At 42.7% G+C, this 288358-nt stretch overlaps 3 protein-coding genes and 1 pseudogene across 6 annotated transcripts in view; 1 reads left to right on the top strand and 3 right to left on the bottom strand.

Moving 5' to 3' along the window:
• The first annotated feature begins 45940 nt into the window (after window positions 1–45940).
• Window positions 45941–269302, top strand: myofl (myoferlin like). The gene is made up of 56 exons (XM_078564961.1): window positions 45941–46365; window positions 50229–50284; window positions 50755–50846; window positions 83852–83957; window positions 86563–86662; window positions 92605–92762; window positions 93144–93272; window positions 95675–95737; window positions 95823–95873; window positions 96914–96944; window positions 100782–100897; window positions 103557–103683; window positions 104888–104991; window positions 105092–105160; window positions 109303–109346; window positions 111187–111269; window positions 113423–113458; window positions 119247–119371; window positions 120016–120129; window positions 120788–120965; window positions 124317–124441; window positions 125866–125972; window positions 127931–128123; window positions 129601–129756; window positions 131079–131210; window positions 135485–135648; window positions 137647–137761; window positions 139060–139162; window positions 142312–142448; window positions 143196–143366; window positions 143632–143719; window positions 144476–144553; window positions 147737–147918; window positions 148014–148172; window positions 148606–148707; window positions 150773–150934; window positions 152026–152191; window positions 153006–153079; window positions 153651–153707; window positions 157722–157769; window positions 158530–158538; window positions 158832–158930; window positions 164792–164917; window positions 167257–167412; window positions 171344–171435; window positions 177865–178035; window positions 178491–178633; window positions 202080–202219; window positions 208184–208272; window positions 212179–212274; window positions 240116–240257; window positions 241240–241339; window positions 248598–248782; window positions 251432–251541; window positions 254269–254416; window positions 268553–269302. The coding sequence occupies exons 1-56, from the start codon at window positions 46278–46280 to the stop codon at window positions 268586–268588; spliced, it is 6231 nt and encodes a 2076-aa protein (XP_078421087.1). The 5' UTR covers window positions 45941–46277; the 3' UTR covers window positions 268589–269302.
• On the bottom strand, window positions 220764–222247 carry LOC144694729 (large ribosomal subunit protein uL23 pseudogene; annotated as a pseudogene).
• An 8-nt stretch (window positions 269303–269310) lies between the features above and the next one.
• cyp26a1 (cytochrome P450, family 26, subfamily A, polypeptide 1) lies at window positions 269311–274827 on the bottom strand. Its single transcript, XM_078564960.1, has 7 exons — window positions 274511–274827; window positions 273752–273976; window positions 272738–273022; window positions 272439–272588; window positions 271402–271536; window positions 271071–271226; window positions 269311–270271 (listed from the first exon to the last, which is right to left on the bottom strand). Exons 1-7 carry the CDS (start codon window positions 274697–274699, stop codon window positions 269927–269929), a joined length of 1485 nt encoding a protein of 494 aa, XP_078421086.1. The 5' UTR covers window positions 274700–274827; the 3' UTR covers window positions 269311–269926.
• A 13062-nt stretch (window positions 274828–287889) lies between these two features.
• Window positions 287890–288358, bottom strand: part of LOC144694693 (cytochrome P450 26C1-like) — a 17974-nt gene continuing 17505 nt past the window's right edge. For all 4 annotated transcript variants that reach the window (XM_078565276.1, XM_078565279.1, XM_078565278.1 and 1 more), the window contains one exon: window positions 287890–288358. This exon is cut by the window's right edge and continues 180 nt beyond it. In XM_078565276.1, the coding sequence (XP_078421402.1) occupies window positions 288170–288358 (189 nt within the window). In that variant the 3' untranslated portion in view covers window positions 287890–288169.

The raw sequence follows: 288358 nt of genomic DNA, 5'->3' as shown, positions 1-288358 counted from the left end.
CAGAGCCATACAGAGCCTGGCAGAGACAAACAGAGGCAAACAGGGCCTGGTAGAGACAAACAGAGCCACACAAAGACTGGCAGTGCCAAACAGAGCCAAACAGCGCCAAACAGAGCATGGCAGAAACAAACAGAGCCAAACATAGCCTGGCAGATCCAAACAGAGCAAAATAGTTCCAAAGAGAGCCAAACAGATCCAAACCGAGGCTGGCAGAACCAAACAGAAACTGGCAAATCCAAGCAGAGCCAGAAAGAGCCTGGCAGTACCAAACAGATCCTGGCAGAGCCAGAATTAACCAAACAGAGCCACGAAGAGCCTGAAAGAGCCAGACAGAGCCATACAGAGCCTGGCAGAGACATAGAGTGCCCGGCAGAGACATTCAGAGCCTAAAAGAACCAAATATAGCCTGGAAGAGCCAAGCACAGCCAAACAGAGCCTGGCAGAGCCAAGCACAGCCAAACAGAGCATGTCAGAGCCAGACAGAGCATTACAGAGCCTAGCAGAGACAAACAGAGGGAAACAGAGACTGGCAGTGCCAAACAGAGCCAAGCAGTGTTTGGCAGAGCTAAATAGAGCCAAACAGATCCAAACAGGGCCACACAGAGCATGGCAGATACAATCAGAACCAAACACAGTCTGGCAGAGCCAAACGGAGCCAAATAGTTCCAAAGGGAGCCAAACGGAGCCAAACAGAGTCTGGCAGAGCCAAACATAGCCTGGCAAAGCCAAACAGTACCAAGAAGTGCCTGGCAGAACCACACAGAGCCAAAGAGAGCCAGACAGAGACTGGCAGAGCAATAGAGTGCCTGACAGAGACATTCAGAGCTAAACAGAAGCAAATAGAGCCTGGAAGAGCCAAACAGATCCTGGCAGAGCCAAGCACAGCCAAACAGAGCATGTCAGAGACAAACAGAGCCAAAGAGAGCCTAGCAGAGACAAACAGAGCCTAACAAAGACTGGCAGGGCCAAACAGAGCCAAACAGACCCAAACAGTGCCGAACAGAGCATGGCAGAAACAAACAGAGCCAAACCTAGCCTGGCAGATCCAAACAGAGCAAAATAATGCCAAAGAGAGCCAAACAGATCCAAACCGAGGCTGGCAGAGCTAAACCAAGCCGGGCAAATCCAGGCAGAGCCAAAAAGAGCCTGGCAGTACCAAACAGATCCTGGCAGAGCCAGAATTAGCCAAACAGAGCCAGGAAGAGCCTGTCAGAGACAGACAGAGCCATACAGAGCCTGGCAGAGACATACAGAGGCAAACAGGGCCTGGCAGAGACAAACAGAGCCAGACAAAGACTGGCAGTGCCAAACGGAGCCAAGCAGTGCTTGGCAGAGCTAAATAGAGCCAAACAGATCCAAACAGCGCCAAACATAGCATGGCAGAGACAAACAGAACCAAACACAGTCTGGCAGAGCCAAACAGAGCCAGGCCGAGCCAATCAGTGCATGGTAGATCCAAACTGAATCTGGCAGAGACAAACAAAGCCAAGCAGAGCTTTGCAGAGCCACACCGATCCTGGCAGAGCCATACAGAACCTCGCAGTACCAAATAGAACCCAACAGAGCATGGCAGAGTCAAGCAGAGCCGAACAGAACCAAACAGATGCTGGCAGAAACAAACAGAGCCTGGTAGAGCCAAGGAGAGCCAAATGAGCCTGGCAGAGCCAAACAGTGCCAAACAGAGACTGACCGAGCCAAACAGTGCCAGGCAGAAACAAACAGAGCCAAACAAAGCCTGGCAGATTCAAGCAGAGCCAGACAGAGCCAAGCTGATCCAAACAGTGCCTGGTAGATCCAAACAGAGTCTGGCAGAGGCAGACAGAGTCAAGCAGAGCCTGGCAGAGCCAAACAGATCCTGTCAGAGCCGTACAGAGCCAAGGAGACCCAAACAGAGCCGGGAAAATCCAAACAGAGCCTGGCGGTGCCAAAAAGAACCTCCCAGTACCAAACAGAGCCAAACAGAGCCTGGCAGAGACAAGCAGAGACAAGCCGAGCCTGGCAGTCAAACAGAGCCAGGAAGAGGCATACAGAGCCTGGCAGAGCCAATCGGAGACTGGCACAGCTGAATGGAGACAAATAGAGCCATGCAGAGCCAAACAGGGACTAGTAGACCCAAACAGAGCTGAACAGAGCCTGTCAGAGCCAATCAGAGCTAAACAAATACTGATAGTGCCATACGGAGCGAAAACACAGCCAAATAAAACCAAAGTGAGCCAATCAATGCCAAACAGGTCCTGGCAGTTCGAAGCAGAGTAAAACAGAGTTTGGAAGAGCCAAAGAGAGCCTGGCAGAGCCATACAGAGCCAAACATAGCCTGGCAGAGCCAATCGGTTCCTGGCAGTGCCAGACAGAGCTAAAGGGAGCATGGCACAGCCAAACAGACCCAGACAGAGCCTGGCAGAGGCAAACAAAGCCAAACAGAGCTTAGCAGAGCCAGGTCGAGCCTGGCAGAGCCAAACAGAGCCAAACAGAGCTAAATAGAGCCTGGCAGAGGCACACAGACCAAAACAGAGACTGAAGGAGCCAAACAGAGCCTAACGGAGTCTGGCAGAAACAAGCAGAGCCACGCAGAGTCCGGCAGAGTCACACAGAGCCAATCAGAGCCAAAATGAGACAAACAGAGCCTAACAGAGCCTGTCAGAACCAGACACTGCCATACAGAGCCTGGCAGAGACAAACAGAGGCAAACAGAGACTGGCTGTGTCAAACAGAGCCCAACAGAGACTGGCAGTGCCAAACAGAGACAAGCAGTGCTTGGCAGAGCTAAATAGAGCCAAACAGATCCAAACAGCGCCACCCAGAGTATGGCAGAGACAAACATAACCAAACACAGTCTGGCAGAGCCAAACGGAGCCAAACAGAGGCTGGCAGAGCCAAACAGAGCCTGGCAAACCCAAACAGTGCCAAAAAGAGCCTGGCAGAACCACACAGAGCCAAATAGAGCCACACAGAGCCTGGCAGAGCCATAGAGTGCCTGGCAGAGACATTCAGAGCCAAACAGAACCAAATAGAGCCTGGAAGAGCGAAAGAGAGCCTGGCAGAGACAAACAGAGCCAAAGAGAGCCTGGCAGAGACAAACAGAGCCTAACAGAGACTGGCAGGGCCAAACATAGCCAAGCAGTGCCTGGCAGATCCAAATAGAGCCAGACAGACCCAAACAGTGCCGCACAGAGCATGGCAGAAACATACAGAGCCAAACATAGCCTGGCAGATCCAAACAGAGCAAAATAGCTCCAAACAGAGCCAAACAGATCCAAACCGAGGCTAGCAGAGCCAAACAGAGACTGGCAAATCCAAGCAGAGCCAGAAAGAGCATGGCAGTACCAAACAGATCCTGGCAGAGCCAGAATTAGCCAAACAGAGCCACTAAGAGCCTGAAAGAGCCAGACAGAGCCATACAGAGCCTGGCAGAGACATAGAGTGCCCGACAGAGACATTCAGAGCCTAAAAGAACCAAATATAGCCTGGAAGAGCCAAGGACAGCCAAACAGAGCCTGGCAGAGCCAAACACAGCCAAACAGAGCATGTCAGAGACAAACAGCGCCAAGGAGAGCCTGGCAGAGACAAACAGAGCCTAACAGAGCCTGTCAGAGCCAGACAGAGCATTACAGAGCCTGGCAGAGACAATCAGAGGGAAACAGAGACTGGCAGTGTCAAACAGAATCAAACAGAGACTGGCAGTGCCAAACAGAGCCAAGCAGTGCTTGGCAGAGCTAAATAGAGCCAAACAGGTCCAAACAGTTCCAAACAGAGCATGGCGGAGATAAACAGAACCAAACACAGTCTGGCAGAGCCAAACGGAGCCAAATAGTTCCAAAGAGAGCCAAACGGAGCCAAACATTGGCTGGCAGAGCCAAACAGAGCCTGGAAAAGCCAAACAGTGCCATGAAGAGCCTGGCAGGACCACACAGAGCCAAAGAGAGCCACACAGAGCCTGGCAGAGCCATAGAGTGCCTGACAGAGACATTCAGAGCCAAACAGAACCAAATAGAGCCTGGAAGAGCCAAACAGAGCCTGGCAGAGCCAAGCACAGCCAAACAGAGCATGTCAGAGACAGACAGAGCCATACAGAGCCTGGCAGAGACAAACAGAGCCAAAGAGAGCCTAGCAGAGACAAACAGAGCCTAACAGAGACTGACAGGGCTAAACAGAGCCAAGCTGTGCCTGGCAGATCCAAATAGAGCCAAACAGACCCAAACAGTGCCGCACAGAGCATTGCAGAAACAAAGAGAGCCAAACATAGTCTGGCAGATCCAAACAGAGCAAAATAGTTCCAAAGAGAGCCAAACAGATCCAAACCGAGGCTGGCAGAGCCAAACAGAGCCTGACAAATCCAGGCAGAGCCAAAAGGAGCCTGGCAGTACCAAACAGATCCTGGCAGAGCCAGAATTAGCCAAACAGAGCCAGGAAGAGCCTGAAAGAGCCAGACAGAGGCATACAGAGCCTGGAAGAGCCAAACAGAGCCTGGCAGAGACAAACAGAGCCAAAGAGACGCTGGCAGAGACAAACAGTGCCAAACAGAGCCTGGCAGAGCCAAACAGAGCCAAACAAAGCCTGGCAGATTCAAGCAGAGCCAAACAGAGCCAAGCTGATCCAAACAGTGCCTGGTAGATCTAAACAGAGTCTGGCAGAGGCAAACAGAGTCAAGCAGAGCCTGCCAGAGCCAAACAGATCCTGTCAGAGCCGTACAGAGCCAAGGAGACCCAAACAGAGCCGGGAAAATCGAAACAGAGCCTGGCGGTGCCAAAAGGAACCTCCCAATCCCAAACAGAGCCAAACAGAGCCTGACAGAGACAAGCAGAGCTTGGCAGAGTCAAACAGAGCCAAAAAGAGGCATACAGAGCCTGGCAGAGCCAGTCGGAGACTGGCACAGCCGAATGGAGTCAAATAGAGCCATACAGAGCCAAACAGGGACTAGTAGACACAAACAGAGCCGAACAGAGCCTGTCAGAGCCAATCAGAGCTAAACAAATACTAGTAGTGCCATACGGAGCCAAACACAGCCAAATAAAACCAATCAGAGCCAATCAATGCCAAACAAGTCCTGGCAGTTCGAAGCAGAGTAAAACAGAGTTTGGAAGAGCCAAAGAGAGCCTGGCAGAGCCATACAGAGCCAAACATAGCCTGGCAGAGCCAATCGGTTCCTGGCAGTGCCAGACAGAGCTAAACAGAGCATGGCACAGCCAAACAGACCCAGACAGAGCCTGGCAGAGCCATACAGAGCCAAACATAGCCTGGCAGAGCCAATCGGTTCCTGGCAGAGCAGAACAGAGCCACATAGAGCCATAGAGAGCCAAACAGAGACTGGCAGAGCCTGCCAGATCCAAACAGAACCAAAAAAGAGCTAAATAGATCCTGGCAGAGCCAGACAGAGCTAAACAAAGCATGGCACAGCCAAACAGAGCCAAACAGAGCCTGGCAGAGCCAGGCCGAGCCTAGCAGAGCCAAACAGAGCTAAATAGAGCCGGCGAGAGGCACACAGACCAAAACAGAGCCTGACAGAGCCAAACAGAGCCAAAGAGAGCCTGGCAGAAACAAGCAGAGCCATGCAGAGTCCGGCAGAGTCACACAGAGCCAATCAGAGCCAAAATGAGACAAACAGAGCCTAACAGAGCCTGTCAGAACCAGACACTGCCATACAGAGCCTGGCAGAGACAAACAGAGGCAAACAGAGACTGGCTGTGTCAAACAGAGCCCAACAGAGACTGGCAGTGCCAAACAGAGACAAGCAGTGCTTGGCAGAGCTAAATAGAGCCAAACAGATCCAAACAGCGCCACCCAGAGTATGGCAGAGACAAACATAACCAAACACAGTCTGGAAGAGCCAAACGGAGCCAAACAGAGGCTGGCAGAGCCAAACAGAGCCTGGCAAACCCAAACAGTGCCAAGCAGAGCCTGGCAGAGCCACACAGAGCCAAATAGAGCCACACAGAGCCTGGCAGAGCCGTAGAGTGCCTGGCAGAGACATTCAGAACCAAACAGAACCAAATAGAGCCTGGAAGAGCAAAAGAGAGCCTGGCAGAGACAAACAGAGCCAAAGAGAGCCTGGCAGAGACAAACAGAGCCTAACAGAGACTGACAGGGCCAAACAGAGCCAAGCAGTGCCTGGCAGATCCAAATAGAGCCAAACAGACCCACACAGTTCCACACAGAGCATTGCAGAAACAAAGAGAGCCAAACTTAGTCTGGCAGATCCAAACAGAGCAAAATAGTTCCAAAGAGAGCCAAACAGATCCAAACCGAGGCTGTCAGAGCCAAACAGAGCCTGACAAATCCAGGCAGAGCCAAAAGGAGCCTGGCAGTACCAAACAGATCCTGGCAAAGCCAGAATTAGCTAAACAGAGCCAGGAAGAGCCTGAAAGAGCCAGACAGAGGCATACAGAGCCTGGAAGAGCCAAACAGAGCCTGGCAGAGACAAACAGAGCCAAAGAGACGCTGGCAGAGACAAACAGAGCCAAACAGAGACTGGCAAAGCCAAACAGGGCCTGGCAGAATCAAATAGAGCCTGGCAGAGGCAAACAGACCAAAACAGAGCATGACAGAGCCTGACAGAGCCAAACAGAGACAAACAGAGCCTGGCAGAGACAAGCAGAGCCAACAGAGCCTGGCAGAGTCAAACATAGCCAATCAGAACCAAGAAGAGGCAAACAGAGCCTGGCTGATCTAAGCGGAGCCTGGCACAGCTGAACGGTGTCAAATAGGGGCCATACAGAGCCAGACTGAGACTGGTATAGCCAAACAGAGCCGAACAGAGCTAAAAAAATACTGGTAGTGCCATACAGAGCCAAACACAGCCAAACAAAACCAAACAGAGCCAATCAATGCCAAACACGTGCTGGCAGTTCGAAGCGGAGTCAAACAGAGTTTGGAAGAGCCAAACAGAGCCTGGCAGAGGAAAACCGAGCCTGGCTGTGCCAAACAGAGCCAAATAGAGCCTGGTAGGGACAAACAGAGCCAAACAGGGCCCGGCAGAGCCAAAGAGAGTCAAACAGAGCCTAGCAGAGCCAAATAGTGCCAAACAGAGCCTGGCGGAGCCAAACAGAGCCTGTCAGAGCCAAACAGAGCCAAACAGAGCTTGACAGAATCAGACAGAGCCAAACAGCCTGGCAGAGCCAAATACAGCCAAACAGAGTCTGGCAAAGCCTAACAGGCCTGGCAGAGTCAAATAGAGCCTGGCAGAGCCAAACAGACCAAAACAGAGCCTGACAGAGCCTGGCAGAGAAAGCAGAGCCAAGCAGAGCCTGGCAGAGTCAAACAGAGCCAATCAGACCTAAAAAGAGGAAAACAGAGCTTGGCAGAGCCGAATGGGGCCAAATAGCGCCATACAGAGCCAAACGGAGACTGACAGATCCTGGCAGATCCAAACATAGAAAAAAAAGTGCTAAGCAGAGCCTGGCAGAGCCAAACAGAGATAGACAGATACTGGCAGAGACAAAGAGACTCAAACAGAACCTGGCAGATCCTGACGGAGCCAAACAGAGCCAGATATTGACTGGTAGAGCCAAAGAGAGCCTGTCAGAGCCACTCAGAGCTAAGCAAAGACTGGTAGCACCATACAGAGCCCAATACAGCCAAACAAAACCAAACAGAGCCAATCTATGCCAAACAGATCCTGGCATTTCGAATCTGAGTCAAACGGAGCTTGGAATAATCAAACAGAGCCTGGCAGAGCCAAACAGAGCCAAACATAGCCTGGCACAGCCAAACAGAGCCAAACAGAGCTTGGAGGAACCTGACAGAGCCAAACAGAGCCAGGCAGAGCCAATCAGATCCAAGGAAAGTCTGGCAGCGCTATATAGAGCCAAACAGAACCAAACAAATCCAAACAGTGCCAATCAGTGCCAAACAGGACCTGGCCGTTCAAAGTAGAGCCAAACAGAGCCTGGAAGAACCAAACAGAGCCTGGCAGAGCCAGACAGAGCCTTTCAGAGCCATTCAGAGCCAAACAGGGCTTACAGAATGAGACAGAGCCAAACAGAGCCCAACAGCTTGGCAGAGCCAAATACAGCCAAACAGAGAATGGCAAAGCCAAACAGGGCCTGGTAGAATCAAATAGAGCCTGGCAGAGGCAAACAGACCAAAACAGAGCATGACAGAGCCTGACAGAGCCAAACAGAGACAAACAGAGCCTGGCAGAGACAAGCAGAGCCAAGCAGAGCCTGGCAGAGTCAAACAGAGCCCATCAGAACCAAGAAGAGGCAAACAGAGCCTGGCTGATCTAAGCGGAGCCTGGCATAGCTGAACGGTGTCACATAGAGCCATACAGAGCCAGACTGACACTGGTATAGCCAAACAGAGCTGAACTGAGCTAAACAAATACTGGTAGTGCCATACAGAGCCAAACACAGCCAAACAAAATCAAACAGAGCCAATCAGTGCCAAACAGACCCTAGCAGTTCGAAGCAGAGTCAAACAGAGTTAGGAAGAGCCAAACAGAGCCTGACAGAGGAAAACCGAGCCTGGCTGAGCCAAACAGAGCCAAATAGAGCCTGGTAGGGACAAACAGAGCCAAACAGGGCCTGGCAGAGCCAAAGAGAGTCAAACAGAGCCTAGCAGAGCCAAACAGTGCCAAACAGAGCCTGGCGGAGCCAAACAGAGCCTGTCAGAGCCAAACAGAGCCAAACAGAGCTTGACAGAATCAGACAGAGCCAAACAGCCTGGCAGAGCCAAATACAGCCAAACAGAGTCTGGCAAAGCCAAACAGGCCTGGCAGAGTCAAATAGAGCCTGGCAGAGCCAAACAGACCAAAATAGAGCCTGACAGAGCCTGGCAGAGACAAGCAGAGCCTGGCAGAGTCAAGCAGAGCCAATCAGACCTAAAAAGATGAAAACAGAGCTTGGCAGAGCTGAACGGAGCCAAATAGCGCCATACAGAGCCAAACGGAGACTGGCAGATCCTGACAGATCCAAACATAGTCAAAAAAGTGCTAAGCAGAGCCTGGCAGAGCCAAACAGAGATAGACAGATCCTGGCAGAGCCAAAGAGACTCAAACAGAACCTGGCAGATCCTGACGGAGACAAACAGAGCCAGACATTGACTGGTAGAGCCAAACAGAGCCTGTCAGAGCCAATCAGAGCTAAACAAAGACTGGTAGCACCATACAGAGCCAAACAAAACCAAACACAGCCAATCAGTGCCAAGAAAATCCTGGCAGTTCGAAGCAGCGTCAAACGGAGCTTGGAAGAACCAAACAGAGCCAAACAGTGCAAAACAGAACAAAACATAGCCTGGCAGAGCCAAATAGAGCCAAACAGAGCTTGGCAAAACCTGACAGAGCCAGGCAGAGCCAATCAGATCTAAGAAATGACTGGCAGTGCCATACAGAGCCAAACACAGCCACATAAAACCAAACAGAGCCAATCAGTGCCAAACAGGACCTGGAAGTTCAAGGTAGAGCCAAACCGAGCCTGGAACAGCCATGCAGAGCCTGGCAGAGCCACACAGAGCCAGACAGGGCTTGACAGAGCCAAATACAGACAAACAGAGACTGGCAGAGCCTGGCAGATCCAAACAGAGCCATAAAAGAGCTAAACAGAGCCTGGCAGCGCCAGACAGAGCTACACAGATCATGGCAGGGCCAACCAGACCCTGGCAGGGCCAACCAGACCCTGGCAGAGCCAAACAGAGCCAGACAGAGCCTGGCAGAGCCAAATCGAGCCTGGCAGAGCCAAACAGAGCCAAATAGAGCCCAGCAGGGACAGACAGAGCCAAACAGGGCCTGGTAGACCCAAACAGAGTTGAACAGATCCTAGCAGAGCCACAGAGAGCCAAGCATAGCCTGGCAGAGCTAGACCGAGTCAGACAGAGCCAGGCAGAGCCAATCACAGCTAAAGAAAGACTGGCAGCGCCATACACAGCCAGACACAGCCAAACAAAAGCGAACAGAGCCAATCAGTGCCAAACAGGACCTGTCAGTTCAAAGTAGAGCCAAGCCGAGCCTGGAAGAGCCAAACAGAGCCTGGCAGAGCCAAACAGAGCCAAATAGAGCCTGGTAGGGGCAAACAGAGCCAAACAGGGCCTGGCAGAGCCAAACAGAGTCAAACAGAGCCAAACAGTGCCAAACAGAGCTTGGTGGAGCCAAACAGAGCCTGTCAGAGCCAAACAGAGCTTGACAGAATCAGACAGAGCCAAACAGCCTGGCAGAGCCAAATACAGCCAAACAGAGTCTGGCAAAGCCAAACAGGCCTGGCAGAGTCAAATGGAGCCTGGCAGAGCCAAACAGACCAAAACAGAGCCTGACAGAGCCTGGCAGAGACAAGCAGAGCCAAACAGAGCCTGGCAGAGGCAAACCGAGCCTGGCTGAGCTACACAGAGCCAAAGAGAGCCTGGTATGGACAAACAGAGTCAAACAGAGCCTAGCAGAGCCACACAGAGCTAAACATAGCCTGGCAGAGCCAAACAGAGCCAGACAGAGCTTGGCAGAGCCAAACAGTGCCAAACAGAGCCTGGCGGAGCCAAACAGAGCCTGTCAGAGCCAAACAGAGCCAAACAGAGCTTGACAGAATCAGACAGAGCCAAACAGCCTGGCAGAGCCAAATACAGCCAAACAAAGTCTGGCAAAGCCAAACAGGCCTGACAGAGTCAAATAGAGCCTGGCAGAGCCACACAGACCAAAACAGAGCCTGACAGAGCCTGGCAGAGACAGGTAGAGTCAAGCAGAGTCTGGCAGAGTCAAACAGAGCCAATCAGAGCTACAAAAAGGCAAACAGAGCTTGGCAGAGCCGAACGGCGCCAAATAGTGCCATTCAGAGCCAAACGGAGACTGGCAGATCGTGGCAGATCCAAACAGAGTCAAAAAAGTGCTAAGCAGAGCTTGGCATAGCCAAACAGAGATAGGCAGATCCTGGCAGAGCCAAACAGACCTAAACAGAACCTGGCAGAATCTGACGGAGCCAAACAGAGCCAAACAGAGACTTGTAGAGCCAAACAGAGCCTGTCAGAGCCAATCAGAGCTAAACAAAGACTGGTAGCACCATACAGAGCCAAACACAGCCAAACAAAACCAAACACAGCCAATCAATGCCAAGAAAATCCTGGCAGTTCGAAGCAGAGTCAAATGGAGCTTGGAAGAACCAAACAGTGCCAAACAGAACAAAACAGAACAAAACATAGCCTGGCAGAGCCAAATAGAGCCAAACAGAGCTTGGCAGAACCTGACAGAGCCAGGCAGAGCCAATCAGATCTAACGAATGACTGGCAGTGCCATACAGAGCCAAACACAGCCACATAAAACCAAACAGAGCCAATCAGTGCCAAACAGGACCTGGAAGTTCAAGGTAGAGCCAAACCGAGCCTGGAAGAGCCAAGCAGAGCCCGGCTGAGCCAAACAGAGCCGGACAGGGCTTGACAGAGCCAAATACAGACAAACAGAGACTGGCAGAGCCTGACAGATCCAAACAGAGCCATAAAAGAGCTAAACAGAGCTTGACAGCACCAGACAGAGCTACACAGATCATGGCAGGGCCAACCAGACCCTGGCAGAGCCTGGCAGAGCCAAACAGAGCCAGACAGAGCCTGGCAGAGCCAAACCGAGCCTGGCAGAGCCAAACAGAGCCAAATAGAGCCCAGCAGGGACAGACAGAGCCAAACAGGGCCTGGTAGACCCAAACAGAGTTGAACAGATCCTAGCACAGCCACAGAGAGCCAAGCATAGCCAGGCAGAGCTAGACAGAGCCAGACAGAGCCAATCACAGCTAAATAAAGACTGGCAGCGCCATACACAGCCAGACACAACCAAACAAAAGCGAACAGAGCCAATCAGTGCCAAACAGGACCTGTCAGTTCAATGTAGAGCCAAGCCGAGCCTGGAAGAGCCAAACAGAGCCTGGCAGAGCCAAACAGAGCCGAACAGAGCCTGTCAGAGCCAAACAGAGCCAAATAGAGCTTGCCAGAATCAGACAGAGCCAAACAGCCTGGCAGAGCCAAATACAGCCAAAGAGAGACTGGCAGAGACGAGCAGAGCCACGCAGAGCCTGGTAGAGTCAAACAGTGCCAATCAGAGCAAAAAATAGGCAAACAGAGCTTGGAAGAGCCGAACGGAGCCAAATAGCGCCATACAGAGCCAAACGGAGACTGGAAGATCCTGGCAGATCCAAACAGAGTCAGAAAACTGCTAAGCATAGCCGAACAGAGCTAGACAGATCCTGGCGGAGCCAAACGGACCCAAAAAAAACCTGGCAGAACCTGATGGAGCCAAACAGAGACTTGCAGAGCCAAACAGTGCCAAACAGAGCCTGGCTGAGCCATACAGAGCCAAACAGAGACTGGTAGACCCAAACAGAGCCTGTCAGAGCCAATCAGAGCTAAACAAAGACTGGCAGCGCCATACAGAGCCAAACACAGCCAAACAAAACCAAACAGAGCCAAACAGTGCCAAACAGATCCTGGCAGTTCGAAGCTGAGTCAAACGGAGATTGGAAGAACCAAACAGAGCAAAACATAGCCTGGCAGAGCCACATAGAGCCAAACAGAGCTTGGCAGAACCTGACAGAGCCAGGCAGAGCCAATCAGATCTAATGAATGACTGGCAGTGCCATACAGAGCCAAACACAGCCAAATAAAACCAAACAGAGCCAATCAGTGCCAAACAGGACCTGGCAGTTCAAAGTAGAGCCAAACCGAGCCTGGAAGAGCCAATCAGAGCCTGGCAGAGCCAAACCGAGCCAAACAGAGCATTTCAGAGCCAAACAGAGCCAAACAGGGCTTGACAGAATGAGACAGAGCCAAACAAAGGCAAACACCTCAGCAGAACCAAATACAGCCAAACAGAGACTGGCAAAGCCAAAAAGGCCTGGCAGAGTCAAATAGAGCCTGGCAGAGGCAAACAGGTCAAAACAGAGATTGACAGAGCCATACATAGCCAAACATTGCCTGCAAGAGCCGAACAGATCCTGTCAGAGACATACAGAGCCAAGGAGACCCAAACAGAGCTGGGAAAAGCCAAACAAAGCCTGGCGGTGCCAAACAGAACCTCTGAGTACCAAACAGAGCAAAACAAAAGCCTGGCAAAGACAAGTAGAGCTTGGCAGAGCCAAAGTGCCAAACAGAGCCTGACTGAGCCAAGCAGAGCCAAACAGAACCAGGCAGAGCCAAACAGAGCCAAACAGAGCTTGACAGATTCAGACAGAGCCAAACAGCCTGGCAGAGCCAAATACAGCCAAACAGAGACTGGCAAAGCCAAACAGGCCTCGCAGAGTCAAATAGAGCCTGGCAGAGGCAAACAGACCAAAACAGAGCCTGACAGAGCCAAACAGAGCCAAACAGAGCCTGGCAGAGACAAGCAGAGCCAAGCAGAGCCTGGCAGAGTCAAACTGTAGCTTGGCAGAGCCGAACGCTGCCAAATAGTGCCATTCAGAGCCAAACGGAGACTGGCAGATCCTGGAAGATCCAAACAGAGTCAAAAAATTGCTAAGCAGAGCTTGGCATAGCCAAACAGAGATAGACAGATCCTGGCAGAGCCAAACAGACCTAGTCAGAACCTGGCAGAATCTGACGGAGCCAAACAGAGCCAAACAGAGCAAAACAGAGCGAAACATAGCCTGGCAGAGCCACATAGAGCCAAAAAGAGCTTGGCAGAACCTGACAGAGCCAGGCAGAGCCAATCAGATCTAACGAATGACTGACAGTGCCATACAGAGCCAAACACAGCCAAATAAAACCAAACAGAGCCAATCAATGCCAAACAGGACCTGGAAGTTCAAAGTAGAGTCAAGCCGAGCCTGGAAGAGCCAAGCAGAGCCTGGCAGAGCTAAACAGAGCCAAAGAGAGCCAAACAGGGCTTGACAGAGACAAATACAGACAATCAGAGACTCGCAAAGCCAAACAGGGCCTGGCAGAATCAAATAGAGCCTGGCAGAGGCAAACAGACCAAAACAGAGCCTGTCAGAGCCTGACAGAGCCAAACAGAGACAAACAGAGCCTGGCAGAGACAAGCAGAGCCAAGCAGAGCCTGGCAGAGTCAAACAGAGCCAATCAGAACCGAAAAGAGGCAAACAGAGCCTGGCTGATCCAAGCGGAGCCTGGCACAGCTGAACGGTGTCAAATAGAGCCATACAGAGACAGGCTGAGACTGGCAGAGCCGAACAGAGCCGAACAGAGCCTGTCAGAGCCAATCAGAGCTAAACAAATACTGGTAGTGCCATACAGAGCCAAACACAGTCAAACAAAACTAAACAGAGCCAATCAGTGCCAAACAGAACCTGGCAGTTCGAAGCTGAGTCAAACAGAGTTAGGAAGAGCCAAATAGAGCCTGGCAGAGCCGACCGAGCCTGGCTGAGCAAAACAGAGCCAAATATAGCCTGGTAGGGACAAACAGAGCCAAACAGGGCCTGGCAGAGCCACACAGTGCCAGACAGAGCCTGACTGAGCCAAACAGAGCCGTACAGAGCCAGGCAATGCCAACCAGAGCTAAAGAAAGACTGGCAGTGCCATACAGAGCCAAACACAGCCAAACAAAACCAAACAAAGCCAATCAGTGCCAAACTGATCCTGGCAGTTCGAAGCAGAGTCAGAGGTTGGAAGAGCCAAACAGAGCTTGGCAGAGCCATACAGAGCCAAACATAGCCTGGCAGAGCCAAGCGGATCCTGGTAGAGCCGAACGGAGCCACATAGAGCCATACAGAGCCAAACAGAGACTGGCAGAGCCTGGAAGATCCAAACAGAGCCAAAAAAGAGCTTAACAGAGCCTGGCAGCGCCAGACAGAGCTAAACAGATCATGGCAGAGCCAAACAGACCCAGACAGAGCCTAGCAGAGCCAAACAGATCCTGACAGAGCCATACAGAACCTCGCAGTACCAGACAGAGCCCAACAGAGCATGGCAGAGTCGAGCAGAGCAGAACAGATCCGAACAGACGCTGGCAGAAACAAACAGAGCCTGGTAGAGCCAAGGAGAGCCAAAACAACCCTGGCAGAGCCAAACAGTGCCAAACAGAGACTGGCAGAGCCAACCAGTGCCAGGCAGAAACAAACAGAGCCAAAGAGAGCCTGGCAGAGCCAAACAGAGCCAAACAGAGCCTGGCAGATTCAAGCAGTGCCAAACAGAGCCAAGCTGATCGAAACAGTGCCTGGTAGATCCAAACAGAGTCGGGTAGAGACAGGCAGAGTCAAGCAGAGCCTGGCAAGGCAGAACAGATCCTGTCAGAACCATACACAGCCAAACAGACTCAAACAGAGCTGGGAAAAGCCAAACAGAGGCTGGCATTGCCAAACATAACCTTCGAGTACCAAACATAGCCAAACAAAAGCATGGCAGAAACAAGCAGAGCCAAGCAGAGCCTGGCAGAGCCATGTGGATCCTGGCAAAGCAGAACGGAGCCACATAGAGCCATACATAGCCTAACAGATCCTGTCAGAGCCTGGCAGAGTCAAACAGAGACTGGCTGTGTGAAACAGATCCAAACAGACTAGCAGTGCCAAACAGAGCCAAGCAGTGCTTGGCAGAGCCAAATAGTTCCAAAGAGAGCCAAACAAAGCCAAATAGAGCCTGGCAGAACCAAACAGAGCCAAACAGAGTCTGGCAGAGCCATAGAGTGCCTGGCAGAGACATTCAGAGCCAAACATAACCAAATAGAGCCAGGAATAGCCGAACAGAGCCTGGCAGAGGCAAGCACAGCCAAACAGAGCATGTCAGAGACAAATAGAGCCAAAGAGAGCCTGGATGAGACAAACAGAGCTGAACAGAGACTGGCAGATCCAAACAGAGCAAAATAGTTCCAAAGAAAGCCAAACAGATCCAAACCGAGGCTGGCAGGGCCAAACAGAGCCTGGCAAATCCAAGCAGAGCCAATAATAGAGTGGCAGTACCAAACAGATCCTGGCAGAGCTAGAATTAGCCAAGCAGAGCCGGGAAGAGCCTGTCAGAGCCAGACAGAGCTTACAGAGCCTGGCAGAGACAAACAGAGACAAGCAGAACCTGGCAGACACAAACAGAGCCAGACAGAGACTGGCAGAGCCAAACAGAGCCAATCAGTGCTTGGCAGAGCTACATAGAGCCAAACAGATCCAAGTAGTGCCAAACAGAGCCTGGCAGAGCCAAGCACAGCGAAACAGAGCATGTCAGAGACAAACAGAGACAAAGAGAGGCTGGCAGTGGCAAACAGAGCCAAGCAGTGCTTGGCAGAGCTAAATAGAGCCAAACAGGACCAAACAGCGCCAAACAGAGCATTGCAGAGACAAACAGAACCAAACACAATCTGGCAGAGCCAAACGGAGCCAAATAGTTCCAAAGAGAGCCAAACCGAGCCAAACAGAGGCTGGCAGAGCCAAACAGAGCCTGGTAAACCCAAACAGTGCCACAAAGAGCCTGGCAGAACCAAACAGAGCCAAAGATAGCCAAACAGAGCCTGGTAGAGCCAAACAGAGCCGACCAGAGCCTGTCAGAGACAATCAGAGCTAAACAAATACTGGTAGTGCCATACAGAGCCAAACACAGCCAAATAAAATCAAACACAGCCAATCAGTGCCAAACAGACCCTGGCAGTTCGAAGAAGAGTCAAACAGTGTTTGGAAGAGCCAAACAGAGCCTGGCAGAGCCAAACCGAGCCTGGCTGAGCCAAACAGAGCCAAACAGAGCGTGGCAGAAACAAACAGAGCCAAACATAGCCTGGCAGATCCAAACAGAGCAAAGTAGCTCCAAAGAGAGCTAAACAGATCCAAACCGAGGCTGGCAGAGACAAACAGAGCCTAGTAAATCCAAGCAGAGCCAGAATGAGCCTGGGATTACCAAACAGATCCTGGCAGAGCCAGAATTAGCCAAACAGAGCCAGGAAGAGCCTGAAAGAGCCAGACAGAGCCATACGGAGCCTGGCAGAGACATAGCGTGCCTGGCAGAGACATTCAGAGCCTAACAGAACTAAATAGAGCCTGGAAGAGCCAAACAGAGCCTGGTAGAGACAAACAGAGCCTAACAGATCCTGTCAGAGCCTGACAGAGTCATACAGAGCCTGGCAGAGTCAAACAGAGACTGGCTGTGTGAAACAGATCCAAACAGAGACTGGCAGTGCCAAACGGAGCCAGATAGTTCCAAAGAGAGCCCAACGGAGCCAAACAGAGGCTGGCAGAGCCAAACAGAGCCTGGCAAACCCAAACAGTGCCACAAAGAGCCTGGCAGAACCAAACAAGCCAAAGAGAGCCAAACAGAGCCTGGCAGAGCCATAGAGTGCCTAGCAGAGACATTCAGAGCCAAACAGAACGAAATAGAGCCAGGAAGAGACAAACAGAGCCTGGCAGAGCCAAGCACAGCCAAACAGAACATGTCAGATCAAACAGAGCCAAAGAGAGCCTGGCAGAGATAAACAGAGCCTGGCAGATTCAAGCAGAGCCAAACAGAGCCAAGCAGTGCCTGGCAGAAACAAACAGAGCCAAACATAGCCTGGCAGATCCAAACAGAGCAAACTGGTTCCAAAGAGAGCCAAACAGATCCAAACCGAGGCTGGCAGGGCCAAACAGAGCCTGGCAAACCCAAGCAGAGCCAATAAGAGGCTGGCAGTACCATACAGATCCTGGCAGAGCCAGAATTATCCAAACAGAGCCAGGAAGAGCCTGACAGAGCTATGAAGTGCCTGGCAGAGCCAAGCACAGCCAAACAGAGCACGTCAGAGACAAACAGAGCCAAAGAGAGGCTGGCAGCGCCAAACAGAGCCAAGCAGTGCTTGGCAGAGCTAAATAGAGCCAAACAGGTCCAAATAGCGGCGAACAGAGCATGGCAGAGATAAACAGAACCAAACACAGACAGAGCCAAGCGGAGCCTAGCAGAGCCGAACAGAGCCAAATAGAGCCATACAGAGCCAAACATAGACTGGTAGACCCAGACAGAGCCTGTCGGAGCCAATCAAAGCTAAACAAAGACTGGTAGCACCATACAGAGCCAAAAACAGCCAAACAAAACCAAACAGAGCCAAACAGAGCTAAACAGAGCTTGGCAGAAACTGACAGAGCCAGGCAGAGCCAATCAGATCCAGGAAAGACTGGCAGCGCCATATAGAACCGAGCAGAGCCATAATGAGCTAAACATAGCCTGGCAGAGCCACACAGAGCCAAGCAGAGCTTGGCAGAGCAAAGCAGCGCCAAACAGAGCCTGGCTGAGCCAAATAGAGTCAAACAGAGCCAAGTAGAATTTGGAAGAGCCAATAGAGCTTGGCAGAGCCAAACAGTGCCAAACAGAGCCTGGCTGAGCCAGACAGAGGCAAACAGAGCCAGGCAGGGCCAATCAGAGCTAATGAAATACTGGAAACGCCATACTGAGCCAAACACAGCCAAACAAAACCAAACAGAGCCAATCAGTGCCAAATTGATCCTGGCGGTTCGAAGAAGAGTGAAACAGAGTTTAGAAGAGCCAAACAGAGCCTGGCAGAGCCATACAGAGCCAAACATAGCCTGGAAGAGCCAAGCGGATCCTGGTAGAGCCGAACGGATGCAGATGGAGCCATACAGAGCCAAACAGAGACTGGCAGGGCCTGGCAGATCCAAACAGAGCCAAAAAAGAGCTAAGCAGAGCCTGGCAGCGCCAGACAGATCTACACAGATCATGGCAGAGCCAAACAGACCCAGACAGAGCCTGGCAGAGCCAAACAGAGCCAAACAAAGTCTGGCAGAGCCAAACCGAGCCTGGCAGAGCCAAACAGAGCCAAATAGAACCCAGCAGGGACAGGAAGAGCCAAACAGGGCCTGGTAGAACCAAACAGAGTTGAGCAGATCCTAGCAGAGCCACAGAGAGCCATACATAGCCTGGAAAAGCTAGACAGTGCCACACAGAGGCAGCAGAGTCAATCACAGCTAAAGAAAGACTGGCAGCGCCATACAGAGCCAAACACAGCCAAACAAAACCAAACAGAGTCAATCAGTGCCAAAACAGGACCTGGCAGTTCAAAGTAGAGCCAAACCGAGCATGAAAAATACAAACACAGCCTGGCAGAGTCAGGCAGAGACTGACTGTGTGAAACAGATCCAAACAGAGACTGGCAGTGCCAAACAGACCCAAGCAGTGCTTGGCAGGGCCAAACAGTGCCACAAAGAGCCTGGCAGAACCAAACAGAGGCAAAGAGAGCCAAACAAAGCCTGGCAGAGTCATAGAGTGCCTGGCAGAGACATTCAGAGCCAAACTGAACCAGATAGAGCAAGGCAGAGCCATAATGAGCCTGGCAGAGCCAAGTACAGCCAAACAGAGCATGTCAGAGACAAACAGAGCCAAAGAGAGCCTGGCAGAGACAAACAGAGCCTAACAGAGATTGGCAGATCCAAACAGAGCAAAATAGCTCCAAAGAGAGACAAACAGATCGAAACCGAGGCTGGCAGAGCCAAACGGAGCCTGGTAAATCCAAGCAGAGCCAAAAAGAGCCTGGCAGTACCAAACAGATCCTGGCACAGCCAGAATTAGCCAAACAGAGCCAGGAAGAGCCTGACAGAGCTATGAAGTGCCTGGCAGAGCCAAGCACAGCCAAACAGAGCACGTCAGAGACAAACAGAGCCAAAGAGAGGCTGGCAGCGCCAAACAGAGCCAAGCAGTGCTTGGCAGAGCTAAATAGAGCCAAACAGGTCCAAATAGCGGCGAACAGAGCATGGCAGAGATAAACAGAACCAAACACAGTCTGGCAGAGCCAAACGGAGCCAAATAGTTCCAAAGAGAGCCAAAAGTAGCCAAACAGAGGCTGGCAGAGTCAAACAGAGCCTGGCAAACCCAAACAGTGCCACAAAGAGCCTGGCAGAACCAAAGAGAGCCAATCAGGGCCTGGTAGAGCCAAACAGAGCCGAACAGAGCCTGTCAGAGACAATCAGAGCTAAACAAATACTGGTAGTGCCAAACAGAGCCAAACACAGCCTAACAAAATCAAACAGTGCCAATCAGTGTCAAACAGACCCTGGCAGTTCGAAGCAGAGTCAAACAGAGTTTGGAAGAGCCAAACAGAGCCAAACATAGCCTGGCAGATCCAAACAAAGCTAAATAGCTCCAAAGAGAGCCAAACAGTTCCAAACCGAGGCTGGCAGAGCCAAACAGAGCCAAACAGAGCCTTTCGGAGCCAACCAGAGCCAAACAGGGCTTGACAGAATGAGACAGAGCCAAACAGAGCCAAGCAGCTTGGCAGAGGCAAATACAGCCAAACAGAGACTGGTAAAGCCAAACAGGGCCTGGCAGAATCAAATAGAGCCTGGCAGAGGCAAACAAACCGAAACAGAGCCTGACAGAGCCAAGTGGAGCCTAGCAGAGCCGAACAGAGCCAAACATTGACTGGTAGACCCAGACAGAGCCTGTCAGAGCCAAACAAAGCTAAGCAAAGACTGGTAGCATCATACAGAGCCAAGAACAGCCAAACAAAACCAAACAGAGCCAAACAGTGCCAAACAGATCTTGGCAGTTCGAAGCAGAGTCAAACGGAGCTTGGAAGAACCAAACAGAGCCTGACAGAACCAAACAAAGCCAAACATAGCCTGGCACAGCCAAACAGATCCAAACAGAGATTGGCAGAACCTGACAGAGCCAGGCAAAGCCAATCAGATCCAAGGAAAGACTGGCAGCACCATATAGAACCTAGCAGAGCCACACAGAGCTAAACATAGCCTGGCAGAGCCACACAGAGCCAAGCAGAGCTTGGCAGAGCAAAGCAGCGCCAAACAGAGCCTGGCTGAGCCAAATAGAGCCAAACAGAGGCAAATAGAGCTTGGCAGAGCCAAACAGTGCCAAACAGAGCTTGGCTGAGACAAACAGAGCCAGGCAGGGCCAATCAGAGCTAAAGAAATACTGGCAACGCCATACAGAGCCAAACACAGCCAAACAAAACCAAACAGAGCCAATCAGTGCCAAACGGATCCTGGCAGTTCGAAGAAGAGTGAAACAGAGTTTAGAAGAGCCAAACATAGCCTGGAAGAGCCAAGCGGATCCTGGTGGAGCCGAACGGATGCAGATAGAGCCATACAGAACCAAAGAAAGACTGGCAGATCCAAACAGAGCCAAAAAAAGAGCTGAATAGAGTCCGCCAGAGCCAGGCAGAGCTATACAGAGCATGGCACAGCCAAGCAGTCCCAAACAGAGCCCAGCAGAGCCAGATCAAGCCTGGCAGAGCATAACAGAGAAAAATAGAGCCTGGCAGAGGCAAACAGAGCCTGGCAGAGACAGGCAGAGCCAAGCAGAGCGTGGCAGAGTCAAGCAGAGCCAATCAGAGCCAAAAAGAGGCACACTGAGCCTGACAGAGCCAAGCGGAGCCTAGCAGAGCCGAACAGAGCCAAATAGAGCCATACAGAGCCAAACATAGACTGGTAGACCCAGACAGAGCCTGTCGGAGCCAATCAAAGCTAAACAAAGACTGGTAGCACCATACAGAGCCAAAAACAGCCAAACAAAACCAAACAGAGCCAAACAGAGCTAAACAGAGCTTGGCAGAAACTGACAGAGCCAGGCAGAGCCAATCAGATCCAGGAAAGACTGGCAGCGCCATATAGAACCGAGCAGAGCCATAATGAGCTAAACATAGCCTGGCAGAGCCACACAGAGCCAAGCAGAGCTTGGCAGAGCAAAGCAGCGCCAAACAGAGCCTGGCTGAGCCAAATAGAGTCAAACAGAGCCAAGTAGAATTTGGAAGAGCCAATAGAGCTTGGCAGAGCCAAACAGTGCCAAACAGAGCCTGGCTGAGCCAGACAGAGGCAAACAGAGCCAGGCAGGGCCAATCAGAGCTAATGAAATACTGGAAACGCCATACTGAGCCAAACACAGCCAAACAAAACCAAACAGAGCCAATCAGTGCCAAATTGATCCTGGCGGTTCGAAGAAGAGTGAAACAGAGTTTAGAAGAGCCAAACAGAGCCTGGCAGAGCCATACAGAGCCAAACATAGCCTGGAAGAGCCAAGCGGATCCTGGTAGAGCCGAACGGATGCAGATGGAGCCATACAGAGCCAAACAGAGACTGGCAGGGCCTGGCAGATCCAAACAGAGCCAAAAAAGAGCTAAGCAGAGCCTGGCAGCGCCAGACAGATCTACACAGATCATGGCAGAGCCAAACAGACCCAGACAGAGCCTGGCAGAGCCAAACAGAGCCAAACAAAGTCTGGCAGAGCCAAACCGAGCCTGGCAGAGCCAAACAGAGCCAAATAGAACCCAGCAGGGACAGGAAGAGCCAAACAGGGCCTGGTAGAACCAAACAGAGTTGAGCAGATCCTAGCAAAGCCACAGAGAGCCATACATAGCCTGGAAAAGCTAGACAGTGCCACACAGAGGCAGCAGAGTCAATCACAGCTAAAGAAAGACTGGCAGCGCCATACAGAGCCAAACACAGCCAAACAAAACCAAACAGAGTCAATCAGTGCCAAAACAGGACCTGGCAGTTCAAAGTAGAGCCAAACCGAGCATGAAAAATACAAACACAGCCTGGCAGAGTCAGGCAGAGACTGACTGTGTGAAACAGATCCAAACAGAGACTGGCAGTGCCAAACAGACCCAAGCAGTGCTTGGCAGGGCCAAACAGTGCCACAAAGAGCCTGGCAGAACCAAACAGAGGCAAAGAGAGCCAAACAAAGCCTGGCAGAGTCATAGAGTGCCTGGCAGAGACATTCAGAGCCAAACTGAACCAGATAGAGCAAGGCAGAGCCATAATGAGCCTGGCAGAGCCAAGTACAGCCAAACAGAGCATGTCAGAGACAAACAGAGCCAAAGAGAGCCTGGCAGAGACAAACAGAGCCTAACAGAGATTGGCAGATCCAAACAGAGCAAAATAGCTCCAAAGAGAGACAAACAGATCGAAACCGAGGCTGGCAGAGCCAAACGGAGCCTGGTAAATCCAAGCAGAGCCAAAAAGAGCCTGGCAGTACCAAACAGATCCTGGCAAAGCCAGAATTAGCCAAACAGAGCCAGGAAGAGCCTGAAAGAGCCAGACAGAGCCATACGGAGCCTGGCAGAGACATAGCGTGCCTGGCAGAGACATTCAGAGCTTAAAAGAACTAAATAGAGCCTGGAAGAGCCAAACCGAGCCTGGCAGAGACAATCAGAGCCTAACAGATCCTGTCAGAGCCTGACAGAGCCATACAGAACCTGGCAGAGTCAAACAGAGACTGGCAGTGTGAAACAGATCCAAACAGAGACTGGCAGTGCCAAGCAGAGCCAAGCAGTGCTTGGCAGAGCCAAATAGTTCCAAAGAGAGCCAAACGGATCCAAACAGAAGCTGGCAGAGCCAAACAGAGCCTGGCAAACCCAAACAATGCCACAAAGAGCCTGGCAGAGCCAAACAGAGCCAAACAGAGCCTGGCAGAGCCATAGAGTGCCTGGCAGAGACATTCAGAGCCAAACCGAACCAAATAGAGCCAGGAAGAGCCAAACAGGGATTGGCAGAGCCAAACACAGCCAAACAGAGCATGTCAGAGACAAACAGAGCCAAAGAGAGCCTGGCAGATCCAAACAGAGCAAAATAGTTCCAAAGAGAGCCAAACAGATCCAAACCGAGGCTGGCAGGGCCAAACAGAGCCTGGCAAATTCAAGCAGAGCCAATAAGAGACTGGGAGTAGCAAACAGATCCTGGCAGAGCCAGAATTAGCCAAATAGAGCCAGGAAGAGCCTGGCAGAGCTGGACAGAGCTATACAGAGCCTGGCAGAGACCAACAGAGGCAAGCAGAGCCTGGCAGAGACAGACAGAGCCAGACAGAGACTGGCAGATCCAAACAGAGCCAAAAAGGAGCTAAACAGAGCCTGGCAGCGCCAGACAGATCTACACAGATCATGGCAGAGCCAAACAGACCCAGACAGAGCCTGGCAGAGCCAAACAGAGCCAAACAGAGTCTGGCAGAGCCAAACTGAGCCTGGCAGAGCCAAACAGAGCCAAATAGAACCCAGCAGGGACAGGCAGAGCCAAACAGGGCCTGGTAGAACCAAACAGAGTTGAGCAGATCCTAGCAGAGCCACAGAGAGCCAAACATAGCCTGGAAAAGCTAGACAGTGCCACACAGAGGCAGCAGAGTCAATCACAGCTAAAGAAAGTCTGGCAGCGCCATACAGAGCCAAACACAGCCAAACAAAACCAAACAGAGTCAATCAGTGCCAAAACAGGACCTGGCAGTTCAAAGTAGAGCCAAACCGAGCATGAAAAATACAAACACAGCCTGGCAGAGTCAGGCAGAGACTGACTGTGTGAAACAGATCCAAACAGAGACTGGCAGTGCCAAACAGACCCAAGCAGTGCCTGGCAGGGCCAAACAGTGCCACAACGAGCCTGGCAGAACCAAACAGAGCCAAAGAGAGCCAAACAGAGCCTGGCAGAGACATAGAGTGCCTGGCAGAGACATTCAGAGCCAAACCGAACCAGATAGAGCAAGGCAGAGCCATAATGAGCCTGGCAGAGCCAAGTACAGCCAAACAGAGCATGTCAGAGACAAACAGAGCCAAAGAGAGCCTGGCAGAGACAAACAGAGCCTAACAGAGATTGGCAGATCCAAACAGAGCAAAAAAGCTCCAAAGAGAGCCAAACCGATCCAAACCGAGGCTGGCAGGTCCAAACAGAGCCTGGCAAATCCAAGCAGAGCCAATAAGAGACTGGCAGTACCAAACAGATCCTGCCAGAGCCAGAATTAGCCAGACAGAGCCAGGAAGAGCCTGAAAGAGCCAGACAGAGCCATACGGAGCCTGGGAGAGACATAGCGTGCCTGGCAGAGACATTCAGAGCCTAACAGAACTAAATAGAGCCTGGAAGAGCCAAAAAGAGCCTGGCAGAGACAAACAGAGCCTAACAGATCCTGTCAGAGCATGACAGAGCCATACAGAGCCTGGCAGAGTCAAACAGAGACTGGCTGTGTGAAACAGATCCAAACAGAGACTGGCAGTGCCAAACAGAGCCAAGCAGTGCTTGGCAGAGCCAAATAGATCCAAAGAGAGCCAAACGGATCCAAACAGAGGCTGGCAGAGCCAAACAGAGCCTGGCAAACCAAAACAGTGCTACAAAGAGCCTGGCAGAACCAAACAGAGGCAAAGAGAGCCAAACAAAGCCTGGCAGAGTCATAGAGTGCCTGGCAGAGACATTCAGAGCCAAACAGAACCAGATAGAGCCAGGAAGAGCCAAACAGAGCTTGGCAGAGCCAAGCACAGCCAAACAGAGCATGTCAGAGACAAACAGAGCCAAAGAGAGCCTGGCAGAGACAAACAGAGCCTAACAGAGATTGGCAGATCCACTCAGAGCAAAATAGCTCCAAAGATAGCCAAACAGATCCAAACCGAGGCTGGCAGAGACAAACAGAGCCTGGTAAATCCAAACAGAGCCAAAAAGAGCCTGGAAGTACCAAACAGATCCTGGCACAGCCAGAATTAGCTAAACAGATCCAGGAAGAGCCTGAAAGAGCCAGACAGAGCCATACGGAGCCTTGCAGAGACATAGCGTGCCTGGCAGAGACATTCAGAGCCGAACAGAATTAAATAGAGCCTGGAAGAGCCAAACAGAGCCTGGCAGAGACAAACAGAGCCTAACAGATCCTGTCAGAGCCTGACAGAGCCATTCAGAGTCTGGCAGAGTCAAACAGAGACTGGCTGTGTGAAACAGATCCAAACAGAGACTGGCAGTGCCAAACAGAGCCAAGCAGTGCTTGGCAGAGCCAAATAGTTCCAAAGAGAGCCAAACGGATCCAAACAGAGGCTGGCAGAGCCAAACAGAGCCAAAGAGAGCCAAACAGAGCCTGGCAGAGCAATAGAGTGCCTGGCAGAGTCATTCAGAGCCAAACAGAACCAATTAGAGCCAGGAAGAGCCAAACAGAGCCTGGCAGAGCCAAGCACAGCCAAACAGAGCATGTCAGAGACAAAGAGAGCCTGGCAGATCCAAACAGAGCAAAATAGTTCCAAAGAGAGCCAAACAGATCCAAACCGAGAATGGCAGGGCCAAACAGAGCCTGGCAGAGTCAGAATTAGCTAAACAGAGCCAGGAAGAGCCTGTCAGAGCCAGACAGAGCTATAGAGAGCCTGGCAGAGACCAACAGAGGCAAGCAGAGCCTGGCAGAGACAAACAGAGCCAGACAGAGACTGGCAGTGCCATACAGAGCCAATCAGTGCTTGGCAGAGCTAAATAGAACCAATCAGATCCAAGTAGCGCCAAACAGAGCATGTCAGAGACAAACAGAGCCAAAGAGAGGTTGGCAGTGCCAAACAGAGCCAAGCACTGCTTGGCAGAGCTAAATAGACCCAAACAGGTCCAAACAGCGCCTAACAGAGCATGGCAGAGACAAACAGAACCAAACACAGTCTGGCAGAGCCAAACGTAGCCAAATAGTTCCAAAGAGAGCCAAACGGAGCCAAACAGAGGCTGGCAGAGCCAAACAGAGCCTGGCAAATCCAAACAATGCCACAAAGAGCCTGGCAGAACCAAACAGAGCCAAAGATAGCCGAACAGAGCCTGGCAGAGCCAGACATAGCCAAACAGAGCCAGGCAGAGCCAAACCGAGCCTGGCAGAGCCAAACAGAGCCAAATAGAACCCGGCAGGGACAGACAGAGCCAAACAGGGCCTGTTAGAACCAAACAGAGTTGAGCAGATCCTAGCAGAGCCACAGAGAGCCATACATAGCCTGGCAGAGCTAGACAGAGCCACACAGAGTCAGGCAGAGCTAGGCAGAGCCAATCACAGCTAAAGAAAGACTGGCAGCGCCATACAGAGCCGAACACAGCCAAACAAAAGCAAATAGAGCCAAGCAGGGCCAAAACAGGACCTGGTAATTCAAAGTAGAGCCAAACCGAGCCTGGAAGAGACAAACACAGCCTGGCAGAGACAAACAGAGCCAAACAGAGCCTGGCAGATCCAAACAGAGCAAAATAGCTCCAAAGAGAGACAAACAGATCCAAACCGAGGCAGGCAGAGCCAAACAGAGCCTGCTAAATCCAAGCAGAGCCAAAATGAGCCTGGCAGTACCAAACATATCCTGGCAGAGCCAGAATTAGCCAAACAGAGCCAGGAAGAGCCTGAAAGAGCCAGACAGAGCCATACGGAGCCTGGCAGAGACATAGCGTGCCTGGCAAAGACATTCAGAGCCTAACAGAATTAAATAGAGCCTGGAAGAGCCAAACAGAGCCTGGTAGAGACAAACAGAGCCTAACAGATCCTGTCAGAGCCTGACAGAGCCATACAGAGCCTGGCAGAGTCAAACAGAGACTGGCAGTGTGAAACAGATCCAAACAGAGACTGGCAGTGCCAAACAGAGCCAAGCAGTGCTTGGCAGAGCCAAATAGTTCCAAAGAGAGCCAAACGGAGCCAAACAGAGGCTGGCAGAGCCAAACAGAGCCTGGCAAAACCAAACAGTGCCACAAAGAGCCTGGCAGAACCAAACAGAGCCAAAGAGAGCCAAACAGAGCCTGGCAGAGCCATAGAGTGCCTGGCAGAGTCATTCAGAGCCAAACAGAACCAAATAGAGCCAGGAAGAGCCAAACAGAGCCTGGCAGAGCCAAGCACAGCCAAACAGAGCATGTCAGAGACAAACAGAGCCAAAGAGAGCCTGGCAGATCCAAACAGAGCAAATTAGTACCAAAGAGAGCCAAACAGATCCAAACCGAGGCTGGCAGGGCCAAACAGAGCCTGGCAAATCGAAGCAGAGCCAATAAGAGACTGGCAGTAGCAAACAGATCCTGGCAGAGCCAGATTTAGCCAAATAGAGCCAGGAAGAGCCTGTCAGAGCCGGACAGAGCTCTGCAGAGCCTGGCAGAGACCAACAGAAGTAAGCAGAGCCTGGCAGAGACAAACAGAGCCAGACAGAGACTGGCAGTGCCAAACAGAGCCAATCAGTGCTTGGCAGAGCTAAATAGAGCCAATCAGATCCAAGTAGCGCCAAACAGAGCATGTCAGAGACAAACAGAGCCAAAGAGAGGCTGGCAGTGCCAAACAGAGCCAAGCAGTGCTTGGCAGAGCTAAATAGACCCAAACAGGTCCAAACAGCGCCAAACAAAGCATGGCAGAGACAAACAGAACCAAACACAGTCTGGCAGAGCCAAACGGAGCCAAACAGTTCCAAAGAGAGCCAAACGGAGCCAAACAGAGGCTGGCAGAGCCAAACAGAGCCTGGCAAACACAAACAGTGCCACAAAGAGCCTGGCAGAACCAAACAGAGCCAAAGAGAGCCAAACAGAGCCTGGCAGAGCCAGACATAGCCAAACAGAGCCAGGCAGAGCAAAACCAAGCCTGGCAGAGCCAAACAGAGCCAAATAGAACCCAGCAGGGACAGACAGAGCCAAACAGGGCCTGTTAGAACCAAACAGAGTTGAGCAGATCCTAGCAGAGCCACAGAGAGCCATACATAGCCTGGCAGAGCTAGACAGAGCCACACAGAGCCAGGCAGAGCCAGGCAGAGCCAATCACAGCTAAAGAAAGACTGGCAGCGCCATACAGAGCCAAACAAAAGCAAACAGAGCCAAGCAGGGCCAAAGCAGGACCTGGCAGTTCAAAGTAGAGCCAGACCGAGCCTGGAAGAGACAAACACAGCCTGGCAGAGACAAACAGAGACAAACAGAGCCTTTCGGAGCCAACCAGAGCCAAACAGGGCTTGACAGAATGAGACAGAGCCAAACAGAGCCAAGCAGCTTGGCAGAGGCAAATACAGCCAAACAGAGACTGGCAAAGCCAAACAGGGCCTGGCAGAATCAAATAGAGCCTGGCAGAGGCAAACAGACCAAAACAGAGCCTGACAGAGCCAAGTGGATTCTGGCAGAGCAGAACGGAGCCACATAGAGCCATACAGAGCCAAACAGAGACTGGCAGAGCCTGGCAGATCCAAACAGAGCCAAAGAAGAGCTGAATAGAGCCTGACAGAGCCAGACAGAGCTATACAGAGCATGGCACAGCCAAGCAGTCCCAAACAGAGCCTTCCAGAGCCAGATCAAGCCTGGCAGAGCAAAACAGAGAAAAATAGAGCCTGGCAGAGGCAAACAGAGCCTGGCAGAGACAGGCAGAGCCAAGCAGAGCGTGGCAGAGTCAAGCAGAGCCAATCAGAGCCAAAAAGAGGCACACTGAGCCTGACAGAGCCAAGCGGAGCCTAGCAGAGCCGAACAGAGCCAAATAGAGCCATACAGAGCCAAACATAGACTGGTAGACCCAGACAGAGCCTGTCGGAGCCAATCAAAGCTAAACAAAGACCGGTAGCACCATACAGAGCCAAAAACAGCCAAACAAAACCAAACAGAGCCAAACAGTGCCAAACAGATCTTGGCAGTTCGAAGCAGAGTCAAACAGAGCTTGGAAGAACCAAACAGAGCCTGACAGAGCCAAACAGAGCCAAACATAGCCTGGCACAGCCAAACAGAGCCAAACAGAGCTTTGCAGAAACTGACAGAGCCAGACAGAGCCAGGCAGAGCTAATCAGATCCAAGGAAAGACTGGCAGCGCCATATAGAACCTAACAGAGCCATACAGAGCTAAACATAGCCTGGAAGAGCCACAAAGAGCCAAGCAGAGCTTGGCAGAGCAAAGCAGCACCTAACAGAGCCTGGCTGAGCCAAATAGAGCTAAACAGAGCCAAATAGAGCTTGGCAGAGCCAAATAGAGCTTGGCAGAGCCAAGCAGTGCCAAACAGAGCCTGGCTGAGACAAACATAGGAAAACAGAGCCAGGCAGGGCCAATCAGAGCTAAAGAAATACTGGCAACGCCATACAGAGCCAAACACAGCCAAACAAAACCAAACAGAGCCAATCAGTGCCAAACCGATTCTGGCAGTTCGAAGAAGAATCAAACAGAGTTTAGAAGAGCCAAACAGAGCCTGGCAGTGCCATACAGAGCCAAACATAGCCTGGAATAGCCAAGCGGATCCTGGTAGAGCCGAACGGATGCAGATATAGCCATACAGAGCCAAACAGAGCCTGGCAGATCCAAACAGAGCCAAAAAAGAGCTAAACAGAGCCTGGCAGCGCCAGGCAGAGCTACACAGATCATGGCAGAGACAAACAGACCCAGACAGAGCCTGGCAGAGCCAAACAGAGCCAAATAGAGCCTGGCAGAGCCAAACAGAGCCTGGCAGAGCCAAACAGAGCCGAATAGACCTCAGCAGGGACAGGCAGAGCCAAACAGGGCCTGGTAGAACCAAACAGAGTTGAGCAGATCCTAGCAGAGCCACATATAGAGAGCCAAACATAGACTGGCAGAGCTAGACAGCGCCACAAAGAGCCAGCAGAGCCAATCACAGCTAAAGAAAGACTGGCAGCGCCATACAGAGCCAAACACAGCCAAACAAAACCAAACAGAGCCAATCAGTGCCAAAACAGGACCTGGCGGTTCAAAGTAGAGCCAAACCGAGCCTGAAAGAGACAAACACAGCCTGGCAGAGACAAACAGAGCCAAACAGAGCCTTTCGGAGCCAACCAGAGCCAACCAGAGCTTGACAGTATGAGACAGGGCCAAACAGAGCCAAGCAGCTTGGCAGAGCCAAATACAGCCAAACAGGGACTGGCAAAGCCAAACAGGGCCTGGCAGAAACAAATAGAGCTTGGCAGAGGCAAACAGACCAAAACAGAGCATGACAGAGCCTTACAGAGCCAAATAGAGCCAAACAGAGCCTGGCAGAAACAAGCAGAGCCAAACAGAGCCAGGTAGAGCCAAACAGAGCCGAACAGAGCCTTTCAGAGACAATCAGAGCTAAACAAATACTGCTAGTGCCATACAGAGCCAAACACAGCCAAACAAAATCAAACAGAGCCAATCAGAGCCAAACAGTCCCTGGCAGTTCAAAGTAGAGCCAAACCGAGCATGAAAGAACAAACACAGCCTGGCAGAGACAAACAGAGCCTGGCTGAGCCAAACAGAGCCAAACAGAGCAAAATAGCTCCAAAGAGAGCCAAACAGATCCAAACCGAGGCAGGCAGAGCCAAACAGAGCCTGCTAAATCCAAGCAGAGCCAAAATGAGCCTGGCAGTACCAAACAGATCCTGGCAAAGCCAGAATTAGCCAAACAGAGCCAGGAAGAACCTGAAAGAGCCAGACAGAGCCATACGGAGCCTGGCAGAGACATAGCGTGCCTGGCAGAGACATTCAGAGCTTAACAGAACTAAATAGAGCCTGGAAGAGCCAAACAGAGCCTGGCAGAGACAAACAGAGCCTGACAGATCCTGTCAGAGCCTGACAGAGCCATACAGAGCCTGGCAGAGTCAAACAGAGACTGGCTGTGTGAAACAGATCCAAACAGAGACTGGCAGTGCCAAACAGAGCCACGCAGTGCTTGGCAGAGCCAAATAGTTCCAAAGAGAGCCAAATGGAGCCAAACAGAGGCTGGCAGAGCCAAACAGAGCCTGGCAAACCCAAACAGTGCCACAAAGAGCCTGGCAGAACCAAACAGAGCCAAAGAGAGCCAAACAGAGCCTGGCAGAGACATAGAGTGCCTGGCAGAGACATTCAGAGCCAAACCGAACCAAATAGAGCCAGGAAGAGACAAACAGAGCCTGGCAGAGCCAAGCACAGCCAAACAGAGCATGTCAGAGACAAACAGAGCCAAAGAGAGCCTGGCAGAGACAAGCACAGCCTAACAGAGATTGGCAGAGCCAAACAGAGCCAAGCAGTGCCTGGCAGAAACAAACAGAGCCAAACATAGCCTGGCAGATCCAAACAGAGCAAAATAGTTCCAAAGAGAGCCAAACACATCCAAACCGAGGCTGGCAGGGCCAAACAAAGCCTGGCAAATCCAAGCAGAGCCAATAAGAGACTGGCAGTACCAAACAGATCCTGGTAGAGCCAGAATTAGCCAAATAGAGCCAGGAAGAGCCTGTCAGAGTTAGACAGAGCTATACAGAGCCTGGCAGAGACCAACAGAGGCAAGCAGAGCCTGGCAGAGACAAACAGAGCCAGACAGAGACTGGCAGTGCCAAACAGAGCCAAGCAGTGCTTGGCAGAGCTAAATAGAGCCAAACAGGTCCAAACAGCACCAAATAGAGCATGTCAGAGACAAACAGAACCAAATACAATCTGGCAGAGCCAAACGGAGCCAAATAGTTCCAAAGAGAGCCAAAGAGAGCCAAACAGAACCTGGTAGAGCCAAATAGAGCCGAACAGAGCCTGTCAGAGACAATCAGAGCTAAGGAAATACTGGTAGTGCCATACAGAGCCAAACACAGCCAAACAAAATCAAACAGAGCCAATCAGTGCCAAACAGACCCTGGCAGTTCGAAGCAGAGTCAAACACAGTTTGGAAGAGCCAAACAGAGCCTGGCAGAGCCAAACCGAGCCTGGCTGAGCCAAACAGAGCAAGGCAGAATCAAACAGAGCCAAACATAGCCTGGCAGATCCAAACAGAGCAAAAGTGCTCCAAAGAGAGCCAAACAGATCCAGACCGAGGCTGGCAGAGCCAAACAGAGCCTGGTAAATGCAGGCAGAGCCAAAAAGAGCCTGGCAGTACCAAACAGATCCTGGCAGAGCCGGAATTAGCCAAACAGAGCCAGGAAGAGCCGGAAAGAGCCAGACAGAGCCATACGGAGCCTGGCAGAACCAAGCACAGCAAAACAGAGCATGTCAGAGACAAACAGAGCCAAAGAGAGGCTGGCAGTACCAAACAGAGCCAAGCAGTGCTTGGCAGAGCTAAATAGAGCCAAACAGGTCCAAACAGTTCCAAACAGAGCATGGCGGAGATAAACAGAACCAAACACAGTCTGGCAGAGCCAAACGGAGCCAAATAGTTCCAAAGAGAGCCAAACGGAGCCAAACAGAGGCTGGCAGAGCCAAACAGAGCCTGGCAAATCCAAGCAGAGCCAATGAGAGACTGGCAGTACCAAACAGATCCTGGCAGAGCCAGAATTAGCCAAACAGAGCCAGGAAGAGCCTGTCAGAGCCAGACAGAACTATACAGAGCCTGGCAGAGACCAACAGAGCAAAAGAGAGCCAAACAGAGCCAAACCGAGCCTGGCAGAGCCAAACAGAGCCAAATAGAAGCCAGCAGGGACAGACAGAGCCAAACAGGGCCTGGTAGAACCAAACAGAGTTGAGCAGATCCTGGCAGAGCCACAGAGAGCCATACATAGCCTGGCAGAGCTAGACAGAGCCACACAAAGCCAGGCAGAGCCAATCACAGCTAACGAAAACAAAACAGAATTACCTGGAAAAACTCAGCAGGTCTGGCAGCATCGGTGGAGAAGAAATCAGTTAACGTTTTGAGTCTTCATGACCCTTCAGCAGAACTGAGTATAGTTAGGAGAAAGGTGAAATATAAGCTGGTCTAAGGTGGGGGGCGCGGAGGGAGAGAGAAGTTGAGGGTGTGGTGATTGTGGAGATAAGCAAGCAGTGATAGGAGCAGATAATCAAAAGATGTCACAGACAAAAGGATCAAAGAGGTGTTGAAGGTGGTGATATTGTCTAAGAAAAGTGCTAATTAAGAATGGATGGCAGGATACTCAAGGTACAGCTCTAGTGGGGGTGGGGTGGAAAGACTAACAAAGTTTTAGTTTAAGATTTAAAAATAATGGAAATAGGTGGGAAAAGAAGAACCTATATAAATTATTGAAAAAAAAGGGAGGGGGAGAAACGGGGTGGGGATGGGGGGAGGGGGAGTTTAAGATCTAAAGTTGTTGAATTCAATATTCAGCCCGGAAGGCTGTAAAGTGCCTAGTCGGAAGATGAGGTGCTGTTCCTCCAGTTTGCGTTGGGCTTCACTGGAACAATGCAGCAAGCCAAGGACAGAAATGTGGGCAAGAGAACAGGGTGGAGTGTTAAAATGGCAAGTGAAGGGAGGTTTGGGTCTTTCTTGCGGACAGACCGCAGGTGTTCTGCAAAGCGGTCGCCAAGTTTGCGTTTGGTCTCTCCAATGTAGAGGAGACCGCATTGGGAGCAACGAATGCAGTAGACTAAGTTAGGGGAAATGCAAGTGAAATGCTGCTTCACTTGAAAGGAGTGTTTGGGCCCTTGGACGGTGAGGAGAGAGGAAGTGAAGGGGCAGGTGTTGCATCTTCTGCGTGGGCATGGGGAGGTGCCATAGGTGGGGGTTGAGGAGTAGGGGGTGATGGAGGAGTGGACCAGGGTGTCCCGGAGGGAACGATCCCTAAGGAATGCCGCCCGGGGGGGTAAAGGGAAGATGTGTTTGGTGGTGGCATCATGCTGGAGTTGGCGGAAATGGCGGAGGATGCTCCTTTGAATGCGGAGGCTGGTGGGGTGATAAGTGAGGACAAGGGGGACCCTATCATGTTTCTGGGAAGGAGGAGAAGGTGTGAGGGCGGATGCGCGGGATATGGGCCGGACACGGTTGAGGGCCCTGTCAACGACCGTGGGTGGAAAACCTCGGTTAAGGAAGAAGCAGGACATGTCAGAGGAGCTGTTTTTGAAGGTAGCGTCATCAGAACAGATGCGACGGAGGCGAAGGAACTGAGAGAATGGGATGGAGTCCTTACAGGAAGCGGGGTGTGAGGAGCTGTAGTCGAGGTAGCTGTGGGAGTCGGTAGGCTTGTAGTGGATATTGGTGGACAGTCTATCATCAGAAATTGAGACAGAGAGGTCAAGGAAGGGAAGAGAAGTGTCAGAGATGGACCATGTGAAAATGATGGAGGGGTGGAGATTGGAAGCAAAATTAATAAATTTTTCCAGGTCCCGACGAGAGCATGAAGCAGCACCGAAGTAATCATCGATGTACCGGAGAAAGAGTTGTGGGAGGGGGCCGGAGTAGGACTGGAACAAGGAATGTTCCACATACCCCATAAAGAGACAGGCATAGCTGGGGCCCATGCAGGTACCCATAGCCACACCTTTTATTTGGAGGAAGTGAGAGGAGTTAAAGGAGAAATTGTTCAGTGTGAGAACAAGTTCAGCCAGACAGAGGAGAGTAGTGGTGGATGGGGATTGTTCGGGCCTCTGTTCAAGGAAGAAGCTAAGGGCCCTCAGACCATCCTGGTGGGGGATGGAGGTGTAGAGGGATTGGACATCCATGGTGAAGAGGAAGCGGTTGGGGCCAGGGAACTGGAAATTGTTGATGTGACGTAAGGTGTCAGAGGAATCACGGATGTAGGTGGGAAGGGACTGGACAAGGGGAGAGAGAAGGGAGTCAAGATAACGAGAAATGAGTTCCGTGGGGCAGGAACAGGCTGACACGATCGGTCTGCCAGGACAGTTCTGTTTGTGGATTTTGGGTAGGAGGTAGAAGCGGGCCGTCCGAGGTTGGGCGACTATCAAGTTGGAAGCTGTGGGAGGAAGATCTCCGGAGGAGATGAGGTCAGTGACAGTCCTGGAAACAATGACTTGATGTTCTGTGGTGGGGTCATGGTCCAGGGAGAGGTAGGAGGAAGTGTCTGCGAGTTGACGCTCAGCCTCCGCGAGGTAGAGGTCAATGCGCCAGACTACAACAGTACCACCCTTGTCAGCGGGTTTGATGACAATGTTGGGGTTGGACCTGAGAGAACGGAGTGCAGTGAGTTCAGAGAGAGACAGATTAGAATGGGTGAGAGGAGCAGAGAAATTGAGACGGCTAACGTCACGCCGACAGTTCTCAATGAAAAGATCAAGAGAAGGTAAGAATCCAGAGGGAGGGGTCCAGGTGGAGGGAGAATATTGGAGGTGGGTAAAAGGATCCGTTGAACGGGGAGAGGACTCCTGCCCAAAGAAGTGAGCACGGAGACGAAGACGGCGGAAGAAGAGTTCAGCATCATGCCGAGCCCGAAATTCATGGAGATGAGGGCGTAAGGGTATGAAACTAAGTCCTTTGCTGAGCACTGAACGTTCAGCATCGGAGAGGGGAATGTCAGGGGGTATAGTGAATACGCGGCTGGGCTGGGATTGGAAGGTGGGGTGGGGACGGAGGGACAAGCAGGGGTGGAGGGTCCCAGATGGGTGTTGGTGTCGATGAGTTGTTGGAGCGTGCGTTCCTTAGCACTTGAGAGAAAGACAAAAAGTTTCTTGTTGAGCTAACGAAAGCCTGGCAGCGCCATACAGAGCCAAACACAGCCAAACAAAACCAAACAGAGCCAATCAGTGCCAAAACAGGACCTGGCAGTTCAATGTAGAGCCAAACCGAGCCTGAAAGAGACAAACACCGCCTGGCAGAGACAAACAGAGCCAAACAGTGCCTTTCGGAGCCAACCAGAGCCAAACAGGGCTTGACAGAATGAGACAGGGCCAAACAGAGCCAAGCAGCTTGGCAGAGCCAAATACAGCCAAACAGGGACTGGCAAAGCCAAACAGGGCCTGGCAGAAACAAATAGAGCTTGGCAGAGGCAAACAGACCAAAACAGAGCCTGACAGAGCCTTACAGAGCCAAATAGAGCCAAACAGAGCCTGGCAGAAACAAGCAGAGCCAAGCAGAGCCAAGCAGAGCCAGGTAGAGCCAAACAGAGCCAAACAGAGACAGTCAGAGACAATCAGAGCTAAACAAATACTGGTAGTGCCATACAGAGCCAAACACAGCCAAACAAAATCAAACAGAGTCAATAAGTGCCAAACAGAACCTGGCAGTTCGAAGCAGAGTCAAACACAGTTTGGAAGAGCCAAACAGAGCCTGGCAAAGCCAAACAGAGCCTGGCTGAGCCACACGGAGCCGAACAGAGCATGGCAGAAACAAACAGAGCCAAACATATCCTGGCAGATCTAAACAGAGCAAAATAGCTCCAAAGAGAGCCAAACAGATCCAAACCGAGGCTGGCAGAGCCAAACAGAGCCTGGTAAATCCAAGCAGAGCCAAAAAGAGCCTGGCAGTACCAAACAGATCCTGGCAAAGCCAGAATTAGCCAAACAGAGCCAGGATGAGCCTGAAAGAGCCAGACAGAACCATACGGAGCCTGGCAGAGACATAGCGTGCCTGGCGGAGACATTCAGAACCTAACAGAACTAAATAGAGCCTGGAAGAGCCAAACAGAGCCTGGCAGAGACAAACAAAGCCTAACAGATCCTGTCAGAGCCTGACAGAGACATACAGAGCATGGCAGAGTCAAACAGAGACTGGCAGTGCGAAACGGAGCCAAGCAGTGTTTGTCAGAGCCAAGTAGTTCCAAAGAGAGCCAAACGGAGCCACACAGAGGGTGGTAGAGCTAAACAGAGCCTGGCAGAACCAAACAGAGCCAAATAGAGCCAAACAGAGCCTGGTAGAGCCAAGCACAGCCAAACCGAGCATGTCAGAGACAAACAGAGCCAAAGAGAGCCTGACAGAGATTGGCAGAGCCAAACAGAGCCAAGCAGTGCCTGGCAGAAACAAACAGAGCCAAACATAGCCTGGCAGATCCAAACAGAGCAAAATAGTTCCAAAGAGAGCCAAACACAGCCTGGCAGAGCCAAACAGAGCTAAACGGAGCCTTTTGGAGCCAACCAGAGCCAAACAGGGCTTGACAGAATGAGACAGAGCCAAACAGAGCCAAGCAGCTTGGCAGAGCCAAATACAGCCAAACAGAGACTGGTAAAGCCAAACAGGGCCTGGCAGAATCAAATAGAGCCTGGCAGAGGCAAACAGACCAAAACAGAGCCTGACAGAGCCAAACAGAGCCAAATAGAGCCAAACAGAGCCTGGCAGAAACAAGCAGAGCCAAGCAGAGCCAGGTAGAGCCAAACAGAGCTTTTCAGAGACAATCAGAGCTAAACAAATACTGCTAGTGCCATACAGAGCCAAACACAGCCAAACAAAATCAAACAGAGCCAATCAGTGCCAAACAGACCCTGGCAGTTCGAAGCAGAGTCAAACACAGTTTGGAAGAGCCAAACAGAGCCTGGCAAAGCCAAACCGAGCCTGGCTGAGCCACACAGAGCCAAACAGAGCATGGCAGAAACAAACAGAGCCAAACAGAGCCTGGCAGATCCAAACAGAGCAAAATAGCTCCAAAGAGAGCCAAACAGATCCAAACCGAGGCTGGCAGAGCTAAACAGATCCTGGTAAATCCAAGCAGAGCCAAAAAGAGCCTGGCAGTACCAAATAGATCCTGGCAGAGCCAGAATTAGCCAAACAGAGCCAGGAAGAGCATGAAAGAGCCAGACAGAGCCATACGGAGCCTGGCAGAGACATTCAGAACTTAACAGAACTAAATAGAGCCTGGAAGAGCCAAAGAGAGCCTGGCAGAGACAAACTGAGCCGAACAGAGCCTGTCAGAGATAATCAGAGCTAAACAAATACTGCTAGTGCCAGGGGGTATAGTGAATACACGACCGGGGCTGGGATTGGAAGATGGGGTGGGGACGGAGGGACAAGCAGGGGTGGAGGGTCCCAGATGGGTGTTGGTGTCGATGAGTTGTTGGAGCTTGCGTTCCTTAGCACTTGAGAGAAAGAGAAAAAGTTTCTTGTTGAGGCGACGAATGAGGCGAAGAATAAAATGAAACTGGGGGCACGCGCAGCTTTGAAAAAGGGTGTGGCAGTGCTGCTGGAGGGAGAGGTCAAGTGTGTTCATATGGCGGCGCATGGCACTGAGTGTGGATCTCAGAATACGACGGGAACAGCAGTCCGAGAAACGTTTTATGTCCTGGAGATACCTGTAATCCTGGGTGGGTTCGAAACAAGAGGGATGGAATTTCAGTTGAAATCCACATCGGGTGAGTCGGAGACGGAGACAGTCACTGAGAAAGCCTGTAGACTGGCTGGCTTTAACCCAATTAAGACACTCACACATACACATGCACCACTAAACTATTTAAAGGAAAAATTTCCAATAACATCATAGACATTAATCTCTTCATGACATACTCATGTGTATTTGACAAGGTCCCAAATGGGAGACTTATAAAGAAGGCAAATGCGCATGGGATATAGGGTAATTTGATGAGCCGGATTCAAAATTGGCTTGGTTGTAGTAGACAGAGGGTGATGACAGAAGGCTGCTTTAGTGACTGGAATCCAGTGTCCTGTGGCGTACCACAGGGATCTGTGCTGTATCCCCTATTATTCGTCATTTATGTAAACGACATAGATGATTATGTGGGGGGGTAAGATTAGTAAGTTTGTGGATGACACAAGTATTGGCCGGATGGTTAACAGTGAGGTTGAGTGTCTTGGGCTACAGGAAGAGATAGACAGGATGGTCAAATGGGCAGATAAGTGGCAGGTGGAATTTAACCCTGAAAAGTATGAAGTGATACACTTTGGAAGGAGTACTTTGACAAGGAAGTATTCGATAAATGGCATGACACTAGGAAGTTCTGAGGAACAAAGGGACCTTGGCGTTTGTGTCCATAGATCTCTGAAGGTGGAGGGGCATGTTAGTGGGGTGGTGAAAAAGGCATACGGGACACTTGCCTTTATCAATCGAGGCATAGATTACAAAAGTAGGGAGATCATGTTGGAGTTGTATAGAACCTTGGTGAGGCCACAGCTGGAGTTCTGTGTGCAGTTCTGGTCGCCACATTATAGGAAAGATGTGATTGCACTGGAGGGGGTGCAGAGGAGATTCACCAGGATATTGCCTGGGATGGGATGAAACATTTAAGTTATGAAGAGAAGTTGGATAGACTTGGGTTGTTTTCGTTGGAACAGAGAAGACTGAGGGATGACCTGATCGAGGTATATAAGGTTATGAGGGGCATGGACAGGGTGGATAGGGAGCAGCTGTTCCCCTTAGTTGAAGAGTCAGTCACGAGGGGACATAAGTTCAAGGTGAGGGGCAGGGGGTTTAGGGGGGGATGTGAGGAAAACCTTTTCTTATGCAGAGTGTGGTGACGGTCTGGAATCTGCTGCCTGGGAGGGTGGTGGAGGCGGGTTGCCTCACATCCTTTAAAAAGTACCTGGCACGTCATAACATTCGAGGCTATGGGCCAAATGCTGGTAAATGGGATTAGGTAGGTAGGTCAGGTGTTTTTCATGTGTCGGTGCAGACTCAATGGGCCGAAGGGCCTCTTCTGCACTTTGTGATTCTGTGATTCTGTATTATTTGTAAGATACTTGAATTATATTTTTGGTTTTTGTACTTTGGGTTCCTAACCCATTAGAGAGATCCATATGTTTAAGTTTTACGAATGTGTGAATGTAGTGATTAAGTATGCTCATTTCAATTTAGGATTTGTACCCAGGATTGGAAAAGAAAAGCACAGGTAGAGATTCATTTTGACTAAAGCTTATTTGTTTAATGGTGAAAGCGTGTTAGATCACTCTGAACTTTTCAGAACATTAAATTAGAGTACAGCTAAAATTTGTTATTGCCTTATGCAGTTTAAATAACCCCCTGATCCAGTGAAAATGGCAGATTAGTTAGCCAGGATTTGGGATTGCTCCCAAAGAGTAAGAGCCACCATCTTGCAGGGCCAGATGAATAAAGTTCAATATGTGAAACCTCCTTTAGATCTTGCAAGGGTGCATATTGAGAACCCTCGGATTAAATCAGTCCAGGTAGCTCATGGCCCAAAGATGCCTTTAACAGAAAAAACAGTTTTACAGCACAGGATAGCTTGTTATTTTATCAAAGTACATTATGATTTGATGGACTAACCCCTTGGGCTCTTAAACTGAGCTGCAATAGATTCTCAGTTTTTCTTCTAAACATGTTTTCAACTCCACATGAGTACAGATGGCGTAGCAAGAAATCTGGCAGGTTTATGATTTTAAAAATTCACCTGCAGCTTCAACAAACATCAAATATTGCAGAATGGTGAGGATTTGGACTAAAGGATTTGCCTGTCAAAGACTTGGCCTTTTATGATCTTCTAAGACAGTGACCCAGATCTTCCAGTCTCCAGATCGTCAGAGATCGGACATACAATCCAAGGTGCGCGTCAGGACCTCACAGAAACCCCAATGCACTGACCTCCATGGGAATTGCCTGGGAAATTTGAACTTCTGATGGACAATTCCCCTGCTCCCCGGCAATGTCCGCGAAAATCGCTGACTCTGAGTTAGAGGTGAAGACTTCAGACAGTTCCAACATACTTACCTGGATAGTTACCCAGGGAATGTTAGACAGAAAAATCCTAGTCTAACTCCTGGGTACCAACAGAACTGACCCCCAATCACTTGCACTGACCTCCAACTAGCCCCATGACCCAACCCGACACAACGAGCCCCCCTGACTAGACCCTTACACGCCAACCAACTTCCTGACCAGAACCAACTACCCCCCCACCCCCAACCAGACCTAACTAACCCCATTATCTGACTACCTCCCCAGCCTGACCTGACTACCCCAAGATCCACCTACCTACTCACCCATATGCCACATTATTACTCTGCCTACCTGCCACCCTACACACCTACCAGTTCACCCACCTGCCAACCTACCCACTTACCTCACCCACATACCCACCTACCACCCTACCATTCACTAACATTCATACATTCACACTGGACCTTTAAGCTTACCTTACGCCAGCTAGTGCTGTAAAAAGGGAGTGTGTCCACTCTCCCCCACCCCTGACACTACTCCACTGCAATGGAGTTCTTCGATGAACTGTACACTCTGCATTCCTGAGAAGCCAGGCTCAGAAGGCCCGGCCAGAAATGTGGAGCAGCACTGGGGCGCAGAACAGTACAGTGGGTGCGGCAATCCGACGGCGATTGCCACTTCGCAGATGACCAGGGCCAATGTGTGCAAGTATGGAAGATATGGAAATTATCTCTAAACCAATTATAAGCATCTCTGTCCCTAATGTAAAAACCACCATGCCTGGGCATCATTTGTTTCTGAAATTGAAATTGATAAAAAATAAAATTGATATGAATCGCTGTTTCAAGCATTTGAGAGGGGAAAATCCACCTGAAGGTTAAGGGAATAATTAGTTTTTAATTGAAAGAAACTGGTGGAAAGTCCAGGTGGCTCCTGTGTATCAAGGAAGAAAGAAAGTTTTGGGGGAAAATAAAATTAAACACAATTAAACACTGGCAATACTTCTCTCTGGATTTGGGATCATATTGAGCTAATCACATGGGTTCAGGCACAATATTTCAGGCTATTTTTGGAAAAATGAAATGTTGTCTAAAATAATCAACAAACAAAATGTACTAACATCTGGGACCAGGATGGAATATTTAACCTAAGTTTGCTATCTGTAATGTTGTATTGGACAGTAAAATTCCTCCAGAGCTCATGAATGAGATCGAATTATATCAATGTAAAATGGAATGAGAGGACATAATTGAGGATGGATGATAGACAGCAAAATCATACCACCAAATGGAATTTTTTTCAGAATAATTTTTTAGTTGAATTAGAATAAATTACCATTGCACAATCAGCAAGAGGGGGAGATGGTGGCGTAGTTGAGGAGGTTGGGGAATGTGGTAATTTCACGAGACGAGTAACTTAGAGAACCACGTTAGTGCTTTCAGGACATGGCTTCAAATCCCACCGTGGCAGCTGGGGGAAATTCACTGATGAATCTGGAATTGAAAGCTAGTCTCAGTAATAGTGACCATGAAATTGTCATCAATGGCCATTAAAACCCAGCTGATTCAATAATGTCCTCACCTGGTCTGGCCTACATCTGACAATTTCAGTGATGTGGCTGACTCTTAACTGAAATGGCTGAGCAAACCACCCCTTCTTAAGGGCCATTAGGGATGGGCAATAAATGCTTGCCTTGCTAGCGATGCTCACATCCCATGAAAGAATAAAAAATCAATCTGGTATTAATGTACGTTCTAGTGAAAGCCAGGAAAGTGTAGGTGAGGCTAATAAATTTATAGCTTTCTCTTAGAGATGATTGTATCCTTACTTTTTCAGCTACCTTTTATAAGTTTTAGCTTTTAAAGGCTTTATAGCTTTTTAAGAAAGCCGCATTTGTTGGCCTGACCACTACCAAGGCACTATGACCTGCAACAGATAGACAAAGATCTCCAGACACCACCTCCCCGCCCGATCTTTTGATAAGATTGTCTGGAGTCCAAGAATGGCTTTTATTTGATGTCACATATGACATAATATTGGGCTATGGGTGTTCATGTCTTCATATGACTTGTAACGTGTGAAACAACTAGCATGGTCAGTTTACACTGAAGATCAGCACAATAGATCAATGTGAAATGGTTAATGTGATTCAGGAGAGACAAACAACTTTTAAAATTATAAGGCGTTGATATATACTCGATCAAGACACAATCAGAATAAAATGAAGCACAATAGTTCTTGTTGGGGGGACTGAAATTGAAGTTGAATTCAAGAGGGAAATAGAATTTAGACTGGGACAATTGAGTTAGGGAGAAATAATACTTAGTAAGAATTGTGCACAGGTAAAGGGAAAGTCGGACAATCTTTTTAAGTCCGTGATTTATTGATGATGTCGTAATGTCACGTATAATGTATAGTGATTTTCTTTGGCTTTATCATGATATGTTGCTTGAAATGTATGTACTTAGCATGCTAACAACTTAGAATTAGTGGCCCTCCTGTAGATGGATAAGATTGATTGAGAAGTGGGAGATAGCTCCTCCCTCTCAAAGCAGTGTCATTGTAAGGATATAGGATCCGACATTGCATGAGTAAATGACCCCCAAGCTTTTCAGTAGAACAACTATTCTGCAGAATTTGACAGCTTTCAGACTGCAGGTGCTAGGTGCATCACAACTGACCTTTATGAGTATGGCAGAATTGCCTTTGTTTCTGCTTTAGAAGCTAGGAAATCAAGCAGACTATTTAATATAGCTTATAAAGGCAAGGAGAAATACTATATGACAACCACAATTTTCCTTTTGAATTTTGGATTGGCAAGATGTCCAATATTGAAATGACAGTTCTGCATATGCACAACTGGAACAACCTAAGTTGGTGACAAGACACTGGTACCCATGCACCATTGTAATGTAGTTCATATCTAAGTGAAACTTTAGAGGATGAGGCAATCAGAGCAATTCCACATATTGGACATCATATACCCTCTCTAGCCCTCCAGTTGAAGTCCATAATCCACAGAACAAGAACATCATAAAAGTACATGTGCAAATTCAACAAGACAACAAGCAGATAGAGCAAGTGATTAAGCAATTAGAAAATTATGAGACAAGTCATTGCTCAGATTGCAGTGTTGATAATTCTGGTTGTGTTATGTTGTGTCAGGAGGTCAATGAAGCAAATTGAAGCAGTACAACAGCAGAAAGAAATATGGAGAGAATTACTAAAATTGTTTAAAATGGATAATTAAATTTTTTAAAAGGCCATCTTGGAACATGCAAGCTGAATAAACCCAGCTATTTTTGATGATTCTTTAGTAATAAACAGATGGGTCAATAGAATCATGGAACTAAAGTTTCACAAAAGATGGTTGCTAGCTGCAGGCAAGAACATGGAATAGAACAGAGCTCATTGTGTACAGAATGGGAACCACAAGGTCAGTAATAACTTTGTTGGAATGTTGTAAGCAGGAAAAGGAGAACTAGTATCTCTGCTAAAGTCTAGGTTAATGGGTGCTTCACAGGGGCCATTAACCATCAAGGGCTCCATATGTAAAAACATATCCCTTTGTGTTGCAAAAGCTGCACCTGATAATGGTCCCAATAGTTAAAATAATGAAATAATGGGTCAGAAGATAGAAACTTGCACAAGCAGGACAGTTGTATACATGGCATCACTGTGCTTGCATTTGGGTATTAACCAGTGACTGATTTAGTAAGGCTCATTAGTTCTTGAACTGTAGTAAGGATATAAAAAGGGGAAATTTTGTGCGTGTGTACGAAAGAATGATTGACCTACAGTCATTTAGCATTTGTGAATGCCTATGCATGCTATGTAAGACTGTATTCCGATGAACAATAGAGACCATGCTGGAAAATAATGACCATTCAAAGCCTTTTGTAACTGCTTTTTACGCACGGAGAAGTCAGATTAAGAACATGATACCCTGCAGCTTTTCGAAGGTATGAGTAAAGTCCCGTGGAGACAGCACATAGATCCAGTCACCAAAAAAGTATTCAAGTAATATTTTCTGTTTGTCATCCCAGGTATATTATAAAAATGTGCCTGGTTATTTTCCAGGCTAAAATATCACACCTTGGAGAGCAACTTAAAATACAGAATCTGAAGTATTGAGGGCAGAAGGTGCAGAATACACCCAAAAAACTGTAATAGGCAATAGTCACGAGCTAAAGCAAAATTAAACAAAGTTTTCTGTGGAAATTGTCAATCCTATTCATTACAGGTCTACGTAAATGATATTTACTGTAGTAAATGAACGCCTAAAAATTCTCATGCTATATCATTATAAGAATATAAGAAGTAGGAACAGGAGTAGACCACATGGCCCATTGAGCCTGCTCCACCATTCAGCACAATCATGGTTGATCTTGGGTTTCAACTCTATTTTCCCACCGCTCCCCATATCCCTTAATTTCCTTGGAGACTAGAAATCTGTCCATCCCAGCCTTAAATGTATTTAATGATGGAGCATCCACAACCCTCTGGCATAGAGACTTCTGAAGGTTTACAACCCTTTGAGTGAAATAATTTCTCATCTCAGTCTAAATGAGTAGCCCCCTATCCTGAGACTGCGCCCCTGTGTTTTAGATTCCCTGACCAGCGGAAACAATCTTTCAGTTGACTCTTCTTCTGAAGAAGTCATATGGACTCCAAACATTAACTCTGTTTCTCTCTGCACAAATGCTGTCAGACGTGTTGCATTTTTCCAGCATTTTCTGCTTTTATTACCAATTTAGTGAATCTTCACTGTACCAACTCCATTGCAGGTATATGTTTTCTTAAGTGTGGAGACCAATACTCCAGAGGCCATCGCAATTTTTTTCTTGATGTTATTGGCTACAGTCACTGCCATTCATTTAAGTTTCCTCCCTTAGAGATTAAACAGCAAATGAGTGTGATCTCCAGAACTGGAAGTGACAGGGCTCTGCAGGAACCGTGATTTCACTGAATCAGTATTTTACCATTCTGTGATTTTGTGCAGAAATTGGCTGATTTATAATCTGATCAAATTTCGTGACATGGCTGATCATGTTTAACTCTGGAATGCTAAGAGTTTGAATATTTCTCTGCCGTGGGCAAGCACAACCGTGAGGCACAGTCTGAAAAAAATCCTGTTGTAACCTGAACTCTAAACAATCCCCACCGTTTGACAGCAGTAGAATGGGGTTGTTTTAACTGACTGACCTTGTCACTAGTTATTGGACCACGTGATTTGGGTTTACCAAAAACAATCACTCCTCGGCTGTGACGCCTAAGCAAATGAAACAAGGTTTTACTGAGGCGTGTCTATGAATTTTCCACTACTTTTAAGAAGTTTCTTTTCATTTTTGCGCTACGTGGCAATGGTTTTTTCCAGCATAAACTCTCTTGTCTGTTTCTCGGTGCTGGTCTTTGACTAGGTGACGCAGGTATCGGTTTACAGGTGTGGTAACCAATCCGCTTCAACTTCTCCATCTCCTATTAAAGAAGTTGTTAGTAATCATTGAATCATTTCCCCTTTCACTGCTGGAGAGCTGGTAGGTTTGTTGAAGATGTCAGACTAAATACAGTCGCTGTAAACATCTGCCTCTGCTGCTTGGGGATGTCGAGATGCTTCGTTTACTGGTAGAATCAGCCAGTAACCTTCCTTCTCCAAAATTTGGAACACCCGACCCAATAGCGTCGGTCACTTTTAAAGGTGAGTGTGTTAATATATGACCGAACTATGTATGTACCAAGCTTACATTTTTTTTAAAACTGGCTGTATATCACGGAGTATGGTGCAGTGAAACATGCTTATGATTGTATTAATATCCTTGTAGGTTGCTTGGTTTAATAAGAGTATTATAATTGTTAATTAATTGTTAAAGTTGCAGATAGTGAGGTCTCCGCTCCTCCACCCAAAGCTCCTTTACACTTCTGCGGGATCGATTTTTCTGCTTCTAATATACCAGAACAGAATATTTTACTAAATTATCACTGTTCTATTTACATATACCCACCACCCCCGCCACCATATTCAAATTGAGTATCAAGCTTTGTTGCCTGAAGGTGTGGTCGTCTATTTTTTTTTCTTAATCGGAAAGTTAAGCTTGGAAAACAACTGCTGAAGTTCGTTCTTATGGAATGACTCACTCCTCCTTGAGGATTACTGTACTTTGAGATAGCGAAATATTTTCAGTATATAAACTAACTTCTAACCTTTGTATTTTCATGACGTTTTGCAGAAGTTTACAAAGCTTTCCACTCCTCAGTTAATATAATTTCCATTCTTAGATGGCACGAATTCAATGCAGCTTCCTCCAGTTAAATAAATATGGTTAATGTTCTTAAATACCATTGTATGTAGTGCATATAAAACCACAAAGGAAAGCTCCAGTACAGGAACTTCTCTGACCCAGTTGGTGTAAGCCTGACGAATTTGTTGTGGGCTCCACGGCTATCCAACTTATTTTGGCCTCCCCTATTGTGTACACCAGCAGGACTCCACCGGTAGGAACAAGATAAAGGTATATCCCATTGAAGACTAGGATTGTCTTTTTGCTGAGTTTTTTTTTGGTGGAGGGACCAAGCCATTTTTTTTCCTTTTAAAATAAATGACAAAATGGGGTGCCTTTTACTTGTTGCCTTACTGGACCATAGTGATGTGATTCTTGGCTGGTACTGAATGTTTCTCGCTGGGTGCTTCAATTGGGCTCAGTGTCCCAGGTGAAAAAGGTGCAGATCAGCTGGGTTCCTACTCCTTTTACTGCCCAATCCCCTTCTGGAATATGAAATGAAAGCAGGGTTGGATTTGGCTGTGATTACTCCACCTTAATTTGCCACTCACAACTGAATAATTGATTTATTGAGTTATGGGGAGGGGTAGGTGTGAGGGAGGAGAGAAGGTAAGGGGCAGATGTCTAAAATTTCACCAAAGTTTATTCCTTTAAAAGGAAGAGAGAAAATTGGAACAAGAACTTCCTGAGGGTTTTGTTTTTGATCTGATGAAATGTGTCTGTGTTTTCTGATCTCCAATTTTTTTTTTGAAAATTGGTTATCTGTTCCTGCAAAATTATTTGTGGGCAGCTGAGTATGAATCACCCCTGGTTAAATCTTTCAGTATACATGAGGACTTCTGATGTCTTGTAAAATTAAAATTCAACACCTTTTGAATAATAACCATGTCTGTCTTCATTTCTTCACAATATTTTCATCTGTAATCTTGTGCAAGCATACTTAAGTTTGCAGTTGTTAACGCCATTTTCATAAAGCCTGTCCTATAAAGCAAATACTTTTTTGTAGAAACGTTAGCAATTTTTGGAAAACATCCTAGTTATAAGCATAATTGCTGGTGTAAAATTTCCACTGACTTGACCCTTCCCTCCCTGCTCCCCCCTCCCCCCAATCCTCCTCCTCCAATCCTAGATTTGATCCTAATGGTTGAAGCCTCAGTACATATCTATCTTGTTCCTCCATCAGTATGTAGCTGCAACAAAGTTTTCAGTATAATGAGTAACTTGGATTCAGTATGGGGCATATAACTCATGCAATGCTACCCAAGATAAATTTCTACTCTGTTCTGTTCTCAGAAATTTGGAAGTTGAACATATCTTTACAACTAAGCAAGTTTTAAGTCACTTAAAGGGGTTTTTGCTGAAATTATATCTGTATTTTTTAAATGCTGAATTCAATATGTACATGTATTTGTCACAAACACTTTCTTCCTCTTTGCATTAAAGGCTCCCATTTCATTGGACCAGAATGCCATCTTTGCAAGTGCCTGGGAGAGAAATTTTGTCAAATTTAATATTGATTCTGGAAATGAAAATGTATCTTGAAGGGCTATAGGTCTAATCTGTTTAATTGTGCAGTCTGTGTTCAACATGTGAGCAGTATGATATTCATTTTCCAGTTGCTTTTTGTTTTGGGTTGGGTATTGTTAAGCAATATGCTGCTGCTTATGTAGATTTCCCAATCCACCGGTGCTTCAGTATGTCACAATGTTAAATGAGAACAGCTGAGATTAACAATTGAAGTGGTCATTTATGATTAAAATACATCTTTTTTGATTAAACATTTTTAATAGAATAAGCTTGAATAAGATGATTTGAGAAAAAATCTGCTGTAACTTGGATCAGATGGTAGTGTTTTCCATCTTTTCTCCAGAGTCTCAAGGCACATCTTGTGCCAATTTTTATTCTTCAACTGGCCCTCCAGTCATAGTAGATGTGGTAATTCCTTATAGATGACAAGAGCTTGCTTGTGGAGATTTTTTTAAAAACCCATATGTTTAACAATTATCTTTATTATTAAACAAGTCCCCCTTTACTTCCACACCATTGCCTTCTGTGCATATCACAGGGTATGCTCTCCTACAATATACTTACTATTGAAGCTGGTCTGGACTATTTGTCACCCTCTGGTCAACAACTGCAGAACACATCAGGTCTCAGCTTTAGTCTGTTATTAATAATGGTGCATTTGTCTTTCACAGCTGCATCATTATGAATTTTTAAGAAATATAGAATCTGCAGGCAATACTGAACACTTTTTTAAATCTCTGATCTAATACACATAGATTCAGAAATATTTTGTATACAAGTTGCTGAGGACAAGATAGAATATAATTTAAAAATAAAGGAAATGGAGAGAATTAAAATAGGAAATTCATTATTCACTGTATTGTACATAGTGAAATGTAAATTTGTCTGCAAAGAAGCCCTTAGAAGTTTTTGAGTTTGGAGATGTTTGTCTTTCTTGCTCATCAATTGTCATGTGATTTATAGGGCCTTTTTATGTCATCTTTACAATATCTTTCCATTTGTAATTTAATGGGACTACTGAATTATTTCTGTAGTTGTGTAATTGCAATAGACTAATCCACAAACATAAATCCACCCTTGAGTGAGGATCTTAACATATCCTATAAGTCTATCCCCTCACTGGAACAGATGAGATATCAATCTGATTCTTCACAAATTAATAAGCACACTGTACATTACTGCTGAGATGTGTTCATGAATTGTTACAAGAAAATGAACACAATAGCAGGGAAAGCAAATTGTACATCCAAATAAAATCTGTATAAATAAGCTTTAGGTGGCTCTGGTACAGTTCCTGGTCTGGTTATAAAGATTTTTTTCCCTATCCAACCTATTGCCATATGATTTTTAGAGTATTGCGTATCCCAGGAACTCTAACTACTTTTGCCAGGATCCCACTTCACAAACCAGCTAAGAATGAATTACTTATACTTTGGCATATGAACGTGCCAAGTTGTGTTGATGCATGCTTATATATCGGAATGTGAAGTAAATATTGTAATTAGTATGCAATTGGGCTCCCCTTTAGATTGTTACAAAAGTCCAAATGATGCTGCTATATTTCTGGACAGGGTACCAGAATGATATGAGTAAGATTGATATATTGGAACCATGGTCAAATTCATACTATTTAACATTTGTCTTTTAGGTCATTTCTTAAAATATTAATGTCTTGTTTCCTACCTGGAGGCCCTCAACATGGCTTGCTCTGCATTTAAGTAATATACAATTGTGACACATTTTCGACTCTTTCCAGGTGAAAAGAAAAAAACCAAGTCAATTGACAATGAATTGAACCCAGTGTGGAATGAGGTAAGAGCAAATCTAACCCCTTTTTTAATATATTAAAAAAATTCACCTGGTAACAGATATTGCAGAGTGTGAAGGATATAATTTAGTCTTGGAGTCCAATAGAGATTTATATTGCTGCTGTTTTCTAATTGTGTTGTGTCTGGACATCTTGGGTCTCGTGCCTTTTTGTAATAATTCTTCATCATTCTGAATGTGACTAGCAAAACATATATATCCTCCGAAATAAGCTTCACATTTGAGGAAAAACTGAGAATTAATGAATCCATCAGGATTAAGTGCTGATTAGATGTTTCTGCCTATTTTCAGATAACAATAGATAATTAACAACATCATTAAAGTTCACCACTTTCCTTTCAAACATGTCAGTTATTCAACATTTGTTAACATGGAGATTGTCCTAAGTTTCTTCAATAATAGACTATATTAGGGATTAACTTTTGTTGACCATTGCCTTATTTCTCTCTCTACAGAAAATTGAATTTGATTTGAAGGGCGAGTCCCTAAATGCTTCTTCATCGATTCTTGTTGTGGTTAAGGACTATGAGACAATTGGAAAAGACAAGTATGTATTTTCGTAGTTAATTTTGTGTATTCATTGTTAACTTTAATTCTAACATTGGAGTTCTATCCTGAAAGACCTGTATCTCTGTTAATGCAACAATTGGCCAGTGTTACAATGTTGTTTTTGTAGTACAAATGTCTGGCATCACAAGGGTTAACTTGGGACTAGGTACAAAACTGCCCACAGTGTGATTATAAAGCAGCATAGGACCTAAGTCTAGAGGGCAATCTTGCAGTGGACAGATGTGTGTTGAAGCAAGCATAGAGACAGCTCCTAGCTTAGACCTTATAACTATATACACTTATGCAGTGTAAATGGTTAAACACTTACTGTTAAATTATACGGGACTCCGAATCTCACGAGACCTATTGAACTCTACACAACTTCTTACAACAGTTTTCTTGAGGTATTTTATGTGGAGTGGCATTCTTGACATCAAATTCTATATCACATGGGAATGTTACAGTCCTCCCTGTAGAGGCCAATAATTTTTTTTAAAAGATTAATTTCCCATAACTGGAAAAATCTCACCATAAGCTTTCATGTTTTAAGACTTCTACTGTAACTAACAAACTAAAATCAACATGGACTATAAATTTACTTAATAGGCAAATAGTACTCCAGTAAAGGAACTTTGCCATTAACTAATTAACACAACAGAAATACTTTATGCAGTGTCTCCAGTAGATACGTAGCCTTGAAGATTCCATCTTCTTCCAGCTTTTCAGTCAGCCCCTTGCCATGCAAGGGCAAGACTTCTAGTGTCCTCTGAAAGTCACTCCACTCATTCTTCTGAGTAACCTGAAATGACTTCAGCAGCAAGGCCCAATCTAGCAATTCCTTGGTTCTTAAATAAACACGACTTGGGGCAATTTGAACAGAGAATCAGTTCCCACCAACATCCTGCTTGGTGGCTAACACAAAAAACCTACTCTCTTGTAGAAATGCACATTTACTAGTCTTTCATTGCTGTCTATAGAACATTTTTTTGTGCAAAATGGCTGCTGCATTCACCTACACAAATAATTAAATTTCAAAACAACTATTACATGTGCAATTATGTAAAACTGGAAGTTGTCAGTTTTGATATTTAGGGAGATTTTTTTTTTTTCATTCTTGTCCTCTGAATTCCTGACTGGCACGTTGAGATCAGTTTGATGGATTTCAGCAATGTTCAATGCCAATGATGTAAATTTGGGCTTAATCAATGACCTAGATCTTTGTGCTTGTAATGATGGTGCAGACCTGAAGTGGCTAGTTCGATAATTGATGCATTGGTTTTAATTTCCTGAAACTCCCTAGATTCGGGAAAAGTTTCATTAGATTGGAAGATAGCAAATGTAACGCCATTATTCAAAAAGGGAGGAAGACAAAGCGGGAAACTACAAGGCAGTTAGCTTAACATCTGTCATAGGGAAAATGTTAGAAGCTATTATTAAAGAAACTATAGCATGGCACTTGGATAAGTTCAAGGCAATCAGGTGGAGTTGACATGGTTTTGTGAAAGGGAAATCATGTTTAAGCAACTTATTGGAGTTCTTTGCAGAAGTAAAATGTGCTGTGGATAAAAAGGAACCGGTGGATATATTGCACTTGGATTTCCAGAAGACATTTGATAAAGTGCCTCATCAAAGGTTATTACTGAAAATAAAAGCTCAAAGTACAGGAGATAACATATTGGCATGGATAGAAGATTGGCTGGCTAACAGGAAGCATAGTAGGCAAAAATGGGTCTTTTTCAGGTTGGCAAGATACGAGTGATGTGCCACAGGGATCAGTGCTGGAACCTCAACTGTTTACAATTTATATAAATGGCTTGGATGGGATGATTTGCAAATTTGCTGATGACACAAAGATAAGTAGGCGAGTAAGTTGTGAAGAGGATATAAGGAGGCTAGAAAAAGATATAGGTTAAATGAGTGGGCAAAGATCTGGTAAATGGAGTATAATGTGGGAAAATGTGAAATTATCCATTTTGGCAAGAAGAATATAAGAGACATGTTATCTAAATGAGCGATTGCAGAGCTCTGAGATGCAGAGGGATCTGGGTGTCTTAGCGCATGAATTACAAAATCTAGTATGTAGGTACAGCAAGTAATTGGGAACCTAATAGAATAGAATGTTATCATTTATTGCAAGGGGATTTGAATACCAAAGTAGGGAGGTTATGTGTCAGTGTACAGGGCACTAGTGAGACCACATTTGGAATACTGTGTACAGCGTTGGTCACCTTATTTAAGGAAGGATATAAATGCATTGGAAGCAGTTCAGAGAAGCTTTACCAGACTAATGCCTGGAATGGGAAGGTTGTTTTATGAGAAAAGGTTGGACAGAGTAGGCTTGTATCCGCTGGAGTTTAAAGGAGTATGAGGCGAAACATAAGATGCTGAGGAGTCTTGACAGGGTGGATGTGGGGAGGATGTTTCCTCTTGTGGGAGAATCTAGAGGCTGCTTATTTAAAATAGAGATGAGGCAAAGATTTTTTGAGTGTCATGAGTCTTTGCCTCTACCACCTTTTTCAGGAAGAGTTCTAGAGTCTTTGAATATTTTTAAGGCAGAGGTGGATAGATTCTTAGTAATCAGGGGTAGGCAGGATGCAAATCTGAAGTTACTGTCAGATCAGTCATGATCTTATTAAATGGTGGAGCAGATTCAAGGGGCTGAAGGCTTACCCTTGCTCTTTGTTCATATAGACCTCAGAAGTTGCACTTGCACAGTTAAATGTAGGAATCCAGAAGTTTTTATTCATTCATGGGATGTAGATGCCTTTTAGTGAGGCCAGCTTTTATTACCCATCCCTAATTGCTTTTGAGGGAAGTGGTGGTGAGCTGCCTTCTTGAACTGCTGCAGGTATGTGGTGTAGGTATACCCATTGTGCTGTTAGGGAGGGAGTTCCAGGATTTTGACCCAGTGACAGTGAAGGAATGACGATATGTTTCCAAGTCAGGATGGTGAGTGGCTTGGAGGCAAACTTCCAGTTGGTGGTGTTCCCATCCATCTGTTGCCCTTGTCCTTCTAGGTGGTAGTAGTCATGGGTTTGAAAGGCGCTGTCTATGGAGCCTGTCAGTGATTCTGCTCTGCTCCATGGGGTGCACTGTTGAAAATCCCATAGACTGAAATCATGGAATTGATGGAAAATTCCCAGTTTTATTTGTGAAATGTCAAATTTCTCCATGGATAAAGTTCAACACCTTTGGTCTTTAAAGTTTGATATTTGAGCTTCTCCCTTTTTATCCCATGGTGCCAATTTTTCATTTGCTCTGTGCAAAATGATGTTAAAATCTGTAGAACAATTCCTGATTTGCTGTCTGAGAATTCTTACCCTGCTTGCTAACATGGTTGTTGGTCTCCTGGAGGTCCCCCTTGACTTGGTACCAGATTCAAATTGATGTCAGGAAAGGTGAAATCTGTGCCACAGAGATTGCTGGACCTTTGTAGACATCCTTCTTTGAGGTCAACAGCAAGCACAGCTGCTGACTCCAGGCCAAAATGTTTCAGATTTGGAGTCAAGTGCTCCACAGTAACTACTACAGCCATCCTTTTCTGAACTTTTGAAATGGCCCTATCATAGGTGATCTGGGATTGAGGCTGGATTGATGTTGTATCATTTTTAAGTCTTTTTAATTTGCGTTAAAAATTCATGTATTCCAGCTCAGAAGCTAAAAAATGTCTTGAGTTCGTAATGTTTCCTCATCCGTGCCCATGGACACCTTCAAACCCCCATCACTGAGGTTAGCTCAGATCATTTCTCCTTCCTTAGCATCTACATCTGCCAATCCCAGTACATTCTCCTTCCCCTGGTTCCTTCACCAGCTTGGTGCCAAACACCCAATTCTCTAACCTTCTACCTATCATAACAGCAATACTGCTGTCAACTGACTGCACACTCCCTTCTCATCACCACGATCCTAATGTTGGATGTTCACAGACTTGTGCAAACCTGGTACATAACTAATCTTGTAAATCACTTTTTACCTATGTTGAGCATCAAGACACTATCTAGCTATTGAGTTAGTACACAAGGCATTCAGGCATAAACCGGAAAATCAAGATGTTGGAAAATCAAGATGTTGAGCATTACTGTGCCTCCCCTTCTCACTCTAGTATCATCATGGAGGTTTGGGTCAAACCATGCTTCCTTTTCTTCATGACCAAACCCTCTTCAAACTCACATCATCTGTCCCTCTTCACCCTCGCCCATCACTGAATGTAAGGACTTGTATGCATCCCTTCATCTCAAATACTGAGACTGTGTGGCATAGCCACTTTTGTCCCCTTTTTTCACTTATCTACCCTTTCAACTCCTACCAACCCTGCCAAATTTTGCTGGAAAACTAGGAGAACCATCTTGAGGTATCTTGATCCTCACCCTGCACACGGCCTTTTGATCTGTATACTTGCACCATCATAAGCTGCTACTTTACTCAGGCACTTGTTTTCTTCCTTTCAAGATTCCATCAACATCGCTTACTTCATCTGTCCTATCCCTCATAACCATCCAATCTCTAACCTTGCTTGCCTCTTAAATGCAAGCTCTTTCTCTATTATATAATGTCTGATTACATTTCAGCATTAGTGGCTGTGCATAAAAGTAATTAATCTGGACAAATGTTGCAGCTAAATTGGGCACAGAAAGATCTCACAAATAACAAACAAGGTTAATGAGCATTTATTATGTTTTTGATGATAATTGAGGAAAAATGTTAACCAGACATTGAGAATTCCCTGATTATTTTTGTGCTGAGAGGAGAACAGGCGTTTTTACTGAACTAATTAGTGAGGTCTCAGTTTAGCTGCCACCTTGCTCACAAATGGGTTTAAAAAAAAATCAATAGTGGCTGCAAATGCAGCATGTTTTTATTTTAATCCTTTCATTGAATTTTGTGATTGAGAACCAACAGAGGATGGTATGGTCAATGTTATAGGAGTTGTTTGGTTCCACACTTTCACAGCTTATGCAGCCTGAGCATCTCCAGCAATGGTTTCTGCTTCTACATATCTCATGAATACATAGCTCAATGATCCCTCTGTGGCTTTTTCTTAAATCCACTTGTAGCCCTTGCAGTGATTACATCTGCTGACATGGCATAAATGGGAAGCTGAATCTGATGTATTCAACTGTACTTCTTCACTGCTTCCCTTGGCCATCTTAATGCTGTCAAGTGCCTGTTTGACATTTTAAGTTGTGGATTGGCCAGAAAGACCCAAGAGTGTATAGTACCACCTCATGTTCCCCCACCAATCCTACTCTACCTGCCTTATGTGCAATCTGAACATCCTTTTGTACCCAGATTCCCGGCTTCAAGTATATATTCTATCAGTTTCTAAAACTATAATTTTATCTTTACAACAATGACTAACTTGTCCATCCTTTTCTTCATCTCCTGATTGGCTTATTTTTATTTTTAAAATATTTTTCTATTTCTCAAACTGCAATTTATCTAGAGTCTGGCTATCTGCATTCATCACTCCCATCTCTGCTGCTCTATACTGGTCCTCTGCCCCAATGTATTGAGTTAAAATCTTTGTCCCCTGTATCACTCAACAGCTTCACCTTGTAATCCAAGCTTGCTCCCTTCCAATGCCCACTGGTCTGTTAACTCTGGCCTTTTATGCATTGAGGTTGAACTTACAGCTGACTTGAGCGTTCTGACCACCACACACACCCCCCCCCCCCCCACCCACTCCCTTCTGGCTCTACCATAGGTACTGCCTGTGTGGTCATTACACTCTGCCCCTCTAGAATTCTCTACAATGTCTTTTAAAAATTGCCACTTGCACTCTTGCTGCTTCAAAGCCCTTTCCTTCAAATGTATCCTCGGTTTTCCTGCATCCTAGCCCCTCCGTTTCTTCCCCTTTCTCTGATTTTGTTTTTTTGCCTGTTGATTCCTCCTTCCCCCTTGGGAATTTTGAAATGGTTTCCTGTATATGAGTATCACACAAATGCATGTTGCTTAAACTGTTATTAGATGCGGATCTCAAGTCTGTGCAATTTAGCCAATATTTTTGGTAACTATCTCAGCAATGTTTGCCTCTTTAGCTTGACTGTTTTCAGGATAGAATTGAACCATTTCTGCTTACAATACAGTCTTTCCACCTCAGGTGGTAATGGTCAATAAATTTGGCACAGCACCTTTCTTTGAAGATGTAAAGTGAAGTACTAGTGTTTAATTTTCTGTCTGAAATTGGCATTTAAGAGTGGGAGGAAATGTTATAACCTCAGACATTCCTGACTCATTAGTCACTGAGTAACCCATCTAGTGCTTAGAACTTGTGATTTCCTGCCTTAAAATTCATCTTGACTGTTATACAGGAATGAAATTTCCTATGATAGAACCTTTTATGGCCTTGGGGATTTTTATCTTGGGGATTACCTTGAACTTTAACTGTAGTTTGAGCTAGGGGTGAGGAACTGCACTACTTTCTGTGAATAAGAAACTTTTGTGAAATCGTCCTTCATATTTCCATTTTAGTATAATTCACAGTCCCATCAGGTAATTCTTCATTACATTTGTGAAAATAAAGAACACCTCAAAGGAGGGCCTTCCAACTTTTCTGTGTATCTGTTCGGCAAAGTGAAGGATATAACTAGTTGAATGAGCTTTGTATTTACTTCATTAGAAATTGCCATTTTAAAAAGTTTTTCTGAAGAATGAGCAACTATCATCTAATCTGTCTCGTACTTGCTGCAACGTGTTCAAAGGGGTTCTGGACTATGGCTGTGCATTGTTTGCTGTTTTGTAGAGGCATGTTCTGCAATCCAGGAGTGGTTCGCACATTAGTCAGAGATAACAATGGAAATATTGAGTATTTTATGTCTGTGTTAAATGGATCCAATAAGCTTGCATTAAACGTGCTTTTAAAGTTATCCCAAAGTTGTATCCTCAAGTTTTATTTTAAAACAAATGCTGCTTCCATTGTACACAAGGTTTTTTTTTTATGTTCTGTTATATGGCAGCCTTTATTTCTTACCTTTTGCCCCTTCCAATTTGCCTAATTTGTTTGGAATGCTGTACTATACTTGCCCTTTTAAGACAAATGCTCTAATAGTCCCTTTCTCCACCTCCCCCATGTTTCCAAATTTAACTTTTTTATATGCCTAGATAATTTTGAACTCTATGGATAATTATGATGCTAGAGCATCCCTTAGCAACAACAGGCTTATAAACTGCTCGCTTATTAATGTATGTGGTGTAAGCTTAGTCATCTGGCTATTGTAATAGAAGCACTGATCCTGGAGGGTGGGGCATATTGTTCCACAACCCACAATGTGTAATGATGTGCATTACTCATGGATATGGAAATACTGCAGTGCACTTAGCTCCCATTATATAGAAGAACTGAGCCGGTTCTTGTCCCTTCTAAAATGTTACATGAAGTGGGATTTTGCTTTCGTGGACTGGAAATGCTTTTTTTTTTAAACAGACTTGCTCAGTAGTTTCATGTATCTGAAAAGCGTCACTGCTAAGTTTAGCTCAGGAAATGGAGTTGAAATAAGTTTGAAGCTAAATTAAATTAATGATGACAATTAGAATTCCAAGTTGGAAGATAAACTATCTCCATACAACACCTCCAAGAAGCTGAATGGCTGAGCAAGGGCGCTATTATTTTTGCACATGTCTTTGCATTTCCAAAATTGCAAGTTACCTAGCAACAGCATTGAAATGGGCACACCCCTCAATGTTGGGAATGCAGGAAGAAGCAACAGCCTTTTCAGACTTTTTTAAAAACTAGCTCCTACTTGAGTTTGGAACTCTGCCTTCGCCTGACATAGTTGCAATAAATGAGCAATATATCACTTTATTAGCAGAACGTTAACCTGTTCAGAGAACAAATGTAATGCGCCCTCCTGCAATGGTGCTGCATATGTTGATGTATATCAGTTTCTAAACTGTTGGTGAAATGTGCATGAGGAATCTGGCTCTGAGCCAACGGAACTTTCTGCAATGCATGAAGCCAAAAAAAGTCAGTTAAACTTTTAAACAATTCCATATGGGGGAAGGAAAGCTGAATTGTAGCTTTGACATTAGCCCTCGGTTATTATGCTGAATAATTTTGTGCATAGAAGAATCCTTGATTTTTAAGAATGGCCTGAGCACAAAACACCAAAGGGTTTGTTTCTGGAATCTAGTTTATTTCCATGTATGCAAACTTGTGCAAGGGTTACGTTAGCTTCTCTTCAGCAACTGGAGATTAACTTGAACGGGCTTTTTTGGCTTGTCTTGATTGTCAGCCTTGCTTTTTTTTATTGTGATAACCTTTTGAGTTCCTGATAGATTTGTTTTTACTTGGTTAATGAGCTGGTCAAGTTTAGAACAAATTATTTTGAGGATGACAATATTACAACTTGTTATATTTTGGAAGGTGGGGCTGTTAAATGTGCCATCACCGTTCTTGGATTTCCATTTTTTTTTATTGTCTCAACTGATAGGCTGTGGGTAACAAAATGTGATTATTGCTATCAAGTGGTATTAATAGTTGCTAGGCAACACAGAGTTAACATTGATTCAAGAATTCACTTGTTCCACCATTGAACCCCACGTATGGCAGCAAGGGTGGCCTGGTTTCAAAACAGATCAGTTTTTCTGCAATATTATGATTGAGGCTGAGTTAACTATGATTGCATTCCCTTCAAGCAGATAGGATTGTGGTACGGCTGGGACAGTATTTTAATAATAGTCACAGTGACCCCCTCATCTCAGACATTTTTCCTGCATCTGGAGATTCATGATGCAGACCAAGTATGTGCTTGCATCTGTTTCCGTAGCTTGCTTTCCCTGGAACGGGTAGCTAGCTAGAAGCTGGAGCCAAAACTTATGGGGTGCCATTCTGCATCAAGCATGGCTGACAAGGAGACTCTCCTATTGCTGCCTGCCGTAGGTGTATTGGAAGGATTTTCAGGTGGTTGATCATCACATTATGAACACACCTTCTGTGACCATCAAATCCCTGAGTGTCACCTGAACCCAGAGCTTTAGGGTTAGAGGCATGGAAGCTACCCACTGTGCCACAAGATCTCCCCTACATTGACCTGGTGAAAACATTAAACATTCTGGGTATATCTGACAATAGTGTGCTGCATCTTGTGCATAGCATGGTTAGAGCCCTGCTTTCTGGAATGGAAAACTAAGGTCTGCATTTGATAACTTTTTTTTTACTTTTCCAGTTTGGAAAGATGTGCCTTGTATTACTGGGCCAGAATTCAGCCACATTGAGAATTATTCCAGCCTTCAACTAATGTATTATAATGCAGTATAGCTATTAATGGTCTTAAAATTCAGGAAACTCAAGTCCCTTGGGTATGTGATTGGTTGGTAGACTTTAATAAAGGCAAGTGTTGGAATCTGGATATGGCCTCTTTCCCACGATAGTGGGTGAAATATCAGACTGCGTGTAAAAGAATTTTGTTCTTGTATAACATTTTGCCCATTTCCCCCAAGATACTCCCAAATGTTTCATATCAATGAATTATTTTGGAACATGTGGTTGCTGTTATCTAGCATGCTAACTTGTGCATAGTATTACGATAAGGTGAGGAGGGGCCATATGGCGCCCTTCTTTCTCCTCTCATTTGACTGCAACAGTTTTTTTTTAAAAGGATATACGTGCCAATTCGTGAGTATTTAACTGTTAACATGATTGGTTCTTTTATGATCACATAAGACAGGTTTTCTTGAGTTTAAAGAAGAGGTTAGCTTTATTATACTTAAACAATATGCTCCAATTTTTCTCTCTCGCATGCTAAGTTTACCCACACAAATAGATTAGAGTGGAGGGAGGAGGGAGAGTCCAAAGATATAAAAAAGGTATACACTCTGTAGTTTGACTCTGCTGGTTTCAGGCTGAATTTGATGGTCTTGTAACTTGCCTTTGGTGCTTCCAAGGACGTAGGTGGCTGATTTGGCTGTTCTCCTGGAGACAGTATTGTGGGGTTGATTTTCGTTCAAGGATTTTCTGTCTGCAGCAGGAGTGTCCCTGGGTGGTCATGTCCAGCAAACAGGGTTTGAAACTTGCAAGATGGGATGGTGAGAGGCAGTAAGGAGGGACCCCAGTCGGGTCTTTTGTCAGAACCTCGGCTCTTTGCTCTTTTACAGCAGAGAAAGCAGAAGTTTAAACACAAGGTGAGCCTGTCACATATTCAAACATGGTTATGGCTTGTATATTTTCCCTTTTGTAACTTGTTCAATCCATGTCTGAGAATGCTTTTGCTGTCAGTGTCCCACTGTTCAATTGATTGGGTTTGGCATATTCCCACAGCTTGAGTTCATGTCTGGGAGCCTCCTGTTGAATGTCCCAGGTGATTGCCTTGCTAATGGGGACAGATATGTGGCTCATTGATTCTCCTGAGGCCATTGTCCTTGATGGGTCTTTGCAGACGTGTCTCCATCACAAGAGATTGGAAGGTTCAGTGATGCAAATTGGGTAGCCAACGTTGTGCACTCAAAGACATCTTAGACCAGGCTTTTAAAAAGTTCGGTTTTCCAGCTGTGGAATTAAAATCGTTATTTGGCATAAAGCATGTTTTCATGACAATAGTAATTTTCTATGAGATGAATGATCATGATCAGTTAATCTGTTGGCAGTGATGAGAGAGGAAATGTTGGCTTAGGCACTTTAGAAACTCTTGGTGTCTGTTTAGAACTCACATAGACACATAGCTGCAATATGGAAACAGGCCATTTGGCCCAACCAGGTCATGCCAGTTTTGTTTTCCCAATGTAGAGTGTGGTGCTAATCAGACTTGGCAACAATGTTCCCATGTTCCTTTATCTACTTTTCCATCATCCACCTATCCAATCTGTTTTTCAATGTTTGTTAGAATCTGAAGGAGCAGCATCTTGTTTCAAATGAAAAATCATCCCTAGAAATCTGGCCTAAGGTCTTCGCTTTTCATGTTTCTATATAATTGACTTCGGATGCTTTCTTAATGGGTGGGAGTGTGGTTGGTTGCAGGACGAAATGCATAGACCTAGAGCTGTGGAAGAGTAAAGGGATTAATGGATTTGTGTCTGTATGCACAACACTAGTGTACAGATGCAGAAGTTAATCAAAAAGGCTAATGGAATGTTAGCTTTTAGTGCAATTGGGTTTGAAAACAAAAGGGATGAAGTTACCCTTAGTCATACAGACACTTGGTCAGACCACATCTTGGAGCCCTTTTTCAGTTTTGGACACCAAACCTCAGGAAAGATAGGGCCTGGGAGGAGAAGCAATGCAGACTCATTGCAATGATACTGATTTAAGGAGAAGTGTTTTTTTGAAAAGAAAAATACTTTATTCCCTTTTGTAGGTTGAGGGAGTGATCTAATCAGTCTTCAATTGGATAGATACAGAGAAGCTATTGTCTCCACTAGTGAATCCAGAATAAGGGACATGACTTTTAAAATTGGGTGCTAGGCGATTTGAAGTGAAATCAGGAATAGTTTCTTCACAGGACGGTGGCAATCGGGAACACTTTCTTCTCTTTTTCTCCTTCTTCCTTCAACCCAATCCCCACTCCCACCAAAAAGGTCCTGTGGATGCTGGGTAAATTGAAATTTTCAAGCTGGAGAATTTTTTTTCTCTCGAGGTTAAGATTTGAAGGAGTGAAGATACAGACCAGTCTTGATCTAAGCAAACTCCAGGAGTGGGAGGGGGAAACCTAAGTCTATAATCTCCATCCTGGAGTCTCTTCTCGGCTGTGCCACATTCAGCTGCTCTGCGGCAGCAATACGTAATGATGGCCTCTGTGTAATGTTCTTCTGGAAAAAGTAGCAACTCCACCTTCCCAACAATACACACAGATCTTTTTGAAAATTCTCTTTGGGAGGGACTGTTTTGTTACGACACGGAGCTAAATATTTAGATTAGGTCTGACTCACACTGGTGAAAGGAATGGCGTTTAGAACTGAACTGGTCTTGTCTTGTATTTAATTTACTACTTGTTCAGAATACTTTGAAAATTCCAGCCTGTTGAGCAGCACAGAATGGCTCGAGACCAAATATAGAGCCTATTGGTTTTCAGGCATTTGTTTGGGAGCCCCTTCACATGTGAATCTCTGAACTCTTGCCCTAATTTCTGAAATCTAGTGCCAACTATGCAAAAGAAAAGTTTCACACACAAACTACAGTTTTTGTTTAGGACATTTCCTAAAGGCATAGTATAATGTGCAGCAGAGGAGAAACGGAAGGTGAGCTGTAGAGGGGAAAGAGGTTTTGAGGAGCTCCTTTTTAGTAGCAGAGTGAAAGGGTTGGGGAGATTTCCAAACAATAAGAACAACATGACTGGAGTTGAGGCAGTGATATTTATATCAAAAACAAGACAGGAAACAACCAAACTAGTCCATCCAGCCATGTGTGTCACTATATCATCATCAGCCCATCCTTCCAGAAGCAGAAGGAGGGATGGATGGGCATGGGTGGCAGAGCAAGTTAACTAAATGGTTTATATTGGCATTTACAGATGTAGAAGATAAAGCTTTGAATGGCTTTTTAAACAAGACTAATGATTTTTAGAGTGTTAGGAGCTGATGAATGAGAGTGATTGTGAAATGAGACTTGCTGTATGTCTAGATGTAGGTGTTGGCAGCAATAAGTCAAAAATCGCTAAAATTGGATGACTGTGCATGAGGTTATCTGGGATTATTGTGTCCTGGTTGAACAGTAACCCTCTCATTTTTGAAACTCTGAATTTGAGCTGCTTTGCACTCGCCCATTTCTCTTGTCTTTGGCAAACTATTATTTTTTTTTGGAAACTGAATCAGTTGCTGCAAGTCAAGCATTAACATCTGCACAGACAGCATGAAGCCATCTGATTGGACTGATATAGTTCAAAGCTGACACCTACTCAATACCTTAAGTTGCAAATTGTAAATGAGTTTTATCAAGGAATACCATCAGAACAGAAGGAAGGGCAAACAAAGATATTAGATTAGAAAAACTCCAGTTAAATTGATGGAAAGCATTTTCTCTGCACGATAATGCAGTGCTACAATATTGCTCTCTGCTTGAAAGGCAGAAAAATGAGAAATGGGTAACTCTCAGATTGCATAAAGCATGCTATGCTTCTATACAGAAGGGAGCTTCTATCAAAACACAATTGAAGTGTGCAAGTGTCCTTCTCTAACATGCCTTCAGCCTTTTGATTTTCATTTGCAACCAATGGATCGGTTCTAAACTCTCTACAAACAACTGTTCAGACCTAAGCTCTGCAATCCTGCCACATTCAGTCATGAATGGTGGTGGACCTTTTAATCAACTAGGGAGGAGGGGGCTCCACAAATGATGGGGGAGCTGAGCACAGTGCAAAAGACAAGGCATTTGCAACAATCTTCAACCACAAGTGCTAAGTGGATGATCTATCACAGCTTCCCCTGGTGGTGGTCCCCAGCATCCAGATGCCGTCTTCAGCCAATTTGATTCACTCTATGATATAGAGAAACTGCTGAAGGCACTGAATACTGCAAAGGCTCTGGGCCCTGACAATATCCTGGTAATAGTACTGAACACTTGTGCTCCAGAACTTGCCACGTCCCTTGCCAAACTGTTCCACTACAGCTACAACACTGGCATCTACCTGGCAATGTGGAAAATTGCCCAGGTATGTCCTGTACACAAAAAGCAGGACAAATCCAACCCGACCAATTACCGCCCCATCAGTCTACTCTCATCAGCAAAGTGATGGAGGGGGTCGTTGCTATCAACTGGTAATTACTCAGCAATAACATGCTCACTGACCCTTAGTTTGGGTTCTACCAGGACCACTCAGCTTCTGGCTTCATTACAGCCCTTGTCCAAACATGGACAAAAGAACTGAACTCTCAGTGATTTGCCAACCTGTTGGGACCTTTTCAGTCACAACCAATGCACCTGCTACCTCTGCACCCACCTCTTGAAGACCCAAGAATGCAGGCCATCAGGTCTGGGGACTTGTTGGTCTTTAGTTCTAATAGTCTTCCCAATTAGCCCTAGCGATTGTAATTGTTTTTAAGTGCCTCCATCCCACTTGATTTTCAAGTACTCTTGGTATTTTTTTTAATTCCCTGGTCTTGTCCTCTGAGGGACCAATGCTCACTTCACTCTTTCTCTTTTTTAAATACTTATAGAAATTCTTTACTATCTGTTTTTATATTTCTACCTAGCTTTCTCTCAGTCTTTCTCCCAACTTCTTTCTTGTTCTTTTCTGGTTTTCCTCTGACCTACCACTAATTTTTGCAGTATTGTACACTTTTTTTTTCTTTCAGTTTGATACGAGACTTGACTTCCTTAGTTAGCCATGGATTGGGCATCCTTCAATGTTGCAATGATGACTTAACATCATAAATAGACCTTTTGTGCTTCTCTCTCTTCCAGTGGCAAATTTACACACTATTATTTATCTAGTGTATTGTAATGCACTGCAACAACTGTCTCAGGGGATTGGAAGAGATGTGGCCAATGTCTAAATTAAGTACTCGTTGCAATGTAATGCTAGCCGGGGGTCCAAAGCAAATATTTAAGTAGACATTTAAACCATGCACCTTTTGAGCAGAGATGAGTACAATTTCAAATGAGACCAAATTAATCTTGGACTTTTTTTATATTGGACTGTACTTTATATAATTTATCTAGTTAGCTCATCAGATGAAACATTGAAGCTCCTCTTTCTTCCCCACACTATCCCTTTAACAAAGAACAGGGCAGCTATAATCTTTGTCTCCAGTTCATCAGAGCCTGTAGTCCCAGTACTAATTCCAAAAAGCTGAAATTGAGCACATTTGCCTTTTGGCCATATTCACCACATGTGATTTAACAATTCAAATTACACATGGCAGGGGAAGAAAAATCCCATTTGAATTGGCAACCTGCACCTTTTTCTGGTGTATATATTCACAAAAGTAATTTTCACTTTGTATTGGCGACCTAACATACTGTCGGAACTGCTGAACAACTGAATTAAAGAAGAATACAGGACAATGCATTCTTAATTTAAACAGTAGATCATGGCACAAGGCACTAGTTAGACCACACTGAGAATACTGTGAACAGTTTTGGTCCCCCTTACCTAAGGAAAGATACACTGGCATTGGAGGCAGTCCAGAAAAGGTTCACTGGTTGATCCTAGGGATGGAGGGATTTTCTTATGAGGAGAGTGTGAGTTGGTTGGGCCTGTACTCTGGAGTTTAGAAGAATGATTGAAACATATAAGACTCTTAAGGAGCTTGACAGGGTAGACGCTGAGAGGTTGTTTTCCCCTTGTGGGAGAGCCTAGGACCAGATGACATAATCTTGGAGTAAGGGGGCACCCATTTAAAACAGATGAGGAGGAATTTCTACAGAGGGCAGTCGACCTGTGGAATTCCTTACCGCAGAGGGCTGTAGAGGTTGGGTCGTAAAGTGTATGCAAAGTTAGATAGATTTTAATCAGTAAGAGAGTCAAGAGGTATGGGGAAAAAGGCAGGAAATGGAGTTGAGGATTATTAAATCAGCCATGATCTCATTGAATGGTGGAGCGGACTCGATGGGCCGAATGGCCTACTTCTCCTATGTCTTATGGATCCTGTGATTGTGCCAAACAGGGTGGGCCCTCCAGAATCACTCTGTGGTGTGGTGATCACAGTCAATGTCAATTCAGCAAATTTGATCCTGCCATTGCATTGTACCCCAACTAAAGGTAATAATTTGCTGTTCAACCTTTCCTACACGGGTCTCTGGAGCAGCTGATATTTCCCAGGAAATTATGGTGTGGCGTGCATGATGGTAGAAGTCACTCATGTCAACTTGTGCAGACATTCAACAAATGCCAGCCTGTCTTGTCCTATGTAAATAAGATTCTATTAAAGATATTGGGCCATAAATTGCTGTGGTGGGATATCTAACGGTCTTGACTGTTAACTAGACTTGTACCTTGTGTGTTTAGATCTTCACTTTTTTTTCATGCCAAGTAGCTGAAATCTCAAACACACAACCTTGTAGCAAGGAAACCCAGGCAGCTGGAACTGGAGTCAATGAGGCAAGCAACTGTGTACCTCCTTAATCAGATTGAAGGATTTGGAATAACAGTAAAAGGACTGAGAAGGAAGTGTGAAATCAAGTATGGAACGAGAAATGGGGAGCTTGAGGATTGAAGTTGAGAGGAAGGAGGATTAATATTTTTTGGGGGGGAGAAAATGTCTCCAAATAAAACTAATTATTACAAGGGTGGAGTTGCATCCTTTTGAGTTTTATTAGTGTTCAGTGTCAGAGAGGAAGACCCAACAGTAATTTAACACTTTTTCACATCATTAAAATGGTACTTAAATTGGAATGAACAAGACTTTTGAGTTTGTATCTGCCAAGCAAGTACAGCAATTTCCAACATTTCAATGGCTGAGCCAGACTGCAAGATGCTGTATCTGTGAAGCAATGTCCAAAAAAAAGTCCAAAATGACATTAATCACATCCACTGTGAGGGTTACCATAAAGGGCTGAATTATCCAGTCTTTCAACTTGCCATTTTAAGTTACAGATCAAAGCACAGTTTTTCCTTTTTTTTTCCTCTTCTACTCTTTACACCCCCAAACACACTCACTCTCTCTCTCTCTCTCTCTCACTCACACCTGAAAAAGACTGACTTAATGACCCACCCAACTTACAATTTCAAAACTTTTAGACTTGCTTGTATAAGATGCTGAACACTTGGGAGCTTATAATGCTGGAGCAATTAAAACAGAAGTAATGTGTATTTGAAACATGCTGCGATCTTAAACTTTGATTTTCTAACCTACTCCGAATATGGAACAATCCTCTTGTACAATATATGTAATACGTGGAGGAAATTTGTACAATAGAAGTGAACAGAGTAAGAAGGGGCTGAAAGTAGTTTTACATATAAAGATTAAACCCAGCCAGAAGATGATGCATTTGTTCCAAACAGGATAGGTGGAACTTAATGTGGCTGTTGATTGATTCATGAGACCATAGCCTCGGACCAAAAGTACATAACTGGTTTAGCACTGTTGAGGCTTCGCTCTTTTAATTATTCTGCGTTGTGTCCTATATTCTTAATGGAATGGAAGTCGTGCTCTAGTACAGGCAATGACTTTTCATTTTAAATGACTTTTGACAGCATTAGAAACAGTAAATTGTGGGGCTATTAACATTAATTTTTATTTTCATTTTTGCTCCTATTTTGTGATTGTCTTTTTGTTTAGGCTTTTGATTATAAAAAGGCAGGATTGCTTGGATATTGCAACATATATAAAATTGAGGTGCTGATATAACAGGCTGATCAGATGACTCCTGAGTTTCCAGCATTTTGGTTCACTGACTCAGCGGGTGAGGCAGAGAGCTCATGTCTCTGGTCGATGACTTTTTGTCAGAACCCTGAGTTTTGTTTCTTGCCTTTAACCTTGAATGGCTATGATTGCACTACAAAGTAATACGCTTCAATGTAGTTTAAGGGTCTGGCACACAAAGGGTTAACGTGGGGCTGAGTACAGTCTGCCCACAGTAATGTAAAAGAACACCGGGGCCAGTGCAGTTTTGAATGGAGCTGTGTAGAAGCAAGCATGGTGACCACTCCTAGCTTAGACCTTTGCTGTGCTTGTGTATATAGTTTCTAATCGGTAGTTCAACAGCAAGTATTAACTTAAGATTGCAAATACCTTAAGAGCCACTGAACTGCACCCAACACCTTGCAACAAGCAGCAGTGCATTTTTAGATGATCACCAAAAGCTGATAGGGGTGACGTTGATGGGAAAGATTAATCCAGAGCCTATTTTTGGGGTCAAAGCGAGCTTCAGGCTAGAAGCTATCTTTCGGAGTACAACAAGGCTGTGTACTGTTGCCAAAGTTATTTAATCTGTGCACAATAAATATTCCCAATTATGTATTTAAAGGGATATAAATTGTAGGAAGAGCTTAAGCTTGTGCTATGCTGACGACACAGTGCTACTTGCAGAAAAAGAGGCCCTACAAACTATCGTAGATCAAGTAAATTCTAGAAGCTTAGAATATGTAGTGAGTATGAACACAAAACAGGCAGAAATAATGGTAGTTAGAAGGAATACATGAGAAGAAATTAGAGTGAAGATGGAAGTGGATAGTGTCACTTTGGAATAAGTAGATAAGTTTCACTATTTAGGACAAGTGATAAGAGAAATGCCAAAGTCAGAAGGATGATAGAGATAGCCAGAAGGAATTTTGTGAAGATGAGGGACGTGTTGACAATGACAACAACCCGAGCTTGTAACGTAGAATGTAGCATCTTGAGTTTTTTTCCATCTACTCCTGTATGCCTCAAACTTGAACAATAAATAAAGATCTGTGGACAAAAATGGAGGCCTTTGAAACGTGGAGGCTAAGTCACTTAAAATTCCATAAACAGGCCAGAAGACAAAGATGCTTGAAATTGTAAGAGCAAAAAGAACTTTTTTTTTTAAAGTGACATCCGGAAAAGGAACTCTCAGTTTTTGACCATTTCGAGATGAGCTGAAAAGCTACAGAGATTTCTTCTAGAGGGGGAAAGTGGAACTCATCAGAAAGTGGGGTCGACCTAGGCATAGTTGCATGACTGAGCGGTTAAAGATGAACTACAGTGGATGTGAAAGGATGATGCAAGACGGATGAATGTAATACACCATGACAGCAGATTTCCTGTCGGGGACAGTAGTACACACCACATTTTCTTTCCCCTGGCTCCCCCTACCCTTACCACCTACATTCATACCATGTTAAGAGGATTGAGCAAATTGTCTCCCATTTCTACCCACGTTGAAGTTTCACCTGATAAAACTACAGTTACCGATGGAGCAGGGAGTCTAGTCCATCACTGCCAACCCCGAACCTTCTTTAAAATCCAGTTCAGTGTAAATGGGTCTCTGAATATGCAGCAGGATAGTTCTTCCCTGCAATTAAATATTTGGTAAGAAGAATCTTGTGCTTTCCTATTTCCTAGTGGTGCATAGTTGCTTGATGAGGGTTGTTTTTTTTTAATCATGACATTAGGGTGGGTGCAGATGCTGTTTAATAACTATTTCCAACCCTGACGGAAGGCGAATGGTTGCTATGGACTCTACCATTGTAAGTCGAAATCAAGATAAAAGATCCAGTTACAAAATCGAGCTCTGAGCTGAATAAGTACCGATAAGATATCAGACTGCCATTGTTGAAGGCCATTTGGACAAAACCAGTTCATCCCCAAAAGAGGTATTCTCTCTTCCTCTTTCTCCCCTGCCCTACCCGTCCAATTGCTTCTCAAATAATTTGAAGGTTTTTTTCCTAACTGAAGTTTCTGCAGGTTTTTGTGTGAAGAACTTTCCTTAAGTCCTGGCCTTCATGCAAGCCAGCAGTGTGAATGGTTTAAAACAAAAATAAAAATACCTGGAAAAACTCAGCAGGTCTAGCAGCATCTGCGGAGAGGAACACAGTTCATGTTTCGAGTCCATATGACTCTTCGACAGAACTAATAAAAATAGAAGAGAAATGAAGTATGAGCTAGTTTAAGTGGTGGGGGGAGGGTAGAGCTGGATAGAGGGCCAGTGATAGGTAGAGATAACCAAAAGATGTCATAGACAAAAGGACAGAGAGGTGTTGAAGGTGGTGATATCATCTAAGGAATGTGCTAATTAAGGGTAGACAGCAGGACAATCAAGGTACAGATAGCCCTAGTGGGGGTGGGGTGAAGGTATAAAAGGTAGAGATAGCCAAAAGGTGTCATAGACAAAAGGACAGAGGTGTTGAAGATGGTAATATTATCTAAGGAATGTGCTAATTAAGGGTAGAAAGCAGGACAAGCAAGGTACAGATAGCCCTAGTGAGGGTGGGGTGAAGGAATAAAAGGTAGAGATAAAACAATGGATGGAAATACATTTAAAAATAATGGAAATAGGTGAGAAAAGAAAAATCTATATAAATTATTGGAAAAAAAGGGGGGAATCGGAAAGGGGGTGGGGATGGAGGAGAGAGTTCATGATCTAAAATTGTTGAACTCAATATTCAGTCCGGAAGGCTGTAAAGTGCCTAGTCGGAAGATGAGGTGCTGTTCCTCCAGTTTGCGTTGAGCTTCACTGGAACAATGCAGCAGGCCAAGGACAGACATGTGGGCTTGAGAGCAGGGTGGAGTGTTGAAATGGCAAGCGACAGGGAGGTCTGGGTCATGCTTGCGGACAGACCGAAGGTGTTCTGCAAAGCGGTCACCCAGTCTGCGTTTGGTGTCTCCAATGTAGAGGAAACCGCATTGGGAGCAACGAATGCAGTAGGCTAAATTGAGGGAAGTGCAAGTGAAATGCTGCTTCACTTGAAATGCTTCACATTTAAGGCTGTGCATTCCAGATCGTAACCACTCACTGTGTAAGAAGGTTTTTCCTCATGTCACCCTTGATTCTTTTGCTAGTTACTTCAAATCATATCCTTCAGGCTCTTGATCCTTCTGCTAATGAGACCTGTTTCTCCCTATCTACTCTGTCTAGACCCTGTGATTTTGAAGACCTTTATCAAATCTCCTTATACCTCCTCTATCAAAGCTACTCTAAACCTTTCCACCTCAAAGAACAACAACCCCAGCTCCGACAATCTATCCATGTAATTGGATCCAGGGATAAGGAATTTCATTCTTGTAAATCTTTTCTGCATCTTCTCCAGTGCCTTCACACCCTTCCTAAAATGTGGTGTCTGTTTGTTTTTAAAACAATCTGTAGGCATTGACAATCTACACAATTGATGATGAAGTTCAAGGTTGGGAATGTGTAGTATGAAGCACTAATAACTTGAATTGATTTATTTAGCACCTTTTTAACCTAAAAATGTTACAAGGTGCTTAATAGGAGCATTATAAAACAAAATATGACATAGCCACATAGGATATTAGTGCAGATGACCGAAAGCTTGATCAAAGGGTTTTCGGGCGTCTAAATGGAGGGGAGTGAGGGAGAGGTGTAGGAAAAGAATTCCAGACCAACTGCTGTTGTAAGAAAGGAACTTGAGTCACCTGAACTGTATGGGTGATGCTCCTTAATGTGTATGAGCCAGTGAGTATGGTCACTATATTTGAAACATATTGGGAAATAGTTTATAAGTGCCTTTTAAACTAAGGCGGACACTTTAATTTTTCTCAGCACTTAGGAGCCAGATGCACTCTATAGTAGTTAAGTGTTAACCCCTATTGTGATGGATTAGTGCGGCCTGTACCATCTTGATTATGAACCAGAGGAATGGAAACTATATTGGGAGAGTAGAACTGTAGCCCCTGTTGACTATCTTGCTTTGTAAGAAATTGAGACATTTGCTCACGCTTACCGATCGGGATCCTGAAGGACAACTGTGATCAAGTTCGGTGTAAGAGCAAACCTTTTCTGTTCATAGTTGCTGAACTGGCTTTTATGTAAAATAAAAACAGGGAAATGAAGGTCAGGCGGCATTCCTGGAGAAAATGTTACCATTTCGGGTCAGTGACTGTTTTCTTCTTGTTTTATGTTAGTGATCTGATACTATTTGAAACCAAAACCTGATGGAACCTATCTTTCATGAGCTGTGGTTGAATTTAATGCAATTTACTGCACACTCGCTACATAGGATAGCATATGTGATCAAAGATAGCTGAAAGACTGCATGAGCAAATGCTAATCAAGGGAAAGTGTTAGAAAGGCTGACTTTTAACTCCCAGGGCCACACCAAATGCATCTGAGGTGACTGAGAAGAGTAAGGGTGGAAACTGAAGGCACTGACCATAATCTTCCAGTCCTCTTTGGATACAGGAGTGACGTCAAGAATGGAGAATTACAAATGTTACACACTTTCTTGAACAAGAGTCTAAGGATAACTACAGCAACTACAGGCCAGTCAGTTTAAAATTGGTGGTGGGAAAGCTTTTAGGAACAATAATAATTAGGGACCAAATTAGCAGCCACTTCGACAAATGTGAATTAATTAAGAAAAACCAGCATGGTTTTAAGGGCAGTTTTTAACCAGTTTGAGTTTTTTAATGAGGTAAGAGTAATGTGGTTGATGTTGTGTACATGGGCTTCTGAATGGCTCTGAAAATGGCTGAGCGGGAAGCAGAATGTTGATGAACGGCTAAATTTGCTGATCATGAAAAACTTGGACATATTGGAGCTGTGAAGAGGATAGTGAGAATCGAGCGATCACAAATGGGCTAGTGGAATGGTTGGACTGGGGCACATGTGGCAGATGAAATTTAATGCAGTCGCAGAATCTCAATGCAGTAGAGGCCCATCGAGTCTGCACCGACACGTGAGAAGCACCTGACCTACCTACCTAATCCCATTTACCAGCACTTGGCACGTCATAACATTCAAGGCTATGGGCCAAGTGCTCATCCAGGTACCTATTAAAGGATGTGAGGCAACCCACCTCCACCACCCTCCCCAGGCAGTGCATTCCATTCCAGACTGTCACCACCCTCTGCATAAGAAAAGGTTTTCCTCACATTTTCTTCTCTTCTCCCCCCCCCCCCCCAACCCTCCACCCACCCAAACCTCCTGCCCCACTCCTTGAACTTATGTCCTCTCGTGACTGACCCTTCAACTAAGGGGCACAGCTGCTCTCTGTCCATGCCTCATAATCTTTTACCTCGATCAGGTCACCCCTCAGCCTTCTCTGCTCCAACAAAAACAACCCAAGTCTATCCAACTTCATAACTTAAATGTTCCATCCCAGGCAACATCCTTGTGAATCTCCTCTGCACCCCCTCCAGTGCAATCACATCTTTCCTATAATGTGACGACCAGAACTGCACACAGTACTCCAGCTGTGGCCTCACCAAGGTTCTATACAACTCCAACATGATCTCCCTACTTTTGTAATCTATGCCTTGATTGATAAAGGCAAGTGTCCCATATGCCTTTTTCACCACCCCACTAACATGCCCCTCCACCTTCAGAGATCTATGGACACAGACGCCAAGGTCCCTTTGATCCTCCGAACTTCTTAGTGCCATGCCATTCATTGAATACTTTCTTGTCAAAGTACTCCTTCCAAAGTGTATCACCTCACTTTTTTCAGGGTTAAATTCCATCTGCCATTTATAGGCGAGATGGTCAAATGGGCAGATATCTTCCTGTAGCCCAAGACACTCAACCTCACTGTTAACCACCTGGCCAATCTTTGTGTCCTCCACAAAATTACTAATCCTCCCCCCCCACGTAATCATGTCTTTTATATAAATGATGAATAATAGGGGACCGAGCACAGATCCTTGTGGTATGCCACTGGACACTGGCTTCCAGTCACTAAAGCATCCTTGTGTCATCACCCTCTGCCTCCTACAACTAAACCAATTTTGAATCCACCTTACCAAATTACCCTGTATCCCATGTGTATTGGCTTTCTTTATAAGTCTCCGATGTGGGACCTTGTCAAAGGCTTTGCTGAAATCCATATAAACTACATCAACTGCACTACCCTCATCTATATACCTGGTCACCTCCTCAAAAAATTCAAATCAAGTTTGTTAAGTATGACCTCCCTCTGACAAAGCTATGCTAACTATCCCTGATCAAACCTTGCCTCTCCAAGTGGAGATAAATTCTCTCCTTCAGAATTTTCTCCAATAGTTTCCCTACCACTGACGTGAGACTCACGGGCCTGTAGTTCCCTGGCTTATCTCTACAACTCTTCTTAAATAGCGGAACCACATTAGCTGTTCTCCAGTCCTCTGGCACCTCCCCCGTGGCCAGAGAGGAATTTAAAAATTTGGGTCAGAGCCCCTGTGATCTCCTCCCTCAGCAGTCTGGGACACCCTGGAGGTTTGTCCACTTTTAAGCCTGCCAACACCTCCAATAACTTGTCACTCCCTATATCAATTTGCTCAAGAACCTTGCAATCTCTCTCCCCGAGTTCCACACCTTCATCCTCATTCTCTTGGGTGAAGATGGATGTGAAGTATTCATTCAACACTCTACTGATGTCCTCTGGCTCCACCCATAGATTGCCCCCTTGGTCCCAAATAGGCCCTACTCTTTCCCTGGTTATCCTCTTCCCATTGATATACTTATAGAATACCTTGGCATTTTCCCTACTTTTACCAGCCAGAGCTTTCTCATATCCCCTCTTTGGTCTCCTAATTGCTTTCTTAAGCTCCTCCCTGCACTTTCTGTACTTCAATAATGCCTCCGCTGATTTGCTTCCCTTGTACCTGCTAAAAGCCCCTCTTTTCCTTCTCATCGTATCCTGAATATCTCTGGTCATCCATGGTTCTCTGGGCTTGTTACTCCTTCCTTCCTATCACCCTAGAGGGAACATGTTGAGCCTGTACCCTCCTCATTTCCTTTATGAATGCCCCCCCCCTCCACCCATTGCTCCTCTGTAGATTTCCCCACAAGTAGCTGTTCCCAGTCTACCTTGGCCAGATCCTGCCTTATTTTACTAAAACCTGCTCTTCCCCCAATCCAAACTTTTTTTTGCAACTTGTCTATTTCTTTGTCCATCACAAGCTTGAATTGTGCCATGTTGTGGTCGCTATCACTAAAATACTCCCCCATCAGCACCTCAGCCACCTGTCTGGCTTAATTAAGAATTAGATCCAGCACTGCGCCATCCCTTGTTGGACCCTCTACATATTGACCTAAAAAGTTCTCCTGTACACATTTCAAGAAATCCACTCCATCCAAGCCCTTAACACCATATGTCTATCCCAATTAATGTTGGGAAAGTTGAAATCACCTAATATAATTACCTTATTGTTTTTACACAACTCTGCAAATTGTGCACATGTTTGCTCCTCAATTTCCCACTGACTATCTGGGGGTCTATAATAAACACCTAACAATGTGGCTCCCCCTTTTTTTTAATTCTTAAACTCTATCCACAAAGCTTCATTCGATGCCCCCTCCAAGATATCATCTCTTCTTACTGCAGTAACTGACTCCTTAACTAATAATACAACGCCTCCTCTTTTACCCCCTCCCCTGTCTCGCCTGAAGATTCTATATCCCGGAATGTTGAGCTGCCCCTCCCTCAACCACATCTGTGATGGCTACTATATCACAATTCCACGTGTTAATCCTCACCCTTAACTCATCCATTTTACCTGTAATACTCGCATTAAAGTAGAGGCCATTCAGCCTTGCCTTACTCCCTTGAAACTTAATGCAGCTGTACTCCCTCTGACTTGATTGTTTTACTGTGTTATGATGTGCCCCTATTCTGCTAACATTCTGTGTCCCCTCCCCCTGCCGAATTAGTTTAAACTCCTCCCAACAGCACTAGCAAACCTTAGTCCTGCTCTGGTTCAGATGTAGACTGTCCCACCTTCCCCAAATCAAGTGTGAAATATTGAATTTTGATGGAAGATACAGGAAGAGGCAATATTAAAATAAAGGACCCAATCCTAAAGGGGACATGGGAGCTGAGGGACCCAAAGAAGCGCACAAATCGTCGAAGCTGGGAGGGTAGGTTGAGAAACTTGTTAGAGGCATATAGGATCTCCGGGTTTCATAAATAGGGATAAGCGTACAAAAGCAAGGAAGCTACAATGAACTGGTTATCCAATTTTAGGCACCACACTTTTGGAAGGATGTAAAGGCATTAGAGAGGGTGCCGAAAAGATTTATAAGGATACTTCCCTGGAAGAGGGACTTCAGTTCTGTGGGTAGATTGTAGAAGCTGGGGCTGTTCTCCTTTTGAAGAGAAGGTTGAGATGACATTTGGTAGAGGTGTTCAAAATCGAAGAGTAGATACAGAAAAGTTGTTCCCGTTGGAGGAAGGGTTGAGAAGCAGAGAACGTTGATTTAAGCTGAATACGGGGGGAAAAAAAACCAGAAGTGACATGAGGAAAAACTTTTTATGCAGTGAGTGGTGACGATTTGGAATGCACTGACTGAAAATGTGACGGAGGCAGATTCGGTTGTGGCTTTCAAAAGGGAATTGGGATAATTATCTGAAGAGAATTTGCAGGGCTATGGGTGAGTGAGTGGAACGAGCTGGGTTCCTTTTGTGAAGAGCTGGCATGGACACAACAGGTTGAATGTCCTCCTTCAGTTCTGTGACCATCCTGATTCTGTATGAACACTTTTAATGAGCTGGTTCTTTACCTTTTTTTTGCTATTGTTACGTTTGCAAAGTTCAACCAAATTATTTAAGGTTCATTAGCATTTCTGTCCTCGTGTTGCTGCCCTGATTGATCCCATTCAAACAAGGTCAAGCAGTTGTACACTGGGGCTTGCTTATTAAGCAAGAGGGAAATAGCAACCTCTGGAGAAATTGAGAGTACAATGTGTGCAAAGAGCTGACTGTACACCATGGAAACAGTAGTGGTGCTTCTAGGATAATGCACTCTCTCTACAACCATGTCTTATTGTTAGAAAATATAAATGATGCAAAATGAGACTGCTCACTTGCCATTGAGGCTTGAGGGGAGGAAATTTGCAGTGGCACAAACGTATGGAGTTTTGTCTGGTGAGGGGGATGGGGGCACACGCAGAATGCAGATTTGCTGTTTTACGTTTCAAATGCTTTTAATTGCGTGCACACAGCAAACCTCCACTCCTTTCCCCTATTTGATAATCCTTTGAAATTCTAACTGTGAAGAGAATTATGATAACTCTAGACATCACAGCCACATTAGCTGTGATGGTTCTTTGTTCTGCCACTCAGGAAAGCCTAAATTTCAAACTTCCTGAGCTTTCATCATTGCAAGGAAGAACATTGCTATCTCACCATGAAAATTTTCCAACAAAAAACAATAGGACCACAAGAGAACAGGAAAGTGGTTGCATGTGAACATTCATTATTTCCAGTCAATTCATCAAACTATGTTCCTGCCAGTTTTAGAGTTCACATTTCTATTTCTCTCTTTGCTCCTTGATCTTGTTGAAAGTTTCTTGCCTTGTTTTCTGAAGGTAAGCCATCTATATTAAAATTTGAGTTCTGCCTTCGGGCTGTGATAACCTGTTCAACAGGACCTTACTGTAGCTTGCAAGGGGCTAGCCTGTCACTGTGGGACATATGATTTTATTTGCGGTACACAGGTATTTATCCATTGTTGAGGCCCGTCTGAACAAGATACTGATCCATTCAACGGTTAGGAACATGCAGCACTGCTTTACAAAGTAAAAGCGAAGTACTGTGGATGCTGAGTCATATTGGACTTAATGGTATCTCTTTCTCTCTCCACAGCTGCTGCCAGAATTGCTGAGATTTTTTTCAGCACTTTGTTTTTACTCGTTTTATAAAATTGTCTTTTGCACTAACTTTATCTTGGCATCAATAATTTGAACTCGTTTTTTTTTAAAAAAACCTTAAATACACTCAGTAAATTTAAATTGCAGTTTAGGATATCCTAAGAGTCTACTCCTTTTAAATTCCACGTAAAATTAGGGTTGCTTTTGTTTTTGTCAATAGCCTATAGAAGTGACAGTCCCTAGGGATGTAGATTGTAATGACCTGCACAATTGTCTGTCTTCATCGGAGATCTGGTGATATTTGGAGGGGGGGGGAGAGTTGTGCATTTAGGGGTCTCATGGTCTGTTTTAAGATTGATCTTGAAGGGTTTTTTTCCAGTCAGTATTGACCAGGGAATTAGGACATCAGAGTATATCCTCCGATTGGAGAAGAAGCACATGGGGTGGGGGAGGGGGGAATAAAATGATTGTTCACCAGATTTGATCCTGCTTATTTTAGCACAGGAACCTGAAGCTTTCAATGGTATCAGTTCTTTTTTATTTGAATTTCCGGTCCTGACAGAGTCATCAAATGAATTTTAGTCATCGTACACAAGTTGCACAAATATGACATGATAGAACTAGCTTCTGCTCATGTAAAGCTGCAGAGTTTCCAAAAATGTGTTTTTTGATTTGTGCTTGTAACTTGTACGTACAATGCACAAATGTGTGTCTTGTGCAAGTTATTTGCAGCACGTAAGGAAAAGCCTCTAGTGGATGGCATTGTTGTAGTCAATTCTTCCATAAGTGATGTTTGTTTATGGGATAGGTCATTAGTCAGCAATCTGGGTGTGGCTTTAGTGCTGTTGGCAGGGTTACAACAGCTTTAACAGGCTTGAGTCAAGGAATGGGCTATAAAGATGCCCTTGCTTGCTTGTGTCACTCGCATTGCAAGAACATGTCTTTAAATTACCACATGCACTCAACGTGACAGTTTTTGTAGTCCATGTGGGTAAAGTTGCTTCCAATTCCTGATTTGCCTCTTTTTTTTGTTTTGAACCTGTTGTTCCCACATCCCTACCCCCTCCAAACTGAAACTAACTTGCACCTAAATGATGCAAGTGCATTCTGCCTTATTCATTCCAGATTTGAGTTTTAAACCTTGTCCTTGTCATTACCAAGACTGCCTAGCTCTACTTCCATCTGTCTCTAAACTGCATTATTCTTCACCTTTTTGGAAGGTGAAGGGGCTAAGCTTTCACTTGCAGCTGTTCCTGTTTTGTTTAAGATGCTACATAAATATAGGTGGTGGTATTCCTCCCATCTTGCTGTGCTGTTTGATGTTGATATGGCTGAGGGAAGTTATATCCTTTTTGGGCACTCGGGGTGGGAGGTGGGGGGGGGAGGGGGGAGCTTTTTTGTGGTTTTGGGAGGAAGGGCCTTGACTTGCACTCTAAGTTGGGCAATGTGGTGGGGTTCCAAAGATAGTGACTGATTTTAAAGAATTAGAATAGTTTGTTTTGACCTGGGACTGAGGGTGCAAGCTGATTCTTGGGGAGTAAAATGGCTTTTGTTTCTGTCTGAAATGGAAGGTTGATTTTTAACTGGGGGAGGAGAGTGCGAGGGGTTTGGGGTAGTGTGGGAGAAACCACTGGAAGAGTTTTAACTCCTGGGTCTCAAATGAATTAAGCACGACTGTAACCTCCTGGTAGGAGTGACATCAGGGCTAGCTGACAGGAGCTAAATTAGAGCCTAGGACCAGAGGACTTCAGTGACCCAAATAATGGTGAACTCTGAGGCCGTGGAGGCTCGATGACTATGAGTAGAGTTCTGGGTTGCACTCCTGATCCTGGTAACTCAGATTTCAGAGTGAAATATAATCAGAATTACCTTGACTATTGGCCACTCTGACTCCTGCAATGATTCAGCTGTTGATTTGCTGCACAGGATTTTAACTTTTGTTATTGGCCTGATGAAAAGTGGGACTCCCATAGCGGCCTCAATTTGCCTATATTCTCTTAAATTTTTTAAACCCCTCTTTTTTTTTCCCATCCCTTAACAGCTTAATTTCCACCCCCCCCACCCCCCAACATAAAAGATTGCTACCAGGTGGTCAACCCAGAAAGGCAGTCAGATTCATCTTGCTTAAAAGCAAAAAACTGCGGATGGTGGAAATCCAAAATAAAAATACCTGGAAAAACTCAGCAGGTCTAACAGCATCTGCAGAGAGGAACACAGTCAATGTTTCGAGTTCGTATGACTCTTCAACAGAACTAAGGAAAAATAGAAAAGAGGTGAAATGTAAGCCGGTTTAAGGGGGTTGAGACAAGTAAAGCTGGATAGGGGGCCAGTGATAGGTGGAGATAGGCAAAAGGACAAAGAGGTGTTGACGGTGGTGATATTATCTAAGGAATGTGCTAACAGGTGACGTTAAGGGTAGAAAGTAGGACGAGCAAGGTACAGATAGAGGGCTATCTGTACCTTGCTCGTCCTACTTTCTACCCTTAATGTCACCTATTAGCACATTCCTTAGATAATATCACCACCGTCAACACCTCTTTGTCCTTTTATCTATTTTTATTTTAGATTTATCTTGCTACTATTTTCTGGCTTGTTGAACCTGTCTTTTAAGTGGGTTTCAGAGAACATATTGAATCAATGTCACACTTCAAAAATGTGTCTAATTGTATTGTTCCTGTAATAGATCCAATGTACATTTTTCCTCTGCTTCTCCCTTTTTTAATTTCAATGTATAGATAATAGAACTGTAAAGCCAGCTTTTGACAGGACGTGGGAAGTTAACCTTCAAGCAGACCTGAATCTGTCCATGATATGTGAAAACAAGTAGTTACACTTAGTGTGGCATAACTTTAAGCTGTGGGTAACGGTAACATTCTGTCACTTGTATTGCAGAACAATGTTAGTATATAGAAGCAGGGAGCAATCCATTGGCACTCTTTCTTTCTAAAGAACTGGTTTCCTGGTGGCACAGCCAAAGTACAAAGAAAGGAGCACTCATCACCATCTTAATTTGTGAGACCTTGCTATGTGTAAAATAGCTGTCACTACATGAGTTTTCCAACATTCACATCTGCACTTCAGATGTGGTCGACTGTATGTGAAGCACCTTGGAATGTTGTTAGCGAAAGATGATGCAAAATAAATGCACATTTTGTTTATTTTTAACACCTCAGCATTGCTTCAGGATGCTGGTCAATATTTTTGACTTTTTTAAACAAAATTCTTCTGCATGAACTTTTATAGTTCTGAAATGGAGCCAAAGTGCAGAGCTTCAGCTTTTCTAGAATTAAGAGACAATTGTTCAGGTTCTTTGACTGATTGCAATTCCCTTGGCAACTGTGTGTTCAGTATATAAACTATCAGTCACCTTAAGGCAGAAGTGCAAGATTTGATGCAATTAAAACTGCTTAAGAAATAGTGTACTTGTGGTTCCATTTATTCATAATTTGATGTGCTTCTGGTTTATTTTACAAGAATTTATATGCAGATGAACCCAAAGGTTATGCGTTGGGAGAAGTGTATCTCTTCCCCACTCCTCCATCACACTCATGTCTGCAAGGACAGCAGGAGGTTTGACCCTGCAATCCATGACAGCACTGATGAAGCCTTCTTTTCAAATCAATGGCTTTGAGCTGGAGTGTGCCGCAAAGTTTGATTACTGGAATGTGCTGCAGCATTTGAACTGTGGGAGTCTGCACCTACATCAAACAGATTTGCCAAGTTAACTTTGGGCTGGTGCAGTTAGGTCTTGTTTTTTTAATTTGCTGACATCAGCAACACTACCCCAAGTAAAAACAAGTGCAGACATTTGAGATATGTCTAGGGCTAACCTTTGCCATAATGAATCTCATTGAATTGGCAGTTTCCCTCTAATGTTTTATAAATCAAAACTAAAATCGTAGGGTTGGTGATGAAGTCAACGGAACAAAGTTCAGTGTAGTTCATGAGTGTGTTTAAGCTCACTAAATTGTTTGTTCTGAAATCTGAGCTAAATATTGTTGCTTCCATTTGCATTGTGATTCTCTAAACTGTAGAGATCGGTGACCATCAATCTTGGAAATGTACTGAAGTAGCTTAAATATGTAGACTGACAAAGGAGCTTGGTGTACAATATGGAATTAGAAAAAAACTTTCCTAACCGCAATCTATTGTCACTTGACCATTTTAGAACACTGACTGCATCTACAGTAGAACAACATTGCATTTATGTAGCCTCCCAAATATAAGGGAGGGATTTGAAAATGAGAATTCAAAAACTGAGACATTGTTCCCAGTCAAGCAATGTAGTCAGCAAGTACAGATGTGATGGGTGAATGGCATAAGAAGATAAATAGATATAATCCATCTCCCCTTTGTCCTGAGGTCCCCGGCATCACAGATGCCAGTCTTATAGCTAATTTGATTCAGTCCACGTGAGCTGAAGAAATAGCTGAGCATTCTAGACAGCAAGGGCCATGGACTACAACAACATTCCAGCAGTAGTACTGAAGACTTATGCTCCAGAATTAGCAGCACCCTTAGCCAAATCATTTCAGTACAGCCACAACACTGGCATCTACCAGACAAAGTGGAAATTGCCCAGATTTATCCTGTCCACAAAACAGAGGACATTTACCGCCCCATCAATATGCACTCAATCATGAGCAAAGTGATGGAAGGGGTTGTTGACATTGCTATTAAGTATTCACCAATAACCTGTACACTGATCAGTTTGGGTTCTGCCAGATCCACCCTGCTCCAAACCTCATTACAGCCTCGGTCCAAACAAGGACAAAATGCAGAATTAGAGATGAGGTGAGAGTGACTGCCCTTGACATCAAGGCAGCATTTGACCAAGTGTGGCAACAAGGAGCGCTAGCAAAATTGATGTCGATGGGAATTGGGGAGGAAAACTGTAACTGGAGTCAAACCTAGTACAAAGGAAGATGGTCATGATTGTTTGGAGGCCATGAATCTTGAACCTAGGGCACTGCTGCAGGAGTTCTTCAGAGTAGTGTTCTAGGCCCAATGATAAACTGTTTCATCAATGACCATTCCTCCATACTATGGTCAGAAATGGGAATGTCCACTGATGATTGCATTGTTTATCACTGCTCCTCATACTGAAGCAGTCAGTGCCTGCAAGGCCAGGACAACATTCTGGTTTGGACTTATCATGGCACAAATGTTACTTGCCACTTCAGCGCTCTTGCTGTCCTGCATTTAAATGCTGTGGACTAGGAATCCTGCAGCGAGTAACTCACCACCTGACTCCCCAAAGACTGTTCACCATCTACAAGGCACAAGTGAGGAGTGTGATGAAACATACTCCACTTGCCTAGACAAGTGCAACAAGAAGCTGACTCCATCCAGGACCAAGCAGCCTGCTTGATTGGCACCCCATTCACAACCTTAACAATTCACTCCCTCTACCACCAATGCACAATGGCAGCAGTGTGTGCCATCTAGAAGATGCACTGCAGCAACTCGCCAAACCTCCTTTGAAACCAGTGATCACTGCCACCTACAAGGGCAGTAGGCACATGGAACACCACCACTGACACATTCCCTCCAAAACATTCAACATCCTGATTTGGAAATATATTTCAGTTCCTGCACTAGCATTGGGTCAGAATCCTGGAACTCTTGTCTCGAACAGTTGCTGCCCATGTGGTGTAAGTACACCCACAGTGATTTAAAGAAGGAGACTTCCCACCCACACACATCCTGGCAATTAGGGATGTTAGCAATGGGGAATAAATACTGGCCTTACCAGCAATGCCCACACCCCAGAACTCTTTTTTTTAATGCTATTTGAAAGGTGTGATTGGACTATTAAATTCTATAGTCAGTGGCATGTCTTTTAACTAAATGTCAGCTTCTGGAATATGCTGAGGTTTTAACATTGAGTGCCTCAAGTATTGTCTAAATGTTGTCATTTTTTTTAGGTTTATTGGTTCAGCAACAATATCCTTGAGAGACCTTGCAAGTGGCCAAAAGACGTTACCATTCAAAAATATTGCATTGCTCAGTGAAAAGAAACAGTCAACTGGGGTAAGTAAATCTAACCTATGTCAGAATCCAGTGGATGTTCACTTTGGAGCTAGGGTTGGTGAAGGACTAGATTTGGTTTATCTTCAATTCTCTGTTGCATAGTGTAGTTTTCTATCTAACTTTTGAGTGATCTAACTTACACAAGGAAATGGTAAAGACTTGCTACCAAATTGTATTTGTGAGCATGACAATAGCACTTAAATTTAGCAGACCCAAAATTCAATGCTCTTCAGGAAAATGAATGAGATCTAATGCTTTTCAATACTTATTTGCACCTAAAATGTTGATGCTTGATAGTCATAAATGGGAGCATACTACTAAAGTGTAAAATATTGTGCATGCTGATGTCCTAGGTGCCTTACTGCAGCAAATCAACTTGGCTATTGTCAGCCCTCCTGCACCATATAATTCTGCTCTCCCTTTTAATCCAAAGCGTAATTTGGTCTTTTTGAGCTTGGCAAAATTATCATTCAGCTCTGTAGCATGTACGAGGACTCTCGGGTAACATCTCGCTTGTGCGTTTAGTCTGTGCTTCCTATCAACCAACCAGGAATCATTGAGACGAATGAGTAGATTGAAACTCATTTTCAATTATCTTAGACAGAAACTCAAAGATTTGGATGAATAAACATTAATGCAAAGAAACATTCTTGCTAAAGACACCTAAAGATTGTTTTGATTTTGTGTATAAATTCATAAAGTGCCTAGTTTAAAAACTGATTCTGAATTTGCAAAGGGTGGGAATGCTGGGGTTAGTGAAAGCCTTTTTTTTTTTAAAAGTCTCTGGTCAGCAGTTTGTGTAACGACGGTGATTTCATCAGTGCAGCAGGACTGCAATCCTTTGAATCATTTCGCCTGTGGAAATTAATAACAACCCACACATTACTGCAAACATTGTGTAAGCTTGTATTGAACCACCTACTTGGGTACTGTATTGGTGTATGCAGTGTTGTAACATAATCTTTTCAGAGGTGCATTGCTTAAGGATCAAGTATTGCATGTAAAATAATTAAATGTTAATGCACTGTATTAGCTAGTTTAATTGTTTGCCTACTCCTGAACATCAAATGTATGTAATTTTAGTAAATGGGAAACCTTGAGGCAATTTGGAAAGAGAAGTAAAGTTGATTGGAGCAGAGGACTTTAAAGTACAGTAATAAAAACTGGGAGTTACCAAACTGAGCTACTGCAATGCTGCCACTAGTGGGAGTGTGTAATTGTAGCATGACAAGTTAACATTGTGTCAATTGCCAATGTGGCTATAGGAATTTATAATGGTAATGGTTGACACCGAAATAAGGTGTCACAGGCAGTACATCAAAAATGTAACTTTTAAAATATTATATGTGGATACAAAGCAAACTTTTTTTCTAATTCCAGCAAGGAAATACCCAGCATTCATTGGCTACTTGACTTTCACCACTTTTTGCATGTCTTGGCTTGTGTCTCTTTCATCAGAAATGCTACTGTTCTCTCAGGAATTTCTGTGCAGCCCTTAACATGGAGCCTTCATCTTGAATGTGTCTTGTCTTTAAGGTGATTTTGCATTTTCTGGTAAAGGGCACTCTCTTAGTGGTGGCAGGTGGAGTTGAGTATGTGGTAATTATCTGTTTTGGATCATCTATTTTGGGCCAAGGATAGATGAGAATATTTTCTGAATGGTGAATAGCCAGGAACTGTGGAGGGTCAGAAAAAATTAGATGTTCTTGGACATAAATCACTAAATATTTGTGGACTCGTATGAAAAGTCATTTTAAAGGCTAATGGAATGTTGGCCTTTATTTCAAAAGAGCTAGAATTATATTTGAACAAAGCCCTACTTTGTCCATGTCTCCAGTACTGTGTTCAATTGTGGTCGTTGCACCTCAGGAAGGATCTGTTGGCCTTAGAAGGGGTATGTCACAAATAATCGAAACTTAACTTAAATTGAGACGACAGATTGCATGGGTTAGGTTTGTATCCTGTCAAACATAGAAGTTTAATTTGTGATAGAATTGAAGTGCTTAAAATTATTTTAAGGATATGATTAGTATTTATGGACAAGCGATTTCCTCCAGAATAAGGGGACAGAAAATTTATAATAGGAGCCTGGCTTTTCAGGGGTGAAATCAGAAGCACTTCACACAATGGGCAATGGAAATCTGGAACTTCTCCCTCAAAAAGCTGATTGACCTAACCCTATCAAATTTCAAAACTGATTGTTTGTTTGTCCCATATCCTTTTATGTTCTTGCCTAACACCAAAAAAAAACAATTTGGGTAGGTGGAGCTAAGGTACAGATGAGCCATGATCAGATGGAAAGGTGAGAGGGACTAGATGGCCTACTCTTGTCCCTATACTCCGCTTACTTTTGAAGTATTTACAAGAAAGGCCACTGAATATATTTGTTAAGCAGTCATCTTCTGTATAGTTGTATTCAAATGCTAGTGTGCTTCTTGCTTCCTCCCTGGTAGCAATCTTAGTATTGAACACTAGAAATAATTTTAGTAATGCAATGACTGTTGTACTCATTTCTAGCCAAGGAGAATGGGTTTCAGCATCTTTGTGTTTTATGAACTCTTTGCAATAATGTAATTCTCATTTTTGGTGAAAAATATTTTTTTAGGGAAGTATAAATGTAGTGGCTACTTATGAACCACCTGCTGGAGCTGGACCACCTAATCCATCTGATCTTGCAAGCTCCGGTGCACAGGATGCTGGAGGGGGTGAGTCTTCATTGATTATTAACAGTAACCAGTTACTAATTGTGCCAGTTTTGTGATCCATCACTTGAAAGATATGTATCATCTGATATTCTGAGCTTCATAGAAAGTGGGGAAGGTCAGTATATACTAGCGCATCAATACACTTTGCTTGTAATAGCAGTTTGATGTAACAAAGACAGACCATTTGCTTTTAAGATAGAGAACTTAAGATTGTATTAGATAAGATCTATATTTTAGCCATGGGGCTTGTAATTAAGTTCTTCGAAATGTACGTGATAAAGTAACTTTTTTGCTTTTTCGTAAAGTGGCTAGGTTTACCATTCAAGAATAGTTCTAGCTTTGTCTAAATTACCTTAAGATAGATCGGTCGTTCATGGCATTAGAATAATAAATGAGCATTGTGCCAAATTCCAGGGTATTATTGGATGTTGGGTTAAGCACAACTAATTGTGTATAAATCCTGTTGTGTAACTTTTGTGTTGAAAGAAGTTGGGTGGAGATTTGTGAGGTGCTGCCTATTAAGAGCGAGTCACCAGATATTGCAGAGAGCAGAGGACGGGAAGCGAGCCACCGTCGTACCCACATTTAAAAAGGGGGATAAAACTGACCCTGCAATTGCAGACCCACTAGTCCAGCTACCCTTCCGTGCTTTTAAAAGTAATTGATTATCCATAGTAAGCAGTAGCCAAGTTATCTTCAAAAAGAGGGCTCTCGTGCCTGGCCAACCTCCCTTGATTACATGGAAGAAGTAACATCGCACTGTAATGTGTTTTGGAAGTCTAGATCAACTGCCCATGCCTTTAATCCAACTCCAAAGCTCTGATTCAAGATAAATCCTGGGAATACATGCTAAACTAATTGATGAATAGAAAATCACATATATTCATTTCAGGATGGGATTGAAGAAGGGAATAATGAATAGGGTGTCAAGGGCTCAAGTGTTGGACCCACTGCAGTTTCTCATTTATGCGACCTAGATTTAAAATCAATATGTGGTCATGTTTGTTACCATCAGGTTGGGAAGGGCAGTAAATAGGAGTAAACAGCTCATATTGGTGAATTAGACAAAATTTTGGGAGAAGAAATCTAATGCACATTGCGCTAGCTGCTAGTATAACAGGAAGGAAAAAATATGCTAATATGTGTACTCAATAACTGGTATTGAAATAGTGAAAAATGAAGTTGAAAAAGATGCAAGTCTTGGAAGACTTGATAATGAACATGTCCAACAAAAACAGAGCAGCAATCAAAGTCAATTGGATGTTGAACTGTATAGCTAGAATGGAAATCAGAAAATGTTGTTGTGATCAAATTGAACAGTGTTCTGGTCAGCCCACACCTTGAGTACAGGGTTTGATTCTGATCACCTGAGACAGAATAAGGTGGTGCAGACAATAGCCATGAGGCTGATCACTAGTATCAGTGATTTGAGTTATTAAGAAAACAGCAGGAACTTTTGTTTTTGACCCTGGGAAAGGAGGAATCTGCGAGGCAGTCCTGTAGCCATATAAGATGATGGTTAAAGGCATGCTAAGTGTGAATTTAACTTCCATTAAAATAAATTGAGCACAAGGGTGAAGCTGGCAAAAGACACATTTTGGGACTGATCAAATTCTTCATACAAATGAACGCCATGTGGTGTGGAATGATGCTCCAGTGAGAGTAGTGGAGGCAGAAGCCCTGGAATCCTTTTAGAAACAATTGATCCTGCATTGGAGACTTTGGGATGTTTTTGAGTGGATAAATGAAGGTAGACAAAATAGCTTTTTTCATACATGTATATGACCTTGTGAATTTGTGAATGTATACAACTCCGATGGCCATCCAGTTCCAATATGTCTGATTTTCAGAAAGTGGTTTTTGCCTTTATTTTCTATACTGTACTACAGTCATTCTGGAAAGCTTTGTTTGCCTGTGAGAAACACCATCCTATGAATTCTTCAACCTACAAGCAAGGGTGTCAGGAAAGCTATTATGTAATCACACCTGTAACATCAGTATGTATAGTTTTACTTTTGTCTGGACCTTGTGCATTCCAGGTAGTTTAAAGGCTAATGGAACATTAAAATCTCAATGGTATAGTACATACACCCTGTTGACTAACTTTAAAGGATTATTGGTGATAAATATCAATTCCTATCTTAATAAAACTGTTGCAATCGGATCGAATCCAAATCTAGTTTGGATTCGGACTCCAATATTTATATAGTGTGTATAAAAAATGATGCAAATTTGGATCCTGGTCTTCATGGAGCTTTCTATCATGTGGTATCCCTTCTCAAACAAATATGTTAATGCATATGCAAATATATTTTAAGTGACTCTCAAGGTGACATAAGTTTACTGTCTTATTTGCCTGTTCAACAGCTATCAAACTGACAGGGCAAACAGTGGCTTGGACTTCAATGTCAATATTTATACTGTTTTAAGTCAGCTGTTTCTTCCTCACCCCCCAGAGCAGTATTCCAATAGCTTGTGCCATATAATGAAAATCACATTCACACCCAATCTTCCTGTGTAAATTTGTTGACCATTTCAGCCTTGGCACTTGATGGGAAGGCACTCGGCAGAGTCAGTGTTTCACCTTTTTCCTGTCTGCCTTTCCCAGAATAAGTGGAACCCAAAGATGTGTTCCCTGTGCACCTCCTAGTGGCCAAAGTAGAAAAGAGGAATGGGAGAAAAGTGGAGGACAAGTTTATCCTCCTGATGCAAGGAAGTGTGGGGGGGAAAAAAATTAATGTGAAAATCTTTGTCGTTCCTCCCTCATCACAACTCTGCCCACTGTGAACTCCTGATTTCAGTCACGTCACTGTGGGAGCTACAGAGTGGAAGTCATCCATTTCCTCTGTGGAAAAGAGAACCAGCAGGTTTGGTAAACAGTTTGGTAGGGAGAACCTTTTCTTGTTGTTTTTTTCTCTATTCTTGCATGAAAAATAGAAAGCTCATGACTTCCATTGGTACTGATTTGCTGGAGAGGAAAAGTAATGAAAACAACATTGATTCTTAGCTTGGTTAAATACTCAATTAGGTGGAACATGAGCAAATGCTCAAATATACATGGACTAGGATAATGAGGAAGGGCCAGAGATGCAGAGCTGAACAGAACTTGTGACCTCATTAGTGTCCAATGTACTAAATAAACTTGTTGGGATATTTGGAGTTATCTCTGATTTTCATAGTCCCACCCAATAGTGTTGTTTTGTTTGGTTTCTTTGGGTAGGCATCCTCATGTGGTACAATGTTGGCTGAGAAGTACCAGCTGATAAGAAACACATCAATACTTTGTATTGGTAGTTCCAGACACTTGTAGGCTGGGACAAAAAGATGTTGAATCTATTAATCAAATAGGAAACCAAGTTAACTGAATTGACCCATTATTCTCCTATAAGAAGCATTGTTGTTGTGGGCTGAAATAAGCAATTATATGCCTTGCGGAATGGTGCTGCTAATTTGAAAGGTAGAATTGAAAATACTCCTGTAAATTTGTGTTCTGAAAACCCTAAGCTTCCCTGACATGGAAATTTGTGTTTCACTCTGAAATACTGTAACCTTGTTGTTTTTTCCCTCGCTCTTTTAATAGGATCTCGCAAGATGAAAGAATGTTTGGTCATTATATAGATAAAATTATTCCTCAGGAGCAGTATTGGCATTGCTCTACTTATTCAGTTGCTCTTTGCTGGTGTCTAATGAGCAGCCCCATATAGTTCAGGGATGACTTTGCATTTTTTTTGTGTATCAACTGACCTTCACTTTGCATCTCAAACAGTACAGATATAGTGAATTTCAGACATAGGGCATTTCAGTGAATCAGCTACATTTGTTGATCACATGAAATATGGCTGGAAGTTAAAATTGCAGCTGGTAAATTTTATATTTAACTTGAATTTCAGACCTACATCCGAGAAACTAGAAAGTCTGCTTGTGATGCCTAATGCATAATTTGTCCTTGAGATTTCTGACTCGAGACTTTCCAGTGTTGATCTTTTCCCTGTCTCTCAGACCCTAGGAACAATTCTACATAATTAGTTCTACCAGAATGAAGCGATTTTATATTGTATTGAAGCTAAAGCAATAGTTAGTAATGCTAATTAGACAAATAATTACTGTTTGTAAGTTCTAAGCTAGAATCTGCAGAAATAGTTTTGACTGCACTTGGTATCCCTTGCACTAAACTAAAACCATAGTTTTATTAATGCTGTTTAATTTGTTGAAAAGGCTTTTTTGCAGGCTTGCATGTCATAACGGTCATTGTCACACAGCTATGGGGTTTATCACTTCTTTGTTGGAAATGATGCATGGTGTGGAACTGCTCCATCCTGGGAGTGCAGACAGGAAAGAATAGTCAATGAGGTTGGACTGTAGGATAATGTCACAGCACTTGGGGTATTCTGGGGGTGGGTAGGGAGTGATGGAGGTGAGCTTCCTATTTTCTTCAAGTTCCATGAGGTGACCAGCTATAGGGGTTCAACATTGAATAAGGTTTAAAAATATTGATTGTTTCTTTTCCTTGATTGGTCCCAACTGGAATAAATGGGCACTTCAAGTCAATGAAGGAACTGATTGGCTCCAGTAATAAACATTCTTTTGATGTTGTTCATGTCTCTTTTTTTAAAATCTACAACCAGAGGGGCTACAGTGATACATCATACAGGCAAGTCAATTTGGTGTGCCACTTCTTTATAATTTGGCGCTTTATTTTTTACCAACATGTATCTTAGGGTGCACTTGCTCCATACAGAGTCTGTTGTGAATTGAGACCTGGTCTTTATTATATCCTCTGTAATAGATGAGAGTTACCCAGGTCTAATAATTTTATCACAATTGTAATTGACTGGACAAAAAAAATTGATCACCCCACAGACTCCTGTTGGCTCTGACTGTATCATATAAAGGCAAAACACATCCAGCTACTAGACCACTGCCTTCATTGGTTAAATTCAGTGGCAACTTCAGCATGATTTATGTGAAATTATACCTGGGGAAAAGGCATTGGCTTCAGAACAGGAGGACAGAAGAAGAATACAAAAATCAGCATTGCCAAACTTTGATTATTGAAGGTTTTCTAAGTAAATTATTGGTAGAGTTACCAGCTATTGATGCTGAGTCCCCGAATCCCCAAACAGCAGGAACTTCAGAGATCAATTCAACGAGGGCCACACCTTTTGTCTCCAAGCAGATGATTAGAATGCTCATTGATACAAGCTTTGAAGTAAGTAGCCTGCCGGTGTATACCTGTGTGGCCTCAGGAAACCAGAAAGGAGAGCAAGAACTCTTAAGGGTTGGGAAGAATTTGTTTAACCGAGATAAAGGTAGAGTTTCTTTCAAGAAAATGTATCTTCCATCTTCTCAGAAGTATTTGCCGTGTTAAAGAACTATTGTCATCGTTTGAAGAGATGTCATAGTTGTCATGTTTCTTGTGATACTGATCATCATGTTACGTTGTCTTGTGGAAGGCAAGGAAAATGTTTCCATTTTTTTTTAACCAACACTCAGATTCCTTTTTAAAAGATGATAATTTGTGGGTCCCTTTTGGAGGCTGGGTAAAACCTGTACCCAAACCATACAGACTTGTAATGCCCTGGGTTTGACCCCTAGTCTCTGCTGCATTAGCCAGATCAAGAGTTAGAGGCTCGAGTAGCCACTACATCTGTGGCTAGTTCAGATGTGATTCCCAGGTGGTTTGTTAGATGACTAAGCAATGGTAATGACATTGACTATCAGGAAGATGGTTAGGGTGTCATTTTGGAGATGGTCAATCCCTGGCACAAACAATTTATTACTGCTAGCGTGGGCTTAGATTCATGATGTGTGAGCAGTGAATTTAATAGAATACAAGCAGAGAACATTAAGTTTCCGTTCTAGAATGATATTAGGGCAAGTATGTGTCCGTGTGCTTTTATTTATTTAATTTATTTTTTGATTGGATGTCCTGTCATTTACAGATGAAGATGAGGATGCAGAAGATGGAGCAGGCGATGGTGGGGATGCAGGAACTTCTGCCGTTCCCAGTACACCAGGCCAGGCAGCGGCACATGTCAGCAAAAGACTCCGGAAGAAGAAAAGCAAGAGATTACTTTCAAACAAACCTCAGGATTTCCAGGTACATAACATTCTTTCCATAAATTGAGGAGGTCAAAAATTGAGCTTAGTTTATGCCCCTGCAGTTGGAATTTCGGTTTGGTAAGCTTACTGTAAAATTTGTTTTTTGATTTTTGCTTATTTGCAGAAAGTAATTTCTCTGCAATGACTACAGAAAATGTCTTGTGGAAGTAATTCAGATAATCCAATGCCCAAATTGTAGAGGCTGAAAGACTTGCTTTTAAAATGCAACATTTTAATCTTCTCTCCATCAGGACCCCATTTAAAATGGAAATGGCTGAAAAGGGCTATGTTCAATTTTTCACAATTGAGGAATCTTTTGTCATTTTTCTAAAATATTTTTGCAAACTTTTTTTTGCTTCTTATACCATTTGCTTTTCAGATTCGGGTGAGGATAATCTCAGCTCGTCAATTACCTGGTAATAATGTAAAGCCAGTTGTGAAAGTGACAGTCTGCAATCAAACCCATCGAACAAGGATACGAAGAGGAAACAATCCCCACTTTGATGAGGTACAGGGAAATCTTAATCTTTATCAACCAGAACTCACTAACTGTTTTAGTTAGTAACTTAATTTTGCACTGTTTAAATTTTTAATTCTGGAAAACCACTGTCCCTAGCTAGTGAGTCACTAAACAGCTGAACTTTGACAGTAACTGGGAATATTTAAGAGTGTACACAACTGAATTACTGCTTCACTTGCGTATCTTGTTTTTTAAATATCTGGCTCAATGGTGTCCGTCCTTCTGTGCTGAAATGCCCATTATTCTTCAAAGTGCAAGCAAGTACTTGAGCACCTAATCTAGGCTGGCGTTTCTAGGCGTATGCATTGTTGGAAATGCCATCTTTTGGGATCAGTTCTTTGAAACAAGACCCCATTTCCTCCTCCCCCTCCCCCCCCTCCCCCCCCTCCCCCCATCTCATGGCATTTTTCAAAGCAGAGATATTTGCCCAGTGTCTTGAAAACTTTTGTCCCTCAATCATTACCAGTAATTGGGGTTAGTGAGACCTTGGTGTGTGCAAATTAACTACCATCAATTAAATAAGTGACTACAATTCAAAAATTTGTTAGTCATTGATGTACTTTGGGATCCTGAGAACATGAGGTGCTATATAAATACAAGCTTTACTAATTGGGGAACCATGTTTCTGTTATGGGATTGGTTGTTTAGTCTGAGAAACTGACTTCTACTGATTACCATCAATGATATTCATGAACAGAGGCCAGATGGACAGTAAATGGTAGTTTCCTCCCCTCCAAAATAGTAGCATTTCACTCCTGCAAGATATTCTGTGTAGGTGCCATACCAGTACTTTTCCAGCGTAAGTAACAAAATGCACATGTTCGTTAAGGCTGAGTTTCTAATTTTGCTGCTGTTGAGTGATCTGAAACTAATTGGCCACAAATAGTGTGTTTTTTAAATCCAAAATACGGTTTCTTTACTGAGCTGGAATGCACATGAGATTAAATTTCAGTATGTGCTGGAGATTAAACAAAATTGGAAGTTCTCATTGTGGCCACTGTTGTATGAACATTTTCTCCATGAATTTCTTCCTCCTGTAATTTTGCTAACCTAGAGTTTACTATAAATGTGTTCTACTGAAGAACTCACCTTTCCTTTATTCCCACCACACCACTATTCAACATGTAGAGCTAAAGAATTGGCCCTTTTTACAGAACTTCCTGTTTTATATTTAGAAAAAGTACCAGTAAACATTCTGACATGGAAACTTCCTGTATCTGTATATTCATTTTCCTTTTCTTTTTCTGCTATAATAACATGAATTTATGAAGAGACCAAGTCCCATTGAACATTTGTGGCCAAAAAAAGGCTGACATGTCCTTTGATATTTCTACTTGTAGTGTTTGGGGATGGGGGTGGTGGAGAGAGTGAAGTAACATCAGATTTGTCAAGTGGTTTTCTGGTTATGCAAGGGAGGATTTATGCATGGGCCCTGATGATCAAGGGAGGCTTTAAAATCACCAGTCCTCCAGTCTTTGTGAAGGCCATTCAGGCTTTCCAAAATCTACTTTTATCCTTTGACCCCACCCCCCACCTGCCTCCGCTCCTAAATGAATATCCTGATTTACAATGAGTGCCAAATACCTGTTTGCAGCAGGATGATTCTATTTGTGCAATATAAATATTGGGTATTGGGGTGTATGGATGGGTGGCAGATAAGTGTAATCAGCCACCTTAGCCAAAGAGATAGCTAACAGAAATTGACTTGTTGCATTTGAAGTGGGTGTTGAAGCATACACCATCTACACATGTAACCACGATTCTCAGTTCCTACACAAAACATGACCAAAGACGTCACTGGCTATAAAACTATCCTGCCCAAAACTACGTTATCTAAAGGGAGGATTGAAGTCCAGTTAAATATTTGGATTGGAGGGAAAAGAGTTTGTGTGTTTATTTATATTGTGACTGTATGAGGGGTTTCTCAGTAATGGTAGTTCCACAGGAATAGATGTTGAGGGTCTGTTTCCTTTTTTCCCTATATTTATCTTTCTCATACATTCGCCATCCGCTCCTCTATTTTTCTCTTTCCCACCACTGCACCCCATGTAAAATTCCAATGGCAAGTTGGTAAGAAAGAAAGGAACCCGGTATTAACTCCCAGACAGAGCTTTGTTCCAACTCTCAAATCTCCATCCCAGATCACCTGTTTCCCCTTTATATGCACCCAGTGAGCTAACCAAATAACCACTAATTACTAACTTAATCACCTGTTGGACTATTAACTATTTCTTATCCTAACTCTCCATCATAATATCATATCTCCCTATTGACAATGTAGGATTGTGGAATCATCCCTTTCGTCATCGAGCCATACTGCAGCATTCATTCTTGTGTATCTTTGTGGTGCAAGTTCCTTTTATTAACCAATGGTGTTTTTCTGCCATCAGATTTTCTTCTACAATGTAACGCGATCACCAGAAGAACTATTTGATGAACCAATCCAAATTAGGGTAAGTTTCGCTCAGTTACAATAAGTTAGGATTCTGCTGTGTGGGAACATTTTCTGAGTCCTGTATTTTATTGCTTTCTCTCTAGGTATACAATTCATATTCACTGCGATCAGATTCCTTAATGGGAGAATTCAAAGTAAGTTTCTTTTTAAGTTTCCTTATTTGTTTAATTATTAGCTTTACATTGATCTTTTGGTTCCATAACACTGCCAGTGCAGCTATTTTTAAATTTGACCATTCAATAAAATCCTCTGGTTTTCTTAATCTCCTATTCCTGAAATGCTGTCTGTTCCTACAAGCTTTCCTCTTAAAATGGGACAATGGGTGTCTTGAACGTGGCCTCTGCAAGTAGCTTTACAAGGTTATGGGTAGGGCTAAATATAGCTGCTATTGCACCTGATGGATCCCCTCTTGCAGAGTGGTTCCCTACTATACCACTGACTGCCTCCCCTGCCCCTGGTCTGCTTTCACAGCTGCAAGAGAACAGGAAGAGGAAATCTCAGCATTGCTGTAAATGCAAGCATTTCTGTTCTTTCAGCTCCAACTACTAGTTGAGGTAAACAATAGAAAACCTTGATCTGCAGGGCTGTTTTAGGAAAGTGGGGGTTGGATTTATGTCCAGTCCATATACTTTGTTTTCTCCCCTGACTTTGACACCTGTTTAGGAGTTAAATTATAGTTTATGAAATAGTCATCATTTGCTAAACATTTATCAGCCTTTTTCAAAAAAAATTTAATAAATTCGAGTGTAGGGCAGACTGGTGTTCTGATGTCTAGTATAATAGTGAAGGGTTAGTTGCTTATTATCTTAAAATCCCAGATTTCCAAAGTTTCAGACTGTTCTGAGTTATGTCTTCCACAAATTTAATGGATGCTGCTAAAATTTGGGCAGCTTTGTCTTGAAGCCGACACAAACAATGAGCAACTCCTGTCACCGATCCTGCCTTAAGCAGCAACTGTCTTCCCATCATTAAAGGACAGTGTGGTGACCTAATGTACAGTCATTTAATTGTAATTGTTTAATATTTTGTTAGAAATCCCCCTAATCATTTTAGATTGGCAGTTAATGCAGTCTGCAGTGCATAATTCCCTGATAACCCATTACCATTTGTCACATGCTGAACTTTCTGCAAAATAAGTCAGACTTAGAGGTTAACCATTTCATTTGTTTTTCAGCTGGACATTGGCTATGTGTATGATGAACCAGGTGGGTAACATTATTTTTCCTTATTTTGCAAGGAAAATATGCTTTCTTCCCCTTTCCCAAAATTGCTAGACATTTGTAGGGAGAGTTATTCTATTTGTCAGGCCCCTTTCCTGTTGAAGCTCAGTGTGCTGCTACTGTAATTTCTATGCAGTTACATCTTGTTTCCCAATGCTTGTGGGAAATGTCATATCCTCCTCCAGTGATGTCATTCCTGTTTCCTCTTTTTTTTTCTTGAACAGAGAAATATTAACCATCAGCAGCTAAGTGAGTCAATCCAGTCAGTCAATGAACACATTGAACAGAGTGGGAAGAACTGACCCTGGTCTCTGCTGTGTTAATTGATTATAGTTCGGCATCGATAGAGGCTTATTGTTCTTTTGTGTGGAGGGGGCCTCCTGAAATAGGGAAGAGGAAACTGTCTGTTGTTTCAACTTTATTTGCTATCCAGTAATTCATACTAGAAATATGTATACTGGCAGGGCTCCACTGTTGTGCTCCTTTTTTAATTGAATAGTACGCTTGAATCAGTTGAGACCAATGGTCCCTCTAAGCTGCACTGTTGCCAGACCACGAGCAAGCAGTGGTCCCTTTAAGATGTGTATGGCAGCTAATGGGCAGTGCACAGCTGGGAAATTAAAGGCAATTTGGTTAGGACTGTGCTAAAATTTGGCTTCACACATGATTAATGACCAATTAGATAGATACTAGTATACTTTGGTGCCTGAGGGGAAGAAATCATGATTTGGACCAACAAGATGAAAGTTGTTTTTTTTTTTCTTGACTGGCACTTTTGCACTGAATTGAAGGATGCAACATGATGGGTACAGCTTGCTGCATGTCTTTGATACAAGGCTTTCGCTTGGATGCATGGCTGACTTGTAACTGTCCAATGTTCATAGCCATGAGTGACTTTTATAATGGGAGCTGTGTTCATCTCCCATGGGACTGACTGAATTGCCAGTAGTTCAAAAGAGGCTACTTTAACTAGGATTTCCCCCAGCAAAATAAACTGAACCTGCCCCAAGGTTCAATATAGTCCAGTGTTAATGAACAGCATATGCCCCAGTTACCATTCTAGGGAGCTGTTCTTTCCACTGGGGTTGCACACATTCCCCTTCAGAGGAGAGCTAGCATTCAGGTTATCAGTGCCCATAATATACACTGGATGGATGGAGAGATGCATAAATGTATGGCCATTCTAGACAAGTCTGACTGACTGACTATGTCTAGTGGTCAATGGAGGTTCCACTTTACAAGCATGTTGTGAAAAACCAGAAGAAGCATTTCTTAATTCAAAATGTATTCATCTAAACAAGAGCCAGACTGCATGGAGCTCTTGAGCATTCTCAACCAAGTAACAGGTTGCTTTAAATAGTTTTCAATGGAGCCTTTCGCTTTTGGTTAAAACATCAAAATAGAGGGATTAAAGTTTTCCATTACTGTACAACTTCAGGGAAGATGGAGGCATAGTGGTATTGTCACTGGACTAGTATTCCAGAAACTCAGGGTAATGCTCTGGGGGCCTGGGTTCAAATCCCACCACAGAATGGTGAAATTTGAATTCAATAAAAATCTGGAATGTAGTTAAAAACCCATCTGATTCACTGATGTCCTTTCGGGAAGGAAATCTGCTGTCCTTACCTGGTCTGACCTATATGCTAATCCAGACCCACAGCAATGGGTCAATTGAACAAGGGCAATTAGGAATGAGTAATAAATGCTGGCCTAGCCAGTGACACCCACGTCCCATGAATGAATTTTAAAAAAACTTAGAGGCCTTTATTGAGGCAGTGAGGAATTTACCAGCACTTAACAAATATTATACAAAATCTAAATTTCAAGTAATGCCAGTGGATGAAAATTTCTCTTGCTTTTGTAATCTTACAATGATGCAGCACTGAAAGAGGTAATTCAACCCAGCATGCCTATGCCAACTTTGATAGATCTAGCCAAATAGTTCCACTGGCCAACCATTTCCTTATTCTCGTGTTTGTCCAGTCCCTGTTTGAAAGTTGTTGTTGAATCTCCTTCCGTTGCCTTTCAGTCAAGCATTTCAGATCATCACCACTCGCTGTGTTTTTTTAAAACAATTTTTTTTTCCGGTTCTTTTGCTGATCAATGTAAATCTTTTGTCCTTTTTGGTTGTCACTGGAAGTAGTTTCTCGTCATGAGTTTTGATAAGAGTATGTGATTTTGAACGCCTCTCTCAAATCTCCCTTAACTGTCTCTGCTCTAAGAACAGCAACCCCAGTCTCTAATCCCCCTGCATGGCTGAAGTCTTGCATCTTTCATACCATTCCAGTAAATCTCCACAGCACCCTCTCCGAGGTCTTAGCATCATTCCTAAAAGTGTGTAGCTCAGTATTGGCTACAGTATTCAGCTGGGGGTTAACCAGTGATTTATAAATGTTTAGCATAGCTTCCTATTTTTTGTACTCTCTCTCTCTCTCTCTCTCTCTCTCTACCTCAATTTTAAATCCAAGGAATCAGCCATTTTAACTTGTCCTGTGCATGAACACACCCCAGATCTCTCTGTCCATTCTGTTCCCCCTTTAAAATTGTACCACTTAGTTTATAATGCCTCTGCTAATTCTCCTTAGCAACATGAGTCACTTCACACTTCTGCATTAAATTTCATCTTTCTTTCGTTTGGCTGTTTCACCAGTCTGTGTCCATAGGACAGGACAGTTGCTATCCTTCTTACCGTTTCTTTCACATTTGAGTTAATCATCTGCAAACTTTGAATTCTGTATACTCATGTCCAGTTTCTTAATATACATCATAGAGTAATGGTCCAAACACAGCCCTTTGGTACACCACTTCCCTCCAGCCTGAAAAACAGCTGCTCACCAACTTCCTGGCTCTGAGCAAATTTTATATCCATACAGTCACTGCCCTGCTTTAATTTTGCTAACCTTACGTAGTCTTACATGTGCTTTATCAAATGTCTTATAAAAATCCATTACACATGGCCAGGATTTTTCTGGCCCCGTCCGCTGCCAGAATCTTCCGCTCCTGCCAAAAGGCTGCTGCATCCCCTGTGGCAGGTCCCGGCACGGCTGGAAAATCCCAGCCAACATCAATTATATGACTTCAAAGTCCTCAAGTCAGTCAAACACAAATTTGTTTTTAACAAATGAGCAGGCGTGTAACATTTGAAATCCTCAAGTCCCCTGGCACCACTCCTATCTATAAGAAGCATTAGAAGATTGTGGTCAGAGTCTCTGCAAGTTTCATCGTGCTTTCCTCAACACCCTAGTATACATCCCATCATTTTTGCTCTGAGCACTACCAATCTTTTATATACTTCCTCTTTACCTTTTAGCACCTCTGCCATGCCCCCTGCCTCCACTCGAAGGTCTCCTTTTTGGTCTCCAATCTGTCACATCCTTCCTTTGACCGCACTTTTACTAATTTTCAAATTATCTATTAATCTATTCTCATACACGATCTAATTCCCTTGTTCAGTTTTCCTCTGTACTTGGTTGAATTCAGCTTGGTCCTCCACTGAACTATGGACCTAATGTTTATCACAACCACTTTGTTTCATTTTAATTTCTATATCCAGGAAAATCTAGTTTTCCCTTTAATGGAATGTGTTCAGTTTGTTCAAGAACCTTCTCCACAATGAAGGCCTCCCATTGCTCATTTGCAAATCAATTATTGGTCCAATCTACCTGTGATCTGGTTGTGGTGATAGGATGTCTACTCGATTAAAAGATACATAATGGTAAATGGTCCCCACATTACTTCTGCTTTAAGTTCCTATTGCCAGGCAGTTTAGTGTTGCTGGTGTTGGGCAAGTCCATTTAAGCTGAATTTTTCACTGCCCCATAGGACATGCTATTCTAAGGAAATGGCTCCTGCTTCATGATCTTGAAGACACAAGCACAGGGTCCAAGGGATACATGAAAGTCAGCTTATTCGTCTTGGCGACAGGCGATGATCCTCCGGTAATTATTTTTTCTGATGTGTGCATTTGAAGCAAGAATAAGGGTTGCCCCCTCCCCCCCCGAAGTGATGTATCAATTTACCCTTGCTCTTGGAGTGGTTTAACTAAATCCCTTTGCCACTGATGAGATGTCTGCAGTGTTTAGGTCTCCTGCACGTATTTGCATTCATAATGTAACCTGTGATACTTAGGGAATCGCTACTGAAGTGTTTTGCAAGGTGTTTTTGTATTGTTGCAAATGCTAATGAGAATGTGACAGTTTGGCCTCCTCTCTCTTTCCCCCCCCCCCCCCCCAAAAAAAATGCATCAAGGAAAACATCATTGTGACCCCAACAATGAGCATGAGCCTTGATTGAAAATGGATGACAAACAGGCTATTTTGAATTAAGTTGGCCCTGTCATGACTCTGCTTTATGCCAAATAATGATTTTTAATCCACCGGCTGGAAACCTGAACTGAACTTTTAAAACCAGACTTTTTAAAGAGACAGACTAAAGTGAATTGAACTGAGCCCAAGATGGCTAACCCCAAATTTGCATTACTGTACATTCCCCATTGCAACTCATTGGAGTGCAGTCAGTTTGTCTGCCAAACCCGTCAAAGACAATTACTTCAGGGGAGTGTGAAGGAATCGCATCATTCGCAAGATATTCGTAGCAACCACCTGAGGTATTCAACTTTTGGAGACAGGCCAATAAGACTAATCACTTGGATAACGGGACTCTGGTTAAGTTGTCTTCCAGACGTGAACTAATCAAATCACCATTGGAATACATGGATGATGTCTATTTTTTAATCTCCCTGGCAATTGGCGAAGGAAGGTCACATGACAAACCATCCCTTTTGTTTTAAGCACATGTTTTCTTAACAGAACTGAGGACAAGCAGCTGAGGTAGAAGTCCTAAGTGGGGTCCCTCCTGCCTTCTCCTTTCTCCAACACCTGGTAAGCTTAGAGCCCTGTGATCACACAGGGATGCCCTGTTGCAGCCACAGATTTCGTAAAAGAATCCAACCCAGCACGATCGTATCCCAAAGAACACCAACTCAGTTGGCTACATTTCTAAATTAGAAGCATTGAAATCACCAAATTGAGCCTTAAGCCAGCCCAGTCACCAAACTACTTTTTAAAACATTTTTTTATGGATTCTAATTTGGCCAACCTATCCTTCCCCAGTGTAGTGTGTGTAAAGTTGGAGTGTATTTTAATAAACTAACCTCTTTTTCTTAAACTCTCAAAAACCTGTCCTATTGGTTCTTTTCTGATTGGTGTGTAAACAGTTAAGTACTCACTGGCTTGGCAAGTATATCCTCTTAAAACAGAAAACCTCTTGCGGTCAAACTAGGAGAGGACAAAGAGAGAGCCATTCAACCCCTCGCCTGGTTGTAACAGTCCTATCTGGCGAATAGTTAGTGGGGCATAGAGATTTGGGGAAATTGGTGGAAATAGTTTGTTTTCTTCAGGAAACAAAGTTTTTCACTGTTTGAAATCCAAACTGACAAGTGGCAAATTTTTTGAACAATCTTGCCAAAATGGTCCTTTTTGGTATTTTGGATGCAGGCAGTGGGAGAAAGATGCTAACGACAAAATAATCTCTTTATTCAATATTAAGAGGTGTCAGTGCAGAAAGATCCATACATGTGCAAGGTTAATGCTACAATTTTGAGTGCTTGTGGTTCTAATTATGGAATTCCTATATAGTTTATTGCATATAGAGAAGTGCTGAAAGATGGATGTTTGCAAAAAACTGAATAAAACTTCAAACCCCTGATGTGTTAAATAGCTTTAGAAAGGATGGTCATCAAATATTTATTCAAGTATATGTGGAAGAATTGTAGGACTCATTCTTGCTTAATATTGTGGTGTCATTGCCTCTTTCGGGTGTGCTTCATTCGCCATTTTGAATAATGGAATAGCCAGTGGCATTTGTTATTGGGTGCCCCTAAGTGTGGTAGAAAGGATGGCTTTGGTTTGGGTCAATCAAGTGGCACTGGCCATGAGCCCAGTTTCACCAGGACAAATGCCACAGGTGCCCCTCAGAAGGAGGATGCCACTAATGTAAGTGATGAATCAAAGTAAAATTACATGACTTTACTGAAATTCAACATTTTTTCAGTGTTTGAGATGGTGCCCAACAGTGATCAATGATCACAGAAAGCTTCAAGTGAGTAGGTGGACACCATGTGCTCTTGTTCCCAGGCCACCTGGGTACGCACTAGGTTTTGAAAAATGCATCACTAATGCATTGCACATCTTGAGAAGTAATCTATGCTATTAATGGGAAAGTAGGAGGGCATCTGACTCCATTGTTTCACATAAATACCTGGGTCCTAATGGATAACCACTTCAGCTTGATCGCAGTCCTTGACCTAGTGCAGGAGTGGAAAGGGCACTCTGGTCTTGGTTCTGTGACATGATCCAATAGAACGAACATCAAGCTGAGAGGTGAGGGAAGGTAGGCTCTGAACTGCTAAACTATCATTGAATACCCAGAGCCAATAGTGATGTGGGTGTCATGACCAGACACCCCTCTGCCAAAGCTTCTGACATTATTGGATGGTTTAAGTAGTTGGTGAGAGGCAGAAACAGCTAAGTGATACCGTGATTCACTGCAGTCACTATCTATTAACACATCAACCTTTTAATCATACCTGTCCAATAGGTTGAAAAAAAAGAGGCAAATGAAGAGCATGATGATGTTGAAAGCAACCTGCTGCTCCCTGCAGGGCTCACACTTCGATGGGTGACCTTCCTTTTGAAGGTTTACAGAGCAGAGGATATTCCACAGAGTAAGTTGCATTTCTGATGAAGAGAAGATTGTGGTAATTTCAGAAGCTAATTTTGAAAAAAATTGCAGCAAGCAAAATCCTACTTAAGTTGCAGTATCATGCCTGACCAGCAGGAGACCTGGTCAAAGATGCACATATAATCCTGGTGTAATTGTAATGCTGTGTTATCTTCTGTCCCTAATTCTTCCTCATTCTCTTGTTAATCAGCTGTCATCCTCCTTGTGCTTAAACTCTGGCACTATCCTCCTATAGTTCTGTTTTTGTTTGTCCTAATGTTAACAGTCCATCCCCTGCACTGAGGCTTCCCATGCTTGCTCTGTTATCTGTGTGCCCCAGGGTTCCATTGTTGGACCCTTCCTTTTTTGTGTGTTACTGCTTGGTGACATTATCTGTAAACATCGGTTTAGCTGATGCCCAACTTTCCTCTTGCTTGCTCCCTGACTCTGGTTGTGCTACCCACCAGCTTCTGTCTGGATGAGCCACAATCTTCAGCCTAATGTTGGTAAAGTAGAAGGTACTCTGTTTTGCTCATGTCAGAAACATTGTGTGGTAGATGTCACTCCATGGAGCAGAGCCATGCTGTTTGCTTCTATCCTGAGCTGAACCTTTTAAATTATCAACGTCCATCTGAAATGTTATCATTTCTGCCTTACCCCAGTCACTGGTGAAATGTTGGCCAAGTTCAACTTCTTCCGATGCTCAACATCCTCCTGAGCACAACTTGCTGTCAGCTTCAACTCGTACAGAACTGCACTGTGCACATTTCTATTGTCAATTCTGCTCCAGTGGCTGTTTTTCCCTTTCTCCACCTTGGTCAGCAGTGAAGCCTTCAGCCACCTTGCACCACCCTTCAACAATTTTCTTTCCCAATCATTCTGCCTTGCTATGTTTCCGCCCGCAAAAAGACTTCCTCTTCCATACTGCTTTTGACCGTTTTCATTACTTTTCTCCTCTTCTCTTATTCCGGTTTGGTCATATGAACTTTTGGGATGTGTAATTGTGTTAAAGGTCTATTTTAGTGCATATAACTATTGCAGCACATTTAACAGCATTTTGAACTAGGTTGTGTGGTGTTTGTTTTTGTCTTTTAGATGTACATTTGTCAATTAAAATTATTTCTGGCTTTCTTTAACTGCTGAGATTAATGTAAACATTCACAACAAAGGTGTCATCAGGCCAATGTTCTTGTTCCTTTACAATTTAGTGGATGATGCCTTTGCGGAAACTGTTAAGTCAATATTTGGAGCAGGGGCTGATAAGAAAAACCTCGTGGACCCATATGTGGAAGTTGGCTTTGCTGGGAAAAAGGTGAGCACCTGGTTGTGCCCATGTCCTGTGATTTCGGCATGGAATTCAAGTTTCCTACCCGTTGCCCTGCATGAGTAACACTGACTCTGTTCTGTTCTAGCTTTGTACAAAGATCATAGAAAAAAATGCAAACCCTGAGTGGAATCAAACAATCAACCTTCAGGTCAAGGTACGATCTGCTTATCAACTGTAGTTAATGTTTTATTAACTGTAGTTATTGTTTTTGATATGCTAGTAGATGTCATGTCATTAGTCATGATTCAGAGGAGTATCTCCTGCCATAACCATGTATTTTACAGCCCATTCAGAGCTATATTCTTTTTGTTGTATTAGTCTAATGCTTACCTTTTGTCTGTAAGATGTTTTGTGTAGACTGGCTGAGAAACAACATGATTGGTGGAGTAGCTAGGCATTGTTGAGAAATGTGTCACAGAATCACCAAGTGACCTAGGCCTGAAACAAGGAATATTTGGTCAAGGTTTACATGGGCAGTTTAATGTTAAATGTTGACATAAGTGTAGTGCACACATGACAAGGAAGGCAATTAAACAAATGTGCGCATATGACATTTTTAATAATTTAACTCCTGTAGTTTTGAACATGGGAGTCCAGTAGTATTAAGGGGAAATGTCATTAGAGCATAGAGGATGATTAATCATACTAAGGAAATTTAATTGACATTTGACATAATGCATTTGATCCTTACTTTTTCATGAACCTAACTTTCTACGTCCCAATTTGTAATAAACTGCCAATGTAAACTTGTTACAATTTTAATCAATGCCCCCAACCCCAACTCATGGAAGTGCCGCAACATCAGCATGGCAGGAAGATGTGATTGGTGTGATTACAAGGGCAGTGTCCATTGTAGATGTGCAAATAGACATTTTATAGTGTAAACAATTGACGAATGTAACAGATTTGATTGCAAATTCAAGTGGTGCTGCTCAGTGTGTGCAGATGGAAGTTTTTTAAAAAATTATTTTTGCATGAAAATTGGTGAAATGTGCAGTTGACATTCTTTCCCTGTTTCTTTACCACCACTACTCTGGCGCATTGTTTGAGAACACAAGGGCCCACTGCACAACATTTAAATATCCCATTCCTATAGTTTGACATGTGTTCCACAGTAGGACAGTGGCAGCCAGAAGCTCCACCACAATCCACCCTACTTCTATCAGTGCTATGGCACCATGAACCTCTCTGCGATCTCCCCAAACATCATCTTCTGAAGATGCTAATTAACACAGCACCGCTTGGCCTTTCCCAGAGTTGAGTTCAAACATGACTAAAAGGCAGTGGGAACATCATTTTAATTTCTAGTCTCACCTTAAGGACTAAATTTGAACTTGTTCTCTAGCTCTGCACTCATCACCTAAGTCAAATAGTTGACTTACGGTCACATCATTCTGTTTTTCACCAACTTAAAGTCTGGGTGTTATGTAGGGCCTTGTATGCGTAAAGATGAAAGAGGATTGTTAACACCTTTAAAGGAATTTTGTTTTCTTCAACGCAGCAAATATGTTTCCAAATATAAATCAACACTCCAATGTTAAATGATCATTGCCCACTTGGCATCAAATAACAAAATAGTTCTCAGCTATTCAGAAGCAAGAAATTTAACATCCAGCCCAAAATCATGGCGATGTTTTTTGAAATATTTTAATTTAACAAATTAGCATGAGTTCTCCCTAAAGTGGTATTTTAAAATTGTTGCAGTCCTTCAGTGTGCTTCAACACTGTACTAACATATAATTATTCCTATTCCTCATGTTGCCATTTTTGCTGGGGACTCTTTGGGAGATGGAGTCTAACCATTTTTCAGTTTGGAGTAAAGTTTTAAACATCACTGATTTAGTTTTGAGGGTCCCATGGTTCTGACAGGTGTATATGACCATCTTTAAGCAGTTTAGGGGGCAGTTCCTCTGTTTTCAATGTGCTATTTTCAGTCTTGAGATGTTGTATAAGTAGCAAGTGTTCCAGTGGTGGTGTTTATTAAGTTGGTGTTGAGTGAGTCATATGGGCTTTCATTATAAAAAGAACATTGTGTATTAAACGCACTCTTGCATAGTGTCTGTTTTTTCTAATTTTATGTCCTTTTTGAATTTTTAAAACCTGGTTAAGTAATCTATATTGCTATTATAAATTTGAACCTGCTATTGATGCCTTCTCGAGTTCAGTGGTATCAGTAATTCTGACGAGCATCCTTTTCTAGTTGACTGCATTGCCCTGTATTTACATGTGCAATAGTTGTTACCTGGGAGTGTAACTATCATGCTACCCTTTTTTGACCTGAAATGGATGACCCATCTTTCAGATGAATCTTCCTTCTTGCCAAATGTAGACCACACAAACAGAATGTGACATGATGTGAATCGCTAAACTGTTTAATTTCACATCCCAACATAGAGCACTTCTGATTAGGTACTTCTATCAATGTGCATAATATATGAAGCATGCTATGCATTCCCACTTCAGTGAGTGAATTGAAGCTAGTTTTGTAACTTCCTTCTCCTGTACATTATCCTTCCCTCAATTTTTTTTTGTCTTACTGCTCCTAGCTTTTGCAAGTTGGTTTTTGCTTTAGTAATTTCTTTTAGAAAAAAAAAAGACGACTACCCCTAACTTGTTAAGAGTTATAGATTTTTGGTAGACAGGGGAGGCAAGGATTATGGGGTTGCAGGTGGCAAAGCAGAGTCAAGACCACAACCAGATCAGCTGATTTATCTTATTGAATGTGTGTGCAGGCTCCAAGGGCTGAATGGCCGCCTACTGCTCCTGAGTCCTGTTCCTAATGGCCCCTGCCAAGTTCAAATTAATGAGTTGTTCCAGCAGCAATGAATGCCAATGGTGACTGTAATGTCAAGCTATCTTTCATTGCTTATAGTGCACTGGTTTAGACTCCCCAGCTGATCTGATCAAGCCTTGCTTATTGAGAACTTGAACCTCTTGAAAGTGCAGTTTAAATAATAGCTTTTAATATACATTAAAGCATGTTCCCCTGTGCAAACACGGTCTGAAATTCTGAAACATTACGTTGATCTTACTACTTCAGCAGAATAAAACTGACTTTAAAAATATGGTTCGTAGGGAATCAATTATCATGAACCTCTGAAGTTACTAAAAGATTCTAAAATAAGAGTAATTAACTTTAAACATCGCAGAGTCTCAGGAAGAGTTTTAATGATGGAAACAAGTGACAGGTTTGGGTCAAAGCTGGAAGAAAGGCATTGTAATCGAGGGAGGCATTTGGTAACAAGAAGCCAGTGGGACAGGATGGACAGAAGGAAATAGAGTTGGAGGCTCAAGATAATTGAGCAAATGGGAACTAGATCAGGTGGGTGATGGTCATGCTGAAAGAAAGTCAGTCCATGAGTGCCAAAAAAATTGTAGGCTGTATATTTGATAGCTGAATAGAGCCAGTGGTGAACTATTGTGCCAGAAGAGTGCGGTTGGGCCATGGACAGTGTTGAAAGAGCTGCTGCTAGGGCAGAGGCTAGTGGCAGAAATGGGGATGGAGGTCCTGATGAGAAAAGGAGGAAGGAAAAAAGAGAGGTAAAGCCAAAACGGAAGGAAGAAATTCTCAATGAAACGGAAGAACATTAAAAGGTTAAATCAAGTAACTTAATTGGTTTGGGAAAGAGGGACACAAACATTAAGTCAGTTAAGTTTTTGAGAAACTGAAACTTGCTGCAGAGTGCCTACCAATAATGACACCTGTAACTGCAGTTAACTAAATTAGCTAGACCTGTTCATGGACATGATTTCAATTATAACTGTTTACTTAGACCCTTTCAATGTTGAACATCATTTTTAAACATGCTTTTATGTCATCAGGTGGTAGTTTCGTCAGACCAAAAGTGCATGCTTACATAAGACATGAGATATGGATTCTGTTGTGGATTGCTAAAACATAAGTTAAACTTCTAAAATGTTTTGAGGTGAGGAGGAAGCAAAAGGAAACTTTACAGCTTTTTGGGAAAATGTACGTTTAATATCGAACCACTAGGGATGAGTGAGAAATTGTCCAGTACAGTAGATTGCCTAAGGCTTTAAATGCCCGGTATGATGTTAGTCATGTGGCTTGATTCTTCAGTAAGTAACTGGGATCATAATCAGTTGGGCATATGACAGAATACAATGTGGTTTCACAAGAAATATTTGCTTAACTAGTTACCTGGTAAATAACGAAATCTGGCAACGCTGAAAACTGACTAAATTCAATCTTGTCGCTCTTCTAAGTTTTTACATTGCAATATTAAATAAACCATCGCTCTAAAATAAGGGCTAATTTTTCTCTCCCTTCTGCAGTTTCCATCTATGTGTGAAAGAATAAGCTTGACCGTGTTTGATTGGTGAGTATGAAGCAAAAGCTTTCATTTCTTGTATTTTTTAACTTCATCAACTGTGACTAACTTGGATTTAACTACCAATGGATGTGTCAGTGTAGACGTTGTAGAAATGCTTGGGATTGGGTCACCCCTCAGCTGATGGTGAATGGTAAAGAGAAACCAAGAAACAGTGGGGCAGAAAACAGTTGTTTTTTTAAAGGAAATCTGTTCTATTCTGTCCTGTGCTTTTTTTTTTAAAAGCACCCATTTGTTAACAAAGGATTGATTTGCCCATTGAAGCTCTCTCCATAGCTGGCAGCAAATTTTGGGAGGATTATTTTGGAGTCTGATTCAAGTAACAATTTGAACTAGGTTGTACTACCAGTTGAGGAATCCAGCATTACTTGTATGTGTATTATTTTGCTTTTGTAACTTGCATTGGAATTGACCCTGAAGTGGTACAATTTTTGATGCAGAGTACATGTACTAAATTGTCTGCAGCACAGATGTGTTTTCCTATAGTGAAAAAGAAAATAAAACTGTATCTGCGAATTCTTTGTTTTTGTTTGAAGGGGGTTGGGGGCAAGTGTGATTTGTAACAATAATAAACTTGATGTTTTGGTGAAATAATGAGAACACTGGTCACAATCAAGGCATAAATTCAATGGTGATAGACATTTTAAATGTTCACTGGTGGCTTTACCTGCTAAATAAAGTATGGCCTTGCTTAGAAAATTCCTCCTTTTTCATCTGATTCACCAGACAGCAGTAGGGAGTCCTCCAGAATTGCTTTTGCAAGTTTGATGCAACAATCATAAAGGTGGAGTACAGTACCTGGAAAAAGAGAGTCTATCTAGCTAGTACTTCATCATAATATCTCTTGTACCCCTGAATGGTTTTTGCCAACAAATTAGCCAGCTCTTAAGGTGACAAATGAAATTTTGGCATTGTGTTTATTTTATAAGATCTATTTTGGAGTAGTTTTAAACACACAAGGCATCAGAGCAAAAATATGACTAAGACAACAGTAAAAGGAGGAGTGAAATTTTGGGAAGGCAAGATAATTTGAGGGGAGGTTTGTGTATAGAAAAAAAAACCCAGGTTTAGACTTTGCTTGCGCTTGTTTTGTGTGGTTCTCTACTGGAACATATTACCTGTGCAGTGCCTGGAATGCTCGGAGCAAGTAGTTGACCCTCATAATTGCATGGGTTATTCAGTGTTCTCATGATCTGACCACCTTGAGAAATTCTCGCATCAGGTTCTCCCATTAAGTTTGTGCAGCTAATCGTTATCGTCATTTATCATTGTTAGACAGCTTTGTTTCACCATTTTTATATGGGACGATAAATATAGTGTTCCTGCTTTTCCTTCCACACCACCACCACACTGTATAAACATTTTAGTTTTTGCATTAATGTGAAAATTGCCGTAGACATTTCCACTTCCGTGGCATGTACCATTTGTTTGATTTCTGTTGCCAACAATTTGGAAGTGATATTATGAGGGTTAATAGATTTCCGACCACAGACTCCATTACAATTAACATGGTATGGAAATGGATTTGGGCTTTTATTTTTTGGCATTTCTGTGGAGTCCTTCTGATCAATCAGTTGGTTAAAGTGGCAAGGAGCTGAGCCATCTGCCAAGGTTCCAATCGCCAGTAGGGGTGGACAACCTGATTTCAGCTTGTACAGTGATTTAGAGTGACAATTTGGCTGGAGTTCTTCTTTTACCTGCTGGTTATCCAGTGATCCACCACCTGATGGTACCAGTATGTGAATGCTCGATGATAGCTGCTTTGGGCTACGTTCCATTGTGATTTACTTCCTGCAAATAATATCAAAACCTGGCCAATATCTTCCAGGGATCGGCTGACTCGGAATGACGCGATTGGAACAGCATTTTTGTACCTCTCCAAAATAGCTTCATCTGGAGGTGAAGTTGAAGGTTGGTGTTACTTTCAATGCCTTGTTACTGATGTACTGGATTATTTACAATAAACACTCCACTGCTAGTTCCAGGGAGAAGATCATTTTTCCAATCTCGAGTGAAAGTGTGTTCCGGATTGAGATGCAGTGTTAACCATTTCTGATGAATGACCCACACTTGGTAACATGTTGGAACTTATATAAACTGTACTTTTGCTGGCTTCCAGAATCATTCATTTGACTTTCTCTGGATTTTTTTCATTTCTTAATATGCATTTTCAGCTATGTGTGGCCACCATATGGATCACTATTACATACTATATGCATTGTTTGATTTTAGATATCAACCTGCAGTCTCTTAATTATTATTTTAAAATGACACAATAAGCCATTGTGGAGTATGTAAACTAATTCAAGTTATTGCTTGTGTGCCATGGACATCCTGAAATTAAGCTGAAATATTTTATATGTTCCACTAATTCTAAATGAGTTAAAATTGATTATTGTGACAAGATTGCACTTGATAAGCAAAATCAGTTTTTTTTTAGGAAACACGTTGGTCTATATGTGCAATGTACTACTGCAGCAAAATGATCCTTGCAGTAGGTTATTGAAATATAACTGTTGCTGCCTGCTCTTTGTTCTTTGAGCCTGAATGAATTTTCAGTCAATGTCTTCCAATTGTTCTACCTCCTTTCCCCCAAAGCTGGGCCCTGGCTTTTATCAGCAGGTCACATTACAGTGGACAGTTGGTACTGATGTGGGGAATAATAAACTGGAAGAATAAAAAGTAAGCTGTGATGATTTCAGTTCCTCGTTTTTCTTTCCCTTCTCCTCGCTTATTTTTCCAACTGTGGCCACGCACTCCCAAACAAATCTAAACTAATTTTTAACACTATAATACTGCCAGGAGCTAATTCATAAGTGCCTTGAACTGTATTTGAAATCTGAAATTGACATAAATATGATGCAGGACTACAGACTTCTTCCCTTCAGGCCCAATAATCCGCCATATTTACAAGAATCCTCCACCTCATGACAAAATTCCACTCACTTAATGGCTTTACAAGAAAGTGAAGAATACAGCATTTCACATTAAGACAGTTTAATACAGATTTATTATATCAACATAGCTTTCATCAAGCAACATTTTTAAAGGTTGTGCTTTAAGAAATGTACCTTTGTAAGGGCTGGTAGCCTTTTGTTAACACCTTGCTGTCAAACATTGCAAAGGCCTGCTGATGCAATATTTAATACTCCCATTTTATAGGCTGTTGTTTGTGGCCCACTATTTAAATAGAAAGATGAGAATATTTCCTTTTGCCCAAAGATTAGCAACAAATTGCTCCGGCAGGTACTGCAGTGCACCTCTCATAAGAAACTGTGTACAACATTGTGTATCTGGCATTTTAATTATCTTGCTATAATGTCTTTATAGTTGAAGTTGTATTTTTATCTTAGAATTGATGCATTATCTTGTCAAAGCAGTGCAAACATTTTGCATTTTATTTTTGCTATTCTGGCATCTTGAAGTTGCAGGGCAAGATTGATCATATTAATGTACCATTGTTTAGCAGCATCTAATTGGAAGTATGTAAAGTAACTGAACAGGTTGCCAAATTAACAAATGTTTCTGACGTTCGATGTTTTCTATTCCAGCAAATTCATCCACAATCCCTCCCCCCTCCCCATTACCCCAAACAGAGCACCTTCTCTGGTTTTCTTGTTGGCTGATCACAAGAATGAATATTGGCAGGACATGTAGTGTTTTCTAAGCAACATTATCTTTTTCTAGACCCCCCAAGAAGCTCGCATCCTGAGAAGAGTAAGCCAGGTAATTTCCAAACCACCTCCACTGCCTCCTAGCCAATGGTATGGAGGTGTGCAGCAGCAGCCTGTAAATGACCCATCTCACTTTCTTCTCTCCCCCCGTCCCCACAAACCTCACGAGGTGCCTGGTTTCGCTTAATACTTAATACTTGGCAGCACAGAATGGGAGAATAAGGAGATTCTGACCCTGCGTTTACGGCAGTGTTTTCCATTGGTGCTCCATGTGATAAAGTTTAAGGGAATTGTGAAGCTAGTTGTACACAGTACTAACAACATTCAGTGACTGGTTAATTTCATTTTACTTTGTAACATTCTAACTTATTTTTGTTTCCCACAATCCAGATGATGAGGTCTCTGGGGCTTCTCCAGCAAATGAAGGTTTTATTTCTTGGTCTAATCTTTGAACATCTGTTGCCAAAAGGGGGACATAGTGTGGGATGGGGAAGGACAAAGACCATGTAAAAAGCATGCATTGCTGAATGGGTGAATTTGGCTTTTAAAAGTGATACAATAGTGTAGAGACTTTTGGCAATGGATGTTTTCACATATGATGGCTATTGGACTTGAGCTTCTTAGCTGGCTTGGCAATCTTTATTTCCTTTCATAAGTTCTGCAGCCTGAAATACGAGGTTGATAAATTTTTCGGTGTAGGCCGAACTGTGCATTGGGTGGTAAGATTTTAAGCTTGGTGAATCCCACTTTTATAAGTACCACACTGGGATGGAAAATGGCAACATACTGCCCCCCACCACCCCCCCACCCCAAAAAACCCCTCCTGGTTTTCTTCCTTCAGCCTTCCACTCCTGAATATGGGTGCCCCTCTCTGGGTTATGGCTTTTTGGCAGATAAGCCCTCCAGTCATTCTGCATATGTGAGCAAGTCCAGTGCAACTGATCCTGTCTATAAACACTTGCTTTCAGCAGAGGTTACTGGGCAACGATCAGGTCAGTTTGAGTTTTTCTTTGCTCTGAACCCAATAATGTTGAGGGTGTTAATGTGATACCTATCTGACACTGGGTAAAGTTGCACAAACCATGGATTGTACGGCAGCCTTCCGAGTTGGTACAGCTTGGTTTGATACCACAAGGTTTATTTACACATTGACCAATTGAAGTCCATCGCAATAATTCTAGTGCAGAGATATTTCACTGCTTCTCAATTATCTGCCAGAACTTTTATAGGACAGTATGTCATTCCGCAGTCTGCAATTGGTGATTCTTTTTTAATTTCTGTTGTACTTCAGTAATTTGGCAGGAAAATTAAATTAAGTAAAATTGTTTTCTGCCACTCTATTGATGAAGTGAAATGTGGAATCAAACTCTGCTGCTAACATGCACACTGGTCCTCCTTGCTTTGGCTGAAAGCTAGATAAATTGCTTGCAAGCACCTCCTGCACCAAATCAACCTTTTGCATTGTTGTGCTTGATGTTCCATAGAAACAAACTCTTAAATCATGACTGGAAAATATGCTTCCATGACGGCTCAAGATCAGACACAATTTGCTGGTTACGACCTGATCTCTTGTTAAACGTAGTTTCAAAGAATTATAGTTGTCGATCCAAGTACAAGTTGTTTCTTGGACATGAATTAGAATATCATTTTTTTTTCCTCATTTCACTTTGCTTACTTTTCATTTTCATTTGCTATTATCCTGTCTGTTGGGCTGTTACCCCCATCCCATGTGTTTATCTGATGGGGAGGAAAGGGCAATCCTAGCCAGTTGGGAATTTAGTGCATTAAAAAAAAAGATAGTTTGGATTAAGAAGCTTTAAATCAAGTGTACACTGCACATTATATTTGGAAGTGAACTGGAGAATAGTGCACCAACTTCAACTCTCCATAACACAAGTCCCCCAGCTTCAGCACTTCTTTTATAGCACCATTTACGCCTGCAAAGGAAACAACCCTATGCCAATGACAACTGTCAGTTGCAGTGGTTGAGCAATTTGAACGGTCTTAAATTGTTTTAATTTTAATGAACAGACTCTAAGTTGTGTGTTTAAAATAGGAAAAAAATCAATGAAATGGGACTACATTTCAATGGCTCTAATATGGAGCTAGCGTTTACTGGCACATTTGGCTATCTCCAGTACTGAAATTTCTATTGGGTATGTTTGCCTGAGTTATTTTTCTATCATTGTGAATAACTCTTGGCCTTTTGGGTTTATTTAAACATCTTCTGCAAGTCATTGTGGAGATGAAGTCCCGGTTTCGCATTGAGGATACTCTCCATAGTGTTGTGTAGCGCTACCACAGTGCTAAATGGGATAGATTTCAAACAGATCTAGAAACTCGAGACTGGGCATCCAGGAGGCGCTGTGGGCCATCAGCAGCAGCAGAATTGGATTCGAACACAATCTGTAACCCCATGGCCTGGCATATCCCCCACTCTACCATTACTATCAAGCCAGGGGATCAACCCTGGCTCAATGAAGAGTGCAGGAGGGCATGCCAGGAGCAGCACCGGGCAGACCTAAAAATGAGGTGTCAACCTGGTGAAGCTATAACATAGAATTACTTGCATGCCTAACAGCAAGAAATGGACAGGGCTAAGTGACCCCACAACCAAAGGATCAGATCTAAGCTCTGCAGTCTGCCACATCCAGTTGTGAATGGTGTTGGACAATTAAACAACTCACTGGAGGAGGAGGCTCCACAATATCCCCATCGTCAATGATGGAGGAACCCAGCATTAGTGCAAAAGATAGGACTGAAGCATTTGCTGCAATCTTCAGCCAGAAGTGCTGAGTGGATGATCCATCTCGGCCTCCTCTGGAGATCCCCAGCATCACCGATGCCAGCCTTCAGCCAATTCGATTCACTCCACATGATATCAAGAAATGGCTGAAGGCATTGGATATTGCAAAGGCTACGGGCTCTGACAATATTCTGGCAATAACACTGAAGACTTGTGCTCCAGAACTTGCGATGCCCCTAGCCAAGCTGTTCCAGTACAGCTACAAACTGGAATCTACCCGGCCATGTGGAAAATTGCCCAGGTATGTCCTGTACACACAATGCAGGGCAAATCCAACCCAGCCAATTACCGCCCCATCGGTCTACTCTCCATAAGAAAAGTAATGGAAGGGGTCATCAACAGTGCTATCAAGTGACACTTGCTTAGCAATAACCTGCTTATTGACACCCAGTTTGGGTTCTGCCAGGACCACGCAGCCCCTGACCTCATTACAGCCTTTGTTCAAACATGGACGAAAGAGCTGAACTCCCGAGGTGATAGTGACTGCCCTTGACATCAAGGCAGCATTTGACCAAGTATGGCATCAAGGAGCCCTAGCAAAACTGGAGTCAATGGGAATCAAGGGGAAAACACTCTGCTGGTTGGAGTCATACCTAGCATGAAGGAAGATGGTTGTGGTTGTTGGAGGTCAGTCATCTCCGCTTCACAACATCACTGCAGGGGTTCCTCAGGGCAGTGTCCTTGGCCCAACCATCTTCAGTTGCTTCATTAATGACCTTCCTTCCATCATAAGGTCAGAAGTGGGGGTATTTGCTGATGATTGCACCATTCGTGACTCCTCAGATACTGAAGCAGTCCATGTCCAAATGCAGCAAGACCTGGCCAACATCCAGGCTTGGGCTGACAAATGGCAAGTAACATTCGTGCCACACAAGTGCCAGGCAATGACCATCTCCAACAAGAGTGAATCCAACCATCATCCCTTGATGTTCAATGGCATCACTGAACCTCTCATTATCAACATCCTGGGGGTTACCATTGACCAGAAAGTGAACTGGGCTAGCCATATAAATACTATGGCTACAAGAGCAGATTAGAGGCTAGGAATCCTGCAACACCTCCTGACTCCCCAAAGCCTGTCCACCATCTACAAGGCACAAGTCAGGAGTGTGATGTAATATTCCACACTTGCGTAGATGAGTGCAGCTCCCACAACACTTGAAACTTGATACCATCCAGGATAATGCAGCCCACTTGATTGGCAGCACATCCACAAACATTCGCTTCCCTCCACCACTGACACACAGTAGCAACAGTGTGCACCATCTACAAGATGCACTAGGAATTCACCAAGGCTCCTTCAACAGCACCTTCCAACCCCATGACCAAAAGAATTTAGAAGGACAAGGGCAGCAGGTAGATGGGAACACCACCACCTAGACGTTCCCTTCCAAGTCACTCACCATCCTGACTTGGAAATATATCACCGTTCCCTCCACTGTCGCTGGGTCAGAATCCTGGAACTTGCTCCCTAATAGTACTGTGGGTGTACATACACCACAGGGACTGCAGGGGTTCAAGAAGGCAGCTCACCACCACCTTCTCAAGGGCAACTAGGGATGGGCAATAAATGCTGGCCCAGCCAGCGAAGTCCACATCCCGTGAATGAATAAAAAAGAAAGTATTAAATGACCACTCTGTGGTGTTTAGAAAAAATTACCGAAAACCTGAACCCCGCGCCCCCCCCCCCCCCCCCCCACCCCCCCGGCCACCAAGTCATAACTTATTTTTTTCTCCTATCTTGAATTTTGTGGGTTCCTGTCTTTTTGTATCTGGTTTCATCTCCTCTTCTACTTAGCCACTTAACCTTGCTTTTCTCTCCTTTCTTGGTTTTAAGCTGTCACCAGTAACAGACCCAGGTTGATTTTGCCTCTTGTTAACTTTTTACCTCCCCTGGACTACAATTTCCAGGTGGCATTTGGCACCCAACGTAGGGCAACAGTGCTACTGCTAACAGCAGTTTTATAGTCCTTTTTTATATTCTCAAGGACAGCTACAATTTCATTGACTCTTGATTGAGACTCTTTCCTAATATTCTGAAATGCAACTTGTATGAATTCTTCCAGATATTGGGTCAATTTTCATTTTTTCCCCCTTAATTTGGGCTTTCAAATTTTATTGAAGGAATTTAAGCAAAATTATGTCTAATTCTTGAGTCTGGTTTGCAGTTTACTTAAATAAAAACAAGAACTGTAGGAATTACTCAGCCGGTCAGGCAGCATCTATAGAGAGAAGCAGAGTTAACATTTCAGCTCACGATGATCTTCCATCAGAACCTATTCTGAAAGCCATCTCTACCTGAAATGTTAACTCTGCTTCCCTCCACAGATGCTGCCTGACCACCTGAGTAATTCGAGCAGCTTTTTATTTCAAATTTCTAGCATTCACAGTATTTGGCTTTTGTGGTTTAAGTTCTTGTGGTAGCAGTGCATGTTAATTAATTTTAAAACTGTTCTTGTCTAGTTCAGTATAGCTACATGCTTTCTGTTAAACTTGGTTGATGCTAATTTGAAAGGGGTATCTTGGGTTCTGGTCAGATGGTTCCATGGCAGCATTTTTGATTTTTAGTTTTATCTATCAATATTTTTTTGCTTCAGATTTTCCACTTGAGGCCTCAGACCTTCTATAAATCATCTGTTAAAGGGGAAAGAGTGAGCAATCGATTTTCCCAGAAGGATATTGGTGTGACTCCATGTTTTTCATTGAAAGTGATAGTTAGACCAATGAGGAACTCTAGAAAAAAGAGATCAATCTCCCAGCTTCTTGCATTTACTTACACTCCTCTTCCCACTTTGCCTGGGAGGAGAAAAATACCATCTCACCTGGTGGTGTGATAGGAAGTGATGAACAATTAATCGCATCACAGTGGATGTAATTCGTACACAAGATTTGTTAGCTTAGTTGCATGGCTGTGCAGGAAGTATAAATGGCTTATTGCCTGGCCCAAGGAGATTGGTTGATTGTAGACTTTTTGGGGCAGTTTTATTCCATCTATTACTTAAAAAATGAACTGAACATTCCTTTTCCACTGTCCCACCTAACCCCATCCAACAATAGAGTTGAAACAACAGCTTAGCCAATCTAAATCAGTGAGGCTTCCAATTTAATGCGGTAAATGAAAGTAACAACGTATGTTTGTAACAGCTGCTGGCTAGCAAGCATTCTTCAAAGAACTTCACTGCTGAAGGGAACTATGTTTATCAATGCATTGCAATACTCCTGCATTTCAAATGATAAACTTGCAACACTTATTTGGCCCTCTGAGATAGAATAACCTCCTTAATTGCAAGTGCATTTGATGCATCTGAGCACATGCTTACAAACTAACTTACTAACCAAATTTTAGAAAATACGCTTTGCAAATGCCAGGGTTGTATATTTTGTTGATCACCTTCTATGTTTTGATAGGGGAAACTGGAGATGAGGAAGTAGGATTTCTTCCCGCTTTTGGGCCTTGTTATGTAAACTTTTATGGGAGTCCCAGGGAATACACTGGCTTTGCTGATCCTCATGAAGACTTGAACTGTGGAAAGGTTAGTCAGAAATGTGATCTGTACTGTATCTGACGTCACTACAAAATGTGAATGGGTGTCATTCCTTTTAGAAAATCGGTAAGATGCGTTGTACACTCAATTGGTAGATGATGTGACGATGAAAATTGACATGTATTTTGTTTGGCATTATTTCAATAACTTTGCCATGGAAAATAAATTGGCTATGCGGGATATATTTTCACAGCAAACATTTCCAATTGGCACGTGTAGTCAGTTCAGATATTATGCCTTTAGGCTTGGAGTTTATTTCATATTTGCGCAAAGAGACATTTATAATTGGGATCAGTACCAATTGTATAACATTAAAGATCAGGAATTTTGAAGTCAAAACAAGTTCCACTACAATATACCCAAGTATCCCTAATCTTTTTATGGACCAGATGAATCACTGCAGAAAAAACTGGCCTGTGCCCTCAGCTCTTCAAGAGAGTATCCTTCAACTGCACTTGCTTGGAGGGTCTGCAAGTTACAAGAAGAATTTTAGGCACAGCAGGAAGCCCACATTCCATGAAAAAATAAATGAAAAAAGAAGCACGCGCTCTGCTGACATGAAACGCCAGCTCGGTGATGTCTTGGAAGGTGACCAGCACCTGCAGAGCTAATAAAATTTATTTTTTTTCTAGGGTGAAGGAGTTGCATATCGTGGTAGAATATTGATTGAATTAATCACCAAGCTTGATGCTAATCCAGAGAAGAAATTGGAGGACATACCTAGTGATGATGTCTTAGTAGTTCAGGTCAGTCATGCAGCATGTTTAAGTGTTCTGTTAATTATGGTTATTTGTCTTAAACCTGTGACTGTCATCAATTTGGTCATGTAACACTTAGTATCATATTTGGAAGCATTTTCCTCACCTTTCCTTATTCCCTTATAACCCTCCCAATTTATCCCCCATAAGAATTGTGTTCCCACATACATGAAGATTAAGGAAAGTAAGTAAGGAATGTAATAAGCATCAAAACTACTGGTTTAAACCAGTGGGGGTGAAAGTCATGGCTGTCTTGCAGGACAGTTTCATTGGCTTTGTGTAAGAGATTTTGCGTTTCAGGGTGCATGTGTAAGTCCACCATGTAATGCCACATTTAGTAACGTGATGACAGCTTGCAAATTTTGATAGAGGTCAAAAACACCCTGCAGTCGTGCTGCAGCTAGATCTAGACAACTGTCAAAGCTTCCTGTTCTTATCCCACTGCTTCCCTGTTCAGTGGCAAACCTGTTGGAGAAAAACCCCCTTTTGAATGAGAGATAGATGGGAGTTTGAAAAAGTGGGATTGCATTTTAACATTTATTCCATAATCCTTTTTCAGAAGTTTTAAATTATTTGTGGAATTTATTGTTCGTCATTGCCTTGGTCTTGTATGAAGTTAATCCAAATCATCCTGTTTCTATTCCAGAAATATCAACGCCGGCGTAAGTTCAGTCTTTCTGCTGTCTTTTATGCTGGAACAATGCAACGAGAAGTTGGAGACGCCGTCCAGTTTGAAGTCAGCATGGGCAATTATGGCAACAAATTTGACAAAACATGCAGACCTTTGGCATCTACTACTCAGTACAGTCGAGCAGTGTTTGATGGTGAGTATCACTTTTGTGAATCCATGGCAGTTGAGACCAGTAGCTCCATTACAAGACACATCAGCACTAAATCTTCAAAAGAATCCACTCCAGGTGCATTTTTATAAACAAAGATGTGTGTTCCTGGAAAACCATAACTAAGAACTGCATTGCCTTCTCTTTAATCACCCATTATGATGTCAATTAAGTGTAAAGGCTACATTCAATTTTTGTACATTGGCCAGTTGAAGTTTGCAAAAAAAAAAACTGCTGAGCAGGATATTAATAGATTGTCCTTCCAAACTTCAGATTGAACCTTAGAGCATTTTGAGCTGCATCCCATCTATCAGCTTGCATACGAACATATGAACAAGGAGCAGGAGTAGGCCATTCGACCCTTGAGCCTGCTCCACCACTTAATAAGATCATGGATGATTTGATAGTAATCTCAAATCTGCATCCCGCTTACCCCTGATTAACCTATCACCCTCTTGCTTACCAAGAATCTATCCACCTCTGCCTTAAAACTATTTAAAGACTTTGCTTCCACTCCCTTTTCGGGAAGAGAATTCCAAAGACTCACGACACTCAGAAAAGATTTTGTCTCATCTTCATCTTAAATAGGTGACGCCTTATTTTTAAACAGTGACCCCTAGTTGTAGATTCTCCCACCAGAGGAAACATCCTCTCCACATCCACCCTGTCAAGACTCCTCAGGATCTTATATTTCAATCAAGTCGCCTCTTACTCATCTAAACTCCAGCGGATACAAGCCTAGCCTACCCAACCTTTTCTCTTGAGGCAACCTGCCCATTCCAGGTATTAGTCTGGTAAACCTTCTCTGAACCGCTTCCAACACATTTGCATCCTTCCTTAATCAATTCCCCTCACAATAAATGATAACCTTCTATTATCTTTCCTAATTACTTGTTGTACCTGCATACTAGCCTCTTGTGATTCATGCACTCAGGCACCCAGATCCCTCTACATCTCAGAACTCTGCAATCTCTCTCCATTTATAGGAGCTTAAATATCCACTCCTCACCACCTGCATATATGGCTGTAATGTCTACCATCTACAGGATGTGTTGCAGCAAGTTGACAAAGCTACTTCAGCATCTCCCAAACCAGTGACCAGGACAAGGGCAGCAGACATATATAGAGACACCATTTGCTCCAGGTTCCTTTCCATGTCATACACCATCCCGATTTGGTCATGTAACACCTTTCCTTCTTAGTCTCTAGGTCAAAAATCCTGGATCTCCCTACTTAACATCATTGTAATAGTGTCATCTTGACCTGGTCTACAATGATTCAAGGAGCTCCATGACAGCCTTAATGGCAACTAGGGATGGGCAATCAATGCTGGCCTTGCTAGCTGCAGCCAAAACCCAAGGATGAATAAACAAAAGTAAGTCCTTGGATAAAGCACTGTTAATTTAGTCTGTCACGATTGAACAATTTGGGGAGAAGAACTTGCAAATGTGTCTCATCTTCAGGAAGCACCGAAGCACTTCACAGCAACTTAATTGTTTCTGAAGTGTAGTCACTATTTTATATGCAAATATAGTAGTTGAAATATTCATAGCGAACTCCTCTAGACAGCTTTGAGATAAATGACTTCATCTGAATTTCCCTCAATCAACATTTGCTAATTGATTGAAGACCCCCCAAAATCCCTCTACTCTTGAAATAATACCATGGATCCTTAGCATCCACCTGAACAGGAGACAGGGCCTTGGTTTTAACATCTGCAAAAGACAGCCCCTTTGACAATGCCATACTCTCTCATTGCTGCACTGGAATGTCAGGCTGCACTGTGCTCAAGTCTTTGGAGTGCGACTTGGATTGACTTTTGACTCAGAAGTGAGTGCTACCAAATAAGTTCATTAATGTAAAATACGCTTAGAATTTTCCTGTAGTTCCGTAGCAAATTGGTTAATGTGCTAAAGAAGCTATCCATACTGAATTGAAGAGATAGTGGCTAGTTTACTGCAGTATCTAAACTAAGTAATGTTTAAAAAAAAATAATCCCACAAGTACTTTGCATGTTTTGATGACTGCTCCTCAGCCATCCCTTTGTCTATATCCGTAATAGTATCTGACTGCTTCTCAAGTTCAGGATCCTGATTTTGGCCTCACTTGATAATTTGATCCAGCTGATCTTCATCTATATAATAAAAAAATGCTTCCTGGTATCTTTGCTAAATTTAATACTCACAGCCCCGAAGCTGTGATCTAATTGTCCTGTGCTCCTGCTGCATCAAAGTGTGTTGTTGGTTTACTTTCTCTCTTCAGTTAAGTATCTTCATAAGGTCCCCACTCAACCCTTTTTTTAAAGGCTGAAGAACCCAAGCTTATCAAATTGCCACCAGCCATGTTGCTCTCTGTATGGTGGAAAGCAGATCAGAACTATTCTTGATCTTTACATATCTTGTTATCACCAGCTATTTCTTGGAGTTAACAGCATCAATTATATCTGGACAAAGTGATATATTCCTGCAGTAGGTCAGCTGTTACATTTGATCTCAATCCGCACTGCTTGCTGATCCTGGAGCGTGGTGGCTAATTGATATCTGTACCCATGAGCCAAAGGGAAAATTGACCACAATTCCTGCTCTGGAATGTCATTGAATAAACCCCTCCAAGTATAGAAATAGTTTACTCCCATTAGCCATCGAGGTTTGCAGGTAAACAGTGACACCTGGACAAGTTACCACTTGTCGATCCATAACCTAGCAAGGTTTCAATGCCTATTGCAGGGGAAAAAATGTATGTATGGAAAGAGGGATGGCTAAAGGACATAACATAAAAAGGTAGGGGGTAAAGGATGCGTTAGTTGATGGGATGGGCCTTTAGGGTTTTGCCCTGGGACAGTTTGTGTGATGACCACTTATACAAATCATTTGGCTGTAGATGCAGAATATTGATACTAGACATTGTTCATGCTAAATTAGGTGACATGGCAAATTGAGATGAACTATTAATATTGCAGGAGGACCTGGACAGGTTAGTCATGTGGCTGTTAAATGGCCAGTGCAATTCACTGCACAGGAATGTGAAGTGGCACATACTGAGGAAGATGAATTCAAGGAAGAAATCCTGGGATGTCCAATCTGCAGCCTCAGTTATGAATTATCTTTTCCTGGTTTGGTCAAATTGTGGATCTAAGAGTCTTAGAAATAATAAAGAATTCAATAAGGAAAAATATAAAAGGAATAAGGGCAGGTAGATCAGATTGCAGTGGCATAGTGGGCTGAATCTCCTGTTTTACAGATTCTATAAAGAAAGCAAGAAATGTAGTTTAGAAAGCATAATATCTGTCAGAATAGAGATGAATAGCCTTAAGTTATGATCTTTTATTTCCATCAGGTAACTATTACTATTATCTACCTTGGGCCAACACAAAGCCTGTTGTGACACTGACTTCCTACTGGGAAGACATCAGTCACAGATTGGATGTAGTGAACATCATCTTAAAAATTGTCCACAGAATGGTAAGCATTTCTCATTTTCTTTCCACCCGTCTCTTTCTTGATTTTATTTTGCTTTGTGTGAAATAGATTGCAAGCAGTTCCTGGTGGCTTTCTCTGCTGGCTAACATCGTCTCCTCTTGCACATAAATGAAAAAATTAAAAACACGACCATTTAAGTTACTGTTTCAGTCAAACAAATCAAAAGTGCAGCAGACGTTGTGTCTTGCATCTTTTAATTTCAACAAAGTCTCCAGCCACCCCTGGTTAATTGGAAGTAACTATCATCTTGTTTTCCCCTTGCATATTTGTTCTGCTTCTAAACTTGTCAGTCTGCCCACCTGTGGGATGTGCCACTCTGCACCAGTCCTTTCAATTTTGACTGGGTATGTCATTCATTTCCTTCAAGATCACAGCAAAATGACTGTAATATTTGCTTGGCTCCTTTTGTATTTTGCTTGACTCAAGAAAGAAAAGAATTTGAGTGGTTGGTGACCTGATTAGCATGTGTAATAGTTGCATTCATATCCAATATATCATTTGACATTGCCCACAAAGTCAGCAGGCAACTTCAAATGTTGTTCTGTTACTGCTATAGACCACATGCATCAGTGAGATGGCTGACCATCATAGGAAAACAGTTTGCTAATAGAGATGGAGGTGGTCAAAAGATGCTGCTGGTAGGTTAAATGATTCCGGTAAGCCTTAGCTCTGCTTAGGGCAGTGAAGGAGATCTGTAGTGACTGATGTACTGACCTACCTGGTGAAAGCACCATGCACAGTTAAATGCTGTGCCTCTGATTTTAAAATCAATGTGCAAACACTTTCACATGTGCAGCAGTGTTTGTAAATCGATCCATTATTAACCGCCTATGATTTAAAAGTTACTGCAGTAAAAATGAGAGGGTCATTATTGAAGATAAAAGCAAAAAACTGCGGATGCTGGAAATCCAAAACAAAAACAAAAATACCTGGAAAAACTCAGCAGGTCTGGCAGCATCTGCTGAGAGGAACACAGTTAACGTTTTGAGTCCGAATGACCCTTCAACAGAACTAAGTAAAGATAGAAGAGAGGTGAAATATAAGCTGGTTTAAGGTGGGGGGGTGGGACAAGAAGAGCTGGATAGAGGGGTGTCCCCCCCCCCCCCCCCCCCCCTTAAACCAGCTTATATTTCACCTCTCTTCTATCTTTACTTTGTTCTGTTGAAGGGTCATTCGGACTCGAAACGTTAACTGTGTTCCTCTCCGCAGGTGCTGCCAGACCTGATGAGTTTTTCCAGATATTTTTATTTTTGTCATTATTGAAGCACTGCTTCAGGAGGCAGTTCACCAACATAAGCACAGCATAAAACAACGATGTTTGCAGCTGGCATTTCACTGGAGCTTTGCTCATGGGAAAACTAAAAATAAAATTCAATTTTAAAAAAAATTTTGTTCCCTCCTTTCAGGAAAAGAATTTAACGGTGCTGAGGACTGCTGTTCAGGCCAAAGTTAGTGAGGAGCGCCTGGCTGAATTGTGGTTGAAAATTATTGAGCAAATCATAGAAGACTGCAGGTAAAAAAAAAAAAGACCTCTCCAAGTTTACCTAAGGAGAGATGGTGGTGGTGGTGGTGGTGGTGGTGGTGGTAATTTCACTGGACTAGTAACCCAGATCCAGGCTAATGTTCTGGGAACACCAGTTCAAATCCCACCGCAGCAGCTGGTGGAATTGAGACCCACAGCAATGTGGTTGACTCTTAACTGCCCTCTGAAATGGCCTAGCAAGCCATTCAGTTCAAGGGTAATTAGGAATGGGCAACAAAGACTACCTTGCCCCAGATGCCCACATCCTGTGAAAGAAGAAATAAAGAAATCACAAACCTTTCTCCTGGACAAGGTACCTCTAGGTTGCTGGACAGTCTCCTGATGGAAAGTTGGTGCAATTTGACTTTTATGAATGGAGAGAACCTTTTAATTACCTCACATTGCTGCTATGCTCCCAGCACAATTGGAAATAAATAGTCGCTTAGTAGTACAGAACTTGAAATTGCTGAGAAGAGAGAGATGTTGTCAAAGCTTTTCACGTTGCACTCATCAGGACAAATGCAAGAATACCAAATTTCAAATGATTACAATAATTTGTGCAACAGGAGAAAAGGTTGCTGATTAATTGGCAGGTTGACTCCGGCCAAGGCATTGCTATGGGATTACCAATTTAAGATAATCAGTCACGGTCATAAGATGGCTCGTTTACGCTTGCTCAAAGTGACATCCATTCATGCACAGGCACTCATTCTCTGCAAACAAAAGGGATATGTTCAAGCCTTGTGTCTTTTTTTTTTAATTATCTGGGAGCTTATCATTCCCTGTTGCTTACCCCAGGGCAATGCCTCCGCCAACCAGATTCAACTTGTCAACTAATCAGCACCCTTTTCCTCCTGTAGTATAAATTGTTATGATTGTTTGAAATTTGGCATTCTTACATTTTGTCTTGAGTGCAAGACAAAAAAACTTCCGCAACTTGTCTCTCTTTTCAGGGATATACAATTGGATAGGATGGTGCAGTAGCTATGCTACTGAACTAGCAATCCAAAGATTGTGTTCAGGTACCCTTTAGTGGCAAAGTGTGAAACTGACTTAAATATATCTATTAAGCTTTTGGCTGACAAAAAATGACTGTGAAAGTGTTGGTTTTTTTTCCATGAGCAAATGTTAACTAATGGTCAAGTCCAAATGCTCGCTGGTTAACTCTTAATGAAACAATTCATTGAAAAAAAACAATCCTTCTGAAATAAGAAGTGAAGGATGGGGGAAAGTAACTACACATGTGTAGCCTTGCTGGTGTTGGCCACCTTCTGAGAATTAATAAATACTGGGTAGTTGAGTCACAGCTGGTTACATGTTTCTCAATAGATGTTGTAAATGTTGGTGCATTATAATCCAACAGGAGACACTCTAATGTCCTGAGATGAAATGTCCCATCTTCTGCCTGGTTGCACAACAGTGAAAACCTTGAATTCAAAAGGTTAATTTTGCCCAATCTGTCACTTTAATGTTTACAGCATCGGTAATTGTGTTACAATTCAGACATTGGACATTAATAAATAAGATAGCATTCTTTCAACTGATGTTGAAAATATCTAATCAGCATAGACATCGCTCAGACTTGACCCTTTTGAGTTGTTGAGAGTAAGGAAAGACTTGGAGAAATTCTATTCTGTACTAAAAAGCAAAGTGTAGATTTTATAAAACCTATTTCCTGTGTTCAAAAACCTTGGTTGATATTGTTTATTGGGGGGATATATAGTTTATGAATATACAAATGGGTTTCTTTAGTTTAGCTGCTAGTGATAATGACGGTGCATTTATTGGAATAGGATTGTTACCTTTATTTTTCACTGAATACATAATTCTCGATTCCTTCTCCACTACTTTTTAAATTCCGATTAACTCTTACCGAACCAGTTTCTTGTTTTGAGGTGTGTGTTCCCTCTGCTGTAAGCCCTTTACTTGAATCTGCCTTCTGATTTCAGCCAACCTCTGCCAAAGTTAGAAGGCAAATCTAACGTAACTCAGCTTGACCTGCAAATCCTAAAGCTTCGCAAAAACACTCTGGAAAGTATTCTTGAATCGGCAAAGCGCACACGCATGGAGGCGGAGGATCCAAAAGACACAATCGATGATATTGAAGATTGGCTAGAGAGACTTAAATCATTGGCTGAAGAGGTTTGTGGTGAAAATCTTGCCTGTTCTTTCACCTGCATATCTACATGAGCATGATCATTTTATAATCCAGTCATTTAACAGAAACTTTGACTTTCTGAGTAATATCTATACTTATTGATAACTAAAAGAACGGTAGTATTTATATAACACATTTAACATATATTTAAACATTCCAAGGTGCTTCACAAGCATTAGAAAATAAAATTTGACACTGAGCTATATGGAGAGACAGTAGGACAGGTGGTTGAGATTAAGATCAGCAGTTTTAAGGAGTGTCTCAAAAGGTGAGAATTTTAGGGAGGGAATTCCACAGATTTTGGAGACATTGGACATTAATAAATAAGCTGAAGGCATGGCAACCAATGGTCAAGCAATTTACCTTGGGGGATTCATAGGGGACCAAAAGTTGGAGAAAATTGCTGTGTATCTAGCACTGACCGCTGGACAAGAATTGTGATAAGTCTGAGATAATGGAGGGTTTGAAAGAGTTGAAACTAATACTTTATAGGATTTGAAAGGTTTTTTTTTTAATTCCCTTTTAAAAAAGTTGATGTACTGTGAAAGGCACCTGAAAACAGGAGATTGTTAACAGATGAGATTCAAAATCCATTACCTTTAGGTTTTGAACACTAGTCTTTTTCATTGAAACAACTCAACTGAAATAAAATTACATTAGGGGCACGCACTTATCTTGCCTGCACGTTTCAGTTTTTTTCTCTGCTGTGGATTTTTGCACCTATAATTGATACGATTATTGTAGGATGCATTTATATTGTAACAGTCATGTTGCTGTCAAGCAGTGGAGCACTAGATTACCTTCTTCATGCAGTGTTGCTCCATTTTACTCCAAGTTAAATCCTGACTCTGGCTTGAAACTGCTTCACTGCTATTGTGTAATTATACTCCAGATATGTAGTGTAACTGTACACTAGAGATTACATGCCATGAATATATTGGAAGTGGTTTTTGAAAAAAATTATCCTGTATGCAAGATTGAAACCAAACAGCGTAAAGAAAAGTCATAGCATGTGTGATTAAAATGGGTGAATGACCCCCACCTCCTGAATAGTTTCAGAGGTTGACTACCCTCGCAAATAGTCATTCTTCATGATGAAGAGTACAATCCCATTACTTGACTGCCAGAATGTATCACAACCATGCTTCATTCTTCTGCCTTTAACATCCATACGTGAATACTTTGACTTGGCTGATTTTATTTCTTTTTGCCCTTAATCCAAGTAACACTGGGCAATAGTAGACTCTCCAATCACTCTCCCAACTGACTGCTTACTGAGCACAGGCCAGGGTTTGAATTTGGTCCTTGGTACAGTACAGGTTGTTATAGACTTTGAAGTATGTTCATCCTCTAACTCATCAGGCAAAGCCTGAATTTGCAAGGTGAGTGTTTTTGTATGTATGGTTCAGTTAGTCGGCGAGATCCTGTTTAGTATGGTAAAGCTTTGTTTTGTGCTAACAGCCACAAAATAGCATGCCTGATGTGATCATATGGATGATATGTGATGAAAAACGAGTTGCATATGCACGAATCCCAGCCTATGAGGTGCTTTACTCAACTACCAGCGAAGAATCCTGCGGCAAATACTGTGGAAAGACACGAACCATATTCTTGAAGGTAGAGTTGAGTTTGGCACTTGGCATTAATGAGAGCTCTTTATTTAAAGAATGCAAAAAAAATTGCTTTTTTGTTTTGCAAAGCATTCTAGAAACATCGCTCTGGTATTATGTATGTTCCTTTTGTCCTATATACATAATTTGTACTGAAATAATGGGCACCAAACATTTTCTTTGATTTTGTTGTCTTGGTGCTGGGGTTAATGTTTTAACTTGCTTTCTAACTCTTGCTCTTGTTGTATCTTTTATTGGACATGTGTTTAAACTTCACAACTGGATTAACTTGTTACCTGCTGTTAGTCAATTTGGTTTTAAAGAAATAAATACGAGTAACTTATGTTAGGAACCAAATAAATTTCAACAATTGGATTCTTTTGTGGTAAGTTGTACATTGTTTTGCTTACAGTCCATGCAGAGACGATCCATATTAGTTGGGTATCTGTTCCCATTGTGACACTAAATAGTGCAGAAGAAAATTGCCACATAGCAACTGTTAAAACCCAAATGTTTTAGCTCAATTAACATACAATGATAAATAAGTGTCTTTACTAAAAACAACACTTGGTTATTGAGGTCAAAATATTCTAGTTGCTTTTGCATAGAGCCTTCGAAATTATACACCCCTTGCAGTTTGCACCTGAAGACAATGGATTAGAATTTCAGAAAAGTTGTCTTGCTTTCTTGCCATGATTGAAGTAAACACATTGTTAAAAATGGTGTGAATGATCATTAAAGCTGTTTTTCCAGCATTTCCACCGATCTCTTGCTGAAGTTATGTTCGGAAATTGGGAGAACTTGATGGAAATTCCAGTTGTGATGTTTGTGCTGGGCCCAGTTCCATACGCCTCCTTTATTTTTCCCCCAATGACTTGTACTGGAACCAATTCCACAGATGTCTGACAGCTCCTGAACCGAGTGGCTGCTTGTTAAATCAGGAGTGTCTGCAGGTTATTACACACCGAGGGACATTGCCACCAAGTCAATCCTGTTCTTGCCCAACATCCACACATTTAAAAACTTTCCAACAAAAGTCACTGGATGAATCTTGTTAGCTGAAACAGTCAATTTTATGTTGCTTTCTAGTTCCCTATTGTCCCATCCCCTTCCCAAACCCTGACAAATTAAGGGGTTCTGCAAGCAACTTTCAAACCGGATCCGCGTCGGTCATGACCGTAAACACAGTCTCGGTTAGAGGGAGGGTTTTTGAAGATTGGTTTGATTAATTTGGAGATTGCAGAATGGTATGTTGGTGATTCAAAATGTGTTATTTTCATTGAAAATATTCAAACGGTCTAAATCCCTCACCTCTGTTCTTTCACCTAGTATGTGGCAGGCAAAAAGAAAAATTCCAAAATTCCAATTCAGTTACGTGTTCGCTTTTGGCTCGGCCTTTCTGCTGTGGAGAGCAAATTCAACAGTTTTTCTGAAGGAAACTTCAGTGTATTTTCTGAATTGGTAAGTCAGCATGTTTGTTTTTCTTAAATTTCGTGGCGCTGAGTTAATGCAGAGAGATGCAGACAGGACCCTAAATGTAGAATAAAAATACCTGTACATAGCTCTGTATATCTGTGGCATGTGACTTTTCTCATCAACAGACAGGATTCCAGAACTTTAGCACATGCTAGGTAACTAAATTCTCTGCCACTATAATATAGTCCCTTCATCCAATTAGGAATTGCGCTGAATTTGAGCGGGTTGGGTAGCAAAGAAAACTGTTTTCTGGTTTACATTTGAACATTAATGGCATTTCACATTCCTCATCACTTAGCTCATCAAGCAGTCTGAGCTTGGTCCTGCTGAAGATGTACTGTCCAGCTAGTTCTTGCTTATCGTCACCTCCCTTCGTTGTTTTGCTTTAGCTTCGTTAATGAAGTAGTGTCAGTATAGCCGTTTACTGTTGCCAGTTTCAATTTAATGTTATTTGCCACAGCCTTCCTCTTCTGTGGCCTGCCTACACACACAACCTTTCACCCAGCACTTCTGCTCCCACTTCAGTGCCTCTCCTCCCCACTCCTGCCCTTGCTTCCAGGCCTCGAGCACAAGAAATAGGAGCTGGAGTAGACCATATGGCCTGTCAAGCCATTCAATACAATCATGGCTGATCTTTGGCTTCGACTCCATGTTCCTCATATCCTTTGATTTCCCCGAGAGACCAAAGTCAGTCTATCCCAGCCTGTATTCAACGTATTCAACTGTCATAAATGTATTCAATGATGGAACATCCACAATCCTGAGGTAGAGACTTCCAAAGATACACAGCCTTTTGGCTGAAGTAATTTCTTCTCATCTCGGTCCTAAATGATCGGCCCCTTATCCTGAGACTGTGCCCCTGTGTTTTAGACACCCCAACCAGTAGAAACAATCTCTCAACGTCTACCCAATCAAGCCTTTTCAGAATTTTGTAGGTTTCCATGAGATCACCTCTCACTCTTCTAAACTCCCAGAGAATATAAACCAAATTTACTCCAGCCTCTCTTCATAGGACAACCCTCTCATCCCAGGGGCCAATTTATTGAACATTTGCTGTACCGCCTCCTATATATCCTTTCTTAAATGTGGAGACCAAAACTGCACACACTATTTTAGATGTGGTCTCACCAAAACCTTGTACAATTGTAGCAAGACTTCTGTTGTCCTTCTCTCCTGTTGCAATAAAGCCAACATGCAATTTGCCTTCCTAATTGCTTCCTGCACCTTCATACTAACATTCTGCATTCTTTGTATGAGCACTCCCAAGTATCTCGGAATATCAACACATACAAGCTTTTCAAAAAATAATCTGCTTTCCAATTCTTGTGACCAAAGCAAATAATTTCACACATCCCTGTGTGGTGGCATAGTGTTATTATCACTGGACTAGTAATCCAGAGGCCCAGGATAATGCTCTGGGAACCTGGGTTCAAATCGCACCACAACAGGCGGTGAAATTTGAGTTCAGTAAAAATCTGGAGTTACAAGTCTGACTATGAAACCATTGTCAACTGTTGTTAAAAACCCTTCTGGTTCACTAATGTCCTTTTAGGGAAAGAAATCTGCCATCCTTGCCTGGTCTGGCCTACATGTGACTCCAAACCCACAACAATGTGGTTGACTCTTAAAATGCTCCCTGAACAAGGGCAATTCTGGATAGGCAATAAATGCTGGCCTAGCCAGTGAAGCCCATATCCCATGAACAAATAATAAAAAGAAAATACTCCATCTGCCATCTTCTGCCCACTTACGTAACCTGTCTATTTCTCTTTGAATCCTCTTTGTGCCCTCCCCACAACTTACCTTCTCACCCAGCTTTGTATCATCAGCAAACTTTGATACCTTACTCATCTCTTCATCCATGTCATTAATATAGATTGTAAATAGCTGAGGCCCCTGCACTGATCCTTGTGGCGCTCCACTGTACAATGCCTGCCAACTTGAAAAAAATCCTGTTTATGCCCACCCTCTGCTTCCTACCTGTTAATCAATTCTCTATCCATGTTAAAATAAACCCCCAACATGATGAGCCCATATTTTGTCTAACCTTTTGTGTGACACCTTATCAAATGCCTTTTGGAAATCCAGATATGACATCTACTGGTTCCCCTTTATTTACCATATTAGTTACATCATCAAAAAACTATAATAAATTTGTCAAACAGGATTTCCATGTTGACTTGTTCTAATTGTACTATGTTTTTCTAAGTACATTGTTAAGACTTCCTTAATAATGGATTCCAGCATTTTTCCAACAACTGATGTTAGGTTGACTGGCCTGAAGTTCACTGTTTTTCTTCCTTGAAAAGCAGTGTAAAAATTGCCAACTTCCAAGCTAGTGGGATCCTTCCTGAATCTTCTAATGAATTTTGTAAAATCATAGCTAGCACATCCATTATCTCTGCTGCTATCTCTTTTAGCACCGTAGGGTGTAGGCCATCAAGTCCTGGAGATTTATTGGATTTTAGTCCCTTGAGTTTCTCCAGTACTTTGCTGAGAGTAAGCAATATCCTCACTCCTTTAGCCCCTAGGTTACTCTCTATCTCTGGTCTGAAACTTGTCGCCTACTGTGAAGACAGACAAAATGTCAGTCCGTCTGCTATTTTCTCATTCTTCATAATTTTTCCTGTCGCTGATTCTAACGGGCCAACATTTACTTCAGCTACTCTTTTCTTCCTTTTTATATACCTATAAAGGCTCTTATGTTTTTTTATATTTCTGGCTGGTTTACCCTCATTCTAATTTTTCCCTTTTATTATCTTCGTGATGGCCGCCTGCCGTTTTCTAAAACACGACCAATCCTCAGACTTGTTACCTTTTTGTTTGCAGCATTGTTAGCCTTTTCTTTTAATCTAATACTATCCTTAACTTCCTGAGTGAGCCACAGGTCAGTCTTGCTGAGTTTTTGTTTTTCAATGGAAGGTATTGTTGTTGAACATTTTGAATGTTCTCACTGTTCATTTACCTCGATACCTTTTTTAGACTGCTTACCCAATTAATCTTAGTCAGTCCTCCCCTCGGCTCTGGGCCCTCGGGTCTGTTCTTCGTCTCCTGGCTGCTCACTCTGCTGCTACCCCTGCTCCTGGTTTTGCTGATGCTGAGCTCCCACTGAAGACCTTGGCTCCATCCACTGGCAGAAATTGCCCAGTGCAGGTAGTTCTGGGACTCCAGCCGATAACTGCAGTGACCAACATCTATCACTAGATGGAACCTAGTCACTCAAAGTACTGTAGAGTAGGGTGAATGTATTTTATTATTCTTTATGTATTGTGTTTCTTTTACATTTAATGTATTTTATTTTGCAAGGCATTTCAGCCAGAAATGCACAGTGCAGCACATGCATATTGGAGTATTTCAATTTGTACTTTTTTTTTTCCTGGTGAGAAATGTCGAAGGAATCCTTCTCTGGCTTTAAACATTGATTCCTGTGGGAACCTGTGATTCACTTAAAGTCATGATTTTCGGGAATGTAAACACAGTTTTAAGTGAGGGTTTACTGTGTCTGCGTTTTAATTCAAGTGTTCGGTATACTGCCACACCCAGTGTGATGATGATATGGAGCAGACTGGTTTTGTCAAGAAACAGTTAAATTCTATTAGACATTTTCGGTGCTTGCACACTCGATCAGAGTTGGAAAAGCCCTGCCCTGCGGATTGTCCACTCTGAGCTCACTGGTGGGAGCCCCCACTGCACATCACATGAGGGAATGACTGTACATCCAGTTACCACACCCAGTATGTTTGCTCCCTCATGTTCAGGCCCACAGTTCTGTTTTTAGCCCTGCTGTCATGAGCAGTGTTCATGTCATTTCCTTCAGTAAGGGCAAGCAATTCAGAAGATGCATTTAATAATGGCCTTTGTGGTGCTATTAAGCCAGGTGCCCCATTGGCTGAAGCTTGGAGCGGCTAGAATGATATTTTTATATTTTTTTAGCTCAATATTTTTAGTATGTACTTATTAAAATAATACTTTTTTAAATAAACCTTCTGGTCACTAGCCACATTTAGTGCACCAGGACAAATTGGAGTCCACCATTACCTGTTGTAAGATGCATTTTATTTAATAGTTTTGTGCCTAACCAGACACTGTTTGCCATTCTCAAAATGATTTGCATAGCTCTTGTTATGTTTGAGGAATAATTTCTCTCCTCCATAATGCACATTTTAAACTTACCCTTGACAATTATCTCAAATTAGGGACAAGTATTTAGTCATCTGTTATCCACTTTTTATGCCTGTTCATCTATCTTTTGTACGCAGTATGAAAATCAAGCACAGCTACTGGGCAAATGGGGCACTAGTGGGCTTGTGGGTCGCCACAAGTTTTCTGATGTAACTGGTAAAATAAAACTGAAGAAGGAAAACTTCATGCCCCCACGAGGCTGGGAATGGGAAGGCGACTGGTTTGTTGATCCCGAAAAAAGGTCAGAAATGTTTTAATCTAAATATTTCTTGACTTCGATAGCTTTCATGCTTCAGTCATGTGGTGTAAACTAGAAAAATAATTGACTGAACAGAAACTGTTGGAATATTTCATTTTCCTGTGCATCTTTAGCCACTCTTACCGGCCATTATTATAGCTCTGTACTCTGATATTTACTCTGCTTAATCTTCTTCCATGGATTCCTCTTCATCCATCTCTTTCCCCCCCCCCCCCCCCCCCCCGCCGCCCCCAAATTCACGAACAAAAGCAGGTTGTCAGTTAGATCCTCAACATGGCCAAATACTCATCATGCTTCTCCCGGTTTGAGAAATATATTCTTGCTCCTCTTGCTACTGCACTAACTCTTCTGCCCAGAAGGAGGCATTTGCTGACCACATGTTTAATAATCAATTTTTACTATGAGCAGTACATATGGTTAAACTGTAACTTGAAACCATTCTGTTTATGCCAGCGCACTGTCAACTGGTGGCAGCAAACCACACCAGACACTGTAGAATAAGAGATTTTTGAGTATTTATCCCATATATTTAGCATGTACAGAATCAGAGTTCATCACCAAATCTCAATTTTTACAGCGGAGAAGGCCATTCAGCCCCGTTGTGTCTGCCCTGCTACTCCACCTGAGCAATTTACTTAATGCCATTCTCCCTGCCTTCTCCCCATAACCCTGTTCCAGGCTGATCTGATGAATAATTGCATGGGAGACAATAACAGCTGCTTTAGGGGAGATGGCTGAGAGCACAATTGGAGAGGGGAGTTTTGAGGAGACATTTAAAGGAAGTGAGTTTGGAACTCGCTTCTTAAACACTTCTAAGCTGCTAGAGAATAAAGCTGAGATGGCAGGCAGCTCTGTCAATGATTGAAGAGAGAGGAGGAAGAATGAACATACTGGTGGAGGAGGTTGGCGAGGCCATAGAAAGACTTGAAAATGAAGAATTTGAGTTCTGTGCAGTAGGAAGAGAGGGAACCAACGGATGTGGGCGAGAAATGGGCTGATTGGCAAATTAGAGTTAGTGTTGGACAGAATGTGGGTGGCATAGAACAGAAATATTAGAATTGGCACCCTTCCCATGGAATGAACACTTCGCATGTGTTGATTCGGAAGGATACTTTTTTAAAATCTTCTGATCTTAAAATAAGCAATGATGTTTAAAGTGACCTCTGTACTGTTCACTCACTGCTGCTGATTAGCAAGCGCAATGGCACCTTCCCCCTATCCTCTGCCTTTATCAAAACTGAAATGAATTTATTCATTCTTAGATTAAAAATGGAAGGCTTCAATTCCAAAGGAATTGTACAAAGTTGAATAATGGAACTAGATCACTGCTTTGAAAGGCTGACCAAGTTTTTAATAGTTATATAAAAGCAAAAAACTGCGGATGCTGGAAATCCAAAACAAAAATACCTGGAAAAACTCAGCAGGTCTGGCAGCATCTGTGGAGAGGAGCACAGTTAACGTTTCGAGTCCGCATGACCCTTGTTGGACTTCGATGGGCCGAAGGGCCTCTTCTGCACTCTGTGATTCTGTGACTCGCTTCTACAGCTTTGAAGAACCGTGGAAAATTTCCAGTCTGAACTACTCTCCACGTTTGAGTGGAAAATTCAGGCCTCTTTTTCCCTAGTTTCTAATATCTCCTCCAATACTCCATGATTTCTGAAACATTTGAATTTGAGCGAGATCAATTTTTTTTAACTCTTATCTTTAGGAACATCTCCACTCTAACCTTAACTTTTTGTAGCACTAGTTCTTGACTTTTCAAACCACTCTCAATTCTTCTTGGTCTAAGTGAATACATTCTCTGAGAGAAATTATGCCAATTCTACCTTATTAGTGCAGTGCACTAAATCGCTTCAGTCGAGGACTGGATGTGGTAGGCCAGCCCTTCAGACCAAATGAAAGGGAGAGTGGTAAATGGTGTACATTCTGCATATAATATAAAACCTACCATAACTTGGCTCATTTTATTTGTGTTCATAGTTTGCTAACAGAAGCTGATGCTGGCCACACAGAATTTATCGATGAAGTTTATGAAAATAACACCCGCTATCCTGGAGCTGAATGGAAAGTAGCAGAGGAGCCCTACACTGACCTGGTGTGTATTGTATTGTTTAGGGTAACAAAATGCTGACACTATATCTTCTGTGGAACTGATCGTACAATTGAGGGAAAGCTATCAATCAGGAGTGTGATTTGGGAGTTGCTTTACACAATGGTGTAGTCTCCATCTATATTCAGATAATACTTAGTATTATTGAAGCAAAATTTCAAGATCACAAATTTAGTGATCTGCATTTAAAGAAAGAAAGATTTGCACTTATATCACACTTTTCATGACTACCAGACACCTTAAAGCACTTTACAGCCAATGAAATTCTTTTTGAAGTGTACTCAATGTTGTAATGTAGGAAACACGGCAGTCAATTTACACCCAGCAAACTCCCACAAACTACAATGTGATAATGACCAGATAATGTGTTTCTCTGATGCTGATTCAGGGGTAAACATTGGCCAGGACACCAGGGATATCTCTCCTCTCTTCCATGTAGTTCCAGGGAATCTTTTACATCCATCCCAGTACGCAGACGGGGGTTTCTGTTTAATCTTTAATCTGAAAGACAGCACCTCTGACAATGCAGCACTTCTTCAGTACTGCACTGGAGCGTCAGCCTGGAGTTCTTTGTGCACAAGCTCTGGAATGGGACTTGAACCCAGAAATATGTAACTCCTACACCTGCCATGGCTGACGCTCATTTTATATGAATTTTTTTTTTTTAGGGAGCCAGGAAATCCTGTCAATCTAGTGTTAATGTAAGCTCCCACGTTGAACAAACCATGCATACAACCCACCCTTACATATTTTTAATGTAGCTGACCTGGCTCCTTTGCCAATGGTGTAGTTTAATGATTTGATGGTCCCTGGACCTCTAACACACTTTGTCATTTGAAAACATGGCTACTGCACTCTATTTTCAGCAGACTGTGAATATACTCATCATTTGAGATTTACACTTTGTGGGGTTATTGACCAACAATACAGATTTGAGTATAGCCGCGCCTGAGGACACATTAAAAACAATTTCACATTATACAAATGACAGACTTGGAGGCTTCTACTGTCACTGTATTGCAATCTGCAATTTGGTCACTTGGAAACAGATTTAAATGCCAAATTAACAACTGAACAAAGCATTGGACATTTGTTAGCCTGATGCAATTTTTGCACTCCAGGCTGTGCTACCTTTTGGTTTTCTTGCTTCATGTTTTCAAGTAATTATAAACCATGAACTTTAAGTCCATTTTTGTGACCATACAGTTTGTGAACTAACACAGCTCCCAAACTTGTGTAGTTAAGAGATCCTTAAAATTTACTTTTATTTTCTTCTGTGATAGAATGGTGAGAAGAGTTCCTCAAAAGAGGAGATTGAGTGTCCACCTGGCTGGAATTGGTTGGAGGATTGGGAATATGATGTCAATCGAGCTGTGGATGAGCAAGGTGATTTTGACACTAACCTGCTGTTGGAAGAAATTTTGTTCAGTGTATAGGGAAAATATTTGTTTCACTGGTTTATTGTTCCAGGCTGGATTTTTAAATGAATTTCAACTATTCAATTAACTTGCAATGATGGGTAAGGGGAGAAGAGTTAATGTCCCAATAGTATCTAGCTGAAATAGCAATGAGCTGTTTTTAAGATATATTATTGATTTGGGCTTGGGAGTGCAGGGAGTACAATTTAGAGATTTGCAGCTTACCCAAAACTTCAAAGTATAGTGGAGGCAGATGGTGATAGATTTCAAGAGGACATAAACAGGCTGCTGGAATAGGTGGACACACAGCAGATGAAATGCAATGCAGAAAGGTGTGAGGGGATGTATGTTATGTATTTGTTAGTTTGTTATATATCTTGTACATGTGATTCATCTCAAAGCAATGCAGAGATGACACTAGATCTAAATCTGCAACAGGTTTATTTTCAGTACTTTAAAATGTCCTCACAATTACACCAATCAGTTATTGAACACTAAAATATATATTAATCAGAAGAATAGAGAGAGATGATACATGCCAAATACTACAATATTAAACTAGGTGCAAGAAGAGAGAGACATGGGGATAGGTGGCAGGACAGGTTAACAAAGCAGTTATTAAAGCATTTGGGATCCTAGGATTTTATAAATGGAGGCATAAAGTACAAAAGCCAGCAACGTATGTGAAACCTTATATGAAACAGCAGTTTTGCCCCAGTTTGAGTATTGCCCACACTTCAGGAAGGATATGAAAGTTATGGGGGGGAGTACAGAAGAGATTTACCAGAATGGTTCTAGGGATGAGGGATTGCAGCTACCTGGGTAATCTGGAGAAACTGGAGTCGTTCTTAAAGTAACAAAAGCTAAGAGATTTGCTAGAGATGTTTAAAATTATAGAAAGTTTAGATAAAGTAAATCAAGAGGAACAGTTTAGAATTGTTGAAGGGGCGATAAACTGAGAGCACAGATTTAAGGTGATTGGCCACAGGCAGTGTGAGGAAAGCTTTTCTTATGAAATGAGTGGTTAGAATTTGGAATGCACTGCCTGACAGGGTATTGGATGGAGTAGGATTCAAAAGGGAATTGGATAAATACTTCAAGGAGAAACAAATTGCAGGGATATGTGGAAAGAGCAAGGTAGTGGGGAAAAACCAGATTGCTCTTTCAGAAGAGCTCACACAGACTGGGCCGAATGGTGCCCTCCTATGCTCTGCTATTTTATGACTTGTACCTAATCTTAATGATTTGCCATGGGATTATTTGCCCAAAAATCTCAGGACAGAGGAAGTTACATGAAATCTGAGGAAGTGCTGTTGAAGCATGTGCACACTTTGAGGGAGCTACTACAAGCACTGGAAGGATTTATTTTACACTGCTGCAACTTGACGATTTTCTAGTGTAAAATGTTTTTATTAAGTAGTTAAGTGGGATCAACTGTCGTGTGCTGTACTACCTTCTATCAGGTGAGGTTTAAGGCTTGACAGTGTGTCACACCGTGCCAGCAGCATTCATTTCCTTTTTGTCATGGGCTTATGTCTCTCACACTTCATACAATAATAGTGCAGGGAAGCAGCCATTCACTCCATTGTGCCTGTGCCAGCTCTTCGAAACAGCTATCTGGTTAGTCCCACTCCTCAGCTCTTTCCCCATACCTGTAAGTTTTTCCTTCAATTATATATCCAATAGGTATATCTTTACACAGCATTTTCCAAACCCACAACCGCTACCATCTAGAAGGATAAGGGCAGTGACATGTGAACATCACCACCTGGAAGTTCCCCTCCAAGTCACTCACCATCCTGACCAGGAAATATATCGCCGTTTCTTTCACCGTCGCTGGGTCAAAATCCCGGAACTCCCTCCCAACACCACTGTGGGTGTACCTACACCACACGGACTGCAGCGTTTCAAGAAGGCAGCTTCACCACCACCATCACGTTTTCAAGGGCAATTAGAGGCAATAAATACTGGCCTAGCCAGCGACGCCCACATCCCATAAATGATTTTTTTCATGCTTTTTTTAGCAAGTTGCTATTGAATCTCCTTCCACCCTTTCAGGCCATGCATTGCAGATTATAACTTGCTGCATTTGGGGAGAAAGTGACCTCCACTTTGCTGCTTATTCTCTTGTGCCAATTTATTCCCTGATTACTGCTCCTGCTGCCAGTGGAGACAGGTTTTTCCTTATTTACACCACCAAAACCCCTCGCCACCAAAACACCTCAATGTTTGATGTGTAGATTATACGGCACAGAAACAGGCCATTCAGCCCAACCAGTCCATGCTGGAGTTTGTTCCACTCGAACCTCCTCCTATCTTTCCTCATCTATATGCATCATCGTAACCCTCTATTCCCTTCCCCCTCACTCGTCTAACTTGCCCTTAAACACCCTTTAATATTATTCACTTCAACCACTCCTTGTGGTAGCAAGTTCCACATTCTCACCTCTCTTTTGTAAATACCGCTATTAAATAAATCACCCCTTAATCTCCTCTACTCCTAAGGATAACAATAACTGCTTCTTTATTATGTCCCACTGTAAAACTTGCTGGCCATAGCAAACCTAGCCAGTTTACTGTGGGGGTTGCCACTAGCAGTACACTTCAGTAGCTGCATTGGCACAAACCAGACCCTATCTTTAGATGGGGCTTGAGCTACAGCTGTCATCATATAGAGCCCTACTCAACTTGGTCTCGTTTTATAGGTACGATTTAACAATCAGATTTTTTTTAATTTCCAAAAATCTGGAATTTTAAAACACAAAATTGTGCTTCCCAAGTTGGATAACAGAAATCACAGGACATGTCATGGTCTGTAATGATGCGGCAAATCAATAGCCTTGGTTTTATCTCCTACATCGTATTTCAGAATTGGGTTAAGTCTGCTTATCCATTTTGCTCCACATGCCTAAAAAAAAAGTGGGATACACCATCAACAGCCCTGCCTAATACTTAAAACTCTGACAAACATGAAAAAATAAAACACTCTCTGCTTTCCAAAGCGTGTGTGACTTCTGTAACTTGCAACTGCTCCGAGGTTTAGTAAGGTTGCTGGTAAATTTTAAAATCTTGTATGTTATTTTTCAACCCTATTTTTGCCCTTTCTTTACACTGCAGGCTGGGAGTATGGAATAACAATACCCCCAGATGACAGGCCCAAATCCTGGGTCTCGACAGAGAAAATGTATCATATCCATCGGCGCAGGCGTTGGGTGCGAAGGCGCAAAAAAGACAATCTGCAAACTGCACATAAGGTATGTTCCGGCAGTCTGTTGTGTTTTTTGTTTTATTCGTTCATGGACTGTAGGAGTTGCTGGCTAGGCCAGCATTTATTGCCCATCCCTAATTACCCTTGTTCAGAGGGCTGTGGGTTTGGAGTCACATCTAGGCCAGATCAGGTAAGCATTAAGGTAACCTAAAGGGCATTAGTTTTTACAACAATCGGCAATGGTTTCACGGTCATCATTAGACTTTTGATTCTAGATTTTTATTGAATTCAAATTTCACTATCTGCTGTGGTGGGATTTGAACCCAGATCCCCAGCGCATTACCCTGGGCCTGTAGAATACCAGTCCAGTGACAATACCACTATGCCACCACCTCCCCTCCCCGGTCTTTTGAAAGTTGCAACAAGTTGTGGAGAATATCAAAACTTTATCATGCTGAATGAGTTTTGAGGGTGATCTTGGATTGTGGAAATGATCCATTGTAACATATCGCCTAAAAATCCATTTCCATTACATGATTTATATTTGAATTGCTTTTCCCTCCAACCTACCCTATATGTGAAACCAGTATATTTGTGTAGTTAAGTTGCTGGATGTGTGTTTGCTGCTCACGTGTGGAAAGCTTTTTGATGCACGTTAATTCAAGTAACAAAATTTAAAATGACAACAGTAGACTATTGATGCTGTGGAAACAGTGAGATTTTATATCGACAATATCTGTTGCTGATGGGTGTTTTTTTTTGTTGTTGACTTTCACTTATTTCCAACTTTCAGAGCCAGTCAGTTCAGGATTTGGAAGGGTGGGAATATGCCTCCCTGATTGGCTGGAACTTCCACATGAAGCAGCGGAAATCAGATACTTATCGCCGCAGAAGATGGCGAAGAAAAATGGCACCATCTGGCCGACTCGGGGCTGCGGCTGTCTTCAAACTGGAAGGTGCTCTCGTGAGTGAACTAGTAGGATTATTTTTAAATTTAAGTGCTATCCTCTCTGCACAAATAACATTTTTCAATGCTGTCCACCTGTTATTGGTCTATTTCAAGATTTGTGGGTGCATGTTTACTTTCTGTGTTACATATTAAATGTTTCGCATGAACGTTTCAGCATTTCTTTTTGTGTGGTGTGGTTATGGAGTGAAGTTGTCAGGGTGGGCAAAAATAAATGACCTGAGACGCATCGTCGTTCTTGATTTGTTCTGTTTATTTTAAGGCTCCAACTTCCAGTGAGGATGGTGATAAATCACCAACAGACTCTGTGTTTGGAGCAAGTGCCCCAATGATCTCCTGTGTGTTTGACCGTAAGCAAAACCTTCCAACTCTTAATGTTCTATCATAATGCCATAGAGTGTATCTTACACCAATAAAGGCCCAGAGGGTTGAAGGCTGATCTCTGTGAAATTATACATCAAAATTGATCCGAATACTTCTGTTTGCTTTTTCCATCCGTGCACCTTTTTTTTCCCTCCCCCCCCCCCCCCGAAACCACAATACCATTTCCCAGAAATATGTCTTACTGTTCCTCCTCCCCGCCATCCACCACCCACCCCCCCACAATTTGTAATAGTTTTAAAGCTACCGTACTTATCCTCATAGATAATGTTAAGTCTTTTTTAGCACTGCGCTATCCACATTTACTTTTGCTCTTCAATTTCTGCACATATGTTGTTAACTCAATGTCTCAGAAGTGGCTACTGAATTGTAACTGTGGTTTTGTGTCAGAGTGGTCACTTCAGTCATTTTCCAAAACTGATGATGTTTTCCTGAAAGTGTGCATTTGTAACTATTCAAATGAGAATTGTTATGCTGGTATGAAGCAACTTCATTTTGCATCAGTGTTTTAGTTCTAAATTCAGCATGAAACTGGAGTTTAGACCTTTATCTGATATTGGGGCAAAGCAAAATGAGGCATCGCAGAGGAGGACCTTTTGGCTCTGCTTCACTTGGGTGTCAGTTTGGGCCTCACACCAGATCAGCATTTTCACATTGACACTTTGGAAATGTGACCTAAACTAGAGCATGCACATATTTTGGATAATACTGATATTTTGTTGCAGGCCCTTCGATCTATCACCTCCGATGCTATATTTATCAAGCAAGAGCCATAGTTGCTATGGATAAAGACAGTTTTTCAGGTATGTACTTACCAAACTTTATCCAGTGAGGTCTATTTAATGTATTATTAGAAATATTGTCAGTGTTTAAAGTCAGAGTACAGTCTGTATTTGGCCTGTTAAGAACAAATTTGTTTGGTTCAAAAAGCATGTTCCTTAGGCTGTTGGTAACAGGCAGAATACAGACCATATTCAACCAGTCTGCATGTAAAACTCAAAACAAAAGGTCCCGTGTTAGATGTGATTCCACGATTGGGCAGCACTTGCTGAACAATCCTGAGTGTGTCAATAGTTACGCTAATAGCCAATTGAAGATAATCAGCTGAGCTCACAATATGGTTCATTTACACTTGCTAGAAGTGACATACATAGGAAGGGACTTGTTCTCTGCAAACAAAAGGAATATGTCCAAGCTTTGCACTTTTTTTTTAATTACCCAGGAGTTTGGGGAGCCTATTACCTGTTGCTTTCTCTATGTCGACACCTTAGTCAATCAGAGTTGACTTGCCAACCAATCAGCACCCTTTTCTCCTGTAGTATAAATGTTTTTGATTGTTTGAAATTCCTGTGTTTTTTGACCCAATGAGTGCAAGATGAAAAGCTTCCACAGCATGTCTCCCTTTTCAGTAACATGCAAATGCTGTATTAACAAGCAACTGTTTTGTACACTGCTAGATGTTTGCATAAGGTTATAGGTTAGGCCTGGGGTTTTCTCAGTTTCCAGATCTAAGGAGAAAGAGGGGCATGGGGACTATCTGTCGCATCAGGTCTGGGCCTCTTAAGACATCAGCCTGGGATCTCTCAGCCTGTTGAAGGGGCAGGACCATTGTAAGGATACCAATGAAACTGTTGTTGCTTGTGGTCATACTCCCTCATTCACTTACCCCAAACAGAGGGGTCTTGAAGCTAATGCTGGGTATTATGTTGGAAACCTCTGCAGCCCAGAAGGTTCACAGGGTGAAAGCAAAAAACTGCGGATGCTGGAAATCCAAAACAAAAACAAAAATAAAAATACCTGGAAAAACTCAGCAGGTCTGACAGCATCTGCAGAGATGCACAGGGTACCCAAGCAGCATTGATGCTAAAAGGAGAAAAAATGTAACGAATCATTTGAGCTTTCTGGCTGCTTCTCTCCAATGGATCCTGTTGGTGGTAATGGGGCTTTCATGTGCCCGATTCTGCTTCAGTTTCAACCAGTCAATCCCAGTGCACGATCCCACTAAGGAGTTGTGCCATGCAAAGCAGAAAAATTGAACTAGACTTTTCACTCATGGTTTCAGTGCACCTCAGGTACCCTGCAATTCTCTGACACCTGGAGGAAAATAGGCCTATATGGTTTGGGTTTTGAATATGCAGGTTCGTGACACATTTGCAATTCTCTGAAGGTGTTGCATCCAATGCAAATGCAGTACTACTGTAAATTTCTTTCTCTCTCTCCCCCTCTCCGTCCCTCTCCGTCCCTCTCCGCCCCTCTCCGCCCCTCTCCGCCCCTCTCCGCCCCTCTCCGCCCCTCTCCGCCCCTCTCCGCCCCTCTCCGCCCCTCTCCGCCCCTCTCCGCCCCTCTCCGCCCCTCTCCGCCCCTCTCCGCCCCTCTCCGCCCCTCTCCGCCCCTCTCCGCCCCTCTCCGCCCCTCTCCGCCCCTCTCCGCCCCTCTCCGCCCCTCTCCGCCCCTCTCCGCCCCTCTCCGCCCCTCTCCGCCCCTCTCCGCCCCTCTCCGCCCCTCCCAGCTGTAACTCCACATATTTTAAAGTTACATTACAGTATTTTGGTAGATAGAGATGCCAACTTAATTGGAATGTTGCTAAGTTAAGGTTTTTTTATCACTAAGCCTATGTGCGGTACAATTTGATTTAAGCCTTATTAATTACACAATATCAATGAGGTGAAATCTAACAACTTGGAGCAGTTTATGACATAACTAAGTATTTGACAGTATGTTGGAGGTCAACAGCTACCAACCAGCTGTACATCTTTTGGTATAAATTAGTTTAGCATGTTTTTGAGAAGGCAGCATTGCAAGGAAAAATATTACACAAATCGGTAGCAATGGCAAATTATCCTTAATCCTTTTCCCCTCGCCCTGTCTTACTTTCTCTTCACCACCTGTCGTGAGCTGTTAACTCATGAGATACAAATTAAGTGTTTGTCACCGAACGGTCAGCATTTGTCGGCAATGGCTGCTGCTTTGTGTTGGCTGATGACAAAAACAAACTCCAGTAGCACATCTGGCTCCTACCTGTTTTGGCTGCTCCTAGATTGAATATCACTGTGGGTGGGAATGCTCTCAATTCCAGTCTTTGGTGGACAAGGGTGCTTCTTATTATAGTAACTATAGAAACCATTTCAGAAATATCATTCAATTTTTCTCAACTTTGCACTAAACTTCAGCTGCAGGTGTATGCAACTTATGACAATGACACATCATAGATTTATGCTTGGTACTGTTTGGGCTGTCAGCTTTTGGGTTTTCTAGGTTGCCCTGTGTGCTGGTGTGTGGTATCTGGCCTTAAGTGACCATTCTTCATGTGAGCTTTGATAGCAAATTGTCAGCAAGCCTTTTAGCTGTTGATGTGAGGATGGTATCCTAGTCAACCATGACCCTATCCTCACTCAACTTCTGTACAAAGGGACTTTACTATCCAGTGGCTTGTGTTACAAAGAGGAGTGAGAACCTTGTTTCTTTTTGTTTTCCTTTACCCTGCGCTCTTCCTCACCCAGAGATGCTGAGACCAATTATTGCGCTGCACCTGCCATCAGTAATCTTCCAGTGAGAAGGTGCAGAGAAGGAAGTCAATAAAAAGCTTAAGACAAGTCCATGCATGAATTAAGACAGTTGTAAATCATTCAAGATTGCTCTTGTTTTGAAATTTAAACTACTTCAATTGTGTAGCTGTTCATTTTAATTTTGGTCGTTCATTACACAAGGTCCACCTGCATTTTTGCTGTTAACGGAATATAATAAAACGTTAAACTTTTGTATCAATAGGGCTGATTCTTCAATCTAGCACTTGAGGGGCATGCAGCTTGTTAAACAGTGGCAATGCAGCCTGTGGTTTTCCGAATGATTAAAATAACCACAGGCTGCATTTCCCTCCAGTTTCCCAAAGTTCAGTTCCCATGCACACTGGTCTTTCTCGGAATGTCTGATTGGCCTAAATGTGTTCACTTTTTCTCAGGTTAAACCTATTACTTTATTTTTTTCAGATCCATATGCACATGTTTCATTTCTTCATCAAAGCAAGACAACCGAAGTTATCAAATCCACTTTGAACCCAACCTGGGACCAGACCCTTATTTTCAATGATATTGATATCTATGGCAGTCCTGAAACCCTAATTAAAAATCCACCAAATGTGATGATTGAAATATTTGACGAAGACCAAGTTGTACGTATTACTTTAATTTTGGTTTGATTGCATCGTGCTTTTCTGTCAGAGAGAAAAGTAGGCGATCTTAATAAATTTAACTTTGTTCTGCACAGGGAAAAGACGAATTTTTAGGCAGATGTGCCTGCCCTCCGATGGTGAAGCTAAATCCAGAGACCGATGTGACCCCCAAACTCCTTTGGTACCCAATAAAGAATGGAACAAAGAAAGCTGGGGAACTCCTCATAGCTGCTGAACTAATATTGAAAGATAAAGTAAATATATTGGAGTAGTTTTGCACTTTGTCAGTACAATAACGTATGATATGTTCTCCAGCTGTGGTAATACATGTGCATGAAGTAAATACATAATGCAGCTTTCTCTATGCAATGCTAATGTTGCTAAGCCAGAAATACTGCTTAGCTATTTATATATTTCCATTTACCTGCAATCTCCTATCTGAGTTTTGATTGATTTGTACTGCTGGGCCATTAATGCTTGCTCCTTGCCTTCCCCACCTTCCTCACCAGGCCTACCCCATAACTCCTGGGATTCTACATCCTGCCCAATTTTTCTGCACCTTCACATGAGAGAACTACTCGTTTTTCTTGTCTTGTTACTGCAGAATGCTGTTTAAACATTGCAATTTTATTACTCTAATCGTACTTTTTCTACTCTAACCTTTTTTTTCCTCCTCCGTTCCAACAGCCTGATGGATCTAATTTACCAATTCTTCCTCCAGTCCGGTCAGCTGTACTGTACATGGTGCCACATGGCATCAGACCAGTCGTGCAGCTTACTGCAATTGAGGTGAGTCTCATTTCTCCTAGATTATTTTTATTCAGCATTGGTGAATAAACCATGGCTAATTTTACTAATGTGCTGCTGGTGCACATTTAACCTTTTTTATATTTGGAATTCTACACCAGGACCTCTTATATTAGAGAATTTTTTAATTAATTTATGGGATGTGGGCGTCACTCACTAGGCCAGCATTTATTGCCCATTGCTAATTGCCCTTGAAAATGGTGATGAACTGCTGCAGTCCCTGTGGTGTAGGTACACCTGTAATGCTGTTAGGGATTTTGACCCAGTGACAGCAAAGGAACGGCGATATACTTCCAAGCCAGGATCGTGAGTGACTTGGAGGGGAACTTCCAGGGTGTGGTGTTCCCATATGCCTGCTGCCCTTGTCCTTCTAGATGGTCATGGTCGTGGGTTTGGAAGGTGCTGTTGAAGGAGCCTTGGTGAATTCCTGCAGTGCATCTTGTAGATGGTACATACTGCTGCCACTGTGCATTGGTGGTGGAGGGAGTGAATGTTTGTGGTGCCAATCAAGTGGGCTGCTTTGTCCTGGATGGTGTTGTACCTCCTTGAGGGTTGTGGGAGCTGCACTCATCCAGACAAGTGGGGAGTATTCCTTCACACTCCGACTTGTGCCTTGTAGATGGTGGACAGGCTTTGGGGAGTCAGGAAGTGAGTTACTCACCACAGGATTCCCAGTCTCTGACTGCTTTTGTAGCCACAGTATTTATTTGGCAAGTTCAGTTCAATTTCCAGTCAATGGTAACTCCCAGGATGTTGTTAGTGGGGGATTCAGTGATGATATGCCATTGAATCTCAAGGGATGATAGTTAGATTCTCTCTTGTTGGAGATGGTCATTGCCTGGCACTTGTGCGGTGTGACTGTTACTTGCCAATTATCAGTCCAAGCCTGGATATTTTCCAGGTCTTGCTGCACTTGGTCAGAGATTGCTTCAGTATCTCAGGAGTGATGAATGGTGCTGAACATTGCGCAATCATCAGCGAACATCCCCACTTCTGACCTTATGATGGAATGTTACCTTGAACTAACTTCGTAATACTGGAGCAGTTTACTTATGTGAAAACTTATTTGTTTTGCTGCTCATTAGGAGATGTTTGGATTTCTAGATGTGTTCAAAAATGTCTGAACACATTTCAGAGTTTGATGAAGAAAATGTTTTCTGTTCGTAATTGTCTATGGCCTAGGTTTTGCGGTCAATGGTGAAAAAATGGCAAAAGCTGCTCTACATCATTTACAGTTGCCCAAAGACTTTTGGTAGGTTTGTCAGCAAAGGCTTTCCCTTTCACCGTCACCTGTTTGAATTCCCTGCATTCTAGAGGGGATCTGTGGTGTCTGTAAGTTGGGCAAGCTGCTTAACGAATCAAGCTAAAGAACTGTTGCTGACACTTGCAGACTGTAAAGAAGGAAGTTCTAAAGTATAAGTGACATTTAGGTCATTGCACAGGAAGTACAATTGGGATTGAGAGAAATAAGAGCCAAACAGGAAAACAACTGCTGCAACTTTTGATTTTCTTTTGAGGAATGAGACTCCATACTTGTCAAATTATTTTCCTCTGGGTCAGAGCGGCTGTTCACTAATTATCGCTTGCACTTGCATTCAAAGCTCAGATCCTCCTGATTTGAGAGCAGTTGCAAAGGTTGGTCCTCGATTAAAGTGAGAATAGTGGAAAGTTAGCCCTAGTTCACACCATGATAGTGACCACCCCCCCCCCCCCCCCCCAGCAACCTGCCCCATACCAATGGTAAAGATTGCAACAGCACAGCCTGTGGTGGATCATGTGTTACTGACGGTGACTTCTCAATTTCCGTGTCTAACTATGAATGTGTGGACACTGGAAGTTGCTGTCAGTTTTACCCAATAATAGCACTGAGTGTTAACAGCCTCGCTATTATTGGGTTTGTAAAATCTGGGCCGTTGTGTTACTTTATATTTTATAAACTAATGGTTGAAACAACAACCACTTATGCCATTTGCTTCAAACTAAAGGAAATTAATGAGTTCATTAATCAAAGTGTCGTACAGGTTATTTAACTGAAGTATCATTACAGATCTTAACATGGGGGTTACGGAACATGAAGACCTACCAACTGGCTGCTGTTGCTTCCCCGAGTCTCATTGTGGAATGTGGTGGCGAGTATTTGGAATCGGCAGTGATCAAGAGTCTTAAGAGATGTCCAAACTTCCCCTCTTCAGTTCTGTTTATGAAAGTGGTATGTATTTGAATACCGAATCAACATGCGGTAAATCCCTTCACATCATTGAAGTGGTGGTATTAAACCATTTTTATTTTACAGTTTGTAATGCAAAGGAACAGTGTATCTAATTAAATTCTGGTTACACAACAAGATTTATCAAATATTTAATTGATAATTTACTGCATTGTCGTCTATGTAAAATTGCACCACTTCTCCTATATCATTCGAGAGCTAGCACAAGGCTCTCTAAATGATTTTAGACCTCTCCACAGGCACAGTTCTGAGCATAAACTGGAAAGGCTAACTCAATAATGCTTTAAGCTTGTGGTTTTCATTGCCATTTTCTTCTCAATATGCTATCAATAAAATTACATCTAATGTGCAACTCATGCAACTTAAAATCATCATTTATGCTAACAATATTTCAGCATTCAACAAAACTGTTGCTATGGATGGCGTTTCTTGACCCTCTTCGAGTTATTTATCATTTATACTCTGGCAAGATTTACAATGCCTAGTAACAAGTTAGTGTCTGTCTCAATAGCCACATGTCCAGTATCCTGCTCAGTAATCTTCTTAGAAGGCAGCTCATAACCATTGAGGTAAGGTTGCTACTTTTGACCATTTTAACAAGATGGTTCAAAATGACTTTCACTAAAATTATCAAAGAATTTCACACTCGTGTCCATGGCTTAAACTAAAGCCATGTTGTCTGACTGGTCTTCACTTGATTAGCACACTAGTCATAGTTAATTAGAAATTCTAATTGTTTGAAAAGGTTTGAAAAAAGTGTTTAAAATCTGAGTTGTTTACTATACAGAATAATAAGAGGGTTAAATAAGTCAGTCTATTTGACTATCAGCTGTTATACCGGTGCGTGGGTTGAAGGTCAGATTTGGAAACTAGTCCATCGGTAAAGATGCGAGTACAGAATGATGTCTAAAGATAAAATTGGTCACAGATCTGAACAATTGTCATGCAACTAAGATATTACTGAAGGCTGAGGTACTGGAATGAATTCGGCTGTAGCAAGTATTGTTATCACTGAAGATTTATGTAAGTGGATGGACCTGCAAAAAACCTATCATTTCTGATCTTGATTCCAGCTGCTTCCAAAGGAAGAAATGTACACCCCTCCTATTGTCATAAAGGTAATTGACCACAGACCATTTGGACGTAAACCAATAGTTGGACAGTGCACAATTCATTCTCTGCAAGGATATCGGATTGACCCATATGCTGAAAGAGAGACTGTTGGAATGCAATCAAAAGGTATTTTACATTATTTTTGTATAGAAATTACAACCTCATGCAGCTTCAGTATATAGAACAAATTTGGATGCATTTGAGGATTTGAGTACAGGGGAGCAAGGATGTCTTACTGCAGCTGTACAGAGCCTTGGTGAGACTACACCTGGAGTATTGTATGCATCTTACCCAAGAAAGGATACCCATAGAGTGGGTGCATTGAAGGTTCACCAGACTGATTCCTGGGATGGCGGGATTGTCGTATGAGTAGAGTTTGGACCAACTAGGCCTGTATTCACTGAAGTTTAGAAGAATGAGGGGATCTGATTGAAACATATAAAATTCTAACAGGGCTGGACAGACTGGATGCAGGGATGATGTCTCCCGTGGCAGGGGGCCTTGAACAAGGGGTCACAGTCTCAGGATATGAGGTAGGCCATTTAGGACCGAGATGAGAAACGTCTTCACTGAGGGTGAACATGTGGAATTCTCTACCGCAGAAGATTGTGGAGGCCAAGTCACTGAATATATTTGAGGAAAAGATTTCTAGACACCAAAGGCGTCACGGGGTATGGGGAGAGATTGGGAGTATGGCGTTGAAATAGAGGACCAGCCATGGTCATATCGAATGCTTTTATATGTAGCATCTTTCACAAACTCTCTGTTCCAAAGTGTTTTAGGACTTATGAGTCACTTTTGAAGTGCAGTCATTTTGTGAGCCATCAGAAGTTGCATTTTTTTTAAATGTGTAATGTAATTTTTTTTAAATGTAATATATTCATTGTCTGAATAGATTGCCATGGCATTACCTCATACTTGTTTATTTAATTCCACACAGCATCTCTACTTTCAAATGCTCGTGATTGTGTCATCGATATAGAAGATAATCAAAAGCCTCTCCTTGAATCACAGGTAATGAACTTCATTTTGTTGATGACCTGAAAAATCTTTCAAAGCTCAGAACTTCCTGAGATCACATACTTTATCCCCACAAACCAAAGACACAGCTTGCTCAGGATTAAAATCTATTTGTGAATTGAGCAGATGATGTATTGATTGAAATAAAGGCAAGCTACAGAACATGATTTGTTTAAATTCACACAAGTACAGTTTAATCCATACACTATGGCAAGCTGAAGGTAAATCATGTTGCACTGATAGTTGACAAATTGGAGTAAGAATTTAGAATACCGGTTCTTGACATTTTTAATACAAACCCAAGTTGGATCTCCATTTGATGCAGTGGCCTGAATTCTATTTGTTTTTCTAGTTATAAATTGCATAACGTGTTTCTATTATTTTACAGGTGCAATGTTTGATATGTTGCTAGGCCCATTATGTAATCTCTGCAATCTGTAAGATTTATGGCTGATGAGAACAATTTAAAAATGTTGTGATATTGGTTGAGTGAGTGGTGTGGGTAAAAGCATCATTTTTCTAACCTACACAAGATGGAACATTCACAATTCATTCTAACTTTCAGTTTGTAGATAGTATGACCAAGGCAGTCATCAAAATGGCTACTCCATCAGCACTGCATGTATGTATGGAAAGTGAATACAAAGAGATGGCAATACTCAGGGTTTAGATGGCTCTACTGGATTGTTTTCTATCACTGTATGTTAAATTAAATTGTGGGAGTGATTTAGCATCTGCTGCATTCATTTGTCTTGGAATTGGCTGTCTGTCAGTAACTAAATTTCCACTAGAAATACTTGATTTCCTAAATTAGAATGAATTATAAACTCACCTTGTTGCAATTGACTCCAGCATTCATTGCATCCTGATTCATAAAAGTATGCCATGTATAGCAATCTGATACGTCAAGTACATTATATCTATGAATGTATTTTGGTTTACAATTAAATTGGCAGGTAGATGTTTGCTCTTTCGCCCTGCCAAAGAAAGTTAACCTCCGTATGCTAAAGATTAAAAACTTAAAACAGTATTTAAAAGAAAAACACGTCGTATTTTTTAAAAATTGTTTGTGCTCTAACAGCCTGGGAGTCGTCTTCTCCACAGGCCAGCCATTTTAATCTCTGGTCACGTTACCTGAAAACTGACCCTCCGTCACTCTTGACTGTTAAATCAATAAAGCTCTTCGGATGTCAGAAATAGCTTTTAAGTTCTCAATCGTTTTGTTTTTAAATTGGGTTTATAATCTGATTCTGTTTCTTCTTTGCGCTTTTCCATTCTTTCTTGTTTTGCTATATTAAATTTTTTATATTTATTAACTCTGCAAACATTTTTCTGCTCCCCACTTCTGAAGGCACTGGCATCTTGAGCTATGGGTCCAGATGGGCTGGGCAGGAGAGGGAGGGGAAGGGATGAGCTGAACATTTTAATCTACACCAATTGGTGATTTAGTGTAGGAAGTTTGATTTTGGTTGTCAGCAGCCTGGTCTGTGGAAGATATCATGGCTAAGCCTGATTCTGGCCTTGTCCAGGGGTAGCTCAACATATTTGAGCACAGAAAGCAGGAAAGTGGCAGACCTGCTTCTTCTGTTTACTTTTTCCTAACCTGAAGATGCTATGGCCACTTGTTCTCTTATTGCTGCCTTGACTGAGAGATTAACTCTATGCACGTCAATTCCAGGCCTGCATGACTCAAAGGTTGGGGACTTGACTTCTAAGCTCTCAGAGCAACTTTTTAATATTCCATCAGTTCTACTTTTCTCCCAAGATACCTTGAACTGCATTGCCGATGAAGAGATAAAGGAGAGAAGACTTTTATTTTTCTCTTTCAATAGTGATGCTGATCTCCATTTCCTGAACTTCATATCACTGGTTACTCACAAGCTGCAGTCATACATAAAGTGGCCTTTTTCACCTTTTACACCCATCAAAAAAAATTACTGTCCAATACCACAAGAAATTATATCATGGCACCTTTAACATAATGAAACGCGCAAGGCACTTCATAGGGGCATTACAAAATAAAGTATGACACCCAAGCCATATCGGAGATTGTTATGGCACAGCTGATGGTAAATGCTGAGTTGTTCAAATCCCAAAGGGAAACTTGAAACAACTGCCACAACCTGTTTTGCAATTTGTATAAATTTCAAGATGAGTGCCTTGAATTCAGTAGTAATAAGACCACCAAGTCTTAAAGGCTTTTACAAAACTAGACTAAACATTTATTTGAAGCATACACAGATCTACAAATTACTACTATGATCACTTCTAAATCCTCTTTAATCTGACTCCCAGTTACACTTTCATTAAGACAACAGTAAGACGCACGTTTTTAAAAGACCCAGGTTAAGTAAACGATATCCTGAACTGTCAAGTGAGTTCTCTTAACTTCAGTCCCTGTTTGGTATATGCAGGCTGAAGGCATTTCACACTTGTTGAATTTTAGGCTGTGTTTAAGGGTAGGCAGTCTTTGCTCCTTTGTACATATTTTCTTCTTTGGATGCAAATATCCATTGTTTCACTGTCTTTGGACTTTACCTTCCTGATAAGAATATCTCATAGCATTCAGTTTTACCAGTAATCTTTGGGGAAAAATAAATAAATACACAATTTCTTACTACTTCTGCTGGCTAGGTATACATTACCCCTGCACTTTTGAATTCAAGCCACACTTTGTTTAAAAATGCAAATTGCCCACTTTACACTTCACATTTTAAAACTTCCCCATGTTTACCTAATTAACATTTCAGACCCAACCTCTCCTCTTACATCAAAGCACCCAGGCAGTTGCCTCTAATTCTATTAAATCCCATGCAGACACAGACTCTAATGTTATTGGAATTTATTGTACAATATAGACATATTTTCCTGACAGAGAGATTGGGTCGGATGACCGAAGGTTTGGTCAAAGAGAAGTGCCTTAAAGGAGTGCAGCAAGGCAGAGAGGTGTAGGCTTTCCAGAGCTTGGGGCCTAGTCAACTGAAGGCAAAGCCACCAGTGGTGGAACAATTAAAATTAAAAATGCGCAAGAGGCCAGAATTAGAGGAGCGCAGATATCTCTGGAACGTTGTGGGGCTGGAGGAGATTAGATTTATGGAGGGGTGAGGTCATGAAGGAATTTGAAAACAAGAATGAGAATTTTAAAATAAAGATGTTGCTTGACTGGGCGGTGTAGATCAGTGAGCAGAGGGTTGATGGGGAGAATAGGGCTTGCAGTGAATTAAGACATGGGCAGCAGAATTTTTTGCATGATTTCAAGTTTACAGAGGCTAGTATGTGGGAGACCAGCCAGGAGTGCATTGGAATAGTTAAGTCTAGAGGCATAACTGAGGGTTTCAGCAGCAGCTGAAGGTAGTGGTGGTGCAAATGGGCTGTCTTAGTGATGGCATGAATATTGGGTCTGAAGCTCATCTCTGGGTCAAAAGTAACACCACGGTTGTAAATGGAGTGGTTTAATTTCAGACAGTTGCCAGAGAGAAGAATGGAGTCAGTAGTTATGGAATGGAATTTGGAGCGGGCACTGAAAACCAATGGCTGCAGTTATCCATATATTTAGTAATCCCATTTCACTTGTTTTATAGTGTAAATATTCAACATGATGGACCAGAGTTAAGGCACACCAAATAGCTAGTGCTTAAATGAACTATATGCAGCAATATTGATGTGCATAACAGAATGTGCCAATTTGATCCTGAGTTCTTGGTGAGTTTGCTGATCTCATTTGTGGTAGTAATCATACTCCTGATCTAACTAAGTTGCTGCAGTGCACTGCCTGGACTTTGGGTAAGGTACAAGATCTCCGAGATGGGGGTGGGAGAGAGAGGGTGAATGAGATCAAGCTTAGCGTTTCCTGTTAAATAGATCATGCACAGCTGAATCATCAGCTAAAGCCTTAAAGTCCAAATTTGGGTGATTTATTCCCAGAATACACTAAACATGGTGAGTCCGAAGAAAGTCTTTATAGCTTGGAATCGAGGTCTGATGTTTGCTGGAGTTGCTCGCACTGTCGGAGCCTTCCTTGTTTTCAATCCTTTCTGTTGCTGGCCCCTCTTCTAATAAGAATGTTCTTCTGAGCTTGTTGGTTTTACTTCAAATCTGCTTTACTTTTGTAGGGTTTGCCAGGAGAATATTCGATCTAAAGCTGAGAGATTTATTGTAACAAGTTCTTCACAGTATGGATTAACATTTTAAGCACCATAAATCTCTGAAGGCAGTTGTAACCACACTTCTTGTGTTAGACCTACACCTAAAATTCTGTTTTGGCATAGATGAGCTTTTTTTTATTACTGGAGTGATTTGCAAAACAAAACCTCTGGTATGGAGCCTCCTCAATTAATGTTAAGAATCCTACAGAAAACTAGCTACTGAGAGACATTGCTGTTTGATTGTGATGATAAAAGATTTCTTTCTTTAAAAACAATTCCTCCTATTGTTGTACGGATGCCAATTATCTACTCCTAAATCTCATTTACATACAGTTGATCATAAAATCTTGCTTTAAAAAGACACAATATCTCCTATGCTCGCCTACACAGACTACAGGTTAAACCGATGGCAACAAGGTCAAACAAAGGCCATCTTTAAACTGTGCAGCATTATTAAAATCCTTATCTTTTCTTATTATAAAAAACCAAAGATGGTGCCCTCTGATTCTGCAGGACTGGCTGCCTTTCGATCATCCCAGGTATGTACAATGTGCTGTACAGTGGTACTGTACTTTGAAACAGCAGTTTGAAAACTGTGTCGTCTTATGTTAATAATGCTGTGTGGGTTTAAAAAATTCAGAAGACTGTGTAGGCTGATAAAAAGGGATAGTGTCTCTAAATCCCATGGAGGAAATTTGAGGGTTCAGTCACAAATTCAAAAACTTCAAGTGGTTGATAATTTCTGTTCCATTTCCCGTCATTAAAAAGCTTTATGGAGCCCCTGCATGATCGGTACATTAGTTTGTATTGCAAGAGAATTTCTATTTTGGAGTTGAATACTGGTGTTACTAACCAATACTTGTTCATTACATACCTTCATCAATGCAAAGGCCTACAAAGTCTGTTTTATTGCTCCCTACAAGTTGAATCCAACTTTTGAGGGGTTTTTTCACATCACTAACCAAAGCCAGAAATTTTAGTTGTGATTTTTTGCATTGAATTGTGACACAAGATTCAGCATGCATTTAAACAGGTGTAAATTAACCTAAATTAATCTTGGTGTGATTTCCTGAAGAGGTATGTAATAAACTCATGGTTTCGGAATCTTTTCTCTTGGGAATGGTGGATTTATCCATAATGAAGCCCTCTCTCCTGAAATAAAATTGTTCTGATTATTCTTTCCTACTTAGAACTATGTTAACCATTTGAGTTGGTGAACAACTTTCACTAATTTGGTTTGTTTTCTTCCTCTTTCTTTCCATCATTCCCAATGTGAATAAATATTGATCCTGTGAACAGGCTGTAAAGGTAAGTCTAATTTTGATTTTTGTGTTTTTGCTTGTTAAATGCAAGTTGCAATTGAAAAGACACTAACTTATTTCATTTTTGTAACCAATACTAAGGGAAATATTAATAGCTGCTACAAGAGGTACTTGGCTCCCAACTTGCACACAGGCAAATTTCCAATATTAATGGATCAGGGAAGGTTCCAGCCAGGTAGCAGCTGTTAACATTTCGGTTTAGTGTCCTGTAGCTATTGCCCATCTTTTTGAATGCAGATTATTTTGTAAAGGAGTTTAATGATTTATTTATACATGTAGGAGGAGGAATCGATCGATTGGTGGAGCAAGTTTTATGCATCTATAGGAGAGCATGAGCGATGTGGCAACTATCTTCAGAAGGGTTATGATACACTTAAGGTAACATAGTTTTGTGCTTTCTTTTGTGTATTCCCACTCATTACTTTAACTATTATGTTTTTCCTTTCAAAAACTTAAGTTCAATAAAACTGGTTTAAATATGCTTACAAGCCTAGTACAATAAAAACATTCCCCTCACCCCTCAGTGTTGCTTACATCTTACTTCTAAGTGTTGTCCTGGAGGAATGGAATGGGAGAAAGAGGGCGAGGAATTAAAATTAGAGGTGTGGGGAGCGTATCGATGTATATGAACTTTCTTGCAACTTCTCTCCATCCCTGCAGGGAACCATTTCAGCAGAATGAACTGGGCGCCTGCATTTTGAAATTCAAATCGCCCAATTTTAATACAGAGAGCACCACCGCCAAGTTTAGAAATCCTCATACTGAACAGTGACCACTAAGTGTCGAGGGGAAATTACTAGGATTAGGATCGTGACGCTGAAAGAAGGGTTTCTGCGTGTACAGTTCGATCACTTTTTTACTTTTCAAGCACTGTCTTAAATTTTTTTTTTTCTTTTTTTTTTTAAATAAATAATCCTGAACCCCTACAGTTTTGCAATGAACTTTTGTTATCCTGTGCTCTGTTTCCAATGTGTTTCTAATGACCGCAATGCTGCATTTTAAGTGCTGTATCACCTATCTAGTTGCTTTTGAAGGTTTTCTGAATTGAGTTGCAGAGCTTGAGCTTAACAAGATGATTGATTCACTTTCTGCTGATAAACTGTTCAATCTGACTGAATTTTGTTCTGATCTTAAGCCAAATATCACTTCTGTTTTTTTTAGTGCCTGGTTTGTACAAACTTGTACTTCATTTCTTTTGGTCTTGTGTGCATTTAATTTATATATTTAGATTTATAATTTGAAAGAAGTCTTCTAAACTCACATAAAACTAGCTTCCATTGAATCACTGGAATGAAAATTGGATTCTCTGCAGGATCAGTGATCTGCTCCACCAGATTACTGCTTGGAGTAAAGACAGTCTGACCCAGGGATGTGTCATCTTTGAACCAACTAGACCCACCTGGAATTAGTGGGTTGAGAGTTAACCACAATGTTTGTAATAGAGGCAAGGCTTTATTGGTTATAGATACATAAAAACTAGGATCAGGAGTAGGCCATTCATCAATGCCATATTCCCACTTTCTCTCCATACCCCTTGATACCTCTAATATTGAAAAATTTAGCAATTTCTTTCTTGAATATACTCAGTGACCTGGCCTCTGTGGTAGAGAATTCTACAGGTTGGCCACCCTCTGAGTGGAAGAAATTTTTCCCCATCTCAGTCCTAAATGGCTGGCCCCATATCCTGAGACACTGGCCCCTGGTTCTAGACTCCTCAAACAGGAGAAACATCCTCCCTGCATCTAGCCTGCCTAGCCCTGTTAGAATTTTATACGTTTCAATCAGATGCCCTCTCATTCTTCTAAACTGTAGTGAATACAGGCCCAGTCGAACCTCATACGACAGTCCTGCCATCCCTGGTATTAGCCTAGTGAACCTTCGCTGCACTCCCTCTATGGCAAGTATATCCTTTCTTAGGTAGGGAGACCAAAACTGCATGCAATACTCCAAGTATGGTCTCACCAAGGCCCTGTATAACTGCAGTAAGACATTCCTCCTTCTGGGACTCTAACCCTCTCACAATGAAAGCCAACATACCATTTGCCTTCCTAATTGCTTGCTGCACCTGCTTATTTACATTCATTGGCTGGTGTACAAGGACACCCAGATCCCTTTGTACATCCACATTTCCTAATATATCACTATTTAAATAATACTCTGCCTTTCTGTTTTTCACACTGAAGCGTATAACTTCACATTTATGACATGGTTGACTACTGTGCCTAGCTAAACATTTCACAGAGCAGTTAATTTTTCAGATCCATGAACTTTCATTGGACTTGGTTCTGATGAAAGGTCATCGGCGTGAAGCACATTTTCTCCCTATAGATGCAGTCTGCTTCTTTCAATCTGTTTCAGATTTCCAGTAGCCATATTCTGCTTTTGATTTAGAATGTTAAGTCTCACAGTTTTTCCTGATTTTGATTTTTGTTATAATTAGGATTTCAGCAATTTCAGAAGTACATTTGGTTGATGGATAGGAGCATCTCAGCAGCTCAAGCCAATGAGCTGTAATACTGAGGCAGCACCATGCCACCACTGGCAGGATGATATAATAAGACCATAAGACATAGGAGCCGAAATTAGGCCATTCGGCCCATCGAGTCTGCTCCGCCATTCAATCATGGCTGATGAGTTTCTCAACCCCATTCTCCCGCCTTCTCCCCGTAACCTTTGATCCCCTTACCAATCAAGAACCTATCTATCTCGCTCTTAACTACACTCAATGACCTGGCCTCCACAGCCTTCTGTGGCAATGAATTCCATAGATTCACCACTTTCTGGCTAAAGAAGTTTCTCCTCATCTCTGTTCTAAAAGGTTTTCCCTTTACTCTGAGGCTGTGCCCTCAGGTCCTAGTCTCTCCTACTAATGGAAACATCTTCCCCACGTCCACTCTATTCAGGCCTTTCAGTATTCTGTAAGTTTCAATCAGATCCCCCCTCATCCTTCTAAACTCCATCGAGTATAGACCGAGTCCTCAAACGTTCCTCATATGTTAAGCCTTTCATTCCTGGGATCGTTCTCGTGAACCTCCTCTGGACCCTCTCCAGGGCCAGAATATCCTTCCTGAGATACGGGGCCCAAAATTGCTCTCAATATTCCAAATGTGGTCTGACCAGAGCCTTATAAAGCCTTAGCAGCACATCCCTGCTTTTATATTCTAGTCCTCTCGAAATAAATGCCAACATTGCATTTGCCTTCCTAACTACCGACTCAACCTGCAAGTTAACCTTAAGAGAATCCTGGACTAGGACTCCCAAGTCCCTTTGCACTCCAGATTTCTGAATTCTCTCCCCATTTAGAAAATAGTCTATGCCTCTATTCTTCCTACCAAAGTGCATGACCTCACACTTCCCCACGTTGTATTTCATCTGCCACTTCTTTGCCCATTCTCCTAACCTGTCCAAATCCTTCTGCAGCCTCCCTGCCTCCCTAATACTACCTGTCCCTCCACCTATCTTTGTATCATCTGCAAACTTAGCCAGGATGCCCTCAGTTCCTTCATCTAGATTATTAATGTATAAAGTGAAAAGTTGTGGTCCCAACACTGACCCCTGTGGAACTCCACTATTCACTGGCCGTCATCCTGAGAAGGACACCCTTATTCCCACTCTCTGCCTCCTGCCAGACAGCCAATCTTCTATCCATGCTAGCACCTTGCCTCTAACATCTCATCTCACTGAGCAGCTTCCTGTGCGGCACCTTGTCAAAGGCCTTCTGGAAGTCCAGGTAGATAATATCCATTGGCTCTCCTTTGTCTAACCTACTCGTTACCTCCTCAAAGAATTCTAACAGATTTGTCAGGCATGACCTCCCCTTGATGAAACCATGCTGACTTTGCCCTATTTTACCATGCACTTCCAAGTATTCTGAAGTCTCATCCTTAACAATGAACTCTAAAATCTTACCAACGACCGAGGTCAGACTAATTGGCCTGTAATTTCCCGTCTTTTGCCTCACTCCCTTCTTAAACAGGGGGGGTTACATTAGCGATTTTCCAGTTCTCTGGGACCCTCCCTGACTCCAGTGATTCCTGAAATATCACCACTAACACCACCACTATCTCTTCAGCTATCTCCTTCAGAACTCTGGGGTGTAATCCATCTGGTCCAGGTGATTTATCCACCTTCAGACCTTTCAGTTTTTTCCTAGCACCTTCTCCTTGGTAATGGCCACCATACTCACCTCTGCCCCCCGACTCTCTTGAACTTTGGGGATGTTACTCGTGTCTTCCACCGTGAAGACTGACGCAAAATACCTATTCAGTTCCTCCGCCATTTCTTTGTTCCCACTACTACTTCTCCAGTGTCATTTTCCAGCGGCCCAATGTCCACTTTTGCCTCTTACCCTTTATTATCTAAAAAAAAAACTCTTGCAATCTTCTTTTATATTACTGGCTAGTTTACCCTCATATTTAATCTTCTCCCTCCTTATTTCTTTTTTAGTTGTCTTCTGTTGGTCTTTGTAGGCTTCCCAATCCCCTGGTTTCCCACTGCTCTTCGTCGCATTGTATGCTTTCTCTTTAGCTTTTATGCTGTCCCTGACTTCCCTTGTCAGCCATGGTTGCCACGTCCTCCCTTTAGTATGCTGCTTCTTCCTAGGGATGAATTTTTGCTGTGTCTCCCAAATTACTCCCAGAAACTCCTGCCATTGCTGTTCCACTGTCTTTCCTGCTAGGCTCATCTCCCAGTCAATTCTGGCCAGCTCCTCCCTCATGCCTCTGTAGTTGCCTTTATTCAACTGTAACACCATTACATCTGATTCCAGCTTTTTCCTCTCAAATTGCATGGTAAATTCTATCATATTATGGTCACTTCCTCCTAAGGGTTCCTTCACCTTAAGCTCCCTTATCAAATCTGCCTCATTACACATCACAAAATCTAGAATTGCCTGTTCCCTAGTGGGCTCCACCACAAGCTGCTCCAAAAAGCCATCTCTTAGACATTCCACAAATTCCTTTCCTTGGGATCCACTATCAACCTGATTTTCCCAGTCTACCTGCATAATGAAATCCCCCATGATCACTGTAACCTTGCCTTTCGTACACGCCTTTTCTATCTCCTGTTGTATCTTGTACCCCTCATCCTGACTACTGTTCGGAGGCCTGTACATAACTCCCATTGTGGTTTTTTTTACTTTTGCGGTTCCTCAACTCTACCCACATAGATTCTACATAATTTGACCCTACGTCATCTCTTGCTATCGATTTAATTTCATTTCTTACTAACAAAGCAACCCCACCCCCTCTCCCAACCTGCCTATCTTTTCGATAGGATGTATATCCTTGGATATTTAGCTCCCAGTCCTGATCCCCTTGCAGCCATGTCTCCGTGATGCCCACCACATCATACCTGCCAATTTCAATCTGCGCCACAAGCTCATTTACCTTATTTTGTATACTGCGTGCATTCAGATACAACACCTTCAGTCCTGTATTTCCTGTCCCCTTTCTCATTGTCGTCTCTTTATCTGATGTGCTTGAAGTTAGATTCCTAACCCTTTCCAAACACACTCTCCTATTTTGTGTTCTGGGGACTTTAATAGCCTCTCCTGGGCTCTCCTTTCTTTTCAGTTTTTTCATAATTTTCCATGAAGTTGAATCCACCACCCCCCGCCGCCCAACACGCTAACCTGCTGCTTTGTTTCCGATTAGAGCATGCTTCCTAATTAGAGCATGACCAAATTTGTAATTTAAAAAAAAAAGATCTCAGAATTAATAATTGCGTGCAGACTTAATGTGGCTATTTTACTGAGTGACATCTTAATTTCCAGTGTAGTAACTTTGCTTTGAAGTTGGGGCTTTTACTTACAACACAGTGAAATAATCCCTAGTTAGGATGCATCAACAAAATGCTAAATGTTCAAGCTGGAATTGATACCTGTTACCTGGACTCTTCTGTGCTGACTATTGTCCATGCCAGTTAGATTCTGAAATGTCTGTTTTCTGCCTTCACTTGAATTTGGGAGTTTGACATTTACGTTGCCTGTAGACATGTAGCCGTCAACATAATTGAGAGAGATGATTTTTAAAGCTGACACTGCCTGGATATTTTCAGATTACACCTGGCCCTAACTGTTGCCAATAATCAGCTCCACGCCAGCTTGCATCTAGATAAGGTGACTCTGCCTTCCAGGCAAAAAAGTGAAGTGGGACTCATTGGTGATAAGTCCTTTTTTTTAAAATCTCTTTTTTTTCTTTAAGTCATCTTCTTCAACTTCCCCCCCCCCCCCACTACAGGTGTACACTACAGAACTGGAGAATCTCCCTGAATTCAAAGGGCTGACTGATTTCTGTCACACTTTTAAACTATTCAGAGGCAAATCGGAGGATGATGAAGACCCTTCAGTTGTGGGCGAATTTAAGGTAATGGCTGCTCCGTCAAATGATTACCCAATTATTTGCTGTACCTTTTACCCAAGGCTGATTGATATATGTACTTTGTGCTCTTACATTAGCTGGAAATCTCTCTTGCTGTCCTATTTGAGACTGCACTCAACAAAATTTTTCCAGTTTACCTACTTTTAACATAATTCAAAATGGAGCATAATATGCTCTTTCTTTCAAAGGATAACTCAAAAGGGAAAACCAGAAATGAATGGTCTGAAAATGGACTTGCCTTGTACTCAATACCCTGCCTCTGCCTCCCCACCGCCCCCCCCCCCCCCACCCCACCCCCCCCAAACTCCCTCCACCAGTCATACTATAGCTTCCCAAAACGAGTAATGTAAGTCCTGACTAAAGGTAGGTTACGAGTCCCATAGCAGTTCTGAACCATGTATGTTAGTCAGTCATTCTCGAAATTAACACATCACATACATCTTGCACTAACAACCTGAGTGGAATAATTGAAGAAAGCTGACGGTGGGCTCTTTTTAGAACTTGTATATCTCTGCAAGTCAAAATAGCACATAATAAAGGAGTAATATGCAAATAGAATCTCACACTCCCAGTTCTGTGCTTAACTCACGTTTAAGCCTGTGGTCTCTGGGTAGGGGGGGTGGATTCAATTGTTGATAAAAGGCCTGCAGCCTGAGGGGAAAGCCCTCTGACAAATGGGTTCCCTGCCAAACTTTTCACAACATGATTGGTCATTTCATCACGACCTGTTTCGAGTTCCCTAGAGGTCAAAATGCCTACAACTAATGTACAAAGAGAGCCTGAACCTCATCTTTGGGCATATGCAGGCCCACGTCCTTTCTCAATAATATGAGATCCTGACTTTTGTTTCTCTACCCTAACAGTCTCCATTGAGACAAAAAAGGGTGGTCCTTGTGGCACAAGATAAGTGTTCATCAGTCCATGCAGACTCTGAGCCTATCTCTTGAGTTGGAGAGGGAACCAGTGATATTCTAGGTGTAATGCTCTGCTAGATGGACTTTTCTGTGTGCAGAGAAAAACTGGAGCAAAGGAATAGTATTGGTCTTGATATCACACCTAAACCTCCTTTAACCTGCCAAGATAAGCGTTACAAATCAATAATGGATGGTGGCTGAGCAAGCCCAAACACTCCTTTCAAGTGAAGCAGCATTTCACTTGCATTTACCCTAACTTAGTCTACTGCATTCGTTGCTCCCAATGCGGTCTCCTCTACATTGGAGAGACCAAACGCAAACTGGGCGACTGCTTTGCAGAAAACCTGCGGTGTGTCCACAAGAAAGACCCAAACCTCCCTGTCGCTTGCCATTTTAACACTCCACCCTGTTCTCTTACCCACATGTCTGTCCTTGGCTTGCTGCATTGTTCCAGTGAAGCCCAACGCAAACTGGAGGAACAGCATCTCATCTTCCGACTAGGCACTTTACAGCCTTCCGGGCTGAATATTGAATTCAACAACTTTAGATCTTAAACACCCTCCCCCCATCCCCACCCCGTTTCTTCCCCCCCCCTTTTTGTTTTTTTCAATAATTTATATAGATTTTTCTTTTCCCACCTATTTCCATTATTTTTAAATCTATAACTAATACCTTGTCAGACTTTCCACCCCACCCCCACTAGAGCTGTACCTTGAGTGTCCTGCCATCCATTCTTAATTAGCACATTTTCTTAGATAATATCACCACCTTCAACACCTCTTTGATCCTTTTGTCTGTGACATCTTTTGATTAACTGCTCCTATCACTGCTTGCTTGTCCCTACAACCACCCCCCCCTCAACTTCTCTTTTCCTCCCCCCCACCCCCCACCTTAAACCAGCTTATATTTCACCTCTTTCCTAACTATACTCAGTTCTGCTGAAGGGTCATGAGGACTCGAAATGCCAACTCTTTTCTTCTCCGCCGATGCTGCCAGACCTGCTGAGTTTTTCCAGGTAATTCTGTTTTTGTTTTGGATTTCCAGCATCCGCAGTAGTTTTTTGTTTTAACCCACAAGCAGTAGCTTAGTGAGGAGTTAACTGCTTCTGACTAAGTTAGAAAATGGTGGAGGGGCAATCAATCTAACACCTGTGATTAGAGTCCTTTAGAGCACAGAAGGAGACCATTCAGCTCATCAAGCCTATACCAGATTATGTATAGGTCACCCATAGTCTAACATCTCTGAAGTCTGAGATGGTTTGTGCAAAAAAGGCTGCTTTACTTTTATCTTTTTTGTGCTTTAAAAAAAAACAGATGAGAAACATTGCAGTTATTCTGAATTTATTTTAATGTGATATTTCTCTGTCCAGTGTGCTTGAATTTACTTGTTTCAACTAACTTTGAATTGTAGGGTTCTTTCAAAATTTATCCCTTAAGTGATGATCCAAATATTCAAACGCCCCCACGCCAGTTTGCTGAACTGCCAGATAGTGGAACTCAAGAATGTTTGGTGCGAATTTACATTATTCGAGCCATTGACTTGCAACCAAAAGACAACAATGGCAAGGTAAGAAAATTGGACCTGGCAGAGTATTTAACAAGAGTATTGAATCTCCTGGTTTTAAAGAAGAATCCAAATGTTTCCAGAGGCCTGTTAATGGGTTAAGAGGGAGCACTGCTGCCAGTTGTCCTGATCTCTCCTCCCCAGAATCTCCTTTATGCACCTCACTTCTCCACTTTATTTCCTGCCAGAAGACTGGCTAGGAAACTTACATTTAAAGTTTGCATTTTGTTTTTGTTGGAAAAGCTGTTCTTTCAGATTTTTGAACAGTGACCATGGTGAAGTGTGGAGTTGTGAATTAGATACTTCATGGTAATGGGAGATGGTTGTGTTTTTCCCAGGTGTGATTAGGACTCCTGGCTGATTGAGGATTTAACAGAACTTCTAAACTTGTGCAGGGTATGGCGAAATTAGTATGCAAACATGATTGCTGTTTAATAGAATGTAATAGAAAACATCATAGAATGCTGTCCCTTGAAATTTATCTTCTGTCCTGTAGGGGGCTGACTTGTGTTAGTGTATAGTCATAAAGGCTTTTCTTGAACGCAGAGTGTGGTGACTGAGTCTCATCCTGTCCTCACACTGATGTTTAGCCAGGAATAGGACAATATTCAAGAGCAGAAGCCATGGTAGTATTCTTGCCCTACTTCTGCCTGCCTGCATCCCTCCCTCCCCTCTCCCCCCCCACTCCATCACCCCCGTTACCATTAGACATTGAGACTCATTGAATATATTTACCACCACCTCAATATGATCAGCCAATATTGCACATAAAGGATTGAACCTGAGCATTTTCCTGGTCTCCATACACTGTGTCACTGAGAAAGGTGGTTATAGTATTGAACAGCAGCTTAGCTCTGTCCTTTCTAACATAAATTTTAACAGCCAGTGCTTTTGCTGTGATGCATTTTGGTTTCTTTTCCCGTCCTTCAACAACAGCTGCTTTTCACAAGACATCTTGGTTCACCATCCTTAATGAAAAACCATTTCCAAAGCAAGCCAACCTGAGAGTCAGCCAGTTCCCTGGGGTGTGGTGGAAGCGGAATCAGTAGAACTTGGCCAAAGCAATGGATGAAATATTTGAACATTTATAACTCCTCACTAATGAGCGTGTGTGTGGGCGGATCCATGGCTGCAGCTATTTGATGGTCAGCTGCAGGGTGATGCACTTACAACACGACTTTTCCAGAACTTTTCACACCAGCTTCCCCCCCCACCCCAGTCATCCCATTTACAAATATATTTCAGCTATTTGTCACCAACTGCTGTACAGCCATTGGTTGCTCTGCTGTGTTTTTGGTACTGTTTGGACTGAGATGGACTTTGCCTGGTATCCAGCTTGTTTCTTGCAAATTAGAAAATGAACTAAATAATACGACTCCAATTTCTGGTGCTGAGATTACCTAAAAGAGTGAACTAGTTTACAAAGTGGAGATCCTGGAATCAGGGGTGTGTTATGATTCACGTAGAGATCGATAGTTTTTAAAAGAGATGAATTTTCCAGTGACCAATGTAAAAAGTCACATGACAAGTTTTCACATTTAAGACTATCAACATCAACTAAATATTACTTATAGGCAACTCATACATTAAAGGACAGAAAAGATATCCATCTTAACTAAACACAACTGAAAACCCCACGTCACATTTATACATTATACCACTTTGCTTTGATATGTGGTCTTGAGTTAAAGTCTAAAGTTCCTCCTGCCTTTAACAGGATCCCTGCTCCCTGCATCACCAGGATGAATTGCTCAGTGTTCTTTCAAAAAAAATCCCCTTCCTCAACCCATTTCAGCATAATCAAATGGACTTCACATCGCAAGGTTCCCTCTGGTGATTCCGTGGCCTCTAACTTTTTGCAGTACTCGTTCCCTCAAATAGGGTCCCACCCTCACCAGCACTCTGCTTGGTGGTTACCCCAGAACAGTTCTTTTCTTCTGCCTGGCATAGAAGCACCTGTTGTGGGTGGTCTTCCCCAAATCTTTCGCTCTGACTGACTCGGAGTCTAAGTCTGTGTATAGCAATGCCGGCTGCATCTTCCTTTGTAACTGCGTGTTAAAGATTTCACCCAATTTTTTTCAGGTAGGGTTTAAACTGGCCCCCTGTCCCTGTGGTGACCATATCACATCACATGGGCCTGTTGCCAGGCGGAGTTCAGTACAGCTTCTCACCCCCACCCGACCTCTGCCCCAGGGCATTCTGTTTTACCCAAATTAAGAGTTTAATACATAACCATCTTATAAAGTCTAGCAGTCATAACAGGTGCCACAGTGTTCCAATCTTAAAAATCAGCAGTAAAGGGGAGCCAAAATGGATGGTGTCTGGAAGTCACAAGTTTGTTCTTTTCTATTTGCTCCTTCCCAACCCATTACTTTTGCTGAAGTCATTTTTTTTTTCTTTTAATAACCAATTTAATTTGAGCCATTTTTCATCTCGTTTCCTCCCCCCACCTCATTGTTAGAGTACAGCAATAGTAGACCTTTTATTTTCTCTTCCCTAACCTAGCACTAAGGCCAATCAGAATTAATTTGCAAATAACCCAAATTCAGCCCAAAAGGATCTGAATTTAGAAATTTCCTAATCTGCATGACTAGTTAAATTCACTGAACCAGCTAATAGCCATTGAAGTAGCTTTCTAACTTTAAAAAAAGTTCTTTCATGGGAAAAGAGCATTTCTGACAAGATCAGCATTTGTTGCCCATCCCTAGTTGCCTTGAAGGTGGTGGTGAGCCACTTTTTTTTTTTAGTTGAAACAATGCAGTTCATCTGTTGTAGATGCACCCACCCTTAGCAACAGTGAAGGAACAAGTCAGGATGGTGTGTGGCTTGGAGAACTGCAGGTGGTGGTGTTGGCACAGTGGCTCCATTCAATAACAATTTAATCACAGTAGTGTGGGAGAATTATTGTATGGACAGTAGACATGCAAAATAGGCAACTAGTTATTAAAATACTGTTTTTATTGAGAGAAGAACTTGAAACAGGCTGATGATGGCTGCGTTTTTAGCCACTGCTTTGCACCTTTCCTACAGTTTCAATCAGCAGGTCACAAATTGCAAATGTACTAAGTTTCTTCACAATAGTGGGCAGAATTTAAATCTGATGAGAGTCCTGCTCGCTGGTTGGAAAACCAGTCGGAGCCCTGCATCCCTCCTCTCCGGGAGGCCCAACAAGATTACATCAGGCACGTAACTGGATGGTGCTGTGCCTCCCACGCAATCTGCCCTCATGGGTTGAAATCTCACCATACCACCCCCACCCCAAGAGTTGTTGGCCATACTGAAGCCAGCAGCTCTCCAGAAGTGGCAGCCACTCTTGGTACAATCCACGGACCCACCTTGAGTGCTGTTAGATCCCCAGCTGAGGTGTGTGTGGGTGGAATGAGGTTGGAGGGAGGGGAGTAGCTGGGGAAGGGGATCAAAAGCAAGGGCAGTGTATTGGCTTTTAGCAGGTGCCCTCCTTCCCAATTCCACGTCCCTCGATTGGATACAGAGTGCCTGAGAATGAGGCCCCCCCCCCATCATCCCCTTACCAAACCACAGGCAAAACCAACAGGGTTTGGGCAGTTTTGTCAGATGGTGAGCTCCCCCATCTGCTGCCAGTTGAATACCAGCAATGACTGGATGAGGCCTTTAAGTGGCTGCTTAAGGGCCTCAGTTGACCTCTGAGCAAGAAGACCACCCTTCCTGACCTGAGCTGGATGGGATGGTTGGCAAGGTCCCCATCCCACACCCAATCAAAAAGCCCCCACCTCTGAACTCTCCTCCAGTGGTGGGGAGGGGTGGGGCTATGTTAAATTCTACCCAGAATCACTGAAGTATATGCAAATAAACCGACAACACAATTAAGATGAGGTGGCTTTTGGACCCTGAAATATTCCTCATTACATTTGAAGTGTGTCCTTTTTCCTAAAGTTTTTTTTTTCATTCTTCTTAGTGTGACCCATATGTGAAGATCAGTTTGGGTAAAAAATCAATAGAAGACAGAGACCACTACATTCCTAACACCCTGAACCCAGTGTTTGGCAGGTATGTTGACATTTACCTTCATGGTTAGAGTGTATGTTCAAGTGACAAGCCTCATTAGAAGTGAGGTAATACGTTAAGGAGTTGCATTTTGATCTGATAAAATAATTCTAGGTGCAAAAGAAATTCAATGATTTAACGATTTTTTTTTAAAATTCCACCCTAGGGAATTCTTGTACATTCCCTGCTCATTCCTCTCCACCAATTGTGATCGTTTGATTTTAAACAAAGCGATTTGACTTCTCCACCAATTTTCTCCTCCCTCCACCTTTCCCAAGGGTATCGGCTCCCTCCTGAAGCACATTTCACAGGTTTTGATCACTCTGCCCAACTGACCATTTATTCATGTCAGTCTCATCAGCAAATTACAACAGTATTCAATTGCTGGGAGTTGGCAGCTGAGTTGGAATTTGTACTTGCCTTGTGTTTCAGAATAAATATATTCCTGGACCTGCAAACATGTTCTAAATTATGATCTGAAATAGATGATACAAAATTAAATCAAATAATGATGAATCCTGCAAAGATGTAGGAAAAAATGAGGGAGTTCGGTGATGAACGCATGAACCTTCTAGAAAAACGTTAGGGCTGGTGAGAAACCTGGAAATGAAAATGGCTATACACAATTCTCATTACTATAACAGCAAGTCCATTGTGCAGGAAGAGTTGGAAATACTTATGGTCGCAAAATTGAGGACAAACCAAGGATACTTAAAATACACAGCAACAAACTGGTTTCTGTAGTCACTGGGAAGACTTTTGTGTCACACCCTGCACAAATGGAGCTAATCCAAGTATTCTGATGGGCTTTCACATTAATGAGCAAGGTAGGTTAGGGCTAGATGGTTTTTAATCCAAGGCTATTGAGAGAGAAAGGTTAAGATTTATGAAATTCTGATGAAGAAACAACTTGCAGTTATACAGTGCTGTCAGGTTCTCAGACAAGTTCTTCACAGCTATTCAATTCCAGGCGAAAGAATATAATGCTAAACTTTAAAACCGTTAATGTAAAGCTTGCTTTCAGAAACATAAATTTAATGTGAGACTCACGAATAATTAGAATTCACCTTGCATTGATGGGTAAAATAATGGAATCGTTATTTAGGAGCCGATTGAAGACTTGCATTTGTATAACGCTTTTCGTGGCAACTGGATGTTTCAAAGTGCTTTACAGCCAATGAAGTACTTTTGAAGCATAATCATTGTTGGAATTTAGGAAACACAGCAGCCAGTTTGCACACAGCAAACTCCCAAAAACAGCAACGTGATAATGACCAGAGTTTTTGTTTTTGTGTGATGTTGACTGAGGGATAAATATTAGAAGGACACCAGGAACAACTCCCCTGCGGTTCTTCAAAATAGTGCCACAGGATCTTTAACACCCGTCCAAGCAGGCAAATGGAGCCTTTCTTTAACGTCTTGTTCAAAGGCTGAGCCGCTGACAATGCAGCACTTCATCAGTACTGCATTGAAGTGTTAGATTTTTTTGTGCTCAAAATCTAGACTGAAACTTGAACCTGGAGCATTTTGACTCCAGTGCTACCAGCTGAGCCACAGCTGACAGATTATCAGTGGATAATCTATTAAATAACTGCTAATATAGCATCAGGAGGGAAAGACTCTATCTGACAAACTCTGGGCCTGATTTTTAACTCTGGGGGGTTTGAATGAGTTAAAATCTTGCGCATTGATTTCGTCAGGTCGTGTTTACATGGAGGCTGTGATAAATAATTGGGTATTGTTAACGGGGCTTTTTACAAAGTATTTGAGAGAGTTCTTCAAGGGCTACTACCTAAGTTTGAAGAGGTGAGAGCTGAAGGCAAACCCTGGAATAATTGAGGAACTGGCTGAAAAGGAACAGCAAGTATTTGATTCAAGTTGGGGAGAAGGTCTGAGTGGGATTATCCCAGGAATAGGTACAGGACCCTCTGCATCAACTACTCAGCCTCAAAGTCAAAAATGCAGTTTATTTGATCTCCTCCACCCTGGTTTGGCGCATTAAGTTGGGAAGTGATCATGTGCTTAAAAATCAGCTCCAGCAGATAATACGTGAACAGAATGATGGCACGGGAAATTTAATACATGCAAGTGTAATGTTACAGACAGGGAAGCGAGGCAAAATGAACTCTTATTTTTCTCGCTGTCTGTCTTTGAGCAGAGGCGTTTTAAGTTTTGAAATAGGTTGTGGCGTGTTTCACAAACCCTCCGTTTGTGAAGTCAATTTTAAAGTGACTTGCAGCAAACTTTTTTTAGGGTGAAATCAAGTATTGTTTATTCATTCGTTCAAACCCATCGCAACTACATACATGTGCACGCGCAAGGAGGAGGCAAGAAAGAATAGAGTTTTACAACTAAGAATAACTTGAAACAAAAATAAAAACAAAGATAGGGGCATTAATTCACATGAATATCAGTGCCCAGTGATGGTCCCTTCATGCAGGAGTTAAAGTTCAGGCAGCTTCAGCTCGCTGAAAGCAGGAGTTGCCTAATTCCTTCAAAGTTGGCGATGACTCAGCAAGATGAGGTTGATATCCAGAGACTTGGTCTGCTGTACAGACGATGGCAGGAATATTCCAGAGAAACAGGCTTTAGAAAGGGTTAAACTTGAGGCAGGCTTTGTTGTCAGCCTGGAAGTCCAGCTTTGGTGTTGACAGGCTGGATGTTAATAGCAGACTGCCCTGGGAGTCCAGGAATGTAACAAAACTTTCCAAAGGCCAAAGGAGCTTGGGTCATGTGTTGTTTCCCATTGAGTCAGTTTCAGTTTCAGTTTCTGTCTCTGGTCAAAATCCATTGTTTGCCTTAGGTGATAGATGGTGGCTATTAGCGCATCCACAGGTGTAATGTGTTTCGATGGCTCTCTTGCTTATAAGTCCAGACTGGGAAGGCAGACCATCTGCTGCTCCCTTGTTTTGTTGATTGAGTCCACACAATGGTAAGAAAGATTCCACAAGGATGAGGGTTGAGTTTTCTTATAATTACTGTTGGAAGTTTCCAGATCTGTAGCCAACGTTCAAATCATGTGACCTATAGCAGCAATGTTTTTGGTCAAGCAAAGTCCATTATAAAATAAGCAGAAAGTAAGGTCTGAGACCTCCTTTTCATACCTTTTGAACATGACCGTGAGCTAATGCATATTAAGCCAAATGTGATGTACGTTGGTGTACTGAGATTCAAAGTGAAAAACCGAATTTCCATTTATGTTTTGCAACCTCAATGAAGTCCCTTTTGTAACATAGTGAAATGCAACACAGCCATATTGCACACATGTATCCCAAAGCTACTTGCAGGACCATAACTTGATCTGTTTTATTGTTTGAGCGATGCATGTTGGCCAGGAAAACAGGGGAACTCTCCTCTGGATAGTGCCATGAGATCTTTTACATTCACCTGAAGTGGGCAAACAAAGCCTCAATTCAACATATCATCTGAAGACAGCATCTCTGACAGTGTCTGTGGAGACAGCAGTGGGGTTTGATCCCCTGGCTGTCTGTTGGCTCAATGGTAGCACTCTTGATCTGAGACAAACACCTTGATAAGTGAGGTTGAAAGATCTGGTAGACTTGGTACTTATAAGCTTTTTTTATTCGTTTATGGGATGTGAATGTCGCTGGCTAGGTTAGCATTTACTGCCCATCCCTAATTGCCCTTTAAGGTGATGGTGAGCTCCCTTCTTGAACTGCTACAGTCCATGTGGTGTAGGTACACCCCCAGTGCTGTTAGGGAGTTCCAGGATTTTGACCCAGCAACAGTGAAGGAACAGCGATATATTTCCAAGTCAGGATGCTCAGTGGCTTGGAGGGGAATCCCAGGTGGTGGTGTTCCCTTCCCAGGTGGATGGTGGTGGTCGTGGGTTTGGAAGGTGCTGCCTAAGGAGCCGTGGTGAGTTTCTGCAGTACATCTTGTAGATGGTACACACTGCTGCCATTGTGTGTCAGTGGTGGGGGGAGTGAATGTTTGTGGAAGGAGTGCCAATCAAGTGGGCTGCTTTATCCTTGATAATGTCAAGCACCTTGATTGTTGGCGCTGCAGTCATCCAGGCAAGTGGAGAGTCTTCCATCACACTCCTGCCTTGTAGATGATGGACAGGCTTTGGGGAGTCAGGCGATGAGTTACTTGCTGCAGGATTCCTAGCTTTTGACCTGCTCTTGTAGCCACAGTGTTTGTATGGCTAGTCCAGTTCAGTTTCTGATCAATAGTAACCACAGGATGTTGATAGTGGATGATTCAGCGATGGTTAGGTCCTCTCTTGTTGGAGATGGTCATTGCCTGGCACTTGTGTGGCACGTATGTTATTTGCCACTTGTCAGCCCAAGCCTGGATATTGTCCAGGTCTTGCAGCATTTCGACATGGACTGCTTCAGTATCTGAGGAGTCACGAATGGTGCTGAACATTGTGCAATATCAGCGAACATCCCCACTCCTGACCTTATGATGGAAGGGAGGTCACTGATGAAGCAACTGAAGATGGTTGGGGCTCAGACACTACCCTGGGGAACTCCTGCAGTGATGTCTTAGAACTGAGATGATTGATCTCCAATGACCACAACTATCTTCCTTTGTGCCAGGTATGACTCCACCCAGCGGAGAGTTTCTCCCCGATTCTTATTGACTCTAGTTTTGCTGAGGCTCCTTGAGGTCAGACTCGGTCAAATGCTGCCTTGATGTCAAGGGCAGTCACTCTCGCCTCACCTCTGGAGTTCAGCTCTTTTGTCCATGTTTGAACCAAGGCTGTAATGAGATCAGAAGTCATGTGCCTGATGGAACCCAAACTGGGTGTCAGTGAGCAGGTTATTGCTAAGCAAGTGCTGCTAGATAGCACTGTTAATGACCCCTTCCATCACTTTACCGATGATGGAGAGTGGACAGTAATGGGCCCGGTAGGATTTGTCCTGCTTTTTGTGTACAGAACAAACCTGGGCAATTTGCCACATAGCTGGGTAGATACCAGTATTGTAGCTGTACTAGAACAGCTTAGCTAGGGGCGCAACAAGTTCTGGAGCACAAGTCTTCACTATATTGCCAGAATATTGTCAGGGCCCATAGCCTTTGCAGTATCCAGTGCCTTTAGCCATTTCTTGATATCACATGGAGTGAATCGAATTGGCTGAAGACTGGCATCTGTGATGCTGGGAACCTCTAGAATGTTGAACTAGAATTATGGAATTGGAGCACAAGTTGGATGTTATCCTGAATCTATACAGTCCTCTGACCCAGGTTGCACCATGTGAACTGTCCAACTTTGCTAATCAAGAAACAAAGGTAAATTCAGATTCTGGGTGCAGTTCTGTGAAAAGATTGAGCTTGATCCCCAGCTTAGAGGACTAAACTATGAAGGAAGTTCAGAGAAACTGAGGTTCTTTAGGGTCTTAGAAGCTTAAACAATATGAAATACTTGGACCTATCTGGAGCAGTGCATTAAGGTTAGAAACATAGGACAAGGAGTAGACCGTTCAGCCTGTTGTGCCTGCTTCGACATTCCATTTAATCATGGCTGATCATCTATCTCAACGCCACTTTTCCACGCTATCCGCATATCTATATCAATTTATGTCTTGAACATTCTCAATAACTGAGCATCCACAACCCTCTGGGATATAGAATTCCAAAGATTCACCACCCTGCGAGTGAAATTTCTCCTCATCTCAGTCTTAAATGGCCTGCTTCTTATTCTGAGACTGTTCTCTGATTCTAGACTCGCCAGTCAGGGAAAACATCCTATCCACATCTGCCCTGTCGGAATTTTGTAAGTTTCAATGAGACCACCTCTAATTCTTTGAAACTTTAGAAAATACAGGCCCGGTCTCCTCAGTCTCTCCTCATTAGACAGTCCTGCCATCCCTGGGATTAGTCTGGTGAACCCCCATTGCACTTCCTTTAAGGCAAGTGCATCCTTCCTTAGATAAGGAGTTCAAAGCTGTACACAGTACTCCAGATGTGGTCTCGCCAAGGCTTTATACAATTGTAGCAAGGTTATGAATGACAGTCAAACAAGGGGCATAAGTTCAAACTGGAATCCAGTTCCAGTTAATGTAGTGGAGTCAAATGCACAGTGCTTTTGAGGAATTATAAGGAAAGAGAATGTTTTGTTAAAATGTGTGGTTGCCGTCGAATTTACTAGATGATAATCAGGAGAGACAATGCTTATCAGTTCGCTAGTCTGTGTCAAGGTTGATTGTAGTTTTCCTATGAGTCCAGCTGAGATCAGCCAACTCATCCCAGACTAGATATCAAAGCTGGCATCTTCCTACTCCTTGTGACTCAGCTAATCACTGGAGCAACAAACAAACCGTGATATGACGAAGTATGCGGATATTATAACTAAAAATTTCAAATCTTTGATTTTTGAGAGGGGGGGTGGGGGGGGCGGCGGGGGGTGGAAAGTACAGCATTTCTAGAAAATTGGCATCTAATTTTGTCCTTTTCTTTCCTCAGAATGTTTGAACTTAGTTGCAATTTACCAACAGAGAAAGATCTCAAAATTTCACTTTATGATTTTGATTTGTTGACCCGTGATGAAAAGGTGGGAGAGACTATTATTGACCTGGAAAACCGACTTCTCTCACGCTTTGGAGCTTATTCTGGATTGCCTCAATCATACTGTCTGTAAGTATACAGATATCAAATGTAAATTTGTAGAGTTCCCTCCCTGATTTTTGCACTTTTAACTGTTCACTCCTCTTCCAGAAATGTGGGTCCAAGCAGTCCTCTGGGTTCAGGTATGATGCCTTCTGTTGGCTATGCTCATGAGCAGACATTTGTGTGAAATATCAGTTTTTCCTTTGCCCATATTATACATGTATAACTCTTCCAGCAAAGATTGTTGGACAATGATTGAGAACAAGCACCTTGGTGGAACTTTTTCTTGGCTACGTCTATTTAACTGCAACTACAAATTGTTATTTTTAACCTTTCATTGGCCAACTGTTCAAAAAAGTAATTCATTGCATGAAGTGGTTCAAGAGGTTTTGACATGACCCCTTATTCTTAATTAGATTTTTTTTCCCTTTTTCTGTGTAGCTGATTTGGGCCTGACTAACTTAATTGGCTTGTTTCAACAGTTCTGGAGTAAATGCATGGCGTGACCAGCTCAAGCCATCCCAGCTGTTACAGACTTTAGCCAAGATGAAAGGCCTTTCTCCACCTGTCATCTCTAGCAGCAGGCTCTCCTACAATGGTCAGGAATATGTACTCAGTGAAATTGGTAAGTATTTCATGTCATTCAGTACAGAGCAGTAATAGTAAGACACAAACTACATGGGATGGGGCAGGGATTCTGGGATGTATCTAATTTTTCCAAAATTACTATAGTCTGAATTGTTTAACTACTCCAGGCAGTATGAGTGAACATTTCTTGCAGTTTTTGTCTGTTTGAGCAGAAGATTTTTTTTGAATGGAGGTTAAAAATTGCTGCTTGAAGTTGTTTGAACCACTTTAACCCCCAGTGTAGTAATAAACCGTACAGCTCGAGAGTTTCTGGTTAGGAGCCTGATCTCGACAGAGAATGAGGATGTACCTCAGCAGAGTTAGCTAGTTGCAGCAGGTAGTAGAGATGTTTAAAATTGCTCTGGGGAAGGTTAAAACCAAACTGTTCTTGATGGTTATCCAGTTACCCAAGCAGGGAGGTGCATGAGTACAGATGTCTTGTCAGAACAATTTTGGGTTGTGCTGTAATGCTCCCCCTCCTCGCCCCCATCAAATTGGCCGCCAGCACTTGTCATCTAAGCTTATATAACTTGGGTGATTTATTTGCGGGGCTACTGGCTAATGAAACTGCACTTCAGCAGGAGCTGCAATTTTAAGGTAACAAGGAGAGGAGAAAACTCACCAGCTGAAAGCAGCTCCTCAACCTAATGCATTTAACAGATTGCTCACACTTTATTGGGTTCATTGGGTAATAAATATAGCAAAGTTCTTGACATGTCAAGGTGATAGCTGCAGCTTTGTGCTTTTAAACTATACTGAATTCCAGTAGCTGCTTTCCACAAATGTGAGAGAATAAATTGTGATGCTGTGGAGGAGTGGGAAAACTCCGTTCAGGGGCCTCTTGTAGACTGAAGGTGCATGAGAGTTGGGTTATGTTCACGGCAGTGTAACAGCTTGGATAACAGAGACTGTGGCAATGATCAGTTTTAAGCTGAAAGGGGAGTTGAAACCAGAGGTGCCTTCAGCTGGAGCCCAGCAGCATTACCAAATTCTTGGAATAATCAGCAAATCTATCAGATTCTGCCTCATGTGCTGCATGGATCTGAAACCTTCGGATGCTGACTTGGTAAAATCCAGTGATTCCTCAATTCTTAGACAATAGCTTTTTTTATAAAGGGTGGAATGGACTGCCAACTTGAATATAAGGATGAGGATTAAATGGCTTGAGGCTTTGGAAGCAGAATATGAATTGAGTTAAAATGGTGGTTAGTTTTGCTTAATCTTGAAATGCCTCTTGTGGGCAAGTGTATTGCCTAATGTTTCATTAGTTTACACACTCTGCCACCATGCAATAATCCGGAGAGTGTCTGCACTGTCTCTATGACAGTGGGCACAGCCACTGGAAAGCATGAGGGGTGGTGATTGGTATCATGAATTGCACACCTCAAAGTGGGGATGATTATTCCGATCCATTGGGAACACAGATTTAGTGCCCTGTCCTCATCACAGCAAACCAGGGGTTCATGCTATTTTTAAATGATCTTAGTGAGAAGTTTTACTTCCAAGTGCAATATAAACTTTCTGCCAGGGTCAAAATAATAATGGGCTATAAAACTACTGTTGGAGAAATTGCAGATGAACATATAATGTCTTCACATGACATTCCTGTGTTTAAGTGGCAAGTAACATTCATGCTACACAAGTGCCAGTCAATTACCATCTCCAAAGAAAGAGAATCTAACCATCTCCTCTTGACATTGATTACCATAGCTGAATCCCCCATTATCAACATCCTGGGGGTTACCATTGACTGGAAACTGAACTGGGCCAGCCATGTAAATACTCTGGATACAAGAGCAGGTCAGAAGCTAGGAATAATATGGAGAGTAACTCGTCCTCTGACTCCCCAAAGCCTGTCCACCATCTACAAGGCACAAGTCAGGAGTGTGATGGAATACTCTCCACTTTCCTGGATGAGTGCAGTTCTAACAACAATCAAGAGGCTTGACACCATCCAGGACAAAGCCCACTTGATTGGCACCCCAACCACCGCCTTAAACATGAATTCCCCCCCCACCACCGACGCACAGTGGCAGCAGTGTATACCATCTACAAGATGCACTGCAGCACCTGTCAAGAGTCCTTCGACAGTACCTTGCAAACCCACAACCTTGACCTACAGGAAGGACAAGGGCAGTGGATACATGGGAATGCCATCACCTGCAAGTTCCCCTCCAAGTCACACAAGATCCTTGGAAATATATCACCGTTCCTTCACTGTCACTGGGTCAAAATTCTGGAACTTCCTCCGTAAAAGCACTGTGGGTGCACCTACACCACACTGTTGGGAAGGAAGTGTTTCAAGAAGGTGGATTACCTATACCTTCTTGAGAGGAAATTAGGGATGGGTAATAAATGCTGGACTAGCTAACAACACTCACATCTCATGAAAGAATTTTTAAAAATCCATTTATTTTATTGCTATTGGCGCAACAGGAATTGAAGTTCCGGTGTTTTAAATAACATGTTTAAAATGCATTGCAAGGTTGATCAGCATTTGGAGAAAAAGACAGATTAATGTTTAGGTGTGACCCTATGCCTTGGAGTTAGAGTTGAGGGCATGCTGCACTGATGGAGGTGTAGATGAGACATTGAACTGATCTCTCCAAGTAGGCCTAAGGAATCCCATGGCACTATTGAAGAGTAATGGATTTGCCCTGGTGACTCAGTCAACATATAAGCTGTTTGGGGATATTGCTTCAGGCATATCTGGCTATTTAACTCACTGCTGTCCAAATTGGCTGCCATATTTGCCTATAATATAGCAGTGACTGCTTGGAAAGTACTTAATTGCTTGTACGATAGGATGTCCTGAGGTCATGATGGGTGCTTTCTAAATGCAGGTTCTTTCTAATACTAAAGTCCTGAAAAAGTACTTCTATTTTCATATTGCAAATATATTTGATTTGGAAGACAGAATTATGGTGGGCTGTGGATGCCAGATAATGACCTAGCTGGTGCCCAAAACCACAACATCTGTGCTCTGGGGAAGGAAGGTAGAAAGGAGAGGTTTATCTCCAGAATTCCTCTCCAACACATCCCCTCTAATTTATAAATCTACCACTGCTGCAAACTGTGATTTCTCTTGCAATAAAGTGACTGTGTATATGAGCCTTTCTCTCACTGCACTTTAATGTGACTCATGTTTTCGTGTTTACTGAGGCCTATTTGGTCAGCTTTAGCTAGTTTTCTAGGCTGATGTGTGCAATGTAGATTGTGGCTATGATGATGCAGATTTCTTACTAGTTGTAGCAAAATCCCCAATGCATTCTTTATATGCTGGTTTAATTTTCAACAGATAGTGACTGAGGAATTTGTTCCTTTTTTGGTAATTTCGGCAGGATAGGGTTTCTTACTCTGGTCATAATTCCTGGAGGAATGATTGCCCAGCCTCCAACCACAATCCACCATTGGCCACTTGATAGGACTCAAGCAGCAATAAAATATGATTGTTTCTCAAGCCATTGTAGCTAATTAACAAGTCTGACCCTTATTCATTTTGTAGAATGCGTGGGGAAGAAAAAGTACAAGAGATGGGGTCATAAATTTCAAAGTTAGAAACCCAAGTTTTCCTAGAACAGGACATCCTCATGGCACAAAGCCTTCCCATGCCTGTTGGGAAGTCATTGAGCTCTCCATTACTTGATTGGATGATTCTTGCCTATTAATCAAACAACCTTTATCCCATCTCTAATATTTTTATAATTAATCACCAAGTGTTCAAAAGTGAAAAAACACCTTTTATATTTTTTTTTTCCCCAGGATTGTTGGAAGCAGTACCTGGCGGGTTAATATTTCATTCCAATCCCAGAGATTGGCAACACTACAACACACTGGCTACCATTTTGTTTTTGTGGGTGGGGGGGGAGGTGGTTGTGTGCGGGTGGCGGGTAGATCACGTTCCTGAAAGGCACAGGGTCACGACCCATAGAGAAAACAGTGAAATCTAATTACTGAATCTTTTGTTTATAAAGCAGCTGAGTTAAAATGAATAGGAAGCTGGGCTCTGTTTCTGGGGAAACTTCCTGCAAATTGTGCTTTAGCCAAGCTGATCTGTAAGTGCTTGCTTTGAAGGGGACCACATCTTGTCAGTAACTTGTTTGCACTCGAGGACAGGGATCATTATCACAGGTGGCAAATGCTACCAGCATTGCCAATGATATCCAGTCCTTTTACCTTTTGTAGTGTTTTTTAAGTAGACGGATACCGGTGTACATTGGAATAGGATGCAGTGCTACAGCAATAAAAACATGTCAGTGAACTATAATTTACCCACTTGCTTCTCTATGAACTTTTGCTCGCTAGGTGACCTGATGTTATCTGCTGCCTTTGCACTCTTGAAAGCCCCTTCTGGTTGTAATTAGACCATTGGAGGGATATCAATTCAATATATCACAAATGGTTTGTTTGGCAGAAATGACAGGAGCCTTGCTAGCTTAGGTACCCAGGTCTTGCAGCAAACTGACAAAGACTGAAAATGATCTGGACTCTCCAGGGTCATCATACTGGCTCTTTTGACTTCAGGTTTTCACGTTAATGCAGTAGATGAAACACAAATGGAAGTGATCGTAGAAAGTTGAGCCAACTACCAAACTGCTAGATTTTGTTGAAACATTTTTATTATGCACATTGGAAACATCTTCAAATAGATCTCTACCTATATACCTAGGCCCTAAGTTTCGTTCTATAGTCAAGCTTCTCAAACTTTTTTTTTTGTTGTGCCTTCAAAAATAAATCACTTGGTAGGTTAATATGTACATTCTGATGTTGTCAGGCCCTGACACCTTCCAGCATTAGGCAAGTGTCATTTTAAACTCTCATTGCTTCCATTTAATGTTGTAGCATATTCACCAAGTGTACTGATAATGTAAGTCTTTACAATGTTTGAATTCAGCCCTGCTATGTAGCAACAGAGTAAATGGGCTGTTACAAATGGGCACTAATATCAGTTAACTGTAGAAATCTAGATCAGAATTGAGTATTTCTTGCTGAATCTGCTCTGTATTTGAGTTGAATAACCAACTACAAAATTGTAACTGCATTAAATTGGAAGTCTCTCTTCAGAAACTTATGTTTTAAATAATGCCCTATTCTATTACCTTGAATCCACTTTTCCCCAGTTTCTGACTAATCCCAAGCATATGGTTGGATGCCTTTGAATGCAAGAGATTGACATGTCACTATCTGGGAGTGAGATCTTGTCCTTTTCAAGAAGTATTCATCTCTACTTTAAAACATTCATTTATATTTAGGATCTGAACAAGTGCTTAAAATTCAGCGTTCCTTTTGAGAGAAGAATCACTTAATATGACACAAACAGCAATCAAATATGCTCTTCTGTTTCTCAAGCCATTGTAGTATCAGGTTAATTAGCCACCAAGTCTGGCCCTTGTTCATTTTATGGAATGTGGTAAGATGATGTACATGTTCAATGATATTTGCCAGTGGGAGTAAAAGGCTCTATATTTTGTGATTATTAACCCAAACAAACTTGACACAGCTGTTTTAATTGAATTGTTTTCTGTTCTAGTGCAGCCAACAAAGTATCTTAGAATTAATAGTTAAATTTTTAATCCATTTGACCTAGGTTACTATGTGCCAGTATTTAAAAAGGTCAGCTTTAAAACCAGTCCAGTGTAAAGTGCTTAAATAGTGGCTGTCCACCCTGTCTACTCTTCCCATTCCACCACACCCACAAAACCACTAAATAGTTCAAAATAGTTAAATAAGATCCACAACATGCTGCTTTTAAATGGGTGACAGGCACAAATAAGGGCCAACAATTAGAACCATTACAACTATGTTTATAGCACCATTTCAATTGGCAACACAATCACATTTTATTAGCATTTAAGTTCAGCTGGTGCAGAATTTCAAACCACCAGTGAGCATTGCTGGTCACGTCATACAATCTCGTTCCTTATGCAACTAGTTTTGAAGTCTTTTTGTATGCAGTTGAAGAAGAAGCTTTTCCGAAGGACACCTGCCCCTTCTTGATTGCTTCACTGTGTGGTCACCACATGACCTGCTCAATCAGTTTACCTATGACAAGGAAATTGGTTCACATCAGAGTCTGAACTGGAAATAACAATTTAGCAGCAAGCTTATTAATGTTTTAGAAGTGATCCTGGGAGTATTTAATATCTGGTAAATGGGAGTTTGTAATTTTCTGTCAATTTTGTCACTGCCAAATGTAAAGTGAGAACCCACAAGGTATTGCTGATTATCATGCTATGTCTTCTAGATATCCCTTACTATTAGGAATGGTTAGCATTGACAGCAGAATACGTACTCTGTTTAACTTGCTATCATTAAAACCTTCTAAATTTTGTATTCTGTTGATATTACCAAATCCATTTGGGATCATGCCGTAGATTGATGTGGTATTTATCTGTTGAAATCCCTCTTTTATTATTCAGGTGGTTTAGTAATTGTGCAGATCCCTGTTTGTATTGAATTGTCCTTTTTTTTTACTGCAAACCAATTTCACAATATGCAGCTGTTCTGAAATTCTAAAGGCAACTAACATTACAGCAGCACTGTGAATCCTGTGCACGTGCAGTTGGTGCAAAGTCATTTGTGAATGTGCTGTTCAGGTTGGGCCTTCTCCGTCCAAAAGCCTGCCTGCAAACACTGGCAGGCCAACTAAATTTGGTTCTTTTTGGTGTTGTTTTTGATCAGAATCCTGCTTCGCTGAGTGCGAGTGCGAGTGTGGGGTCCTTTATATTATGATTTCCCCTGGTGGTCGTGCCATCGGAGACATCACTGTGTAGTGTTTTGAAAAAAAAAAAATTAAGTTGCCTTATGCTTTTGTAGGGAACCCTGACACCTGGGAGTCTCATTTGAGAAAACCTCAATTAAAATTTGTCACTGCATACAAAATTTACCTGAAAGCAGGGATTCCAAACGTCTATTGGGACAGAGAGTCACCTGAGGTCCCGTGGTGCTTCTTTTGCAGTGATTTTTCTGCAGAATTTCACATGCTGCTCTCCAGTGCAGGTTTGCACTCTTAAGCAAATGTTTCTTTTTTGGCTTTTTTTTTAAAAATGGTTGTTTCAAGTTCACCACATTATTTGATGGTGGAATAAGAAATTGACCTCATTTAAAACTCTAGGCAGCTCAGCTTGTTTCAATGTCTGGGTCCAGACAGTGGGATTTCTGGCTTCGCTTTTTGCAGTGCATCTTTAGTTTTCCACCTGAGGATGATCCCAAGAGCACTTGGGGGTTACATCAGTTCAAAGTGGCATCTCTAATTGTAGAGGTTTTTTTTTTCAGATTAGAGGCGTCATCCTTGGGTCAGCAGTAGCACTCTCTCCTTTTGAGTCAGATGGTCATGGGATCAAGCCCCACTCTAGTAGACACAGTAGCTTGCAATCTAGGCTGACACTTCAGTGCAGCACTGTCAGAGGCTCTGTCTTTCAGATGAGATGTTAAAGCGAGTATCCATCTGCCCTTTCAAGTGGGTATAAAAAGTCAGGTGGATGTATGGGTATGACACGAGTACCTTTTTTCTTTTAATCAATCAAGGACATTGCAGTTAACCATAAAGTAGTAATTGGAAATGCACATATTGTTCAGAATTGGCCTTGGATGCCCTAAATTTTGGATCCGTCCACATCTTAAAATGTGTTCCTGTCATTTATAAATTTCCCTAAGAATGGAGTAAGGATCTCTCGCATCTTAGTATTGTTCTTGTCCAACAATTAATTTTTTTACATTTTTTAATGTGGCACAAGCATGAGCAGTTTAGCTAGAATTTACTGATTTAGTATACAAGGGGGGTTGAAGATGTTCAAACTGTTACTTTGATGGCTTTGCTTGCCCTAAAGTGCCAAATGTATCTGCAACTCAACTGACTCTGGGGGGTATTTAAACAAAGATTAAATTGATGTTCTTCCAACTGCTAAAAATGATGAGATTCTCATTGAAATCCTATATTTTTTTTTTAAAAAGCCACAAATGTTTTAAGCACCTGAGGGCTTAAAACTTCCTTCTCCAATTACTGTTTTGCTAGGTTCAGTGCTTCTGTAACTGGAAACTTCGAGTGTGGACCAAAGGGTGTTGAAGGTGGGTTGATCAGAACTCATATATTTAACCCATCAGTACACAGACCAATAATCTGGCATTAGACAGCATGAACCTGGGAATAGAAGTGAGCCTTTGAACTATCCACTGGTACATTAGAGGCAGCACTGCTACTGATGGGAGTCAAAATTGTACAAGCAAAACAATGTGAAGCAAACCAGCAGCAATCTCAAACCTAATTTTGTCAAGGAGATTTAATGATTCCAAGAAAGTATGTAATTAAAGGAGAGAACTGGAGTTTTAAATGAACCAAAGTAATTTCTTCCTGAGCTGATGATTTAATGGGAGACTTGCAGAGAATTTAAATAAGTACACTACATCAGAGCTCCGACATGGAGCTTTGAAAGTGCAGAATTTATGTTGGTTAATGTTTCTATATTCATATGCTTAGGAGTCATTACAATCAGCCTTTGTTTGTACTAAAGTTGGCAGGCCAGACACATTACATTTGGGCAAGGGTAAATTTTGAGGTCATTTGACGTAGTATCACTCTTGCTATAATTCTGTCAAAGCAGTATAGTCAGCTTCTGCAGTGCAATTTGCTCCCAACTTCAATTGTTGTTTATCTCCAGACTATGTTTGAATAGTTGTAGTAGCAAGGAGGAAGTTTTTACTCTTTAATTCAAGGTCAATTTATAGTGAACCATGGTATTTAGTCACAGGAACAGCTGCTGCTTTTATAAGCAGGAAGGGTTCACTAACAGTTCAGGGTAATACAATAATAATTTCAGGAACAACACAACTTCTATTCATTGCCTTATTTTGATATGTGCTTGAAACATTTTGACATTTGGGTAACTGAAACCCGAATCACACAATTGGACTCAACACTGAGTCTGCTCTGAATTTTTTACAGTTCAGTTGAGATTCTGTTCTCCCAACTATTATGCCTAACTAAGCCGTGTGCAGAAATTTTGTATTTGTTTTGGAACAGGCACCAGTGCAAAAATCCTGACTCGTGTCTGTATAAAATACAAACCTGTTCTTTTGAGCACTCTGTGGTTTTGCCTGCTAGAGGAGTAAATAAAATTCCGTAATACAGGAGATTCGTGGTTGGTGCTGAATTCAACAGGGCTGGTAGTTTGGATGCTAAAATTAGCCTCCACACAGTTTATTGGCTACTAATCAAGAACAGAGCTCTGGCTATTCTCTCCTGCCCTCAGTTCCTCCTCCCCCACCCCCTCCCTCCCACCCCACCAAAAAAGGTGTCCTCTGCTGTTCGATCAGATTTCTGCTGTGATGCCCCTGCAGTCAAATAATGTGATAGCACTGTCTCCCTAACTTCGTGCAGGCATCTTTTGCCTGTGAAAACAAAACCGAGCAAGTAGTCTGTGCCTTTTGAGGGGTAGAGGGAAAAGGATGAGTTTTTGATGACGTTTGTTAAATTCAAGTTTGAACTGTTCACTGCTTCATGACAATGCCTTCTGTTCTATTCCATAAGCCTCGATGTCTCTTGTAAACAGATAATTAAAATAATACTCTTTTTAACCATTAAAATCAGTTAACGTCCTTCAGTTTATCACATGATCAAGCTCAAAAGATCTGTATTTTGTCATGAAAGCTTGGAATCCTGACTGACAGAAACTGATAATAGCTCAAAACCAGTCTAGAAGTCCCATTTCACAGTGTAACTGTTTCAATGCCACATTTATACATGTTCTAAAGTGTAGCCTGTTATGTAGGTGCTTATGCCAGGCAGTCCATCAATGATATCCTTCGGACTGTCGTGCTGTTTTCAGGGGGCATTGGTTGATGGAAAATTGTTAGAGGATAATGAAGAAAACTGCCTGTTCATCTCCAAACATTTCCCTCCTTGAAGGCAGAAAATCTGGCAGTTGGGACCTACACTTAAATGCATTAATCAAAGGGGGAATATTCTGGAAATAAGCCTTGGTACAGGACCAAAGTGCTGTGTGTTTATAATTAGAATTTCAGTGGGTTTCTTGAGTTTGGATTTTTAGTGAAGTTTTAATTTAAAGTTTGAGTTTTTTTTAATTAGAATTGTTAAAAGTTGGGGAATCACATGAAAGCATGAAAAACATTGGCATGGTGGGAAGTGGGAATTTGAATTGTATTTAAGAGCTTTTATTCAATTATGAACTTTACTGTTTGGGAAGAATGCATCAATGCTTAATATTACATGCAGTATTCTATGATGCTAATGAATAATTTTTTAAACGCATTCGACTTTTTGCTCAGCTTGCCCAATACATGCATAACCAGCATACGAGATCATTGACTTTGAACGTAAGTTGTGTTCAGCACAACTTTTCCGCAGTCTTTTGTGCTAGTTTTAAAAACACTGCACTAGATGCAGGCCCAAACGCCAAGGTGAATTAAACACATTGGGCGTTCTTGCAAACTATGCTCATTTGCAGACCTTCAAGGAGGCTCTAAATATTGAACTGGATTTGTTTGGATGCAAGATTGCTAACAGGTACATTTTGAAAAGATTTGAATGAATTTTAAGTTTACTACTATATTTCAGTGTAATTGGAAAATAGTTTTCATTTTTTTTAAGTCGTTTTCAGTAATTTAAAACTAGGTGATGGTTTGACACTGATTTGAAATGCTTTTTTGTGATAATAGCATTTTCAAATGTATCGATCACCATTTTACAGAGTTGCTATTAAACATCAGTTTAAATCTTTAATTTAGAACAGTTATTACCCGATTACTGGTACATGGCAGATTTTGATTTTGGCATCATGCAAATAAGCAGGAATTTTTAAGGGATGTAGTGAAGGGAAGAAACATTTTTTTAAATTGGGCACAATTGGCACCTGAATGCCAATTATGTCCAATGCAGAAGCTCTACCCCTTGGTTATTTTGAACACCTTGATTTGTAGGACTTGTGACCACCTTCCTCTTGCTAGTCCATACTTGCACAGTCCACTAGACATTACATTCAGTGAAAGCATAGTCATGACTAACTGTTCAAACCTCAAGGGTGAGAAGGCTCTTTGCCAAAAAAGCAAAGGTGCTTCAGTGATTGCTCTGCACTTCAATGTTAGCTTTCACTTTAAAGTACATATCAGTGTTTTGCATTCTGAGCCAACCATTCCTTTTTGTAGCCAATTTAATCCCCCTCTCTTGGAGGGGGCTTGGTGGGGGGTGTTGGAGAAAAGGGCAGATTGACGCACTTAGCTAACCAATACCCATTTTAATACTATCTAAGTAATAGCACTAGTTTAAACTGTTCATTTGCTATAATCAACAATTGGGCATAAATGACTTGTCGATGGTAGCATTAAATTTTGAAATTGGAAAGGGCCGCATCTGACTTTGGTGTTGCGACACTTCATAGATCATAAACAAATTACTTTTATTTTGAAGTGATGTCATTCAAAACTTGCCTGGATAGATGAAGTGTGAAAAATGAAAATGCCGCATTCTGTTCTAAATAAAACTAAGCAACAAAACTGCCTTCCGTGGCATTGATGGGAATGCCTAGTGGGGGAAAAGGGCTTAATGTTTGCAGCTTTGCACCATTTTAAAACCCACTTAACGCTTGAATTCTTTGACCTAATTTATAGTGCTCAGAATTGGATTTTAAAATACTGATGCTTGTTGAAAATACATATTCCACAGCTTTAATAAAACTATTGCAAAGGAGCCATGTGCCGCCAAAGTCTGCCTCTGGCTTGCTGCAACCTGATCCTATGTCTGCCTTTTGACGCTATACTCATTCTTTCTTTTGGCAGGTTTTATCTTTGTGTACTGTATATGCAAAATTATCTTGAAATACATGACCTACTGCAACACAATAACAGTTTAAAGGTGAAATTAAGGGCAGATCAGTGATACCGTTGCCTGTGTATTAACCGCCAGATAAGGTCTGTCGAAAGTGATTGCAACATAGCAGCGGTGTAATGTCAGAAGGGATTTGGTAAATACTTTGTAGTTTTTCCAAAACTGAACTCTCAATTTCAGGCAGGCAATTGAAGAAAGCCAAGTTAATTTCACGCTATGGACGTTAACCTGATCTGCTCATATCCTTGCATCGTTGACCCATCAGTTAGTTTTACACCAGGTGTGTTTTGATCATTTTCAGGACTGATTCTGTAAAAAGTTCAACAGTCATACTGTGATTTCTGAAAGTCAGTAACCATCTTAGATTTTTGTTAATATATTTAAAAGTCTAAAATGTCCGCTTTTGATTTGGAATTCTTCACAGAACCTTCCGTCATGTTTTTTTTATGGACCCCCTTTCCCTAAAGAGAGTGTAATTCCACTGTACATCCTCTAGTATCTTCCATAGGTTCATGATATGCAAATCTGTATAGTGATAGCTCCGTGCTCTTTTACTTTGGGAGGCATCACAGCTGAATCTGATCCTTTGGTAACTCAATACCATCACTTTCTAGTAGGAGTCTCTTTGCCAAAGAAGCAGAGATACTTCAGTGGTTGTTCTGCACCTCAATCTGTTAGTTGCACTTTATGTATCAGTGTTTTGCATTCTGAACTGACAGTTTCTTTTCTATCCAATTCAATTTGCCCCTCAGAGGGGGGATGTTGGAGAGAAGGGCAGATTGACGTACTTAGCTAACCAATACCACTTTTGATTCTTTCCCAGTAATGGCACTGGACTAACCTTTTCACTTACTCTAATCAACAACTGGACAAAAATGACTTGTCAATGGCACTAGCTCAAACTTTGGAATTGGAGAGGGTCACTTGTGACATGGCAAAGCAACTGTGATCGATTTTCAATCCCACTCTCTGTTCAGTTCACTGGCAACAGAACCAACATCAAGCAGCCCTATCAATTACACCTGGTTGAAATCATCCACCTATAAACCGTTAAATAATGGTCAACTTTACTTTTATGACCCATGTGCCTTGGTACCCCCTAAACTATGGAAGTGGCTGATGAATCCAAATGCATGGGAGGGAGGGAAGCAAGTTCATAACAGAAAACCTCTCTTCCCAGGTCCACTTGAAGTGGAACTCCAGTGAGTTTGTCCCAGTCGTATCCAGAGACCAAGAAAAATCTCCTTAACCACTGCACAGATTGAGCACACTGCATCAAACCTGCTTTTTTATGGTGCATAGCCTAGATAAAATGGCTGCCCTGCACACTTGTATGAAATTACAATGTTAGTCTAGGTAGCGCTCAAAGTAAAATGTGTAGCTTCAAATCCCATTACTTTTTTTCTGAAGGAGATGTTAAACTGGGGCTCATCCTGAATGTAAAAAATCCCAAGACAATATTAAGAGCATGGGAGTTTTGTTTCGGTATCCTGGCCAGCATTTATGCCTCAATCAACTTCAATGAACTGTTTATTTTGCTATTCCTTTCATTATATTTTTTTGCTGTGCGATGAGGTGAAGCTGATTGCCCTTCACATCAAGGCGATACTTGACCGAATGTGACATCAAGGATCCTTAGCACATTTGGAGCCAATGGGAATCGGGGAAAACTTCTCCACTGGCTGTAGTCACCTAGCACAAAAGAAGATGGTTGTGATTGTTGGGGGCCAATCACCTTGGACTCAGAAAATCACTGCAGGAGTTCATCAGGATAGTGTCTCAAACTGCATCCTCAATGACTTTCCCTGTGTCATAACATCAGAAGTGGGGATGTTTGCTGATTGAAGTGTTCAGCACCATTGGCAACTCCTTGGATACTGAAACAGTCCATGTCCACATGCATTTGGGCCTGGATAACATTCAGGCTCGGGCTGACAAGTGGCAAATAACATTCGCACCACACAAGTGCCAGGGAATGGCCATCTCCAACAAGAGAGAATCTAACCATCTCCCCTGGACACTCAGTGGTATTACCATCACTGAATCCCCCACTATCTACATCCTGGGGGTTACCATTGACCAGAAACTGAACTGGACTAGCCATATGAATACTGTGGCTGCAAGAGCAGGTCAGAGGCTGGGAATTGTTTTGAGTAATTCTCCTGACTCGCCAAAAGCCTGCCCTGCATCTACAAGGCAGAAGTCAGGAGTGTGATGGAATACTCTCCACTTGCCTGGATAAGTGCAGCTCCACAATACTCATGAAGCTTGATGCCATCCAGGACACAGCAGCCCGCTTGATTGGCACCCCATCCACCACCTTAAACATTAATTCCCTTCAGCACTGATGCACAGTGGCAGCATTGTATACCATCTACAAGATACACTGCAGCAGCTCAACAAACCTCCTTTTGATAGTTCCTTCCAAACCAGTGACCCACCTAGAAGAACAAGGACAGCAGAGACATGGGAATGCAATGACCTGCACGTTCCTCTCTAAACCACATATCATCCAGACTTCACTCGCTGGATCAAAATCCTGGAACTCCCTCCCTAACACCACTGTGGGTGTACCCACACCACATGGACTGCAGCAGTTCAAGAAGGCAGCTCACCACCACCTTCTCGAGGGCAACTAGGGATGGGCAATAAATGCTGGCCCAGCCACCGAAGTCCACATCCTGTGAATGTATAAAGGAATTGCTTTAAAAACAAATTGGCTGCAGAATTCCCCTTGCAGTGACTGCACTTCAAAATTACTGTTATTTATGAAACGGTTTGAGGTTGTAAAAGCTTTGTTCATAATTCTTCGTTTCTCAAACAATCTGCAGTTACACAGTCCCCATTCTGACATCTACACCTTTTTTTTCCTGCAAATTACACATTGATGTTTTTTTGAGACCCATCTTTACCCTGCCTTTATAGCTAGAGTTGAGCAGTGTAGAACCCACATCAGGGAAAGTCGCGGGGGGATGAGATGGAGTGAGGTTCTATTTTATACTGACACAAGGTTTCCCGCAGCATTGATTGCATAGTGTTCTCACTAGTTTTCTCTCCTTGCCCTGCTTTTCCTGAAAGCTGTGATTTTGTTTGAGAGTGGCTCCATTGGACCGTTTTTAATTCTCTTCTGTCGTACACCCTTTCTGGTTTGCTGGTTGACCAGCCTGACATTCATTTGAGATTCCACTTTGATGTCTGTGTTCTTGGCTGATGACACTAAGGAGTAATTCCCAGCTAAGAGAGGGTACTGGGCACCAGGTACTGATTGGGGAAGAATCCTGGCTGTGGTGCCCCCCCCTTTCTCTCTTTCTATCACCCCCCCCCCCCCCCCCCCCCCCCCCAAACACACCCTACCACCCTGCCCCAACTCTTGCTATTTCCACCCCAGAAACACACAGCTATTATGCTGCCAGACTTGCTGAGTTTTTCCAGGTAATTCTGTTTTTGTTTTGTTTTGGATTTCCAGCATCCGCAGTAGCTTTTAGCTTTTTGTTTTTAGCTATTGTGTTTGTCAGTTGCTGATTATATCCTAGCAGTTGAACTCGAGACCTTGCCAAGTTCTCGTTCTGTACCATACCATACCATATCATGCATGGATTTATCCATTGAGCCATAGCACCATTATTCTGCTTTGTCACATAACATAAAGTAAATGTTATAGCACAGCTCCAGTTAAAGAGGGCTTACATTGATTGTACTTTCAGAACTTAGTACAATTTAATCAGGTTAATTACAAAATGCTGTTTTTTTATTTTCCTTGTACTTTATTCAGAGGATGTTTTTGCCAGTTTACTTGTCTACAGTATTCACATGATGCAGTTGCATCATGTTGCTGACCTCCTCATATTGCCAAATGCACCGCATGTTGCCAAGTCTCGTTTTTCATTGGTGCATGTATTGCTGCCTACTAATCACATCATTTGATTTAGGATGTACAGACTCTTAAATCTACCTAACAAGTGAAAATGCCCTAATGAAACCATTTCCATTTGAAAACCATGGAAACAGTATTTTACAGTGAAAGTGACTGCAAAAGCCCGAGTACAGATCTGGTGGAGACCACAAAGCAGCTGAGGAAAGCACCTCCCCAGCACTGCATGTTAACATTTTACTGTACTTTAAGGTATCCTGCTGCTCCTCCAGAATCCGCTCCCCCTCTACTTGCACTGAATTTTAAAAATAAGCCACAGAACAGTGGATCAAAAGTTCAGTTTCTCAATGTGTTTGAATCAATAGTGCACCTCCTTTGCATTTTTTTAAACAGTTGGTGAGTTGAGCATCGTTGCTCTGTGATGCTTATATGGCTTATATTGGTGTCAGCCCCGCACACAACCTACATTCCAGGCAGCAGGGGCCACTGTGGGAACTCTTGGAACGTTTGTGAACTTATTTTTTTAACCTGATTTTAATGTGGCTTTTTCCCCCTTATTTAGAGACCTCTACACTTGAGTTCAAAGTTCAAAAGCCAGTACAATTTGCTTTTACACTGAAACCATGCCATTACATTAATGTTGAGATTGTTTCAAATTACTTTGGAATGTATTGTGGGTGGATTTCTCAAACAAGGTAACTTTAAACTTTTAGATCTTGATTTAGCAATTGTGTACTATTGTTGGGATATCTTCAACATTGTTTGCATAGCTATTTTATTTCTTTGACGCTTAAAATAATAAAAGCAGAGAAGCCCCAAGTTGCAAAAAAACGCACCCAGTTCAAACATTGGGTAAGTCTTTTACCATTTGATTTCAACAGACTGAAACCATGTTCTTGAGCAGTAAAGAGTGGGCAGATGCACAAGCCAGACAGGTCAGTTTGACATGCAAATGAACCCAGAGAGTATGAAAAGTAGAGATAATGGGCGCTAAAATGAGAGCGAAATGTTCTTTTTGCTGATCTAGTGGAGATTTGTAGCGGGCAGCTGGGGGGTGATTCTTTCTGCCTGTGTGCAGTGTCAGGGATTTGCTGCACTATATCGTTTCTGCCCTCTCCATGAACTGGGCAGCTTCCTTTCACCAGTTTATTTTAACTCGTGCTTTGGCAGCTGTCTGAAAGCTGCAGATGTTCCATATAAAAAAAAAAAGTGCTACGAGCCTTTAAAAGCTGTACTCTTGTACTGGAAAGTTAACCATTTCCTTCCAGATACCAACAGTGGAACAGAGAAATCAAGAACACTATTTAATACGCACCATAGAAAGATGCACTTGGGCTTGAAATTAGCAGTTTAGCTTGAACGCATGCACAGCCCTCCATAAGATCGTACTGGCTGCCATCTCTACCAAATTGCAAGCTTGAATACATGCCATTGGGATCTGCTTAGGTTTACATTACATATCACAGGTTTGGTTAATCACTGTTGATGTGGTGTGGTAGCAGAGCTTACTGGGTGTCCAATGTGTTGCGTCAGACTATGGCGTAACCCTCATCGAGTTCAACATTGTCATATTCTCAGCCTGATTACTGACCCATGTGGAGAGAGAGCCTCCCTGGGTAGGTAATCTCTGTTCACCCTTTAATAGCTTTTATCTGTAATTTCAACAGGCATTAACAGAGGCTCCATGTCATATAAACAAAACAACTATCAATGTAATTAGTATGATTGGTAAATTAAATACTTCAAGCAATTTGTGTTTTGTGGCTCAACGGATTCAGAAGTGACGCATAACATAATTGTTAAAGCTCTGAAGAGTCATACAGACTGTACGTTAACTCTGTTTCCCCCTCTACAGACGCTGCCAGACCTGCTGAGTTTTTCCAGCATTTTCTGTTTTATTTCAGATTTCCAACACCCTACAGTATTTTGCTTTTATTATAATATAATTCATCTGTTTAAGATGCTGTGATGTGACATGGTTTGCGATCAGCCCCTGAACTGAGCAGAACTTCACAAGGTTTAGACATTTTCTTAAACCAGTGCAGCTTAATTTTACCATGTACAATCCAGCTGTGGCCTAGTTAACGTAATGGAACTGGGGTTATCTATATAAAGGAATGTCAAAACGCGTGACCTCCTGCAAGATACATGACCAGAACCTATTTATCTGAATAGGTATTTTCTTGGAAGAAGTGTGTTGAGGGCATGACGTTCTCTGGTCTTCTGTGCTTGGGCGCGCGCACACTCTTTGCTGAATACAGCACAGGAAGGAGGTCCATGAACCCATCAAGTCTGTGCCAGGTCTTTCACGGAACAATCCAGTTATTCCCACTCATTCCCCATGTTCCTGCATTTTTTTTCTCTTAATATTTATCCAATTCCTTTTTTGAAAGTTTCTATTGAATGCGTATCCACCAACCTATCGAGCAGTACATTGCAAATCCTAACCACTAGTTGTGTTTTTTACGTTTTTCCTCATGTCCCCTCTGGGTCTTGTGCCAATCATCTTAAATCTGTGCTCTGCTGTTATCTACCCTTCAGCCATTGGAAGCAGGAATATAATTTTAAGTTAAAGGTTGTGTGAACGATCCAGAAAGAGAAACGCCCACAAAGCAGTGACTTCAGGGGAAATTTGTACTTTATTTTAATTTGACATCTTGGGTTTAGAGACCCATGTTTTTAATTGATTTGCCGTGCATTTTGTTGCATAACAACATTTTAGTTTATTTGGAGACGAGATCAAAATCAAGATTAAAAGAAGTAGCACTGAATTGTGGATTGGTGAGGGGCCATACATGTGAGTACAAGGTGGTGGATAATAGAGAATGAATCATTATTTGATATGTTTAACACAAGTATAGATTTCAAAACATCCTGCAGTTTGTTGAAATCTGCAGATAGTTTCTAAGAAAAGTATTTAATAAAATATAGAGATCAAACAGAAGTGGAAAAATCCACAAACGATTGGAGAGAAACTTGAAGTTGTCAGATATGATTGTACTTGCAGCCTGATAAATAAATCCTTTAAGTCTGATCTCTGGCATGAGGCAAAATATCTCTGTTTTGATTTATTTTGTTCATCCCATCAATCATTTTTCATGGCCATGCACACTGCATATGAATTTCAATGGAAGAGCTGACAGCTGAGATGAGGGTGTGGAGCAATGAATAGACAGATGTAATTAGGTTTCAATTTCACTCATCTATTCAATACAGACCACTAATGTTTATCCAGTTTCTTTTATCAGGGTGAAAATAATTTCTCCAGTTCCCCTGATAGCTTATGGGTAAAGGCACCACCTAGTATATCACTAAGTCATTTCAAGCAGGCCCCAGATTCAATCCCTGATTTCTATAGAGTTGGTTAATTTTTTTTAGCTTCATTCATGGGATGTGGGTGTTGCTGTCTAGGCCAGCATTTATTGCCCATCCCTAATTACCCTTGAAGGTGGTGGTGAGCTGCCGCCTTAGTCCATGTGATGTAGGTACACCCACAGTGCTGTTAGGGAGGGAGCTCTAGGATTTTGACCCAGCAACAGTGAAGGAATAGCAATATATTTCCAAATCAGGATGGTGTGCGGCTTAGATGAGAACTTGGCGGTGGTTGTGTTCCCATGTATCTGCTGCCCTTGTCCTTCTAGGTGGTAGCAGTCATAAGTTTGGAAGGTGCTGTCTGAGCAGTTTTGGGTGAGTTCCTACAGCGCATTTTGTAGATGGTGTACACTGCTGCCACTGTGCATCAGTGGTGGAGGGAGTGAATGTTTGTGGATGGGGTGCCAATCAAGCAGGTTGCTTTGTCCTGGATGGTGTAAAGCTTCTTGAGTTGTAGCTGTACTTATCCAGGCAAGTGGGGAGTATTCCATCACACTCCTAACTTGTGCCTTGTAGATGGTGGACAGGCTTTGGGGAGTCAGGAGGTGAGTTACTTGCTGCAGGATTCCTCGCCTCTGACTGGCTCTTGTAGCCACAGCGTTTATGTGGCTAGTCCAGTTCAGTTTCTGGTCAATGGTAAACCCCAGGATGTTAATAGTGGAGGTAACGTCGTTGAATGTCAAGGGGCGATATTTAGATTCTCTCTTGTTGGAGATGGTCATTGCCTGGCACTGGTGTGGCACAACTGTTACTTGCTTGTCAGCCCAAGCCTGGATATTGTCCAGGTCTTCGTGCATTTGGACATGGACTGCTTCAGTATCCGAGGAGTCGCAAATGATGCTGAACATTGTGCAATCATCAGTGAACATCCCCACTTCTGACCTTATGATGGAAGGAAGGTCATTGATGAAGCAGCTGAAGATGGTTGGGCTGAGGAACTCCTGCAGTGATGTCCTGGAACTGAGATGATTGACATCCAACAACTGGATGATGGTGGAGAAAAGGAGCTGCCATTTGAGGAGTTTGTCAGACTAGCTGTGAACCCATGAGTAGTTTCTGGCGGAACCCAAGTTTTATGGTGCATATATTTTGTTTCTGAGGTGCCATTTCAGGTTTGACTGAAGTTATCAAAGCATTTAATGTGGCTTCTCATGTTGGCTGGTGCCAACTGTTTCACAAGATCGGACTGGTGTGGACAGCAGGGAACTGAAGCCACTGTCATAGGGACTGCTACCCCACACTGGGACTGGAACTTGGGTAACCAGCAGGATAATAAGAGCTACTGAATAGTTTCTGCCTTTTGCTCTCTGCAAGAAGATAAACATTGACCAACAATAGAACTGGAATAAATCTCTGAAATTAGCAAAAAAAAACCATTCTACCTTTGTGCTAGGTATGAATCCAACCAGCAGAGAATTTTCCCCCCGATTCCCAATAACTCTACTTTTTCTAGGGCTCCTTGATGCCACATGCAGTCAAATGCTGCCTTGATGTCAAGGGCAGTCACTCTCTCCTCACCTTGGGAGTTCAGTTCTTTTGTCCAAGGCTGTAATGAGGTCAGGAGCTGAATGACTCTGGTGGAACCCAAACTGAGTGTCAGTGAGCAGGTTATTGTGAGTAGGTTATTGCTAAGCAAGTGACGCTTAATAGCACTTTAGCACTTTTGATGACCCCCTTCTGTTACTTTACTAATGATCGAGAGTAGACTGCTGAGGTGGTAATTGGCCAGGTTGGATTTGTCCTACTTTTTGTGCAGAGGACGTACCTGAGCAATTTTCCACATTGCTGGGTAGATGCAGTGTTGTAGCTGTATTGGCTAGGGGTGCAGCTAATCCTGGAGCACAAGTCTTCAGTACTATTGCTGGAATATTGTCAGAGCCCATTGGCTTTGCAGTGTCCAATGCCTTCAACCGTTTCTTATTATCGTGTGAGTGAATCAAATTGACTGAAAACTGGCATCTGTGATGCTGGGGACCTCCAGAGGGGGCAGAGATGGATCACCCTTTCAGCACTTCTGGCTGAAAATTGTTGCAAATGCTTCAGCCTTGCCTTTTGCACTAATATACTAGGCTACCCCATCATTGAGGATAGGGATATTTATGGAGCTGCCGTCTCCAGTGAGTTGTTGAATTGTCTACCATCATTCATGATTGAACGAAGTCGGTCTTAGAGCATAGATCTGTTCAGTTGGTTGTGGGGTTGCTTTGCTCTGTCTATCACTTGCTGCTCACCTGTTTGGAATGCAAGTTGTCCTGTGTTGTAGCTTCACCAGATTGACACCACATTTTTAGATATGCCTGATGCTACTCCTGGCATGCCCTCCCGCACTCTTTGTTGAACCAGGGTTGAATCCCTGGCTTGTTGGTAATGATAGAGTGAGGGATATGCCAGGCCATGAGGTTACGGATTGTGTTCGAGTGCAATTCCACTGCTGCTGATGGCCCACAGCGCCTCTCGGATGCTCAGTCTTGCGTTGCTAGATCTGTTCAAAATCTATCCCATTTAGCACTGTGAAGATACCTGCCACCGTGTTGTGTGGCACTACCAGTGTGAAGCGGGACTTCGCCTCCAAGGACAGTGCAGTGGTCACTCCTACTGATATGGTCATGGACAGATGCATCTGTAACAAGCAGATTGGTGAGGATAAAAGATTGGGAATCTTGGTTTCTGTGCCCCTGGGTTGAGGAGAAACATCAAGCTGGGGTACTTGCCTCTAATCGCTGTCCTAGTGACCACTGTTGGCAAGTATGGATAATGGTTGCGAATATCCACCTCCTTAGAAGTTTGTATGTGAGGCATGATGCCTGAACGAAGGGTTGAGGCACTGAGCCAGCACTTGGACCCCTGTTGTTTCTCATCTACGTTAATGGCTTGGATAGAGAAAACAGTTGCAAGCTTGTTAAATTTATAATTGACCATAACGCAGTAGAGATGCATGATGCCGTTACTCCTTTATGGAAGGATTTAAATCTTTTAACACCAATAGCAGACGATTAAATCTTGTATATTGGAAAGAATGATCAACATATTTATACAGTGAAAGAAATGAACTGGCTAGAGAGATTTTTGATAAGCAGCTGGTATGACAGTGGATTCATCACCTTTTTTAATATTGAGACAGTGTGGAGAAGCTATTTTAGTGGGGGGTGTGGCGGTTACATGATCAGAACAAGGTTTGCAATATAATCATCATACTTGCCTTTTGGTGCTGTTGTGATGGCCCACGTAAGGAAAATTTGGGTTTTATGCTGCAGTTTTGGTCCCTTTTTAAGAACTAGTTTTCTTTGGGAGTTGATTTCTAGTAAAGCACCTTGCTTCCTGTAACGTGACCAAATTGCCTGAGAGATAAACAATGAGAAAAGGGTCAACAGAAGGGTGGGGGGGAGAAATGTACATGTGTGGGCAAGTGGCAGGTTTCCTGAGCTTAAAACAAGCTGAGTGAAAAGCTTGGAACATCTTTTTCCAGCAGAAGTTAGTTGAAATTCTGGGTGCTGGCTAAAATCATTTAAACCTCTGCTTAACTGAAGGATTCCTAACTGTGTTGAACTTCTGGGAAAGCCAAATGGAGGAGAGAGTAAGAGTGAGTTTTAGATGCAAAACTCCAGAGTTAAAGCATTTAAGAACCAGGAGAGTTCTGACCTGAGGTGACTACACTTAAGACACTAGTGACGCCTATAGTGAACTGGGAGTCAACAACCGTGGGACAGCTGGAGGAGATTTGGAGGGAACACCTTGCCATAAGTAGTAAGCAGAAGGCCCAAGTAATGTCAAACCTTAAACAAATCTTCAAAGCAGTACTCGGACCAAGCGGTTAATCTTCCAATTTTTCATAAGTCTCTGACTTGAGTTTTGTGGGTGTTAGTCAAATGGGTGTGGAGAGTTCAGAAATTCGGTTTAGAAAACGAGTAGCTTGGGTTCATTGTACTTTTTAAATAGTTAATTACAGTAAATATATTGAGTGTGCAGTTATTCATATTTCTGTTCTTTGATTTTTGTAGTAATTTTTTTTTTGTTTTTATAAAGTGAACCTTGTGGCTTCACTCTTGAGTAAATACCTGGGTGTTTTGGATTTCCAAACACAAAATTACAAAAATGTTACAGGTCTCTACTGAGATCATGTACTGTACGCAGTTCCACCTGCAGCATTTCAAAAGAGAGATGCATGTATTGGTGCTGAGAGGTGCAATGAGAAATGTAAAGAAATGATCTAAAAGGGAAAATGTTAAGCTCTGCAGCCTAATGGAAAGGTTAAAGGGGAACCTTTGCCCTAGGAATAAATTAATATTATTACCTACTCTATACTGCATTTTCATCTTCAACCTTAGCTTGCAGGTGACAATTATTTTTTATATTTTGATACAGAAAATAACAAGACTTCAAATATCCACCTTGGACCTGCAGAAGAACGGCTTGCACTTCATGTTTTGCGACAGCAAGGACTTGTACCAGAGCACACAGAAATGAGGACGTTGTATAGCACCTACCAGCCCAACCTTTCTCAGGTTCCACTTTTCAGTTTTGAATTGGAAGCTTGCCTATCTGTATGAAATATGTCCAAAAATAAGTTTTATTCGTTGTATAGTATAAGGAGCGAGCTAAGACATATTTCACTGGAACAAAGACCAAGAGGAATTTTACTTCAAGTTTTATTAAATTGTGAATTTCAGCCTATTTCCTCTGGCTGGGAAATCTGTGCCGAGGGGCCAGTGCAATGGGGAACGTTACAGAAATTTCTTCACATAGTTGTTAAAGCATTGAATGCTTCCTGACATAGAACTGTTGAGGTTGAGACCCTGACCTGAATATTGTCTCTCTTTTCTTTAAAAAGAAACTTGCATTTCTCCAATCTTTCAAAAGCTCCTTAAAACATTTGCTAAGAGAAGGCCACAAATGGATCAGTGGAATAGTACTCGACTTCAGGAGGACTGACTCTGGTGAAATGGGCAGACTTGTGGCAGGTGCAATTTAATATAAATAGGTGTGAAGTGATGCACTTCAGGAGGAATAACGTGGAGAGGCAAGATAAACTAAACTGTACTATTTTAGCAGGATGTAAGAGCAGAGGGACGAGGGTGCGTATCCACAAATCCTTGAAGGTGGCAGGTTAAGATGATTAAGAAAGCTGAAGGGATATTTGACTTTGTAAACAAGCATTAAATACAAAAACATGGAAGTCAGCTGGTTCTTTATAAATCACTGGTTAGACCTTAGCTGGAATACTATGTACAATCCTGGACACCGCCCTTGAGGAAGGATTTCAAGGCTCTTGAGAGGGTATAGAAGACGTTTATTAAGAGGATACTAGGGATGAGGGTGTTGCTGCATGTAGAGATTGGAGAAACTGGGATTATTCTTATTTAAAGCCGAGAAAGTCGAGGGGAGACCTAATTTAGGTATTCAAAATCATGAGGGATTTTGATGGAGCACGCAAATGTCACAGGTTTAAAATAATTGACAGAAGACCTCGAGCGGATTGAGGAGGTTCTTGTTTCAAGGGGGTTAGCAAGATTGGGAACGCACTACCTGGTGGAATCCAGTTTGATTGGAACTTTCAAAAGGCAATTGGACATGCATTTGAAGAGAATTCATTTGCAGGGTTTTGGGTGGAAAACTGGAGTGTGGAACTGAATTGGAAACTCTATTCAAAGAGCTGGTGCAGGCACAGTGGGTCAAGTGACCCACTGTTTGCACCATTTAGGATGGAATTTAATGAGGGCAGTGGGACAACCTGACACCTACCACTAAAACCAGTGGTACCCCGGCTGACCTGAACTCTGGAAACAGAGGGAATGAAGTTCATAATTGGCAGCAGGAACCATCCCACAGGGGCTCCTGTCTCCACAGCGGAACGTTTTTATTTGCTGCACTCCCACCAGTGGGGTGGAAATCCAGCCCCTGAGAAATTCCAGCCAATAAGGGGCAAGTAACTCATTACCAGTAGTGCCACAGAGAGTGGTGGCTGCTGCTAGTACTCTGCTTGGCTCCCCACCGGGAAGCCCTGGTGAAAGATAAGTGAGACAAAGGAAGGGGTGTTGGAGAAAAGGGCAGGGTGGTGGCTCTTAGCAGGCTCTCTTGTCCCCACCCAACTCCTTTATAATGCTAGGCCCCCTGATCGGGCACAGTGCCTTTTGATGAGGGGCAACCCAAACTCTTTCCCCCCACCCCCCCCCCACCTTCCAAAAGGATGCTACAAGAAAACCTGATATTGCTGGTCTCCCCTTATGGCGAATCCCTCACCTGCCATTGGTTGAATGCCTCCAGGCAGGAAGGCAAGCCTTTCTACCCCAAACTTAATTAGTGGGAGATGGGGTGGTGGCAGGTCCACACCATGCTAGTTTCCATCTGATCAAACTGCCCTTCACACCTCAGAACCGTCCTCCAGGGATGGCACTAAATTCTGCCCTTAACTGCTATGATTTTATCTCCAATGGCTGCAGCCTATGAATTTTTGTCCAAGTGCGCACATTATGTTTGAAAACACAACTCTTAATGTACCTTAATTCTAAAATGTGTTCCAATTTACAAAATCGAAAATCTTAAATGAATCCAGTATGTCTGCTTTGAAAATCAATGTTTGGGGTGGGAGGTACTTATTGCTGAGAGGAGAAATCATTGTGCTATTCTGAACATGTTACTTGCCATGTGAACTAGAATGTAGAGTATTATTTGTGTTTTTATATAAAATATATTTTGCAAAAGTTGTAGCACCATAATTCTGTTCCACAAATGGATGCAAATAATGTAAAGTGACAAGTTGCTAATGCCATAGGGTTTTTGTAAGTTGATTATTATCTTGGAGTAAATGAATGGTTTGCTCCATTTCTATTTCTGTTTTTTGAGGGACAGATTACCTCCAGTTAAGTGTTAATCTTTCTTATAAGGGTCATCCTCCACTCTCACAGCAGCCATATCCTGGGTGGTAGGGAGGTGAGGGCAAGGAAGATACCATCTTTCCCTGGCACTGATGTCAGAAGAGGCTTCTTCGCTCTCACTTGTTTGTCTGATGTGACAGGCAATTGTTTACTATTCAAAGACAGGGATATGGAGGACAGAACATGCGGAAGATGCTCCCTTGCAAAAACAAGATAAGGTTCCATTGAAGGTGGACAATGTTTCTACTTTGGTACGGATCCCCTACAGATTGCTGGATGCAATCCTACTAGAAGAATACCTCGTATTAGCTCTACAGACAAGGGAGCCTTTCTTTTAGAATGGAACTGGTATCCCTAGTGGACTTCATTTTGTCATACTATTTTGTCAAAGTATATCGGGTATTTTCAATAACTGACTGTCACTTAACTTGCTTGAGTGAAGCCGAATATGTGGCTACAGAGTGTTTTCATCCTTGTGATCCTTTAAGCGATTAAGAATAAAGGACATATTTGACTAGCCAACAGCAAGGTACTCTGACTTAATAGCTCATGGAGGAATGGTTAGAATGAAACTTGAGTCCTTGTTTGAAATTCCAACCCCAGGTGTGTGTATTATACCAGACTTATATTGCTATCATGCAGACCCATAGTAAACCCAACTGAAAACTAAGTACAGAAGAAGGACTAAATCCTCAGAAGAACAATATTACAAAGACTTGCAGAATCTGCAACTTTCAATTATAAATGCCAAAGGAAATATCCAAGGTCAAAGGGGATGACTAGAATTGTCTTCTGCCATGTAGATCCTTTTCTGGAAATCAGATCTACTTTCATGTGAAAAGTTGCTTGTCCAGCTTTGGGATTGATGGACTTAAAGACTAGCCAGATGGAAATTGGAGACACTGGATCCAGAAGAGATCCTGAATTACTAGGAATGGATTAATCACTTGCTCACGTGGACAGTCTGCTGGCATCCTGTCTATCCCACCCAAATATTGCGCCTGTTCAATCACAGCAAGGTTCAAACATTAATTGGCAGCTTGTACAGTGTCTAATAGACCTGAGACTGGGCCTTGCTTGTGCCTTGGTGGACCACTTGTGTTGTCTGTGAAGAGGTGCTCCGTTTTGCCCAGAATCTGATGTTGAAACTCTTGTAGAGCTAACTATTTACTGTTGGCAAATCTGAGTAGCATATGGATAAAAAGGAATCCTATTGTGCACAACTGGGTTTGAGCCCAAGGAATGTGTCAATGGGCTATAAGGAAAGGATTGTACAGGAGCTCAGAGCATGGCGCTTCTGTGAACAAACCCTGGGCTCACTAGGTGGGGCTGACGTAATATGTGAGAGCTCCTATAGCAGGTTCAACTGAAGCAATGTTTTTAAAAGAATTGAGGACTGCAGTTAGACCAAGGGCACACACTTGTGCTTGCTCAGACTGGCAAGCACTTCAAAGAGTATGTGTCAAGTTCCAAAATGCAGGGAGAATTTTTGCAGGTGCCAATTGACGTTGCCTCTTGCAAAGGCTCAATATGTAAGATTCCTTTCTAGTTGATGGGACATCTGAGCTTGTGGAATGTTGCAGTTAACCTGCTGGGCAGTAATCCAAATGGACTTTGTACACAGAGGTTCCTATGATATATTATCGAAATACCGGTACGTGTGTAAATGGCAGGTCCTTAGATGCATCATATTTTTTTAATCATTCATGGGATGTGAGCATCACTGGCTGGGCCAGCATTTATTATCAATTGCTAATTCACCTTGAGAAGGTGGTGGTGAGCTGCTGCCTTGAACTGCTGCAATCCATGTGGTATACACATGGTGTACACCCACAATGTTGCTGGGGAGGGAATTCCAGGGTTTTGACCCAGCAACAGTGAAGGAAGAGGATACATTTCCAAATCAGGTTGGTGAGTGGCTTGGAGGGGAAATTCCAGTTGGTGGTGTTCCCATGTACCTGCTGCCCTTGTCCTTCTAAATGGTGGCGGTTGTGGGTTTGGAAGATGCTGTCTAAGGAGCCTAGATGAGTTTCTGCAGTGCATCTTGTAGATGTTACACACTGCTATCAGTGTTTGGTGGTGGAAGGAGTGAATGTCTGTGGATGTGGTGCCAATCAAGTGGGCTGCCTTGTCCTGGATGGTGTCAAGTTTCTTGTGTTGTAGGAGCTGCACTCATCCAGACAAGCAGATAGTATTCCATCACACTCCTGACTTGTGCCTTGTAGATGGTGGACAGGCTTTGGGGAGTCAGGCGATGAGTTACTCGCTGCAGGATTCCTAGCCTATGACCTGTTGTCGTAGCCACAGTATCTAGATGGCTAGTCCACTTCAGTTTCTGGTCAATGGTAGCCCCAGGATGTTGATAGTGGGGGATTCAGTGATGGTAGTGCCATTGAATGTCAAAGGGCGATGGTTAGACTCTCTCTTGTTGGAGATGGTCATTGCCTGGCAATTGTGTGACACGAATGCCATGAGCCTCTTGTCAGCCCAAGCCTGGATGTTGTCCAGATCATGCTACGATTGAACATGGACAGTTTCAGTTCCTGAGGAGTCACAAATGGTGCTGAACATCCCCAATTTTGACCTTATGGAAGGATGGACATGGTGAAGCAGCTGAAGATGTTTGGGCCTACCCTGAGGAACTCCTGCAGTGATGTCCTGGAACTGAGATGACTGACCTCCAACAACCACAGCCATCTTCCTTTGTGCTAGGTATGACTCCAACAGCGGAGAGTTTTCCATCTGATTCCCATGGGCTCCAGTTTTGCTCGGGCTCCTTGATACCACACTTGGTCAGATGCTGCCTTGATGTCAAGGGCAGTCACTCTCACCTCACCTCTGGAGTTCAGCTCTCTTGTCCATGTTTGAACCAAGACTGACTTTGTATGTAATTTGGTGGCTGAGGAATCAAAGTGGAATGTCTTGTATTAGTATCTGCACTAAAACTGGTGTCTCAAAGATCTTAATGTCCCTGTCATAATTTGGCAGTGACATTATAACAGCACCTGTAATTTGTTTGACTAACCAGTCTCCAAAAACGCTACCTGAATTACGTAGGCAAAGCGTCACCACATTAAACGACCCCATTAGGAGAAATCTGGTTAGAGCCTTGAAATGAAGAATAGGATGAGACCTCGAGTCTTCTTGGGGACCACAAAATAATAGCTCAATTTGGTAATGTTCCCCTTTTTCTTTGTCCTAAGCTCGGTTCATGGTATCAGGTGACAGGGATTTCTATGTTGGCACAGGTTGCACACAATGGGTGTGAGCTTTGAAGTCAGACTGTGAAACTATACTTTGAATCTTAAGGAGAACAGTGCTGAAAATTGGAGAAGTAAATAGTAAACTCTGTCATGTAGTGTTTTGATATAAAAACTTCGACAGAAGAATTGGCTGTGAACTTATCTGTATTTTGTAATGTGAGCTCTGACCTGTGTCTCTAACCAGATAACTGGCATTAGATTCTTTGGTACCTATAATGTCAGCATTAAATAATACAATCTAAATAGTTAGGTTTTCCAGATATAGTTATCTCTCACTTTCTGGATTGTATAATGTTTGTCAGAAATGTTGATTCTTATCTCTCTGCATTAGGGAAAGCTTCAGATGTGGGTTGATATTTACCCAAAGAGTCTAGGCCCACCTGGACCACCATTTGACATCATTCCTCGAAAACCCAAAAAGTAAGTTAACTGGATTAGTGTCAGTTAAGTCTATATTAACATGTATTTTTGTTAGCCTATGTAATCCATTTGTTGACTTTGACAAAACTACTTGCGCACAGCCATATATCTTAAACTATGCACAGTGTTTTGGGTGATGGGTCATGAGGTGGATGATTTGTGAATTGCATTTTCTATTGATGGTATTAAAGGGTGATATTGTCAGTTAGAAGTGTTAACATATATGTTGACATATGTCAACACATATATGGCATTTGTTTGAAGTGCTCAGTCCCCCAGAGATGGATAGGAAATGCTGGCTGCAGTTAGTGGTTTCATTCTTGCAGAGCATTTTCAAGCTTTTTAAGGTCCCTTAACTAATCTTAATTAGTTGTATTTTGATGGCCCTGTGGCTACTGAGAAATGGATGCAATATGATGAATCTGGTGTGTCAGAGAAAACAAACATAATTGTTACCTTTTTCTACATAAGTTATGTTTTATATAAAGTCAGTTAGAAATTTTACCAAGTTTCCTGATGGCTCATTTGGGGAAAGGCAACTGTTGATAATGGTGGGCAGGTCAGAAATTGGTAGGAGTGGATTTTTGCCTCCCAATGGGGGCAGGAATCAGGTCAGGGAACTTGAAATTGAGAGTTGGATTTTGTGCTCCCCGAGTTTGAAGTCGGGATAGGCACAAAATGCAGCATGTGGTCTGCCCGTCGCCTACCCTCAGCCCCCGATCTGTCTCAAATTTTGTGGGGTCAGCGGAATCGTCGGGTGGCCTGCCCACTGTTGGGCCTATTGAGGCCTTTTAAGTAACCAATTAATTGCCAGTTAAGGGCCTCATCCTGCCTCTGCTGCTATCTTACCCGCAGCATGGAGAGGCCCACACCAGTCAGGAAGCGCAGCAGCTTTAGCTGCGTGGGCTGGCATCGGGCGGGCAAGGGGGAAGAGGTTGACCACCTTTGCGGATCCCCGGGAACATTGGGCGCACACTCTTTTCTCCCACCCCCACCAAGGTCCTTCTACCCTCCCAGACTCTCATCTGGTTCCTTGCCCCCTCGCCAGGGCATGCCAGCCTGGCCCTGGTGATATCCCGGACTTAACTGAAGTCTGGGCTTCTCTCTGTCGGGACTGCCAGTAGCCCTAGCAATGGGCATTGCTCCTGCTTTGCACTACTGGGGCTATAGAGCTGCAGACCAGTTGGATGGCTGGCTGCTCTGTAAGGTAGGACTTCCTACTGAGAAAGGGGCCTTATAGCAAGTAACACTGCTTCCAGCATTTAAATTGCTGTGGGGCAACCAGCAGTAGTGTGGGCAGCACCCTTTCCCTTCATCCCCCACGCACTGAATTTTTAGCAGTGGGACAAGGACCATGCTGCCCCAAAAAGGATTTCTTTCCTGGCTACAAAAACAAATTTCCTCTACCTTCCTGATCCTGCATTATTTTTGTGTAGCCTTTTGCGGGTTGAGAAGGCCTTGGGAGCAAAATGTACACACACCACTTCTGAGGTCAGGATCAAGATTGTGAGGGCCATAGGAAATTTGAAGTTCCTTGCAATACTATTTTCATGTGCTGTGCAAATTTTGGAAGCCCAAAAAAAAACCTACCAGGTTTAAGCATTCGTGACCACTGGTGAGGAGTAGGGAACATTCTGATAGGTAAGTTCTGACAACTTCAAATGTCACTATTAGATGCCATATGGGAATGAGATGTGTTTTAGCTGCAGTGATTGGTCGTAGAGTTCTGTCCTGTAAATGTAAGTTGACTGTTACATTGACTAGCATTGTTTGTGTTGAGGTGCATTAGTGTTTTTTTTCCCCATTGGAAAAGTGCCTTAGTACACTCAAAACTGTAGAAAGAAAGCTAGGAAACTCTCCTCATGTTTTTAACTGTGATTAAGTGTATAGAGATTTTTTAACTTTGAAAATAAAATTACTCTGCTGTTGAAAGTTGATTGACAGGCATTGTGCTTTGAAATGGAGATGAAATACCATCTACAGCTTAAAGGCCATTTTTTATCCATTTCAATGGAGTCGATTGTTTACATTTTGAATGATTGCTATTAAGCTGAGCCTATTATGAATTCTTGGCTGAGTTTCAAAAGCTCCAGAAACACTTATCCTAGCAGGGATCTGTGGCCATATTTTGATTTGGCAGTTTTAAGAGCCTTTTAAAGGAGGCAGGCCTTCTAACCAACTTTGGCACTCTCATTCCTCCCACACAGCATCGCAGCTCACTAAACCCGAGCCCTACCCACCCACATGTCTCGGACAAAAATAGGGTGCAAAGTAAGGTCTGAGGTGGATTCGAGTTTCCGATGCCACCAAAGGGCCTGACTCATGTTTTCCTGTCCCTACATGGTTCTCTAGTCTCTGCTGATTTAGTTGATCTCGACAGGCTTGGTATTGAGGGGAAAAACAACTGACCTCTGCAACCCTGGGTTAGAGACGGCACATTTACCAGTGGCTCTGTGCGGTTAATGACACCTGTTGGGAAAGTGTACGCATGAATGCCAGGTGATGTCTGTGATTTTTATCCTGTTTTCTGCGCCACTTTTCCAAAGGAAGGGCCTTCAAGAAAAGAGTAGAATTAAACTTGACTTTTTGTTTATTCTTTCACGAGATGTGGGCGTCACTGGCTAGGCCAGCATTTTTATTGCCCATCCCTAATTGCCCTTGGGAAGGTGACGATGAGCTGCTGCCTTGAACAACTAAGTGGCTTGCTGGGCCATTTCAGGGGGCATTCAAGAGTCGTCCACATTGCTGTGGATCTGGAGCCACATGTAGTCTGGAGTCACATGTAGGGCAGACCAAGTAAGGATGGCAGATTTCCTTCCTTAAAGGACATTAGTGAACTAGAAGGGTTTTTATGACAACTGACAATAGTTTCATGGCCATCGTTAGACTTTTAATTCCAGGTTTTTTTTTCCCCGTTGAATTCAAATTCCACCATCTGCCATGGTGGGATTCGGGTCCCCAGAGCATTACCCTGGGTCTCTGGATTGCTAGTCCAGTGACAAGACCACTACGCCACTGCCTACCAATGTCAAATTCTGCACCACGATTTTAAGCCATGTTAATATTGTGTGTTTTAAATTGCTTAACATGTTAGATGAATGTTAAGCATTCACCCAGTAATGTCACACATGGGGCACAATTTTTCTCTTGGTGTGCAGGATCGGCGGGGGCGGTCAGGAAGCTGATTGACAGCGCACTGCAATTTCATGCTGGCGGGTCAGTTAAGCTAAGCGCTGCCTGTGCGGGCAGGGGGAGGAGGGTGCGCAAGCCTAGCACGAGCTTCGCACATGCGTGCAAGAGAGAGCGCTCAATAATCTCCGAGGCATGGAGCTGCCTCGGAGTTGAAGGTATTGAAAAAATTAATGAACAACAGAAAAATGTAATAAAGCATGTCCCCCTCATGTCACTCTATCACATGAGCAGGGACATGTTTTTAATTAAAAAAATAAAGTTTTTGTTTTATTTGTATTTGCTTTTGGAAGCCTCATCCCGCCCATGAATGAGGTTTTGCCTGCCTGCCAGCCATTAGGTTGAATGAGCAGTGGAAAAATTAACTACAATTCATAACTTAATGGCCTTTAATAAGCCTTTTAATTATCGGCGGGCGCGCTGCTGGCTCCAGCGGCACCCACCAACCAAACTATCGCGCAACTGCACGTTGACGTCAGCACGCTCGGCTGACATCATCATGTGTCGTTTCCTAGTCGGGCATGTGCCCGCTAAGCTAAAAATTCTGGCCATGGTGATTCCTCGGCTTTTTTTTATTTTAACCAAACCTTCGAATCTTTTTATACAATGTTTTAAACAATCAGTTGGAGAAGAAAAAATTGTCCTGCCCTGGTGCTCATGGTCATAATTCAGTTTTCTATGCATTGTCATTTTGGTCACTTCTTGTGTCTCATGCAGATATTTCCTTCGCTGCATAATCTGGAATACCAGTGATGTTCTTCTGGATGAAACAAGCATAACTGGAGAAGAGATGAGTGATATCTATGTTAAGGGGTAAGTAGGTCATTCTAATGTGTCCTGACGTTGAACATTTTTTAACCAGTGCAAAGAACTGTACCGTGATCTTAAAGCCCAGGCATGACCTAAAGTTAGAGTTCTTATTTAGTCTCTTATCTACTGCGGACTCTACTCTGTCAGAACAGCAGTGAAAGTTATGTGAAGTTCACGTGTAGGCCAAATGAAACCCCAGGGGAGAAGCTGGCGTTGGAGTATTAGTTTTACGGATGGCCTGATGAAAGACCTATAGAACCTGGGTCTTGAAAGGCTCGTGACCTTGCTGACAATTTCCATGCGGTCATAAGTTCTGAAATACTGCAGGTGGGAGTTCCAGGCGAAGGAGTTAATTTTCAATTTAATTTCCTGTACCAGACTTTAATGCTCTTCAAATATGTGGTTGGTGCTGCCCAACAAAATGTTTACTTATTTAAAAGAAAACTACTGCATTCAAGTCTCCAACATTGTGTCTGTTTTGTTGCTCTTTGACTGCCAACGAGAAAGGTGAGCAGGTGCCCCACTTTACAGGCTTCCATTTGTGGCAGAGTGTTAATGTGCAGTGGGACGAGGACCATAACTTAGAACGCTGTGAGAACCACTTTTCATCTAGCACAATGCTACATCAAATTAGAAGTGTAACCAAATGGGAATGAGTATTTTAGTTGTCTTACAATATATGTAGTGAGATTGAGCTGAAAGTTAATTGCAGTCTGTTCTGAAATAGTTGATAGAAATGACATGCGTTGTAATTGGGGCTTAAAATAATATATATGATTAGGGAATATAGCAAGAAGATTATCACGCAGTTGTTTAGTGCTCTTATTTAGTGCTAAAATATTGGTTGTAAGTTTCGCTTTAGCTTCATACATAGACTACAAAGATTTCGAACCCAACCCAAGAAATAGCACCTCAACAATGATTAAACTCAGGGTAAATGTGTGGATAAGTTATTGAACAGTCTTGAACTTTCCAAGCTTATTGCAATAAATACCCCTCCAACCTATTGCTATAATCACCTAAAGATGTTTCATTCCTGCCATGGGCAGTTGCTGCCCATATTGTTATCGACATAGGGCATTGACTTTTAACGGCACTCCAAATTTTCCTGCCCACGGCGATAACTGCCAATGTCAGGGACAGAAAATCGCACCCAAAGAGCTTGCCAACTTCCATTTTAGCATTACTACTTCTAAACAAGACGAATGCTCTTCATGTATTTTCTCCCACCCCCTGCAAATATCCAAATACTGGATTTGTAGGAAGGAAAGCTCATACCCAGAGATCTCTTCAGAAGTTAAATTTATTGAATTTTGTCCTTAACATTCTGTATACTGTTCCTACAAAAAATGTCTTACAAGTTACTGACCTGACCTATAACAGACTATCTGTAATACATAATACATGTCTTAGTCAGTATAGGCTGCTAAGGCTATCATAAGAATAACAAGAAATAGATGCAGGAGTGGAACATGTGACCCCTCAAGCCAGCTTCACCATTCAACACAATCATGGCAGATCTTGTGCATCAACTCCACTTTCCCACCTGCTCCCCATATCCCTGATTCCCTGAGCCACCAAATATAGGGACACAGGACTTAGAACCAGGAGTAGGCCATTCAGCCCATCAAACCTGCTCTTCCATTCAATAAGATCATGGCTTCTCTAGTTGTGGTCTCAATTCCACTCTGCCATCTGCCCCCCCATAACTCTTGACTCCCTTGTCTATCAAAGATCTGGCTAACTCTGCCTCGAATAAATTCAATGACCCAGCCTTCACAGCTTTCCAGGAAGGAGAATTCCACAACACTAATGACCCTTTGAGGGAAAAAAATTCTCATCTCCATCTTAAACGGTAGACCACTTATTCTTAAACTGCGTCCCCTGGTTCTAGTCTCTCCCACAAATCAAAACATCCTCCCTGTATCTACCCTATCAAACCCCCTTATATCTTATATGCTTCAATAAGATCACCTCATTCTTCTGGAAGGGGCATAGGCCCAACCTGTTCAACTTTAAGATAAGCGCCTCATCCCAGGAATGAGTCAAGTAAACCTTCTCTGAACTGCTAATGCAATTATACATTTTTTTCAAATAAGAAGACCAAAACTGTACATAGTGCTCCAGATGTGGTCTCACCAATGCCCTTTACAACTGTGGTAAACTTCCCCATTTTTATTGCAAGGTGAATGGAATATAAATGGCAGCATTCCATTTGCCTTCCTAATTACTTGCTGTACCTGCATACTAACCTTTTGCGATTCATGCACCAGGGCACCCAGATACCTCTGTACCACCAAGTTCTGCAATCTCTCTCCATTTAAATAATATACTGCTTTTCTGTTCTTCTGCCAAAGTGGACAAGTTCACATTTTCCCACATTATACTCCATCCGGCAAATTTTTGCCCACTCACTTAACCTGTCTATATCCCTTTGCAGACTATCTACCTCCTCGACAACTTACTTTCCCACCTACCTTGGTGTCTTCAGCAAATTTGGCTACCATACATTTGCTCCCTTCATCCAAATCATTGATATAGGTTGTAAATAATTTGAGGCCCCAGCACCGATTCCCGTGGCACTCAATTTGTTACAGTTTGTCAACCCAAGAGAGACCTATTTATCCTTAGTCTCTGCCTCTTGTTAGCTAAACAATCCTTTATTCATGCTAATATGTTAACCCCCTACACCATGTAACATTACCTTGTGTAGTGACCCTTGATGTGGCACCTTTTCAAATGCTTTCTGGGAATCAAGTACACCACATCTACAGGATCCCCTTTATCCACCTTGCTTGTTACTTCCTCAAAAACATTAATAAATTAATTAAACCCATGATGACACTGCCTAATCAAATTATGACTTTCTAAGTATCCTGCTATAAGCTCCTTGATAATGGATGCTAGTAATTTCCCTATGACAGATGTTAGGCTAACTGGCTGCAGTTTCCTGCTTTCTGCCTCCCTCCTTTCTTGAATAAAGGTGTGACATTAGCTATTTTCCAATCCACTGGGACCTTCCAGAATCTAAGTAATTTTGGAAGATTATAACCTATCTCCTGCAGTCACTTCTTTTTGGACCCTAGGATGTAGACCATCTGGCCCTGTGGACTTGTCAGCTTTTAGATCTAATTTTCCCAACACCATTTCCCTAGTCATGGTGATTGTTTTAAGTTCCTCCCTCCTGTCCACCTCTTGATTTTCAGAATCTTTGGGAAGCTTTCTAAGTCTTTAATGAAGACAGGCACAAAATATCTGTTCAATGCATCCACCATTCCCTCATTTCCCATTATTAATTCCCCAGACTCGTTCTCTAAAGGACCAACAGTAGCTTTAGTTAGTCTTTTTTCCTATTTGGATACTTGCAGACACTCTTACTGTCTGCTTTTATATTACTAGCCAGCTTTCTGTCATATGCTTCTTTCTCCCTCCTTACTAAAAAAAAATATTCTTTGCTGGGTCTTAAAATTTGACCAATCTTCTGACCTAATCTTTGCAGATTTGTACAATGTTTCTTTAAATTTGCTACATTTTCTTATTCATTTTATAGGATGTGGTGTCACTAGCTATTACCCTTCCCTAACTGCCTTTGAGAAGGTGGTGGTGAGCTGCCTTGTACCGCTGCAGTCCCTGTGGTGTGGTATACCCACAGTGCTGTTAGGGAGAGAGTATCCAGGGTTTTGACCCAGCGATAGCAAAGGAACTATCGTTCACTTCTCTGTCTATCCCAGCCTTGAATATATTCAACAATGGAGCATCCATAACTCTGAAGGGTAAAGCATTCCAAATGTTCACAGCCCTCCTGAGTCAAGAAATTTCTCCTCTTGTTTCCAAACTGATTATCCATGCTCTGGAATGAGGCTGTGTCCCCATGTTCTGCCAAAAGGAAACAACCTTTCAGTGCCTATCCCCCTCAAGCCTGCCCCTTCAAAATCTTAAATGTTTCAACAAAATCATCTCATTCTTTTAAACTCAAGTGTATAATCCAATTTACTCAGCTTCTCAAAGCACAATTCTTTCATCCCAGGAACCAATTTAGTGAACCATCGCTGTACTACCTCCATAGGCAAGTATAATCCTTAGATATGGAGACAAAGATTGTGCACAGTACTCCAGGTATGGTCTACCAAAGGCCTATGCAATTGTAGCAAGACTTCCTTACTTTCATATTCCAGGGCTGTAGGGAGGATGAGCCAGCTGACCATGGCACCGTGGCACAGGAGGCCATTCAAGAGGGGGGAGAGCAAAAAGACAAGTGGTAGTTGTAGGGGATTCTATAATTAGGGGAATTGATAGCTTCCTTTGTACGCAGGATCGAGAGTCCAGCATGCTATGTTGCCTGCCCGGTGCCAGGGTGAGGGACATCTCTGACCGGCTTGAAAGGATATTGGAGAGGGAGGGGGAGGATCCAGTTGTTGTGGTCCATGTCGGGACAAATAATATAGGTAAGACTAGGAAAGAGGACCTGTTTGGGGATTATCAGGAACTAGGAACTAAATTAAAGAACAGGCCCTCAAGGGTTATAATCTCCGGATTACTACCCGAGCCACGTGCAAATTGGCATAGGGACGCAAGAATAAGGGAAGTAAACACGTGGCTAAAGGAGTGGTGCGGGAAATATGGGTTCCATTTTGTGGGGCACTGGCATCAGTATTGGAACAGAAGGGATCTGTACCGTTGGGACGGTCTCCACCTGAACCGATCTGGGACCAATGTTCTAGCGAAAAGGGTAAATAGGGTAGTCAACAGGACTTTAAACTAGAAAGTGGGGGGGGAGGGAAGGGTAAAACTCCAAGAAGTATGACTAATGGGAAACAAAGCAGCAGGTTAGCGTGTGGGGGGGGGTGGATTCAACTTCATGGAAAATTATGAAAAAACTGAAAAGAAAGGAGAGCCCAGGAGAGGCTATTAAAGTCTCCAGAACACAAAATAGGACAGAGTATTTGGAAAGGGCTAGGAATCTAACTTCAAGCACATCAGATAAAGGGACGACAATGAGAAAGGGGACGGGAAATACAGGACTGAAGGTGTTGTATCTGAACGCACGCAGTATACGAAATAAGGTAAATGAGCTTGTGGCGCAAATTGAAATTGGCAGGTATGATGTGGTGGGCATCACAGAGACATGGCTGCAAGGGGATCAGGACTGGGAGCTAAATATCGAGGATATAAGGTAAATGAGCTTGTGGCGCAGATTGAAATTGGCAGGTATGATGTGGTGGGCATCACAGAGACATGGCTGCAAGGGGATCAGGACTGGGAGCTAAATATCGAGGATGTACACCCTATCGAAAAGATAGGCAGGTTGGCAGAGGGGGTGGGGTTGCTTTGTTAGTAAGAAATGAAATTAAATCGATAGCAAGAAATGATGTAGGGTCAGCTGATGTAGGATCTGTGTGGGTAGAGTTGAGGAACCGCAAAGGTAAAAAAACCATAATGGGAGTTATGTACAGGCCTCCGAACAGTAGTCAGGATGTGGGGCACAAGATACACCAGGAGATAGAAAATTTGTGTAAGAAAGGCAAGGTTACAGTGATCATGGGGGATTTCTATATGCAGGTAGACTGGGAAAATCAGGTTGGTAGTGGATCCCAAGAAAAGGAATTTGTGGAATGTCTTCAAGATGGCTTTTTGGAGCAGCTTGTGGTGGAGCCCACTAGGGAACAGGCAATTCTAGATTTAGTGATGTGTAATGAGGCAGATTTGATAAGGGAGCTTAAGGTGAAGGAACCCTTAGGAGGAAGTGACCATAATATGATAGAATTTACCATGCAATTTGAGAGGAAAAAGCTGGAATCAGATGTAACGGCATTACAGTTGAATAAAGGCAACTACAGAGGCATGAGGGAGGAGCTGGCCAGAACTGACTGGGAGATGAGCCTAGCAGGAAAGACAGTGGAACAACAATGGCAGGAGTTTCTGGGAGTAATTTGGGAGACACAGCAAAAATTCATCCCTAGGAAGAAGCAGCATACTAAAGGGAGGATGAGGCAACCATGGCTGACAAGGGAAGTCAGGGACAGCATAAAAGCTAAAGAGAAAGCGTACAATGCGGCGAAGAGCAGTGGGAAACCAGGGGATTGGGAAGCCTACAAAGACCAACAGAGGACAACTAAAAAAGAAATAAGGAGGGAGAAGATAAAATATGAGGGTAAACTAGCCAGTAATATAAAAGAAGATTGCAAGAGTTTTTTTTAGATATATAAAGAGTAAGAGAGAGGCAAAAGTGGACATTGGGCCGCTGGAAAATGACGCTGGAGAAGTAGTAGTGGGGAACAAAGAAATGGCGGAGAAACTGAATAGGTACTTTGCGTCAGTCTTCACAGTGGACGACACGAGTGACATCCCCAAAGTTCATAGAGAGTCGGGGGGGCAGAGGTGAGTATGGTGGCCATTACCAAGGAGAAGGTGCTAGGAAAACTGGAAGGTCTGAAGGTGGATAAATCACCTGGACCAGATGGATTACACCCCAGAGTTCTGAAGGAGACAGCTGAAGAGATAGTGGAGGCGTTAGTGGTGATATTTCAGGAATCACTGGAGTCGGGGAGGGTCCCAGTGGACTGGAAAATCGCTAATGTAACCCCCCATTTAAGATGGGAGTGAGGCAAAAGACAGGAAATTACAGGCCGATTAGCCTGACCTCGGTCATTGGTAAGATTTTAGAGTCCATTATTAAGGATGAGATTTCAGAATACTTGGAAGTGCATTGTAAAATCGGGCAAAGTCAGCATGGTTTCATCAAGGGGAGGTCATGCCTGACAAATCTGTTAGAATTCTTTGAGGAGGTAATGAGTAGGTTAGACAAAGGAGAGCCAATGAACGTTATCTACTTGGACTTCCAGAAGGCCTTTGACAAGGTGCCGCACAGGAGGCTGCTCAGTAAGATAAGAGCCCATGGTGTTAGAGGCAAGGTACTAGCATGGATAGAAGATTGGCTGTCTGGCAGGAGGCAGAGAGTGGGGTTAAGGGTGTCCTTCTCAGGATGGCGGCCGGTGACTAGTGGAGTTCCGCAGGGGTCAGTGTTGGGACCATAACTTTTCACTTTATACATTAATGATCTAGATGAAGGAACTGAGGGCATCCTGGCTAAGTTTTCAGATGATACAAAGATAGGTGGAGGGACAGGTAGTATTGAGGAGGCGGGGAGACAGCAGAAGGTTTTGGTCAGGTTAGGAGAATGGGCAAAGAAGTGGCAGATGGAATACAACGTGGGGAAGTGTGAGCTCATGCACTTTGGTAGGAAAAATAGAGGCATAGACTATTTTCTAAATGGGGAGAGAATTCAGAAATCTGGAGTGCAAAGGGACTTGGGAGTCCTAGTCCAGGATTCCCTTAAGGTTAACTTGCAGGTTGAGTCGGTAGTTAGGAAGGCAAATGCAATGTTGGCATTTATTTCGAGAGGACTAGAATATAAAAGCAGGGATGTGCTGCTGAGGCTTTATAAGGCTCTGGTCAGTCCACATTTGGAATATTGTGAGCAATTTTGGACCCTGTATCTCAGGAAGGATGTGCTGGCCCTGGAGAGGGTCCAGAGGAGGTTCATGAGAAAGATCCCAGGAATGAAAGGCTTAACATATGAGGAACGTTTGAGGACTCTGGGTCTATACTCGATGGAGTTTAGAAGGATGAGGGGGATCTGATTGAAACTTACAGAATACTGAAAGGCCTGGATAGAGTGGACGTGGGGAAGATGTTTCCATTAGTAGGAGAGACTAGGACCCGAGGGCACAGCCTCAGAGTAAAGGGAAGACCTTTTAGAACAGAGATGAGGAGAAACTTCTTTAGCCAGAGTGTGGTGAATCTATGGAATTCATTGCCACAGAAGGCTGTGGAGGCCAGGTCATTGAGTGTATTTAAGAGCGAGATAGATAGGTTCTTGATTGGTAAGGGGATCAAAGGTTACGGGGAGAAGGCGGGAGAATGGGGTTGAGAAACTTATCAGCCATGATTGAATGGCGGAGCAGACTCGATGGGCCGATTGGCCTAATTTCTGCTCCTATGTGTTATGGTCTTATAATGGCCAGCATGTCATTTGTCTTCCTGTTTGTTTGTTTTGTTGTACCTGCATGCTAGCTTTGTGTTCCTTGTGTGAGCAAGCCTCCCTGTGCATGAACATTTACAAATTTCGTACATTTAAAAAAAGAACTCTGCTTTTCTACTCTTAGTACCAAAGTGAATAACCTCACACTTCCCCACATTATACTCCATCTGCCACCTTGTACACTTAACTTGACCTATCTATTCTTTTTTGCAGCCTCTTTGTGCCTTCCTCACAGTTTATAATTCCACTTAGCTTTTTGTTGTCAGTAAACTTTGATGAAGAGATCGAAATCATTAATATAGATTAAGTAACTCAGGCTCCAACATTGACACTTGCAGCACTTCATTCATTGTAGCCTACCAACTTGAAAATGCCCCATATATGCCTACTCTTTGAGTCCTGTCCGTTAACCAGCCCACAACTTCATGTACTCTTGATATTAACCTTTTTATTTATTTTCATTTTAAAACTTTATTGAAATATTTATACAGCCCTTCTTGCAATCAGTTTAGATGATGCCAATCTTATTAGCAACATCCAATGCATCATAGTGTGGGGCCAGACAGATGTAAGCTTTCGTCTCACCGTCGGGCCTGATAAGAGTGTTGACTTTAGCTACATCAATATCAGACAGTTTCTTGACAGCCTGTTTTATCTGATGTTTATTGGCCTTGATGTCAACAATGAAAACCAAAGTATTGTTGTCCTCGATTTTCTTCATAGCGGACTCAATGGTTAGAGAGAACTTAATGATAGCATAATGGTCCAATTTGTTCCTCCTGGGAGCACTCTTTCTGGGGAACTTAGGTTGTCTTCTCAGCCTGACTGTCTTTGGTCTCCTGAAGGTAGGTGCCGCCCTAATTTTCTTCTGCCTGTGACTATGAACTCTCTTCAAAATGACCTTCTTTGTTTTCAAGGTCTTGGATTTTGCCTCAGTCTTGACATGGACAGCTTCCTCCTTTGCCTTCGGAGCTATCTTACCTTATTGAATGCCTTTTGGAAACCTAAGTATATTTGCTACCCCCCCCACCCCCCGAACCTTTATCCACCTTCTAGTTATATCCTCAAAAAATCGTAGTTCATCAAACATGATTTCTGTTTGGTAAAACCATGCTGACTCTGATATGATTTTCTAAGTGCGCTGCAAAGACTTCCTTAATGAGGGATTCCAGCATTTTCCCAGTGACTGATGTCAGGCTAACTGGCTCTTGCTTCCTCGCTTTTTGAATAATGGAATTATATTTGCTAACTTCCAATCTGCTTGGACTGTTCTAAAATCTAAAGAATTTTGGAAAATCATAACCAGTGCATCCAGTATCTCTGCAGCTATCTATTTTAGAATCCAAGGGTGTAGGCCATCCGCTCTTGGGGAATTTGTGAACCTTTAGTACCTTATGTCTCGTAATATATTTTTCTCTGATATGAATTCTTAAAAGTTCCTCACTCCTTATTAGCCCTTTGTATACCCTCTATCTCTGGTGTATAATTATGTCTTCTACTGTGAAAACAGAAAATATTTATTCAACATCCCTGCCATTTCCTCACTCCACATGTTACTTTCTCCTATCTGTGCCTCAAAGGGACTAATGTTTAATTTAGCTTCTCCCTTTTTATATATTTGTAAAAGCTCTTCATGCTGTTTTTACATTCCTGGCTAGTTTACTCTCATCCTATTTTTCCTTTTTAAATCTTTTTTAGTTGTCCTTTTGCTGGTTTCTAAAGCACTCCCAATCCTTAGGTTTATCCTATGTAAACACTAGAAATTTTTGCATTTGGAATTAAATCCTTTTCAAATTCAGTTTTACTTCAGTATTTAGAGTAAAATTTCACACTAGCCACCTGGCAGTTTTCTACTTTTCACTCCTATAGGCATCCCCTCCTTTTCAGAGGCTATGGGCACTCTTCAGTACCTCCATGAGAATGACCGTTATCCATCGATGATCCTTAATGGGGAATACCGTTAGATAAGTTATTTGAAACAGAAATCTTGAGATTATTCTTTCCATTAACCAGTGATAACAGTGGTACCCCAACTGCCAATGTTACTGAGATCAGCAAACTTGGCAGGCTAGTGAGTAAAGCTGGAACTTTCCTGGTCTTTATTGCTTAGTTGCTTAGTCATTATAGTAGGAAGTAATCTTTGAAGAAAGCCAAATCCAGTTCTGCTCTATTGGACTGTACCCAGTCTTGATGGTTTTTCCATATTTCTGTGATTGGTCCTCTGATAGGTAGTTCAAATTTTCTCCCTATTGCATTAGTTTGGTACCTTAATGCTGCTGCGCAGAAGCATCTGCATGTCATTATGAATTATTATTTTGTAGTATAAAGAATATGGAGGAAAAATCTAGCTAGTTGTGGTTCCATATTTGGTGTACTGTAAATGTTATTGCTGTCGCTCTCATTGCACGGCACAGTAACAGGATTCTCTTTCACTTTTTCCCCCCCTAAAATTGAATCGGAATTGCATTTGTCACAGTCTATTCATAGTTCAGTTTCTCTACTTCCTCTCCTTTCTTCAGTGGAATGTAGGCTCCATTGTACTTAATGTGAGGGGTTGGGGGGGCTCCCCTCTACTGTGTAGAATGCACTTAAGTTTACCCTTGGTATGAATACTATAGGAGCCTATTACTAAACAAAGGTTGGCAAAGTTTATATTTCATGGTAATTTACTAGTGATGAACGAGCTATTCTCTCACCCCCCAGTCAGGTGAAGGTCATTCCTAACTGTGTGGCAGCTTCTGGACTCCCTTCACAAAGGTAGCCTTGAATGGTGTCTGTAGGCCTGCGAATTAGCGTTTGGCTGCCAAAAGTATTTTCTTTTTTGCTAATTTTATTTGTTACTAAAATAAATGAACAAATGAATTGCGACCCCCTTTAGTTTTTTTCATCTTAATGCAGTTTGCCATCTCCACAACTGCCTGAAGAGGGATAAGCTCACCTGCAATATGATCGTTAGCAAATTAGAATTTATCTGTGTGTGATAAAGACACTGATTTTTAATCTCTGTATAAGCTGCCATTTAACCAGGAATCTGTCCACAAAATCCTCCACCTTTCCCAAAAGCATGGGGCAGTCTCTTTAAAAAAGCAAGATACTTGACCTGCTGAGCTTTTCCGCATTTTCTGTTTTGGGCAGTCTTTTACTCCTTTCCGATATGATCAAGAAGTGTAGTCAGTATCTGTCCTATCAAACTTTCAATTTCATAGCTTTTATAATCCCCTGCTCACTTGTTTGAATAGCCTATTCTCTCTCTGGACTTGAAGCCTGTTGGGATCTAATCAAAAGCAGTCTTTTTGTAGCTTGTAACTTTAGTATCTCAATTCCCTGAAGCCTTTTCAAAATCCTGAAGGATTTTGCTAAGCAAATGTTATTTGTGAGGGGCACCGGTATGGTAAATTGTGTCTAATAACTGACAAATTGGTTCTAGGCTGCTTGTCATGCAGGATTTTGTTCTACTGGGTTACTGTAGCTGCCGGTCTTGGCATTAGTAAGATGTCAATGTGTGTGTTTTCGTTTCTTTGAAAACCTGAATGAGTAATTTCCTTGATAACACAAATGTGAAAGGCACATGCAACACATATTCATCATTCCCAACCTAGTTATGTTTTGTACTGTTTTGCATAGTTGGAGCCAAGACCACATTGCAGGATGACACGCAGCTCAGCTTTAAACAAATACAGAAAGTCATGACCCATTTGTTTTGATTTTTCCACTAAGTTCCTGGCAGAAAGGAATGCTGCTGCAGTCATGAGAAGACAGGAGCAGAAATACAAACCCTCTTCGAATTCTTTCTTTTGGATAACTTTGGACAGATTTACTGAGCATGTGGCAGGAAGTTTCGAAAGTCAGATCAAACCTATGTAAGGACTAAACAGCAGTAACTTTACCCTAATAGCCCATAGCTCTCCAATAGTTAGTTTATCTCTTATTGTGCCTCCCTCCCCCACTCCCTGCGAGGAAAGACACTTTTTCGACAAACCTACTTCTCCTGTACCCTACAAAAGTTTCATCATTCGCTGAGGGACTTTAGCTACTTTTCCCTTTTTGGCTATTTTTGTAGAATAGCCTGCTGTGAAATGGCAGAGTTCATGGTTCATCTGAACTTTTGAACTCCTATTCGTACTTGTCGCAGCACAACAGTCTAAATCAGCTCAGCTCAGAGTTTTTGTCGGCAGCATCTTGCATACGGGACCTTGTCTGGGTCATTTGGCAGGGGAAGATGTTCTTTTATTTACTTAGTGTAAGCCATCAGTTTAATAACGAGCTGGGATTGGAGGTAAGTGAAAGGAGTACCTTGAGAAAGCTGATATTGTGTTGGTTCATCAGTTCAGTGAACTCTGTTTGAACCCCCCCCAACCACCATATTGGAGGCTTCCCCAGGACAAGTCACAGCAACATCGACAGTCCGTGTCCTATCCAGTTTCACATGCTGCAGGGCTGGGAGTTTACTGGAACAAGCCACAGTTTGCAGGTTGCACTCAATAAGACCATTTGCAAATACTTTGAAGGCTTATTCATAGGCTGGTGAATGGTTTAAAGAGATGAGGCTTATTTTTTATAAATGTAAGCATCCTGAAAATACCAGCTACTTGTGTTAGTTGCTGTGGGCTAATAACTATGGTTCTGAAACTTTTATCCATAGAAACCGAGTACTTTATCTGTTACAAAGATTAAATCGAAATAGCCCATGTAATTATCACACTTAATTTCTGTTGAACTTTCCTCACTGCAAACTGCCAACTCCCTGCGAGCAATACTATGAAGATCTATGCAATTTTTTTTACAGGAATATCTGAGTATTTGTCAAACTGCACCCCCCCCCCCCCCCCCCCACTCTTTTGTTTGTGACCTAGTTATAAAACAGGAACAAATGGTAGCTTAAAAAAGGAGCTTTAAAAAAACTGTCAAGTATCAACCCCACAAATACTATCCAATATAACACAAGAGGACTAACAAACTAATGAAGTCAACATTCTTTTGGCAATAACTTGAGACTAAAGTACAAAAGAAAACCTACTTTGTAACAAACACAAAAATGAACAACATTCATTTATAATTATTAAACACACCCATACAACTTTTACAGTGCCTAAATCTCCTGCAGTGTTCCCTCAGGCGATCAACCTGAATTTCCGAGGTTTAACCGAGGTTTTCCACCCACGGTGGCTGACAGGGCCCTCGACTGTGTCCGGCCCATCCCCCGCGCATCCGCCCTCACGCCTTCTCCCTCCCTCCCTCCCAGAAACATGATAGGGTCCCCCTTGTCTTCACTTATCACCCCACCAGCCTCCGCATTCAAAGGATCATCCTCCGCCATTTCCGCCAACTCCAGCATGATGCCACCACCAAACACATCTTCCCTTCACCCCCTCGGCGGCATTCCGTAGGGATCATTCCCTCCGGGACACCCTGGTCCACTCCTCCATCACCCCCTACTCCTCAACCCCCTCCCACGGCACCTTCCCATGCAACCGCAGAAGTTGCAACATCTGCCCCTTCATTTCCCCTCTCCTCACCGTCCAAGGGCCCAAACACTCCTTTCAAGTGAAGCAGCTTTTCACTTGCACTTCCCTCGACTTAGTCTACTGCATTCGTTGCTCCCAATGCGGTTTCCTCTACATTGGAGAGGCCAAATGCAGACTGGGTGACCGCTTTGAAGAACACCTTCGGTCTGTCCGCAAGCATGACCCAGACCTCCCTGTCGCTTGCCATTTCAACACTCCACCCTGCTCTCATGCCCACATGTCTGTCCTTGGCTTGCTGTTCCAGTGAAGCTCAACACAAAATGGAGGAACAGCACCTCATCTTCCGACTAGGCACTTTACAGCCTTCCGGACTGAATATTGAGTTCAACAATCTTAGATCTTGAACTCTCTCCTCCATCCCCACCCCTTTCCGTTTCTTCCCCCTCCTTTTTGTTTTTTCCAATCATTTATATAGATTTTTCTTTTCCCACCTATTTCCATTATTTTTAAATGTATTTCCACTCATTGTTTATCTCTACCTTATAGCCCTTTTTGTATTCCCCCCCCACCCCCACTAGAGCTATCTGTACCTTGTCTGTCCTGCTTTCTACTCTGAATTAGCACATTCTTTTAGATAATATCACCACCTTCAACACCTCTTTGTTCTTTTGCCTGTGACATCTTTTGGTTATCTCCACCTATTACTGGCTGCTTGTCCCAACAACCACACCAAACCAGCTTATATTTCACCCCTTTCCTATTTTTACTTAGTTCTGTTGAAGGGTCATGAGGATTCGGAACGTCAACTATGCTCTTCTCCGCCGATGCTGCCAGACCTGCTGAGTTTTTCCAGGTATTTCTGTTTCTGTTTTTGTTTCCAACCTGAATTTCAGGTGCCTGGTATTTGAATCCAAGAGGCTTTTTATAGCAGCAAAAACAGAAAATGCTGGAAAAACTCGGTAGGCCTGGCAGCATCTGTGGAGAGAAACAGAGTTAACATTTCAAATCCATATGACCCTTTTTCAGATCTTTGTTTCAGATTTCCAGCATCTGCAGTATTTTGCTTTTATCTTAGGCTTTTTATAGCTATTGCTTGTGTCTGTTATCACCTGCCATGAATGAGGCAGCCCAGGTAAATAGAATACAACTTTTTGAATGTACCAGCATCATTCAGTGCAATCACTTAATAAACTATAACTTTAGGTCATAGCATAAAAGAGCACAACAGAAGTCAGCATATCTTGGGGTTAGGGCATGCATTACATATCGATTTTGTTTTTTTTTTAATTGCCAGCAGAACTGATTATTCATGTAACACTGGAAAAGTGTTGTAAAAAGCCTGACACCACAGCTCCCTCTTGTTCTGTACGATTTCTCAGTGGCCTGCTGACTGGGATAGCTGTTGTCCTGCTCAATGAGGGAGCGAGAGGGGAAAATAAAAATTAGCAAGGAGCATCAGAGGAAAAGTGGAGGACAGAAAAAAAATTGATAATATGAAGTGAAATGAAAACACAAAATGCTGAGACTATTCAGGTCTGACCGCATCAATGGCAAGAGAAACAGAGTTAATGATTCAGCTCAATGACTGCTTTGAGGCAGCATCTGCTTTTATTTGGATTTCCAGCTTTCACTGTAATTTGCTTTTGTGTTGGTGCTGGTACATTGTCTCAAAAACCAGCAACCTCAGGACTGAGTCCGTGCTGGATTTTGGATCTTGCCGGTTTTCTGGTCGGGCGGATCAGGCCAAGCCAGGTTGGATGGGGTCAAAGGTTGCTTCAGCCACTCAGCACATGGAAAAACACTGACACACCAAACACATAACTAGCCCAGGGCACCAATGTAGCACCTAGCTGAACAAGCCAATAAATTATTTTACTCATTTAGTAATAATTAAAATTCCTGCATGGCAGCTTTAAAAAAAAAAAATGTCCGGTTTTCAGTTGGCTGGATTTAAGACACTGCTATATTAAGGGAAGCTGCCTTGCACAGAACAGCATTTATTTGTATTCAATATTGATGTTCATGTTTTGGGTTAGTTTAAGGGAAAATATTGGACTGTGTTTTGCCCTTAATTTTAATAAATTTCAGCATGGAAAATAGAAGAAAACATGCAAATGCCTTGCGAGGGAGTAGGGATGGACTGTTAAGGGATTAGACTCGCAACGCTGGGTTGAAAAAGGAATTTGAGTTTGGGGAGCAGAGAAGGAGCTAATTCCTATGGTGAGATAAGTATGTATCTCTCGCCTTTTTGAGAAAGGAAGCTTGGTCACTATGGAGCGTTTTGGGCCCCACTATCAGTTTTTCCTAACCTGCCTTGAGTTATGTTAATCTAGAAAATATCAACTGGGTTTTTATATTGCGAAGCAGACATCACCCATAAACGATATCTCATACTGGCTTGTCCATCTCTCAATCTGCTCTATATGCATATATGAAAATTTGTAATTTGCGTAAGATTGCTGAAATTTCATCAGAAAGAAACTGAGCTGAATCTGAATTTTCTTAAATTCATTCTTGGGATGTGAGCGTTCCTGGTCTGCGCAACATTTATTTCCTATCCTAAGTTCCCCTTGAACATGGTGGTGGGGCTAACGTCTTGCATCACTTCCCCTGACCTGCTCTAACTCCCACAACATTTGGCTGTGCCAGTGAAATGTTTGGTAAATGGTAAGCCGCAGGATGTTAATGGTGACAGACTCAGTGGTTATAACCATTTGAGTGCCATGGGGAAGGTGGTTACTGTCCAGTTGGGAATAATTTCTTGGTACTTGTACATAAAACCTTCAGAATAGGAGTGGGCTATTCAGCTGTTTAAGCCTGTTCTGACATTCAATTCGATGATGGCTGATCTATATCTTAACTCCATCTACCCACTTTGGTTCTATAACCCTCAAATGCTTACCTCACAAAAATCTAGCAATATCAGTTTTGAAATTTCCACTTGCCCCAGCTGCAAGTTTTTTCTCTGGCAGGAAGTTCTTGATTTCCATTACCTTTTTGTGTGAATTGCTTCCTGGTGTCACTCCTGAAAAGCCTAGTGCTAGTTTTCTCCCCCCACCCCTGCCCAGAGGAAATATTTATTTATCTACCCTATCCATTCCTTTAATTATTTTGTACACCCTAATTCAATCACACCTTCATCTTGGAATACAAACCTAGTCTATACATAATTTAACTCTTAGGCCCAGTATCACCCTGGCAAATCTGTACTGCACTCCCTCTAAGGCCAAGCCAATATATCCTTCCTGAGGTATGGTGCCCAGAATTGAAGGTAGTGCTCCAAATGTGGTCTACTCGGTTTTGTACATTTATAATATGATCTCTACCCCTTCATAGATGAAGGCCTAAATTCCTTAGCCTTTTACATCTATTTGTACCTGTCCACTAGCTATTTGGTGACTCCTGTACTTGTGGCCCCTAAATCTCTCTGATCCTCCACAGTTCCTAGCTTCTTGCCATTTTGTGTGTTTCCACTTATCAACCCAAGCCTCAATGGTGTCCAGGTTTGCTACATGCAGCAATGGGCTGCTTCATTATCTGAGGAACAGCAATTGGAGCTAAATACGGTTCCCTCCTCAGCAAATCGCTCTACTTCTGACCACCTGGAGGAAAGATCATTGAAGTAGTTGGGCCTAGGATATGCTGCCCTGAGGAACTCCTGTGGTGATGTCCTAGCTCCAAGATTATTGGCCTCCAACAACCACAAGCACCTTTCTTTGTGCTGGGTATGTCTCCAGCCTTGGATTTTCCACTTGATCCTCACTGATTTCAATGTCAATGGGGCTCCTTGGTGCCACACAGCCAAATGCTGCCTTGATGTTGAGAGCAGTCACTCTCCTCTCCTTTTGGAAGTCCGCTTTTTGTCCCTGTTTGGACCAAGTCTGGAGCCAAGTGGCCCTGACGGAACCCAAACTGAGCATCGGTCAGTAGGTTATTGATGAGTAGGGTCTGCTCGATCACTCCATTGATCACTCCCTCCATCAATTTGCTGTGAGTGTAATGGTGTAATGATTGGATCGTTCAACTTTTTGTGAACAGGGCATATCTTGGACATTTTTTCACATTGTTGGGTAGATGGCAGTATATGTTTGTGCAAGGAATTTCTACAATGTTTTGATTGACAGAGCCTGGCCATTCACAGATCATTCTGCTGCTTGTGGTTTGTAAACTTGCGACGTCACTGGAAAATTACTGACCAAGAAATCTGCCAGGGAAGCCAGTTTTTTTTTTATTTAGAAATAACTGGAATTATTTTGTATTTTAAAATCGGAAATGTGCACTCCAGCATTTTCTGAGATTAATTTGAAAGCAAAGCCGTGGCCTGTGGTAGCTTAACTCTTGCAGATAGCTGCAGGTGTGGTAACAGAGTTGATGCTAAATTCAGCTGGGGTGAAAATTGGCAAGCTTGGTAGCAGATCTTGATATTTGCAACATTTAAAATGATTTGGAGTTGCAGTCTTAATTATCATTCATGTTAAAGAGTAAACTCTGGAAGGACTGTGCCATCATTCAAGGTTCGGAGGGGCAGTTTAAATAAAATTCCGTATTTTAAACATGAATGTTTTGCTAATAATAATTGTTGCACAGATTTTTAGTTGAGGTGGAAATTAGATTAATATTTTTTCAATCTTGTACTTTGTTCACTTTAAATCCTGAACCATGAACAGTAAAGGTAAAAATCTCCTCCAAATCTTGTTGATGGAATTATGGTGCCTGAAGGGACAAATGTATTTATCCACCCTCTCCTTGTTTTGCAAAGACACAACCTGACTTCTAAGCAGCATCATGTGAGCTTGGCTAAAACTTTGTAAATTATCAAATATCTAGATCATGTCACAACTTTAGTGATGTGTGTGAATTTGCAGTTTCTGTGTTGGCTGCATAACTTGCTAATCTTCGAAACTTCCACTAATAATTCAGAATACCACGTCTGACTGTGCTCTCAGTAAATTTTAGGGTGTTATTTATGTGGCACCTTTTCTCAAACAGGTATTCCTCGCTGTGTCCCCAATTCAGGTAGTTATGACTGCGTTTGCTTGACTGGATTGCGTTAAATGCTGCACTCTGCACTGCAGGAAAATATGTTTGCATGCACTGGTATGTCCTGCCAGGCACGTTCAACTGCAAAAGGAATGTAATTTTTATAATCCAAAAACAAAATACTGTAGATGCTGGAATTCTGAAATAAAAACCAAATGCTGGAAAATGCTCAGCAGGCTGGGCAGCATCTGTGGAGAGGGAAACAGGTTTAATGTTTCACATCAGTGATTGTTCATCAGAACTGATCCAAATTGTTAACTTTTTCTCTACAAGTGCTGCAAGAACTGCTGAGTATTCTCAGCATTTTCTGTATTTAATTGTCATTTCTGTAAACCCAGAGGAATGGAGCTGAGGTACATTGTTAGTCTCTGCACAGAAAAGAATGACGAAGGGTGTAAAAACAATCAAAAGGCAGTAGTACCTGTTGACACCTTTATTCAATGAGCACTGACTACTTTCTGTCTTTCTGGAAGAGACCATTTTGCATGTATTAATTTAGTCTATATCAACAGACTGAATACAGACTGAAGGGGCATTGCAACCAATCTTCTTTTGTCCAGTCCCCTGTACAGGGAACCATCTCTATAATCGTAAGTCAGTGAGCCATGTGCTTGAATGCACCTGGTGAGCATCCAGCCTGGCTATCCATTCCCAAACCTGGCCTGACACCTTCTAGCTCTATTTCTTTCTTAGTCCCAATCTCATACTACTCCGAGATCACCTTGGGGCAAGAACAGCTCAACAGTTTCTGCCACCAAGCATCTCCGTTGACTCTCCTGTAACACCTTCCATTGTTAATCTGTTTGGGGAAGATGTTTGCCTGCCTTCTCAAGTGTAGGTGTATGGGACCAAGGGGGAAATGACAACTGGGTGTTATCATCTGCATACCTGACGTCACCTTCATTAAATTCCTCTGTATTTAAACTGCATGAGTGCAAACGACCTGTTAACTATAATCTGTCCATCGTGAAAAATAGTGTAACAAGGTTAACTGTAATATTGCAGTAATCACAGGAATACGTCAAGTGAAAATCACTTGGTACAAAACTAAATTGATCTCAATACACCAACCAACAATTGGGAAGTCAATTTAAAATTTGTTACTTGCAGATGGACTTGAAATTAATACATATTTTCCAGAAGCAATTTAGTACTTCAACAAATGCATGTTTTCAGTTGAGTACATCCTACAAAACTTTTTCAACACTTGAGTGCAAATGACACACCTAAATGCAATTGGCCATTACAACATAATGTTCCAACAAGGAATTCAAGGAACCTAATGTAATTCTAGAAGTTCAGATAGCACAGCAATAATGAATCCATTGTGCTTTTTATATTCTGCTTGATTTACTTGCTGTGGTTTTAGAGTTGTGTTCTTAGCCACTGCTTGGATTAAGTTGAATAGCTGTCATTCATGTGTGCATCTCTTGTGTTATTAATGTCCAAGAAAACACTGTTATCAAGAGATACAGTAGACTGGCTCTATTTGGAATTCATTAAGAGAAGTAGCTTGGTAATGGAGCTTTTATGAATTCCCAGTTGCACGAGTCAATATGTCAAATGCATCTCAAATGCCTAGCCCTCAAAAATAGAGCATCTCGCATGCAGTGTGTGATAACATAAAACCTACATAATGCCAGTCCATAAATCTAAGCAATTGGTCTGTCCAGTATATGCAACCAGTAATGCTGAGACTACACAAATTACTTGTGGTGTGATTGTCAACTCAAGGATATGTGTTCATCAGAAGTATTATAGCAGCAGTGTTGATGAATTGTGCGTCAATGTATTGGTTCCTTCTGTTACATCAGAATTGATGTAAAACTGGCTTTGCTATAGATCTAATATCTTGTGAAGGTGGCCTGGTTGGGAGTGTAAAAAGATCAGCAGCTTGGTACTGGAATTCAGTGTCACATTTTGCTGCTTTATACCCTATATTAAACTAGGATTTTGATAGCACATTCATCCTGCTTTACTCCTCTGTAATGAATTGGAGAAAGCAACCTTAAAAAATTCTTTCGAGTTATCAACAGTCACAGATTGCAACTCTTTTGAGTACAATCACAGTTCTTGGTTAAAACAACCTTAAACCAGAACAGATCTTCCACTAATTGGAATTCTTTTCAGGTGTTTTGTACAGGCTTTAGACGAAATGACCCTACCATCCCATGAGTTAACTCGAAACAATTGGTTTACTATTTGAAATGGATTCTCTTTTTAAACAACAGTTGCATCGTCTAGTCATGCAGAAGCAATCATTCGTTTTGTTTTCCTTCCCATTTTCCCACTTCCCTGCACTGCCTGCCCCCAACAGGCAATAACTGATACTGAAGCATAATTCCAGAAGCACCAGTGGCATTCCAATACCTCAGCCGTGGCCACTATCTGTGAGGGAGAAGACTGCTGGCTTTCTATTCAACCAAGGAGTGCATCGAAGTGGAGAAATGCCTTAAATCAAAATCCATATACTTGTACTATTTTAGCAGAGGTCACTGGAGGGTGATCGTGAGCAGGGACCTTTAAGCTGCTTGCATTTCTCTCCTTTGCTCCTCTCCCTAGCCTGGGGACAACCTGAGATTATTTATAGCATCACCTACTTCTGCCTCTGCTGGAGATCAGTGAATCAGACCACTTGGTTCTAGGTGAGGTATTACATTTACCCAAAAAGCAGATTGGGTTCATTTTGTTCACCATCTTTAGAATGATGTTTTACTCCATTTGATCTCTTGTGGAAAGCCATACATGGTTAAGTTTATGAAATAGACTTTTGTCACCTAACTGCTACTGTAGCTGCTGAATAGCGTGACCTGGATTATCCAAAAATCTGAAATGTCTGGGCTATGGGTTGGGAGGTCTGGTTGGCGGTGGTGGAGGGGGTTTGGAGAAAGGTGGTGTGAAGTGGTGCACTCTTGGCACTCAACAATCAATGGTTATCCAAACCCCCAGCAATTCATGGCCATCAGAAGTGCAGGAATCCATTTATTTTCCACTGCCCTCTTGGTCAAGGGACCACGTGAAGGTGATAAATAGCTCAATCTACTGACGACCAAACACTGCATGGGAAACCCAACAAATACCTGCTGCCTTTGTAGGTGTTTTTTTATCTATAGCAAAGGTTAGTGTAGCATCTCTCAAATATGGTATTCTTAAAGATAAAGCTTTTCAAAAGCTTCTTTTCCTCTCCTGAAAACAGAAAACTCACTGGGTAGAAAATTTACCCTCTCGATGGGATGCATTCTAAATTACTGAGGTATGCAAGGGGTGAAATTGTGGAAGCTTTAGCCACAGTTTTCCCAAGCCTCCATAGTTATGGGGGTGGTGCCAGAGTACAGGTGTGTTGGAAATGTTGCACCTTATTTAGGGAGATAAAAATGCAAAGGAATAAATCCTGCAACTACAGGCCAGTCAGCCTAATGTAGGTGGTGGGGAAACTTTGAGACAATAGTACAGGACAGTTGGCATTTGGAAATAAGAGCTAATAAATGAATGTCAGCATGAATTTATTGAAGGTAAATCATGTTTCACGTGTGCAGACATGTGGCAGACGAAATTTAATGCAGAGAACCGTGAAGTGATGAATTTGCTAGGAAGAATAAGGACAGGCAATATAAACTATGCAATATTTAATAGAGCATAGGACCTGAGACCTGGGGGTGCATTACGCCAATCATTGAAGGTAGCAGGACAAGTTGAGAAAACTGTTAAGGCATGTGGGATAAGACTTTTTTTTAAAAAAAAACACTGGTTAAGCCTCAGCTCGAGTCTTGTGAAATCTTGGCCACAACACTTTAGGAAGGATGTCAAGACCTTAGAAAGGGATACTGAAGAGATTATCCAAAATGGTACCACAGATGAGGGGCTTCAATTCTCTGGCAAGAAATTTGGGTTGCTCTCCTTTGAGAAGTTAAGAGGAGAGTGGGTAGAGGCTTCAAAACCCATTTAAGGATTTTGATAAGAGCAAGTAATATCAGAAGAGTCAGTAACCAGAGGACATAGATTTAAGGTGATTGGCAAAAGATGCAGCCATGGCATGAGGAAACTTTTTTTTTAACATCAGTTGTGACCTGGAATGCACAGCGTGAAAGGGCAGTGGAACCAGATTCAATAACTTTCAAAATGGAGTTGGATTAATGACTTGAAAGGAAAAAAAATTACAGGGGTGTGGGGAAAGGGCAGAGAGGCTAGTTGGTTAGCTGTACAGGCACGATGGGGCAAATGGCTTCCTTCTGTGCTGTATTATTCTATAGTTCCAGTTCCACAGGTGTTTACACCTTGCCCAACTTCCCAGTTATGGTTTCCAAAAAAAAAATCCTATCTGTCTTGGAAGGTTTTTTTGGCCTTCTGACATCATGATGTGAACCAAATTGATATTTTAAGTATTTTAAGTGAACTTGTTCTGTCTACTTACAGAACCTAGCTAAGACGAATGGGATGAAATTTCTCTGTCCCATTTGAACTTTTGGACAGTTGCAAGCTAGTTTCCAGTGAACTCGAATCTAGAACTCAAATTCAGTTTCTGTCAGAGGCAGTAAAGAGTAATGGCCATGGAAATAGAGAAAAATTACATGGTGCGATAGGATGTGTTGTTTTGAAGTTGGGGTTATTGCATTCTGGGGTTGGTTTTACAGAACGCGAGTAGGACAGAACCGGGTGGCGATTTCTGGCTGAGATTACGTCCAATCTTGCAGTGTTTAGTGCTGACATTGGGAAATGAGATTGGAAAGCGATCCGTATCTGTGCAATGTCAGTACTTAGCCTGACTGCTGCACAATTAGAAGACCGGTCTGTAATTGTATTGTCAAAATTGTATTTCCAAAAATGTAATTGTGAAGGAAAGGCTTGCCCTTACCTAGGGTGTAGATGTTTATACGTAGAAAGAATGCAAATTATGTTCTTTTGACTTTTATAGATTCATTCCTAAGAGAGGATTTAGTACTCAATTTAGGATTTTTTATAAGAAAGACCCCATCACATTTGATTGTGTTGTCCTTGGAAATGTAGATGAGCAAGTTGTAGTATAGGTATGAACAGAACTGCCTGGAGCAACTGTCAAACATGAACTTCAGAGGAAGGTTTCAGCATGTCCTTTTGAGTTCAAGAATGCTGCAGAAACAGGTGGTGTCTGACTAAGGTAATAATTATCTTTCATCTTGATGGATGTAGGTTTAATCATCTTCTTACCTGGTAGCCAAAGCTTTCAACTCAACTAGTGTCAACCGAGCAGATGGGATCTTCATGCGGTTTGCATGCCACAGAGGATACCCCAGACAGGTTTTTTTTTTATGCATCTATTTGATTTATATAACACTTTAGAGTGCTAATAGTACCTCTCATGTCTTGTTATGGATGATGACTGTAACACACGCAGCTATTTATTACACCACAAGAACATTTGTGTACTGTCGGTGCTATTCCCTTTTTTTGCTATTTTGACTTATTTTTCAAGAAACAATTGTGTAGTAACTGGAAACATGAGTGTTCTGAATTTATCTGGAAATTTAGAATTCTTAAATGTTAAACCTACCATTTTACAAGTGGTTTAATTTGGTTTAATCAACCTTTAGTTACACATTGACTTATCAATATTAAAAATGCTTGCACCTTAAACAAATTTACTGGTGCTTTCATGGGTTAGTGTCAGATGGTGGTATCATATACAGGGAATATTTTGGTAATGATCCAAGTCTAATCTTGCTATACTTAAATTTCACAGTGGATAGATGGTGTTATATGCTGTACAGAATTGTATTTAAACTTTTGCTTTAAAAGAAAGAAGATTCTATTGCAAATGAATTTCTTTATGCACTTTTCAATACTGGAGATTCTGACTTGCAACCCAGAAATTCTAGGTGACATGTGGTCTTAAACTTTTGACAGCAGCATGTTCATGATGGATGTTTGACAGCGGTGAATTCACTTGTGTGCATCTGAAACGCTAGGCTAGAATTTATGCCCAAACACAAGGAGCAGTCATCTGGTACAGGATGTAATAACTTGAAACTATTAAGTTACTAATGCTTCTAAAACTATACAATCAGCACACAGTGACCAGCATGGCTATGCAGGATTTGACAATTTGTCACTGTCTATTCATATCCATAGGTAACAAGTGTATGGAATTTGAAATAGTTGCAAAGTTTAACTGTCTAAGAAAGATTTCATAAAATATCATGTTATGTCTGCCTGTTCAGACAGGTAGAGTGAATCTTTAAAAATGAACTTTATTCATCTGCAGTGTACTGAACTGTATTCTCAGAATCCCCACTTTTTGTATAAATGTAGTTATTAGTGTTGTTCAAACATAACCCATGTTGGTTGCCCAGTATTACCTAATGGGGGGAAAAACATTCAATCTGGAATCCTGTTTGTTCATATTAAGGTTTTGGGCAAGTGATGGTCATTAATGGGTTACATTGATGGCCGATTACACTGGCTAGTCTTGTATTTCCTTTTATATATTTAAGGGGTGATCTAATTGAGGTGTTTAAGATGGTTAAAGGATTTGACATGGTAAATAGAAACTCATTTCTCTTATGATGAGAATTAAAAATGAGGGAACAAAACTTTTAACGTTAGAACAAGGCCATTCGGGAGTGATGTTAGGAAGCACTTCACACACAGGTAGTGGAAACCTGGAATGCTCTCCCTTAAGCTGTTGTGGCTAGGCCAATTTCAAAAAGCAGAAATTTGATAGCTTTTATTCACTTTGGGCTATAAGGAATATAGACTGAAGGCAGGTAAATAGTCTAGACCAGCCATGATCTCATTGAATGGCGAAACAGGCTCAAGGGGCTGAATGACTTATTCCTATTTGTAACAAAAACAGAAAATGCTAGAAAAATTCAGAGTCCAACTGCATCTGTGGTGGGAAAAACAGAGTTAATGTCTCAAGTCTGTATGACTCTTCAGAGCTAAAGAAAAGAATCCACAAATGCTGTTAGACCAGCTGAGTTTCTCCAGCATTTTCTGTTTTTGTTTCAGATTTCCAGCATCCGCATTTTGCTTTTATTCCTGTTTGTATTAGTTTTGAAAGTAAGAAGGAATATCTTGTCTTTTATTTGGTTCACATTTTTGTGAATTTGGGAATGTTAAACTAAATGCTAAAGTAGTTAAAATTGGTTGGCACACTTTATTCACTGAGCATGGAAATGACTGAGCAATGTTATGGCTTGAACAGCAAAGTATTCTAATCAAATTCTTCTCTGCTTTTTTAACCAAGGAATTAATCTCCTTGTCAGGTTAATTATATTATGCAAGATAAAGTCAATGCTCCAATTGGAATGGCAAAGAAAGGAATTTGCTATGAGCCAGTTAGAAGTTTGTACAAAAGCTTTCAGTTATTCCTGGGTGTATTTTTTTTTTAATTTTACATGTACAGTTGGAGTATAATTCAAATCTCAAAGTTTACTCTTATTTTGCAGATTTCTGTACAAAACTTCTTTGTATGTGTGTGTTCTGCAGAACTAGTTGCTAAAATGTATGAGCAGTCTGGGGTAATGCCCTCTAATTTCCCTTTGCTCTCTTTGAAAAGTTGGGGGATGGTCTTTTTATGGGTGCTGCTTGCTTCAGCACAGCCAACATTAGGGTGTTATCGCTGGTATGATGTGCTAATTCAACAACAAGCTGCTTCACCACATTAGTCCCACTCCAAATTGTTGATCTGATTTATCAAATTGTGAAAAGCCTTGAATTGCAAATAATACATAGTATATATTTGTAGACCTAACTCCTGTACACTATAATCTTTATGGCTCTGTCATGTGCATACGAATTAAACTGAAAGCTTTTAGTTCATCTTGAAGAGCAGAGGGGAAAAACTTTAAAGCTCTCATGTACCATGTAAAGAAGCTGGAACAAGGACAAGTGTCAGTGAAAGAATTGCACAATATCTGCTCCAGGTTAAGAATGGAAGGCCTGCTCCCAAAACGATTCAGGTCTCAAAATGCAATATGAGCTGCAGGCTTTATTTTTGGATTGAATGCTTATGTAAGGAACAAAAATGCAACAGCTGTTGAATATTTGGAATAAAGGCCAAAACTGTAAACGATAGGTTACTTCAGGAAGGGAAGAATTTCTAAATAACTGTGTGATGTGTGTGTCCGTGTCTCTCTACCTCTCTCTCTCTCTTCTCCTCCTCCTCCCCTCTTTTTTTGCTTCTTTTTGCCTTGTGCTCTTCTGCATTTGTTTTTTTCTGCTCTCAGGCAGTTCACCTATTCCAGAAAGAAGCTAAGAGCGCTGGTCATTTGAAGATATCTCTATTTACCTGGTAAATTAAGATGGTCAGAAAATTGAAGATCTGTACTGGAGTATATTAGATTGGGAACTTGCCATGGTATATAAAATGTTCTTGTTTAAAAAAAGTTGTTAATGATGCCAGCCAATCTTGATGTGAAAAGCAGCAAATTTAAGAGATTAAGATAAATGCTGGTTAATTTACATCACTCTGCCATTTGCCAAACAGCAGCTCATCCTTGGCCTCCTGTTATTTTCAGGAACTTACTGAATTTGTGCATTAATTGCTCATTAAACTTGCCACCACAGAAAGTTAATTCTTGTAGCCAATGACATAAATACAGTTTATCAACATGATAATTGTTAATGAAATGCCAACCAACCTCACTGGCCCAGAAATTGAGCAATTTAAACTGGAATTCCTTGCTTTAGGTGGGAAACTGTTCTTTGAGATTTAAAAATTATCTCTTTAATTTTTGTTTTTCTTTCCCTCTGTCTCTCCTCTCAATTTCATTCCAGTTTTTTGTTCCCCCTTTTTTTCTCTTTCCGTACTAGATTTTATTTAAATGTGTCCTCCTCCATCACTACGGTTTCATTCTTTAATCCTTAAACTCATTTGGCTGAAGAGATGTACTGTTGGTGTCTCTGCACTGAGCCTGCATTCCAACCAATTACAGCACAAAAACTTTTGGGCTGAATGGTGCAGAAAAAAGTCTTAACGGGCACACATGGCGACGCCCTGCTCCGGTCAGATCCAGCCTGGTTACGTTTTTAATCCTCCTTATGAATGACTTTAGTGTTTTATTGTATCTGTTTCTCTGCTTTTTTTGAGTTGAATTTGATTGAAGTGGCCGTGTTGGTGGTGTTGGTGAGATTTTACATTGGAAGTGTATATAATTGGGATCCTCTCTGCCAGCAGAGGATGTTTGGAATGAAGAATGATTGGCAGCAAAGTTATTTTTGGGATATGTGATTAATGAATGCCCCCTTTTCCTGAAGCACATTTTATTCAGCATACATTTGTTTGCATGTTATCACAAGGTTTAATTTGACTTCTTTGCAGCTGGATGGCTGGACTTGAAGATGAGAAGCAGAAGACAGATGTGCACTACAGATCCCTTGGAGGAGAAGGGAATTTCAACTGGAGACTTATTTTCCCATTTGACTACCTCCCAGCTGAACAGCTTTGTGTTGTATCTAAGAAGGTGGGTTTCGGTGTAAGAAAGCCATCATTTACAGCCCAAATGTCTGAAATCCTTCAGGCAGTTCTTAAATCCTCCAAGTTATCTTGCTAAATGTTTAACGACAACTTCACCGTTTTGGGTAGGAAATCAGCATATGTTTGGGAGAGCCAAGAGTCCAAGTCTGACTTGAGGCAGAAGCTTGTTTCAACTTTCGGCCAACTCTGCTCAATAGAGGACAAAGCCACACCCGTGGGCTTAACACACGTTCTCTGGAATACTCAGGTTCAAGTACAGGAGTTGCTAAGTGCTGCTTTCCTCACCGGGCAGTTACATTAGTTTGTAACCAGTCCTCCTGTTGGAAAAGAATTTCCCATAGGGAGGTCTATTGTCCTCTGCCCTGCACCATTTCCTCTTGTTTGTAAGTGTACATTCCTTCTATTCAAGTTAACAGCCATGTGAGTATAACCCTTGCTGTGAGCAGTTATTTATGCAGTGTTCTGTGGGAATACTACTGCATGGAGAAATGTATTCCATGGTTGGGGCTACCGGAGGTCATATCTAACTGACCCCTCCCTTTCTTTGGACCTAAAAATGCATCATTAGAGTGACCTTGTAGCCTCTATACTTTTGTACTCCTGTCAGCTTTCTTCCCGGCTCCTTCTAATTTGACTCTGTACAGCTGGTTTTGTGTGTTTAAACCAGGTGTTTAGAGTTAAGGTGCGCAATCTATATTAGCAAAAAAAAATTCAAATTATTTTACTACAGAAATACAAATGTAGGAAAGTATTGATGCATCTGACAAAATTAAGTTGAATGTGTCAATAAAACAATTTTGACAAATCAAGGTATTAGTACACCTAATATCTTTGAACAATTGGACAATCCCCTCTACACTTTCAGAAACTATAGTATAAGCCTTCACAGATGGCTTCATGTGAAAGCTGAAAGGAATAAGATTAATGTGAAATGGGTCATCCACATTGCCTTACTTTTTCTGTTCCAGGAAAATTTTTGGAGCCTTGACAAGACTGAGGTCAGGACACCTCCAAAACTAATGATTCAAGTTTGGGACAATGACAAGTTTTCAATGGATGATTATTTGGGTATGGTATCCCTGTCAGTTTTCCCTCTTCCTGGTTGTTTACCTGCTGTGACTGAACTGAAGTGATGTCATAATTGCCTCTTTTCTAATGCAGCAGCAAATATGCTGTCAAAATATTTTTCTGAAGGTAATCTTTCCTTGGTGCAGCAGTTGAATAATGCTATTATGGTCCTTGTTTGAAAGGTATATATCTTGCTCTTTTAAATTTATGTAAACATAACTTCCAAAAGGTATTTAGTCATGACATGTTTCTGCCAGCTGAACTCTGGTAAGGTGTAACTATAAATTTTTTTTTATTTATTTATGTTGAGTTTTGTTACCACTACCACTGCTAAAGTCCACAGCAAATTCATAAGATGCTGCTTTTGGAATAGTGATAATAAATATAAAATCTTCACAATAGCTTGGAATATTGTCAAAGGAAAGAAGATAACTTACATTTATATAATGCCTTTCATAATCTGACTTTTTTGGTCTCAACTGGAGTTTGTGTCCAATTCTGGGATGGATGTGAAGAAAATGCAGAAAAGATTTACAAGGATGGCTCAGGATGAAGGGCTTCAGTTACTTGGATGGAGTCGTGAAGCTGGGGTTGTTCTCCTTGGAGAAGAGAAGGTTGAGAGAAGACTTGACAGAGGTGTTCAAAATCATGAGGTGTCCAGACAGAGTAGATAGAGAGAAACGGTTCCCATTGGTGGAAGAACCAAAGGACACTCATTTAACTTGGTTGGTAAAAGAACCAGAGGTGAAGTGAGGAAAAACTTTTTTTTACTCGGAGTGGTTTGGATCTGGAATGCCCTGCCTGAGGTGTAGGGGAGGCAGATTCAATCGGGGCTTTCAAACGGGGATTTAAATAATAACCTGAAGAGATTACTTGCAGGGCCATGGGGAAAAGGGTGGGCAGTGGGACAAGTGGAGTTGCTCTTTCAGAAAGCGGGCACAGACACAATGGCCTCCTGTGTGTAATCATTCTATGATTCTGAAAATTCCCTTTACTGGCAAGAAATACTTTGGCAATATAGCCACTCGTGTAATGCAGGGAGACGGCCCAGGCTCTGGGAAGTACTCGGTTGTAATTAGGTGATTCCTAATATTTGGTAGTGGTTAGACAGGGGGTGGGAAACCTGTCAAGGTTGGGCAGCAGTGGGAGTGGGTGGGGTAGATGTTGGGATTTGCCTCAGATATGACAACGTTAGCAATGTTGTGGGGGAGTGGTGTGGAAGCACTGGGGGATAGAGCTACAGGAATAGAAAAGGAGAAGCTCAGGATGTGGCAGCACCAATGAGGTCACTAGGCTCTATGAGGGGTAAGGAAGACACTTGAATGTTTGAACTGGGGTCAGGGATCCCAGAGTCTGGTAGCACAAGGATGTTGGCAGTTAGATTCTAGCAGAAGTTTGGAAGGTGTCAGCCATACAATGTTGTAAAATATCAGTGAACCCATGCAGTTGTTGCCTTTTTGAAGTAGGTTAGTTGTTTCCTACTATTTCTTGGTAATCTATGGAAGTTTGAACTTCTGCCTATTTGGACAATCTTTGGCAACAATAACTTCTATTTGACCTCAGGATGAGCCTATTTAGACCAAGGGATTAATTGTGCTCAGCAAGGAGCAGATTAAACACTGCTTCATATTTTAGTACCTCTTCCCTGGATCCCTGAGTACCCACGTACAATGTGCTGAGAGACCTGTTATCAAGTCCCAAAATTCCTTCCACAGTTTTTGCGAAACCTCTTGTAATTTGCAGGTAATCCCATAGACCACCCATGTATTGAGACTTGCTATGTAAGCATAACTACCCTTCACAGCTTGTCCATTCCGTTCACAACTTACATGCGGAGTATTTGATTCCATCATGTAAGCCAAGGTTTCAGAAGCCCTTTAATTTAACACTCAGCTGATGAATTAAGTCCATTATTTTAAATTCCTGTAAGTTTTATTTGATCCTTCTCACAATTGTATGAATTGCCAAGTCTCTCTTTGTAATCTAGAATGTTTTCATATTGTGCATGACCGGTGCCAGTGGAATTGGCTTTCAGCATTTGCTATCTAGAGCCTATTGGGAAAAGTAGGCCAATGAACCAGACTGGCTGGCCAGTCTGCAGCATTGTGGGCCTGCCTATCTTTGATTATCTGTTGCGAAAGATTGGCGCTGTTCCAGTTTCCATTGTCAAACTTATTTTGCAGCCAACTTGACCGCTCTCATCTCAAGGGAAGTAGTCCATTTTCATCATTAGGAGCATAGGACCAAGAGGTGGCCATTCACCCCGTCGAGTTTGCTTCACCATTCAATTAGATCATTGCTGATCATCCACCTCAACACACTTTTTCCTGCATTATCTCCATATCGCTTGATGTGATGAGTTTCCAGAAATCTGTCGTTTTCTGTTTTGAACATGCTCGATGATTGAGCTTCGACAGCCCTCTGGGGTAGAGAATTCTGAAGATTCACCACCCTCTGGGTGAAGAAATTCTTCTTCATCTCAGTATTAATCTCAGGATAAGTTAAAGGCCATTTATGTACCCTGGTTTTAGACTCACCAGTCAGGGGAAACATCTTATCCACATCCACCCTGCCACACCCTGTAAGAATTTTGTAAGTTTCATTGAGATTACCCCTCATTCTTCAAAACTCTAGGGAATACAGACTCAGTTTCCTCAGTCTCTCCTCCATAAGACAATCCTGCCATCCCAGGGATTAACCTGGTGAACATTCTTTGCACTCTGTCCATGGCAAGTATATTCCTCCTTAGATAAGGGGGCCAAAACTGTGCACAATACTCCAGGTAAGGTCTCACCAGGCCTCCATATAACTGCAGCAAGACATCCTTACTCCTGTACTCTAATCCTCTCGTGCTGAAGGCCAGTATACCATTTGTCTTCCTAATTACTTGCTGCACCTGCATGCTAACTTTTAGTGACTCATGAACAAAGATACCCAGGTCCCTTTGGACACTGCACTTCCCAACCTCTCACCATTTAAGAAATGTTCTGCCTTTTTTTTTTCTCCCAAAGTGAATAAATTCACACTTATTCACATTATATTCCATCTGCCATGTTCTAATCCATTCACTTAGCCTGTCTAAGTCCTCTTGAAGCCTCCTTGCATCCTCCTCATAACTTATATCCCCACCCAGATAAAAATAAAAAACTGCAGATGCTGGAAATCCAAAACAAAGACAAAAATACCTGGAAAAACTCAGCAGGTCTGACAGCATCTGCGGAGAGGAACACAGTTAACGTTTCAAGTCCATATGACTCTTCAACTTCTGTTGAAGAGTCATACGGACTCGAAACGTTAACTGTGTTCCTCTCCGCGGATGCTGTCAGACCTGCTGAGTTTTTCCAGGTGTTTTTTGTTTTACATCCCCACCCAGTTTGGCATCATCAGCAAATTCAGAAATATTGCAATTGGTCCCCAAATCAAAATCATGTGTGTGTGTGTGTGTATATATATATATATATATATATATATATATATATATATATATATATATAGATAGTGTACAGCTGTGGATCTAGCACTGATCCTTGCAGTACCCCACCAGTAATAGACTGCCATCCTGAGAGTAATCCATTTATTCCTACTCTCTACTTTGTCAACCAATTCACAATCCACACTAGTGTAATACCCCCAATTCCATTTGTTAATTTTATTTACTAACCTCGTGTGGGGGGCCTTATCAAAAGCCTTCTGAAAATCCAAATACACCACATCCACTGGTTCTCCTTTATCAAAGCTACAAGTAAAATCCTCAAAAAAAAATTGCAACAGGGCAACCAATAAGTCTGAATTTGAGCCCTCACTGGATAAACAGGTAACAGGAATTCCTCAGTATCATGTGGGCAGCACAACGTGTTGTACGATGTGTCACTATCTGTCTCACCTTGACATAGTCATAGCTTGTAACCGATCATACAGTAACCTCTACCAGTTAGAGGTGATGAGCTTCAGCACCAACTGCTCATCTTCCTGTAACCCAGCCGTGTTAGGCACGGAACCCTGGATACATGTGTGCCCAGCCTCTGGATCATTCCTTCCAGTTGATGTCTTCCCAAACCTCATGTTTTTCATAAGCTTTATGACAAATATTTACATGATTGAAGGGCCTAAAAAGGACAGTTTTTGATGCGTTAGCTACCCTAATTGAGTCCAGTTTGACATAGTTTGTTGACATCTTTTCCTTTGGTAGGCAAGCTTGCTAACAGCCATTTGACAGTTGCATTGATCTGGATTGTTCAGTTTCAAAATAATAGATTCCGTTGTTTTCATTATCAAACCAAGAAAATCTGCACTTTTAAATCGACACCAGTGCTGTGGATCACTTACATTCAGCCTTGTGCATAGTTCTAATGAGGTGATAAGAGTTGAAGCTAGTGTCATCCAGAGAGCTCTGATCATGCATTTCCAGACTAACAATTTATCACAAGGATATAAGCAAACTTTTGAGATGTGAAGTGATCCATGAATATGCCTCCTGCCTCGAATACTTTTATACATAGAAGCTGTCACTGAGGCAAAGTGTTGAAGGAGTTAATTTCCAATCTTTGCACTTTTTTGATCCCGTTTTTAAAGCCACTATTAAAGTGACAAGCAATGTTGAAAATATTCATTAAACTGTAATTGTATCTATTTTCCCTCTACCGAATTTTGCTTTTCTTCAGCTATGTATTTCTCTTAATCTTATTTGACCTCATTAGTTTCAGAGCCTTGGTCTCCCTGCTTAAACATTTCCTTAAAATGGTAGCTTGGGAACCAATCTGAGACATAACCTAATGCTGTAAATCAGTAGCAATGTCACAGTGATGTTGGGAGCAGCTGTAATGAAATATTAACTTTGTATTCAATGATTTTAACCAAGTTTTTGAAAACTTGTGCTTGGACTTTTTATTCTCTTTATCCCATTTCCTAATATGCTTTATGTATTTATTATTTAATTAATGTTTTCTGACTTATTTAACATAATTTCAAAAAATACATTTCCTAGAGTTTCCTGTGTCTTCCGATTCCTCCTGCTATGACATTTACTTACAAGCCTATATTCAATCATAATTGTTTAAAAGCAGAATAGCATGATATTGGTCATTAGTCAAAACTGGCTATATTTTTACACAATGGAATGAGAGAGCCTGCATTTGTCAGAAAGCTTGATTGCTGTGAAGTGGAAGAACTGAATTCTGTTGCTAGTTGTAAAGAAGGTTAAATTAAATCTCTAGTTACACAACGGGTCTTGTAAATAGCCACGGAGAATGCTTGCGACCTCTTTTCTAATTTGCCAGGTGTTCAAAGCTGCCATCATTGGCCTAGTCACATTAACTGTATCGCCAAATCACAAAAAACTGGGTTTAAAAACCAGCAGTGTTCATTGTACAGGGAGTAAAGGATGTCTTGTCTGTGTTTAATCTGTTTGTTGCTCGATTGCTTTGGATATGCTTGCCAATTTCCATAAATTATCATTTAAGCAACTGAGGCACTTCTGGAATGAGAGGATTTCCTTTCAGCCAGTCACCTATCGGTACTCTCATACAAAAGATGGAAACTGATTGTCTACTGTAGCAGCATTCGTATTTTAATTGAATCTGACATTATGGTCAGTTTCGATCTCTGGAGAGATCGATTAGCCATGTTCCTTGTATGCTTTTCAGCACAAGAAGGCAGTGAAAAGCTGTGTCCTGTCAGCATCTCTATGAATGGGAGCCAACGCTGTATTGTTCAGTGGAGCGTATCTGTCAAGCTTGATTATAAGTCTCACTTTGCATCCCCTCTTTGTTTTTCCTTTTTTTAACTTGATATTTCTTCTCCATCCCCAGATTTTTTTTCTGTTTCTACAGCCTACCTGGCTGTGAAGTAAAAACTGCATTCACAGTTTCAAAACTTTGATAACCTTTGCAATCTCTGCCCAAAGAATGAGACAGTGAAAGAAGGCTTTGCAAGAAGGGCTGATGCATGACCCAGGCTGATAATGAAAGCCCTGATTAAAGCTATGGGACCTGTAGCTTAGCTCCACCTTCCGTGTCCCTTTGCTTTCTCTCACCCAAACAACTAGAAAAACTAGAAGGAAACCACAACACTAGGATTCACCAGCATGGGGGTCGTTAATTCTATAGCGAGAGGGCTTCAAAGTTGTGCTGGTTGCATGAGTTGGTTAGCTTGACTCTGATGGTTGGTTTCTGTATTGGCTGCTCTGAGTAAAATGACTGTCTCTGACCCATACAGGAAAACTCTAGATACACTGGTATCTGCTGTCAGCTGATCTTGCCTAGGGAAGTGCCAGAGATGCTGCACTGACCCTGGGTTAGAGAAGTGAATTATGGCCAGCATTCCCATCCTGGCTGTGACCCCTTGGCAGTTGTGTGGATGCTGGTTGAGGGAAGCACCCTTCTTCGCTTCAGTGCTCTCCGAGGGCGATAGACAGACGGTTATGTTGAGAAGTGCTAAGCCTACCTGGTAACCAGTGATCCCTCAAACCTCTGTTGCTCTGCGCAGCTAGTTTGTTGCTCTGCATGGCTCCTTTCAGATTGCTGAGTGGCTATGTAGGCACGCATCTTGTAAGGATCACTGCTTGTGCGCTGCCTGCTTTTTCCTGCACAGCAGAGCTTATAGGGAACATTGTCTGTATCAGTATCTCATTAAGGGGGTCACAGCCCTCGCCCTGGAACTGCATTTCAGTAAAGAAGATAATTTCCAGAGAGGATAACATTCAGCTGAGAATTAGAAATACTGAGTAGCAGTTACATATGCTTTTTGTCCCACTAACCCTACAATTGATTGCAGCATGTGGCTTAAAGTTACAGAAAGGGTCCTGGTATCACCCGGGCACCATCTATATGATGTACCTTGCCAAATCACTGATTAGGTAGCTAGAAAGAATATGTACATTTTTGTGTTGTATGAAAGCTTTCTGCTATCTGCTCACACGCACACGTGCAAAATTTCCTGTGGGATGGCCTTGTTTTTCAACATCGCAGGTAAAACAACTTCAGTGAAATGTCTGCCGGCGAAACAATGGGATTGTGGTGACTTCTTTTCTGATATCTACTGAACTTAGTTGACCCAACGAACTTTGAAACACCCTTGTTCATTATGAATAGTAGGATCAAAAAAGTAATCTAGTTGTTGCTTTGGAAGGTTGATTATGGTCCAGGAGGAGTGCAAACGTGCAGTGGACTGTGAATGGTGCCAACGCCCTCTAACCTTGTGATTTGTTTTTTTTGATTCTTATGTATATCTACACAATGTTACTGTTATCTCTGATTCACAGGTGTCCTCGAGCTAGACCTGAATTCCACAATATGTCCAGCCAAAACAGCTTCAGGATGCAATTTGAAAATGCTGCCAGATCCAAGTACTCCTAAAGCACCTAAAGTGACCTCCATTTTTGCTCAAAAATCTATAAATGGGTGGTGGCCATGTGTCCAGGAAAAAGATGGCAAACGCATCTTGGCTGTAAGGACCTTTTGAACATTTTGGGATTTTATTTTCAGTGCTGCTTAACTTGTCTTTGATTCTTAGAATTGTGGGTGTTTGTCATTTGTCTTTGCAAAGAAAATAATCGGCATCAACCAATTTTGTGAATGAGCCAAAGATTTATTGTAGAATCCAATTTTCATAGTGTTCGGACAGCAGTGTTGGATCACTATTTCTGTTAATTAGACCTTGAGATTGCATTAATTTGGAGGAAGCATTAACATGAGCAAGTTCTCACACGAAAGACAAAACATCACTTCATGTGGTTTGCAAATTCTGGGTTTTTTGACCATGTTTTTAACGTAATGTTGCATCAGAACAGTCCAAATCAGCGAGGTTAGGGCAGGCACTTAGGTGTCCCATTCATCCAGTTGAATTTTTTTTAAAAATAAATCCTGGTTCTAAAATTTGTAACAAACAGATTGAAAGTCAAACCCTACTACTTGGTGTTATTGGTATTTTTAAAGTGTGAATGTATGTTGTTTAAATACATATGGGGCAGGATCCCCTCCCCCCCCGGTCAGGGGTGAAGTTGAATTGCGGGCGTGCACAGGCACGCCTCTGAACGGTGCCCCCAATCGGGGGGGCGCGGCGCCATTTTACATGGGCGGGCCAATTAAAGCCCGCCCAGCGCGACGTCTGCTCAGAAGCACTATGTGCTCCCTGTGCGGCAGGGGTGGGGGAGAGAGAGAGAATCCCTAAATCTGAGAATGCGCTCTTTCGCGCATGCGCACAAAAGAGCGCACTCATCTCCCTGAGGCTAAGTGCTGCCTCAGGGAGATCGGCTGTTCTGTCACAAAAATTAAAAATAGAGAAAAAAAAATTCCTGACGTCCCCTCATGTGACACGCATAATTTTTTAAAAAAAGCTTTAATAAACTTTTTTAAAACCTACATGAAACCTCATCCTGCCCGTGGATGAGGCTTCATGCTTTTTCTAATTCCCACCGGGGCTCCTGGCCTGCCCGCCAACCTTAAGGTTGGACGGGCAGGTCCATTAATTAGCTAAATGACTCTGTCAGTGGCCTCAATTGGCCATTGACAGGTTGGCGGGCGCGCAGCAGATTTTGCTGCGCCCCCGCCTACCGGAAAATTTAAATGGGGTGCGGTGATGTCGGGAGTCCTGCCTGATGTCACCATGCGTCATTTTGTGCGTTGGCGAGCAGGCCCTGATTCCTCGCTCGCCGATGGGAAAATCCTACCTATATACTGTACATGTATGTACATCCAAATGTGTTACATCAAATTGTCTATATATGTGATTTTATTTATGTAGAAATAACTCATTGAATTCCAAGACAATTAATATGGATGTGGGCTTTGTTTGAAATATTACCGAAAAGGTGGATGCAAGTTGTCTTGTCCTGAAGTTTCTGCTAAGTAGGGTTGTTTCTTTTCAGCAAAATTTTGCCTCAAATTGGCCTAGCTAGCAGAAACGTTTGGGGAATTTCGAGCACAACATTGTAGACCTGCGTCAGTTTTGTTTTTTAAAAAAAAAGCACTTGCAGCCTCCACCCACACAAATGGCCGCACCCTCAGATGGAGCGAATTTATTAAAATTATTTTACTACACACCAACGTAACCAGTAAATTCGTTCTATGTAGACTTTTCGGTCATTTTTAGCTATTTAAAATGTTGCTCACTGGACACTGATGCAAGTGCTGCTTTTCGTGATAAACCCATTTTCAGCTGTATTAATAAAGCAGCGCCCAGCTATGGCTCTTAAGTACGCTTAATGCAAATTCTTTTTTAATTACGTTCTAATCTGCTGCCTGAAAGTTCTGGTTCATCGAAGATCTAACATTTAGTGACGGGTGGATTGGTTTGAGCAGTAACTTGAGCGAAAAAGCACCTTCTGAAAACTAATGAAATGTGCAAAGAATCACCAATTGCATCCAAACCAACTCTTAACCACGTGTTGTTTGTTGTAAAGTGTTGCAGAGAAACTCGTTCCGCGCACACAAGGAGCAGAACATTTAAACTTTTCAAATACCTAATGAGCCAGCATGCTGTAAAGCCTCTTTTATTCTTACGCTACCTGTACTCAGAGTGCGCGTGTTTTTGCAGAAGCAAAGAAGTTTTACACAACATCACATGAATTTTTCACTGTCAGGTGCACATCTTCCCTACAGAAAAAATATGACAGACAATCATTTAAATCTGTACAAAGGAAATGAAAGGCTATCTGATGAATGATTCAACAGCCAGGAGCCACAGTAATATGTTTGGCTCTGCCATTAAGCTTTTATAATAGCCCAGTTCATCACTCATAACCAAGGAATGACACTTGGAAAGCATTTTAAACCGAAATAGAAAACTATCACGAGCATTCCGTTAACCCTTCAGGTAATGGTTGAATACCAGACAAACATTTGAGATCGATTGTTTGGTTAGCTAATTGAGAATATCGCTAAAATAACCCTGCCCCAATTCATGGAGCGCATACCTGCTTTAGTCAGCTTTTGAGATCAGGCTGTTGGCTTAAAAAGGATTGCATAGTGTTCTGCTTTTAAAAGGCTGAGGTAATCCTAGAAGTCCTGTACTCTTAAGGTAACCCACCACTTATCTGTGAATGCCTGTTCTGGATAGATAACTTGCTAAAAGTTTTTAATTCTTTTTGTTATCCAGGGTAAAGTTGAAATGACACTGGAGATTCTCACTGAACAAGAGGCTGAGCAGAAACCTGCTGGCAAAGCAAGAGATGAACCCAACATGAACCCAAAACTGGAGCCTCCAAAGTAACTTTTTTTTTCCCCTCAAATTGTTTTCATAAATTTGTGCCTTGCGTTTTGGAAGAACAAGAGCCTAGAAGTGTTTGACATTTTAAAGCAGAGGGCTCCATTTGTTTTGAACATTGAACACAGGTTACTTGAAGTGCATGGATGGATTTTACCCATTCTTACAAAGCATAGATTTTTTTATCTCCTCTTATTTCATGCGGTCAGGATTTATATTCAAACGTCCTATCGATTCCACATTTAGATGAGTGCATCTGAGAGTCATGTTCTTGATTCAACTGCTCAGAAAGAGACCGCAGTTCAGCAGTTAGTTTTATTCTTTAAAATGTGGTCACATGGAGTTTAGACTGGAGGAGGTATTTACCTTTGTAACATGCCAAAAAGGAAAAGATATCAATCAGTAACTTTTATCTACACAATTCTGTTGCAAGTGAATTGGTGTATTATTTGACTGTTCCTGTTTCTGCCAGCATTCTCCTTTCTATAAGTGTGGACTCCTGTCGATGTGCAGTGCCCCAGCTGCTGACTTCCCTCCGGGATTATCTTGTATGAGAACATAGATAATGGGGTGAGGGGGGGGGGGGCTTGCAATCGTGCCTGGTCCTTTTAACACCAGTAGCAGTCAGTCATCGTATTCAGATGAGGAGAAGCAAGATGGCTGCAGAATCAGCTCCTGATAATCGACTGGGCCGAGCAGGGAACAAGCATGAGCCTGTGCATACCGGTTTCAGTGCCCACTGGTTAGGTAGGTGGAAATCTGCCTAGATTCCCACTCCTCCGGCTGGACCTTTCCAGTAGAGGGAGTGAGCAGTTGATTTGTTTGGTGCTGGTTGAGGAAGGAATGGTGAATATAGTGCCATGGAATCTTTAACATCCAGGCAGATGGGGTCTCAGTTTAACATCTCATCTTACAGATGGCTCTCTCAATAATGTAGCTGTCGAGAATCAGCCGAGATTGTGTGCTGAAGTTTGGAGTGGGGTTTAAACACTCAATTGTCAATTGAACCAACCTGATGCTTTCACTATGTTGGTCAATTGTCCTGACTTGATGCATACTATAAGTTAAATTGGGTACTATCTTTTTCCCTCCCACCTCTCCACACAAGCCATAGTCATAGGGGTCTACAGCACACAAAAAGGCCCTTCGGCCCATCAGGTCTGTACCGGTCAAACAAGTACCTAACTATTCTAATCCCATTTTCCAGCACTAGGCCCATAGCCTTGTATGCCATGGCATCGCAAGTGCATATCCAAATACTTAAATGTTATGAGGGTTTCTGCCTCTACCACCCTTTCAGGCAATGAGTACCAGATTCCCACCACCCTCTGGGTGAAAAAATTCTTCCTCACATCCTCTCTAAACCTCCTGCCCCTTACCTTAAATCTATGGCCCCTGGTTATTGATCCCTCCACCAAGGGGGAAAAGTTTCTTCCTGTCTACCCTATCTATGCCCCTCATAATTTTGTACACCTCAATCATGTCCCCCCTCAATCGCCTCTGCTCCAGGGAAAATAACCCCAGTCTATCCAATCTCTCCTCATAACTAAAACTCTCCAGCCCAGGCAACATCCTGGTGAATCTCCTCTGCACTCTCTCTAGTGCAATCACACCCTTCCCACAATTCAGATTCCAGAACTGCACGCAATACTCGAGCTGTGGCCTAACCAGCGTTTTATACAGTTCCAGCATAACCTCCCTGCTCTTATATCCTATGCCTCGGCTAATAAAGGCAAGTATCCCATATGCCTTCTTAACCACCTTTTATCAACCTGTCCCACTAACTTAAGGTGGACATGTACACCAAGGTCCCTCTGATCCTCGGTACTTCCCAGGGTCCTAATCATTCATCGTGTATTCCTGTGCCTTGTTTGTCCTGCCCAAGTGCATCACCTCACACTTATCTGGATTAAAGTCCATTTGCCACTGAAGAGCCCATCTGACCAGCCCGTCTATATCCTCCTGTAATCGAAAGGCTATCCTCCTCACTATTTACCACCCCACAAATTTTCGTGTCATCGTGAACTTACTGATCAACCCTCCTACATTCAAGTCTAAATCGCTTATATATACCACAAACAGCAAGGGACCCAACACTGATCCCTGTGGAACCTCACTGGACACAGGCATCCAGTCACAAAAATACCCCTTGACCATCACCCTCTGCTTTCTGCCACTCAGCCAATTCTGGATCCAATTTGCCAAATTGCCTTGGATCCCATGCTCAATAAGGAGGGCAATACAAAACCATTAGTGTGTTTCCAGCAGCGGAGGCTTCATCTTTGCATTCTGAAAATGGTGATTCCCTTGGAGTATGGTTCAACTGACAGTGGTTCTGTGGTACTCCAACTCCAGTGGTCATTCTTGGTGTGCTGTTCTTCAGTTGCCTTGTTCAATCATGGCACTTGGCTACACCCCAACTCATGGGCCACTGAAGTCAATTCTAGTGCTGTCATTCCTGCCTGGTTAACTGGTGATTCTGAATGTATCAGGGTCAAAACCCAGACTCCTCATAACAGCTCAGTCGCGTACCACATTATGCATTTATCAACTAAACCATTGGTTAGATAAGGAACTTGCTTCCCATGGTTTTTAAAAAGGATAATAAACATGCCCATGGTTTGCTTGAGTAATGGTTTCTCAACCCTATAAATGAATGCTTAATGTAAACTGTGTACACTTTATCCATTAGAAAGGAAAGTTAACTGGATTTAATTCTTTACAATCAGCCGTCCAGAAACATCTTTCCTGTGGTTCACCAGTCCTTGCAAGACGATGAAATACATCATCTGGCGCCGGTTCAAATGGATCTTTCTTGGGATCATAATACTGCTGTTTGTAGTTCTGTTCCTTGGGATCTTCTTTTATTCATTGCCGGTAAGTACATAGTGTGGGTTTTAATAATGCTGCCATCAAAGTGAGTATGGAAGTAAACTGTGTTTTCAGCAAATAAAATAAGCTGACGTATTCATGTTTTATTTTCTTCAACACATCACTGATATGTAACATGGGGCTTTGCTTTTTCTTGTAAAGAATCTCATGGTGAATGTTTTTCAAATAGATCTAAGCTAAAATGGAGTGTGAGATCCATATGCAGCTATTAACTGAATTTGAAGGCACCAAGTAAAATTCTCAAAGGAGCTTCTCTTGGTGTCTCTGACTGTATTTACAGAATTGTGTCCAACTTGAAAGGCAGAAGACAACTTTTAATGTTAGCTGCACACTAGGAGATGAGCTTTAGTTGTGTTTTGACAGCAAAGAAAAATGCAAAGTCTGGTGACTTAATCACCTATGTTGCATTGATTTAATCAAATAAAAGCTTTCATTTGTATTATTTTAATTTAATTGCTATTAATCTTATTTAATTGCACTCCCTCACTTAATATGGACAATAGTTACTTCTGATTTGCAGACTTGAGGGGCCGAATGGCCTACTCTGCCCCTATGTACCTATGATTTGCTGACATAAGCTCTCAACCTGTTAACCTTAAAAATGCCTCAATTCATTCATTTTCTTCATGTGATTTTGAGGTTTTTAGGTCAATTTTGGTGCATATTCAAAAATAATACTGAAATTCAGTGACCTAGCCAGATTTTTGTTGTAATACAATTGTACTTTTATCCTCTCCCTCACTGTTTGTTGCTTTCCTGTTTTCCTGCTGTCCTTTAATCAGGAGTGTGGGTTTCACAGCCCCCACTGATGTGCTGTATTGACTAACAAATAATCTACTTTGTGAGACAGGATATGTCTCCTTGATCTATTTTATAATCCAGCCATTAAAATAGAAACCTGCTTGTGCAGGTTTCTGAGTTGCAATGCTACTTAAGACTGCAATTCAAGTTTGGGACATCAGAATGAGAATTCAAGGCTTTACTGCAATTGTTAAATTATCTTAAAAAGGAAGGGGTGAAGTTTTTGGCAATTTTTTTTAAAAAAGGACAGAGATAAATTTATGCAGAACAAACTTTAATGTACCGTTTTTTGTTTGTGTATTTTCTTAGCTGGGATAAGTTGAGATGTATTTAACTGATTGTAATTTGGAGACTCTTTTAGATATAACCTATTCATGGGCCATTGGCTATACAAGAGTTAATGTCAGTAGCTAAGTTCCCCATTATCTTAGCATTTTCAATTAAATACACCAAATTGCCAATGGCATGTGGTATAAAGTATTGCTACAATAATGTTGGACTAGCCGCAATTACATTGATTTACTTTGGACTATGTTCAGTTCATTGGGTAGAAAAAAAGAGATTGTAGTTTAAGAATTTCACTGGTGTAATAAATTCTGTATATTGCTACCATGTTAGAGCAACAAGGCTGTTAATTTAAAATTAAATAAAACCCTTCTGTCTTCCACGTTGATGGAAGACAAAAGATTATGGGAAAGTTCTTTTTAAGGTGATAGGAGGAAAAGTTCAGCAGCATCCATCATGGCCTCCAGGCCTGCTGGGATAGGAGGGAGGGACATAAAGGTGTCAACACCAGAGTTGGTTTAGTAGTAAATCACAGTTAGTGGAGCTAGCACAGGAATGGCAAACCAAGGCAGCTGTTAGTTGTGCAGTGTTGGATCTCTCAATGTTGTGTTAAGACTAGTCCCCTTCTCATGACCTTACTTTCCAATGCTGTTTTTACACCATCATCATCTCCCTCCTTAGCCTTGTGACCTTAACATGGCTGATTTTCTTTTTAAGTGGCTGATAAAGCTGAGAATTTTAAGGACCACAGAGTCTGGAGGCTTTAACTGTTCTATTATCAACGGGGCTGGATTTTTCAACAGCTGTTTGGTGATGCTGTTTTCTTTTATATGTCTGTGCTGGCACACCCTTAGCCATTTTCTTTCACCTACATTTAATTAACATTAAGGCATTTTCAGTGATTCTTAGCCAGAAGCACCATGAAGCTGTTATTGTATCTGATGCGTTATAAACTTTATGCACAAGTAGAAAACTGAAGTAACTTTCTGCTTTTGACTTGTGAGGGAAAGGTTTGCCTGTTTAAAATCTGAAGTTTGATCCCGTGTGCTAATATAACTGTTTTAAATCAGTTTGAGCCAACTTGTATATACTTCAATTTTAATCTACAATGCTATGTGCAGCAGACTAAAATGTAAGCAATTCTAGGCTTTTAACTTCCCTGGATATAAAATTTTTTTGCCTTTTTTTTGCTAAATTCCAAGTCAACAGTTGGAAAGAAAACAATTAGAGATCAAGATCTTTAGATGATAAGTCACAGCCAGTGACTTCCCATGGCTGTGGGAGCACACATTCATTTCTCCTGATGTTGGCCTATATGAAGCTGGCAAGAAATGGGCAGGTGCCTCACTTCTTAATAGATATGGGGAAATTGGAGTGAGGATTTTCTTCAATCCTCTTTTATGCACTTCAGCAATTGTGGAGGACACAAAGTAGATCTACTTACCCGGGTTCAAGTTAGGCAGTACGTTAATTCAGGAGAAAATAAGGGGATTCATACTCTTACAAGCATTGCATTATTAATTCCATAACTACAATTTGTACAACCTTGTAGACTATTGCACATCTATTTGAATACAGTATCTGAGCTAGCAACTTGACCTGATTTAAGAAATTCTGTAGTTTGTCGAAACCAACCTTGTATTTCAGTGGGGCTGGAATACAGGACCACTTTCAGCTCATCTTCCTTGCTTGGAATCAGAGTTGCTGCTTTATGTCTCATATTCTAAATTCAGGATCTGCTCATACCAATATCAGTTCTGATAATAGGACAAGAGGTCATGGTGTTTTCATGGTGAAAGGTTTTGGTAGCTCTTTAGCAAGTCACAGCTCAAGACTTCCCCAGCAAAAACTTGGCTTTCTCATAAGCCGATAAAATGACAAGATTTTGCTGTTCTTTAACTGTTAGTTATTCATCAAGACCCTATTTTTCTGGTTAACCAGCCTTTCAGATCCGGGTACTACATTGTCCTCACTCTTGATTTTAAACGCCAAATTTTCTTTCTGAAAATCTGATAAGTGTCATGGCGCCATTCGGTTTTTATGCAGTAATGGTGTATACTGGTAAACTGGGATTTGCATCCTGGCTTCTCCTAGTCTGTGTGCTCGACTCCTCAGCCCTTCACAGAAGCGGGGAGGCATTTCCACATCACTCAAGACCACCACCTGGTGGGTAACTGGGAAATAGCACCACCTACAGCTTGGTCCCTCATAGGCTGGGAGATGAAGAAAAATGACTGAAAATTAAGTAGACTTGTTTTTATTTTCTCGCCAATTTTCTCTTTCCCTTCCTCCCTTAAAGTCTGAAAGCAGAGCAAATGTTGTACCAAGATCCCTTTATCAAGTACGGACCCAAACCGAGGAACAGTTACTGCTAAAGGATGGCCAATTCCAGTGTGTTCCTGGTCACTGGACAATCTAAACATTCGACAACCCAGGCTATATCGTGGATGAATGTAGTGACATGTGTCTTCCCTATAAACTATGAAGTATGAATGAGAGAATAGACAGGGTACGAGGAGAGAAGCTTGTTCAGAGAGTACCCTGGAAAAATAAATTCTCCTGTCATGGTGTGGTTATAGGGTGTCTGAGCATAGTGCAGTAACAAAGTGGTGAGCAAAGATTTTCAGAAAAAAGGAACTACACCTTTATTTTAAAATAAAATCCTTCAGTCTGTATCATTCACAAAACAGGCTATTTCTCAGAATATTCCAAATTGGGCAGATCAGAGGGCAAGTCCACCTGGTACTTGAGTTGGAAGATGGTGATGAGCTGCAAAACATTCAATGACAAGTCTTGCTGGGATCCAGAGGGACTTTTAGCAGCTGTAAAGTGGCTCAACCTCCTCACAGCCTGCAATTCTAATTTAAAGCAGTATGTCCCAGTAGCTGTTGACTCCTCCATGCTCCATACGCCACAGTTGAGATTCTGGGTATAAGAAGTGCATTCAAGTGGCATAGTTAACAGAAAAATGTTCATTGTTCTGCTCAAACGATTGCTTCCTGTGAGTCTGAGGACAGTCTGTAGAATAGTCTATCAGACCTAGATTTACATCAACCATCCATTCTTCACAACTGAGAAAAGCTTACTATGCTCATAGACATAAGCAGAATTGTGAAATTAGTCCAGCTGTAGCAGCTAAACTAACCAGAAAGCGCTCCAAGGCTGTCGCACTGAAACATTTCATCAGTAATTTCAGGCAATAAAAGAAGAAAACAAACCTTAGGGATTTCTTGTTTTTAAAAAAGCCACTTAAATATGAATTTTACTGTAGAGGTAATAGTTCAGACAGAATCACCCCACACCTTGATCTGTGCCACCTATGGAATCCAGCAAATGGTGGACCATCTCGTAGCAGAGAACGGGCAGACAATTGAATTTACAGGATGTGGGCATCGCTGGTTAGGCCAGCATTTATTGCCCATCCATAATTGCCCTTGAGAAGGTGGTGGTGAGCTGCCTTGAACTGCTGCAGTCCACATGGTGTATGTATATTCACAGTGCTGTTATGGACTGAGTTCCAGGATTTTGACCCAGCGACAGTGAAGGGACCTCTGACCAGCTCCAAAAGACAATTAGATTGATAAGTGGCTTCAGTACAAGTTTTAAATGAATGAGATGAGAACCCTTACTCCAGTGCTAAAGTCATGAAGCTGTGTAACCCAATAAGTAAACCAGCTTTTTGTGGGGGGCGTCATTGGATTATAGCAGCTTTAACTTGATGCTCAATTTCCGAAATAAAGCTTCATATCTTCCATCTTATTGTTTAAAGATGCCACCCCCTCCCCCACAGCGTGTATTCTTGGGAGCATTTGAACTGATAAAGCAACCTAGACAGAACACTAATTATAAAAAGTGACTGCTGAAAATCCCAAATTTTAAAGATAGTTGACCCAATAAAGGTAGCACCATACAGGCGCAATCTGTATCCAAAATACCAGAGCCCCAACAAAATGAGAGGTTCATAAGCCAGTAGAAACTGGTCAAAGTCATCTGACTTACAGTTGTGCTTCCCAGACTGTGTTGCTGGATACTGTTCAGAAACCAAGCAGGAAAGAAAGACTGGAGGCCAAATTGCACAATAATTACATTTTTTTTTAAAAAAATCATTCATGGGATGAGTGTTGCTGGATAGGCCAGCATTTATTGCCCATCCCTAATTGCCCTTGAGCAGGTGGGGGTCAGCTGCCTACAACTGAGTGGCTTGCTAGGCCATTTCAGAAGACAATTGAGTCAACCATGCTGGTGTGGTTCTGGAGTCTCACATACTCCAGACACAGTAGGATGCCTTCTCCTGAAGGACATTAGTGAACCAATTAGGTTTATGCAACAATAATGTAATTTCATGCTCATTATTAATGAGCCTTTCATTTTATTCCAAATTTGTGAATTAAATTTAAGTACATCTAGCAGCTGTGCTTGGATTTGAACTCGTCTCTGGATTACTAGTCTAGTAAAATCCAACGCATGAATCTTTCAGATATTAGGGGAAGGATGTACACTTAGTGTTAGGAGCTCAATAGTTAACATAGAATGAAGAAGAGTGACCAAATGCCACTATTTGAGAGGGAGACACAATCCAATTGGTGATCACTGAAGACTGACAATGCAAGTAGAATAGACATCCACTGAATAAGGTTTTCCCAAAACCTTATGGTCTGCAGCAATTTTTGATAAAACTCAGTTGATTTGGTCAAAACACTTTGTAGTATTAAGGGAGAGGCCCAGGCTGGTATTTGCCACCTGCCACATCAGCATTACTGTATGAATGTGTTACACTGATCCATCTTGTTGAATGAATATAGACCAATGAGTCTACTCAGACCGCCAACTCAAATCGAGGAGATTGAGTAATATTGAAGAAAGTTTGGTTTATTGGAGGCATGCTCTTTGATCTCTTTCAGAATAAAGATAGATGTATCTTGGCAAACATTGGGAATTGAGACTGAGTTAGTGGTTTAGTGCTAGAGGATCCATTTCTGTGGAAGCACCAGGTGTCAGGGGTCCTATCAACCTAAAAAGAAAGAGCTATTGCATGGTACAACTTCCCCAAGATAAATAGTTCTCATCGTCTTCTCGGATAGCCATTGTTTCACCCTCCTTGGGCTCCCTCCATCTTTCTTGACCTCAGTGTGCTTAGGAAAGATTAGATAGGTGACTCTAGATTGCCTCAGCAGCAATACTGGCTTACTGTAGGTCAGAATAAAACTGACAAAAGTCACGATTGTTTGCTTCAATATGGGATGACAATTGCTCAAGCTTCACCACAGGAATTACATAACTGCTTTCTTCCACAAGGCATAAACTGGAATGCACCCCAGTTTATCATCATGCTTATGGTATCACCAGAAAAAGGGTGTCTATTTCTTTGGAAACTTCTGGTGCCTCTGGCAAAGAAAGGAGTGAGGCATCAGGTTAATGTATGCATAGATCAAGTCTTGCTCAGTGTACTCTTCTCATGGAGAGCCTGTTTCAGAGCATTAAGTTGCAGCAATAAACCAAGGGAATGGTCTCTGTAAATGAAGCTATGTTGATCTTCCACTTCAAATTGAGCAGGCTTGCTGCAGCACCTCGAAGTCTGATAATGAGTAAAAGCACAACATCCCTAGGAGGTCAGGATTAGCAGATCAAGGAGTTGGTGTACAATGAGTTTTGTCTGAAGAAATTGTGTCCCCATTTCCAGCAAATCCTGGGGAATTTTACTTAACTAATTCTATATTGGATCCTTTCAACCCCTCTGATAATCCAAGGGTCTACATGTTATTTACCAGGTTGTGCTGTCAAGTCTTGCATGTTGCTAGGCAAAATTCATTCTTCACCTTGAATCTTTTGGTGCAAGAGTGTGGGCTCAATTGTGCCTGTTTATGCATCATGGACTTTCGGCGTAGTCTCCAGTTCAATTCCATTAAGTTCCTTCCATCCTGACTGCTTTGATCTCTGAAAGAACTCACTACTGCTCAGATGGTTTGAGGGCCAATACCAGGCTAGGGAATTTCTTCAGCTCCTGAACACAGTAAAGCTCCCATTTCCAAAATCGACACAGCAGGCCTTTGAAGCAAAGAACTTTAGGAAACGGATTATGAACATACAAACAAGGAGCAGGAGTAGGCTATTCAGCTCCTCAAGCCTTCTCCACCGTTTAACAAGACCATGGCTGATCCGATGGTAACCTGAAATCTGCATCCCACCTACCTTCGATAACCTATCATCATGCTTACCAAGAATCTATCCACCTCTGCCTTAAAAATATTCAAAGACTCTGCTTCCACCACCTTTTCAGGACAAGAGTTCCAAAGACTCATGACCCCCTGAGTGAAAAAACTTTGCCTCATCTCTGTTTTAAATGGCGACTCCTTATTTTTAAACAGTGACCTCTAGTTCTAGATTCTCCCACAAGAGGAAACATCCTCTCCACATCCACCCTGTCAAGACCCCTCAGGATCTTTTTGTTTCAATCAAGTCAACTCCTACTCTTCTAAACTCCAGCGGATAGAAGCCTAGTCTGACCACTCTTTCCTCATAAGACAGCCCATCCATTCCAAGTATTAGTCTGGTAAACCTTCTCTGAACTGCTTCCAACGCATTTACATCCTTTCTTAAATAAGGTGACCAATACTGTACACAGTACTCCAAATGTGGTCTCACTAATGCCCTGTACAACTGAAGCATAACCTCACTACTTTTGTATTCAATTCCCCTCGCAATAAATGACATTCCTAATTATTTGCTGTACTTGCATGCTAGCCTTTTGTGATTCATGCATGAGGACACCCAGATCCCTCTGCATCTGAGCTCTGCAATATCTCACTATTTAGATAATATGCTTCTCTTTTATTATTCCTGCCAAAATTGACAATTTACATTTTCCCACATTATACTCCATTTGCCAGACCTTTGCCCGCTGTTTAACCTATATCTTTTTGTAGCCTCCTTGTGTCCTCCTCACAACTTACTTTCCTACCAATCTTTGTGTCATCAGCAAATTTGGCAACCATCCCTTAATCCCTCATCCAATTATTTTTCAATTTTAACATCTATCATCTTGAGGATAATTTAAACCTAAAGATAACCTTGGATAAAATGTTGCAAAAAGATATTTTTAAATAATGTGAGCTGTACAAGATACTGGGCTCTTCATTACGCATTACAAGGCCTTGCTTTTTTTTTTAAAAAAGCTTAAATTAATAATGTTCTAAAATCCAACCATTAACTGCAATTTGTGCAGCATAACCTCGAGCTGAAAGTATAAAACTACATTCTTTCCACTCTCCATTTTCTTTATCATTAGTTTCTCCTGGGCCAGATACCTCGAAGCTATGTGATGGTGAGATGGCGCTTGCTCTAAGGACTGATAATAATGTCCTTGGCCAGCTGCCAGGAATCGCTGGAGAGAATCCTCATCAAAACACCCAAAAACAAAAGTGTACTCTTTTTCTCAGCCTATCGAGAAATGCTCAGCACTTGGCACTGCAATGTGATTGAGGTCAAAGTCAGTAGAATGGGAAATCAATCCTGTATTGCAAGACATTAATTCAGCACTTCCAGTGAAATTGATTTAATTGAAACCCAAGTTCCTCCTCATTAAACCCATCTTTGAAGTATGTGGAAATCTAGCCCCCTATTAGGAACATTTTTTTTTAAATGCATGTTGGCATATAGAGGTCCTTAAGTTGATGTATTTAGATTTGTTTTTGACCCCATGTCCCAATTTTTTCCTTTCTGTTCCTCAAGGTACTGACCCACATCAGTATAGTTACCTGGGTTGCTTTGCAGTTGTGAAGTAGGTGGTGTTTTGGGAGGCTATTCAAACCAAGCAGTATTGAACCTTAACCAATTTTAACACCAACGTGCTTTCCAGGTCGCCAGATTATTTTCACCTTTTCCTTGCCCTGAAACAATGGTGACTTGCATTTATTAGCATGGTCAAACATCCTGTGGTGTTTTGCAGGAACATTATCAAACAAAATGTGACATCCAAGTTGTAAAAATATTAAAATGGGTGCCTGAAAGCTTGGTGAGAGGTAAATTTTGAGATGCATCTTAAAGGAGGAGAGTGAAGCTTCCCAGGGTCACTGAGGCCAATTGAAGCATTCCCACTGCCCCATTCCCCAAGTTGAGATTAGTCACTGGAGTACAGTCTGGGGTGATGAGTCGAAGATCATTGTGGTCTGTGTAACTCAGTAATTCAGTGAATAAAGAAACTTGCTGTGGCATTTGAAACACTTGTTTTTCACCAAATGCTTGTTGCAGTGAGGTAGAAAATAATTTTGGTTTCTTTGAGACATTTGGAAGAGTAGGTCTTGACTCAATAATGAAGAAATAATAGACATTCATACCTTTAAATCACATGCTTGATTGACATCCAAACTCTGTTCCTTGGGCAAGTTCGACTAATTCTCAGACTGACCACTAGATAGAGCTCTGTGCAGGACCAGAATGTTTGAGTCCGAGGGAGAAGAATACAGAAATTGTCCTTTATCATCCAATATGGAATAGAATAATCTGGCCTTAGAGTTAGTAGAATCAATTTGAGAGATAGGGGGAAGAGTGGCGGGGGAGTTATCCTAAGAGGAAAAATCTCAACTTTCGATTTATTTAGTTAGCTTTGTTTACTTGATGTATTTCGGTGCATTTTCTCAATTCATTCCCCTTTTCCTTACCTCTTTTTGCTGCTCATCCTTTCACTCTTCGATACCAACTAATACATGTGATGCAGAGAAACTGATGCGGAGATGCAAAAGACCAGGCTGAATCATTTGCAACCATCTTAAGCCAGAAGGGCCAAGTGGATGATCCATCTCAGCCTCCTCCTGAGATCCCCAGCCTGTCTTCAGCCAATTCAATTCACTTGATATCAATAAATGGCTGAAGGCACTGGATACTGCAAAAGTTATGGGCCCAGACAATATTCCAGCAATAATACTGAAGACTTGTACCTCAGAACTAGCCATGCTCCTAGCTAAGCTGTTACAGTACAGCTACAACACTGGCACCTACAAGACAATGTGGAATTGCCCAGGTATGACCTGTCCATAAAAACCAGGACAAATCCAACCCAGCCAATTACTGCCTCATCAGTCTACACTCAATCCACAGTAAAGTTTGGAAGGGATTGTCAACAGTGCTATCAAGCGACACTTGCTTAGCAATAACCTGCTCACTGAAGCTCAGTTTGGGTTCTGCCATGGCACTCAACTCCTGACCTTATTACAACTGTGGTTCAAACATGGACAAAAGAGCTGAGCTCCAGAGGTGAGGTGAGGGTGACTGCCCTTGACGTCCAAGGCTGCATTTTACCAAGTGTGGCATCAAGGAGCCCTAGCAAAACTGGAGCCAGTGGGAATCAGTGGGAAAACTCTCCACTGGTTGGAGTTATACCTAGCACAAAGGAAGATGGTTGTGTTGTTGGAGGTCAATCATCTGCATTCCAGGGCATCACTGCAGGAGTTTCTCAGGGCAGTGTCCTAGGCTCAACCATCTTCAGCTGCTTCATCAATGACCTTCCTTCCATCATCAGGTCAGAAGTGGGGCTGTTCGCTGCCAAATATTCCACACCATTCACAACTCCTCGGATACTGAAACAGTCCATGCTCATATGTAGCAAGACCTGGACAACATTCAGGCTTGGGCTGATAAGGAGCAAATAACAACATTTGTGATACAAGTGTCAAGCAATGACCATCTCCCCATTTCATTCAATAGTGTTACCATCACTGAATCCCCTGCTATCAACATCCTGGGGGTTACCATTGACCAGAAACTGAACTGGACTAGCCATGTAAATACTGTAGCTACAAGAGCAGGTCAGAGGCTGCAAATTCTGCAGTGAGTAACTTCCCTCCTGACTCCCAAATGCCCTTACCATCTGCAAAGCACAAGTCAGAAGTGTGATGGAATACTTTCCTCTTGCCTGGCTGAGTGCAGCTCCCAATTCCAGCAGAAAGCAGCATTCTAGATTGACACATCTTCCAGCACTGACACAGTGGCAGCAGTGTGTACCATCTACAATGCACTGCAGCAACTCATCAAGACTCCTTAGCACCTTCCAAACCCACAGTCTCCACCACCTAGAAGGAAAAGGCTGCAGATGCATTGGAACAGCACTACCTGGAAATTCCCCTCCAAGTCATGCACCATCCTGACTTGGAACTATATCACTGTTCCTTCACTGGGTCAAAATCCTGGAACTCCCTCCATAACAACACTGGGTGTACCTACACCATATGAACTGCAGCAGTTCAAGAAGGCAGCTCACCAGTGCCGCCTCAAGGGCAATTAGGGATGGGCAATAAATGCTGGCCCAGCCAGTGATACCCACATCCTGTGGACGAACAAAAAAGATTCGGGGTTTGGGGAATGTGCTGTGTTGGGTAGAAGGGGATGTGGAGAGGTTTAGAGTGAATTCCAGAATTGTGAGCCTAAATGACTTAAGGCACAGATGCTAATGTTTGGAAGAAAGGATTTTCAGGTGCACAGGAAGCCAGAGTTGGAGGAACAACAACAATTTGTGCTCCTGTGAAGGACTTTGGGATAAAACAGAATCTGGCACTGAGCTACATAAGGAGATATTGGGACAGATGACCAAAAGCTTGGTCAGAGGTGGGTTTTATGAAGCATTGTAAAGAAGGAACACAAAGTTGAGAGGTTTAGGGAAGGAATTCCAGGGTTGGGGCTCAGACAACTGAAGGTACACCTACCAATCACGAATCAATTAAAATTGGGGTGGTCAAGAAACCAGAATTGGGAGCGCAGATAGTCCTGACTGCTGGAGTGATGGATGAGGTTACGGAGGTGGGGAGGGTTGACACCATGGAGGATTTGAAACAAAGATAATAATTTTTTAATTGAGGTGCTGCTTAACTGGGGACCAGTGTATCTCAGTGAGTGCAGGGGTGATGGGCAAATGGGACTTGGTGTTTGTTAGGATAAGGGCGATGGCCTTGGTGCTAGTTAGACATGGACAGCAGAGCTTTGGATGACATCAACTTTACAGAGGGTAGAATGTGGGAGGCTGGCCAGGTGTGCAGTGGAATAGTCAAGTCCAGAGGTAACAAAGGTATGGATGAGGCAGCAGATAAGCTGAGGAGGGACAGTGTATGCCAATATTATAGAAGTGGAAATGAGCAGTCTTGGTGATGGTGTACTGAAGCCAATCTTGGGGATGAGTGGGACACCAAGCTTGTGAACAGTCTGGTTCAGTCTCAGATACTTGTCAGGGAGAGAGCTGGTGGCAGTGGCTGGGGAGTGGAGTTTGTGGCAGGGGCCAAAGGCAATGGTTTCAGTCTTCCCAACATTTAGAAGGAAGATGTGTCAGAGGGCTGTTGTTCTAGGATACAGCAACAGATTGGCCATGTTGCAATTTAAACAATAGGTTGAAAGTTTTAAGTTTGACACATTGGGGCACCGGGTGCTAATGTAAGTCAGCAAGTTCGGGAGTAATGGATGGGTGGAACTTGGTGCAGGTTAAGATACTAGTAGGAGAGTTCTGGATAAACCAAAATTGCAGGATGGGATGCCAGGCAAGAGATAGAAAGGCATGAATGAGGGGTGGATAGGACAAGCTGATTCAGGGGCAGAGATGTGCAATGTGACGGATGTGGATGATCTTACTAATGAAGGGGGCATGGAAACTTGTTAAGGTACTTCAGCTGAGCCTGTAACCTGGGAGGATGAAAATGATGGCTAAGTCAAGGAATTTGTGGTGGAGTGTGAAGACAATGGCATCAGCTTCTCAATTTTTAACTGAAGGAAATTGAGACTGCTCCAAAGTGGATATCAGGCAGGCAGTCAAACAACACGGAAACAGCAGAAGGATTGAGAGGATTGATAGCAGAGCTGGGTCCAGCCAGTGTGCAGATGGAGCTTGACCATGTCTTCATGTGATGGTGCACGTAGTTGTGGAAGAGGATGGGGTAGAATGATAGATCCTTGGGTGACTAGAGAGGTAAGAGTTTAGTGATGGGAAGAGATATCATTACTGAAGGTCCCTGAGCTGCATTTGTCTAGGTAAAAGTAGAACTAAGTAAAGGCAGTCCCATTGATCAGGGCAATGGAAAGACTAAAGCGGAGGATGGTGAGGTCCAGCATGCCAAAGCCTGCAGGAAAGTTAATGAACACAAAGAATAGTGAATACAAAGTGCAGGATCAAGGGAATTACACACACATTGTGCCTACATTGAAGAAGTGTTTGTGATCCATGGACTATGGTGAGAGAGGAAGCAAGAGGACTGATGATGTATCTAATGCAGTCGCCTGGGGAAGGCCAGGTGGAATTTAGAGTCGTGGAAAATTAGGAGAAACAAGGATACCCTGAAGGGAATAGTGGGGAGGGGAGGTGAAAATAGTGGAGGAAAAGACAGCAGCTGGTGTGGTTGAAGATGCTGTGAATCTCAGCAGATTAGCATGATAGTAAAAAAACTCAATTTATTAGCTGCTGTCAAACAGCACTTGATCTAGTGGATGAAACTTGTCCATTCAAAATTTCATTTCTAAATAGAAATGACTGCTCTAGCCACAGCGAAACCCAGACTCCAATCTAGAAATATGTATGAAGCACAGAGTAGACAGCTGTAAAAGATTTCTTCCTCTGTTGTGGCCTAGAAAATGGATACACGGGTGCAATTCAGAGATAAATTGGCCTAGTGTGTAAGTGCATCCTTAACTCCAAGTGTACACTGTACAGGTAAGTATGAACAGCCACATGTGACTCAGGTGTTGCTTGGCCACCACAATTTGAGGCCATAGAAAGGTGAAATTGAATGCAGAACCTTTTTTCTTTCATTGAGAGTAAAAGAAAGTCTGCATGTTTCGTATTTTTTTTAAATTCCACTGCAAGTGTTTCTAATAACAATCTACAGCCAATCTTGTTCTGTTGCATAATTCTTGGCCCAGATCTTGGCGAGCTTATGTTTAGCCTGTCAGATGAACAGATGACCTGCTGATATACTGGAAAATGTGTTACTGCTTTGAGAAATATTAAGCGATGTTTGTAAGTTCAAATGGTATTCACTTTTACTAATCTTGTGTTATCTTCAACAGAACTACCTGTCCATGCGAATTGTGAATCCTATCTAAGGATCTTAAGATTGGCCAGTCCTCCTACAGCAGCGACTCTGTTGTATAACTGGTCCAGGAACATTCATTTCATATGTCTACAATCTCGTGGCCTTAAGGGTAGAAATGGACTGAGGTTAGGAGGGTGACGAGATCTACATTTACCAAGGTTAGGCAAGGTTCATGGGGTCATGACTGGGCCATTTATCAGTGATTCCATGTTAATGTGCTGACCCTGTTGACCAGAACCCTGCTGGTTTTATCCAGCGTTTGCGCAGTTGGCTGTTTGTTTAGCAGGTGCCTCTCTAGTTATGAAATACCAGGGGTGTTTTGTTTATTGGAGTGGTGAATTGAGCAAAAAAGGGTTTAAAATATGGCTATTCAAGGTGGTTGGTTTGCTAATCTGTTAAAGTGTAGGTTTAAATCACACATGACATGCAAATATTATGGGATTTTTAGAATATTTTCTAAAACAGAACTTAGAGCACAAGTGCTTCCACTTGGTTTGCATATATCATACGAGAATGGAAGAAACCAGCCATCAACATTGAGGATTATATATTGTGTAGCAGTGTTGTACTCAGCAGAAGCTTCATGTTTTTTTCTGGTTCGCTTTTTTTTAATGTAAGAATTTGGACCAAAATATGTAATTTAACTGCAAACTAAAGCATTATTAATCAATGTGTATTTCCTATGCCCTAATAACTACAATGTTAGCTGCTAATAAATCATTTCCAGTGTCTATGGTTCATGGTCTTTTTATTGTGTGGAGCTTTTTTTATATATAAAGAATCCTGATATGAAGATGAACACACGCAATCTCTCTCTTGCCATGTATCCATATGATTCATGGCCTAGTGCTTGACATATACTTGTAATGTTTGCCAGGCAGCCTGTTCTTTAAATTATAATATTTACAGTCCAAGGCTTAACATAAATTAGCAGTTGCATTACAAAGCTACAATGTATTTAAATAATTCATAATCTAAAAGCAGTAGTTTAAGATTACAAATACAGTAGTATAAAATAGCTTATTTACAGAATTAATATAAACATATGATCTGTGTGAAACAGTTTGATCTTCACTCTGGGGAGGAAAAAAGCAAAAAGATTGGTGGTGGGGGGGGGAGAGAATATTTTCAACTTCACAAGACCTGGACAAAATCTCATTTTTAAAAATGAGATAATAAAGCCTCTGCCATGTTTATCAACCCACCAAGTGACTTCCTGAAAGATATTTTGACATACTGGTATACTGACTGCAATACAATAGTAAAGGATCTGTGGACTCTTCTGTAAAAGTCTGCATGTTGATAATGTTGAGATGGTGATCTTCAGAGTCCTGGTGTTGTGAGTAGGTCACATTTTGTACGGGAACGGTGTGAATTTTGTGGGCAAGTTGTCCACTGGGTATACAGTGGGGTTGGTTTTCATTGTAGGAGGCCCGTTTAAAAGTTCCCAGTCACAACCCCTGACGAGTTCCACTGTGAAGATCTTGAGGAGGATCTTGGCAAACTCTTTGCCCACACAACTTCTGGAGCCTCCGCCAAATGGGATATAGCTGAATCTGCAGGAATCTTTTTCTGAGCAGCCCTCCATGAAGCGATCCGGGTTGAACTCATCCTTTTTCGAGAAATTGGTTGCTACGTCATGTGTGTCACAGATACTGTAAATAACATTCCAGCCTTTTGGTATCTGATAACCCTGGGAAAAAAATATTTTAAAATAATAATCAATATCTACAGTTGAGCATTTTTGTAAATTCAGGTATAAGGATTGTGGTATTTTAAAATTGTTTCTAGTGAAATTAGTTTCCATATCTTGCAATTTGGATTTGAAAACAATTGTTTTACTATTCTAAATGTTATCAATACCCTTTACAGAAAAATCTAAAATTAGATGACTGTATCCTGGACACTCTTAATACTTTAGGCCTGTTATTGGCGACATGTACTAGCCCTAGTAGAAGAATGTGGATTCTACAGGATAGACATAAAGTTGGCTATGAAATTAGCTACTGTTATCACCTTCTTAATGTTTATAACCTTGTGACGTCCTGCTGTCAGATTCTTCCCAATCGACTTGAGTTTGTGAATGGCCAGTTTAAATAGTTTAAAAACACGTTTACAGACACACACTCACTGAGACACTCTCGAGCACAATTTCTGAACCTAAAAGTTCGAGGGATGGGACCCATATAATGCAGTCAGGAATTCCTCCGGGATAGTTGGTATAGTCTCAGCTGAACTATAAAGGTATTACTGCAGCGAGAAAATCCTCTGCAGCTTGCAACAGCTGCACGAACACAGGATTAGCTACCCACGCAAACTGATCGTTGATGATAAATACCTGCTTAGACGTATTAGACAGTTCTGCCTAATCAAATCAAAATTTGATTTTTTTTTCTCTCTAAATGCGCACGAGGTGCCTTTTTGGGGCGACTGCCGTAAAGGTATCAATGTGTCAGACCACTTAACCATTCCTGACTCGAATTTCAGCTTACGTTCAGCACGAAGGTCTTTAGGACCACGCGGAATCCTCCAGGGACCGGGGGACTCAGTCGAAGAGTTTCTTTGATGACGCTTCCGGTGTATTTAAGTTGTTCCAGGAGTTCAATGGTGATTTGTTTGTCCTCCGTAGCGTCGCTGTTCAGTAATCCCTGCAAACCCATAGAAAAACCACACTTAAAGCGAAAAGCAAAATGCAAGACTGCCGCTTAAATTACTCTCAATTTGCCACCAATGGACTTTTCCGCTTTACAAGCCGAGGAATCTGATCAGGGGAATCGATCTGAGGCTGGGAATGTGCTCACTCACTGTTATGCAATGTCTTACCTGTTCTTGCAATTCCTCTCTGACTTTTTGCAGCACCGCAGGGTGTAACGCCAGGAAAGTGACCAGGGAGGTGGCTGTACTGGCTGTTGTCTCATGTCCTCCAAACAGCAGCTCGGTAGCAGATTCTTTCAATTCCTTTTCAAAAATAGTAAACACAAGTCAGGCACGAGAGCAGGAGTATTCTGTTTTTGTTTTGGATTTCCAGCATCCGCAGAGTGCCGGCGCTGTGAAACCGCACCGGAACAGCAGAGAAACGGCGCCTGAAAATGCTGAATGGTCCGGCTGCAAACCTTGTGCAGATTGCAGCCAGGAAGCGGCCGCTTACCGGGGTTGCGTGTACACCCAGCAGCTTACACATCCCGTCCAGACATTCGCCGCAGGAAGCCGGAGAGGGAATCTTCACCGGAATTTAAACGTGCAAAGAACAAAAAAGACCGTCATCGCTTAAAAAAAATGTGATGTGAAATTTGTTCAACTGGGTGTAAAAATCAGGAGTTGCGTTAGTTGTTGGGCTGAGGTGGGGTGTTCTGGGCGGGGTTGAAGCTGGGACAGTGTTCTGGGCAGGGGGGGGGTGTGGGCTGGGCAGTGTTCTGGGCGGGGGGGGGCTGATGGGGCAGTGTTCTGGGCGGGGGGGGGCTGATGGGGCAGTGTTCTGGGCGGGGGGGGGGGGCTGGGGCAGTGTTCTGGGCGGGGCGGGGGGGTTGGCTGGGGCAGTGTTCTGGGCGGGGGGGGCTGGGGTTGTGTTCTGGGCGGGGGGGGGCTGAGGCAGTGTTCTGGGCGGCGGGGGGGCTGGGGCAGTGTTCTGGGGGGGGCTGGGGCAGTGTTCTGGGGGGGGCTGGGGCAGTGTTCTGGGCGGGGGCGGCTGGGGCACTGTTCTGGGCGCGGGGGGCGGGGGCTGGGACAGTGTTCTAGGCGGGGGTTATATTCTCGAGCAATGTGGTGGAGCAGGAGCTGTGTTGTAGGGTGGGGGTACTGTGTGTTGGGGCAATGCTTTGGCTGTGGAGCTGTGCGCTGGGGGTCTGGAGCGACAGGTTTACCTGTAAACGGAGGGGTTGCTCACTCTGCTCTGAGTGCTCGATCAGCAGCTGCAGGGCATCCTTGAACTGAGCCGTGGGCTCGCGTCTCGCCACCTTTTTCCTTATGTTCTCTTCGATTTTTGCGTGGATCACATTCCGAGCCTTCAGCCCCTGTTACCAAATAACGGCACGGTCAGTGTTAGCCCCCCCCGCTGTAAAGGATCCATCCTCCAGCCTCCCCATGCTGCAGTTAGCACTGGAGCCAAAAGCTGCTCTCCGGTTCCCTCCCATTTTTCCTAATCTTTTCCTCGGGTCCTTACCCGGTATAAGCCGCTGAACGGCACATCGATGGGCAGGGAGAAGAGATTGCGAATCATCTCCTCGAAGGCCTCGATGAGTTGTTGCTGGGTCTGCCGGGTGGTGTGTGTGGGCTCGAAGCCCAGCAGGATCCGCATGGCGATGCCGAACATCAGGCGTTTCATTTCGGGGTAAACCAGCACGCAGGAGCCGCTCTCCAGCCATCGCCTGACCCCGGCCCTAATCTCCTCGCCCATCACTGGGATGTAGTTCTCTAGAGCTTCTCGGGAAAAGGCTTTCAAAATCACCTAGAATTTAAAAATCCATGATTAAACTAGCGAATCGGAACCGGTATCCCACTTTTCCTGTCTTGCAGAATAAACTTCAACCAGCACAGACATGCACTTCCTTTCAAAGATTCTTTAAAAATGACCCTTCTAAACATCGGTTAAATTTTTACATGAGGCTTATTATATGAAATGAGCAAAATACTGCGGACGTTGGAAATCTGAAACAAAAACAGAAAATGCTGGAAAAGTTCAGCAGGTCTAACAGCATCTGTGGAGAGAGAAACAGAGTTAGCTCTGAAGAAGTCACAAGGACTCGAAACGTTAATTTTTTTTCTGCCCACAGATGCTGTTAGACCTGCTGAGCTTTTCCAGCATTTTCTGCTTTTGTTTACATTAAATGAGCACTTTTGACCCCAGCACTGTCTGTAATTGGATTTACTGGGTTAATGCGATAAGAGTAAAATACTGCGGATGCCGGAAATCTGAAATAAAAACAGAAAGTGCTGGAAAAGCTCAGCAGGTCCGGCAGCACCTGTGGAGAGAGAAACAGAGTTATCGTTTCGAGTCCAATCTGTCTCATCTTCGCCAAGGGGTTCGTGCAGATTGTTCTGTCGGATATTGATTAAAGTCGAGGTCCCAGGCACCAAGTGCACAAATTGCCAGGACCTCTCTATGCGAAACCTTTTGGACACCGGGCGCCTCTCTCAGTGAACCGGCTCAGATGTGGACATTGTACACATTGCTTACCCTTTTCCTGTGCTTGTGCTCGGAGTCGTGGAGGCTGGAGAGGCAGCCGGCTCCCAGGATGGCCCTGACAGAGGCGGGCCACTGCACCGACACCAGCTTATGCTCGCCCAGCAAAATGTGCTTCACATTCTCAGCTCCCATGATCCGCACAGTCGGGTTCCCGAAAAGATGGGTCTTGTAGATGTGGCCGTACTTTCGGACTTTCATCTTGAGGAATTTGTATCTCTGTAAATGGGACAGACGTTATCAGTTAGACGCGCGAATGTAATATTGGAAAGGGGGTCATTTGCGGAGCTAGTTTTCAGGTCGCCGACTGACTTGGGGCGATTGCTGAACCTGTGGAGACAACAAAAAAAAAAGCAGATTTTCAAATAGCGCTGTAGCAATTTGACACGAGGCGCCAAAATTCAAATCCAAATTCCAGCGAGGTGAACCTGGCGCACGGTGCGAGATGAATCAGATTGGCAGCCACTCCAACAAGCCAAATTGTTGGGGGGTTTTGCATAGTGACGCTTGCTGTTAAATTCATGTGTCTTATTAATGACGACACAGCGCAGTGTAATTCTGTAAAGTAGCTGGGCGCCTCTCTCAGTGCTGAACAGCGCCTTTTACCTGTTTCACCTCCACCCCTCGAAACGTTTAAAACTATATTCCCTATTCTTAACTCTCAAGTTTACTACTTCGCTCTCGGTTTCTCCCAGAGGATGAGACAGATTTGAAAAATGTTGGTTTATTTCTTGGAATAATTGAACGTCTCACCTGCAGGACCAGCTGGAGAGTCTCTCCCAGGAAGGGCAGCCCCATGGACCCCGGAGGTAGGGGCTTCTCACAGCTAAGGTCCCGTCTACTGACACAGTAAACCTCCCACAGCTTCAGCGCAGCGAGGAAGAGCGCCAAGGGCAGCGCCAAAGTGCACAGGAAAGTAGCACAAAGTGTAAATAGGACCATCTTAGCAGCAGCACCCCTCAGTGCTTCCCTCGGGAAGCTGAACGAGCAAGTATAGCTGTGCTGTAAATGAAGAGAGTGAGGCTCCCAAATGCTGACACTCCAGGTTCAAGCCCCCTTATAACCACTCCAGGTCTCAGCCCCTCTTACCTCTTGGTCAGTTAAATTAGTTCACACAAAGTTCATCTTTAATTGTGTAGATTGTGCCATCCCTCTGACTCCGCCTGTTTCAGTGACGCTGCCCAAAAATCTTTAACCCATTGTTAGCCAGAAGGGGAAAGGACAGCATGAGTTCCTGACATTTATGATCGGCCGTCTCTTTTTCGGAGACCATTAAATATTTTGGAAGAATGAACTCAAGCACTTAGAAAATATCACTAAGGTCGGAAGGGAGGAGAGCAAACGACACCCCTAAATAAAGGTGCCTTTGGAGAAAGAAGTGTGAACCCTTTTACAGTGCTCCTGCAGCCCAATTCAACTGATAATTTGTACTGTCTTCATTGTAATACACAGAAAACGCAAATTGGTTCATAAAAGTGTGAGCGGTCCTATTTGCATTTACCCAACTGATGCATTTCTTGTACATGGGGTGTATTGAACTTCAGCAAGAAACGCTTTTAAAACAACATGTCTTATGTTTAAGATTATGCTAAACGTGTCATGTTGGCCTCAGTCGCTGCTAAACACTCCATGGTCTCTAATTGCCGCATCTATCAAGACACGAGCAACTTAAACCTTTTTTTGGGATTTTTAAGAATGTAAATCTGAGCAGTCACTTCCCTGAGCTGAAATTCGCTCATCTCCGGTAGTGCGTTTAGTTAAAAAGTTATGGTTTAGAGGAATTGCTGATATGCCCCCGGGGCCATCTCTATAAGAACTGTGCTCTGTGATGTCTGAGATTCAACAATACATTCGGAATACGTTTTTTTAAAAAAGTATTCTGCACGATTCCCTGGTAAAAGGCGGTCTGTAACTCCAAGTGCTTGAGGTTTGTTGTGGATGGCTTCCTAATCCCGCCAGCTCATGGTTAGAAGATTGCTGATCCAGAGATTAATCTATGTAATTGTCGTGAAGCCAAGTTTTGCATTGACGTGGCGCAGAGGCTGAGTGACAAGTCAACCAACAGCCTGGCCTGACGTTCACCTCGGACTGCAGATTAAACCGCGCCTTTGGGTAACTGTGAGAAATGACTACGTCATTCAGATGTGAATTCCTAAAATTATGATCCCGTGCTCGCCCGAGGTTCAAACCCAGGTCAGCCAGGCAGAGCAGTGGAAAAGCAAGGTTATATCAGAAAGTAAACATGGTCGTCGTTGCCACCCACAGTTTTATAGGTACATTTACAGCAGCTATAACCCGGCGAGGTATGTGCGAGGTTACTGCTCTGTAAAGTAGAATGTGAAGCGGGTTAGTGGCTCTCACGAACACACGAATTAGGGAAGAGATTGTACTCAATATACAACACCACTGCCCCTAGTTTGAACTGCTCTATTTATTTAATTCTAATCGCATGGCTTTTAAATTTAATGACAGAACCAACACACATGGAGTGTGTGGACACTGAGCAATGAGCCCCAAAAGCTGCCCCAACCCATTTAATCAATACCGTGCCTGATTATTGCCAATAAACCCACCGATTGGTGAAGATTTTGTACACGATGAAACAATGTTGGCCGGGTTTCCCTCAAATGCTGCTGCTCCAAACTTGTTAACCCTTGCCTGGCCGCAGCTCCTCCTCGGGCATTCCAGTAGCTTCGGTTACTCTCTCACCGGTTTACTTATTTTAGCGAAAGGCGGAGGTGCAAAAAAGTTTTACAAATTTACAAACACAAAACGCAGATCCATGCCGGGTGTTTTATTGAAGGTTTATATAGCTGCTGTTTAAAGCTCCTAATTTCAGCCTAGCCACTGTAACGGTATTAATAATGTCTCCGGCCGTGTTTAAACACATGGATCCCTATTGCCGAGTGAGGGGGTCGCTTTATAGGAAACAGTGCTGGAAATATGATTGGGCACAAGACCCTGCCCTGTTTTGGTGGTACAGTGAGACACTAGGGAATATTACCGCCGCTTCGTGTCCTGGGCTGCCGCCAGAATCGCCTTGGAATGAAAGAAGAGCCGTTTTGGACTCTCAGCTCCAAGTGGTCAATACATGTGTGTCCAGAAAGATACGGCCAGCTGTCTGCAGTCCCTCCACATCAACAAACAGCTGCTGCCTCTTCCTGAAGTTCAAGTGTCGATCAATGTGTGCTGCAGATCACCCACTCCCTGTGCTAGAGGAGGGTGGGAGAGGTGTTATATTCAGCCATTACATTCCGGCCATTACAATGCAAATTATAATTGTGTGCGGACGGACTAATAAATAATGAATATTGCTACCTGCACCGCTGATGGGGAGGGAGGTAACAATACTTAAAGCGCCTTTTCACTTGCTAATTGTTGGTTTGAGTTCCGTTTCAGTGAGAAGACGAGTCCTGTTCAATCTGTTTTCACGGCAGAAGCAGGGTCTTAATAAACATCCCATCATAGCTAATCCTTTAGCTACACCCACTAGTTATACCTTTCGGAACAATCCATTGTTAAAATCCAATCAAACCTTGTTATATTTCACCACTCTGCAAATCTAATAATTGCAGAGAAGGTGATTGAACAGAGTTGCTGTTACTCTGAACTCAAGAGGGGAATGGGCTCCCCTAGTGTGGGGCTGGGTCGTGGGCGGGGGGGCATCTAACCGGTTTTAAATCACAACACAGACAACCAGAAATTATTGAATTTATTGGCGAAGGAAACAATAATTAGTATTGTATAAAATCAGGACAGGAAAGAGTCGCTTTTATTGGCGGCTGCACATTTCCTGTTATTTAAAGGTTTAATAGGGTTGACAGGTTTTTAGCAGCCAGAATGTTAAAGGTGAGAAACATGCAGTCTCTGTGATAGGAGTGCTCGCCAGGCATCGCTGGAGGTGTTGTGCCCTGTGAATATTCAGCAGGAGGGGTGGTTTTATAATTGCACCTTCTACAACTCGCACTCAACTAACTCCCCCCACATGCTGCTAGACCTACTGAGGATTTCTGTTTTTTATCTAAAATAGCTCTGATTGTTTTTTTCCTCCCATTATCACCCAGTCTGAATTTCAGCCCATGTGAAGTCTCTGACTGTAGACTGGGAATGACTGGGGAGCTCACACAAAATGCGGCATCTCTCGACTATTGTAACAAACCATTAAAACCCAATTGCACCGTTCCAAAAGTTACACCGTATCAAGAAAAACACAATTGGGGCAGTGCTCGGTCATTGTTTCCGTTTTTTGGAGATTTCTTCGTGCAGCAAGCTGTTAGAATATGAGCTGCCTGAAAGGGGCGATTGGGCGAAGGTTCAAGCACAAATTTCAAAGGAGAATTGGAAAAATACTTAAAATGAGAAACATTTCCAGGGCCGTGTGGGTAGTGTGACTAATTAGGTAGCTCTTTCAGATAATCATGACTGACAAGATAGGCCGAATAACTTATTTTTCCTGAGTGCTGTGTGACTCGAGCTGCAACCTGCTGGTTTGAAACTCAGTCGTTGGTGTGTTCATAAATCGTGTGAGCGTTGCATAGGGAGGCGCCAACACCACAAATATTTCGACTGCATATTCAAGAAATATGGCTAATCCTTACTCATTGCTCAGCAAAATAGTATCACCGTGATGTATCTCTTGAAATATGCTCGTCGCTGTTAAAAAAAATATATGGTTCGGATTAAATGGTCTGTTTCAAAACTGGCTGCATCACAGGTAGAATATTAACTGGGTGGACGAGTGCCAGCGCAAGACACTGGAGTTGTGGAGTTAAGAGCAGCAAAGCACAACAGGGTCATGGTGCAGTTGGTGTTCCTCTTGTGCTAACACTGCAACACATCTATTGCAAAATGATCTATTAACTATGCGCCGGACACCTGATCCAAGGATAGTATTCCAATAGAATAACTCATTTCGCATCATTTAAACTAACGCTCAAAATGCAGGATTCCCATCCAAAGCAAAGCCCAACAATTTCCGTGCGCCACACAGCAACAGTCTCGTAGAAATTTCTTTCGCTTCTACTTAATTATCGATGGCCATGTTATAAATGTGCATTTCTACATTTGACTGGAGCACTTTTTAAACGAAGCTCGGCTGATAACGCGCCCGCCGCGATTCAGTTGCCGATCCTCAAACTAATTTATAAACGTCTGCCTACCATAGTTAGTCAAATCTGTCTTTAAAACGGTAAACAGGCGTCTCATTGTTCGGCATTCGGGCGGTAAAGCCATTCTCTTTGCGGAGTGGAATGGACCAGTTATTTATTAATCAATGTTATGCTCATTCAGTTATGGTCGTTTGTTTGTGGGTCCCAGCAGATGGCGTAATTATGGGTTGTAGCGACAACTCATAACAATGATGATCTCTAAAGGCAATCGCTTCCTCAATGCGCTGATGGGGAATGACATTAGAGTTTGTTGTTTAAAACGTAGAGTGTTCATGGAGATTCTCACCGTAATCTGCAGTAGTTTTTTTTTTAAGTATTTTGATTCATGTGATTACATCAATGACAGATTATGTGTATTTTCCCATTAGCTGTAGGTGAACCTACTGAATTCAGCTCGATAATGTATTATCTCCCCTCCTCCTCCTCGCTGACCTCGTTTAGCCTAGAGGTGAGGTGGGTGACTTCACACTCTATAAAAGTTTCCAATAACCTGCGAAATGTAGTTTGATGCCGGGGTTCCTGTGGATTGTCAGTGAATAGCCGTCCCTGTTTGCTCCCCAAAGCAGGGGGACACATGGCTCTTTTTGGCCCCGAGCCTAATTCCCGTTCTCAGCCACTACTGACCGCAATCTGACCTAAAAGACGGGCCATGACATTTGCGTGAACTTTGGGGGAAACTTGTCAAGTTCACTGTCCGTCAAATAAACAGATCTGTGGAGGGGTGAGTGGAGCGGGGGGCGGGGGGGGCAGGTTTGGAGGCAAAGACAGCGCTGAAATTCCTTACTATCTGATGCCTGCACTGATTTAAAGCCATCTCTTATCAAAAGATCAAAGCAGAGCGGCACTGCTCCATGTTAAAGCGGCCAACAGGCCGGCCGGGTACGAAACTTGCTCATTTTGGGAGAGGGACAAGCACCGAAATTTCGTGCGGCATGTTTATTTTATAGGAAAACATTCCATTAAAAAGAGAAATTTGGCGGCCTCCCACATTTATGGAACTCATATCGACTTCTACGAGGAAAGATGTGTGAATGCTGTGCTGGGAATGACAGGCCAAAGTGAATGTTGCAGCATCGACAATGGAGCAGTCGACCCGCGGCTGGAGATTTCCCCCGAGTTTTAGACCATGTGGGAAACTTAGCTTTCATATCGCCTTGTTATAACTCCATTCATTCTTGGACCACAAAGTGAAACTTATACCTCAACTTTCTAAATGTGACAATATAAGTATAATAATCATGATGTTTCTGAATACAATGTAATATTAAAATTATAGGGATGACCGGCCACAGCACAAACATGCAAATGGGCGACTACACAAAGATGCACGAATATATTGTTAGTTTAATGTTTTTCCCCCAAAAAATGCTGATATCAAATTTATTTACGTTTATTTTCACTTCTCGTGTCACAGCTATTCGATCCGATTTAAACCATTCCCACAGCTAAATGTTTCCTGAACCGGCTTGACTTGTGACCCAGTGGCGGATTCATATCTAGCGCGTCCCAATACACTTTCTTCCTGACCATGAGGATTCACCTTAATGACAAGGTCACAAGGACACGTACTTCTAGTTCATTCAAGGGTCAGTCACTGATGCAGGCAGTGTACACTAGTCGGACAAACCCAAGTCTACAATACCAAACTAGCCGAAGTCTAAGACAGTGAAAATCAAAGGGCACCTGAAAAAAATATCTCCCCATTGCACACCAAATTTTCAGACCTGAAAAAAATGCTATTGGAACAACAATTTGTACAAAGTAATTTGCTCCTGTTCTCCACACGAGAAGCCATCAGGTTGATGTACCGGTGATTAAAATGGTTTGTTTTTTTTTCCCCCGATTGAAGAAATGCATTCACAGTCAGTCCATTATCTTTGAGATCCTTATAATGTTCTAAAATACTTGACATTTTACGGAATGTTCTTTTCTTTACAGTATGCTATTGGCAAATTCTTCAGCTCCTGTTCAATGACAGGTGTCAGCCTTGGAACGTGACATGACATGCTCAGGGTTTTATATTTCTGTTCCTTCTGATGGGTTATTGCTGCACAAATGGAATGGGAAGTTTCAGTCAAAGCTTTTTATTGCACTGATTTCACAATTGTATTTGTCTAGTCGCATTCTCACCCGAGTCAGATGGTTGTGGGTTCTAGCCCCACTCCAACACATAGCCTAAGGTGACATTTCAGTGCTGGACTGGGGGACTATTGCGTGTTAAAGGTTTCATGGCAGTATTTGAAGGGCAGGGGAGTTCTAGCTAGTACCTTGGCCAATAGTTAATACCACGCCTAGTACCACGACAATTATCCGGTCGTAAGCTTCATTGCATTTCTGCGATTTTGCTGTGCGCAATCCGGCTGCTGCTTTCCCTTTCGTAACAACAGGGAATACAATTCGGGAGAACTTCATTGACTAGAAGGCCCTTTAGGAAAACCGGAGACCGTGAAATATAATTGTTAGTTCATTAATTCCAAACACAACTTGAACTCTGCTGTGGATAGAGGGATGGGTGATGAATTTGTAATTCTTTTTTAAAAGTGCAATACTTATTGTTCTCTTGTTTGACAGCATGATAAATGTAAACTATATTACAGTCGTTTGATGATGGCAATTTATATATTTTATATATATTATGTATTAAAATGTAACAGTTGCTGTCTGGTTATCTATAAGTTTGAAGTAAATCCAAAATCTCGATTAACATGCCCTGTTTATTGATTAATTCTTTCTCCTTAGACATTCCCTTGGGGTCGAAGATGACCTGCTTCCACTCCCAATCCATGGGTTCCCAGATGGCTCATAGCCCAATGCCAATCTGTAGACTCTGCCACGGGCAGGTGGTGTTTGAAGGGTGAGGTAGATGAGTTGTTTGGAAGTTTGTGTGCTCTCTCCAACTTCACCCCTGTCTCCATGTGTTCGGTGCCTTCCTGAAAGAACCCCCTCTATTTTGATGGGTCACAAGCGAGGGGCTCCCACCAGTCAGCCAGGGATGTTTGAGCTCTTCAGGGCCGCTTTAAAGACATCCCTAAAGCGTTTCCACTGTCCTCCCGGGAGTCTCATACCATGACCCAGTTCCGAGTTCAGCAGTTGCTTTGGGAGCCGGGTGACAGGCATATGAACCACGAGCCCTGCCCATTGGAGCTGGTTTTGACTGAACAGCGCCTTAGTGCTGGGTATATTGGTTTGGGAGAGGGCGCTGAGGTTGGAGCCCCTTCCTTGCTACCGGATTTGAAGGTACCGCTGGTGGTATTTCTCCAGTGTTTTAGAGGCGCCTGCTGTAAATTGTTCAAGCCTCTAAAACGTAATGGAGTATCGTCTGGTAAACCATAACCTTAGCCTTGGGCCTAAGATCCAGGTCCTCAGATACCCTTTGCCTCAAAGTGATTACTGGCTGAACGTGCGAAAATTCAGGTCGAGTGTTCATTGTGGTTTGCCTCCTCTAGAGGTAAATAATATTGCTGCAGTTTTCAACGGTCTACGTTGTATAGCCCAAGATTGCAGAGCGGAGTTTTCAGTTTGTTTAAATTATTATACCATGTTAGCTCATGACATATATGCGCCTTTTTATTTTAGGATCGAAATATGACTAAATAAAAGAATGGCGCACGGTCGGTATTTCGAGGTAAGTTTTACGTTCCACTGGTGACTTTCAAAAGCCAATCAATTCCCCATCATCATCCAAGAGTCCAACAATCACCGTCCAGAACCCCCCGCGCAATGTTAAATGTAACATTTCGCAGGATATATTAATGGTTGGAGCGCTGGATACTTCACTAGACCTTCAACACGAAGATTCGAGGAACTGGCTGAAAAATCTCAGCAAAAATTACGTTGTACACGCAAAAGGTAATTCCCCTCAGTAAACTATTTTGTGTGATGTTAATATCCCATTATTTACGAAGGTGTAATTAAAAAAAATAAACAATTCCAATACCAACAGATACAGTTCATCGAGGCGGCCTGGACTGGACTGGATGTTGCAGATTTTAAAAACGTGCGAATTGTGAATTATGGAAGAGGTCATTAAACTCCGGCGCATTACTCAAACAATGGATGTCGGATAACATCAGGAACGTCAGTCACAAAAAGTAAACCAATGTTATTGCAGCAACAAAACTGAAGTTCCAAACAAATGATAGCAAGTAAGATTGAACGCGGGTGTTACTTATCCATCCGTCACCGAAGTATAATGGAATTTTCTAATCAATCACATCGTGATCAAATCAAGCGCACTGATCGTTACACATTTCTAACATGCCCACGCCAGTTATATGCAGGGTAAACCTCCCATGGAATTACAAGTCACGCTATAGAGGAGATGCTGAGAGTAGGGCGGTCCTCATTTCGCCTCTAGTTTTTTCAGTCCTAATTAAAATGACTGCTCCTCAGTTGCCCCTGCTCTCTCAGCGGGAAAATGGACCAATTAATTCGGTACCTTGCAGACCAGGGCGGACACCTTGTCCATGTTCAGTTAGCTGGCCTCAGGCCAGTGGGAATGGCCCAGCTATAACTGGTCTCAGGGGTGTGAGGCTCAGGTAGGGCAATGGGTCAAGAGGTCCTGCTGACCCGCGCCTTGGAGTGACCCCAGGACACATGTCCCTTTGCAGAGATCAACAAGGACAGCGATGTCACGGTGGCCCACAGCCAATGGCTGGGCTGAGAACTGAAAGGTGAGTCCACGTTGCCCCCCCCATCGCCATGGTTGTGCATGGTCTGATTTGATGCTGAGTCGTGTGGCCAAGCGAAACCCAATATTCGGTATTTGCGTGGTTAGCCGCTCTCAGCTGGGTGCAGCAATTGGCCTCGGATCCCCGGGCTAGGGAGGAGAAAAATCAGTGAGGCTTTGTGCGAGTGCTTATTACCCAGTGACCCCCCTGCTGGGAAGTGTACTTATGTGTAAATAGAGTGACGACAGGGCCAAGCTTGGCTGAGGCACCTTCCTGGGTCCAATGTTCTCAGGAAATAACCACCCTTCCCTCGTAAAGTGTCTTCTCAGCGGAATGGAAGTAAAACCTCTCAGACTGGCGTCAGACGGATGGCTGAGTGCAAGAATCGGTTCAGAGTGCAGGAATTAGCTCATGGTTGAAGCCTGTGTTCTTACTTTGAAGAAAGAGTTGGTTTCAGTAGGGATATTGGGATGTCTCTGTGCGGCGGCTGTGTCTTGGGCGGTTAGATCTCAGGGATAAAAACAAAAAGCTAAAAGCTACTGCGGATGCTGGAAATCCAAAACAAAATAAAAACAGAATTACCTGGAAAAACTCAGCAAGTCTGGCAGCATCGGCGGAGAAGAAATCAGTCAACGTTTCGAGCCTCCATGGCCCTTCGGCAGAACTGCAGCATCGCCTCCGTCGCATCTGTTCTGATGACGCTACCTTCAAAAACAGCTCCTCTGACATGTCCTCCTTCTTCCTTAACCGAGGTTTTCCACCCACGGTCGTTGACAGGGCCCTCAACCGTGTCCGGCCCATCTCCCGCGCATCCGCCCTCACGCCTTCTCCTCCTTCCCAGAAACATGATAGGGTCCCCCTTGTCCTCACTTATCACCCCACCAGCCTCCGCATTCAAAGGACCATCCTCCGCCATTTCCGTCAACTCCAGCATGATGCCACCACCAAACACATCTTCCCTTCACCCCCCTTGACGGCATTCCGTAGGGATCGTTCCCTCCGGGACACCCTGGTCCACTCCTCCATCACCCCCTACTCCTCAACCCCCACTTATGGCACCTCCCCATGCCCACGCAGAAGATGCAACACCTGCCCCTTCACTTCCTCTCTCCTCACCGTCCAAGGGCCCAAACACTCCTTTCAAGTGAAGCAGCATTTCACTTGCATTTCCCCTAACTTAGTCTACTGCATTCGTTGCTCCCAATGCGGTCTCCTCTACATTGGAGAGACCAAACGCAAACTGGGCGACCGTTTTGCGGAACACCTGCGGTCTGTCCGCAAGAAAGACCCAAACCTCCCTGTCGCTTGCCATTTTAACACTCCACCCTGTTCTCTTGTCCACATGTCTGTCCTTGGCTTGCTGCATTGTTCCAGTGAAGCCCAACGCAAACTGGAGGAACAGCACCTCATCTTCCGACTAGGCACTTTACAGCCCTCTGGGCTGAATATTGAATTCAACAACTTTAGATCTTAAACTCCCCCTCCCCCCATCCCCACCCCGTTTCTTCCCACCCCACCCGCTTTTTTTGCAATAATTTATATAGATTCTTCTTTCCCCACCTATTTCCATTATTTGTAAATCTAAAACTAAAACCTTTAGTCTTTCCACCCCACCCCCACTAGAGCTGTACTTTGAATATCCTGTATTCCATTCTTAATTAGCACTTTTCTCAGACAAAGACCACCACCTTCAACACCTCTTTGACCCTTTTGTCTGTGACATCTTTTGATTATCTGCTCACACCACACCCTCAATGTGTCTCTTCACCCCCGCCCCCCACCCACCTTAAACCAATTTATATTTCTCCCTTGTTGAAACTATGCTGCAGTTCTGCCGAAGGGCCATGGAGGCTCGAAACGTTGACTGATTTCTTCTCCGCCGATGCTGCCAGACCTGCTGAGTTTTTCCAGGTAATTCTGTTTTTGTTTTGTTTTAGATCTCAGGGATATTGAGCCTAGCTGTTTGGTTGACGGTTGAAGGGCCTGTCACTTGACCGAGGTAACTGAAGGCTGCTGTTTACAGGAAGAAAATGGGCGAATGAACAAACGATCTGTTTTTTTCCTCTCAGAGTTGCAACCACAGGAGAAACGCTGTTGCCGTTCAGCGGCGAGTCAATGACATAAAGGATGGGGTGTAACCGCAGAATTTCAGATACAAAACAGCACAAAAGGGACAATCCGTTTCATTCACCTTAACGATCAGTTTTAATGTCTCCTATCAAAGTTCACACCATTCCATTTAGTAAATAAAAAAATCTCTTTCCAAACTAAAGAATTCACATACACACACACGTACAATATTATGGCCCAGCAGGACCTTAAGCAATGCTCTAAAAAAGCTGTTTCTATTCCTTAACGTTTATTTCATGAAATATTACAACGCACACCGACAGCTTTTGAAAAATGACAACCACATTGTCACAATACGAGAATGGAGAAGCTACTAAACACGTCAAAAGACTCGAATTACACGGGACTATTTATCATACATAATACAGGGAGGTCTGCATCTGCTACTGTCCGATAGAGAATTATATTAATCGTTTGGGAACCACGGACATGATATTCTGCCCGAAGTTAGATGAAGAATGAGATAGTGAAGTAGAACGCCAAGCAACTTCGGTAAAAAATTTAAAAAAACTAAAACTCAGATTCCCAACTGAAACTCGGTGAAGCCATTTGACCAACTCTGGACGTTTCGAGGTGTTTAAATTTGTGGGGCACATATAGACCGGCCTATACTAGACAACAACCCTTCCGTTGTTCTAAAAAAGACAAAGTTGACGATATCTGTTTGAAACCTGAATTCCGTTCAACGCTGCGGCTGGTGTTCGATGTAATTCAGGCCCGCCTGCCTCGCTTCTCTCGCCGCCTTCATAACCCATCCTCCCCAGCTCACTCCCCATTCCTCATCCTCACACAGTCCATCCTCAAACCTCACTCCCCATTCCTCATCCTCACACAGTCCATCCTCAAACCTCACTCCCCATTCCTCATCCTCACACAGTCCATCCTCAAACCTCACTCCCCATTCCTCATCCTCACACAGTCCATCCTCAAACCTCACTCCCCATTCCTCATCCTCACACAGTCCATCCTCAAACCTCACTCCCCATTCCTCATCCTCACACAGTCCATCCTCAAACCTCACTCCCCATTCCTCATCCTCACACAGTCCATCCTCAAACCTCACTCCCCATTCCTCATCCTCACACAGTCCATCCTCAAACCTCACTCCCCATTCCTCATCCTCACACAGTCCATCCTCAAACCTCACTCCCCATTCCTCATCCTCACACAGTCCATCCTCAAACCTCACTCCCCATTCCTCATCCTCACACAGTCCATCCTCAATCCTCACTCCCCATTCCTCATCCTCACACAGTCCATCCTCAAACCTCACTCCCCATTCCTAACCCCCCCCAGCCCATCCTCCCCAGCTCACTCCCCATTCCTCATCCTCACACAGTCCATCCTGCCCACCTCACTCCCCCAGTCCATCCTGCCCACCTCACTCCCCCAGTCCATCCTGCCCACCTCACTCCCCCAGTCCATCCTGCCCACCTCACTCCCCCAGTCCATCCTCCTCACCTCACTCCCCCAGTCCATCCTGCTCACCTCACTCCCCCAGCCCATCCTCCCCACCTCACTCCCCCAGTCCATCCTCCCCACCTCACTCCCCCAGTCCATCCTCCCCACCTCACTCCCCCAGTCCATCCTGCCCACCTCACTCCCCCAGTCCATCCTCCTCACCTCACTCCCCCAGTCCATCCTGCCCACCTCACTCCCCCAGTCCATCCTCCTCACCTCACTCCCCCAGCCCATCCTGCCCACCTCACTCTCCCAGTCCATCCTCCTCACCTCACTCCCAATTCCTAATCCTCACACCCCCCCATCCTCTTCCCCTCACTTATCTCAACCTTGGCTTCACAGAATTTCGTTTCACTAATAAGTGGAGCTGTTACAATCCGACCCGAGAGACACCCACTATTCAAAAAGCTATCCACGCTTCATTTTGATTACAGTATCCATTAACTCCTCCTCAGCTGGTTGAAGAAATAACCGACATACATTCGGAAAAAAACTGGGGGAAAAATGCATTCTGGCACAAGTCGGCGTTTGAAACACCGCCCTTTTCCTGGATAAAAAACCCAGCAGAAACGCTGCACGTCAAAGTGACCAGGAATTCATTCTCAAACTGTTCAGCCAGCGTTGGGAAACTGCGAAACCGGTCATTAGCTCGTAACTGCAGCTTCCGAAAACGGATGGACACATAGACGCGGTGCTGTGTTTTGTGCAAGAGTTTCAGACGCGGATTCCAGTTTTCAAATGTTATTCAGGAATTATTGGAACAGCCAATATTCGGTAATACCTGTCAGAAATTCACCATTGCAATCAATAAAGGGTTTATTTTTTTAAAGCGAACTGTGGTGTCACTCAACATGATTGGCATTTACCTTTCGTGAAAAATAGTCTGGATAGAATTGACCATGTTTTTTGGAAGTCACGGGAAATGGTCACCAGCCAACATTCGCCCACAGGCTGCGGTGCACTTCGTGTTCTATCTATATTGGTCATTCTTTTATGGGCACGCTATCCCCTTTTCCACCCACGCGATGAAAGCGAACCTTCAGCCCATCGACAGGGTGCACTACCGGGACAGTCTGCATCTTAGGGTAGGCGGCACTGGCCAGCTCCCAGCGCGCTGCGCTGGTGAGTTCAATGGCCAGGGTTTTGAGGATCACTTGCGCCAGCTCTTTTCC

Source organism: Cetorhinus maximus, chromosome 20 (genome assembly GCF_964194155.1).
Source record: "Cetorhinus maximus chromosome 20, sCetMax3.hap1.1, whole genome shotgun sequence".
Taxonomy (NCBI): domain Eukaryota; kingdom Metazoa; phylum Chordata; class Chondrichthyes; order Lamniformes; family Cetorhinidae; genus Cetorhinus; species Cetorhinus maximus.
This window is presented reverse-complemented; position numbering and strand designations above follow the sequence as displayed.

What these genes read in the sequence shown, in the direction of transcription:
- myofl (XM_078564961.1), top strand. Translation starts at nt 46,278, where the DNA reads ATGCTTCGTTTACTGGTAGAATCAGCCAGTAACCTTCCTTCTCCAAAA. An exon ending in TAAAAATTGTCCACAGAATG is followed by an intron (nt 124,442 to 125,865) that starts GTAAGCATTTCT and finishes CCCTCCTTTCAG; the next exon opens with GAAAAGAATTTAACGGTGCT. An exon ending in TTAAATCATTGGCTGAAGAG is followed by an intron (nt 128,124 to 129,600) that starts GTTTGTGGTGAA and finishes TTGTGCTAACAG; the next exon opens with CCACAAAATAGCATGCCTGA.
- cyp26a1 (XM_078564960.1), bottom strand. Translation starts at nt 274,699, where the DNA reads ATGGTCCTATTTACACTTTGTGCTACTTTCCTGTGCACTTTGGCGCTG. An exon ending in AGCACAAGCACAGGAAAAGG is followed by an intron (nt 273,023 to 273,751) that starts GTAAGCAATGTG and finishes TTTAAATTCTAG; the next exon opens with GTGATTTTGAAAGCCTTTTC. An exon ending in TAAAGACCTTCGTGCTGAAC is followed by an intron (nt 270,272 to 271,070) that starts GTAAGCTGAAAT and finishes TTTTTTTCCCAG; the next exon opens with GGTTATCAGATACCAAAAGG.